The 288,358-nt window shown below is 45.5% G+C and overlaps 2 protein-coding genes and 1 long non-coding RNA gene across 7 annotated transcripts in view; 2 read left to right on the top strand and 1 right to left on the bottom strand.

The window, feature by feature from the left end:
* LOC140393184 (uncharacterized) overlaps positions 1-15,757 on the top strand; it is an 18,897-nt gene extending 3,140 nt beyond the window's left edge. Inside the window, exon 2 of the long non-coding RNA XR_011935517.1 lies at positions 14,935-15,757. This is a non-coding gene — a long non-coding RNA (uncharacterized lncRNA). The remainder of the gene's footprint in view (positions 1-14,934) is intronic.
* plpp4 (phospholipid phosphatase 4) overlaps positions 1-19,870 on the bottom strand; it is a 400,047-nt gene extending 380,177 nt beyond the window's left edge. For 2 of the 5 annotated variants that reach the window (XM_072479340.1, XM_072479344.1), the window contains exon 1: positions 19,468-19,870. In XM_072479340.1, the coding sequence (XP_072335441.1) occupies positions 19,468-19,559 (92 nt within the window). In that variant the 5' untranslated portion in view covers positions 19,560-19,870. The remainder of the gene's footprint in view (positions 1-19,467) is intronic. The other 3 variants (XM_072479343.1, XM_072479341.1, XM_072479345.1) reach the window with 3 other exon arrangements.
* A 93,091-nt stretch (positions 19,871-112,961) lies between these two features.
* On the top strand, positions 112,962-271,813 carry wdr11 (WD repeat domain 11). Its single transcript, XM_072479339.1, has 29 exons — positions 112,962-113,141; positions 123,023-123,134; positions 139,230-139,383; positions 147,308-147,481; positions 163,126-163,309; positions 164,768-164,933; positions 165,988-166,102; positions 178,147-178,345; positions 180,989-181,098; positions 189,949-190,125; positions 191,370-191,454; positions 202,272-202,378; positions 210,774-210,849; positions 211,785-211,893; positions 220,397-220,521; positions 220,952-221,099; positions 228,608-228,714; positions 234,693-234,807; positions 235,084-235,255; positions 243,669-243,777; positions 244,081-244,143; positions 244,602-244,667; positions 249,600-249,765; positions 252,618-252,713; positions 254,162-254,327; positions 257,751-257,848; positions 263,354-263,499; positions 265,046-265,126; positions 271,004-271,813. Exons 1-29 carry the CDS (start codon positions 113,059-113,061, stop codon positions 271,158-271,160), a joined length of 3,666 nt encoding a protein of 1,221 aa, XP_072335440.1. The 5' UTR covers positions 112,962-113,058; the 3' UTR covers positions 271,161-271,813.
* Positions 271,814-288,358: the final 16,545 nt, after the last annotated feature.

Here is a 288,358-nt window from a genome sequence, read left to right as displayed (position 1 = left end):
TCATCAAACGTTTTGGTGTCCGGCACAGCTGGGTACATAAGGCTCCTAATCACCCCAAACGTATGCGGGCCGCAGGCGGTGAGCAATATGACCACCTGGCGCTCGTTTTTTGGTGATATTTTTTGCCCGGAAATAGTAACGCATCTGTAGTGCGTACTGGTTCCAGCTTTCCAGCGCAGCATCAAAAACATCCAAACGTCCGTACAGAGGCATGGTGTAATAGAAAACAACTTCCAACCTGTATCCAACAAAAATCCAGGGAGGTGGCTTCAGCAGTATAGACAGCTATTCACTTTAACCCTCATCGCCAGTTTTGTGAGGGCCACGAAGAATCCAGCACGAGTTTCAAGGATACAAAGAAATAACATTTATTTACAATAACATGTATATACACAACAGCAGCAACCTCACTTGCTGCTTACTCCTTCCTGCTGTTTCCAAACTGGCCAGCTTTATTTATACAGGGAGTCTGCTAATGATTTCTCCGCCCCCCCCTCATTGGGGAAGCTCATACTCCCACAGGATTGTGGGATTATCATTAGTCCCAGCCAATGGTAAGCAGGCAGGTTATAACAGGTGTCATCAAAGCATTTCAAAATCCTCCTGCAGGGTAAAGCAGGCCTGCATCCTGGCACCAACTCTCATTGTCAGATTTGTCTCTATGTGGCTATTGTCTCTTTTTGGTAACTCAAGATGAGGGTGTCTATCTGCATGCCAGAGCTAACAACAAGCTGTTCAATTTGGCAAAACTGAATGCCAAGATTGAAGGGCATAACGTCCTAGCTCATGAGTTGCTGTTTGCTGATGATGTGGTGCTGACATCCCACGCTGAAGTTCACTTGCAACACCTTGTAGATTGCTTCTCCCAGGCCTGTAAGGAGTTTGCATTGAAAATCAATGTCAGGGAGACCAAAGTTACAAACCACGACATGGAGACCACCTTCCATCAACATTGACAACCTCACTGGAGGTTGTTGACAACTTCACGTACCTTGGATCAATCATTATCAGCAATCTGCTCCTTGATGTCAAAATCAGCACTAGAATTGCCAGGGCCACAGCTGTAATGTCAAAGTTGAGAAACTGCGTGTGGACCAACTGCAAACTACCTGATGATACAAAGCTCTGTGTAACAGGCTTGTGTCCTCATCACCCTCCTTTAGAGTAGCAAAGCACGGACAACTTATGCAAGTCAAGAAAAGCGACTGAACAGTTCCACCTCTCGTGTTCACATGAGTATTAGGCGTCTCCTGTCAAGACAGAGTGTAGAAAATGGAAACATACCAGCGTGTAGGGATCCCCAGCATGTTTGCCCTCTTGAGTCAGCACTGACTGTATTGGCTGAGTCATGTGGGTCAAATGGATCTCCAAAGACATGCAGCAGGATTCTCTAACCCCCCCCCATCGAGTTGGAGAATCCCCGGGGGGGGGGGGGGGGGGGCGGCGCGAATCCCGCCCCGACGCTGGCTGCCGTATTCTCCGGTGCCGTTTTTCGGGCGGGGCGGTATTCCCCCCACGCCGGTCGGGAGCTGTTGGCAGTCAGCTGTGAGACAGAAGGATGCCAAAAGAAAAGGAATATTATCTGCTAATTTATCCTCATACACTCTCTTTTCTCCTTTTCAGTTGCCCTCAGTTGATGCTCACAAAATGGCTGCATGGAAGTTTAAACTTCCAATGGACAATTCCCCTCCTTCAGGGGACCCTCTTTGAACGTTTCTGACTCAGAGCTACAGTTCCTTGTATTATGGGCCAGGGTTTAGAGAACACCAAAAGTATATCATGGAGTTTACCTTACCCACAACTTTTAATAGATTTTGGTTATGGGGAGCACAAAGGCCCACTTTACAGGTGTGATGCAACATAGATCTAAAGTATTTTTAAACAAAACAATGTTTATTCTATGAATCCAGTTAACATTTTATAAACACACAGTAAACATCTTATCAACTATCAACACTGATACCCCCCCCCCCCCCCCCCAAAGATACAATACTCTATTGGTAACCCTTAGTAACTTTCCTAACAACATCCATTGTTAAGTGATGGGTTAAGAGACATTCCAATCAGTTGTCTCATTTATGTTAAGTATCCAATAATTGACACTGATATGTAAAGAGGCTTCGGTGGCCTTTGTGTCAGGTGATGCGAAGATATAGTTTTGTGGAGAGTTTGTTAAAGTGAACTAAAGATGCTTGTAAAAGGAGCAGTACCTTTGACTCTTTATACAACAGCAACAAAACGTCTAACATCCATAAGTCAAAGACCCTTTTTAACAAAGACAGTAGGTTTGCATTCCTTACAGAAACAGGTATTACTTTGAAATCATCAAGTGATCTGGAGACATTCTTTAGCATGCAGAGAAAGACCAAAATACACCTCCTTGGTTTGAATGCAGCTCTCCAACTGAAAACGAAACTAAAACTCAAGAGCCAAAAGCAGCTTCCAGCTTAAAACGAAAGTAAAACGCAGCTCCACCCACAACTGACATAACTGCAGCTACTTGAGAAGACAAACATTTCTTAAACTGACATTCCCATGACACTTGGGACTTGCCCAGGAAATGATCGGCAGAGAAATCCTAGTCTAACTGCCAGATAACTACAGAATGGATTCCCCCAATCATTCAAACTGACAACCCCACCCTCGCTTTCCTTCTAACATCCCTAGCACCACACCCCTCCTCTACTCTCCTGAACTGAACTCCCGCTGTACCCCAGACCCGACTACCCCTCCCAACCACCTTACTACTGCCCCAACCAAATCTAATTACCCGCATGACCCGACTGCTCCCCGATCCACCTGCCCACGTACCTCTCCACCCACCTGCCACCCAACCCACCCAGTAATCAACACACCAACCCACTCACCAACATTCATCCATCCATCTACTCACTAACATTCACACTGAACCTTTAAACTTACTACACTGCAGACACTGCTGGAGGAACGAGGCTTTTCCAGTCTCCCTCTCCCCCACTGCACCCCCCACCTGTCAGCACCCCCATCAGCCCCTGATGTCACAGCGCTGTGAAAGAGTTCTCCGATGGCCGCTGCTCTCCACTTTCTGGAGAAGCCGGGCTCGGAAGACCCACCAGAGCAGCGTCAGATCAGGGAAAAGTTTAACTGGGATGGCAATGTGACGATGATTGCTGGCCCTCAGAAGATGCAGACCATTGGTTCTAAAGCGCCATGTGATGTCCTGAAGTTGTAGACGGGGTTACATAAACATTCTTTCTTTCCAAAAAAGGCACAAACTTTTGTGGACTGATTCTAGTTCTTCCTATGCATTATTTTGTACCGTGTCTCCACTTTCGCCTCTGTGATTGCATAGTATTTTATTTGTATAGAAATTAGTTAGTAAATCAGTTTGGTCTGACAGATCCACATCAAGTGACTATAATGGAACCCATGATAAGCTGAAAATAAAATAAAAACATTCTAAACAAAATAACCGATTTGAAAGTTGGAAAAACTTTACAGGAAATACAAGCATTGCAATGGCATACAGGTTCCAGAGGTGCCATTACTTACAGTGAGTGCGTCTTTAATTGGCACCTCCAGGGGCTCTGGCTGATCAGTTCAGCTAGGTTTTGGTTGAGACACCCAACATGGAAAAATGGGGTCGTCCAAGAATGCATGTAAATTGGAGTCAGAGAATGGTAGTGTCCAAAATCTGATAGGAGCACAATTTGCATGAGTTAGTGAATTTCCTGCCCGTTTCTGATAAACGTCCTACTGGAATAAGAAGGCTGTGTGGTTAAAGTAATGAATAGTGAAAACACAGTACGAATGGGCCAGTACTGTTACGAACACAGCTGATGTTAAATGCTCAGATATTTCCAAATCCCAGAAGGGAAACATTAAGTGCCTGCTCTCAACTATATTTTGTGATTTGGAATAATGTGAGGAAAGATGTGAAGACCAGTGAAGGAGGTCTCAGGTGTTTTTGTGACAATTCTAAACAAAACAGATGTTTATTAAATAGAATACACACAAGAAAATCAACGAGGAATACATTTAACTACATTAATGGCTATACACAGTGGCCAAAACCTTCCATCCTCTTTGGTGGCTGAGATTATCCGGTGCCGGGGTTTTGGCTGGATCGCCAGATTTTCTGTACTCTCTTGCAACGGGTCTAGTCACAGATGAATCTGGAGAATCCTGCCCAGTATTTTGATATTTACCCAAGTCCAAACTCTGCTATTTTCCTAACCTCACATCGAAAGTTACCCAAACAGCATCCCATAGGTTTTACAGCTATAAGTGAAATCCAGCAAAAGTTACCATACCAGGCACCTATATCTTTTGGTGTTGCTTCTGCCTTAGGACAGAGGCAACTGGCTTCTCATACAGACTGTCTCCAGGCACAGCTTGTTAGGAGTGGACACAACTTATTTTAAAAAAGTTATTTCCTCCTCAGAGTTTCAAAGCCAATGTGCAGAGTGGATGGGGTAAGCCTTTAATTCATCTCCTTACTTGCTCCAAAAACTAATTCAAATTGAATCCAATTCATTGTCCTCACAAAAGAGACATGCTAGGTCCAAGCTGACAAGAGCAGGCATTACACTTAATCTCACGCTTAATGCTATGCTTGATCTTAGCCAAAGGATTAGAGGGTGAGTGGACACAACTTCCTGCTGTCTGTTCTGCAGTATTAAAAAACAGCCATCTTGCGTAGGATGAACTTGTCTCTGATATATTTTTGGTCTTCCCTAATCTGAACTAACCCTCTCAGAAGTCACTCTTTATTACATGAGTCCATCTCTTAGAATCTAAGCGTAAAATTCACCCCATCTTCTTTTGAACTGTTATCCTCTTTAACTTTTGACAATCTATTCTCCATTGTAACCAACTTGCCGTAGGTAAGCATTTGTTTATAGTGTTGCTAGGCTAATCAGCTTATCACAACATTAATTCCATCAACCCAGTCAACCTGTCTGTACTCCAATTTCCATTTTAAAATAGTTTGTTCTTCTTCAAGCATGCAATCAGCAGAACACGCTCCCAATTACTGTATTCCTTGCTTTTTCTTTTTATCACACCTTCCTAACAGTGTGTACTCTGAGGCAATTTTAACCGTATTCCCTGCAGGGTTGGTTAAGACCACCCTTTAAGATGCATCACAAACACATCATGAAAATAGATTAGCCGAGTAACCAGAGATTCCTAACGAGGCAAAACTCTGCACGGATAAAATTCATTTTTTATTCCTCGAGAAAATGCTTGATTACTCCTCTATTTTTCTCACCTACCTGAAGCGTTAATTAAAAGACAGTCAGGCTTTTTTGGCATTTGCAAAGAACTATAGCCAATTGTGAAGGACCTGCAATAAGGATCTTTTTTCTATTTTGGAAGCAGTCATCCAGCCACCTAACTGATAAAATGCCAGAAAGTTTATTCAATTAGCTGTGCAGTAAGTAACTGCAGCAGCAAAAACACTGAACATCAGCAAAGAAAATCCGATTTACATGCAAGGCGTTATGTGAGCACAACCTCTCAAAAAGCAGTCGTTTCCCCACTGAAGAATATTTTGAAAGATGCCAGGCCAGAAATTGCTGGGGAAAAGTGGTGAATTAACATCACACACCATAATTAGTTTCTAATTACTGAGCAATTTCTGATGAAGATATATGCCATGCGTTCCAATTCTCCACCAATTGCTGAATGATTAAATGCTACCGCCAACAAAACTGCAAAAATGGAGACCTCGGCCAGCCTGTCCATTGAAATTCCTCCTGATTGAAATCAATTGTGTGCCTTGAAATTGTTGGGTTAACGCTGTTCGTGTAATTAAATCTCGCTGCAGCAATTTAGGAGTTGTGAGACATGTCATGGAGACATGTTAATGACTTGATGTATAGTCCTAACATGGCATTCAACCTCGGAGACCAAGAAAGGGAACAATGTAGCACTTTGGTTTCATTTCAGCAAGTTGTGGACTGTTCCTATAAGTTTGAAAAACTTTCTTGACCGGATTTTTGTGCCAATCTTGCCATTCACTATTTTTGTGCCAATTTTGCCATTCGCACTCATACCAGTGTTTGAATGCTAAGCTGTATCGACACTCAGCAATGCAAAATCTTTTGACATGCTGAATGTATGTAATTTGAGTGCCAAGTGTATTGGGCATGGGCGGAAAATGGTGCCTTTGGATGAATGGTTCCTAAAGCTTTCCATCACAAGAGTTTTTCCTCATGATTTATGGATCTGCTGTAAACCAACTGAGATTGATTGCTATAATTAGTTAACAGTTCCAGTGATATTATATGAGGCTACCAGAAGGATAGAAGCTGAATGTGGTAGATCTTGTGTGTGTGGCAACTCCTTTATGTCTGTATGAACGTAGCTCGACTGTTCATGATGGGCAAACTGTGGTTCTATCCTTCATGGGTCATGACTGTTTTCACATTTCACATACCCACCCTGCCATTCGCTCATTAACTTCTCAAGGACCAGTACCAACACAACTGGGTTACAATACTTTCTTATTCTGCTTTATTTTAATGTTGTTCTAATTTTTCTTTCTACAGCTTATTTCTCTTTCTTAATCCTCACTCTTTCTTTATACTCACTCTTTCTTTCCCTGTCTTTATTTCTCTTTCTGTATTGACTTTGACTCAAACTTTCCCCATTTTCTGTCCCATTGTCCACTGCTTCCTTCTCTATTCTTAACTTTTGATGGTGAAGGAGCGAGACTAATAAGGGGATCAGGGGTTATGGGGAAAAGGCAGGAGAATGGGGATGAGAAACATACCAGCCATGATTGAATGGCAGAGAAGAATCGGTGGGCCGAGTGGCCTAATTCTGCTCCTATGTCTTATGATCTTATGGTCTTATAGCCCACTGGGTGTTCTTGAAATCCCAGGTGTGAAATTGACCTTGTGGTGCCATTGATGATCCAGCATTACAAATATAGTGGTCCGAACAATGATATAAAAAGATTAATTAATATTGCTCAACCAAAGGCACAACATTGCATCAATTTCTAGCCTTACATATGTCAACATTTTGGAAATGGTAACACTTAACAATAATAGAATGGCAACACTATTTTGGAGTACCACAATATTTTTACATTCAATATTTTTAAATTAAATATTCATTTTCCAGTAAAACAAAGTTCTCGGTAGATGTAAGGTAAATAGGCTGCATTCCCATTTAAGGGGGACAGCAAGGCTGTGAAGGTGGAGCCTTCAGAAATGTCCTCAGCTGGCAGAAGAATTGGACCGCCTCGATGTTGTGCCGAGCATTGTCCGAAATCAAGATCAAGCTATCCCATTCCCTGTCATTCTGGTGTGCGCCATGTGCCTATCCAATAACTGCTTGAAAGTTCCTAAACTCCACTATCACAGCAGGCAGTCCATGCCACACCCTAACCACTCTTTGAGTAAAGAACCTATCTCGGACATCCCTCCTATATCTCCCACCCAGAATCTTATAGTTACGCCCCCTTGTAACAGCTACATCCAACCGAGGAAATAGTCTCTGAACGTCCACTCTATCTATCCCCCTCATTATCTTATAAACCTCTATTAAGTCGCCTCTCATCCTCCTCTGCTCCAAAGAGAAAAGCCCTAGCTCCCTCAATCTTTCCTCATAAGACCTATCCTGCAAACCAGGCAGCATTCGGGTAAATCTCCTTTGCACCCTTTCCAATGCTTCCACATCCTTCCTATGAGGTGACCAGAACTGCACACAATACTCCAAATGTGGTCTCACCAGGGTCATGTATAATTGCAGCATAACCCCGCAGCTCTTAAACTCAAACCCCCTGTTAATAAACACTAACACACTATAAGCCTTCTTCACGGCTCTATCCACTTGAGTGGCAACCTTCAGAGATCTGTGGACATGAACCCCAAGATCTCTCTGTTCCTCCTCATTCCTCAGAACCCTGCCGTTGACCCTGTAATCCGCATTCAAATTTTTTCTACCAAAATGAATCACCTCGCACTTATCAGGGTTAAACTCCATCTACCATTTTTCGGCCCAGCTCTGCATCCTATCAATGTCTCTTTGCAGCCTACAACAGCCCTCCACCTCATCCACTACTCCACCAATCTTGGTGTCATCAGCAAATTTACTGACCCATCCTTCAGCCCCCTCCTCCAAGTCATTGATAAAAATCACAAATAGCAGAGGACCCAGCACTGATCCCTGTGGTACATCGCTGGTAACTGGTCTCCAGTCTGAAAATTTTCCATCCACCACCACCCTCTGTCTTCTATGTGATAGCCAGTTACTTATCCAATTGGCCAAATTTCCCTCTATCCCACTTACTCCTTACTTTCTTCATGAGCCGACCATGGGGAACCTTATCAAACGCCTTACTAAAATCCATGTCTACAACACCAACTGCTCTACCTTCACCTACACACTTAGTTACCTCCTCAAAGAATTCAATCAAATTTGTGAGGCAAGGCCTACCCTTCACGAATCCATGTTGACTATTAGATTTAATGCAACATTCTGAAATCAATTTTAGTTTGCTGTTGTACTAACTACAAGGGATTTTATCTCAACTTCAGTATGCTTTCACTATTAACATAGCAAGAAGTCTTACAACACCAGGTTAAAGTCCAACAGGTTTGTTTCAAACACGAGCTTTCGGAGCACCGCTCCTTCCTCATTCACCTGAGGAAGGAGCAGCGCTCCGAAAGCTGGTGTTTGAAACAAACCTGTTGGACTTTAACCTGGTGATGTAAGACTTCTTACTGTGCTCACCCCAGTCCAATGCCGGCATCTCCACATCATGACTATTAACATAGAAACAGGTGCAGGAATAGGCTATTCGGCCCTTCGAGCCTGCACCACCATTCAATATGATCATGGCTGATAATGCAACTTCAGTATTCCACTCCCGCTCTCTCTCCACACCCCTTGAGCCCTTTAGCCACAAGGGCCACCTCCAGTTCCCTCTTGAATATACCCAACGAACTGGCAGCAACAGCTTTTTGTGGTAGAGATTTCCACAAGTTCACAACTGTCTGCGAGAAGAAATTCTTCCTCATTTCAGTTCTGACTGGCTTACCCCTTATTCTTAGGCTGTGACCCCTAGTTCTGGACGTCCCCAACATCGAGAACATTCTTCCCACATCTCGCTTGTCCAGTCCCATAAATGCTAAATTGTCAAGCATTTTGTGGCTAAATAAACAATAACAGAGAACTTTATCTCGATTGGATATCAGAAATATGCAATATATGTATATGCAGCTTTGATATTCATGAAATAACTTTTAAATTAAGTACGATGAATTGTGGATGAAACAGTTAAGCCTGCTCGACATCCAGCTCATAGCGTTTCTTCATCTTGTACAGCCTTTCCTTATCTTCAATACAACTGAATTTGAAGTTGCTTAATTTGAACTGCTCGTTGAATTGAATTGAAAATATGTTTTTAAAAAAACATCATGTACAGGTTTATTTAGAATTACTTAAATTTAAACTACTTGATCATTTACATTTTCCTGAGCGAAGTTGTGACCTTGATTTAGGAGGATTAGACTGCGCAAGTTTTCAACAATAAGATACTGTATGAAAAATTGAGAAATACAGAAGTATGAAATTTCAGATTTTCAATTCCAAATTCTTCTTTAACTTCTGACAGGAATGTTTCATTTTTATTTCATGTACAACTATGTATGATCACATTTAACATTAAAACACTGCCATTGCACCTGATGGTGCATTGGCATTTTACTTTGCCTCATGGAACAGAGGGTGCAATTCAACAGAAAAATGTCCAATCTGGTTTTGGGCGCATTTGGCCGGGTGTTTCACGGCGGCTGCATTGGCGAGATCGCGGCCTGTACTGAATGGCACTTACTGCCAAAAATGAGCCCCCACGAGATTCTCCATCTGATTCACCCGACTCACACCTCAGCTTCTCGTCGCTCACAAAGGGGATCTGCATTTAAACTCTCCCTCACCACTCGTTCCCAGTCAACACACAAGCACGGCAGCGCGCGGACCTGCTCCTCACTTGGGGGATGCCGACCTGGCCAGCCTTCTTGGATCTGTGGTTGGGAAGTGAACCATCCTGTTCCCCCGAGGGGGGTTGGGAGGACCAGCAGCAGGGTCAGCAATGCCACCTGGGATTCAGTGGCAGTGGCTGTCAGTGCGGACACCATGACCAGGAGGACCACCGTCCAATTTTGGAAGAAGCCAAACGACCTCCACTGAGCTGCAAGGGTAAGTTCCCACCTCTCTCCTGGCATCAGTTCCGCCTGCCACCTCTCACCCTCCTCACATCCGATCTTCGTGCTTGTCCCTCAGCACCCCCTGGCACCCACTAACATAGCCCCTTCATGTCCAGCTGTGGTGCCCAAACATGCCACCTGCTAGAGACCACCCCCCCCCCACCCACGACCCATCAAGCGTGCAGCTCACAATGCCCTCTCTTTGTCCCCGCAGGAGAAGATAGCCCATAATAAACAGGAAAGGGCCTCGCACAAAGGGCCGAGTCCCAGAGATTTGAATCCTCACCCCCTATGAGGAACGGGACCTAGAAATTGCGGGGCTGCCCGAGGAGAGAACAGTCACTGGCAGCGAGGTTGGCCTGTGCCAGGAGAGACGAGGATCCGCTGTCCTCAACCCATATGACTTATCTCATAGAATCATAGAATTTACAGTGCAGAAGGAGGCCATTCAGCCCATCAAACCTGCACCGGCCCTTTGAAAGAGAACCCTACTTAGTCTTTATCCCCGTAACCCAGTAACCCCATCTAACCATTTTTTTTTGGACACGAAGGGCAATTTATCACGGCCAATCAACCTAACCTGCACATCTTTGGACTGTGGGAGGAAACCGGAGCACCCGGAGGAAACCCACGCAAACACGGGGAGAACGTGCAGACTCCACACAGACAGTGACCCAAGCCGGGAATCGAACCTGGGACCTAGGAGCTGTGAAGCAACTGTGCTAACCACTATGCTACATGTCAGACAAAATGATCCATCCCTCTCACTGACCACATGACCATCTTGCACGTTCACCATCTGATGAGGCTGGGCCATCCGCAGTCATTCCCCCCCACATCCTGCCACAAAAGAGACCACCTCAGAGGAGAGCTCTGAGGAGGCCACCATCGAGGCATCACAGCTATCACATGCATCTTCCATCAGCGCAGAGACACACACCTCGGTGGGTAACATTAGTGGACATTTTCTGGGGCACAATCTGGTGAGCACCACACATTTGCTGCTGCACATCAGGTAGAGCCAGGAACATCCAGGGGAGACAGCAGTCAGTACTCTGCTGGATCCCAGGACTCAGCTGGCTCCCAGCCAGATGCCAAACCTCTGGACAAGGTTCGACGAGAGCTGATGCAGATGACAGGACACAGCCGTGACATTCAGGAGGGAGTATCAGCGACACTTCAGCTACTGCAAGGCTGATTGGAGGAGTCCCAAATCCTCCAGGTGAAGGAGATAGTGCCAACAATGCGTGTACTGAGGCCAACACTGCTAGGCTGGTGACCGTAGTAGAAAACCTAGAGCACGATGTTCAAGTCTTTACTGGTGGTGTCCAAGGCATTGCTCAGTCTGTAACGACCATGACTGGAGGACCTTGACATCATGTTTCAGTCGCTGAGGGACATGGCCCAGACGCAGGTGGACGTTGCTGAGGCACTGAAGAGCATGTCCCAGACACAGGACCATGGCTGAGGGCGTCGAAGCCATGGTGCAGGCAATGGGGAGCCGCCAGGACTGGCAGCGCCAGGTGAATTAAGAGGCTTCTGGAGGTGACTCCTGCTGTCCCTCCATTCCATGGAGCATCCCAGGATCCATGGGGCATTGTTCGCGAGGAGGAAGTCCTGGAGGCTAACCCAAGGGTCAACAGCAGTCTCCAAATCTTCTGAATCACCCTCTCCTGACACTGGCGGATCTTAAGAGCAGCGGGCAAAACAGGGTGGCATGGGATGCCAGTGACACCGGTAGGTTGGACCCCCCCCCCGCACCCCCAAGCTCCAGGCCCTCCAGAGAACATCCTCCGAGGGCATCAAAAGCAGCAGGCTGTTTCCACCTCTGATGTGCATCCTGGGAACATACCTAGGTACTAGACCACGAAAGATCAAGAAGAGTGAGGAGAATTGAATGGGCACTGGTGAGGCCACTATCTGTAGCTAAGGGGAATGAAAATCAGTCACAGTAAAATGTTTACTATTAAAACATGTAACATCTGATTCATGTGAAGCCACTGTCACGTTAATCTTCACAGCGGGCATGCCTGCACCCCCAGCCCCTATTGCCCTCTGCTGCCCCTCACCCCCTGGGCACAGTGGTCCAAGATCAAAAACCCCTGATGCAGACCCCATTCAAAGGATGGGTGTGTGTACGCTGTCAGCAGAAAGATAGGAGTCAGGCTTATGTAGAAACTGCACAGCACCAGAGCTTTCCTCACAGCGAATTAACAACACTTCCGCCTTGTATGGTGACCTGCTGACAGTGCCGACACAGGCCCATCACCCTGGATTGATGCTACACAAACTCTTGGAGGAAGGAACAGAGTGGTCAGGAGGGGGGCGGTGTGATGGCAGGGCGGGGAAGTCAGGTAATTCCCGGGAGGACGCTGCATCCTACTTCAATCTCGCCAATGAGATTGAAATGAATGCAATCAGACTTCTTCGCGCTATTTTTGGGCGAGAACATATCATAGAATTTACAGTGCAGAAGGAGGCCATTCGGCCCATCGAGACTGCACCGGCCCTTTGAAAGAGAACCCTATCCAAGCCCACACCTCCACCCTATCCCCGTAAACCCACCCAACCTTTTTTGGACACTAAGGGCAATTTAGCATGGCCAATCCACCTAACCTGCACATCTTTGGACTGTAGGAGGAAACCGGAGCACCCGGAGGAAACCCACGCAGACACGGGGAGAACGTGCAGACTCCGCACAGATAGTGACCCAAGCCGGGGATCAAACCTGGGACCCAGGAGCTGTGAAGCAAGTGTGCTATCCTCAATGCTACCGTGCTGCCCACGGATCCGGAACTCGTCATCAGGAACAGGCTGAATCGCAAAATGGTTTGCACCTGGTGCAAATCTTGATTTTGGCCTTTCCCGCTATTCACCCGGCATGTCTGGATCTGCGACGGGCGCCACACAGTGGTTGAATCACTCCCAGGGCAAAGCAATATTCAGCTTTTCTGGGAAAATGGTCCAATAGGTGGAAGTTCAGAAATGCTATTTCTCACTTTTGAGAAAGCAGTGACCCAAGTACATTTGAATTCTCTCTGAAAGCACAAGACTGTCAATGTCAATTGGGCAATAACGGCAGCCCAACTTTAAACAGCCCAACAGAGGTTGTGTGTTTCCAGACAGCTCATTCCCAGCGCTGGCCAGTGTCAGGACAGACGTAGGACATGTACACAGCATCCATCTTGTCCACAGCATCCATCTTGTCCACAACCTCTTGCTGTGCTGTTCAGATGGGGAAGTGCTGGATTTCACCAGCAATGGAGATCACGGCACGTTTGTTGGATCAAATAGTCACTTGAAGTGAGAGATGATGAAGGACAGGGATCAGAAAATGTACGGCTTTGAGGAACAGGATTCTAAACAAAATGGGGATCTCCACTCAATCCAGATGAACATGCGTGAGGCCTGTCCCAAAGGAATTGGAAAGCAAACAGCACAAAGAGAACTAGCACAGGAGTATTAAACAGTGGGAAAGATGTGAATTATAGATACGAGATTAAATTTGACCCTGAAGGAAAGAAAGAAAGCAAGGTAGGTGTCAATCTGTAATAATTAGGACATTAAAGCTCTAATGTGCTGTGTCCTGGACTGGATAAACTGATCAACTCTTCCCACTTTCATATGATCCACTTTCCCATTGCTGTTTATGGAGTGGCTCAGCCCCCATTAGTTGGGTTGAAAGTCAATCTCAGCATTTGTTCTTAATACCCAATGTGTTGAAATTTAGTTGATCACAACATTCCCTCCCCAGAGCCAATCAATGTACAGACACAGGTACATTTGTAGAGATCATTTTCTCCTCTTATACCTCACCTAGATCTCTATGGCGACACAAGGGACTACTCCTGGTCCCCTTCAGCCACCATTGCAGTTAATGCTGAGCCTGATGGGGGAGCTGAGACCCTGTCCCTCTGAAGTACTTTGATGACATCTCCATAGCTTTGGAAAGCTTCATCTGACCGATGTAGAATCCAGTCTCTAGCACTTCATGTGTGGGAGGTCAATCCCTCGAATGGACCGACACTGCCCTTGTGTCTGTTTCTCTCATCAGCAGCAGGACATCCGTCCTGGATCAAAAACCAGGATGACCTTCCTGATTCCTCTAATTCAATTCCTTCGTTTCCAGACTTCCTGACTGTCTATTATGAAGCCAGGTGTAGGCTCCAGACTCAGTTGAAGCAGAATGGGACAAACATCTGGAACTGGGGAGTTAACTGAATGTGTGTAATTTGGGAGGTTCTTTCAGTGAAAAGTTTGCAATTAGCTTGGGTTCTGGAACAAATGCTCATTCTTGAGAGAATGATATTAGTCACATTATCTTGAGAGAATGATATTAGTCTCATTGCACGAGTGAGGATTTGTATTTTGACAGACACTTCCTGCTGTCCAATAAGATGGTGGGGAGCACGGGGGAGAGGTTGGATATTAGGAAATGATGCGGTGGGTTTGAGGGAGTAGAAAGGAATTAGAGATGTGGTGGGTGATGTGAGGGGAAGGGGAAATGGAAAGGCGAGGGGTAAAGTGGCACAGTAGCACAGTGGTTAGCACTGTTGCTTCACACCGCCAGGACCAAGGGCCGGCTTGGGTCACTGTCTGTGTGGGTAGGCTTACATTAACACTGCAATGAAGTTACTGTGAAAATCCCCTAGTCGCCACACTCCGGCGCCTGTTCGGGTTTACAGAGGGAGGATTCAGAATGTCCAATTCACCTAACATGCATGTCTTTCAGGACTTGTGGGAGGAAACCAGAGCACCCGGAGGAAACCCGCGCAGACACAATGCGAATGTGCAGACTCCGCACAGACAGTGATGCAAGCCAGGAATCGAAACTGGAATGCTGGCAATGTGAAGCAACAGTGCTAACCACTGTGCTACCGAATATTGTCAACATCATGGGCTGAATGCTCCGGTCCCCCAGCTGCGTATTTCGTGACAGTGGGCATTCGCTGCCGGGATTCTCTACTTCAGCCGCTTGTCAATGGGATTTCACATTGAAGCCACCCAACACCTTCGGGAAACCTGCGGGTGAGATTCCACTGCCGGCGGGAACAGAGAATCCCAACAGCTGGAGAATCCCGGCACCTTCTGCAAATCACGGTGAATTTTAAGTTCCTTGCAAATCTTTGACCTATCTCTTTGGTGGCACCTTCCTTGCATTTTATTTTAAATATTAATTGTGAAACATGTCCTCAATCTTTGATGGTTCATGGTTCATTCATCTAAACTGTCGTTCTCTGCCCTCTGTTTGATGTTTCGGAGAAAGAGCTGTGGCCAAATAAAGTGTGGATGATATGGAACCTAACCTGATTCCTTGAAGAATGGATCAGCCAGGTTGGAACATCTTATTCTGTTGTGTTCTATTTCAGACAAAACTATTAAGAAAATATTAACCACAATGGAACAGAAATATTAAAAGATAAATATGAAATCTGATTATAAAGTCAGGATTACCAATGTAAAAATCAAGCACTGAATGTTATAATCACTCGCCCTCTCCTGTTAAAAATTGTGAATCTTAAAATATCTTAAAATAAAATATTTAATTTTCTGGATTTATTCCTGTGACTTGGACTGCTTCAATATAGCCAAAAAAGAGGGGGGGGGAGGAGGTGGAGAGAGCCAGTAAAATATATTAACAGCTGTCAAAAGCAATTATTTTCCTAGTTGTTTTTAACTTGAGTCTTGAGCATATTTTGACAGTAATATCACAGCTGGGTAGAACATGGGTTGATGGCTAATGTTCTGAAACCAATGCACTCCACCTCCACTTAAGATCTCAATGGACTGCAATGCATTAAGAGGAACAGCAAATTGAATGTATGTAGCAAAGGCTATAAAATAACTATAAATTAGTAATTATCAAAGGAATGGTAAACTTTCATGCCATTTTCATGAGCAATCTCCACACACTGTCCTCAAACTTGCATTTATAAAATGCCTTTCACAAAGCCTTCCATAGCCAATGAACCATTTTGAACTTGCATTAACTGTTTTAATGCAAGAAAATGGGCAGCTAATTTAAGCGCAATAAGGTGCCACAAACACCAATATAATACCAGTTACCTGTAAAGGGCACACCTTTAACTTTAAACATAAAACAGAGAATCCCTACAGTACAGAAGGAGGCCATTTGGCCCATTGAGTCAGCAATGACCCTCCGAAAGAACATCCTACCTAGGCCCACTCTCCCGCCCTATCCCCGTAACCCCATCTAATCCTGCACATCTTTGGACAATAAGAGGCAATTTAGCTTGGCCAATCCACCTAGCCCGCACATCTTTGGACTATGGGAGGATACTGGAGCACCCAGAGGAAACCCACGCAGACACAGAGAGAACAGGCAAACTCCACACAGACAGTCACTCAAGGCTGGAATCGAACCTGGATCTATGATATGGCAGTGCTAGCCACTGTGCCACCGTATTCAGTGGATTGGTTTCAAATGGGTTAAAATTGGCCCTGTACTGTTTTAGCAATACAGAAATAATAGTTGAGAGTTGATTATTGGCAGGACATCAGGACAGCACCTCCATCCTTCTCCAAATTATATCATAGGGTCTTTCGTATCCACCCAAGACTGCAAATGGATACTCAGTTTAACAGACCATACAGTAGGACACCTCTGACAATGTAACACTCCCTTTGTATTGCACTGAAGTGTCAGCCTAGAGTACGTGTTCAAGTGTGTGGAGTGTCGCTTAAACTTAAATTGATAACCTCTGACTTAGAGGTAAGAATACATTATTGAGCCAGGGTTGGCCTTTAAAACCTCCAAGGTACTCAGTGTAGTCGTATTTTGGTATCAAACTAAATATCAGTCTACTTATTTTGTTTATTCTTTTGGTTTTGCAGTTCTCAGTTTCTCTAGTTCCATTTATCAGATGTATCTCGGTGGATTACAGATTGTGTTTATATCAGCTAAATTGACTATAATATTATCACTTGTGAGTAAAAGTTACGCAAACGAGAAATGGTTAATCTCAAAGTCGGCAGATAAAACAGGAGCACAGTCACAGCATGTCATTTTACAAGTATAATTATTTTAAAGCTTCTGTTATAGACCAGCAAACTTAATGAGACCATTTTACAGCTCACAATGTCAGTAAGGTAGAATTATAAATCCTCTCTACTGTTGAGACCACTTTGTTATGATCTGTAACATTCACAGTGCTGTTCCCCAAAATGTTTAAAGCTCTGTCTGACATAAATAAGTCCTTATTTTCTCTTGTGAAACTGACAAGCCTAATTAGAAGTACCGCCGATTTCCTAAGTAGAAATGTTATTTCAAAACATGCACGAAACTGTTTCGACTTCTTACACTTGTGCTGTTTGCTAGGCTTCAAAAAATAGTTTTCAAGCTTTTTTAAAAAACCACAGGAGCGGAATTGATTCTCGACTTTCAGCGAGTGGGTGAAGTCATTAAGACTCTGTGATTATGATGTAATATTTTTCACCGGTGCCAATCTGTTTAAGTATTGATAAAATCGGGAGTATTTTGGAGGCTGCAGCGGGCATTTGGGACCAAAATAGTTAATAAATGAGAGAGAGAAAATATGTAGGTGCTATGTGTGTCGAAGAAATCAATGTTAAAAAAAAAACAAGTACGGTATGCTTCCACAATGTGCGATGGGGGCATGGCATGTTCAAGCACCCAAGGCTAATGTGAGAAGGTGGTGCAGTGTGCTGAGGTGCTCAAAGTCAGTGTGAAAGGGCGGTGTAGCAATTTGGCTGTGCTGGGTGTGCTGAAACAGTTACATCCAAGGTGAAAGAATGGGGTGGTGTGTTGGAGGTCTGATAGGATACTCTGGCGAAGCTTCCAAATCTAATGTGAAATGCTGAAAGATTCAAATGGGATAATAAATCCGCTTTCATATTTCTCGACATGGAATAACCTCTGCCAGTAACGGGAAACGGCCAATAGGAGGCACCGCCAGCACTAAATTACATCTTCCTCATCTTTCACACACACACACGATCGCATTTCTTCTGTAATCAGGGAAAAATATGCTCTCTTATTTTCCAGTGGGGTACTACGTTCGACATCTGCAAACTACTACCTCACTAATTGAATTCTACTGTAAACCTGATGAGGGAGTAGCACTGCTAAACGTTAAACGCATTAGACGAATAATTTGCTGGAACACAAAGGGCTCAAGAGCAAAAACAATTTAGTCGAACAATTCCCCATTGAAGAGTTTGGAATTAGTTTAAATCCACGGTTTAGGCAGAACAACAGCAAAAAATGAGAACGAAAACACAATTTTACTTTACAGGTAATTTACATGAATAATGAGACTAATTGCCTTTATTAAATAAGTGTTTACTTTGATTGAATTTCTGGCTGGTGATCAACAGATGTGCTGCAACACACATCAGACTTGGGAAGCTGCTGCAGGATAAATGATATCACACAGTTACAATCCTGTCAATGGAACACATTAATCACACTGGGGAAAGCCTCGCTGTTGACATTCTTACACACCGCAACTTACTCAATGCCCAAGACAAACGGCGACAATTTATTTATTTACGAGTAACCCACAAGTAAATATTGCTGGAAATCTCCTCGAGCACCTGCGTAAAAGATGGTGGCTTAAAATAACAGTCGGGATAACCCAGAGCAAAGATTAACAGTTATAGTTACCAAGTAAGTAAATTAGTGCTTTGTCAGAGAGCACCGGAATTTAGGCAACACACAGGGTTGTCCTTATTTTTTTTCTAAAGAGGAATACACTTTCTTGCAATGTGTTACAGGAGCTGGAAGAGATGCAGGTTAGGACGGCGTTCTCTTCCTTCTGCACGCTTTGGCCAATGCAGTTGCTACACAGCAGCCCCGTTTTTAACCCGGGAAGGAGGGGGGGGGGGTGGCTGAGAGGAATCCAAGTGGTAGACACCGACTCTCACTTCCAGTGGGAGATGATCAAGATCTTAAAATGAAGACACAGCGAAAGTAAAAGATGAGCGAGGTTGAGAATGTGTTTAAAAAGCCGGTCGTGTGGTTAATGGACCCCCACCCACCCCCACCCCCCCATCCCAGAAGATGGTGTATAAAAGGAGGATGGATGGGGGGGGGGGGAGATATAAAAGTAGAAACAGCCGCAACCACGGAAATATGGAAAGAAACAATAAACACATGGACCAGAAAACACAAACTAAAATATTGTCTACAATTGGAGGGAATACGGAAAACACATTTGCACAGGTTGGAATTCGAATGCCGACATTGTGGGAACTAATCTGGTTAGAATACAAATCCACTTACATAAAAACTCCAAAGAGGAAAACTCTCATGCCGACCTCGATGGCCAGATTCCACATGCTCTTTTTCTGTCCTTCCTTAGGAGATAACTGCATGGCTGAATTGGCGATTACTGATTTTAAAAAATATATAAGTAACTGGGCTATAATCTCCCAGAATTAAAAAGAAGGAAGGAGTTGCAGGTGGAGAAGGAGTTGTGGTAGTTTGTCTGGGCTGACAAGCTGTCCCCAAATGTCACTGGGCTCGGCAAGGAGTGAGCGCCCCCAGGCAGCGGGCTCGGAAAACTCCGAGTGCAGCCAGCGCTCAATTCCTGCTCCCACTCGCCTCGGCGAACTCATCCCCGGCAACGTTATTGTACGCCAGCGATCAGGTGAGTCCGCGGAGGAGGGGCCGAAAGTACTTTGCCTGGTGTGTGTGTGAGGGGAGGGTATGTGTGTGTGAGGCGAGGGGGGTGAGTGAGGGGAAGGGGAGGGGAGGGGGGGTGAGTGAGGGGATGGGGGTGTGAGTAAGGGGAGGGGTGTGTGAGTGGGGGTGTGTGTGAGGGGAGGGAGATGTGTGTGTGTGTGAGGGGAGGGGTGTATGTGTGAGGGGAGGGAGATGTGTGTGTGTGAGGGGAGTGTGTGTGTGTGAGGGGAGGGGGATGTGTGTGTGTGTGTGAGGGGAGGGGGATGTGTGTGTGAGGGGTGTGTGTGAGGGGAGGGGTGTGTGTGTGTGAGGGGAGGGGGATGTGTGTGTGAGAGGGGAGGGGATTGTGTGTGTGAGGGGAGGGGTGTGTGTGAGGGGTGTGTGTGAGGGGAGGGGTGTGTGTGTGAGGGGAGGGGGATGTGTGTGTGAGGGGTGTGTGTGTGTGAGGGGAGGGGATTGTGTATGTGAGGGGAGGGGTGTATGTGTGAGGGGAGGCGTTTATGTGTGAGGGGAGAGTTTGTGTGTGAGGCGTGTGTGTGAGGGGAGGGGGATGTGTGTGTGTGTCAGGGGTGTGTGTGAGGAGAGGGGTGTGTGAGGGGAGGGGAGAGAGGAGGGTGTGTGTGTGAGGGGAGGGTGTGTGTGTGTGAGGGGAGGCGGGTGTATATGTGAGGGGAGGGGTGTGTGTGAGGGGGGGTGAGTGGAGAGGATATGGGGAGGGGTGTGGGGGAGGGGTGTGTGTGTGTGAGGGGAGGGTGTGTGTGTGTGTGTGAGGGGAGGGGTGTGTATGTGAGGGAAGGGGGTTTGGGAGGGGTGTGAGGGGAGGGGTGTGTGTGTGTGTGGGGAGGGTGTATGTGTGTGAGGGGAGGGGTATGTATGAGGGGCGGGGGTTTGGGAGGGGTGTGGGGGAGGGGTGTGTGAGGGGAGGGGTTGTGTGTGAGGGGAGGGGTTTTTTGGGAGGGGTGTGTGGGGAGGGGTGTGTGTGTCAGGGGAGGGGGTGTGAGGGGAGGGGTGTGTATGTGAGGGGAGGGGAGTTTGGGGAGGGTGTGTGTGTGAGGGGAGGGGTGTGTATGTGAGGAGAGGGGTTTGGGGAGGGGTGTGGGGGAGGGGTGGGGGGAGACTCGTAGGTCCAGGTGAAGGCCATTCACGGTCTCACACATCACTCTGACCTTCCCCGGGACACACTGTGGGCTGGGGGGAGGCGCCCAGCTCCTAGAGACTTAGCATATCCCAGGAGGCTGCAGCTCCGCACACTGAAGGCAGGTCGTCTGGGCGGGGGATAGAGGGAAGGAGGGAGGGTATGAGGGAGGGTGAGGGAGGGAGAGAGGGAGGGGGAGAGAGGGAGGGAGGGAAGAGTGAAGGTGAGGGAGGGAGCGAGACAGAGGGAGGGAGAGAGGGAAGAAGGGAGGGATTGGGAGGGAAAGAGAGAGAGGGAGGGAGGGAGAGAGGGAGGGAGAGAGAGGGAGGGAAAGAGAGAGAGGAAGGGAAAGAGCGAGGGAGGGAGGGAAGGAAAGAGCGAGGGAGGGAAAGAGCGAGTGAGGGAGGGAAATTGAAGGAGTGAAAGAGAGAGGGAAGAAGGGAAAGAGAGAGGGAGGGAGGGAAAGTGAGAGGAAGGGAGGGAGAGAGGGAGGGAGGGAAAGAGAGGTGTGGTGATATGCATCACCGTATATACACAAGGGGTTAATGTAAATACACTACAACTATGTAAACAGTAGAGGGAGCGCCGGAGATGTCATGATATGCAAACATGCAGCTAATGAACACTTAGAATAGGACACAACCAATGAGCAATCAAGACATCCAGAGATGCCATTACCACAAGGAGGCATTACACAACCCATATAAAAGGACAGGGCACACATGCTCCACAGACAGACACCTAGAGAGTGCATCAGGGTTGATCAGAAGCATCACACCCAACATGTGGTTTAGAGCAGACTGGTTTAGTTAGACTGAGTTACTACAGTTAGATTAGCAGGAGAGTCAAACTCAAGTAGGAGAATTATGAACTGTTCAATAAATGTGTTAAACCTATCTCCGAGTCGGGAGCTTCCTTTGTCAGAGCATTCATCAAGGAAGCAGCTTATGCTACACAAAGCAGCATAACACAAGAGGTAGGAAGGGAAAGAGAGAGGGAGGGAAGAAGGGGTGTTAGGGGAGGGGGTGAGAGACAGGATGAAGGAGGGAAGAAGTGGGTGAGGGAGGGATGGGATGAAGGTGGGAGGGACGGGATGAAGGAGGGAGGGGGTGAAGAAGGGGGAGGGAGGGGGTGAGGGAGGGAGGAAAAGGGAAGGAGGGGGTGAAGGAGGGAGGGAAAAAGAGAGGAGGGAGGGAAAGAGAGAGAGAGAGGGAGGGCAGGGAGAAGGGGGTTAGGGGAGGGGGATAAGGGGAGGGGGTGAGAGACGGGATGAAGGAGGGAAGGAGTGGGTGAGGGAGGGATGGGATGAAGCAGGGAGGGGAGGAAGGGGGAGTGAAGGAGGGGGTGAGGGAGGGAACGAGGGAGGGGGAGAGACGAGGTGAGGTAGGGAAGAAAGGAGTGAGGGAAGGAGGGGAGGGAGGGGCAGCACTGTGTCTGCCAAGCTTCTCTCTTTTTCAGCACCAACGATTGGCGCCTTTACCTAATCAGTTACTCACAAACAGGCTACAAATCTTCTGCCTCCCACTCGATTCTGAATGTGAGATTTTAAAAATTATTTATTTTAAACCAGGGTCACTTGTGTGAATTTCTTCTGCGGAGGGCGAGGAGGATCTCTTGCGACGAGGCAAAATGCCCAGAGAGAACAAGGGGAACATCTCGTTTGAAATCCGTGCAGAAAATCATTCGCCCCCTCCTTCTGATGGGTGTTTAGATTTTCTTTTTCCTTTTTGATGTGTCCGCTGGCAAGTTGCCGAGTATGGACACAGCTCGGTGCTTTAGGAGTGAATGTGCGAGTGGAAGGATAATCCTTGGTAGCTTCCGTTTTTGATGATGTAGCTTACGTTTTTGGTTCTGATTAAGGTGCACAAGTGTTTGGCAGAAACACAGACGGCACCACGTTTACAGGAAAGTACCCACTCCTGATCAATCAAACTGTGGGGAACTTGATCAGTGTTTAAAAACATTTGAAGACACACGAGCTGCAGTCAACAAATCGCCTTCCCATCAGGTAGAACATTCGCCCCAACCGTTGCCCCAACCATTGCCAACGTTTAGTATCACATTGGACTGTCAGCATTTCTCATGGGTGAACTCAGCAATATCTACACTGCCTGCATGTGGGGAGTGGACTGGGGGGTTCATTACAGTTCATTAATGCCCACATGGGTTTAATAGCAAGATCACGTACACTGCTCAATAAAAGAAGAATCAAATATTAGGCTTGTACCCAATTATTTAAGTCACATTGCAAATCCTATACGTCTCCATAGTAATTTTTGGGTATAAATCACTTTAAGTGCAAATCAGACTTTAATGCATAGAACTGGACCAGAGTTAATGCATTTTAAATATTTTTAAAATGTTTTTAGAGATATTTAATTTATGAGAATAGGCCCCCACCCATTTTATTGGATGAGGACAAATGGTGCGCCAATAGAGTGAACTGTCTCTCCACTGAAAAATATAGAATAAACCAACTTTATATTATTAGTAAATTATTCTCAATTTACATATAGAGTCGTAACATTATTCAGCCATCAAAGACTATCGATTCTACTCCAATTTACAGCAATTGGTCCGTCGCCTTGCTTATTTCAAATGCTCATCTAAATGCTTCTTAAATATTGTGAGGGTTCCTGCCTCTACCCCCCTTTCAGGCAGTGAGTTCTAAATTCCCCCCCCCCCCCCCGGTGAAAAGTCCCGAATGATGCGCTGTTAGGTCATTTGGACATTCTGAATTCTCCCTTTGTGTACCCGAACAGGCACCGGAATGCGGCAACTAGGGGCTTTTCATAGTAACTTAATAATAATAATTGCTTATTGTTACAAGTAGGCTTCAATGAAGTTACTGTGAAAAGCCCCTAGTCGCCACATTCCGGCGCCTGTTCGGGAAGGCCGGTACGGGAATTTAACCCGCGCTGCTGCCTTGTTCTGCATTATAAGCCAGCTGTTTAGCCCACTGTGCTAAACCAGCCCCTGCAACTTCATTGCAGTGTTAATGTAAGCCTACTTGTGACAATAAAGATTATTTTAAAAAAGGATTTCCTTAAATCCCCTCCAAGTCTTCAGCTCCTATTCTTAAATCTTTGTCCCCCCCAAACCCCCGGTTACTGAATACTCTACTCAGGGGAAAACTTTCTTCCTTTCTACCCAACCTACAATCCCGCATAATTTTGTAAATCTCAATCAGATCCCCCCCTCAGCCTTCTCTGCTCTATGGAAAAATATCCCAGCCTCTTCATAGCTAAAATGCACCAGCCCAGGCAACATCTTGGAGAATCTGATCTGCACCCTTGCTAGTGCAATCACATCCTGCCTATAGTGCAGTGGCCAGAACTGCACACAGTACTCTACCTGTGGCCTAACGAGTGTTTTATACACCATAACCTCCATGCACTTAATTTAAATGTATTGTATGTGTAATAATTTCACATACATAGTAACTCAATAGCTGCATCGTGATTAAAGGCATATTGTAAAATTATTATTACATGTATATTTGCATAATAGATTTAAGTTAGGATCCTGCACTTAATCTATCAATGATCTGATGAAGAAGACAAATCCCACAGTCCAAACACGTGCAGGTTAGGTGGTTTGGCCATGCTAAATTGCCCTTAATGCCCAGGATTATGCAGCTTAAGCTATGGGGTTACGGGGATAGGGCAGGATGGATGGGGAGCGGCATGGGTGGAGTGCTCATTCAGAGTCGGTGCAGCCTCAATGGGTTGAATGGCCTCCTTCTGCACTGTAGAGATTCTATGAATCTGCAGTGTTCCTGGGTGATAATGGGGTTGTCGTATGATCATTATAAGTCACTTTTGGTTCTGGCATATCTGCTAATCTGCTGTTGCAGGTCTTCCTGCAAGGTGTCTTCCATTCCAGAGAAGCCACAATGGAAATCTGGCCATAGGTGAAAGATTTTCATATCCATGGTTGACTGGATGTGCTTGGGAATCGTACATGTTTTTAAAGCAACTCAAGACTTTTCTGCATTCTTTCAGCCTCGTTATATTTTACTTGCCTCTTTGTCATTCCTTTGAGATCAATGATTCATTCCTGATAATCCTGCATCATTCCTGGAATTTTGTCATCTTTCAAACACATCTATTTAATTATCTGAGCATTTTGGTGCGTGTGTCCATGTTTTATTCTTTACTATAATTTGTCTACGGTGTACCTTTTATTAATGCTTTTTAACATTTGGTAAAGTGTATAATTCATGTGTGTCGAGATGGTATATTTGCATAATTGTACCTAACTGTTGATTGATTGGAATTTGCAGCATATTTGTCTGGCCAGGAGGTGCAGGCAACTACAGCCAAGGAAAAACCTGAAGTGATTTAATGCCTCAAGTTACAATGTATTATCCACTTTCTCATAAGGAAGCCAGAGGGAAATTATTAGCCACCCTTTATGCTGGTAGACACTAGTACAGCTGGTTGCAGTACAATTTTTAATGGTCTACTTATCAATTTCAGATAAATATCACATATTGAAACTGACTAAACAATAATCACTATATTGCTATTTGTGATACTGAAGTGGTCAAAACCTTTACTACAGAGTTTCAATGTGTCATTTCAAATAATTCACCAGCATTCATGAGGTTGTATGCATCCGTATAAGTTTGTGTTCTGAAAATAAGTGCTGGATTGTGCTTTAGCCTGGAGCTACACTTCTTGTATTTAAAAAAAAAGTTGTTCTAATACTGTTGATTAAAAAAAATTAAAGATCAACAATGTTCTCATATAAATTGAGTTGAACCAATTAAGCAAAAGCATTATAATATGTTAAACTGAAAACACCTTCCAAACCCAGAACCACTACCACCTAGAAGATACATGGGAACACCACCACCTGGAGGTCCCCCTCCAAGTCACTCACCATCCTGACTTGGAAATATATCGTCGCTCCTTCACAGTCATTGGGTCAAAATCCTGAAACTCCATCCCGAACAACACAATAGGTGTATCTACACCACATGGACTTCAACAGTTCAAGAAGGCAGATCACCACTACCTTCTCAAGCGCAATTAGGGATGGGCACCCAATGCTGGCCCAGCCAGCGAGGCCCTCATCCCATTAAAAAAATGAATAAAATAAAATGTGATGGTCATATTTTACACAGGCGACATTAGATCCTTTTCATGTTTTAAGATTGGCAATGTTTTTGGACAAGCTTTTTTATTTTGTGAGTGGACAATATAGCTTTCCTTCTTATGTCCCATTTATGAGCAACACCAAAACATGCAGCAAACAAAATTCATGGGTTTCACAGTTCTGAAGACTCCTAAGGTAACCAAAGAAAGGCAATGTGCTAAGGAAACCATTGTATTCAGCATAGACCGATCCTCGATTTGCCCACTGCATTGGGAATGTCTGAGAGCTGCAGGTGGGGAGGTGTTATCAGTAGAAGATATAAATCATTGATCTGGCTACAGCAGTATGCTGATTCACACCATCTTCATCTGTGGCTTCTGTGTAACAAAGGTTTCATGGTTACATTGCGATTCCAATTTGTGATTAATTTGGCTCCTATCAAAACGCTTTCCAAATCCCAGGTTTATTCCAACCCAGAGTATGTTAAAAAGGTCTCTTTATCTATTGGGATTAGTTCATAAACCACCATGAGTTAATTGAGAAACAAACTTCTTACTGTTAGCAGAGATTCTCTTTCAGGTGCTTATCGTCAGGGTTTTACATGCTTGGAATAAATTGTGAAATTGGAATAATTGTACTTTACATTGCTCAGCTGCTAAATAAAGCACTGGGTGCAATTCCTTTAGCTGTTCAGTGATTTATTTGGAAAACAAAGAGTATAAAGCTGTCACTGGATACTGTATCTATTGCCTGCCAAGGCAGTAAAAAACAATATGTTAGAACAACACATGGTTCACTAGAATACAGTCCTGATTTGTGGCTCAGGGATTTAAACTATTCACCTAGATAAGCACAAAATCTACCATCTGTCAGTTTATATGGTGTAAACACAATTTAATTTTCTTTTGAAGAAAAAGTAAGATAGCTTTATTTGATTTTTGGAATGGTGACGTCTAAGTGTAGTCACTAAATTCTGCATTGTAGGTATTGTCAATGCGTATGAAAGGCAAAGTGATTGTGTGTGCAGTAACTGAAGTGGGGGATGGAGAAGATAGGTAGGCATAATATATTCAACCCAATTAAGCAGGATAATATATTTTAAATTCCAGTTTAAGCACATTATTCTTCATCCTTATCTGTGATATAGTTTTTTAAAATATCGCCTCCTTATTGCACACAATTCCTGCATGCAAATGGGTTAGATTTCCGACTCGCAGCCTGGGTATAAAATTGCATTGTGAATCAGCCAGCCATTATAGAACCTGCTGATTTTCAATTAAATTAAACGGGGAGTTTTTATAATGATGACTGATTTGCAAAGACGGTTTCATACCTGGACAGTGATGTTGAAAATGTACCCTCGGGTCTTGTGTAAAGGTGGCATGAATTTGTTTATGCTCTAGTTTTCAATTGTTTCCTCAGGTGAGATACCTCTCCTGCAGTACAATACAGAGGGTGATGATAATCCCTCCAGAGGCTTTGCATCAGTGTCCACCCCTTCCACGGCTACAGAAATAGAAAGCAGGCTTGCCATAGGAAATGGCGATGTTTTTTTGACTGGATGGAACTGAGCAATTCAACTTTCCAATATAGGCATTGAACCAGTTTTGCATTACTGACCAGTAGGGATGTTCCCCAGGTGTTGCAAAGGTATAGTTGCCAGGTTACAGTTATGATATAATTTACATTTTTCTCACACTTCTTGCGTAAAATAATTTCTTAGCGTGGACACTGAATACAAAGTAAAAAATAAATGAGAAGGGAAAGTAGTGGGGCGGCCTTCGAAGACAGGAAAGTAGTGAGGTGACTTTAGATGAACGTTGAACTGGTTAGGGGCATGAGATTGATCTCACAAGAGTGGCATAATCAAGAGTCAGAGGAAAAGAGAATCATAGAAACCCGACAGAAATTAAATATTTTAATAATGCATTCAGTAGTGTTTTAATCAAGGATTCTAGCTTTACAAGCCAGCAGACCCATATTCCAAGCTGTTAGAAAATCTCCAGAATTATAGAGGTGTGTACAGGAAGAGATTGTTCAATGAAACTGAAGAGCTGCAGCCATGGCCAGGTGAGACGCTGCTACTCACAGAACTCCTTGTCAGAGGGTGCTTGTTCACTTGTTTTCCACTTCACCCTTCAACTAAACGTCCCTGCTGTCAGCCTTGGGAACCTGGGAGCAACATATACAACTCCATCTTGCATCTCTGACGACGGACAAGAGGAGTAACAACATCAGCAGCGCCACGAGCAACATCAGCATACTCCCCCTCAGCCATATGCTGTTCCAGAGGACAGAGGAGGTAGAGAATAGAGATCCTTCTTCAAGGGGACAAGGCCCCCAACACAGGGATCAGCCGTCGACCTGTCTGAGTACCTTGCCTCAGGAAGCTTAGGTTTCATGACAGGTAGCTGCTGACGTCTTCAACCTCTTGGAAAAAGACTTCCTTCCCTGTGAGCCAGGTGGGCGTACACTGCCTGTCACTGCAGGGTCGCTCCCCACCACCCGGTCAGCCCCTGGTCTTTGCGTCTCCTCAGGATTATGTACTCTTCTCGTGCAAGGAGGAAACACAGAGTTTTGAGTCTTGGTAATGGATTTTGTGGAGAGGAGGGAGGGACAAAACTTGTGGAGAGTGATTGTAAGCCATGGGTGTGAGAGGACAATAGGATGAGGTTGAGTGTGAGTGTTGACTGTTCAGATGAGGATATTAGATGGTGCCTGAAGAGAAAGGAATGAGTGGAGCTGGATGACATGTTGTTCTGAGGGATGCAACACCAGAGGATGATGGGAAAGTCAAAGTGTGGGACTGAGAACCTAAAAATATTATGCCACTCATCTCTCATGCCCTCCTGAGATGCTGGATCCTATTGGTGCACTGTCTCCAGACTGTCTACACATATATGAGACATATGAGAATGACTAGAGCGAGGGTAGGTCTGATCAAGGACAGTAGCGGGAGATTGTGTATTGAGTCTGAAGAGATAGGAGAGGTCTTGAACGAGTACTTTTCTTCTGTATTTACAAATGAGAGGGGCCATATTCTTGGAGAGGACAGTGAGAAACAGATTGGTAAGCTCGAGGAAATACTTGTTAGGAAGGAAGATGTGTTGGGCATTTTGAAAAACTTGAGGATAGACAAGTCCCCCGGGCCTGACGGGATATATCCAAGGATTCTATGGGAAGCAAGAGATGAAATTGCAGAGCCGTTGGCAATGATCATTTCATCCTCACTGTCAACAGGGGTGATACCAGGGGATTGGAGAGTGGTGTATGTCATGCCCCTGTTCAAAAAAGGGAATAGGGATAACCCTGGGAATTACAGGCCAGTTAGTCTTACTTCGGTGGTAGGCAAAGTAATGGAAAGGGTACTGGGGGATAGGATTTATGAGCATCTGGAAAGACACTACTAGATTAGGGATAGTCAGCACGGATTTGTGAGGGGTAGGTCTTGCCTTACAAATCTTATTGAATTCTTTGAGGAGGTGACCAAGCATGTGGATGAAGGTAAAGCAGTGGATGTAGTGTACGTGGATTTTAGTAAGGCATTTGATAAGGTTCCCCATGGTAGGCTTATGCAGAAAGTAAGGAGGCATGGGATAGTGGGAAATTTGGCCAGTTGGATAACGAACTGGCTAACCGATAGAAGTCAGCGGGTGGTGGTGGATGGCAAATATTCAGCCTGGATCCCAGTTACCAGTGGCGTACCGCAGGGATCATTTCAGGGTCCTCTGCTATTTGTGATTTTCATTAATGACTTGGATGAGGGAGTTGAAGGGTGGGTGAGTAAATTTGCAGACGATACGAAGATTGGTGGAGTTGTGGATAGTGAGGAGGGCTGTTGTCGGCTGCAAAGAGACATAGATAGGATACAGAGCTGGGCTGAGAAGTGACAGATGGAGTTTAACCCTGAAAAGTGTGAGGTTGTCCATTTTGGAAGGACAAATATGAATGCGGAATACAGGGTTAACGGTAGGGCTCTTGTCAATGTGGAGGAGCAGAGAGATCTTGGGGTCTATGTTCATCGATTTTTGAAAATTGCCACTCAAGTGGATAGAGCTGTGAAGAAGGCCTATGGTGTGCTCGCGTTCATTAACAGAGGACTGAATTTAAGAGCCGTGAGGTGATGATGCAGCTGTACAAAACCTTGGTAAGGCCACATTTGGAGTACTGTGTGCAGTTCTGGTCGCCTCATTTTAGGAAGGATGTGGAAGCTTTGGAAAAGGTGCAAAGGAGATTTACCAGGATGTTGCCTGGAATGGAGAGTAGGCCTTACGAGGAAAGGTTGAGGGTGCTAGGCCTTTTCTCATTAGAACGGAGAAGGATGAGGGGCGACATGATAGAGGTTTATAAGATGATCAGGGGAATAGATAGAGTAGACAGTCAGAGACTTTTTCCCCAGGTGGAACAAACCATTACAAGGGGACATAAATTTAAGGTGAATGGTGGAAGATATAGGGGGAATGTCAGAGGTAGGTTCTTTACCCAGAGAGGAGTGGGGGCATGGAATGCACTGCCTGTGGAAGTAGTTGAGTCGGAAACATTCGGGTCCTTCAAACGGCTATTGGATAGGTACATGGATTACGGTAGAATTATATAATGGAGATGAATTTGTTCTTAAGGGCAGCACGGTAGCGTTGTGGATAGCACAATTGCTTCACAGCTCCAGGGTCCCAGGTTTGATTCCGGCTTGGGTCACTGTCTGTGCGGAGTCTGCACATCCTCCCCGTGTGTGCGTGGGTTTCCTCCGGGTGCTCCTGTTTCCTCCCACAGTCCAAAGATGTGCAGGTTAGGTGGATTGGCCATGATAAATTGCCCTTAGTGTCCAAAATTGCCCTTAGTGTTTGGTGGGGTTACTGGGTTATGGGGCTAGGGTGGAGGTGTTGACCTTGGGTAGGGTGCTCTTTCCAAGAGCCGGTGCAGACTCGATGGGCCGAATGGCCTCCTTCTGCACTGTAAATTCGATGATAATCGATGATCAACCAGTTCCATCCACACCTGCTGGTTGGCGAGGTTGTCCTCTCCCTTCTGTCCCTGAGAAGGATCACTTCACCACAGCCCCTCACATTCCACATTATGACCTCCAGCAAAGCTAACAGCAGAATGGTACATCCCAGACAACAACTGTGGGGTATCAGTGTTTAATCGAGCATCTGGCCATACCTGAAGTTACATTAACATTTGAGCATAAATAACAGTGAGCGTCACTGGCTTCATAGCAAATTCTGGCTCAAAATAGTCAGGTGGATGTAAGAATGTTTGTCAAACCATATCTGGATATCATTAACTCCTAGCCACAACACAAGGTGTAATCCCCTGGTGTGATCTCGATGAGGAATTGAGGTGAGGCATTAAAGATTTGTCTGGTGTCTTCAAACATTCTTGTCCGCGTATTGACCTTAGCGTTTCACAAAGACATGTAAAATGAGCGAATGCTCAATGCGGAGAATGAATCTTGGGCAGTCACTCAGGGTCGAGGATGACTTGCTTCCATTTCAGGAGGTGGGTCCTGCAGTGGCTGAATCGTCCGATCCTGGATCCGCAGACTTTCACATAAGTTTGGCAGGTTGTGTATGAAGAAATGGATGGGTGGGACACTCTGGATTCTGTGCCCTCTTTCCACTGACTACGTTTGTCCCCCGCATGCTCCACTCTGTGACGCTCAAGGTGATTGGCGCCTTCGTGGTTGCTTCTTCTTCAGTTTATGCGTTCTAAAGCAAGCGATTCCCACGTGTCGATGGGGATGTTGCACTTACTTAGGGAAGCTTTCAGAGTGTCCTTGTAGCGTTTCCTCTGCCCTCCTGGTGATTGCTTGCCATTACGGAGCTTGGAGTAGAGCGCTTGTTTCGGGAGTCTTGTGGGCATGTGGGCAATGTGGCCCTCCCATTGCAGCTGGTTGAGCATGACCAGTGCTTCGATACTGGGGATATTGGCCCAGGATAGGACTCTCACATTGGCTCGCCTAACCTGTCACCTGTGTATTTGCAGGATTTTGTGAGGGCAATATTGGTAAAATAGGAACACAGGAAAAGGAGCAGGCCATTCAGCCCCTCGAGCCTGTCTTGCCATTCAATGTGATCATGGCTGATCTGTGACCTAACTCCATATACCTGCCTTTGGCCATATCCCTTAATATTTTTGATTAACAAAAATCCATCTATCTCAGGTTTAAAATTAACAACTCATCTAGCTTGAACTGCTGTTTGTGGGAGAGAGTTCCAAACCACTACCACCCTTCGTGTGAAGACATTCTTCCTAACATCTCTCCTGAATTGTCTGGCCCTAATCTTTAGACTATGCCCCCTAGTTTTAGAAACTCCAACCAGCGGAAATAGTTTATCTTTATCTCCCATGTCTTTCCCTGTTAATATCTTGAATACTTCGATCAGATCGCCCCCTAGCCTTCTAAATTATAGCAAAAACAGGTTTAATTTGAGTAATATCTCCTCGTAACTCAATCCCTATAATGCAGGTATTATTTTTGTAAACCTATGTTGCACTCCCTCCAAGGCCAAAATATTCTTCCTAAGGTGTGGTGCCCAGAACTGTTCACAGCACTCCAAGTGGGGTCTAATCAAGTTTTTGTATAGCTGCAGCATTACCCCTATGTCTTTATATTCCAATCCTCTAGATATAAACCTTTTTGATTATTTTCTGCACTTGTTTGTGACATTTTAAGGACCAATGCACCAAACCGCCAAGTCTCTTTGGACAGCTACTGCGCCTAACTTCTTTCCATTCAGAAAGTACTTTACTCTCTCTCTCCTTTTTTGTCCAAATTGGACAATGGTAATATCTCTCCATGGATTTGAGGTGTCTGCTGTACATTGTCCATGTTTCTGATGCATTCTGATGGGTGGGGGCTGAGGCGTTCGAAAACTCCGTTGGAGTCGATGCTGGATTTCATCATCGATGTCTGCTCGCACCGAGAGGAGGCTCCTGTCATTGTCCAAGAGCTCACTGTGGATCTTTCTGTTTCTTTATTCATTCATGTGGGCATCACTGGCTGGGCCAGCATTTATTGCCCATCCCGAAGGGCATGTAAGAGTCAACCACATTGCTGTGGGGTCTGGAGACACATGTAGGCCAGACCAGGCAAGGAAGACAGATTTCCTTCCCTAACGGGCATAAGTGAACCAGATGAGGTATGTTTAACAACAATCAACATTGGTTTCATGGTTAGCATTAGACGTTTAATTCCAGATTTTTAATGAATTCAAATTCCACCATCTGCCATGGTGGGATTCGAACCCCAGACCCCTGATCATTACCCTCGGTCTCTGGCTTACTAGGCCAGCGACAATACCACTACACCATTGCCTCTTGATCTTTATCAACAGTTTTGTGTGGCAGGAGCCGGCTGGTCATGACACAAGAGGTGCCAGTGAATTAAGGAATTCAAATAGGTTGCAAAAGGCAATGAAGATCTTGTGGTGGGAAAATGTGTGGATAGTAAAATGTTCAACCAAAGAAATGATGCAAGAGGATATAGGAAGAGAGGATCTAGAGATTGACAGCACATTGACTTCATTGAAACTTGTGGAATGTTTAGCTTATTGTTTTGGTGAATGGGGAAGAATCATCAATGATAAGCAAGGTTTTAGCCAGATGAAGAATACTAACTGCACCATTACGAATGAGGGAGGGCCTGTAAATGTGCAGTTATCTTTATGTTTCGGATGCTTTGCGATCTATTCTACAAAAAGTATATAAATAGGTTGGTTTCTATGACACCCACGCTGGGATTGTTGTTGCAGAATTATTTCTCTACAGTATCTTGTAACCTAAAGACTTTCTCAACCAATCTAGTTGATAATGCAAGCTCATTATGTATTAGCCTACAAAGATGTTTCATTGGAAAAGGTTTTCCTTGATGAGCCATGAGGCGAGTGTCAAATTCCCTCACGAGTGTTAGGTCACAAGCTTGGTATTTTAAATGAGTTGATTCATAGTGGTGAGTATTACCATATAAATATTTAAAACTGTGCATAATGAGGGCACAATGGAGAAGTAGAGAAAAGATTCATGCTCACAATTTCTCAACGCAGTCAATTCCTAGTTCAGCTAAGCTTTTATTGCCGAGCTGTCTAGCGTACAGAAGAGATGCCCCACAGAGTTGAATGGGAAATCAGTTAGTAAGTTATCATAGATTGCTTCTGCACACTTCATACACTGGTAGTGCTAATCTATTCTCACTCTCGGCCAGTGATTGATTGTAGGTCTCAGGGGCAGAGCCTAAAAGAGATAGGAATTTATTTTTTAATCTTTCATGGAATATGTGCATCGCCGACAATGCCAGCAATTGCTGCCCATCCCTAGTTGCCCCTGAGAAGATGGTGGTAAGCCACCTTGTTGGCCTACTGCAGTCCATGTGGTGCAGGCACACTCACAGTGCTGCTGCGAAGGGGGTTCCAGGATTTTGATTCCACAACAATGAATGAAAGGCAAAGTAGTTCCTCGTCAGGATGATATGTGGCTTGGATGAAACCGGCAGGTGACATGGGTGCTCCCAAGCGTCTGTTGCCCATATTCTTCTAGTTGGTAGGGGTTGTGGGTTTGGAATGTGCTGTCAAAGGAACCTTGGTGAGTTGTGGCAGTGCATCTGGTACATATTACACACTGATGCCACTGGGCATGGGTGGTGGAAAGATCTGCTGGATAGGGTGCTGATCAAGCGAGCTGCTTTGTTCTGAATGGTGTTGAGCTGCTTGAGTGTTCCTCGAGCCGCACTCATCCAGAAAAGTGGAGAGTGTTCCTTCATGCTCCCAACTTGTGTCTTTTAGACAAGCTTGGGGGGGGGGGGGTGATGCAGGGGTGGGGGGGGGGCGGGGGGGGGGAGGTCAGGGGATGAGTTATTCTCTGCAGAATTCCCAGCCTCCGACCTGCTCTTGTAGCCACAGTATTTATATAGCTGGTCCAGTTCAGTTTCTGGTCAAAGGTAAATCGATGGATGTTGATCGTGGGGTTGCAGCAATAGTAATACCATTGCATGTCGAGAGGAGACTGCTAATTTATCTATTGTTCAAGGTGCTACTTGCCTGGCACTTGTGCAGCACATATGTTACTTGCCATTTACCAGCCTAAGCCTACATGTTGCCCTAAATATTGGTAATATCTGAGAAGTTGTGGATGGTGCTGAGCATTGTGCAATCACCAGCAAACATTCCCAATTCTGACAGTGTGATGGAAGTAAGGTAACTGACGTAGCAGCTGAGGATGGTTGGCCTTGGGACACTACCCTGAGGAACTCCTGCAGTGAATTCCCAGGACTGAGATGATTGCCCTTCATCTTCCTTTGTGCCAGGTATGACACCAACCAGTGGAGAGTTTCCCCCCCCTGTTTCTCATTGACTCCAATTTTATACGGGTTCCTTGATACCACACTCGGTCAAATGCTGCCTTAATGCCAAAGGCAGTCAATCTCACCTCCTCTCTTGAGTTCAACTTTTTTGTCCATGTTTGGATCAACACTGTAATGAGGCCAGGAGCCAACTGGCCCTGGCGGAACCCAAGCTGTGCATCAGTGAGCAGGTCATTGCTGTGCAAGTGCTGCTTGATAGCACTGTCAACGTCACCTTCCATCACTTCGCTAATGATTGAGAGTAAACTAATGGGGCGCTAATTGGCTGGGTTGGACTTGTCCTTCTTCTTGTGGACGGGCATTATCTGGGCAACTTCCCATGTTGCAGTGTTGTAGGTATACTGTAACAGCTTGGCAAAGGACATGGATAGTTCTGGAGCATAAGCCTTCAGTACAACTGCTGGGATGTTATCAAGTTTCATAGCCTTTGCAGTATCCAATGCCTTCAGCAGTTGCTCCTTGACATCACATGGAGTGAAACAAATTAGCTGAAGACAGGCATCTATAATGCTGAGAGCCTTAGTGGGAGGCCGAGATAGATCATCCTCTCGGTATTTCACCTTGAAAATGGTTGCAGATGCATCAGCCTTGTCTTTTGCATTGATGTGCTGGGCTCCTCCATCATTGAGGATGGGATGTTTGTGGGAGCATCCCTCTTCTGTTGGTTGCTTAATTGCTCATTACCATTGATGACTGGATATGACAGGACTGCAGACCTTTGACCTGATTCATTGGTTGTGGGATCGCTTAGCTCTGTCTATTGCTGAGATATGAAAAACTGGAAAACAAGTGACTTCTGGTGACTGTGATGCACAGAAACCATTAGACTGATATATGCTAGCAGGGACAAGTGGCCACATAATACATGCAGAAGTGAACCTGGTGTCATTCCCTCAGGCACTCTTTTTTCTATAGTGGATGGACTGTCAAGCCATTACCCCTCTGGGATTCATAATGCTCTTAATTGTGACACTATCAAAGTGTCACGAGCTTTTTCTTTTTTTTCAATAAATTTTATTATTTTGATATGTGCTTGTAACAAGAACGAACAGAACAAAAATGAAAAAATAAAAGGTATGAACACATAGGAAACATATATATAGATACGAGGCATATTACCATTGCGTTCCCAGTGATCAGTTACCACAATCGCACTGTTAACTATTTAGATGTTGCCCCAGGGTACTAAAACCTATCAGGGGTGGTGTTTGAGGCCACAAAGGTGGAACCTGTTGTTTGCGCATCCATAGTTTTCTTTTCCTCAGTACCTTTAGGTTCCTCTACACCTACTTCCCCTGCACCCTGGATGCTGCATCCCCTTCTCCTTTCCCCTCCCCCTTTTTCCTACCCTTCTCCCTCCCCCTCTTTTACTATCCTTTATCTGTTTCAGTAACCCCTCCCCCTCTCCAAAGCTACCCTCCCTGCTCAACCTGCACTCCCCCCCACCCCCCTTCCCTCCCCACCTCCATCATTGGTTGCTGGTCACAAACTAGTCCTCGAACAGTCTGGTAAATTGCTTCCATGTCGATGTTAGAAGTCTGTCCACTTGGGTGTGTCCAGGTAGCTGGAGGATTGTGGTCTCCCTGCGGAGGAAGTTCCTTAGTTGCATGCATCGGAGCTCGTTCCCTTTCAGGAGCTGGAGCCTGTCCGATACATCCCCGAGGGTCGCTACTTTGTTGCCTACATACAGGTTCCCTACCGTTAGTACCCCTTTGTCCTGTCTCCTCCTTTTAAAGGAGACGTCTATTGTTGGCAGGGTGAATTTATAGAATAATAGAATTTACAGTGCAGAAGGAGGACATTCTGCCCATCGAGTCTGCACCGGCCCTTGAAAAGAGCACCCTACCTAAGCCCATTCCTCCACCCTATCCTTACACCTCCACCCTATCCCCGTAACCCCACCTAACCTTTTTTGGACACTGAGGACAATTTAGCATCGCCAATCCACCTAACCTGCACATCTTTGGACTGTGGGAGGAAACCGGAGCACCTGGAGGAAACCGGACAGTGATCCAAGCCGGGAATCGAACCTAGAACCCTGGAGCTGTGAAGCAACTGTACTAACCACTATGCTACCATGCTGCCCATGGTTTTTATGAGTTTTATGATTTTTGCAGATGGGGGCCACAGCTGACACTGCACCTAGATTGACATGGTGCCTCAGCTGATTCCAAGCCCTTAGCATGGCCACCACCACCGGGCTTCTTCAGTATTTGGCTGGGAAACGAGAGTGGGACTGTGGCCAGTGCTCGGAGGCATGTCTGCATGCAGGAGGTCTCCTCCGTTCTCACCCATTCTGCCTCCAGCTCTCTGATCCACCACCGTATCCTTTCTGCATTAGCCACCCAGTGACAGAAGGGCCAGGCTCCGCATATTCCTCCTTCTTTGTAGTCCGCTTTTATAGATCCCAGCGGCACGGTAGCACAGTGGTTAGCACTTTTGCTTCACATCACCAGGGACCTGGGTTCGATTCCCAGCTTGGGTCATTGTTTGTGCGGAGTCTGCTTGTTCTCCCTGTGTCTGCGTGGGTTTCCTCCGGGTGCTCCGGTTTCCTCCCACAGTCCAAAGATGTGCGGGTTAGGTGGATTGATCATGCTAAATTGTCCTATAGTGTTTTAAAAAAGTTTAGGTGGGGTTTCTGGGTTAAGGGGATTGGGTGGTGGTGTGGGCTTCGGTAGGGTGCTCTTTCAGGGGCCGGTGTAGACTCGATGGGCCGAATGGCCTCCTTCTGCACTGTAAATGTTATGGATCCTGGGGTTAATTCCCCCCCCCCCCCCCCACCCCCCCCCCCCCCCCCCCCCCCCCCCCCACACACACACACATGATTTGTTTGTCTACTTTGGTGAAGAAGGCCTTGGGGGTGAAGATTGGGAGGGATCTGAATGGGAAGAGGAATCTTGGCAGCATATTCATTTTTATTGTCTGCACTCTTTCCGCTAGAGAGAGCGGGAGTGAATCCCACCCCCATAGATCTCCCTTTACCTCCTCCACCAGACTTGATAAGTTCCACTGGTGGATCCGTGTCCAGTCATGGACTATCTGGATCCCAAGGTATCAGAATTTGGTTAGGGCCAATTTGAATGGCAGCTTCCCCAGCTCTATTCTCCCTCCTGCGGGTACATAGGGAAGAGTTTGCTCTTGCTCAGGTTGAGTTTGTAACCTGAGAAGGTTCCGAATTCCCTTAGGAGTTCCATTGTTTCTCCCTTGCTGGCTAGGGGGTTTGAGACATAGAGAAGCAGGTCATCCGCTTAGAATGAGACTGTGTGCTCCCTCTCTTCCCTCTGAATGCCTCTACACCCCTTTGCTGACCTGAGAGTGATAGCCAGTGGCTTGATTGCCAGGACAAATAGCAGTGTGCATACCTGCCTTGTTCCTCTGTGCAGTCGGACGTATTTGGAGCTGGTAGTGTTTGTCCGTACACTCACCAGGTACAGTAGCTTCACCCCTGAAGTGAACCCTGGTCCAAACCCACACAGTTCCAGTAAGGTACCTCCATTCGACTCTATCAAAGACCTTCTCTGCATCTCAGTAGATGATCACTTCTGGTGTCTTCTCCCCAGGTAGGGTCATTATCACATTCAGCAGGCGTATGATGTTCGTCGTTAGCTATCTGCCCTTGGCAAACCCAGTCTGATTCTCTGCGACTGGATCTTCCCAGTCTCCTCACCAGGGCCTTCGCCAGGACTTTGGCAACAGTGTTCAGGAGTGAAATGGTCTACATGACCTTCACTCCATCGGGTCTTTGTCTTTTTTTGGGATCATTGAGATAGAGGTCTGCACCAGCGTGGGCGGCAGGACCCCTCTTGACAGCAAATCATTGAACACTGCCCGAAGATGCAGTTCCAGTGTTGCCGCAAACCCTTTATAGAGGTCCACCGGGAATCCGTCTGCACCCGGCTCCCCCAACTGCATGGAGTTGATGGTCTCTTGGGGTGCTCCCAGTGCTTTTTTAGTTTTCTCCCCCACAGCCCGTTGAGAAACCGTTTAATCTTTGAGTCTCCATCCGGGGGCTTGGAGATGTACAGCTCCCGGTAGAAGGTCGCAAAGGCCTTGTTAATCTTATCTGATGCTATGACTAGCTTACCGTTCCTGTCTTTCACCCGCGCTATTTCCCTCATGGCTGCCTGCCTTCTCAGCTGATGTGCCAATAGGCGGCTGGCCTTGTCTCTATGTTCATAAAAGGTTCCAGCGTCTGGCGGAGCAGGTTCACTGCTTTCCCGGTGGAAAGCAGGTCAAATTCCATTCGTAGTTTCTTCCTATATGCCAGCAGCTCCACGGTCGGGGCTGTGGAGTGCTGTCGATCAATTTCCAATGTGGAATCAATCAGCCCTTGCCTAGCCGTCCTTTCCTTCCTGTCCCTTTGTGCCCTGTGTGCTATTATTTCCCCCTTATCACCACCTTTAGTGCGTCCCAGAATGTGGAGGGTGAGACCTCCCCATTTTGGTTGCAGGTGTGAGGTACCCTCAATAACGATGCTTAGAGTGTAAACGGTAAAGAAGGCTTTATTAGACTAAGAACTATGCTAGAGCTGAGACATGTGCTAACTGCTGTACAGCCCACAAGGCAGCCCTTTATGTAAGGCTCACAGATGGGCGGAGCCAGAGGCGGAGTCCCCAGGGTTCCAAGCCCGATCTTAAAGGGGACATCAGCTGACATGATGACAAGGCAGTAACCGTTCATTACATGTTTAAAAAGAGTCCGGCAGGGGTGAAGTGCCATCATAGGTCCATCCGTCTCGGTGGCCGGATCGTCCTCATCGACCTCCTCAGTTCGGGCGGTGGTGCGGCGGGCACGGACGTCCCGGTTGAGGGCACATCCGGGAGCACAGCGGTCGGAGCTTCGGTCCGGGTCGGGGCAGGGGGACTAGGCAGGGCCAGGGGTAGTGGTGCCGGTGCCGGCGGGGTGTGTAAAGGGGGGGCGCGCGGTAGGTGCTCACCAATGGGGGGTAGGGCCGGAAGGGGGGGTGTTGTAGGGGGTGCCGGGTCCTGCAGGGGAGCGGCGCGGGAAGGGGCGTCTGTGGTGGGGGATCCAGCGGGTGCCAGATCCCGGAGGGAAACGTATCTTGCCTGCCGTCGGGGAACTCAACATAGGCGTAACTGGGGTTGACGTGAAGCAGTCGGACCTTTTCGACCAGGGGGTCCATTTTATGGCTCCTCGTGTGCCTCCGGAGAAGAACAGGTCCCGGAGCCATCAGCCAAGGTGGAAGCGAGACCCTGGAGGTAGACTTCCTGCGGAAGACAAACAATCGGTTGTGAGGGGTCTCATTCGTGGCCGTGCAGAGGAGTGACCTAATAGAGTGTAGGGCATCGGGTAGGACCTCTGTCAGCAGGTGGTTGGGAGACTTCTCGACCGCAGGGCCAGAAGGACAGCCTTCCACACTGTCGCAGTCTCCCTCTCCACCTGCCCGTTTCCCCGCGGGTTATAACTGGTCGTTTTGCTCGAGGCGATGCCTTTGCTGAGCAGATACTGACACAATTCATCGCTCATGAACGATGTACCCCGGTCGCTGTGGATATAAGCGGGGAAACCGAACAGGGTGAAGATGCTGTGCAGTGCCTTAATCACAGTGGCTGAGGTCATGTCGGGGCAGGGAATGGCGAATGGGAAACGGGGGAACTCATCGATCACGGTGAGGAAATAGGCATAACGATTGGTGGACGGGAGGGGCCCCTTGAAGTCCACGCTCAGTCGCTCAAAGGGACCCGAGGCCTTCACGAGCCAAACCTTGTCTGGCCGGTAGAAGTGCGGTTTGCACTGCGCACAGATCTGGCATGCCCTGACCATGGCCTTGACCTCCTTGGTTGAGTAAGGTAGGTTGCGGGACTTGATAAAATGGACAAGCCGGGTAACCCCCGGGTGGCAGAGGTCATTGTGGATAGCTTGCAGGCGGTCGCCCTGCGCGTTGGCACATGTGCCGCGGGACAGGGCATCTGGGGGCTCGTTGAGCTCCCCTGGACGATACTTGATATCGTACGAGTAGGTGGAGTGTTCGATCCTCCACCTCAAAATGTTATCGTTTTTTATTTTGCCCCGTTGCGTGTTATCGAACATATAGGCGACTGACCGTTGGTCGGTGACGAGGGCAAACCTCCTACCGGCGAGGTAGTGTCTCCAGCGCCGTACAGCCTCCACATTGGCTTGTGCCTCCTTTTTGACTGCTGAGTGTCGAACCTCGGAGACGGTGAGGGTTTGGGAGAAGAACGCTACTGGTCTGCCTGCCTGATTGAGGGTAGCAGCCAGGGCGATGTCTGATGCATCGCTCTCTACCTGGAAAGGGATTGTTTCGTCCACCGCGTGCATAGCGGCCTTGGTGATGTCGGGAAGGGCAATTGAGCCTCAGATGAGACGGGACAAATGGTGGTCTTTATGAGTGGGCGGGCTTTGTCCGCAAAGTTGGGGACCCACTGGGCGTAATAAAAGAAAAGCCCCAAGCACCGTTTGAGGGCCTTGAGGCTGCGGGGGAGAGGGCGTTCCTTAAGGGGGCGCATGCGGTCGGGGTCGGGACCTATGACGCCGTCTTCCACGACATAGCCGAGGATGGCTAGCCGAGTGGTGTGGAAAACGCATTTGTCCTCGTTATAGGTCAGGTTAAGGGCTCGGGCGGTCTGGAGGAACTTTTCGAGGTTAGCGTCATGGTCCTGCTGGTCATGGCCGCAGATGGTGACATTGTCCAAGTACGGGTATGTAGTCCGCAAACTGTACTGGTCCACCATTTGGTCCATCGCCCTTTGAAAGACGGAGACCCCATTTGTGACACCGAAGGGGACCCTGAGGAAGTGGAAGAGCCGGCCGGCTGCTTCGAAGGCAGTTTAGGGGCGGTCTTTTAGTCGGATGGGGAGCTGGTGGTAGGCGGATTTGAGGTCGACCGTGGAAAAGACTTGGTATTGGGCGATCCGATTTACCATTTCCGCGATGCGAGGAAGGGGGTACGCATCAAGCTGCGTGAATCGGTTTATGGTCTGGTGATAATCCACGACCATCCGTTTCTTCTCCCCGGACAGGACTACCACCACTTGCGCTCTCCAAGGGCTGTTGCTAGCCTCGATGACCCCCTCTCCCAGTAAACGCTGGACCTCTGACTTGATAAAAGCCATATCTTGGGCACTGTAGCGCCGGCTCCTGGTGGAGACTGGCTTACAGTCGGGAGTGAGGTTCGCGAATAGCGAGGGCGGTGCGACTTTCAGTGTCGCAAGGCAGCATACCGTGAGGGGGGGCAAAGGTCCGCCGAACTTCAGTGTCAGGCTTCGGTGGCTGCACTGGAAATCCAGTCCGAGCAGCAGGGGGGCACAGAGGTGAGGTAGGATATAAAATTTGAAATGGGTGTATTTGGCACACTGGATCGAGAGATCCGCAATGCAGTACCCCTTGATTTGTACCGAGTGTGACCCGGATGTGAGGGCTATGGTTTGGGATGCTGGATGGGTGCATAGGGAGCAGCGCCTTACCATTTCAGGGTGGATAAAGCTCTCCGTGCTCCCGGAGTCGAAGAGGCATGCAGAGTCGCGCCCGTTGACCTGGACCTGCATCATAGAATTCTGCAGGTGTTTTGGCCGAGTTTGGTCGAGGGTGATCGCTCCCACTTGCGGGTAGTCGGAGTCCTCAGCCGAGTCGGACTCGTAAAATGGCCGTCGCCGTCGGTCGCACGTGTCGGGTCGAGAAGATGGCTGCCGACAAGATGGCCGCTCTCATGATTCGCACGAGGCCGATGACGCGTCAGAAGGGGGCGTGTCGGGTCGGTGCGCAGCCGCATTGCGAGGCCTGCGGGCCTGGGAGCTTGATTTTCGGGCCGGTTGTTGTTTGTTTTTCTGGCTCCTGGGTCTGGCCAGGCGGACCCTCGCAAAATGCACTTTCTTCCCGCAGTCGCTGCAGATCGCGGAGCGGGCTGGGCAGCGTGGGCGTGGACGCTGGCCCTGCCCGCAGAAGTAGCACGGTGTACCCCCATGGTGAGCGGGTCGCCGCGTGGCGCAAACCTGTAATACGGCTGAGTATGAGGAAGTCCGGGGGGGCTCGCAGAGTCCGCGGGGTACGTACCCAAGTTATGTCGGGCCACCTCCAGTGAAGAAGCGAGCGTTAGCGTGTCCTGGAAGTCTTTTGCCCCCTTTTCGAGCAGCCGCTGCCGGATGTAGGTCGAGCGGATACCGGACACGAAAGCGTCTCTGATGTGCAGGTTCATATGGACTTCCCCTGTCACATCCTGATGGTCACAGTCCCTGGCAAGCGCGGTGAGTTTCTCGACGAATTCGTCTAGCGATTGCCCCGAGCGCTGCCGGCAGGTAGAGAGCAAATGCCCGGCGTGCACCTCGTTGATGGGCTTGACAAACCGCTTGCGGAGTAACTGGACCGCCTCTTAATCAGTCGTCGCCTTTTCGAACGTGGCGGAGATTCTGTGACTCACCCGGGCGTGGAGTAGGCGCAGCTTGCGTGGCTCCAGGATGGGAGTTTCTGCGGAGTCCAGGTAGGCCTCGAAGCACCGCAGCCAGTATTTAAAAATTTCCTTCGCCTCCGGAGTCCGTGCTTCCAGATTGAGCTTCTCCGGTTTAGGCCTGCGTCCATCCTGAATCTAGTTTAGTCTAATAAATTGAGGTACCCTCAATAACGACGCTTAGAGTGTAAACGGTAAAGAAGGCTTTAATAGACTAAGAACTATGCTAGAGCTGAGACATGTGCTAACTGCTGTACAGCCCACAAGGCAGCCCTTTATATATGGCTCACAGATAGGCGGAGCCAGAGGTGGAGTCCCCAGGGTTCCAAGCCCGGTCTTAAAGGGGACATCACCTTACATGATGATAAGGCAGTAACCGTTCATCACAAGGTTACATACCAGTCAATGGCTTGTGACATTCTTTCATAGAGACCTTGTCAGCGAGGAGGGCAGTGTCCAGACTTCATGGGGCCTTTGGGCCTGCTCCATTTCCAACCTCACATCCACGTGTTGTGTTGCATGGTCCAAGATTACTATTCGGAGAATTCCGCCCTTACTACCCCTGGAAGCACCGATTTACCCACTACAAAGAAGTCGATACTTTGAGAACTTGGGAGAAGAAGGAGAACTTCTCCCTTAGACGGTTTAACCTCCATGGGTCCAACCCCCCCAACTGCTCCATAACGGTGTTCAGTTCCTGTGTCAGTGCCGATTGTTTCCCTGATTTGAGGCTGGACCTGTCCGTCGTTGGGTCCTGTACACAGTTCAAGTCTGCTCCCATGATGAGCTGGTGGGAATCTAGATCGGGAATCTAGCCATGGTGTTTAAAGAAGTCAGCATCATCCCAGTTAGGGGCGCATATATATTTACGAGAACCACCGGTGCCCCGTCCAGGTCACCACTAACCATTACATACCGTCCCCTCGGGGCCGTCACCATGTTTGTTGCTGTAAAAGTCGTCCTTTTACTAAACAGTAGAGCCACACCCCTTGTCCTCATACCAAAGCACGCTTGGTACGCCTGTCCTATCCAGCTGTTTCTTACCCTCACTTGGCCCGTCTCCCTCAAGTGTGTCTCTTAAAGAAAGACTTTATCAGCCTCACGTCTTTTAGATGGATGAAGACTCTGGATCTTTTTACCAGCCAATTTTACCCTCATGCTCCAGGTGACTATTCTGATGGGGGATTTCCGTCTCTCCCTCAGCCCTCCTGTGGGGTCAGCCATACTTACCACGTAGACATGCCCCTGCATGCCAGGGTTTCCCTTTGTTTTGTGCTATCCAAGATAGCCACCATTGTCTTCTTTTTTCCAGCCGTCCCCAAGCGTGACCAGTTGTAACCAGCATTCTACCCTCACTCCCTCCCCTCCCCAACTATTCCCTCAACCCCCCCCACCCTGAGCCCAAGAAAAAGAAAGTTTAAGAGCTCTCGATTGTCCCTTATTGCCCTCTTCCAAGTCCGTTTCTCCAGATGAACTCATTCGCTTCCTCCGGCATGTTAAAATAGTGCTCTTTGTTGCCGGAGGTTCCCCATAGACTTGCCAGGTACAACATGCCAAATTGCACCTTAATTTTAAATAAAAATGCTTTGGCCCCATTAAACTTCGCACGGCACTTGGCCAGGTCAGCTCCAATGTCCTTGTAGATGTGGACTGTATGTCCTTTCCACCTACACAACTGTGTGCTCCTCGCCCAGTTCAACACCCGCTGTTTGTCCTGAAACTTATGAAGTTTCGCAATTATTGCCCAGGGCGGTTCTCCTGATTTGGGCCTTTGCTGGAGCGACCTCTGGACCCGGTCTTCCTCTGGGCACTTGGTGAAGCCTTCCCTTCTGACCAGTTTCTCGAGCATCTTCGCGACATACTCTGTCGGGTTCCTGCCCTCTGTGCCCTCAGGTAGCCCAACAATTGTCAGGATCTGATGGCGGATCCTGTTCTCCTGATCATGAACTTTTCGCTTGAGCGCCTTTTGGGTTGTTTGCAACCTTGTCACCTCAGCCTTGAGTGAGGCAATTCCCTTGCTCTGGTCGGTGGCTGCTTTCTCCAGGCCCTGCACTGTCATTTCCCGGGTCTCCACTCTCCACTCTGTTCTGTCCAATGGCTCCTTAATGGGGGCGAGAGTGGTTTCCATGGCCGACTTCATGGCTGACATAAGGTCCTCTTTTATAGAATCTCTGTGTTTCTGGAGCTCTATTGAATGAAGATTCATCAACTGCTCCATCGAGTGTGGGCTGGCGTTTGTGCTGGTGACCCTACCCGGTCCGCCATGCTCCCCGCCTCTTCGCTCCGCGTGTCCCCTCTCTCTGAGGTTTGGGTCTTCCATTCCCGACTTCTGCTATCCTTTCGCCTCCGTGGTTGGTTTTACGGTAATTATTTTGACCTGTTCTTAGTTTGGGGTGAGGGTGGGGGGGGGGTTAGTTGTATTTATGTATCGCTTGACGGGTTCAAAGGACCTAGTTTGAAGTTCCCAAGAGAGAGCCACCTTTCGTGTGACTGTTCAGCTTATGGCTGCCACCGGAAGTCGCCACTACAGATTCAGAAAGTTTTTAGATTTAATTGTTATCCCAGTTTACACATCATGGGCGAAATTCTCCGGTATCAGCGCGATGTCCGCCGACCGGCGCCAAAAACGGCGCAAATCAGTCGGGCATCGCGCCGCCCCAAAGGTGCGGAATCCTCCGCCCCTTGACCGGCCGATCCCTAACCTTGAGGGGCTAGGCCCGCGCCGGACTGATTTCCGCCCCGCCAGCTGGTGGAAGTGCCCCGCCAGCTGGCGCGGAAATGACATTGCCGGGCGGCGCATGCGCGGGAGCGTTAGCGGCCGCTCACGGCATCCCCGCGCATGCGCTGTGGAGGGAATCTCTTCCGCCTCCGCCATGGTGGAGACCGTGGCGAAGGCACAGGCCCGCCCGTGGATCGGTGGGCCCTGATCGCAGGCCAGGCCACCGTGGGGGCACCCTCCGGGGCCAGATCGCCCCGCGCTCCCCCAGGACCCCGGAGCCCGCCGCGCCGCCTTGTCCCGCCGGTAAGGTAGGTGGTTTAATTCACGCCGGCGGAACAGGCATTCTAGCAGTGGGACCTCGGCCAATCCGGGCCGGAGAATCGCTGGGGGGGGGGGGCCGCCAACCGGCGCGGTGCAATTGCCGCCCCCGCCGAATCTCCGGTGCCGGAGAATTCGGCAACCAGCGGGGGCGGGATTCACGTCAGCCCCTGGCGATTCTCCGACCCGGCGGGGGGTCGGAGAATCTCGCCCCATATACTACTACTCCATCTCCCTCACTCCAGTCTCTGAGTTCATAGTTTCAGGTGGTGGAGGCCTTATATCATTTTCCTATCTTGTTTCACTAATACTGGAGGAATGGTAGGTTATGTCGCTGCAGGTAAACTTTGTTGAATTAGAGTTGTTCTGACATCTGGGTGTCTTCCTCAATTTCTATCCATTGCACCAAGGGATGGACCCCTTTGGAGATGAGGAGAAGGCTCTTCTATTTGTGAGGAGGTGACTTGTTAGTAAGTTTACATTTGCATTTGGCTGTTTGATGTGCTGTCATCAATAGATGGCTGCTACTCAGTTCCAGCATGGTCTGTTATGATAGCTGGAGATTGTAGTGCCTACTCTGTGGGCTCAGGGTCTTCCTCTCCAATGGCATCAGAACCAGAGGTTGAGGGTCTTTTCATTGCTGGCTCCTCTCTTGACTGTCATCTACTTGAGGTGTTGTGGTAACCATTTGACTGTTTGCCTGCAAATGAACACATAGAATAGGACACGACCAATGGGCAGTCAAGACACCCACAGGTGACACCACTACAAGGGGGCAACCCATATAAAAGGACAGGGCACGCTCTTTCTCTTTCCACAGGCGACACTCAGAGAGAAGGACAGGGGCAGATCCGAAGCATCACACCCACCGCATGGCTTAGAGCAGACTGGTTAGTTAGACTGAGTTACTATAGCAAGATTAGCAGGAGAGTCGAACTCAAGTAGCAGAATTGTTCAATAAATGTGTTAAACCTATCTCCAAGTCTGAACCTTCCTTTGTCAGAGCATACATCAAGGAAGCAGTTTATGCTACTTGAAGAGGCGTAACACAACATGGAACACGCAACAAGCTTAATTTAATATGCAATTGAACTGCTCATTATATTAATGTACGAAAATAAAGAATCTCTGTTCAAGATTGAAAAATGGAAAATGTCACCAGAGACCAACAATGAATAGTATTGCCTGATGAACCCTTTAAAAAAAGTGATTGTCAACAAATCTATGAAGCTATTTTTAAAAAGTGGGTTATGCTTATCATTGTGAATAAACAGTTTCAAACACTATTGAAGAGTTAAAAAGAAAACTCTTGTCTTATGTTCTCGAGCAACACATTGTCATGGATCTGCCTAGTAACAGCAATAAAACAAATTTAACAAGGCATGATAGGATGCAACCTGCCCAGCAACAGGTAGAATTCTGGCTAGCGACAGCAGGAGCCTGCATTCAAACGGCAGGATGAGATGTGATTTTCATAGTAACAAGATGAGCAGGCAGACAGAATGAGGTGTATATAGCCCTATTAGTAGAAAACAGCTTACCTAGATGACTGAGAGATCAGTGGAGCTATACAGATGTTAATCTCTAGAGTCAAGGAATTTGAGAAAGGCAGAAAGCCAAATATGCAGAATCAAAGGCAAAATATGGCATAATTGTTAACAGCCTCAGAAGCAGACAGGTCACTTTTCATTTAACAGTCTGGGGGGTCCGTTTACATCTAACAGCCTGGGGAGGGGGAGGGGGGGTGGGTGCAGTTTTACATCTAAGACTTAGAGCCAAGGCTATGCAAAAACCTTCATAAAAGCAGTTTAAATATCTACACTGGACCAGGAAACAACGTTTCCCAGGCTTGATTATCATCCCTGAATTGTGTGGTAACTATAAACTGGATCTGACTTGTCGCATCAGCATGGTTCATGACAGAAAATCAGAGATTCTTAAAAAGCTTAATTTCTTGGGTGTAGGGGATTCCTGACTTTTTAAACATAATGACATTGAGGAACAAGTGGAACCAAGTGAGAACATGTTATTTAAAGTAAACAGGCTGCAAAACTGGCTTTTGAGCTAGCTCGCTCTTTTCTGGAAGTAGACAATATAACCTAATCTAATTTAATCTTTTTTTTATTGTCACAAGTATGAAGTTACTGTGAAAAGCCCCTAGTTGCCACATTCCGGCACCTGTTCGGGTAAGCTGGTATGGGAATCAAACCCGTGCTGCTAGTTTTGTTCTGCATCACAAACCAGCTGTCTAGCCCACTGAGCTAAACCTTAGCAAGTTTGAATCGTGTGCCTAAAACTAGATTGATGGAAGTGGCAGATAAATTGGAAGTAGTCTTATCCAGAGGGGCTAAGAAGGCTGAGATAATTAAAACATAGCAACACATTAAAAATATAACCTTCTCAAATGTAAACCCACGGAAAGCAATTGATCTGGACGGAGACCCCGGTCGTCCACTCATCTTGCATGGACTGGCGAGTGGGTTCGCAAACATCTTTAACCTCTACCTACTCTGCTCTGAGGTTCCCATCTGCTTCAGGAAGATGACTATCATTCCGGTGCTGAAGAAGAACCAGGAAGGGTGCCTCAACAACTATCGACCGGTGGCTCTGACAGCTATTATTATGAAGTGCTTCAAAAGATTAATCATGAGACACATCAACTGGCCCAACACTGAACCCGAAAGCATCTCGACAACAAAGACTCCTACATCAGACTCCGATTCATTGACTACAGCTCTGCCTTCAACACAATAATCCCAGCCAAGCTCATATCCAAACTCCAAAACCTAGGACTCGGCTCCTCTCTCTGCAATTAGATCCTCGACTCCCTGATCCACAGACCGCATTCCATAAGGATAAACAATGACACCGTCACGATAGTCCTCAATACCGGGGCTGCACAAGGCTGCGTGCTTAGCCGCCTACTACACTCCGTATACACACTTGACTGTGTGGCAAAATTTGGCTCCAACTCCATCGACAAGTTTGCTGATGACATGACCATAGTGGGTTGGGTCTTAAACAATGATGAGCCAGGGTGCAGGAGGGAGGTAAAAGGCCCCCACGGCGAATCTCCAAAGTCAACTGGCCGAGTTCCTGCCTGCATGGTTCTCTCATGGTTCCACCCGGGTGGAGGGACGGGGGGTCCTCCGGCGGGGTGGGGGAGGGGGAGGGGCGCCTACAGGACGGCCAGGGCTCCGATCAGGGGCCACCGATCAGTGGGCACGCACGATTTGGGGGGGGGGCCTATGTTGTCGGCGCCGGTCCGCGGTGTGGGTCGGCCATGTCGCATGGGGCGGCCGACCGTGCGCATGACCGAACCCCGGAAGTGCAAGGCACTGTATCGGAGCACTCCGGGACCCTGCTAGCCCCTTGGAAATCGCAGAATCACCCTGGACCTACTCCAGGTAAGTCCAGAGTGATTCGCACGCGTTTTTTCACGGGCGTGGGGACTCAATTTTACATTTAAACAAGTTGCAGATGTGTACACAGGCAGTGAGTATTATCTTCATTTATCTTTCCATGACCCTTTCTCCAATCTCTTTCCTTGTTGTTAGAACAGTTGGATGTGTCTGGTCTATAGTATAAATGAAAAAACATGTTATTGACTTTTATTTTGACTTCTCATGATAGTGCCACGTCGGCATTCAGTTATCATTGTTTATGTCCATTTTGCTACACCAGCATATCAATGCTTGACAACTTGTAGAATTATCTTTTCCTAGAGTACTATATTGTATGTTATTCATGAAGGCCCTGCCTTCTCAACCTTGCCCCTCACCTGAGGTGTGGTGATCCTCAGGTTAACTCACCACCAGTCAGCTCTCCTCCTCCAAAGGGGAAAGCAACCAATGGTCATCTGGGACTATGGCGACTTTACCATTACCTTACCTATATTGTACTGCATTATATAAGTTCAAAGGTCCCCAAGATTAATTATTGATTGTCTTAAAAAGTGTTGTTAGTAAATCTTATTCATTTACCTCCCCACAACATTTACTGTATGTGGCAAATTGCGGGCAATATAGACTACTAATTGCACGTAAAACAAAAGATAAAATAACGATCTCACGGATTTAACGTGCAGGCTACTCAGAACATATTGTATTAATTTCAGATGCAAAGGCTACAAAAGCTCTAAGCTTCCTCAGGTAGAATGCCAGGTCCTTTTTTTTGAGGATGTAGACATCAATTCTCATCCAGCAGCAGCAACCATCGAGTACCAGTTCCCTGGGCACAATATTCAACACAATATCACATGTCTACTAAACCTCCTCAGTGCTAATCATAACAGAATGGCAGGAATTCCCTAGAATCACCTTTAACTGAACCCTCAGGCATAGTCCAGTGCACTGTATGGTTGCTTCTGATTAATCAGTGGCCAGGGTTCTCTGTTGCAACGAGTGGAGAATCCGGACTGGTCCTCATTGATGCAAGGAACACCCCCGATGTGCCTTTGCTTGGCACTTGGAAAAACCCTTTTTTGGACATCTGCTTCTCCGTCTCGTTCTATGGAACGCCGGGGTCGACGCTGCAACTGAGTGGGGCAGGACTTAATCATTGGGTCATGTCCCACACCTTTGAGATCGGAGCACCCTTTTCCAACTCAATTAGCTGCTGCAGCCCCCATCCCGGATCGTAGACATCACCCCACTCTAATCAGTGGCAAAGTCCCCCTCAGAAACCCCCTACAGCACCACCCCCCCAGGCCCCTCATTCAGCCCTCTTCATCCCCTGGAACCCCTTTCAGCCCTCCCAACAATAGTCACAAGGGTGCTTCCTCAGAGGTGGGAGTGAGGGGTGCTTGGGCTGGGCTGGAAGGGCTCAGGTCAGGGGCCTTTCCTTGAATAGCGCTCCTTTGGCTGCTCTCCCTATCTGCATACTTTAAAACCATTAAACAGCCAGTCAGTATGTAAAAATTAAAATTTTGCCACAATAAAGTGAAAATGTTCTCATCTGTACCCTTGTCACTCATTATCTCATAAATACACACCCCTCATAATAAAGTGAAAGTATTCTTACCTGCACCCTGAACCCTTTAAACAGTAAGTCAATATTTAAGATTTGTTTTCTCATAATAAAGTGAAAGTGCACCCTTATACCCTTTAAAAAGTCTGTCAGTAAGCTAATTTAAAGATGAAGGTAAAAGTAATCCTTTTAAAGTGGTGGAAACCTTTGAGGTGGTCCTCACACTGTCAATTTGACTATCTCATTGCTTTTTTGTATTTGGCTAGGAAGCTGAAAGCTTTGAACTAGATTGTTTACATTGAATTTCACATTCTATTGTCTGCTAAAAACATTGTGATTGACAGCTCGCAGGAACGTCAACGGTTAGAATCAGATTGTTTATTTTTATAGCTCTGCAGGGATCCATTAAGTCAAGGAAGCAGCTGTTTATCCACCCAGAATTCTATGAGTCTGCCTCTCTGTTTACCTCAATGTGCTATGAAGCACTTGAGAACAAAGACGTATGCTCATTTAAAAAAATTGTGGTTAACTGCGGGGGGGGGGGGGGGGGGGTGGCAAGGAGACTTGCAACTGGTTTGCCGCCCGGTGCAAATCTCGATTTTGCCCCGATGGTGGGATTCTCCGCCCAATTGGTATTACTGATGTTAGCGGTAGGGAACAGAGAATCCCAGCCAGTGTCTTTATTAGCTGAGGCAGTGGCAATAATCTTGGGTGGAATTCCCCCCCCAAATGACTTAAGTGTCATTTCCAGATGAAAACACGGTGAGAATCCTGCGATCTGTTCAATCACAATGTTTTTAGCAGGCAATAGAATGTGAAATTCAATGTAAACAATCTAGTTCAAAGCTTTCAGCTTCCTAGCCAAATACAAAAAAGCAATGAGATAGTCAAATTGGCGATTCCCAACTCAATCCACCCACACAGTCATTTCTTTGGAGTCTGGGGAGATTCGCATTGGGAAAGAGAAGTGCAGGACCTAAGGATGCCAGCCAGGCGGGGTCCTTGGATCTCCAGACAACCCTACAAACCCCCCCACACATTTGCAGAGATTCCACCCCCCCCCCCCCCAATCACTGGTAACAGCAGCCCCCCCCCCCCCACTCCCCCAAGTGACCGGTACCCTGTTATGGGGCCACCAAAGATTTTAAACACTCATTTAAATATGGGAGTCTGGGTCATGCCCAGAGAGGATCCCTTGGATTCGGCAGTTGCATTCCACTTGGTAAGTGCGGGTATTAGCTGGTTCTGCCCTCCCGTCTGTCCTGCACTCAGTCTACTTCCTGTCTGGCTGCCATTGTCTCCTGTGGATTCTGCAAAGCATGGTTCTCTCCACACTGTTCTCCTTAGGAAAAAGAAAGCTTGACCGCAGGAAGGCTTTCTTTACAGCATTTGTGAAATACAGTGAGCGTGCATCACAAACATTTTAACAAATAGCTCATTACATACTGTTAGGATAGCATCTTTTCCTTTGTCATATTTCACAATTATACATAATCACATTTACAAAATCACAAGGAGTAAATCAATAAAAAAACAAATGTGACAATTAGGATTTAAAATTCTACTTGCATAAATCCTTGGATTTCCAATTTTCTTTTGAAGAAGAATTTGTTTTATTTCTGGTTGATTTGCTTTTTCGTTCAGTCTTGGCACTTTTCATTTCGTATAACCTTCATGGTTCTTTCATTTCATTCTTTAACATGTTATACTTTGGTTTTGTGTTCACGAACAATGTGCTGTAGCTGCCTACACATTTTCTCTGGCATTTTCTCCAGCTGCTGACCTTCCTGATGAAATTTATATGCGTGCTGTTTGCATTGTTCCTCAAATGGCTTATATTCGGGGTGTAGGTTTTCCTTTAAGTCATATTTGGTTTCCGTTTGATGTTTAAAATTCATCAGCTCAAGCTATAAATGTTCTAGTTTTTGTTGGAGTTGAGGTTTAAATTATTCAGACTTTCTAAGTTGTGCTTGCTCTTCAGTTTTGGATTCTTCATATTACCTTCCAGATTCTTTTAATGCCCCCTCAGATTTCTCCAGCTGGATATCAACATTTACAGTTATATTTTCAGTAAACCTCCTTGTTTCTCTTCCTTTGCCCATGCTGAGACCTTCTTGTTCTAACATTTAGCTTTACTGCTGCTGTCCACTTTGTAACTGCCTTCCAAAATCGGCAAAGGAGGGCGTCACATCTGGGCCCCGGGACACGATTCATGAGGCGCCCAAAAGTCTTTTAAAAAAAAAAAAATTTAGAGTCCCCAATTATTTTTTTCCCCAATAAGGGGCAATTTAGTGTGGCCAATCCATCTACCCTGCACATTTTTGGGTTGTGGGGGTGAAACACACGCAGACACGGGGTGAATGTGCAAACTCCACCCAGATTGTGACCCAGGGCCGGGATCGATCCTGGGTCCTTAGCGCCGTAGGCAGCAGTGGTAACCACTAAGCCACCGTGCTGCCCCAAGTCTTGCAACTTGTTTGGTCCAGATAATATCCACAGGGGAGTCCCGAGAAGGTTTAACCATGAAGGTTTATTTAGTCAAAGAAAAATAAGACCACAGTGCGACATCAGTCCCAGTCAGGCCAATCGATCTGCCACTTTCAAACCCGACCAGCTTTTAAGTGCCTGGTGCACGAGTCCCAGCTGCTAGGCCTTCGCCGCCCCCCAGCGGGGGAGCTGGTATTCCATGAGCCCCACAGGGGGGATCAATTGGGTCATTCCTGTGAGTCTCGTGAGGGTTATTACAGTCTGGTTAATCATGTCAAGAACAAAATATCTGACTGCTGGCATTCCATCTGACTTCTGGATACTAGCTGTTATGAACTGGAGCTCAAAGAAAAATTCCAGGTCATATCGTATCTTGTCCTTTGTATTGAGCAATTTCCCGTGTCTCTTCTTTGAAGCTGGACAACAGGCTTAAGACTTTCCTTGGAGTCAGTCTCAATGCTTTTGCTTTCAGGAACAGGGTCTGAATTATTCTGTTCAGGTTTTAGCTCCTGATCCAGATTTTCTATCACTTCAGCATGCGTTGTAATGTCCATGTCTTTATTCAGACTTCCATCTAGAGCGGACTTCACATTCAAATTCATAAGCTTTTTCAACTGCAAGGTCTTCTTCATGAACTGGCCATTCTTCTCACTTTTTCAGGAGACTCGGATTTAATTTCACCTCCATTAATGAAGGCAGCTCATTTATCTGCTGGATAATGCCCTCTTTAGCTACTTTAAGAACTTCATTGAGTTTAGTCTGATGCTCATCTAAGAAAGCTTTAAAATCCTTTTCATTCAGTTCATGAATTGATCTCAGTCCATTCTTTTTCTTATTCTACTGAGCTTGGACTTTGGCCAATTCAGCTTTCGTATCTTCTTTCTGAAATTCTCATTTGCGTTCAAGAACAAGTATTTTCACCTTCACCTTCGCAATTTTAACGGAGGACGCAACTTTCTCAATTTCTTTCAAAACATGGTTTTGTTTCCGTTTTACATCATCTGCTTTGAGTACTGTTGCTCTCTGCTTGGCCACATCTTGTTCATGCTCTCCCTCACATTTCTTCTCCTCGATTTCTAAATTGGATCTGTATTTATGCAAGCTCGTCAATTCTTCCATCCAAGGCCCACGTGCTTTTCTTAACACCAAGTCAAGAAATCTGGCCACATTACATTGTGCTGTTTCTGCTATTTCAGTTGAATTTGTTTTAAGGGCTCTCCATCTGCCATTATTTTTTCCCCTCATCAGCTTGATGCTCAAATACCATTTTTAACCAGCAAGCCAAGTTTATGACTCCTTTAGCACATCTTTAGTGAGATCGTCAATCTTAGCAGCAGATTCATAAAGAGTAATTGGTTCCTTCAAGTCTGCCCCGTTCTTCCTGTAAAGCCTTTGTTTTAGTAGCCTCAATGGGCTGTCCAAAACCATTGGTGACACCAATACCTTATTCCCAACCAAATGATTTCCTACAAAAAATCCACATCTTCAATACTCAAACAAGGAATAATAACTTTGGTAACAGGACCAAAGATTAATCACATTTTAAATCATATACAAGGGAACGGGTAAATAATTTCCATCAGTGTTCTGAATTAATACGTTCATGTCCAGCAAACTACCTGGAGGAAAATTCATGTCCACCTGTCAACATCAATGAGTGTCACCCTGTAGCACTATGAATGATAATAGACTTGCCTGCCTTGGCAGGCAAGCTCAGGGACACTTTACCCTCAAACAGAAAACTTCTACAGTTTTCTGCACTCAGATCTATCAGTAAACATGGACGAGACCGTCTGCCTGTTGTGAGCATTACACACTTGGACAGTTTTTCTGGAGGGACGCCATGTGACCATACACATACTAGAAGCATGCTTCTCCACTTCCAACACTCAGCCTTCACATGCCCATTTTTATGGCAAACGTAGCATAGTACTGGATGATTGCTGGTGCCCTCCTGCATGAGGCAATGGCTACAGGAAGAATGGAGGGCAAATCAAAACAGTTCAACAGCTACTGCACATTGGGGTTTTCAGACATTCTAAACTGTTAAGCATCTAACTTAGTATTCTTATTTTGTTTAAACCAGAACATACAACATGGAACAACAATTAAGGCCCCCTTCCCTTTTTAGAAAAAAAAACAATTGTGTGAACATATTTTAGAAAAGAATGTTGGTTCCTTGAACTTGTTCTCTGGACTTTCTCTTTCACTATCCTGTGCCTTTATCTTTGTCATCTTCCTTAATAAAGCCAGATTTATTTTCATTATCAAGCTGCCGATCTCTCCGATTTCTCTGGAAGTCTCCAAACTGGGGTCGGTTACTAATATGCTTGTGAGTCCATTCATAGTCAGCTACCACGACTATAGACTCCTTTATTTTCCTAACACTACCTCTTTCCAGGTGCAAATTTATTCCTAAGGGATACTATATTTGAATTCTTCCATCAGAATCACTTATTTATGGTTATCAGAGTCTTGTGCAACCTTTATTGAGCTACATCACCAATCAAAGAGCATTCTTCTCTCTAGCAAATTCAACATTAACCTGGCCCTTTTCCCTTTTAAAACAGATGATTTTCCTTCTCTCGGCCTTTGATAACAACTCATTGGCATTGAGAACAGCAAACTTTACTCGAGCATAGTCACCTGAATGATCTTTAGAAAGAGAGGAGTACACCTTTGAAGGTTTTCCTTTGCAAACACTCTGTAGAAGCCTGGTTCAAGATCGTTAGGACAATTCAAAATCATAGAAATGTTCTGGAATGATGCAAAGAACTCTCTTATCACTAAATTAATATTCTTCACCCAATCAAATCTACAAGGAGATCATTCTCGGCCTTCCTGCCCCAATGCATATACTTTGAGCTTTATCTCTTTCCAATTCTAATTTCCCCCTTTCTAATTTTTCAATTTCAAATTTTAACTTTTCTTTTTTGAATTGAAGTTTGACTAGTTCTACAGTTGAGTACCAGCAGGAGCATTATTTTCTTTTGTGATTCATCAAGCTACTTTTTCCAAAAATCTCTGCCTTCTTAGCTCCTAACATTAAGCTGACCTCCCGTTTCTCTGCTACAGCATTCAAATTATCTTTTGTCAATTGCTCCAAAGCACTTGGAGACAAATCCTAACTCACCAGCAAGACCTGAGCCTCACAGATAATCATGTTGATACAGCAAAGGTAAATGGGACGTCTTGTTTTTTTTCTCAATTCTAGAAAGTTCCAGTGAACCATTTCACTGCCTAATTCAGTCAAGCCCCCAATTCTGTTATGATCCCACAGAGACCAACAAACCCAAAGAACTAAAGTTACCGAGCAACATCAATGAACAAATTAGTGGACAGAATTTCATTTTTATAACTTTTGCTTTAATAATCAAACCAAAATCAACATGAATTAAAAACGAAGAAACAGGCAAATTGCAATCAATATAAACTATAAATTGCACATTAAATAGTGGATGCAATAAAGATAGATCTCCTCAATTTGCTGGACAATCCACCCAGCATGCATGGCACTAATGTCAGCCACAAAATCCTTCAGTTCTGAAATTCCTCCGGTAGAATTCCAGCTCTTTTTCTTCAAAGATTTAGCCACAGGTTCTCAACCGATAGCAGCTCTCAAACTACCTGAGTTCCATGGCCACAGTCTCCACCCAATTGGTGCACTTCTACAGAATCTTCTCCATTCTGCTCACAACAGTCTTGATGGCAGGAATCCCACAGAATCACCTTTATCCGAACTTCAGTGACAACCCCATGCACTGTATGAACTTTTCTGCTTAATTGGTGCCTTTAAAAGTAACCGAAACAGTGGCAGTAAACCTTATTTTTCCTTATCTCTGCACCCAGATCAGCCTTTGTGGTCATCCTTTTTCAAAAGCGTCACAAGTCTTCTTTCAAGACTGGTCACGTCGGCCGGTTTTCACGCCAGCTGGGGTCAAGTGAACCCTTCCTGTGCCCTTCAAGAGGATGGGCTAACGTCTTGTCTGCCTTGTAGCCCAGCAACAGCAAGTTACTCTTTTTTCCTCGATGTGTGAGAATGAGGAGAGTGGATTCCATGTGGGCAGCTGTTTCAATCCACTCGGTGCCTGTATGCGTGGGGTATTTCTGCTATTCCTGGTCTAGGGCGGTTTAATGAACCCTTTTCCAAATTGATTTTGTTCACATCATTTGGTTTCTGAGTAATTTTTTTAATATGCTTTTGATGAACCCACATGATGTTTGTACATGATGTTTGTGGAATGTGGCACATACCAAGAAAATTGACTTGAGTTCTCATAATTGGGTGAGTCTTTGGGCTGAATAATACATTGCATCCTGGTGGGGGGGGGGGTGACCCGCACCAAGATGTTGGGTGGGTCCCTGGGTCCCGCCGCCACCTTTGTTGCATGCTGTGTAAAATGGCAATTAGCCAAATGCTGGCTTCAGGGCGGGGTGTAGGCCCACAACGCCAGAGGATTCATGTTCACACGCCCAATCCAAGATGGAAGGCGAGATGGCAGAATCGTTGACTATAACCCGGGAGGAGGTCACGGTCCCTCATTTAAAGGGCCATCTGACAGGGGGCAGTGTCAGGTGACCCTGCAAATGTGTAAAGGTAAAGGTCGCAAGGAAGTGCTTTATTTTCCAGATTATCAGGCATTGTTTGAGGTGAATGTTATTATTCTATAGTGTGTTAAATTCTGCAGAGGCGTTGAGTTGATTGTTGCCAATGAACACAGATGGCATTAAATCTGATCATGCACATGATGTTAAGATACTAAAATTAAACAGCTGATTAGTCCTAGTTCCTCCACAGATAGCCGAGACAAGGGCGTGAGGGGCGAGGCAGGGAAGAAGGGCCAAACTGCCCATGTTTTGATGATGATTCCCTTCATGCCCTCCTCAGGCTATGTCCATCAGGCATGAGTTCCTTATTACAGCAGACATGTAGAGGAGACCTCTCTCTATAACCTGACCAGCCTGAACAAAGGTGGCTGCAGAGGTTAGAGATTAGCAGCGGGATTGGGGTAGGGCTGGGTGGGGGGGCAGTTCCTCGAAACTGGAGACAATGCAGGAAAAGTCTGAATGGCCTCTTGTGATCGACAAAGGTAAGTCCTCACTTGAAATGAAAATGAAAATCGCTTATTGTCACAAGTAGGCTTCAAATGAAGTTACTGTGAAAAGCCCCTAGTCGCCACATTCCGGTGCCTGTTCGGGGAGGCTGTTACGGGAATCGAACCGTGCTTCTGGCCCGCCTTGGTCTGCTTTCAAAGCCAGCGATTTAGCTCTGTGCTAAACAGCCCCTACTTTGTGTCTTATGGTGCAGTAAAGCTACAGGGAAGGCTCAAAATGTGAAGACCTCTGAGACCCAAGGCCGCATTATGCACCAGTATCACAGATTGTAGCCCTGATGCCTCTGTGGAGGTGTAGCTGTGGTTCCAGTGTGGGGGTGGTAGAGGAGAGTGAGGCCTTAGAGTTGAGGAAGGTACACAACATCTTGACTGCCAGCCATTGTGCAGGGCATGCATTCCTCTCTTACCTTTGAGGAGTGATGAAATTAAGTTACCTGAGAGTAATCATCATTGAACTGTTACACCTCATTTCAGGAAAGGTAGGTTTTGTGAGGGCCACGAAGAATCCAGCACGAGTTTTAAAGGATACAAAGTAATAACATTTATTTACTGTAACATATATATATAACAGCAGCAGCAACTTCCCTTGCTGCACACTCCTACCTGTTGGTTCCTAAACTGGCCAGCTTTATTTATACTTGGAGTTTACTAATGGTTTCTCCGCCCCCCTCATTGAGGAAGCTCATACTCCCACAGGATTGTGGGATTGTCATTAGTCCCCAGCCAATGGTAAGCAGGCAGGTTATAACATCCCTCCCCCCCAAAGTCCAAGGAATCCACCGAAGACCCTGGCGAAGGAGGGCATCGGACTCGTTTTGCCGCAGGCCGGACACCATTTGCACGCGGCGCTGGATCAGGCGGCGTGTAACGAGACGGAGACCGGCGCTTCCGTGATGAACGGCGTAACGGTTGTACATCCACGGCCCGTGGACCCGAGGATCCCCCCTCTGATGCGTCCTGTGTCTCCATCTCGGAGTCAGAGCCTGCTGCCTCCGTCATGTCAGCGTCTCTATCTCCATTCGGTTCTGTAACGACCTGCGCAGGCTTTGAGTGAGGCGCCAGTGGAAGATTGTGAGGACTACCTTCCCTTGTCTCTGGTCTCTGCGGCTGTAGAAATGCGCTCCGGGGGTGGGGAATCTTTGAAGGGGATAGTCTTCTGGACCGAACGTGGTCTACATGTTTGCGCTGGAGACGACACTGGGCTTGCACCTGGTAAGATACAGGGCCCGTTTGGCGAAAGATTACGCCAGGAACCCACTGGGCACCACCAGCAAAATTCCGAACGAACACTGGGTCACCAGGCGCAAACTGCCGAATCGGCCGATGCCGAGAAAATCCCTGTCCCTGCCGTTCTTGTGTGCGGCGTACTTTTGCGCCAATATCTGGGAAAACCATACTAAGGCGGGTGCGAAGTCTCCGGCCCATTAGGAGTTCTGCGGGAGCTACCCCAGTCGCCGCATGGGGGGTGATCCTATACGTAAACAAAAAGCGAGCCAGTCTCGTGACCATTGATCCGGAAGACTGCTTCTTTAGTCCTCTTTTGAATGTCTGCACTGCGCGCTCTGCCAACCCATGTGAAGCCGGGCGGTAAGGGGCAGTGCGGATATGGCGTATGCCGTTCATCTTCATGAACCTCGCAAACTCCTCAATCGTGAGTGGAGTGCCGCTATCCGTGACCAGCACCTCGGGGAGTCCATGCGTGCTAAAGGACAAACGCATCTTTTCAATTGTTGCGCAGGACGTTGTCCCCTGCATCTTATGCACCTCTAGCCATTTAGACTGGGCGTCGATTAATAGAAGGAACATGGATCCTTGAAAAGGGCCTGCAAAATCTGCATGCAAGCGTGCCCAAGGCCGCCCTGGCCATTACCAGTGATGTAGCGGAGCGGTCGGCGGAAGCTTCTGATGCTCCTGGCAAATGGAGCAGTTTTGGGCCACCTTCTCAATGTCGGTGTCGAGGCCTGGCCACCAGACATAACTCCGGGCCAACATTTTCATTTTGGTCACACCTGGATGCCCATTGTGCAAGTCTCTTAGTATCAGCTCCTGGCCTTTTTCCGGGACAATCACATGCGTCCCCCACAAGAGGATGCCGTCTTCCACGCTGAATTATGACAGCTTGGAGGAAAATGCCCGCAACTCGCCTGGGAGCTATCTATGCTGCCCACCATACAGGACTATGTGCCAAACCTTTGACAGGACTGGCTCCATCTGGGTCCACTCACGGATCTGTGATGCCGTGACAGGCAAGGTGTCCATAAAATTTAGGGTTGCAACCACCTCACCGGTCGTGGGGGTCGACATGGGGCCGGTCGATAAAGGCAATCGGCTCAGTGCGTCGGCATTTGCTATCTGTGTTCCTGGTTTGTGCTCCAGAGAATACTCGTATGCAGCAAGCAACAAAGCCCAGCGCTGGATCCGTGCGGAAGCAATGGGCGGTATTGGCTTATCCTCTCTGAAAAGTCCCAGCAGAGGCTTATGATCAGTCACGATAGTGAAATGGCAGCCATACACGTACTGGTGGAAGCATTTCACCGCAAAAACCACTGCCAGCCAGGCCCTCCTTCTCGATCTGCGCGTACTTTTTCTCCGCTGCAGTCAATGTGCGGGAGGCGAAAGCTATCGGTCGCTCGGCCCCGTTCTCCATCTTGTGGGGCAGGACTGCCCCAATACCATACGGGGATGCATCACATGTGATGAGCAAAGGCTTTCCAGGGTCATAGTGGGTTAGTAACCCAGACAACGACAATTGTTGCATTACCCGCTGGAAAGCGGTTTCTTGTGGCTGACCCCAAACCCAGGTGTGATTTTTCTTTAGCAGAAGGTGCAACGGGGCCAGTGTAGTTGCCAGATTGGGGAGGAACTTCCCGTAAATGTTTACGTGACCGAGAAAAGAACGAAGATGCGAAGTGTCAGTCGGGGCGGGGGCCTGTTGAATCGCACGCACCTTCTCTGCGACGGGGTGCAAACCTTCGCGGTCCACCCGATAACCTAGGTAGACTACTTCCTTTGCCTGAAATACGCACTTTGTGCGACGTAAACGGACTCCAGCCTCCGAAAAGCATCTAAGGACAGCCTCCAGATTTTCCAAATGTTCCTGCTCCGACGTCCCTGTGATCAAAACGTCATCTAAGTAGACAGCAACACGTGGTAAACCTCTCAAAATGCCCTCCATGACACGTTGAAAAATAGCGCAGGCAGAGGATACTCCAAAGGGCAACCGTGTATATTCATACAGGCCCCGGTGTGTATTAATTGTTACATATGGTCGGGAGGCAAGGTCCAGCTCGAACTGTAGGTAGGCGTGACTCATATCTAATTTTGTAAAGGAGAGTCCACCTGCAAGCTTAGCGTAGAGATCCTCTATGCGAGGCATTGGATATCGGTCGAGTCGGGAAGCCGTATTCACTGTAAGTTTATAGTCGACACACAAGCGAACTGTGGCATCTGGCTTCATTACAGGTACAATTGGTGCTGCCCAGTCACCAAAACGGACGGGCCTGATAATACCCAAACTCTCCAAACGAGTGAGCTCCCCTTCTACCTTCTCGAGCAAGGCGTAAGGCACCGGGCGCACCCGGAAATAGCGCGGTGTGGCTCCTGGTTCGACTTGGATACGGGCTTTTATTTTCCCCAAACCAGGCAGGATACATCTGGGTATCGTCCTAGCACCCCAGTCAACCCTTCAGAAACTGTTTGGAGGATGTGCTGCCATTGCAACCGCAAATGGCGCAACCAGTCCCGACCCAACAGGCTGGGCCCATGGCCGCGCACCACGATAAGTGGGAAACGCCCCTCCTGGCGTCCATAAACAACAGGGGTCATTGTAGTTCCTAAAATGTCCAGTGGTTCCCACGTGTAGGTGGCCAACCTGGCCTGTGAGTCGGTTAATGTAAGGGTCTGTATACCCTGCTTGATGCGGTCGAATGTCCTCTGGGCGATCACGGAGACCGCTGCGCCAGTGTCCAACTCCATCTCAAGCGGTTGACTATTAACCCGTACTGTCACCTTAATGGGGGCCACACGGGGAGCTGCCACACAATGCAGCTGCAGGCAGTCGTCCTCCATCTCCACGTCCTCAGGAGTAGTCGCCGCAGGTTCATCCACATGGAATGTATGGCCCCTGGGCTGGTCCCAGTTACGGCCCTGGGCTGGTCCCAGTTTTGGTCGGAACGACGGCGCCTCTGGCGCCCCCAGGACCGGCGTCCGCGACGGGGTCGGCGCCTACAAGTTTGACACGGACATGGCTCCTCATCCGTTGGTTCTGGAGAAGGCTCCCTTCGGGGAGGAATGTCTGACGGCCACTGGCGTCGGTCTGGACGTTGCCTCGCCCAAGGTACCGCAGGAGTGCGGGGGGACGTTTTCAGACGGAAGGTGTTGCGCCCCAAGGCATGCACTTCCATTCCCTGTAGCTCCTGCACTCCTCGTTCTGCGCTCTCTCGGGACAATACTATTTGAATTGCCTGTTCAAAAGTCAATGTTGGCTCAGCTAACAACTTTCTCTGGGTGGCCGCATTGTTAATACCGCAAACCAAACGGTCGCGTAACATTTCTGATAAGGTCTCACCATAGTCACAGTACTCCGCAATCCTGCGTAGCCTGGATAGAAAATCGGCAAGGGATTCTCCAGGGGTCCTCTCAGCAGATTTAAACCGGTAACGCTGGACTATCGTGGATGGGGTTGGGTTAAAATGTTGCCCCACTATATTCACAAGTTCATTAAACGTTTTGGTGTCCGGCGCAGCTGGGTACGTAAGGCTCCTAATCACCCCAAACGTATGCGGGCCGCAGGCGGTGAGCAATATGACCACCTGGCGCTCGTTTTCGGTGATATTGTTTGCCCGGAAATAGTAACGCATCCGTTGTGTGTACTGGTTCCAGCTTTCCAGCGCAGCATCAAAAACATCCAAACGTCCGTACAGAGGCATGGTATAATAGAAAACAACTTCCAACCTGTATCCAACAAAAATCCAGGGAGGTGGCTTCAGCAGTGTAGACAGCTATTCACTTTAACTCTCGTCGCCAGTTTTGTGAGGGCCACGAAGAATCCAGCACGAGTTTTAAGGATACAAAGTAATAACATTTATTTACTATAACATCTATATATAACAGCAGCAGCAACTTCCCTTGCTGCACACTGCTTCCTGCTGGTTCCTAAACTGGCCAGCTTTATTTATACTTGGAGTTTACTAATGGTTTCTCCGCCCCCCTCATTGGGGAAGCTCATACTCCCACAGGATTGTGGGATTGTCATTAGTCCCCAGCCAATGGTAAGCAGGCAGGTTATAACAGTAGGCTCACAATGTCCATGAAAGTAACAAAGGTGACATGCCCGATCTAGTAATCCTCACACTGCTGCATGAGGAGATTCTGTGGTTGCCATCCACATAGTGGACCAGCTCCATTCACAGAGGCGAGATTGGAGGAAGGCTTGGGGCTGGTGAGATTGCAAGGGGCTGAAGCGCCATCTGGAACAGAGGGGAAGAGGACTGGAAGGAGGGTGACTAAGGCCTGATGCATATATTAGTAGTACATGTACAGTTTATGAGTTCAAAGGCAGGGAAACCTGGTATAAATGTTATAAGTTTGCTACAGTTGTTTTAATAATTAAGGGGCATCTTGACAAATACATGAATAGGATGGGAATAGAGGGATACGGACCCAGGAAGTGTAGGAGATTGTAGTTTAGTCGGGCAGCATGGTTGGCACGGGCTTGGAGGCCGAAGGGCCTGTTCCTGTGCTGTACATTTTTTTGTTCTTTGTTTGTTCTTTGTGTCATATCGCATAATCCACATTCTGGTAATGTTGTTGAACATTGGGACTTTGCACATCTGATGAAGGCCCTGAAATGCAATGAATACTCTTTTCTCTGTGTTCTTCTGATAGCCCTGCCAGCCCTGACAATTGCGTCCAACGAGGAAGAAGAATTCTCTGAATTTCATTCATTCATGGAATATGGGCATCACACGCAAAGCCAGCATTTGGGTCACTGTCCGCGTGGGTTTCCTCCCGGAGCTCCGGTTTCCTCCCACAGTCTAAAGATGTGCAGGTTAGGTGGATTGGCAATGCTAAATTGCCCTTAGTGCCCAAAGAAGGTTAGGTGGGGTTACTGGGTTACGGGGATAGGGTGGAAGTGTGGGCTTAAGTAGAGTGCTCTTTCCAAACACCGGTGCAGACTAGATGGGCTGAATGGCCTCCTTCTGCACTGTAGATTCCATGAAATGAAATGAAAATTGCTTATTATCACAAGTAGGCTTCAATGAAGTTACTGTGAAAAGCCCCTCGTCACCACATTCCGGCGCCTGTTTGGGGAGGCTGGTGCGGAATGATTAAATCAAGGCAGCATCTGACCGAATGTTTCATCAAGGAACCCTAGCAAAACTGAAGTTAATGGGAATCAGGGGTAAAACCCTCCATTGGTTGGAGTCATACCTGGAACAAAGGAAGATGATTGTGGTGGTTGGAGGTCAATCATCTCAGCTCCAGTGCATCACTACAGGAGTTCCTCAGGGTAGTGTCCTAGGTCCAACCATCTTCAGCTACTTCATCAATGATCTACTTTGTATCATAAGGTCAGAAGTGGGGATGTTATCTGAAGACTGGATAATGTTCAGCACCATTCGCGACTCCTCAGATAATGAAGCAGTCCATGTCCAAATGCAGCAAGACCTGGACAATATTCAGGCTTGGGCTGACAAGTGGCAAGTAACATTCGTGCCACACAAGTACCAGCCAATGATCATCTCCAACAACAGTGGATCTAACCATCGCCCCTTGACATTCAATGGAATAACCATCGCTGAATCCTGTCAATCAGCATCCTGGGGTTACCATTGATCAGAAACTGAACTGGACTAGCCATATTAATACTGTGGCTACAAGAGTAGGCCAAAGGCTAGGAATCTTGCGGCCAGTAATTCACCTCTTGGCTCCCCAAAACCTGTCCACCATCCACAAGGCACAAGTCAAGAGTATGATGGAAAACTCTCCACTTGCCTGGATGAGTGCAACTCCAGCAACACTCTCGACAAAATCCAGGACAAAGCAGCCTGCTTGATTGCTCCCCCTTCCATAAACATTCAAACCCTCTACCATCGACGAACAGTGGAAGCCGTGTGTGCCATCTACAAGTCGCTCTGCAGTAACTCACGAAGGTTCCTTAGGCAGCACCTTCCAAACTCATGACCACTACCATCCAGAATGACAAGAGCAGCAGATACCTGGGAACCCCACAACTTGGACATTTCCCTCCAATTCACTCACCTCCGACTTGGAAATATATTGCTGTTCCTTCACTGTCACTGGGTCAAAATCCTGGAACTCCCTCCCTAACAGCACTTTGGGTGTGCACACACCCCAGGGACTGAAGTGGTTCAAGAAGTAAGCTCACCAGCACCTTCTGAAAGGCAGCTAGGGATGGGCAATAAATGAAATGAAATGAAATCAAAATCGCTTATTGTCACAAGTAGGCTTCAAATGAAGTAACTGTGAAAAGCCCCTAGTCGCCACATTCCGGCGCCTGTTCGGGGAGACCGTTACGGGAATCGAACCGTGCTGCTGGCTTGCCTTGGTTTGCTTTCAAAGCCAGCGATTTAGCCCTGTGCTAATAAAAATAAGAGTATGTCCTTCCTAGATAGGGGGCGGAGGCCACCCAACTGGAGCTTGTTACAAACAAATATAAAAGCCGGCCCAAAGCAGGGCCTGTTGTGGTTAGTTCTCTCAGAAAGGACTGTACTGGGAACGAGTTGCTGCCTTGAGCAGAATATTGTATATAGTTAAATAAATCTCTGGGGCAGGATTCTCCGTTTCTGAGAGTAAATGTTGACGCCAGGGCAGAATTTGTGGACTTTCACAGCAGCAAAACTGGCGCCGAACCTGGAATGATTCAATGACTGTGGAGGGGCGAGCACTGGCGCCACCTGCAACACAATCGATTCCAATGTAAAATGGTGCCAGATTCGGCGCTTCTGTGATTGACACTCAGGAGGCTGACCAACTGCAGCCGCACATATACATTACAATCCCCACACACACTCATCCCAGCAAACAGGGTGGCACTAGTTGTGCTGGAGCATGCTCATACAGCTGATGGGTTGGCTGGGGCCAGAGGGCACCCAGGGGGGTAGCCTGGGGGGGGGGCACCTATACCACCTGTGGCACTAAGTTCACAATGGGCTGTTAGCAGTGTGCACAGCTGCACGACTGCCTTTCCAGCTGTGGCAATATTGTTCCATGCCCCTCCACCCTGACCCCTCAGCCCAAATGCAGGCCACCCCCCCCCCCCCCCAACTACTACTCCCAGCCCTGGCAGGAGCCCCCTGGCCAGCGGCAGAACTGTCAGCAAACTATGGCGATGTTGGACACTCCCCGCCCCCTTTCTCTCCCTCAGCAGCTGCGATGCCAGTTTCACGATTTTTTAAAGCACGTGAACCACACCGTCGGGAACTCGGCCCATCGGAGGCGGAGAATCGCAGAGGCTCCGGACAATACCGGGTCGGGCCCGTTAATGACATGCAAACGGTGTGTACAATATGTGCGGTCCGGACCGCATTGACACTGCTGTCGAGGTGACGGAGAATTGCGATTTGACTTCAAATCGGCACCTGCCGCAATTTTGGAGTTGAAACCTATTCTCCGCCCAATCGCGTTTTGAGAGTTCGGCGTCAGCCAATGGAGAATCCTGCCCTAGTTCTCTTGCCATTGGCTTCCTCAGGTTACTGGAAATGGAATACTCTCCCCTTGCCTGGATGAGTGCAGTTCCAACACTCATGAAACATGACACCATCCAGGACAAAGCAGCCCACTTGATTGCTACCACTTCCACACAAACATTCACTCCCACTGACAAACCATGGCACCCGTGTATACTATCTACAAGCTGCACTGCAGGAACTCACCAATGTTTCTTCGGCAGCACCTTCCAACCCACAACCACTACCATCTGGAAGGACAAGAGCAACAGATCCCGGGTGTGGTAAACCACTGTTACACCTGTATTAGGTGATGTACGGTAGAACCTGTACTACAGGTTCACCGGTAGTCCCTGCCTGCAGGCGGGGTATAAATATGCGTGTCCTCCAGCCAGAAGCCATTTCACCAGCTGCTGTGGGAGGCCACACATCTGATAGCAATAAAGCCTCAGTTGGATTCAACTATCGTCTCTTGTCCAATTGATCGTGCCTCAATTTATTGCTGTCAGTTTCTAAGGATGGACCTCCGTATCAAACCGGATCGCCTGCAGCTGGATCCGCACTCAAGCGACGCCAGAAAGGACTTCCAGCACTGGCTAGCTTGCTTCGAAGCGTATATCAACGCGGCACCAACCCCTGTTCTGGAGGCTCAGAAGATTCAGATTTTATACTCCAGGTTGAGCTCCAAAGTCTTTCCGTTAATCCAGGATGCACCGAACTACGCCGAAGCCATGACTCTACTCAAGGACAACTACGCACAGAAAACGAACACGCTCTTCGCCAGGCACACACTCGCCACTCGCTCTCAACTCCCTAGTGAGTCCATAGAAGACTTCTGGCGGGCCCTAATCCAACTAGTCCGCGACTGTGACTGTCAGGCCGTTACGGCCACGGAACACTCAGACCTCCTTATGCGGGACGCTTTTGTGACTGGAATTGGGTCAGATCTCATACGCCAGCGGCTCCTCGAAGGAGCCACGTGTGACCTCGCAGAGACTAAAACGCTAGTGCTCTCCATGACGGTCGCCCTGCGCAACATCCAGTCCTACACCCCCAGCCGCGCGGCCCACCCCTCCTACGCTTCATGGACCCCACAGACAGCCGCCCCAGCTGGGGCGCTGCCCACCCAATACGCCTGCGCTGCACGCCAGCCAGCGAACCCGGGGGCCCCCGATGCTATTTTTGTGGCCAACAGAAGCACCCCCGCCAACACTGCCCAGCCCGCACTGCCCTTTGTAAAGCCTGCGGGTAGAAGGGCCACTTTGCTGCGGTGTGCTAGGCCCGCTCAGTAGCCGCTATCGCCCCCACTCCCCTCGGTCACGGACAATGGGCGCCGCCCCCAGACCGCGTGGGGCCAGTGGGCGCCGCTATCTTCCCCTCCGCGCAACACATGCGTTTCATGGGCGCCGCCATCTTGTTCCACCCCCACCATGTGCGTTCCATGGGCGCCACCATTTTGTAACCCTCAAGATCTTCGGGCACCGCCATCTTGTCCACCCCTCAGCACATGGGCACCACCAGCATTCCAGGACCCGGGCTCACCAGCCGCCCCATTATCCGATGACCAACCAAGACTCGCCTCCATGTCAATCGACCAGTCTCGTCCGCATAACCTGACCAACGCATCCACCAGCGTGAAAGTCGGTGGACATGTAACCTCCTGCCTGCTGGACTCCGGGAGCACCGAAAGCTTCATACACCCGGATACGGTAAGGCGCTGCTCGCTCACGATACACCCCGCCAACCAAAAGATCTCCCTGCCCTCCGGATCCCATTGCGTAGCGATCTGGGGGCACTGTACGCTCATGGTCCAGGGCGTAGAATTCAGCGGCTTCCGCCTCCTAGTCCTCCCTAACCTCTGCGCTGCACTAATCCTCGGCCTGGACTTCCAGTGCAACCTCCAGAGCCTAACTCTGAAATTCGGCGGGCCCTTACCATCCCTTACTGATTGCGGCCTCACGACCCTAAAGGTCGATCCGTCTTCCCTCTTTACCAATCTAACTCCAGATTGCAAACCCGTCACCACCAGGAGCAGACGGTACAGCGGGAAGGCATCATCAAGGCCAGCAACAGCCCCTGGAGAGCTCAAGTGGTAGTACTTAAAACTGGGGAGAAACACTGAATGGTCGTGGACTACAGCCAGACCATCAACCGGTACATGCAGCTCGACACGTACCCCCTCCCATGCATATCTGACATGGTTAACCAGATTGCACAGTACCGGGTCTTCTCAACGGTAGACCTGAAATCCGCCTACCACCAGCTCCCCATCCGTAAATCGGACCGTCCATACACGGCCTTCGAGGCAGACTGCCGCCTGTACCACTTCTTTAGGGTCCCCAGCGTCACAAACGGGGTCTCCGTCTTCCAAAGGGAGATGGACCGAATGGTCGACCGGTATGGGTTGCAGGCCACCTTACCGTACCTAGACAACGTCACCATCTGCGGCCATGATCAGCAGGACCACGACGCCAACCTTGCTAAATTTCTCCACACCGCTGCTCTCCTAAACCTCACTTACAACAAGGAGAAGTGCGTGTTCAGCACGAACCGCTTAGCCATCCTCGGCTATGTGGTCCAGAAAGGAGTTCTGGGGCCTGATCCCGACCGCATGCGCCCCCTCATGGAGCTCCCCCTCCCCCACTGCTCCAACGCCCCCAAACACTGCCTGGGGTTCTTTTCGGACTATGCACAGTGGGTCCTAAACTATGCGGACAAGGACCGCCCACTCATACAGTCTCAGTTTTCCCTGACGGCCAAGGCCCAACAGGCCTTCGCCCGGATCAGAGCTGATATTGCCAAGGCCACAATGCACGCTGTAGACGAGACACTGCCCTTCCAAGTAGAAAGCGACGCATCAGGCGTCGCCCTTGCTGATACCCTCAATCAGGCAGGCAGGCCCGTGGCATTCTTTCCCCGCACCCTTCATGCCTCAGACATTCGGCACTCATCCATCGAAAAGGAGGCCCAAGCTATCATTGAAGCTGTGCGGCATTGGAGGCATTACCTGGCCGGCAGGTGATTCACTCTCCTCACTGACCAACGGTCAGTTGCCTTCATGTTTAACAACACACAGCGGGGTAAGATCAAAAATGATAAAATCTTGCGGTGGAGAATCGAGCTCTCCAGCTCTAATTACGAGATAATGTTTCGCCCCGGCAAACTCAACGAACCTCCAGACGCTCTATCACGAGGTACATGTGCCAGCGCACAGGTGGACCGACTCCGGGCCCTGCACGACAGCATTTGTCACCCAGGAGTCACACGGTTGTACCACTTCATTAAAGCACAAAATCTGCCCTACTCCGTCGAGGAAGTAAGGACAATCACCAGGGACTGCCAGGTATGTGCGGAGTGCAAGCCACGCGCGCCTGGTGAAGGCCTCCCGCCCCTTTGAACGCCTCAGCGTGGACTTCAATGGCCCCCTCCCCTTCACCGACCGTCACACATATTTTCTCAGCGTGATCGACGAATACTCCAGATTCCCCTTTGCCATCCCATGCCCCGACATGACGTCTGCCACCGTCATTAAAGCCCTCAACACAATCTTCACTCTGTTCGGTTTCCCCGCCTACATCCACAGCGACAGGGAATCCTCATACATGAGTGATGAGCTGCATGAGTTCCTGCTCAGCAAGGGTATCACCTCCAGCAGAACGACAAGTTATTACCCCTGGGGAAACAGGCAGGTAGAAAGGGAGAATGGGACGGTATGGAGGGCCGTCCAGCTGGCCCTATGGTCCAGAAACCTCCCGGCCTCCCTCTGGCAGGAGGTCCTCCCTGATGCACTCCACTCTATTCGCTCATTACTCTGCACTGCCACTAACAATACACCCCATGAACATCGTTTTGCCTTCCCCAGGATGTCCACATCCGTGGTGTCGCAGCGACTTGGCTCGCAGCTCCGGGAACCGTACTTCTCCGTAAGCACGTCCGACTCCACAAGGCGTACCCGTTGGTGGAGAGGGTGCACTTGCTCCACGCAAACCCCCAGTACGCCTTAGTGGCGTTTCCCAACGGCCGCCAGGATACTGTCTCCCTCAGGGACCTGGCACCAGCAGGTTCCGCCCCCACACCCCCTCTGCTCCCGGCGCCACCCTCCCCTCCCCCCGTCGCTCCCAACAGCACCCCCCCACCCCCCCAGGATCATCCATCCTCCCCTGCCCACGCCTGACGATGAAGAGGATTTCGGCATGCTCCTGGAATCACCATCGACCAGATCAGCACCAACATTGCCGACACCACTGCGTCGCTCCCAGAGGAACATCAAGGCCCCGGACCGGCTAAACCTCGGACCGGTCCACCGGACATCAAAGGACATTTGTTTGCTCAAATCTTGTAAATAGCTCATTGTTGTATATAGTTAGCCACCACCCCCGCCGGACTCAGTTTTTAACAGGGGGTAAATGTGGTAAACCACTGTTACACCTGTATTAGGTGATGTACGGTAGGACCTGTACTACAGGTTCGCCGGTAGTCCCTGTCTGCTGGCTCCGCCCAGGAGATGGGGTATAAATATGCGTGTCCTCCAGCCAGCAGCCATTTCACCAGCTGCTGTGGGAGGCCGCACATCTGATAGCAATAAAGCCTCAGTTGGATTCAATTTGTCCAATTGATCGTGCCTCACCGGGGAACACCTCCACCTGGGGATTGCCCTTCAAATCATTGACCATCTGACTTGGAAATATCTCGCCGTTCCTTCACTGTCGCTGGGTCAAAATCCTAAAATTCCCTCCCTGACAGCACTGTGGGGGTACCTATATGTCAAGGACCGCAGCGGATCAAGAAGGCAGCTCACCACTACATCCTGAAGGGCAACTAGGGATGGGCAATAAATGCTGGCCAGCCAGCAACACCCACATTCCATCGTGAATTTTAAAAAGTTACATTTTTTAAAGATCATCTTACATTACATATTCTCCTTCTAAAAGTTTTTTGTTTTTTGTGTCCTTATCTAATTGGAATAACATTTTAGTTTCCTGGCAGTCAACATCATTTGAAGCAGGCACTTCTTAGTTTTTCGATTAATTCTGCCTGCCTGAGGTTAAAAGTACATTGTCACAAAACGGACAATTAATTTGATATTCCCACGTTGCTTCAATTTCATTGTGTAACTTCTTAATCTTAACCACAAATGCCATATAAATTGTGGATTTGTCTTATGATGTTTGCTTGAAGTAAATAAAGCAGAACCAGACCTCTGCAGTAAACTATGCCCTTATCTGCATTTTATCTAAAAAGCTTTAGTTGCATCAGGTGAGGCATACTAATTCTAAAATTACTGCTCCTCCTTTCCCCCTTCTGTTTTCATATGAATCAAGTTAACCCTTTTTCAACTTCAGTCCTCTGTCGTTACAATCTAATTATTTATTTACCTCAGGTCTTTAGTTGTTGCGAAACAATCTTTTCTCAATCTGTTTTCCTGACTTAATTTTTTTGTGAATTTGTTTTCAAATGTGTTATTTATGACCTCAGTTAATAGCTGTGGATCATTTTGATGTGCACTCTTTTCTTCTATCAGCAACGTACAGCACACAGATTGTTCTGCATGTATCGCAATAGGTGGCGTCACTAACATTGACCGCTTCTTACTTTATTCTAGATATTTAAAAATATGTCTTATTTATTTAACTAGCAAAACTCAATTCTACTTCAAGTGCTCAGAATACATGGAGAATACCAGCCTAACACAATCAATTTTCATTTGTTTCCTAATTCCATTTCCAATGTCAGTTAATCACTGCTGACCTGAAGCCAATAATATCCAAGGGAGGGAGTTCAGGCTTGGCGAACTACCTATCAATTTCAGGTCCTGATTGCAGTCGAGCGGAAAGTTGTTTGGTAGCACGAAGGTCAAAAGCAATAAAGCAGTCTTATTGAAAAGCAATCACTACAAATTCTTATAAAAATAAAAATAAAGCCTTCTAATCAATGTACTGTTATAATTATGTTATAAGATTGTTATGTTTTGGAAATGTGTCCTTAAATTAAGGTAAATGAAAATGGTCATGTGGCTTGTTTTGCAACGTGCCTGACAGCAAGGCTTGGTGATTTGATTGTCAGATATTCACATGGGCCAAGATTGTTTTACTGGGTCTAAAGTGCAAGGTGTTTACACTTGGAGACAATGGCAGTAGCCCGTGTGCGAACCTGGATAGACTGAGTCTCCTAAGTCCCAGAAAAGTGTTGTGAATATCATGTTGTAAACAGTTCTACTCTAAACTCTCCCTTTATGTCCAAGATAGAAGAGAGCTGGGGCTCTCAAGAACAGCCAATCAGTATTTCTACCTGATTCAAGGCCTATGTGATTCACATTGTCATGGAAATGGACTTTGAGAGGGGAAGGATTTAAGATATCATTGAAAACTCACCCGATGAGGTTAATCTGCCAGGATACAGTGGAAGGGCAGCAAGGTACTATAATTCATCAAGCAGGAATTCTCTCAGATTAAAAAGATTGAATTCATGAAAAGTTAAGATTTGCCCAGCTTGCACTAGAGGAAGAATCTCCAGAGGGGAAAAAAACCTCACTCTGAAAGGAAGTTCTGAGATTAAAAGTGTCTCAGCTGAGAAAGGAGAAGAACAGAAGTAAACCCGCCGAACCTGAGAATCATGTTAGAACCAAAGAAAAGATGCAGCATAGAAGGGGGCCATTTAACCCATCTTGTCCCTGGCCAACCCAAAGATGCCATCCTACTAATCGCATCTTCCTGCACACGGTTAATAGCCCCGCATCTTACAACACTTAAGGTGCAAGCCCAGGTACTTTTTAAAATAGTTTAGCCTCCACCATCAACTCAGGCAGTGAATTCCCTCTGTGTAAAAAGGTTTCCCTTCATGTCCCCTCTAATCCTTCTGTCACTTAACTTGAATCTACCACCCATGGTTTTTGAAGTCTAAGGAAAACAGGATCCTCCTGTCTACTCTATCTCGCCAATTTTGTATGCCTCAATAATGTCAACTTTCTCTGTTCCAAGGAAACCAAACCCAACATTTCCAATCTCTCTTCGTAGCTACACTTCTCCAGCCATGGCAACATTCTAAGAAAACTTCTCTGCACTCTCTCCAGAGCAATTATGTCCTCCCTGAAATGTGGTGACCAGAACTACGCACAATACTCCAGTTGCGATCTCACCGTTGTCTTTTACGGTTCCATCATTATATCCCTAATTTTGTATTCTATACCCCTGCCAATAAAGGAGAGAATTGCACATGCCTTCTTTACACCCTCTCTACCTGTATTGCTATCTTTAGGGACCTGTTCACTTTCACACCAAGATCTCTCACTTCATCTCCCCTTCTCAGTAAATTCCCATTTATTGTGTATTCGCTTGTACTGTCTGACCTCCCTAAATGTATTACCTCACATTTATACGAGTTGAACTCCATCTGCCACTTTTCTACCCACTCCATCAACGCATCTATATAATTTTCGAGCTTGCCTCTATACCATCCACTTCACGGCCAATTTTTGTGTCACCTGAAAATTTCCCAGTCACGCCCCCAATGTTCAAGTCCAAATCGTTAATACAAAAAGGAAACAGACGGGATCCCAACACTGAGCCCTGCGGAACACCACTTGAAACAACTTTCCATTTGCAAGGGCAGCCATTGACCATTACTCGCTGTTTCCTGTTACTCAATTTTGGATCCAATTTGCCACGTTACCTTGTATCCTATGGGCTTTTATGTTTTTGACCAGCCTGCCATGTGGCACCTTGTAATGCCTTACTAATATCCATGTAGACAATATCCACTGCACTACCCTCATTGACCCTCCTTGTCACTTCCTCAGACCCTTCAACCCAATTCTAATTAAAAATCTGTCCAATACCTCCTTGAGTTCACGGCATCCACTGCACTCTGTGGCAGTGAATTCCACAGATTCAAGACCCTTTGAGAGAAGTAATTTCTTCTCATCTCTGTTTTAAATCGGCTATGCCTTGTCCTAAAATTATGACCTCTCTTTCTAGATTGCCCCACAAGAGAAAGCCCCACTCCACAACTATCTTGCATCATCTTATATTCCTCAATTAGATCTCCTCTCATTCTTCTAAACTCGAGAGAGTATCGGCCTACACTGCTCAATATCGCTTCATAAGACAAACTCCTCATATCGGAATCAATCTGGCGAACCTCCTCTGAACTGCCTCTAATGCAACTACATCCCTCCTCAAATAAGGGGATCGAAATGTAGACAGTACTCCAGGTGCATTTTCACCAATGCCTTGTACAGTTGCAGCAACACCTCCCTACTTTTATACTCTAGTCCTTTAACTATAAAGGCCAATATTCCATTTGCCTTCCTTATTATTTGCATACTAGTTTTTTGCATGAGGACACCTAGATCCCTCTGCATCGAAGCACTCTGAAGTTTCTCACCATTTAGATACTAAGTTGTCTTTCCATTTTTCTGACCAAGATGGATAACCTCACACTTATCCACATTAAACTCCATCTGCCAAATTCTGGCCCACTCACTTAATCTATCCATAAATTTCTTAATTCCTCATTGCAACTTACTATCCCACCTATTTTATTGTCATCTACAAATTTTGCTGTAGTACCATCATCTAAATCATTAACATAGATTGTAAATAGTTGGGGTCCAAAGACCCTGTGGCACCCCACTAGTTACAACTTGCCAATCAGAAAATGACCCATTTATCAAGAACAAAGAACAATACAGCACAGGAACAGGCTCTTCGGCCCTCCAAGAATGCGCCGATCACGGGTCATATCTAGACCAACCACCTGTATCCTTCTACCCCATCTGTTCATGTGCCCATCCAGATAAGTCTTAAAGGCCGCTAACGTATCTGCCTCAACCACCTCACTTGGCAGTGCATTCCAGGCCACCACCACGCTCTGTGTAAAAAAACTTCCCTCGCACATCTCCACTGAATCTTTCCGTCTCAGCTTGAATTTGTGCCTCCTTGTAATTGTCATTTCTTCCCTGGGAAAAAGCCTCCAACTGTTCACCCTATCTGTTCCCCTAATAATTTTATAAACTTCTATCAGGTCGCCCCTCAGCCTCCGTCTCTCTAGGGAGAACAATCCCAGTTTATTCAAACTCTCCTCATAGCTAATACCCTCCATACCAGGCAACATCCTGGTAAACCTTTTCTGTACTCTCTCCAAAGCCTCCACATCCTTCTGATAATGCAGTGACTAGAATTGGACACAGTGGGGGCGATTCCCGGGCCCCACGCCGGGCCGGAGAATCGCCGCCACCATGCCACAACGCCCTGACGCCGGCACGTGATTCTCCGAGGTGCGGAGAATCGGCGCCATTTGCGCCGGTGTGTTTGGCGCGGCGCTGGCAGCGGGCCGTTGGAATCGGTGGGGCCGCCGATTCTCCGGCCCGAATGGGCCGAGCGGCCGCTCCGATACGACAGAGTCCCACCGGCGCTGTTCATCCCTGGTCGCTGCCGGCCGGAACTCTGCGGGAACGGTCGGGGAGCGGCCTGTGGGGGAGAGGGGGGCTCCTTCACCGGGGGGGGGGGGGGGGCCTCCAATGGTGTCTGGCCCGTGATCGGGGCCCACCGATTGGTGGGCTGGCCTCTCCACCCCCGGGCCTACTTCCTGGCGTGGCCGGCCCCTGAACACCGACCCCATTTTGGTCGGGGCCGACGCGCAAAAGAAGTCCCCCGCACATGCGCAGGTTGGCGGTGCCCATTTGGCGCCGCCTAAGAAGGCTGGAGTGGCATGAACCGCTCCAGCGCCGTGCAGGGGCCAGCATCGTATGTGACCGGGCCCGGTTCACGGCGCAAATTCTTGGCCCCAATATTGGAGAATCGAACCCAGTATTCCAAATGTGGCCTAAACAACGTTCTATATAATTGTAACATAATAATTTTCGAGCTTTTATACTCGATACCCCATCCCATGAAGGCAACGATGCCATAGGAAATGAAAAATGAAAATTGCTTCTTGTCACAAGTAGGCTTCAAATGAAGTTACTGTGAAAAGCCCCTAGTCGCCACATTCCGGCGCCTGTTCGGGGAGACTGGTACGGGGATTGAACCGTGCTGCTGGACTGCCTTGGTCTGCTTTCAAAGCCAGCGATTTAGCCCTGTGCTAAACCATGCTTTCTTTACCATCATTTCCACCTGTGCTGCCACTTTTAAGGATCTGTGGACCTGCACGCCCATATCTCTCTGTGTCTCTATGCTTCTGATGATTCTGCCATTTACTTTATAGCTCCCACCTGAATTGGATCTCCCAAAATGCATCACCTCACATTTCTCCGGGTTAAATTCCATCTGCCATTTCTCTGCACAATTTTGCAGCCTATCTATATCCTGTTGTATTCTCTGACAATTTTTGTGTTCTGTACTCTGGGATAACACAGGCTACAACTCGATGCAGCTTTGACCAAAAGATACTCCAGACTTTGAAGTAAGTTCAATGTGATTTATTGAACCATTAGCACAGTTCTCTATGAGTTTGACTCTCCTGCTAATCTTGCTATAGTAACTCAGTCTAACTAACCAGTCTTCTCTAAGCCACGTGGTGGGTGTGATGCTTCTGATCTGCCCCTGTCCTTCTCTCTAAGTGTCGCCTGTGGAAAGAGAAAGAGCATGTGTGCCCTGTCCTTATATATGGGTTGTGTAATGCCCCCTTGTGGTAGTGTCACCTCTGGGTGTCTTGACTGCCCATTGGTCGTGTCATATTCTATGTGTTCATTAGCTGTATGTCTGTATGTCATGACGTCTCTGGTGCTCCTCTAGTGTTTACTTAGTTGTGTATTTACATTAACCCCTTGTGTATTTATATTGATGCATATCATCACATCTTCATCACTATCCACAACTCCTGCAATCTTAGTATCATCCGCAAACTTGCTAATCAGACCCACTACATTTTCTTCCAAGTCATTTATATATATTACAAAGAGCAGAGGCCCCAGTACTGATTATCATCATAGATTATACAGTGCAGAAGGAGGCCATTCGGCCCATCGAGTCTGCACCGGCTCTTGGAAAGAGCACCCTACCCAAAGTCAACACCTCCACCCTATCCCCATAACCCAGTAACCCCACCCAACACTAAGGGCAATCTTGGACACTAAGGGCAATTTATCATGGCCAATCCACCTAACCTGCACATCTTTGGACTGTGGGAGGAAACCGGAGCACCCGGAGGAAACCCACGCACACACGGGGAGGACGTGCAGACTCCGCACAGACAGTGACCCAAGCCGGAATCGAACCTGGGACCCTGGAGCTGTGAAGCAATTGTGCTATCCACAAGGCTACCGTGCTGCCCCTGATCCCTGCGGAACACCACTAGTTCAGACCTCCATTAGGAAATACACTCTCCATTGTTAACCTCTGTCTTCTATGGCCAAGCCAGTTCTGGATCCATCCAGCTAGTTCACCCATGACCCCATGTGATCTAATCTTTTGCACTGCCTGCCATGAGGGACTTTATCAAATGCTATCCCGACTCTCTGCCTTCTATTGGTTAACTAGTCCTTTATCCAAGCTAATAAATTATCCCAGCCCCATGTGATCTTATGAGTATTGACCTTTTGTGTGGCACCTTATCAAATGCCTTCTGGAAGTCCGTATATACTAAGTCTGCAGGATCCCCATTATCCACTTGGCTTGTTACATCGTCGAAGAACTCTAGCAAATTAGTCAAACAAGTGTTACACTTTATAAAACCATGCTAACTCTGATGGATTGTGTTTTGACTTTCTAAATGTGCTGTTATTACTTCCTTAATAATGGATTCTAACAATTTCCCAATGACATATGTTAAACTGACTGGTCTATAGTTTCCTACTTTCTGCCTCCCTCTCTTTTTGAATAAGCATTACATTACAATTTTCCAATTCACTGGAACCCTTCCAGGGATTTTTGGAATCTGTATGAGTGGGGGATGACCACAGGGGACTCCATTATTTATTTCCGAGCCTTTTACTTTGTCTGATGGTCACCCAATCCCTTTATGCCTGTGAAATCCTCACCTGTGATGTGACTACCTCACTGAACATGCTACCCAAAATGTTCTCAGCATCGCGGATGCTCAGCAATAAATCCACCCACAGCTCCTGCTCCGAATGCGGTTAGCCAATACCTGCAGCTGGACACATTTCCTGCACATGTGGCCGTCAGGAGCATTGGAAGTGTCCCTTATTTCTCACATTGCACAAGAGGAGCACACCATGGATCTGAGGTCTCCTTCCATGACGTCTATCTAGATTAAGCGAATTACTCCCTTTAAGAGAATTTAATTAAGCTAAGGACATTCCATCATCTCAAATACTTCTATTTAACTTTTATTTCAGTTAATATAGTGTTGTGTGAAAATATTCACAAGTAGACCTTGACGTGAGCAACAGAAGCAATTTATTGTTGCAGAGCTCTGGGAGAAAGTCCTAGACCCCTCGGTCTTGCCGGTACGCTTTCTCACTGAGCTGTGGCCTAAACTGGATTATTATACTCTTTCAAAAGCAGAATTAGTTTGCGTTCTCATTTACATACAGCCAATCAATTCTCTTAGTATCACAGCTCATTCCATATATAGTTATCAATTCTGCAGACAGAATGTTACATTCGACCAATCAATATGTTGCGCGTGTGATTACATAAGGTCATAAGGCTATGAGTCATCAGTCTTAAGGTCATAAGTTGCCAGTCCAAGATGTGGATTTAGAGGCCACCCTCTCGCAGCTGTCTTGACAGCTTAGAATAACAGGTCATAATAACAGCTCCTGCAGTCCGTGGAGCACTGGTCCTCACTTGACCCATTGTCTTTGGAGGATACATCTGTTACAGTCACTCTTAGTCCAAAGTTCATTGCCTCAGCAGAAAATTTACAGCAACAATATTATACTTTAAAACCAGTAGGAAGATACTCTGCAGGTCTCACTTGCCAATTGGCTGTTTCCATTGGGACATGTCACTTTCTGAACTGTGATGTCACTTCCAAAAGTCGCTGTTGATAGCTCCAATGGTCCCGCTGCTGCTGTGAGGTAAGTGAGACAGACCTTGCCTTTTCACAGCCTTTTTATCCTCCCCGCTTTATCTTGGGTCCTCTGCCCAGGTCTGCCGCTCTGCTCCACCTCTGCCACTGCTGCTGTAAGGTAAGCAGCTAAAAAGATGTCCACTTTTTCACTCCAAGAAACACTTAGCTGCTTTGATGTGGTGAGGGGCTTTGATGTGGTGAGGGGCTGTCAATCATAACAATAGTGTTTATAAACATTGTGGTTAGCATCAAAGCAGGGTAATGGAGATGTATTCAAGCCTGAAGGGAAAGATCAATAAACGATCTACCAGCTGTCTCTGGAGTAATAAAACTGTCAATCACTGGCTAATGCAATGTATTGCTGTGTGAAATTGAATGGAAGATTTTGATTTCAAAGGCTCTCCAGTGATTTCAAGCCCTTTGAAGTGTACTGGGCTTTGGAACTGCTGATTAGTCATTTGTTTAGAGCTTGGGGAGATTTTCACTGAATTCTCCCACACTTAGAATTTTCTTCGGAGTGGGGACCGAAAGATACTGGGAAGTGCGTCTCCTCAGAGATTGTGGTGCCATTTTTAAAGGTCTCCAGACAGCCCTGCAGCTGTCAACCCCCCCTTCCCCTCACACACACAGACTCATGGGCAGAGACCCACCCTCACTCAATGGCATCAGGCCCTCCCCCATCAGTGGTACCTGCAGCTGCCACCCTCCACCCCAAGCAACCGACACCCCACTATAGGCTCACCGAAGGCCTTTGTTCATGTCCCCCTTCATGGATTACCCCCTTTAATGACCATGCCCGCTCTCAGGCCCCATTCCTTGACACTGTCACTTGTCACCTGACAGTGCCACCCTGGTCTGCCGTGCCCTGTTGCCGACCACCCGGGGGCTCCAATGGTCTCCAAGTTCATCACATCTGGTTTCCATTCATGGAGACTAGTAGTAATTCCCAATGGCCTCGGACTGCACCGGTGGGGGCAAAGACTCCTGGGAGCCGGGAGACTCTGGCTTTGAATGGGCTGAACATATTTAATTGAGTTTAAAGATTCATTCAAATATGCTTATCTGGTTCATGCCCAGTGAGTGCATGAACCAGATTGTATCAGGTGCCACAGGCCGGGTGCATCGTGCTCCTTTCGGTGCCCAGCCCGAACAGGTGCGCTGGGGAGTAGAATCGCGCAGTGTTTAACCAAAAGTGATTTTAACATTTTGTTACAGTTAAAGTCTTAAAACATGAACTCATCATGTTGTCCTTCCAGCTATTAAGTGGAAGTTTGAATATTTTTTTAAGTTCTTGTCCTCTATGGGGATTATAACTGTACTAATTAATATTATTTCCTCCAACGAATCAGTCTTATACCGATTGATTGGATATTTAGTGGCATGTGCAATAATAGAACTATAGTCTTCTACAAAAATCAGGAAACTATTTGCTTCCAAGATTATTTATTTTTGCATGCACATTCATTATGAATGGCTCTTATCAAAATCATAACTGACATCCTATGTGACTCTGACCATGGTATGCTATCTTGTCTCATCCTTCTCGACCTGTCTGCAACCTTTCAAATCCTTGGCCAAACTACCTTCCTCCATTATCGTTCCTGTGTTGCCCAGAGAGATGGGACAGGCCTCACATGGTTCCATTGTTATCCATCCAATCAAAACCAAACAATCATCTTCAATGGCTTCTCTTCCCACTTCCACACCATTACCTCTCATTCTCTTCTATTTCTCATGCAGTCCTCCCGGCGACATCATCCAAACACACAACATCAGGTTCTAATTTTACACCAATTGCACCCAGCTCCATCTTACACCCACCCTCTGCATCCCTCCCCCCACTGTATCTAAATGATAATGCTACTTATCCAACATACATGAATAGAAAGTCCCTCCAATTGAGTAATGGGAAGATTAATGCCATTACTTTTAGCCCACGCTGCAAACTCCATTCTCTGGCCACCAACTATGTGCTCATTCCTGGCAAATGTCCGAAGCTGAACTAAACCAGTAGCAACCTTCAAATTTGATCCCAAGATGACCTTCTGAACACATAGCAGCAACCAATATTTAAGAAAATAAAAAGTCCCAAGGTGCTTCAGAGGAACTTTATCATACAAAATATGGCATATCTGCCCTTCTTACTAACATCTGGGGGCTTGTGCCAAAGTTGGGAGAGCTGTCTCACAGACTAGCTAAGCAACAGCCTGACATTGTCATACTCACAGAATCATACCTTACAAATAACGTTCCAGACACCACAATCACCATTCTTGGGTATGTCCTGTCTCACCGGCAGCATAGATGCAGCAGAGGTCGCGGCACAGTGGTATACAGTCGGGAGGGAGTTGCCTTTGGAGTCCTCTACATCGACTCTGGATCCGGTGAATTCTCATGGTTTCAGGTTAAACATGGGCAAGGAAACCTCCTGCTGATTACCACCTACTGGCCTCCATCAGCTGATGAATCAGTACTCCTCCATGTTGTACATCACTTGGAGGAAGCACTGAGGGTGGCAAGGGTGCAGAATATGCTCTGGGTGGGAAACTTCAATGTCCATCACCAAGAGTGGCTCGGTAGTACCAGCGCAGACCGAGCTGGCCGGATATAAAGGATATAACTGCTAAACTGGGACTGCAGCAGCAGGTGGCAAGGGAACCAACAAGAAAGAAAAACATACTTGACCCCATCCTCACCAACCTGCCTGTTGCCAATGAATCTGTTCATGACGGAATTGGTAGAAGTGACCATTGCACAGTCCTTGTGGAGGCAAAGTCCCATCTTCAAATTACGGATATCCTCCATCGTGTTGTGTGGCACCAACACCGTGCTAAATGGGATAGATTTTGAACCGATCTAGCAACTCAAAACTGGGCATCCATGAGGTGCTGTGGACCATCAGCAGCAGCAGAATTGTACTCAACCACAATCTGCAACCGCATGGCCTGGCATATCCCCCACTCTACCATTACCACCAAGTCGGGGATCAACCTTGGTTCAATGAAGAAAGCAGGAGAGCATGCCAGGAGCAACGTCAAGCATACCTAAAAATTAGGTGTTGATCTGGTGAAGCTACAACACAGGACTACTTATGTGCCAAACAGCATAAGCAGCAAATAATAGACAGCTAAGCGATTCCACAATGAATGCATCAGATGTAAGCTCTGTAGTCCTGCCACATCCAGCCATGAATGATGGTGGACAACTAAACTACTCACTGGAAAAGGAGGCTTCACAAATATCCCCATCCTCAATGATGGAGGAGTCCAGCATGTATGTGCAAAAGACAAGGCTGAGGCATTCACAACAATTTTCAGCCAGAAGTGCCAAGTGGATGATCCTCAGGAAATCCCCAGCATCACGTATATCAGTCTTCAGCCACTATGATTCACTCCACGTGATATGAAGAAACGGTTGAAGGCACTGGATACTGAAAAGGCTATGGGCCCTGATAATGTCCCGGCAATGATACTGAAGACTTGTGCTCCAGAACTTGCACAAGTTGCACAAGTTGAACTTGCACAAGCTAAGCTGTTCCAGTATAACACTGGCACCTACACAGCAATGTGGAAAGCTGCCCAGGCGTGTCCTCTACACAAGGATCAGGACAAATCCAATCCAACCCAGTTGTATAAGACTTTGGTTCGGCCATATTTGGAATACTGCGTACAGTTCTGGTCGCCACATTACCAAAAGGATGTGGATGTTTTGGAGAAGGTGCAGAAGAGGTTCACCAGGATGTTGCCTCGTATGGAGGGTGCTAGCTATGAAGAGAGGTTGAGTAGATTAAAATTATTTTCATTAGAGAGATGGAGGTTGAGGGGGGACCTCACTGAGGTCTGCAAAATCATGAGAGGTATAGACAGGGTGGATAGCAAGAAGCTTTTTCCCAGAGTGGGGGACTCAATTACTAGGGGTCACGAGTTCAAGGTGAGAGGGGAAAAGTTTAAGGGAGATATGCGTGGAAAGTTCTTTACGCAGAGGGTGGTGGGTGCCTGGAACGCATTGCTGGCGGAGGTGGTAGAGGCCGGCACGATAGCGTCATTTAAGATGTATCTAGACAGATACATGAATGGGCAGGGAGCAGAGGGATACAGATCCTTAGAAAATAGGTGACAGTTTTAGATAGAGGATCTGGATCGGCGCAGGCTTGGAGGGCCGAAGGGCCTGTTCCTGTGCTGTAATTTTTCTTTGTTCTTTGTTCTCTTTGTTCAGCCAATTACTGCCCTACCAATCTACTCTCCATCATCAGCAAGTGATGGAAGGATTCATCAGCAGTGCTATCAAGTGGCACTTACTCAGCAATAACCTGCTCACGGACTGTCAGTTTGGGGTCCGCCAGCTACTAATCTCATTACAACCATGGTTCAAACATGGACAAGAGAGCTGAATAACAGATGTAAGGTGAGAGTATCTGCCCTTGACATCAAGGCAGTATTTGACCGAGTATGGCATTAAGGAGCCCTAGCTAAACTGGAGTCAATGGGAATCAGGTGAAAACTCTCCACTGGTTGGAGTCATACCTGGTACAATGGAAGATGTTTGTGGTGGTTGGAGGTCAATCATCTCAACTCCAGGACATCACTGCAGGAGTTCCTTAAGGTAGTATCCTAGGCTCAACCATCTTCAGCTGCTTCATCAATGACCTCCCTTTCATCGTAAGGTCAGAAGTGGTGATGTTTGCAGATGACTCCATAATGTTCAGCACCATTTGTGACTCCTCAGATAATGAAGCAGTCCCTGTCCAAATGCAGCAAGACCTGGAGAATATCCAGGCTTGGGCTGACAAAACATTTGCACCACAGAAATGCCAGGCAATGACCATCTCCTACACGATAGGATCTAACCACCGTCCCTTGACATTCAATGGCTGAATCCCCCACAATCAACATTTGAGCATTCCTAATATAAAATCATCCAACCAGTAATGACTGTGCCTTGATCAAAGACCTAAACTCTGCAGCATCCTCCCTTAATTTATTTGCCTCATTATCTCTCTTTCCTACTTTTGGTCGCTTCTTGAAACCTACCTCTTCGATGAAGCTTTAATGTCCTAAAATTTCCTAATGTGACTTGGTGTCAAATTTTGTTTGATCATGCCTGTGAAAATGTTTTACTATGGTCAAGGGGTACTTAAATGCAAATTGCACAAACGTACATAATGTCAATAGAATTATTAAAGTAGGAGGCTAAAGAAAGAGGAGATGTGCATGGGAACTTTTTTTAACAGAGGGTAGTGGGCGCCTGGAACTCGCTGCCAGAGAAGGTGGTGGAAGCAGGTACGATAGTTTAAGGGGCGTCTTGACAAATACAGTAAGAAGTCTTACAACACCAGGTTAAAGTCCAACGGGTTTGTTTCGATATCACTAGCTTTCGGAGAGCTACTCCTTCCGAAAGCTAGTGATATCGAAACAAACCTGTTGGACTTTAACCTGGTGTTGTAAGACTTCTTACTGTGCTCACCCCAGTCCAACGCCGGCATCTCCACATCTTGACAAATACATGAATAGGATAGGAACAGAGGAATATGGAGCCTGGAAGTGTAGAAGGCTTTAGGTTAGACACGCAGCATGGTCGGCGCAGGAGGGCCGAAGGGAAAAGAAAATGGTTGCATAGACATCATCAGGTTGAATTAGGATGCAGAACAGATCTACAGGTAATTATTTACGGTTAATTGACAATTCTTTGACCTCTCTATTCCTGCGTGTACTGCTGTAACTTATCTTCCACAGTGTGCCGGTCTTTACATTGATGTAAATTAAACATTTCTGTGTATTACATGAAGGGACATTGTGGAACATAAATTGGTATATTTTTACGACATTTAAACCATTTAAAAGGGGTTTCTAAAAAACTGCAGTATCTCTCCGAAATGCAAGGCGACAATGGTGAACATGCATTGATAGTTTCATCATAGTTGTGTTGTGTGAACGACAATCATCCGTCAGACGGTTAGGCAGATTATATCTGATAGATTGGTATGACATGCAGTGTCTCATTCAAATTCAATCAGTAAATACTTTCGAACTCATACAAGAAATTAAAGGTGCACTCAGACTGTCATATTACCATAAATTGTATACTGCTCCCACCAGTGAAGGTGACCTATGCTCTCGGCTTTTGTACATTGCTGGTACTTTTCAGATTCTTTTCAGGTTTGAATAATTGTGGGCATCAGTAAGTCATTGTGCAAAGTCATGTAAAATGCTCCTTTCTAGCACAGTAACAATTTATAGCTTTTTAAAATTAAATTTTGATCAAGATACGAATTTACACTTGTACAAAAAGGTTTGCGGCAGCACCTGCGGGAAATGTTCAATGACTCACTGTCGAGGGAGGGTCCTGCCGGCCATGCTGGCACAGGCCTCGATCTCACTGATCCCAAAGAAAGACCAGGCAGATTGTGGGTCATACAGACTCATCTCACTCCTTAAACACTGATGCTAAAGTCCTGGCGAAGGTTCTGGTGAGATGACTGGAGAGTTGCTTGCTGGAAATGATCGCAGAAGATCAGACCGGGTTTGTCAAGGGCAGACAGTGTGTTCCTGGTGTGGTCCTGGCCCCACGCGGAGAAGAGGCACCAGAAGTGATCATCTCCCTGGATGGAGAGAGGGCCTGCGACCGGGTGGAGTGGACGTACCTCGTTGAGGTCCTGGAATGGTTTTACTTTGGGCCAGTATTCACCTCGTGGGTGAAACTGCTATACAGCACTCCCATGTCAAGCGTACCGGCAAACGCCATCAGCTCAGCTTATTTTCGACTGTACAGAGGCATACGGCAGCGATGCCCATTGTCCCTGCTGCTCTTCGCTCCGGCAATTGAGCCACTGGCTACCACGCTCAGATCAGGGGAGGGGTGAAGAACAATTCAGAGAGGAGACAGGGAGCACAGAGTCTCTATGCAGATGACCTCTTGTCTACATCTCGAACTAGCCAGCATGTGTAAGACAATGTAACTCCTGAGTGAGTTTGGAGCCTTCTCAGGATACAATCTTAACCTCAGCAAGAGCAAAATCTTCCCGGTGAGCCACCACGGGGAAGAAGCAGAGCTGGGGTCGCTGATATTCAAACTGGCCCAAACTAAGTTCAGATACCTGGGGATCCAGATACACCACAACCCGACACGGCTCCACAAGTGGAACCTTTCAAGCCTGGTGGAGAAGGTGAAAGGGGGCGTGCGGAGGTGGGACTCACTCCCACTTTCCCTCGCGGGGAGTGTGCAGACAATGAAGATGAACGTCCTGCCAAGGTTCCTCTTCATAGTTAGATTACTTCAAATCTTCATCCCCAAATCCTTCTTCACCAAGGTAGACAAACTAATCTCAGCCTTCGTGTGGCCGGGAAATAACCCGAGGGTTGGCAAAACCGTTCCACAGCGAGGGCGGTGCTCGGGGGACCTAGCACTGCCAAACCTCCTGTTCTATGATAGGCCGTGATTTATATTGACATTCCGTGAAGAACTCATAAAGAAAAGGGATGACTAAAGAGCCAGAAAGCTAAGTGATGCACGATCAATTGCACAAAGACTAAAGTTGGGTACAGCTGTGGCTTTATTACAGTCAGATGCGTGGCCTCCTGCTGCAGCCGGCGAAATGGCAGGGCACTGGAGGTCATGCATATTTATACAGTTCTCCATGGGCGGAGCCAGCTAGCAGGAGCTACCGGCGAACCTGTAGTGCAGGTCCTACCTTACATCTCCTATTACAGTGGTTCCCCACGTTCACCCCCTGTTAAAAATGAGTCCGGCGGGGGTGACGTGAAACTATATACAATTAGTGCAATTATGTACAGTGATAGGGAAAGAAAAGTCCATGTTGACGGTCCGGAGTCCGTCAAAGGTTCAGCCGGTCCAGTGCTTTGGTGCTTCGATGGGAGCGGCGTAACAGTGGCGGCGAAGTCGGTGCTGGCGGTGGTGGAGGTGGCACCGATGGCGTGGTGGTGGTGCTGATGCTGGCCAGTCATCGGGGAACTCCGGGAGCGTGCAGAAGTCCTCTTCATCCTCTTGTGCGAAAAAGGGGAGGGTGGGGGTGCTCTGGTGGGGTCAATATTGGGGGCGCGGTGGGAGGTGGGGAAGGGCACATTGGTGGGTGGATGTGTTGGGGTGGAACCTGACGATGCCAGATCCCTGAGTGAGAAAGTATCTTGGTGGCCGTCGGGGAACTCAACGTAGGCATATTGAGGGTTGGCGTGGAGCAGGTGAACCCTGTCCACCAAGGGGTCCGCCTTGTGGAGTCAGACGTGCCTACAGAGAAGGACATGTCCTGGAGCAGTGAGCCAAGTCGGGAGCGACACCCCGGATGTGGACTTCCTGGGGAAGGTAAAAACACATTCATGGGGTGTGTTATTAGTGGCGATGCACAATAGTGACCGGATGGAGTGTAGAGCGTCAGGGAGGACCTCCTGCCAGCGAGAGGCTGGGAGGTTCCATGACCGTAGGACCAGCTGGACGGCCCTCCAAACCGTCCCATTCTCCCGTTGTACTTGCCCGTTTCCCCGGGGGTTGTAGCTGGTCGTCCTGCTGGAGGCGAGACCCCTGCTGAGCAGGAACTGACGCTGCTCATCGCTCATGAATGAGGATCCCCTGTCACTGTGGATGTAGGCGGTGAAACCGAACAGAGCGAAGATGGTGCTGAGGGCCTTGATGACGGTGGCAGACGTCATATCGGGGCATGGGATGGCGAAGGGGAATCTGGAGTACTCATCGACCGCACTGAGAATGTACGTGTTACGGTCGGTGGAGGGGGGGGGGCCCTTTGAAATCCACGCTGAGGCAGTAAAAGGGGCGGGAAACCTTCACCAGCCGCGCACGGTCTGGCTGGTAGAAGTGCGGCTTGCACTCCGCACAGACCTGGCAGTCCCTGGTGACTGTCCTTACGTCCGCGACGGAGTAGGGCAGATTGCGAGCTTTGACCAGATGGTAAAATCGAGTGACCCCCGGGTGACAAAGGCTGTTGTGTAGGGCCCGGAGTTGGTCCACTTGTGCGCTGGCACATGTACCTCGTGAGACGGCATCTGGGGGCTCATTGAGTTTACCGGGGCAATACAAGATCTCGTAATTATAGGTGGAGAGCTCGATTCTCCACCGTAAGATTTTATCATTTTTGATCTTGCCCCGCTGTGTTTTATTGAACATGAAGGCTACCGACCGTTGGTCAGTGAGGAGAGTGAATCTCTTCCCGGCCAGGTAATGCCTCCAATGGCGCACAGCTTCAACGATAGCTTGGGCCTCCTTCTTGATGGATGAGTGTCGAATTTCAGAAGCATGAAGGGTGCGGGAAAAGAATGCCACGGGTCTGTCTGCCTGGTTTAGAGTGTAGTAGGAAAAGAACCCCAGGCAGCGTCTGAAGGCCTTGGGGCAGTGGGGGAGGGGAAGTTCCATGAGGGGGCGCATGCGGTCGGGGTCGGGCCCTAGAAGTCCGTTTTGTACTATATAGCCGAGAATGGCTAACCGGGCCGTGCTGAACACACACTTCTCTTTGTTGTAGGTCAGGTTGAGAAGAGTGGCAGTGCATAGGAATTTATTGAGGTTGGCATCATGGTCCTGCTGGTCATGGCCGTAGATGGTGACATTATCTAAGTACGGAAAGGTGGCCCGCAAACTGTACTGGTCGACCATTCGGTCCATCTCTCTTTGGAAGACCGAGACCCCATTTGTGACACCGAAAGGGACCCGAAGGAAGTGGTAGAGGCGACCGTCCGCCTCGAAGGCAGTGTATGGCCGGTCCGACTTCCGGATGCGGAGCTGGTGGTAGGCGGATTTCAGGTCAATTGTTGAGAAGACACGGTACTGCGCAATCTGATTGACCATATCAGATATGCGTGGGAAGGGGTACGCATCGAGCTGCGTGTACCGATTGATGGTCTGGCTGTAGTCCACAACCATCCTGTGTTTCTCCCCAGTTTTAACCACTACCACTTGGGCTCTCCAGGGGTTGTTGCTGGCCTCGATAATACCCTCCTTAAGCAGCCGCTGGACTTCGGACCTGATGAAGGTCTTGTCCTGGGTGCTGTACCGTCTGCTCCAAGTGATAACGGGCTTGCAATCTGCAGTTGGATTGTCAAAAAGGGAGGGGGGTTCGACCTTGAGGGTCGTGAGGCCGCAAATGGTAAGGGGGGTAGGGGCCCGCCGAAATTGAGGCTGAAGCTCTGGAGGTTGCACTGGAACTCCAGGCCCAACAGGAGTGCAGCGCAGAGATTAGGAAGGACATAAAGGCGGAAGTTACTAAATTCTACGCCCTGGTCCGTGAAGGTGACTGTACAAAAACCTCAGATCAGGACGGAGTGGGATCCGGATGCGAGGGAGATCCTTTGATTGGCAGGGTGAACAAAGCTTTCGGTGCTCCCGGAGTCCAGCAGGCACGAGGTCGCGTGACCGTTGATTTTAACCGTCGTCGACGCGGTGGCCAGGTTGTGCGGGCAAGATTGGTCCAGCGTCATCAAAGCAAGCTGCGGGTAGCCATCGGATGCTTCGGGTGGCGAGCGAGTGCGGATCCGATGTGGGGGGGCTTCTCCGACCCCAGGGGGGGCCTCCAATGGGGCCTGGCCTGCGATCGGGGCCCACCGATCGGCGGGCTGGCCTCTCGCTCCCCGGGCCTATTTTCTTCCGCCCCGGCCCCTGAACTCCCGCGCCATGTTGCGTCAGGGCCGGCGCGTTGAGGGGGGCCACTGCGCATGTGCAGATCCCGCAGCGCACAGTTCGCGCCGGGATGGGAGGCTGGAGTGGCGTGAACCGTTCCAGCGCCGTGCTGGCCCCCTGTAGGGGCCAGAATAGGTACTCCCAGCGGCCCGTTCACGCCGTCGCGTCCGACGGCGTGGACACTCTGCCGCTGAATGGGAGAATCCCGCCCCATGGAATAATTTCCCTGCTCTTTTTTTCAAAATAATGCCTTGAGACCTTTTACATCCATCTCGAAGAGCAAAGCTGAATATTTAATCAGAAAAATTGCCACTCTGGTCGTGCCACATTCTCTTAATGCTGCATTGGAGTGTCAACCTGGAATTTTGTTCTCAAGTTCTAGAATGGGACTTAAACTCATAAGGCAGAATCTTATGAAAATGGATAGTGTCAATTCCAGTGAGAAAAACGGTATGAATCTTGCCGACGATTTCTCACAGAATCTGAGCCACTTAAACAAAGGGGGCGGGATTCTCCAGTCTCCGACGTTGAAATCGGGTTCGCCAATCGGCCGGAGAATCCACGTTGGTGGCGAAAATGATAGCGGGGCGGCGCCGCTTTTGCGATGCTCCGCCCCCTCCAAAACGGCGTACTCTAGGCGTGGGGGAGGGGACGATAGCGGGCGCAATCGCAGCGACTGCGCGGGCCTGGCACACAGCCGCAAGATGGCCCTTTTTACTGCAGGCTTTACAAACTGCAGTGCGGACTGGGCAGTGTTGGCGGGGGTGCTTCTGCTGACCGCAGAAGTAGCAGCGGGGACCCACAGGGTGTGCGGATAGGTGCAGGCGCAGGCGTATTGGGAAGGCAGGGCCCCGGCTGAGGAGGTCGTCGGCAGGGTCCAGGAGGGGTAGGAAGGAGTAGAAGGGTGGGCAGCGCGGCGGGAGGGGTACGATTGTACGTTACGGGATGCGACCGTCATGGAGAGTGCCAAGGTTTTTGTCTCCGCCAGCTCAAGCGTGGCCCCTTCCAGTAATCGTTCTCGGATCCGGTCCGACTCAATCCCCGTCATGAAGGCATCGCACACGAGGAGATTCGCATGTTCGGCGGCCGTAACGGCCTGACAGTCACAGTCCCAGACGAGTGGAATTAGGGCCCGCCAGAAGTCTTCGATGGACTCACCAGGTAGTTGCGAGCGGGTGGCGAGTACATGCCTGGCAAAGAGCGTGATCTCCTTCTGCGCGTGGTGTTCCTTAAGGATTTCCATAGCTTTTGTGTAACTCATGGCGTCTTGGATCAACGGGAACACGCTGGAGCTCAGTCTGGAGTACAGGACGTTTATCTTCTGAGCCTCCATTAACTCGGGGTCTGCAGCCTTGATGTAGGCCTCAAAACATGCTAGCCAGTGAGTAAAGTCTTTTCTGGTGTCGGGCGAGTGCGGATCCAGCTGCAGGCGATCGGGCTTAATTCTGATATTCATTCTGTGGGAAATCTGACTGTAATAAATTGATGTACGATCAATTGCACAAAGACTAAAGTTGGGTACAACTGTGGCTTTATTACAGTCAGATGCGTGGCCTCCTGCTGCAGCTGGCGAAATGGCAGGGCACTGGAGGTCATGCATATTTATACAGTTCTCCGTGGGCGGAGACAGCCGGCAGGAGCTACCGGCGAACCTGTAGTGCAGGTCCTACCTCACATCTCCTATTACAGTGGTTCACCACAATAAGAAAGTTTAGTCATATAACGATCAAAAATAGAGCCTGATCATCAGGATTGTTTTAAACAGAGGGTTTTTAGACAAAGAGAAGGTTGTAGATAGAGATTAATAGATGTAAATAGAAACTCCCCAGAGCTGGTTGCAGAGCAATTGGTAAGGATAAGAGCGAACCTTATGCAAAGATAAAAGGTACCGATGGTACAGGGAAGGTTGCACAAAACGAAAGAGTGAAATAATACCTCAGGGCGGATTTGAGTTTCACATAGCCAGGTTTCTAATAGAGGAAACTAAATCAGTTACTACAATTACTGGCGAGAGAAACTGATGGCTAGCTAAAAGAAATTAATCTTGTTGAAATGACAGCTACAATGATATGAAATATGCAAGAGCCGAAGTGATGGGGGGAATCCAATTTTCTTGAATTGTTTACCACCAGTGAAAGGCTGAAATCAAATTTGTTTGGATTAAATAAGGAGACCATGTGAGAAATGGAACACGCTAATCCAAAGTTTTTTCTTGGTTCGAGAGAACCTGAGCACCAGCCAGCTCAATATGATCAGATTTAATATTGTATCATAAGCTCGAGAAAGAGATAATTAAATTATATCACAGATTTCCCCAGAGTTTGATTGTCAAGCCACGATAGAGGAGCTGGGAAGGATACAAGGGAACATTGTAGAAAAACTTTCCAAGGCAGTCCAGTCTGCAAGAAATAATTCTGATTTTTTAAAAAAGTGAATCAGCAGTCAAAGCATTAATTCAAATTAGTTTGATTAGTCACACGTAAATGTGTTTGAATAATCTGAGAATACAGAGGGTGGATTGGGTTGTGTGATCACGGGACAATATTCCAACAGTCAGTAATTTTCATACAATGTCCGGGCATTGAAGTCGCGTTTGCAAAATAGTTTTAGGCAGTATTAATATATATATATTTTTTTGATGAGGACTCTTTTTGAGATGTTCCTGAGATTTAAAAAGAATAATTCCAATTTAGGGGCAATTTAGCGTGGACAATCCACTTACTCTGCACATCTTTGGGTTCTGGGAGTGAGACCCACTCAAACACGGGGAGAATGTGCAAATTCCACACGGACAGTGACCTGGGGCCGGGTTTGAACCCGGGTCCTCGGCGCCATGAGGCAGCAATGCTAACCACTGTGCCACCCTGCCGCCCTCTAGGCGGTATTAATATAGCAACATAAGTTTAACACAATAGTAATCAGTTAATGTTGCAGAGAAAAAGCACCAATTATGTCAATTAAGATGGGTTGGTGTGGTGAGGGGGCAGACACATCCAGCTAATTGATACCATGCTCTGTGCTGTGATTTTTCTTTGTAGGACCATACTCAGACCGGGACTGTAACTACATCAGAAAACTTAAATTAATATCATTGCCATTTATTTATGATGTGCTAGAGCATGTCACAAGAAAAGAGTGTTGGTATCACACTGATCTAGACAGAGGCACAAGTAAGTAGGTTTGTTTAGCCATACTGTTGCCATTACAATATGACCAATGATTTGTATGTTATTCACAAAAGATATCAATGCAAGTGCAATACTGCCACGAGGAAATAGGCTTTTGTTTGCTAAAATGTCAATACTTCCTTTTCATGAATACATTATGCATGGGAGGACCTATGGGATAAAAGGGCACCCAGTGTGACTGAACATTTCCAAACTCTTACTTATTTTCAGGAGAGTGAGAGTCTCATGTACACATCAAAAATTTAAAATGAAGGGAGAAATCTTTCAGTCCACTGGCCTTTAGGTTAGAAAATAACAAATGTCACTCCATTACTCATGAAGGAAGGGTGGGCGAAACCAGATCACTACGGTATAATATCAAGAGACAGGGTGACTGAGCTGAGTAAAAAGTCGTTATGGATGAGCAAATGATAGGACATATCTGGCTGGCCTACTTCAAGTACTTGAGGTAATTAGTGAGGGTCTGAATGTTATCCATATGGACTTCCAGAGGATTTCATAAGGTTCGACATGGAAATTATTAGCAAAAGTGAAAACTTTTTGTGACCTGGATTAGTTGGGAGGAAGGAGTCTGGCTGACAGCATGTGACAATTGATGCTCACTCTGTCTTTGAGTCTGAGTTTTTCATTATACAGTACATATTGATGACTTAGATAAAATAGTAGAGTTGGATATTGAAGTTTGAAGATTACACAAATTTAGAAGGCACAAAATGTTGTCTAGATTGGAGCAGGTGGTTATAAAATGAACATAAACAATGTGAGTGGCCAAACCTATGCCAGGTGGAATTCAATATGTGTGCAAGTGTGAGGTCATTCATTTTGTAACTGAGAAAAAGAAAACAAAATATTTTCGTAAAGGTGAGAATAGGGGTTGTGAAGGAGTGAATGTATTTGGGTGTCCGTGTACACATGAATCAACTAAACTTAAGATATGTGGAAGTTAATAGAAACAAAGAGATTTGCGCGTTCTGCGTCAGATTTTAACAGTGCTAAATGAAGTCCTTCCCTAACATCCAGCCTCACAAAATTCAAAGTGGACAAGATGTTCAAGCAGTGATTGTTAGATTGTACAAATCCATTTTCCAAATCTCCATCAAGGGAAGGTCAGGCAAGGCTCGCAATGAAACCATACAATGACAAGATAGAAGTAGGAAAACAATAGGCAACAAACATGATCCCAGGTTATACCTGAACTGCGAGGAGAAGCACAATGTATTTAACCCGCTGTCATTGAAAGAAAAATGAGAAGGAATGATTCTAGTATTTAAAACAATGAAAGGAGCTGTCAAAGTCGATGTACTAGCATTTGTTTAGAATTAATAGAACAGAACCAAGAGACATAATGATACGCTGAGAAAATGGTGCAGCAATATAATTTGGGAATGAATAACTATGATTGAATACAGTAAGTGCATTATTCAGTGAAGCATTCAAAAATGAATTGGACAAATTCCTAACTGAAAAGAGATCAGGCAAAATGCTTTTACTTGAAGCAGCATCTACTGGCTGGTCTACGCTGGAACAGTACTCTTTTGGGGAACAGATAGAAGGCAGAGAGGATTTTTTTTTGTCACATTTTCTTTTCATATTCTTTTGCGAATTTCCCCCGTTTGAGCGACTTCTTGTCCTGAGTTTCTGGAATGATTCTGAATTTAGTTCAAAACAATTAAATGTGTTCTGGTTTTAAGTAACTTTATTAACAATGGGTGGGCTCGGCTCGCAATGTGGGTTTTAAGAAAGTGTTTTGCATTTGTTTAATGCTTTTCAAGAGCACCAGATGTTGTACTTTGTTGCCAAAGTACTTTACAGTTAATGAAGTACCTTTAAAGTGTAGTCACTGCTGAAATATAGGAAACATAACAGCCTACTTGTGCATAGCAAGCTTCCATGAACATCAATATCTAATGACCAGAGAAACTGTTTTCATGATGTTGATTGAGCGATAAATATTGACTGGACACCAGGGGTGGGATTCTCCCAGACTGGGGCCGGGCCGGAGAATCCCCGCGAACGGGCCACGCCGTCCCGACGCCGGCACGCGATTCTTCGCAGAGTGGAGAATCGACGCAATTGGCGTCTGTGCGTTTGGCGCGGCACCGGTCCTGTACGCGTTCGATCCGCCGATTGTCTGGCCCGGATGGGCCGAGTGGCCGCTCTAAAAGGGCAGAGTCCCGCCGGCGCCGTCCACACCTGGTCGCAGCCGGCGGGAACTCTGCGCTCAGGGTCGGGGGGGCGACCTGTGGGGGGGCGTCTCCGACCCCAGGGGGGGCCTCCAATGGGGCCTGGCCCGCGATCGGGGCCCACCGATCGGCGGGCTGGCCTCTCGCTCCCCGGGCCTATTTTCTTCCGCCCCGGCCCCTGAACTCCCGCGCCATGTTGCGTCGGGGCCGGCGGGTTGAGGGAGGCCACAGCGCATGCCCGGATCTCGCAGCGCACAGTTCTCGCCGGGATGGGAGGCTGGAGTGGCGTGAACCGCTCCAGTGCCGTGCTGGCCCCCTGTAGGGGCCAGAATAGGTACTCCCAGCGGCCCGTTCACGACGGCGTTTCCGATGGCGTGGACACTCTGCCGCTGAATGGGAGAATCCCGCCCCATGGAATAATTTCCCTGCTCTTTTTTTCAAAATAATGCCTTGAGACCTTTTACATCCATCTCGAAGGGCAAAGCTGAATATTTAATCAGAAAAATTGCCACTCTGGTCGTGCCACATTCTCTTAATGCTGCATTGGAGTGTCAACCTGGAATTTTGTTCTCAAGTTCGAGAATGGGACTTAAACTCATAAGGCAGAATCTTATGAAAATGGATCGTGTCAATTCCAGTGAGAAAAACGGTATGAATCTTGCCGACGATTTCTCACAGAATCTGAGCCACTTAAACAAAGGGTGCGGGATTCTCCAGTCTCCGACGTTGAAATCGGGTTCGCCAATCGGCCGGAAAATCCACGCTGGTGGCGAAAATGATAGCGGGGCGGCGCCGCTTTTGCGAAGCTCCGCCCCCTCCAAAACGGCGTACTCTAGGAGTACGCCACACCCTGTCGGGGTGACCTCAGGATGTTACCTGAGGCTCTCTCCCCAATGCTCCGTCCCCGATGGACCGAATTCTGTCGGTGTCCTATTTTTTTCCGAAAACCCAGCGTGGCAGCTGGGGACTAAGTCCTGCGCCGCCACAGTTGTGTGTGTGTGTGGGGGGGGGGGGGGGGGGGGGGGAAGCTGATCCGCGGACAGGGGAGGCTTTGTCAGGGTCTGGGGGCACTGGTGGGGGGTGGTCCAGGGGTACCTAGCCTGGCCAAAGTGGGGCACTATTTGGCAGGCCGGGTCCGCGGCCAGTGCCATGTTGCTTGCTCGGCCACGGACACGGCAGTTCTCCGGCCATATCCGCAACTAGAGCTGTGTTCTCTACCCTGCGTGCCTCCTAGCCCCCCACCAGATGGAGGAGTGGTGGCCATTTTGCCCATTTTTTCGGTCGTAAAACGCCACCGTTCCCACGCCAGTCTCCTCACTGGAGAATCCAGCCCAGGTTTTTCTCACCATCTGAATCACACCACACTCTTGTCAGCCTCCTGCTGATTCACTTGCCCCGGGAAAATGTAATCACTACAATCACTGAAGGGGTCCAGCACGGTAGCACAGTGGTTAGCACTGTTGCTTCACAGCACCAGGATCCCAGGTTCGATTCCCTGCTGGGTCACTGTCTGTGCAGAGTCTGCACGTTCTCCCTGTGTGCGTGGGATTTCTCCGGGTGCTCCTTGTGGTTTCCTCCCACAAGTCCCGAAAGACGTGCTGTAAGGTAATTTGGACATTCTAAATTCTCCCTGTACCTGAACAGGCGCCGGAATGTGGTGACTCGGAGATTTTCACAGTAACTTCATTGCAGTGTTAATGTGAGCCTACTTGTGACAATAAAGATTATTAGTATTATTATTATATACATGTCTCCCCAGCACTTGTTCCAGATTCATTGCAGCTGAGATGGCAGTCAGGACGCCTGCTCCAAGATTTTCCGAGGGTGCCCTGACCAGACTTCCGGTTGGAGTCCAGCAGAGGCGAGACGACTTGTACCCGCACTCCGGGAAGCAGCCCACCAGCAAGGTGACCAACCCTGCCTGGGAGCATATTACAGCATTAGTCAATGCCAGCTCATCACAGAAGAAGATGGTGCAGCAGTGCCGTAAAGAAATGAATGATGGCCTTCCGGTGGCGGCTGTGAAGGAGTAAGTTGCACATTTGGTGGCTCCAGCTCGGGTCGGACTTCAGGACCTTCTCCCACGATTTTCTATCGCACTTGAATTGAAAAATTGATGACAGAGGCAATTGTGCACTGAATTCCCACTTCGGTGCATGGAGAGAAGGACTAGAAGTGCTCGTAAAGGCAGAAACGGAAAGACGAAGAAGGCTTGGGCTGTAGCTGCAGAGGGAGACAGCACGGCGGAGGACAGGCCTGGACCCAGCGGTCAACGGAGCAGCTGATGCAAGTTATTCAGGAAGGCTTTGCTAAGCACAAACAGGACTGCTTGGACCTGATAAAAGAGTCAATTGAGCGACTGGAGCTTAGATTGGACGTCCAAGATCATGCGACCCAGAAGGTGGAGAAGACGCTGGCTGAGCAGGAGGAACATCAGACTGTGGTGGAGTTGGAGGTGGGGATGCTGAGAGACCAGCAGAAGAAGCTCCTGGAGAAGGTGGAGGACCTAGAGAATAGGTCCCACCGGCAGAACTTGACAATCATTGGAATCCCGGAGCGGTCCGAAGGAGCGGACGGTGGGGCATATATCGCAGATATGTTTGAGAAGTTGCTGGAAGATGGGGCATTTTCCCGACACTTGGAGGTGGACAGGCTCACAGAGCACCGGCGAGGAAGCCGCAAACGGGTGACCCCCCGAGGGCAATGGTGGTGAGATTCCACAGGTACTTGGATAAGGAGCGCATTCTACAGTGGGCCAAGCAGACACGGAGCTGTAAGTGGGACAATAGTATCCTGCAGATCTACCAAGACCGGAGGTGGCCAAGAGAAGAGCGGGCTTCAACCAGATTAGATCGATCCTTTTTAAGAAAAAGGTGAAGTTCGGACTATCCGGCCCGTCTCTGGGTCACGTACGAGGAACAGCACTTTTATTTCGAGTCGCCTGAGGACGTGCCGGACTTCGTGAAAAGGAAGGACTGGTGGTGGACTGAGAACTTTTGAACTTTGCTGCAACGTTCATGTTTTTTTTTTTGTTTCTCTGTTCTTTAAAAAAAAAGTTTCTCGTTTTTCGATTTGTGGAAGCTGTTTGTAATGCCTTCTATATTGATTTGGGACCAGTGGCAGGGCTGAGTGAGTTAAGGTTTTCATTTGTACTGTTGGGGGATGGAGGTGTGCTTGTTTAGATTTTGGTGTTTTTCTGTCGGGCAATTGTGTGGGGATTGTTTGATGTTGGAGTATGTTTGTATGAGTGGGGTGGGGGGGAGGGAACAATAGGTGGGAGACTATTGTGAAGTTAAACTAATGCAGGATCCCCAGCTCCTAGCCACATGGACCCCCAGGTACCTGAAACTCCTCTCCGCCCTTTTTTGTGGGAGCTCACCAATCCCCCTCTCCTGGTCCCCTGGGTGAACAACGAACAACTCGCTCTTCCCCATATGGAGCTTGTACCCAGAGAAATCCCCAAACTCCCTGAGAATCCTAATCACCTCCGGCATTCCCCCCACCGGGTCCGCCACGTATAACAGCAAATCATCAGCATAGAGCGACACCCTATGTTCCTCCCCACCCCGCACCATCCCCCTCCAATTCCTCGACTCCCTCAATGCCATAGCCAGGGGCTCAATCGCCAGCGCAAACAGCAGGGGGGGACAGGGGATACCCCTGCCTCGTCCCCGGTGTAGCCGAAAATACCCTGACCTCCTTCTGTTCGTGACCACACTCGCCACCGGGGCCTCATACAGCAACTTAACCCACCTGACAAACCCCTCCCCAAACCCGAACCTTTTCAGCACCTCCCACAGGTACCCCCACTCTATCCTATCAAAGGCCTTCTCCGCATCCATCGCCGCCACTATCTCCGCCTCCCCTTCCACCGCCGGCATCATTATAACATTCAAGAGTCTCCGTACATTCGTATTCAGCTGTCTCCCTTTCATGAACCCCGTCTGATCCTCGTGAGTGACCTGCGGCACACAGTCCTCTATCCTCGTGGCTAAAATCTTTGCCAACAACTTTGCATCTACATTTAGGAGTGAAATCGGCCTGTATGACCCACATTGTAGGGGATCCTTGTCCCGTTTCAGGATCAAGGAGATCAGCGCCCGAGACATCGTCGGAGGCAAAGCCCCCCCTTCCCGTGCCTCGTTAAAGGTCTTACCAACAGAGGGCCCAGCAGGTCAGCATACTTCTTATAAAATTCGACCGGGAACCCATCTGGCCCCGGTGCCTTCCCCGCCTGCATGCTTCCTACCCCTTTGATCAACTCCTCCACCCAACCAACGCCCCCAGCCCCGTCACCTGCCCCTCCTCCACCCTCGGGAATCTCAACCGGTCCAGAAAGCGACCCATCCCTTCCTCCTCCAGTGGGGGCTCAGACCGATACAGTTCCTCGTAGAAGTCCCTGAAGACCCCATTGATACCCACTCCATGCTCCCTCCCCCATCCTTAACTCCCCCGATCTCCCTAGCTGCCTCTCGCTTCCGAAGCTGGTGCGCCAGCATCCGGCTCGCCTTTTCTCCATATTCATATACCGCCCCCTGCGCCTTCCTCCACTGCGCCTTCGCCTTCCTGGTGGTCAACAGATCGAATTCGGCCTGGAGGCTACGCCGCTCCCTAAGCAATCCATGCTCCGGGGCCTCCGCGTACCTCCTGTCCACCACCACCATCTCCCCCACCAGCCTCTCCCTCTCTCTCTTCTCCCTCCTCTCCTTATGGGCCCTAATGGAGATCAGCTCGCCCCTGACCACCGCCTTCAGCGCCTCCCAGACCACCCCCACTTGGACCTCCCCATTGTCATTAGCCTCCAGGTACCTCTCTATGCACCCTCGGACCCGCCCGCTCACCTCCTCGTCCGCCAGCAACCCCACCTCTAAGCACCACAATGGGCGCTGGTCCCTTTCCTCCCCCAGCTCGAGGTCTACCCAATGCGGAGCGTGATCGGAAATGGCTATCGCCGAGTACTCAGTATCTTCCACTCTCGGAATCAGCGCCCTACTTATAACAAAGAAATCAATACGGAGTAGGCCTTGTGGACATGGGAGAAGATTGAGAATTCCCTGGCCTCTGGCCTCGTAAACCTCCATGGGTCCACCCCTCCCATCTGGTCCATGAACTCCCTCAGCACCTTGGCCGCCGCCGGCCTCCTACCCGTCCTAGACCTGGAGCGATCTAGTGCCGGGTCCAGCACCGTATTGAAATCCCCCCCCCCCCATTATCAGGCCCCCTGTCTCCAGGAACGGAATCCGGCACAACATACGCCACATGAAACCCGCGTCGTCCCAATTCGGGGCATATACATTGACCAACACCAATGAAACACCTGGCCCACCCACCCCTTTCTCAACCTTACCTGATCCGCCACCCTCAGGTGTGTCTCCTGAAGCATGGCCACATCTGCCTTCAGCCCCTTCAGGTGCGCGAATACTCGGGCCCATTTGACCGGCCCGTTCAGTCCTCTTACATTCCAGGTTATCAGCCGGATCAGGGGGCTACCCACCCCCCTCCCCCGCCGACAAGCCATATCCCCTCCTAGGCCAGCCACGTGCCCGCGCCCCCCACACGGCCCGTTCCCCACAGCGGCAGACCCCCGCCCCGACTTCCTCTACCGACTCCAGCTCCCCCTTGGCCATTCCAGCAGCAACCCAGTCCCCCCCACCACACACCCCCAGCTAGGACCCCCTAGCTGCATTGCTTCCCCCATTGCACTCCCGTAAGTCAGCCGACTCCTGCTGACCCCGGCCACTCCCTCGATCCCTCCCAGTGTGGAACTATCCCTCCCCCCCATTGTCCACCAGCAGGCTCTCCCCCTCCCCCTTCCACTCCCAGCACGGGAAAAAGCCCATGCTTCCCAGCTCCGGCCCTGTCCCCTTCCGCCCTTAGTGCGGGGGCGATCAGAATCTCAGACCATGCTCCGCACTGGGTTGACCTGCAGGTTAGTAAAGACAGTAACCAGCGCCCGCAATGGAGGTTAGATGTGGGACTTTTGGCTGATGAAGGGGTGTGCGAGCGGCTGAGGAAATATATTCAGAACTACCTGCAGGTCAACAACACGGGGGAAATTTCAGCAGCGATGGTCTGGGAAGCACTGAAGGTGGTGGTCAGAGGGGAGTTGATCTCGATACGGGCCCATAGGGAGAAGGTGGACAGGGCAGAGATGGACCAACTGGTAAAGGAGATACTACAGATCGATAGGATGTATGCGGTGACCCCAGAGGCAGGGCTTTTAAGGGAACAGCGGAGGCTACAGGCAGAGTTCGGCTTGTTAACCACAGGGAGGGCGGTGGAGCAGCTGAGAAAGGCGAGGGGGGCGATTTATGAATATGGAGAAAAGCCCAGCAAAATGCTTGCACGGCAGCTTAGAAAGAGGGAGGCAGCCAGGGAGATAGGGAAAGTAAGTGACGGAGATGGGAACCTGATTGGTGATTCAGTAGGGGTGAATAAGGCGTTTAAGGATTTCTACAGCAGGCTGTACAGGTCGGAACCCCCTACGGGGCTGGAGGGGATGAGGCACTTCTTGTGGGGGGGGGGGCTGAACTTCCCAAAGGTGGACGGGGAGCAGGTAGAAGTGCTGGAGGCCCCGATCAGGTTGGAAGAGATAGTGGAGGGTCTGAAGGCCATGCAGTCGGGTAAAGCCCCGGGGCCGGACGGGTACCCAGTGGAGTTTTATGAAACGTTCTCTGGTATATTGGGGCCGGTGTTGATGAGGATGTTCAATGAGGCAAGGGAAAGAGGAATGCTACCCCCGACGATGTCACAGGCCACGATTTTGCTGATTCTGAAGCGGGACAAGAACCCGGAGCTGTGTGGGTCCTACAGGCCGATATCCCTGTTGAATGTGGACGCCAAACTGCTGGCCAAAATGTTGTCCTCCAGGATTGAGGATTGTGTTCCGGACGTTATTGGGGAGGACCAGACGAGGTTTGTTAAGGGTAGGCAGTTGGTGGCCAATGTAAGAAGGCTGTTAAATGTGATCATGATGCCCCCGGAAGGTAGGGAGGTAGTGATCGCAATGGATGCAGAAAAGGCTTTTGATCGGGTAGAATGGGACTATCTGTGGGAGGTACTGGGACGGTTTGGATTTGGGCAGGGCTTTATTGACTGGGTCAGGTTGCTGTATCAGGCTCCTGTGGCAAGTGTACGGACGAATAGGACAACATCAGACTATTTTAGACTGCACCAGGGACGAGATAGGGATGCCCCCTTTCCCCACTGTTGTTCACGCTAGCTATAGAGCCATTGGCAATTGCTCCGAGAGCCTCAAGGGGCTATCGGGGGTGGGTGGAGCACAGAATCTCGCTCTATGCAGATGACCTGCTTCTGTATGTATCGGACCCATTAGAGGGGATGGAAGAAATCATGAGGATTCTAGGGGAATTGGGCCGGTTTTCGGGGGATACGCTAAATATGGGGAAAAGTGAGATGTTTGTGATCCAGGTGAGGGGACAGGTGAGGCAATTGGGGGAGCAAGAAGGCAGACGGCATGCTTGCCTTCATTGGCCGGGGCATTGAGTATAAGAATTGGCAAGTCATGTTGCAGCTGTATAGAACCTTAGTTAGGCCACACTTGGAGTATAGTGTTCAATTCTGGTCGCCACACTACCAGAAGGATGTGGAGGCTTTAGAGAGGGTGCAGAAGAGGTTTACCAGAATGTTGCCTGGTATGGAGAGCATTAGCTATGAGGAGCGGTTGAATAAACTCGGTTTGTTCTCACTGGAACGAAGGAGGTTGAGGGGAGACCTGATAGAGGTATACAAAATTATGAGGGGCATAGACAGAGTGGATAGTCAGAGGCTTTTCCCCAGGGTAGAGGGGTCAATTTACAGGGGGCATAGGTTTAAGGTGAGAGGGGCAAGGTTTAGAGTAGATGTACGAGGCAAGTTTTTTACGCAGAGTGTAGTGGGTGCCTGGAACTCGCTACCGGAGGAGGTGGTGGAAGCAGGGACGATAGGGACATTTAAGGGGCATCTTGACAAATACATGAATAGGATGGGACTAGAAGGATACGGATCCAGGAAGTGTAGAAGATTGTAGTTTAGTCGGGCAGCATGGTCGGCACGGGCTTGGAGGGCGGAAGGGCCTGTTCCTGTGCTGTACATTTCTTTGTTCTTTGTTCTTTGAGCTGCCGTTCAGATTTGTAGGGGGAAGCTTTAGGTACCTAGGCATTCACGTGGCGTGGGAATGGGATCGGCTGCATAAATTAAATCTGGCCCGCTAGTAGATCAAATGAAGGACGGTTTTCGGAGATGGGACGCACTCCTGTTGTCATTAGCTGGGAGGGTGCAGACGGTGAAGATGACTGTCCTTCTGAGATTCCTGTTCGTGTTTCAATGTCTCCCCATCTTTATTCTGCGGTCCTTTTTTAAACGGGTCAACAAAGTTTGGGTGGGCAAGACCCCGCGAGTAAGGAAGGTAATGCTTGAGCGGAGTCGGGGAGAGGGCGGGCTGGCGCTGCCAAATGTTAGTAACTATTACTGGGCGGCGAATATAGCCATGATCAGGAAGTGGGTGGTGGGGGAGGGGTCGGCATGGGAGCGTATGGAGGCAGCTTCATGCAAGGGCACCAGTCTGGGGGCATTGGTAACAGCGCCTCTGCCGTTACTGCCGGCATGGTACTCCGCCAGCCCCGTGGTGGTGGCAGCCCTGAGAGTCTGGGGGTAATGGAGGAGACATGTGGGAGCAGAGGGAGCATCGGTCTGGTCCCCAATCTGTAATAATCACCGGTTTGCCCCGGGAAGTATGGATGGTGGTTGCTGGATATGGCGGAGAGCAGGGATTGAGAGGATGGGGGATATGTTTAGAGACGGGAGCTTTCCGAGTATGAGGACACTGGAGGGGAAGTTTGGGTTGGCGAGGGGAAACAAATTCAGGTACCTGCAGTTGTGGGACATTCTACTTAAACAGGTGTCAACCTTCCCGCTCCTACCGCTAAGGGGGATTCACGACAGAGTAGTTTCCAGAGGGTGGGTAGGAGAAAGGAGCATCTCGGACATATACAAGGAACTTATGGGGTCAGAAGAGGCGCAGATCGAGGAGCTGAAGCGTAAATGGGAGGAGGAGCTGGGAGGAGAGATAGAGGATGGTCTATGGGTGGACACGTTGAATAGAGTCAACGTGTCCGCAACATGTGCCAGGCTCAGCCTGATATAATTTAAGGTTGTTCACCGGGCTCACATGACAGTGGCCCGGATGAGCAGATTCTTTGGGGTGGAAGACAGGTGCGCAAAATGTGCGGGAGGACCAGCGAACCATGTCCACATGTTCTGGGCATGTCCGAAGCTGAGGGGATTTTGGCAGGGGTTTGCAGATGTCATGTCCATGGTGTTAAAAACAAGGGTGGCGCTGAGTCCAGAGGTGGCGATTTCGGGGTGTCGGAAGACCCGAAAATCCAGGAGGAGAAAAAGGCAGACGTTCTGGCCTTTGCTTTATTAGCTTGGAGGGACTCAAAGCCCCCGAAGTCAGAGACCTGGCTATCGGACATAGCTAGCTTTCTCTGTTTGGAGAAAATCAAGTTCGCTTTGAGAGGGTCACTGTTAGGGTTCGTCCAGAGGTGGCAATCGTTCGTCGACTTCTTCGCGGAAAATTAATCATCAGCAGAAGGCGGGGGGGGGGTGGGGGTGGGGGGTGGGGTGGGTGGGGGGTGTTAGTTTAGCTTGGAGTAGGGGGTTAATAATAGGTGGGACCTGTAAGGGAGGGAGACGGTTTTTGCACTATGTTTATAGTTTCATGTACATTGTTTATTGTGTTGTTGTTATAATAACAAAAAATACCTCAATAAAATGTTTATTAAAAAAAATGAATGACCTTCTTCGTGCGGCCAGGATAAGACTTCCACCTCCAATCTCTCAATGCCCCCCCCCCCTTCACCCACCCCTCACATATCCAAGGCGATCTCTCACCCAGCCACCTCGCGGGTTGCAGGCCTGTCATGAGGCCCTCTTCCCCCAAATATAGCAAGTCAACACCTCATTTTGTGACCTCCGCACTGGTGCCATCAGTCACCTGCTTCTTATCCCTGAAGAGCCATCCTTCCAGACGCTGCTGATCCTCAAAAACATCTGGTATCTGTGAGTTCCCCAAGATGTAACTGTCATGGACGCTCCCTGGGAAATAGGCACACAGATGTGATTCACATTGCGTGGTCACAGACGATCTAGACGTTTAGACAATGGAATCCCTTGAGGTTCATAAACAGCGCCGAATGATGCCATGGAGATCGTAGAGCCAAATGGGTGCAGTCTATCACACCCTGCACCTGGGGCATGCCTGCTAAATGGGCGAAGTCCATGGTCTTGGCTCTCCTAGCCCCATTCCAAGTTGATATACATATGGGTCCTCGCCTAAAGGACATCTGTAACCTCCTTCATGCATTGTGTGCGGCTGACTGGGAGATGCTAGACAGATCCCTGGTGCTGCCCTGAAATGCGTCGCTCGCGTAGGGTTAAGAGCTGCCATCAATTTATGGACCACAGGCAGTGGTGTCCTCCCATTTTATGTGATGTGATGTCAGCTCTTACAGGAGATGGCAAAGGTGGTCCATCATCTCCCGGGACAGGCGCAGTCTTCTCTGGCACCGTGTCTCCAACATCTGCAAATAGGTGTCTGATGTTGGAATATCCTTGGCCGGTACTGTCTCCAACGGGAATCCACACTCTGTAATGCAGCTTCCAGAACAGCAGGGACCAGCCTCTCCCTCCTCAGCAGGGCACAGGTTCTGGCTGCGTACAGCTCTACCGTAAGTAGTACAAATGCCAACTCCACAGGCTCCATGATTCTCCAGAATCATGCAGCGAAAAGAGAACAACACCAAAATGAATGGTGAGGATTCCTGAGAAAGCTCTGGTCCTCAGCCTTCCAGTCCTTTGGGACCTCCACCCATGTGCTTCACCCTTAGTGAGGGCCTCTTCACTGAGCCACAACCACCCCGCCCCCGCCTTGTGGTAGGTAACAGGGTCATTGAGTGGATGCTTGGGACCCCTGTCTGCATCCTCACAGGACACATCAAAGACATCCCCCATCATGACATACAACTGGGAGAGTAATGAAAATCTTCACCATGAAGCCTTGCAGATATTTTCCAAAGAGGCAGCAAGCAGTTTAAAGGCACTCTGCACTGCCACAGCTGAGTCAGAATGCCGCGGAAGCACAACTGGACAGTTTGTCTGAACACTTATGAGCCCCCAAGGTGATTTTGCGACAGGTTTGCATCGTTGGCCAGTACGGGGATCGAACCCCCCATGAAGCCTTGCATTGGTGTTCATATCACTGTACTCTGTTCAATGTGAACTCTTGTATGGGAATTGGGGTTCAATACTTGGGATTTCAATCAGTGGCAGTGAACTTTATCTATGCAAATTTCATTGGCACAATTGACTTGTCAAATGAAGGATGATCTAGCATATTGGGCAGACTACGGCCTCTTATGGAAGACAAGGTATAGCTGATTAGAGTGAGGTCTGCAATTAGCATGACAAGTACAAACCTTAGGGCATCCTCATTCTCCCATTTCACAGCCCAACACACTCACTCCTTGATAGACAAACTTCCCATGATAAGTGGAATAAAAATTCAATAGAGCTTACTTAACCCCTTGGATTTTGGGCTGCTAGCAACTAGTAAGGCCTGCTAGCAACCCCTCCCCCCAAGATTGAGAGACTGAACCCAAACTCCAACCCTGGGTTGAACTTATTGTGTCACCTATGCCCTCCCTGGTGTACCTTGAGCAGTGAAGACCCAAGAGAATAATGGGTCCCTGAACGCTCACCTCCGATATCCCCCTCGGAGGTGAGGTCGGCAGGTTCATGCTTTTGTAGACATGTTTAAATGATTGAACATTTCACAGGTAGAAGTACCAACATCTAAACAGCACTGGAATGGCATAGAACAGATATCTGAATGTCAAGTAGAGAATTCAATCACTGTAGCTTCACCGAGTATGGGCAGCACATGTATTGAGAAGTTAGGCAGACAAAACGCTAGTTTAAATCAGTTTAGAACCTATTATATTATTAAAATAATTGATAATGAAATATAGTTAATTGCTATTGAAATTCTCACTGGAAATACAATGTTCATTCACCTCACTCAGGCGAATTGGCTCTGGCAGGGAAACTGCTCAGCAAATTTGAATGCTGCAATTTGAAACTTTAATTGGAGATTTGAGATACAAAGTCTTTTTGCCCCGCTTTGTTTTCACTGTTATTTGTTACATTTTGTACCAGCGCTTTCATGGCCTTATCTATAAATGGCCCATGTGGACAGTCTAATGGGACTCCCATTAATTTTGTGCCCTTAGAATAAAGAAGAGAAGGAGAAATGCCAGACAGATGAGATTACAGCTGAGGTGGATTACCTTCGCCTGCTGTTTAATCACATAGCCGTATCAACAGGCAGTGGCTCACCCACCTCTTTGTGTCTCAGGAAAAACAATCTTTGCAGCCTTCAATCGAGAGGCAATGGCAAATCATTCTGCCTTCTGTAAACCGACTCCCTAGTAACATCCCTATGAGCCAAGAACTGTCCCTATGGCTGTCAAGATCACAGAAGTCTAAACTTTTTATGCTTGTTGCTCATTCTGACCTACCACAAAAGGCAGTTAATCTTTATTTCACAAATGTAAAAAGCAGATGACTCATGTGTTGCTTACCATTGCAAAAAACATCAATATCTTCCCGATGGATAATGGTCAGCAAAATGAAGGACAACATAGTTTTTTTTTGGATGACAGGATTCCCTAGAGTCCAAGGCCTTGTTGATGGTTCATGTCTATAATTCCTTTGTTTCGTTACCTTCAATGGCTTCTACTGCATCAATGTGCTGGCTGACTGCAAGATAACTCAGCAGTTGTCCAGACTCTCTCCTCACCTTGTCTCCAGCAAAACATTTAGAACATAGAACATGCAGTGCAGAAGGAGGCCATTTGGCCCATCGAGTCTGCACCGACCCACTTAAGCCCGCACTTCCACCCTATCCCGGTAACCCCAAAACCCCTCCTAACCTTTTTGGACTAAGGGCAATTTAGCATGGCCAATCCACCTAACCTGCACTTCTTTGCACTGTGGGAGGAAACCGGAGCACCCGGAGGAAACCCACGCAGACACGGGGAGAATGTGCAGACTCCGCACAGACAGTGACCCAACGGGGAATTGAACCTGGAACTCTGGCGCTGTGAAGCTACAGTGCTATCCACTTGTGCTACTGTGCTGCCCCACATGGTATTTATTCTCTTCAAGCCAAGTTGTCCCCTGCTGTGGTCCCCATCTTCATTCCCTCTAGTCTAAGAGATGTAGATTTGAGCCTTTATGGCTGGTTGAGTCACCCATCACCATATGTGGCTGGACCACATCAAGTATTTTTAGGTCCCACATTTCTCTACCAAAACTGTCCACTTCTGTAGAATCACCCTGACGTGCAAGTATAACTTCTGGCCTTTTCCTGCACGATCAATCTATCTCCTTGAACTCATCTCACTTGCTCCGTTCATGCTTAACACCAACAACAAGTGCAAGGAACTCATGCACTCATTCATCACTCAGGTAAGAATATACACTCAGGTAAGAATATACATTCAGCTCCTTCTGCTGCTTCCATCTTCCCCTTTTCCACCAAGTTGAATCTTCTCCAGGCTGGTCACTGCTCGAGGATGGAACCCATTATACTTGTGAGCTCAGCAAGTGTGGTCTGCCCTGATCTTCCTATCTTCCATCACAGAGACTTGGCTGCAAGGGGATCAGGGCTGGGATCTAAATATCCAAGGAGATGTGTCATATCAAAAGGACAAGCAGGTGGCAGTGGGGGTGGAGTTGCAGTTAGGAAGAAATTAACTTAAATTGATAGCAAAAAGTGATATGGGGTCGGAAAGCGTAGGAGTTGAGGAATTGCAAAGGAAAAAAGACCCTGATGGGTGTTATGTACAGGTTCCCTAGCAGTATTCAGGATATGGAGCAGAAAATAAATCAGGAGATTGGATTGGATTGGATTTGTTTATTGTCATGTGTACCGAACTACAGTGAAAAGTATTTTTCTGCGTGCAGCTCAAACAGATCACTTAGTACATGAAAAGAAAAGAAAATACATAATAGGGCAACACAAGGTACACAATGTAAATACCTAGACACCGGCATCGGGTGAAGCATACAGGAGTGTAGTACTAAGAAGGTCGTTTAGGAGCCTGGTAAAAGCGGGGATGAAGCTGTTTTTGAATCTGTTCGTGCGTGTAAGAAAGTCAATATCACAATAATTATGGGGGTGGACTGGGAAAATGAGGTTAGATGCCAAGAAAAGGAAATTGTGGAATGACTATGAGATTTTTTTTGGAGCAGCTATGTCAGAGCCTACAAGGGAACAAGCAATTCTGAATATGAAGATGTATAATGAGGCAGACTTCATTAGGGAACTTAAAGTGAAGGGAGCCTTATGGGGAAGTGTAGCCATCTGGGATGGCCACTTACAAAAGGACACATGGCCACTTGCAAAGAATCACGGGAAATATGGCCAATGCAGGATCCAGACTAACTCAGAGCTTAAGTGTATATTTGCCACTAGATAACCAAACACTATCGAAACCCCCAGCCGATTTACATTCTAATGGCCCATTTCCCCAGAACAAAAGACTAGTACTCAGGTATCAGATATAGATCCAAACTCATCGGCGCCACTCCCTTCACCCAGGAAGCCCAAACAGCCATTGACCTATATTGGTTCCTGTTAGGTAGCACCTTAGTTTTCAAATTCATGTTCTTGTTTGGCTTCTCCCTATCTCGATCTCCTCCAGCCCCACAACCTTCTGAGATATGGGTTCCTCCAATTGTGGCCTCTTGGCCATCCCCAGTTGTGATTGCTCTGTTAGTGATTGAGCTTTCAGATGCATATACCCCAAGATCTGGAAGGTCTCCTGAAAACTCATCTTGTTTTCCTCCTTTGTTGTCCCAAGACCCCATTGACCATGTTTATCATGATGTGGAGATGCAGGCGTTGGACTGGGGTGGGCATAGTAAGGAATCTTACAACACCAGGTTAAAGTCCAACAGGTTTGTTTCGAATCAGTAGCTTTCGGAGCGCAGCTCCTTCCTCAGGTGAATAATGAGGTGGGTTCTAGCAACACATATATAGACAAAGTGAATGATGCACGTGGATAATTTGAATGTGCATTCAAAGTATCATCCTGCACCATTGACTTTGTCCATATATCTTTCTGGAACCCACATATTTATGGGCATCTGCTCTCTCGCGTGACACAAACAGAAAACGCTGGACCATCCCAGCAGGTCTGGCAGCCTCTGTGGAGAGAGAAGGGAGCCAAAGTTTCGAGTCTGGATGACTCTTCAGTTAATGACTTCAAAGAGTCATCCAGACTGGAGACGTCGTCCCCCTTCTCTCCCCACAGACGCTCTCAGAGCAGCTGAGATGGTCCAGCGTTCTCTTTTATTGTTTCAGAATCCAGCATCCGCAGTGACTTGCTTTTGCTCTCGGTATCATTTCCCCCAACCCATCCTCCCTCTGTTTTACTGCAGCAAACCGGGGCGGCGGTTATCGTCCTGAGTGGGAGCCCTGCACATTTTACAACGGCAGCTTTCGACAACTCTTTGAATTCAAAACTTTTACGCGTAGCTCCCAAATTTCCCGCTGAAATGTTCGGTGACCGGGCGGGGTTGCTGTGGTGAGCGGAGCCTAGCTGAGTAGGCCCCGCTCTCCCCTCTGGTAGGTGCCGCCGGCCCGGGGCCATTTCCAGCCCGGAACATGTGTGCGGGCTCGCAGGAGGGGCCGGTGTGAGGGGGAGGAGCACACCGAGACGCGTTCCGCCCACCTCACTTCCTGTTTACATCGGCCTCCCGGAAGCCGGGGTCCCCCCTGCGAGGAACGGGAGAGACTTGTTGCTCTGCGGGAGGGGAGAGACGATGCAGTTCACGGTGAACATCAAACTGTCGGCCAGGACTCTGACAGGAACCTTGAACGGCCAGAACAGAGGGGCAGCGGACTGGTGAGTGCGAGCTGGGGAGCCAAGGGAGGCTGCGCCTGGCTGGGGCCTTGCACCGAGCTGAGCCGGCTCAGGTCGCCAGGCTCCCCTTCACCTGAGCCGGTTCCCGAGTCACCGGGCCAGCCAGGCAGCTGCTTTCGCCTGGGACTGTCACTTGTAACAATGTCCGGCTTGATGCCATCCTGCCAGTAGTGGCCGTGGCCACCTTTGCGGAGCAAATGTCAAATCGATAGGGAGCAGCTATTCCCCTTAGTTGAAGGGTTGGTCACCAGGGGACACAATGGTCGGTCACCAGGGGCCGGAGGTCCAGGGGGGATTTGAGGAACAACTTTTTTATCCAAAGGGTGGTGGCGGACTGGAATGCACTGCCTGGGAGGGTGCGCGAGGTGGGTTGCCTCACATCCTTTAAAAAGTACCTAGATGAACACTTGCCCCATCATAACAAAGAAAAGTACAGCACAGGAACAGGCCCTTCGGCCCTCCAAGCCTGCTCCGACCATGCTGCCGTCTAAACTAAGATCTACACTTCCGGGGTCCGTATCCCCATATTCCCATCTTATTCACGTATTTGTCAAGATCCCCCTTAAACATCACTATAGTCCCTGCTTCCACCACCTCCGGCAGCGGGTTCCAGGCCCCTGCTACCCTCTGTAAAAAAACTTATCCTGTACATTTCCTCTAAACCTTGCCCCTCGCACTGTAAACCTATGCCCCCTAGTAATTGACCCCGCTACCCTGGGAAAAAGTCTCTGACTATCCACTTTGTCTATGCCCCATATAATTTTGTAGACCTCTATCAGGTCTCCCCTCAACCTCCTTCGTTCCAGTGAGAACAAACCAAATTTATTCAACCTCTCCTCATAGCTAATGCCCTCCATATCCTGGTAAATCTCTTCTGCATCCTCTTTAAAACCTCTATATCCTTCTGGTAGTGTGGTGACCAGAATTGAACACTATAAGATGGAATGTCACCTGAGCAGGTAGCTGGGAGCTTGGTTTAACATGCCAAGGTAGCACCTCCAAAATTGAAGCACAAACTTAGTGCTGTATTGAAGTGTCAGCATCGATTTTTGTGCCCAAACCCCGGAGTGGGACTTGAACCTGGAACCTTCTGACTCGGGTGAGAATGCTTCCCACTCAGCATGGCTGACACTTCATTACACCTTTTGGCCATTTCTGTGGAGAGGCTGAGGTTGTTCTCCTTAAAACAGTGAAGGTTAACAGGAAATTCGATGGCGGTGTTCAAAATGATACATCGTTTTAATGGCATAAATAAGGATAAACTATTTCCAGTGACATGTGGATTAGTGAAGAGCAGCCACCGATTTAAGGTGATTGGCAAAAGGACCAGAGACGACAGAAGAATTTTTTTTCTCGTGTGTCATAAATGTTGTGATATCAAATGCATTGCCTCATAGGGTGTTGGAAACTGATTCCATTGTAACTTTGAAAGGGAATGGAATAAACAATTGAAGAGAAAATTACAGGACTATGGTGAATATTTATGATATATATTAATATTACATAATATGTATTATACAAGAATGTGGAGAGGCAATATAAAGTAAAGGGAGATACTCTTAAGGGAGTGCAAGAACAGAAGGACCTCGGTGTATATGTCATTGAAGGTGGCAGCGCATGTTGAGAGGGGAGTTAATAAAGCATATGACATTCTAGGTATTATTAGGGACATATAATTTACAGTACAGTGTTTTCAATGATAAGAGTAAGGAGTTCATGTTGAACTTGTATAGGATACTAGCTGGGCCTAATCTAGAGTACTGCATCCAGTTCTGGGCACCATACTTGAAGATGGTGAAGGTGTAGGAGAGAGTACAGAGGAGAGTCACAAAAATAAACAACCGTAGCTATGAGGATAGATTGGAGAAGTTGGGTCAGATTTCCATGGGGAGAAGAAGGCTGAGACTTGCTGGAGGTATTTAAGATCCTGAGGGGTATGTACAGAGTAAATAGCAAGAACCTTTTCCCTTTCAGGAAGGAGTACATCTAGAGGGCACAGATTCAAAATAATGGGCAAAAGGAGTAAAAGTGATATGAGGAAACATTTTTCACTCGGAGGGTGGTTGGTGTCTGGAGCAAACTTCCTGAGAGGGTGGTAGAAGCAGATTCGAGAAAGAATGTACAAGTTACAGGGAGAAAGCAGGGGAGTGGGATTAGGTTGAATACTCTTTCAGCGAGTAGTGCAGATTCGATGGGCCGAATGACCTCCTCCTACACTATAAAAATTCTGTGACTGAGTGCAGACAGGAGAGTGGGCCAAAAATCCAAATTCAGATAAATACATATCAAAAAGATCAGTAAACTATAATACGCTGTCTCCAGTCTGAAAACAATCGTTTGCAACAACTCTCTGATTTCTGTCCTATTAGACAATATTATGATTTTAATCACTGCTTTCATTTTTCTTAAAACTTGATTATGTAGTACATTTTTAAATGTTTTTTGAAAGTTCATATCCATAACGTCAATCTCATTACTCCTCATCACGCTCTCCTAATTATTTCTCTCGCTGCTGTTTATGGGACCTTGCTTATGAAATTGGCTGTCATGTTTCCCTCTATTAATAATAATCTTCATTGTCACAAGTATGCTTACATTAACACTGTAATGAAGTTACTGTGAAAATCCCCTAGTCACCACACTCCGGCGCCTGTTCAGGTACACACGGAGAATTCAGAATGTCCAATTCACTTAACAAGCAAGTCTTTCGGAACTTGTGGGAGGAAACCAGAGCACCCGGAGGAAACCCTCGCAGACGCGGGGAGAACGCGCAGACTCCACACAGGCAGTGACCCAAGCCGGGAATCGAATCTGGAACCCTGGTGCTGTGAAGCGACAGGGCTAACCTCTGCGCTACCATGCCGCCCTGCACAACAGTGGCTACACGTCAACAGTATTTCATTAGCTGTGAAACATTGACAGCTCGCATTGCAGAACAATTTCTAAGTCGAGAAAGATGCCATGGCATTTCAAAGAGGTATACTCAATTTCAAATTGAATAAGTAAAGCTGGTCTTATCAGTTGTAATGATTATTAAGATATTGGATTGTTGCAAAAATCCAACTGATTGACTAATGTCCTCAAGGGAAGGAAATCAACCATCCTTGCCTGGCCTGGATGTGATTCCAGTCCTAAGCTAATGTGGTTGACTCGAACTGCATTCTGGAATAGTCTAGCAAGCCACTCAGTTAGTTCAAATTGCTACAAAGAATAAAATTGGACAGACAATTTAGCTGTGAAGTAACCAGAGAATTAGATATAACGAAGGCACACCTAGCCCAGGTAATCCTCCTTGTATCTGGTGCCTAGTGCCAAAATTGGGAGAGCTGCCTCATAGACCAGTCAACAGCAATCTGATGCACAGAATCATACCTAATTTCCCAGGTTCCTTCACCATCCTTTCCCAGATCCACTAGATGTGGGGCTATTGAGTTAAACACAGTTGTTGGGAGACTGTGGGAGTTTTCAACATTGGCTCCAACACCATCTCGTGTCATTACTTATGGTTGAATATGGGCAGAGAAACCTGTTGATTAGCACCGAACACACACACAGCTCATGAATCAATATTCCTTCATGTTGTACACCATTTGGAGAAAGCATTTGGCAAATGTACAGGAAGTACTCTGGGTGGATTACTTCAATATCTATCACTAAAGAGTGGGAGTTCATTCGTACTAACTCAGAAGGATCTGGCTAAGTCCTGAAGGACATGAGTACCATTTTGAGCTTGCAGCAGTTCGCCAGAGAATCAACATGAGGAAATAACCTATTTGAGCCTGTCTTGCCTGTCACAGCTGCATGTCAGTGACTGTATTGGTGCGAGTGACTGCTTTATACAGTCCTTGTGGCACAAGTCCTATCTTCCATGTTGAGGGCACCCTCCATTGTGTCAAGTGCACTACCCAACTATGCTAGTGAGATGGATTACGAACAGATATAGCAATTCTTAACTGGGCATCTATTAGTCCCTTTGTAATCTTAGCAATAGGAGAAATGTATTTAATCACAGCCTGTAACTTATTGAATCTGCATATCCCTCAGCCTTCGATCGCTAAGCCAAGTGACCAGCCCTGAATCAATGTGTTTACAATTTGCCTGTATTAGGCATGTAACACCTTCTAGGAATGGGCAAGAAATGATGGCCTGGCCACTCATGCCCATTTCTAGGAATGGGGAGGGAAACGATTGATGCTGGGCTTTCAAAGGAGATATTAGGAGGGATGGCTAAAAGCTTAGCGAAAGAGGGTGGTTTTAAGGAGGACTTTAATGAAAAACAGAGGCATTAGTTTTAGGAAGGGAATTTTGGAGCTTAGCACCTCGTCACAATGGTGGAGCAGGGGCCGCGGGCAGAGAGACCAGTGTTGGAGGGACACAGAATCTGCTGCCTGTTTTGTATTCTGCCAGTGTTGCCACTAAAGTACGTACATGCATACATCAGATGAGCAGCTCACGAATTGTCCTGTTGAAGATGGTGGCAGCAGAAAATATATTTAAAAGTTCCACGCTTTGGAATGTACAGGCCGTGCATAACAAAAAAGAAATTAGAGGGACATTGGATTCGGCCTGGCTAATTTATAAGATGGTTATTTCACCATTTTCTATCATATTGGTCATTCCTTCCTTGCAATATGGAAAAGAATGTCTCACTATCTTTAAAAATGAATGCCGATGGTAAGATATTTTTCTTCTAAAGAATTTTTTTGCCATTAATACCCTTTAAAAATGAAATGAAAATTCTGTGTTTCTTTGTTAATTGATGATTGCTGGTGTCACCAGATAACCAGTTGGCGGGAGTGTTTGCTAGATGAATGGTACTGATATTAATTCAGCTCCTTCACACACACATTTAGTTCTTCTGGTCTTGATCTTGCAACCTTGGACACCCTCTGCCATCCCCTGTTGTTGGATTGTAACAGACTGTAGATACAAATCCAATGTGCTTGATAACCTGGCGTTGGATGACTACCTTCTGTCTCTTTTCATTTGTATGGACTGCTAGAGAAAACAGAAGCTAGAAATTTAAACAGAATATTTTAAACTTGCAAACATTGATACTAGACAGCTTCTCATCAAAAGGCCACTGTCGAAAACATTTGTAATTTTTCTATTCTTTGTGGACAATGTTTGCCTAACTGTAAATATTCCATTACATTTTTATGTACTCAGTTGCTTTGAGGTTTAAAACTCAGCCTTGATGTTGAAAAAATTATCTGAGTATGTTATATTAATTAACCACAACCGGACCTAAGCTTATATGAGGAGGACGTAATGAGCCACCATTGGACGGTCAATATGTTGAATAAGGGATGTGGTGATAATTTCCTGTTGGGTTAATACTCAATTGATCAGGAATGTATAACAGTTGCAGTTGCATACGATTATTGGAGTCTCTAATCAACCCTAATTTATGCATTACAACACAATCGAAGTGTGGTTTTGGTTTAATTGGGCTGCTAGTTTGCCTTAAATTCCTAACAGACATTAGAGCACATAGTTTGCTTTTCAGTAGCAGCCTTTTGCATTATAGGGAATGAAATTGGAGCTGAGCTGGTTCTGAAAAGATTGTTAGTGCTAAAAATGACCGTACGCTGATCTTGGAGCCAACAGTTTTATGATTTTCGTAGTTGATTTTGATTACATTTTTATGAGAATTGATTTCTTTCAGCAGTGAGGGCAAATCTGATTGTGCTTGATTATCATGGAACAATATCTCAATAATGTGAAAAATCTGAACCATAAATACACAAAAGAGACCTCATGACTTGAATATTTTGGTTGTTGACTAATTGAATTTCTCAGGTATTTTGAAAACTAATGCTATGAGGCAATGCCTTAGTATAAGACCTGTTAAATAATAGACGCAATGTAGAATTGACTATATTAACATTTATAGCTTACTGTAACACCTAGTAAATTGACTGCTACCTGTGATTGGGAGAGCACAGATAATTTTGTGTGTTGAATTTAGAGAAAACTGCTATTGCTGTCAATTTTTTCAGACCTTTAAAGTGTCCGTTGTGTCCTCAATCCATGATGAATATATTTCTCTCTGATTAAAAATATCCAGTTTAAAACATAAGTTAATGCCTTGAGTTTAATGTGGCAGATTATTACTGTCGGGATTATTGATCTTAACTTTAATGAGGCTGGTAATTGACATTGAAAATGATACAGCAATTTAATTCTCATTGTAAATGAAATGTGAAATTTGATGATTAAGAATTATTTTCAAGTTGCTTGCTCCAGTTTATTGGACCAAATCTTCCTGCATCAGGGCATCCAACTGTGTCTGTCATTCATTTGCTTGGCCCCTGCATCCTTCAGCCACATAGCTGCTAAAAGTGCCATAAGCATTGAAAAAGGGCACCTGTGACCTGACTCAACAGGGTATCCCCAGATATCTGGTGCGGCATGCCGTCGGGATTCTCCGTTTTGCTAGCTGGTCAATAGGGTTTCCCATCGTGGGGCAGCTCCACTCCGTTGGGAAACCCCTGGGCTGCTGACAAAACAGAGAATCCTGAAGGCGGAGAACTCAGCCCATGCTTATTCCCCTTGCCTGAAGCTATTGTACCTTTTATCCCGGTCATTGGTCTCACTGACAGCAAAATCTCCTCTCATGACGCAGTGTGGCAAGTGAAATGTGTTTTCCTATAGCCTGTTCGTACCTGCAGACATTAAATGCCACGTCACTGATTATTTTGTTGTAAAAATTGAAATTTTTTATTCATGGAACTTTTTTTTAAAGCCCTTCCGAAAGGTTGTAATTAGATCCCCAGTTTTAGTGCTTTTAATGCAGGGAGCTTATTGTTTAAATGTTAAGTAGTGGCAGTCTGATCTAACAAGTCCCTATAACAGTTCTAGAGTTTTTTTATGTCAGGTCCTGTGGACTGAAGCCAGCAATTTTCTTTTTGTTCTGTTTCTGTTTTGTAATCTCTTTTGCTATAAACATATTAGCCAGCTTCATATTGAAATGCTGACCTGACTTTAACCTGCAGTGCATTATAAATCTAGCAATTACATATTCTTGTATCAGTAGTTAGTGTCAGAGATTATTTACTTTTTAACAAAGAACCTCTGGGCCCTCTAAACAGAAATTCTAATGTTGTCTTGTGCCACTGTGGTGATAATTAATTTATCTGTTGTCTGATCAGAATTAGATATCTGCATAAAGGAGAGGTCTGTGTTCTCATCCTTTTGTTGACAATTTTATGAGTAAAGATAAGGGAAATCCAGGGATCAATCTAAACCGTGCTTAGAACTTTACAGTGATTTTGGCTGCAAAAGATACATATCACAATTACATTGCATTCTGGTGAATCTGTGGAACTCTTTGCCGCAGAAGGCTGTGGAGACCAAATCACTGAGTGTCTTTAACACCGAGCTAGATAGGTTCTTGATTAATAAGGGGATCAGGGGTTATGGGGAGAAGGCAGGAGAATGGGAATGAGAAAAATATCGCCATGTTTGAATGGCGGTGGAGACTCGATGGGCCGAGTGGCCTAATTCTGCTCCGATGTCTTATGTACTTAAGAGTGGTTTGCAGTCAGCAGCATCTATTTTATATTGTGAACTCCAAATATTGGATGAAAGTAGTGTTAGTTTAAGTGGCCGATTGTACTGGAGCAGTGATTTTCAAACTTATTTTCTGTGACCCACTTTTGCCAACTGGCCGACCATCGGGACCCATGCCATGTTTGTTTATCTTTAATGTGACAGGTGAGCCTGCTTGATCCTCACGATTTCACTCCATGGGCTTTGCATCTTCTCTCAGGCTGGGTTAGACAGGAAGACGGAAGCGCGTCCCCATCTCTCGCTCCCCCCCCCCCCCCCCCCCCCCCCCCCCCCCCCCCCCCCCCCCATGCATGTTTGGGCTATCAATAATCATTTCAGTTTTGCTCTTTATGTATCAATGTTCATCTCCCTATAAGTTACTCTGCATCTCCCACCACATCCAATTGTTCCCACTTCTATGCCTGAGCCAATATTTTCCCTGTTCAATGTCTATCTTATGCATTGCAAGTCTCTCTTTTCCTAGGTTTCTCCTAATGTATGAAGCTTTTCCCCATTTTTCCCTTTATCATCAGGAATTTATTTGTTTTCCTTGTTTCTCTTTCTGTTCCATCTGGCCCAGTCACTCAACCTCTCCTCATTCGCCTCTCTTTTTTCACTGTTCCGACTCTTTCAATTTTCTCTGTGTGCCTCTGTCTGCCAATTTTGTTTTTCTTCCCTTTAGCATCATGTCTGTCTCAATTACTTCAGCGCTTTAGTATATCAGAGTAGAATTAGAGTTACAGAGGCATGGAGGGAGATTGATACTGAGATATTGAGAAGTAGTGATATAGACATTGAGAGACGTTAGGTTGTTTTGATAATACAGTTTATAACCTCAACCATGAAGCACTTCAAAATCTGCCTGTCCCATTTTAACTATCTGTCATCTACGTCTCACTTTATGATGTTCAGTGTCGGACAGATTCACAAGTTTTATTTATGGTAAGGCTGCAGATTTAAAATTAAGATTTTTTTTTGTCTGGTGGAGCCAGAAATGCATTAAAAGGGAAATGCCCAGTCATACATCTGTATCGAGAAAATAGTCTTAATCCTACCCTTCTGAAACCAAAGAGATTTCAATATTTCTTGGCGATGTGAATGGAAGCAGAACCCAAATTGATACAAATAACAGATTCTTGTGACAAGACTCACTCGCGCTATTCGCAAAAAGGGGTTACTTTCTCTCTGGTATATGAACATCGCTGTTCACAGCTTCGGATAGATGACCGTCTTGCAACTGTTTTAGAACAGCTCGGCTGGGTGTTCCGCTAATTGTAGAGCTTTAATCTTCAACAACATCGCCGAGGTCCTTCGGGAACACCGTCGCGACCTTCAGCTCCACGACCCTTCTGACACCTGCCTGCGATCCACACTTGGGCCACGACCTGCTCTTTGAAAAACCCTGTTTTAAAGCACCACAATTTATAGCTAGAACTCTGGATTAGTGGTGCTGGTTAGAATTTTTCCTTGCAGTGATGCAAAAATGATGGAAAAGCAGTGGTGTTAGGTCCCATTCTGCTGGGAAGGCATCTAGTTACAACGTGATTGATGGGAGCCACCTTCATTGGAATCAACAGCATGTGGGGCCTAATTTCAATGTGGTGTCAAGCTGGGTTTAAAAACGTCTTTAAGGTTCTTTTGAACTTACTGGGCACCGTATAACATTAAGTAGAGGCTTCTTTAATGTTCAGGAAACCATTTGAAATATATTGTTTGTGGGCTCACGCTTGTATGGACACATGTTTATTTTTCTCAGGCAATTTGGAGTATAAAATAGATTCTGCTGACTGCAAGCCACACTTGACAGTTCCATATCTCTTAGAGTGCAATCTAATCATGCCCCCTTACACTGCCAGCTTTAGTGTTCTGTCCAAGACAGTGGAGCTCTGATCATGTGAGTGACATCAACAGAATGAAGGGTCAAAAAAAAGCTCTGAGACATGTTGTTTCCCAGTGAACTGTGAAGTTAACAAGGCCGTACTGGTTATATTGGGCATGTTGTTTTGGATGAGACTGGCATCTGTAATTCAACATCGAACATAAGAAATAAGAGCAGGAATAGACATCCATTCCGTCATTCAGTGTCATCACCTTTGTACACATCTCTAATTTATATGGTGTAATTTACAATCTAACGGTAATTGAGAAATCAGAATAGCAACTATAGCATTTTGAGATCTACATAGTCATTTTATTGAATTTAGGTAGTGATGTATTTCATTTTTTCGTTTTCTTTTGATTGGCAACTTGATTTGGAGATTTTGTTCTTGAATTGGTGGAACATATTAACTGCACCTTTTTTCTTCCAGGGGTTGGCAAGGCTTAATTGCCCATGGTTGTCATTCACTTGTATTGATCATTGATCCACGCACGTCGCAAACAATTCAGGTCCTGGAACGGCACAAGGCAAATGTTGTAAAGGTAATAAGTCATTATTGTTCATTGTTTGTGTTCGGTTCCTATCAGATTGCAATCATTATCAAGGATAACACCAGTCCTTTCTTTTCAGTTATAACTTGACTGTTTAGAAAAGGTATAGCTAGATTTGACGTGTGTCTGTGAACTTATTACATACACTCATGCTATAAGCAGTATGTTAATAGCACATAAATGGATCCTGCTGCTAGCAAGTGTTAAATAGAAACACTTTAGCAATTTCTTTAACATGAAAGCCTTTAGTCTCATATTAAAGCATACTGCTCTTTTAACTCAGTGTTTTCACTTATCTGTTTTAACCTTTTAGTTTCACTGGTGATAAACTGGTGAGAATATATTTGCATGAATCATTGAAGGTGACATGCCAGGGCGACAGAGCGGTTAATAAGGCATACAATATCTGAAGGTTTATTAATAGGGGCATGGAGCACAGAAGCAATTAAGTTATGTTAAACATGTATAAAACAATAGTTTGACTCCCTGTCCAATTCTGGATGTCACATTGTAAGAAGGATGTGAAGGCATTACAGAGAGTGCAGATAAGATTCTCAAGAATTACTCCAGGAATGAGAAACCTTGGTTACATAATAAATTGGGGCAACATAGAAAATAGGTGCAGGAATAGGCAATTCAGCCCTTCAAGCCTGCACCACCATTCAATATGATCCTGGCTGATCATGCAAATTCAGTATCCCACTCCCACTTTCTTCCATACCTCTTGATCCCTTTAGCCACACGGGCCATGTCCAGCTCCCTCTTGAATATACCCAATGAACTGGCCCCAATAGCTTTTTGTGATAGAGAATTCCACAAATTCGCAATTCTCTGCGAGAAGAGGTTCTTCAACAAACAAAGAACAAAGAAATGTACAGCACAGGAACAGGCCCTTCGGCCCTCCAAGCCTGTGCTGACCATGCTGCCCGACTAAACTACAATCTTCTACACTTCCTGGGTCCGTATCCCTCTATTCCCATCCTATTCATGTATTTGTCAAGATGCCCCTTAAATGTCACTATCGACCCTGCTTCCGCCACCTCCTCCGGTAGCGAGTTCCAGGCACCCACTACCCTCTGCGTAAAAAACTTGCCTCGTACATCTACTCTAAACCTTGCCCCTCTCACCTTAAACCTATGCCCCCTAGTAATTGACCCCTCTACCCTGGGGAAAAGCCTCTGACTATCCACTCTGTCTATGCCCCTCATAATTTTGTATACCTCTATCAGGTCTCCCCTCAACCTCCTTCGTTCCAGTGAGAACAAACCGAGTTTATTCAACCGCTCCTCATAGCTATTGCCCTCCATACCAGGCAACATTCTGGTAAATCTCTTCTGCACCCTCTCTAAAGCCTCCACATCCTTCTGGTAGTGTGGAGACCAGATTTGAACACTATACTCCAAGTGTGGCCTAACTAAGGTTCTATACAGCTGCAACATGACTTGCCAATTCTTATACTCAATTCTGATTCCTCGTATCAGTCCTGAATGGCTTACCCTTTATTCTTAGGATGTCCCCAACATTGAGAACATTCTTCCCGCATCTAGTCTGTCCAGTCCCATCAGGATTTTATATGTTTCTTTGATACTAATAAAGATTATTATTATTATTAAACTCTAGTGAGTACAAGACCAGTCGATCCAGTCTTTCTTCAATATGTCAGTCCTGCCATCCTGGGAATTAGTCTGGTGAGCCTTCGCTGGACACCCTCAATCGTAAGAATGTCCTTCCTCAAACTAGGAGACCAAAACTGCACATAATACTCGAGGTGTGGCATCACCAAGGCCCTGTATAACTGCAGCACGATATCCCAACTCCTATTGTCAAATCCTCTCGCTACGAAGGCCAGCATGCCATTAGCTTTCCTCACCGCCTGCTGTACCTGCATGGCAACCTTCAGCGACTGTTCCACCATGGCACCCAGGTCTTGTTGCACTTCCCCTTTTCCTAAACTGCCACCATTCAGATAATCTGCCTTTCTGTTTTTGCCACCAAAGTGGATAACCTCACATTTACCCACATTATATTGCATTTGCCAAGTATTTGCCCACTCAGCCAGGTAGAGAAGGTGGATAGGAGATCTGTTAGGGTGTTCAAAATCCTGAGGGTTCTGGACAGTGTAGATTGTGAAAAACTGTTCCCGTCGCTGGAACAAGAACCAGAGGGCACAGATTTAAGGTAATTGGTTCAAGAAGTAATGATGACATGAGGCAGAGCTTTTTCATTCAGCGAGTGGTTAAGATCTGGAATGCATTGCCAGAGTGTGTGGGGGAGGCAGAGTCAATCGAGACCTTCAAAAGGGAATTGGATTATTTGAAAAAGTAATGTCTACAGGGCTATGGGGAAAAGATGGGGTTTTGGTACTAGGTAAGTTTCTCCTTCAGAATTAGCAAAGACATGTGCTATGACCATCTGTGATTCTGTAATATTCCCTAGAATTTAGAAGAATGAAAAGTTATCTCATTGAGACACACCAAATCTTCAAGAGCTTGACCATGTAGATTTTGGGAGGATGTTTTTCTTGCCTGGCGAATCTAGAACTAGTGGTCACCGTCACACAATAAAGGGTTAACCACTTAGGATGGAGGTGAGGTCTGGCTACAGATGAATGCTGGAAAGTGTGATCAGGCTAGGGGGACTTGTTTTTTTGGCTGGCGCAGACAGGATGGGCTGCGTGCTGTAAACTTTCTGTTATTCTATGAGAAATGTCTTCAATTAAAGCATTGTGAAGTTAAGTGTTCTCTACCCCGAGAGCTGTGAATGCTCAATTGTCAAATAATTTTGTAAGAGATCAAAAGATATTTGGATACCACGGGAATCTGGGGATCGGGAGATAGTGCGTGAGGTGTAGCTAAGATAGAAGATCAGCCAATATTTTGTTGAATGGCAGAGTAAATGCAGGAGCTGAATGTCCTCATCCTGCTCCTGTTCTCAACACTGCTTACCGGCACAAAGGAGTAAATTGGACAATGTTTGATGTATGCATGTGCACAGTTAAACACAGAAATCTGGAAGTTGCAGCCAAGCTGCCCTGCTATACCAGTGAAACACATGCAAGGTGTGAAGTTGAGGTACTTCCATGATAGATATCCACTGGACATGCCAGTAAAAGTTAGGACTTGTCCATTCAAGTGTGAGGGAAATTCTAATAGCGTGGTAAGTTTACACGTGTGTGGAGTCTCGTTCCTTCAGATTTTAATTATTCTTGGGGATTGAAAAAAAAATTCTTAAATGATTTTACATTGAACTAAATATTTCAGCTTATCGTTTCTGATTCTGCATGGCTCGGTAATGATTCTTTAATTTAATTGGTTAAGGAGATATACTGTTGCTCATCCTATTTACAGATCCACTGTAGCGGGTGTCATGATGATTTTTATTTCTAATCACCATAGTAACCACCAGTGCAAAGGCCATAGAAAATCTGTGGGCAAGAGAATTGTGATGAATAGCTGGAGCTGTTTTTACGTCGCTGACCACAGAATCTGGGCCTTTGTGTTCCTGTGAGTGTGTTCACTTTCAGAACTTATGAGGCATAAAATACTTTGCAGTAATTCATTCTGTGATTGCTGTTGTAACTTTATTTTATGATTGGATTGTGGAGCTAATCATGGATTTGGTATTTGGTGGAAAATGCTGGAAATATTGCTGGTCAGGCAGCAACTTTGACGAGAGGAAGGAATGATAACTGGTTTTGGGCCATTGACGTCAAATATTTACCCACCTTTTCTTTATCCAAAGATTATGCTTGGCCTACTGATTATTTTGAGTTAGGCCTGATATCTAAACATTTTAGATTGCTAGCGTCTGTCGAATGTTGCAGTGTGTGTGGCATCTCTCTGAAAGCAGTTAACGTTATTCCGAAAATTTGCCAGTCAACATTCATCAACTGCTAATCAGATTTTAATTATGCATATCATCAAGTAGTGATATTTTGCACCATGCTTGTCATTCAAACAAAGCCAGTGATTTAATAGGTTTGATTAATTGTTGTTCTCTTTATGATCTGTGATGTCCTCTGCATAATTCACATGGTTGGAAGGAAATGAATAAGTTAGTGGAAGGATGTGACAAATGAGCAGCAGATGGTGATAAAATAGTTATCTTGTATTTCTATAGCTGTTTTGTCTTCAAAGCAATTAACTTGTGCATTGAAATATGATTATTATGCCGGAAAGTAGAGTTAACATTAAACCAAAAAGATGATAAATGGATAGGGTCTGGAGATTTTTGGGGATCCCATTAACGAGTGCCATCATCAGAGGTCAAGATGTTCTCCAGTTGCTTTTTAAGGGCATCTGCAGTATTGAAATATCCATTGAAGATCGGAGCCAGAGAGTATATTGGGATAGCATAGTCATTAATTTATGAACTGTGTGTGTGGCTCAAAAGTGTGGGGAAAATCAGTTCAGTAACCTTACTTCGGAAGGTGTCTTTGATACACCATGTGAAATTTGTCAGCATTTATGACAGTACAAAGGATTCAAAAATGGATAAATTTCCACGAAAAGGAATATTGCTATTTGAAGAATTGTGGTTTGATCATTATTATGGCTAAAGATGATTTATAATCGTTATTAGTGTCACAAGTAGGCTTACTTTAACACTGTAATGAAGTTACTCTGAAATCCCCTAGTCGCCACAGTACGGCACCTGTTCGGGTACACCGAGGGAGAATTCAGAATGTCCAATTCACTTAGCAAGCACGTCTTTCAGGACTTGTGGGAGGAAACCAGAGCACCTGGCGGAAACCCACGCAGATACGGGAGAACGTGCAGACTCTGCACAGACAGTGATCCAAACCGGGAATTGAACCCAGATCCCTGGCACTGTGAAGCAACAAGTGCTAACCACTGTGCCACCGTTCCACCCAACTAATTGCTCACGCATGACCAGTTCATTTTGGAGGCTGAAAAATAAAAACCACCCTGAAAAGTCATTCCCCATGTACTTGGGGAGTAATGAACAGAACAAAAATGAATGGTATATATCTGGTTACAATGTTGAGGCGATAAAAGGATGCCATACATTCTTTGGAGTCAGGACTAAAAGGAATCCTGGCCGCGGTTTTTTGAAGTGTAATTTTGGGTGTGTTTTGCGGGGTGTTCCTCGACGGCCGGTTGCCGAGATTGTGGCCCGTAATCAATGGCACTTAGTACTGAAAATGAGTCCCCATGTGAATCTCGCCATTGCTGGCTGTCTCGCCGTTTGATTCACCAGACCCGCACCTCACTATCTCACCGCTAACAAGAGGGAGCTGCTTTTGAATGCACCCTCACCACTCACTCCTAGTCACCACACAAGCATGGGAGCGCACAGAGCTGCTCCTCGCTTTGGTGATGCCGACCTGGCCAGGCTTCTCGATACCTTTGAAGCGAGACGGGACATCCTGTTCCCCCGATGGGGTCGGAGGCCCAGCAGCAGGGTCAACAATACCGCCTGGGAGGCAGTGGCAGCCGCTGTCAGTGCGGGCAGCATGACCAAAAGGACCAATATCAGAAGAAGACCAACTACCTCCACAGAGCTGCAAGGGTAAGTTACCACATCTGTCCTGGCATCAGTTCCACCTGCCACCCCTCAAATTCCCAACCCCACCCACAGATCACTGGCTGACACCTTGTACCGTCCCCACACCGATCTTCGTTCTTGTTCTTCAGCAGCCCCCTGGCTCCTACCAGACAACCCCTTCTTGTCCTGCAGCGGTGCCAAACATGCCACCTGCTATAGACCCGCCTGACCCATCAAGCGTGCGGCTCACAATGCCCTCTCTTTGTCCCCGCAGGAGAAGATAGCCCATAATAAACGTGAACGAGCCAAGACAGTGGTCGGAGTCCCAAAGATCCAAGTCCTCATCCCCTATTAGGAACGGGCCCTGGAGATTGTGAGGTTGACCAAGGAGAGAGCAGTCACTGGCAGCGAGATTGGCCTGCGCCAGAGAGGTGAGGATCCACTGCCCCTTCACCCAGGTGACTTGTCTTACATGAGTAGTTCATGTCAGACAAAATGATCCTTCCCCCTCAGTGACCACATGTCCATTGTCTTGCAGGTTCTCCATCTGATGAGGCCGGGCCATCCGGAGTCATTCCCCTCACATCCTGTGTGCCAAGAGACCACTACAGAGGAGAGCACCGAGGAGATCACTGGCAAGGCGTCACAGTTATCACCCCACCTTCCACCAATGCAGAGAGACACCCCTCGGTGGGCGATATTAGTGGACAGGCTTCCACACATTTGCTGATGCACGTCAGGTGGCGGCAGCAACGTCCAAGGGAGACAGTAGTCATTGGTCTGCTGAATCTCAGGACTCAGCTGGGGCCCAGTCAAATATTGAATGTTTGGGCAATGTTCTCCGAGAGCTGATGTAGATGACAGGACACAGCCGTGAGATTCAGGAGGGGGTGTCCGGTTCATTCCAGCGACTGCATTGCCGATTGGAGGAGTCCCAAAGGCTTCGGTCGCAGGAGATGTTGCCGACCATGTGTGGCACTGAGGCCAACACTGCTAGGGTGGCGACAGCTGTGGAAAACTTGGGGTACGACATTCGCATCTTAGTCATGGTGTCCAAGGCATGGCAAAGTCTGTGACGAACATGGCTGAAGGCCTCGACATCATGCCCCAGGAGCAGGTGAACATTGCCGAGACACTCCAGTGCATGACCCAGTCACAAAGGAGCATTGCTACCATGGTGCAAACAATGGGGAGCCGCCAGGACTGGCAAAGCTAGATGATCAGAGGCCTCTGGAGTTCACTCAACCAGTCCTCCGTCCCATGGAGACCCTCAGGGCCCTACGGATACCGTCAGGAATGAGGAAGCGCTGGAGGCCAACCTGGTGCTGTCCATCAAAGAGATGGCGGCGGTCTCCGATTCACCCGAATCCCTCCCCTCTTGACGCCGGTGCATCTCGAGGGCAGCTGGCAGAACGGGTGGCATGGCGACACCAATAAGTCAGCTGGAGCCCACCAGCTCCTGGCCCTCCAGAGAATGTCTGCCAAGGGCATTAAACGACACAGGGCATGGAAAGCAACAGGCTGCTTCCCTCCACCTCTGATGTGCATCCTGGGCATACTGGACGTAGCAGCAGACCACAAAAGATCACAAAGCTTGAAGAGCACTGGGGTACAGGGGAGAGGGGGGGGGGGGGGGGTGGATGGTGAGTCACTATCTGTAGCTTGGGGGAATGGAAATATCTACAGTTTACTATTAAAACATGCTACACCTGGCATGTGTAGCCACTGTCACCTTAATCTTCACAGTGGGCCTACCTGCACCCCTCGCCCTGTTGCAATCTGCTTCTCCGACTCTCCGGGCGCACTCTTCGGGCGCAGTGGTCCAAGATCAAACACCACTGATGCAGAACAAGTTCAGAGGATGGGTTTGAGCGTGCTGTCAGAAGAAAGACAGGAAGGAGTCAGACCTTTGCAGAAACTGGAGCTTTCCTCAGCGATTATCATCACTCTCCTGCGTTGTATGTTGATCCGTGCTGACAGTGCCAACACAGGCCCATCACGCTGGGGCGATGTTACACAGACCCTTGAAAGGTGGAATAGGGTGATCGAGGAAGGAGTGGTGTGATGGGAGGGGAATTGGGGAGGAAAATTGTAATTGGGGGGGGGGGGGGGAGCATGAAAATTGGGGGAGGGAATGGGGAAGGAAGGAAATGGGGGCGGGAGATTGGGGTGAAGGAGGGAACTGGGAGAGCGGGGAGGAATGGGTGAGGGGGATGGGGAAGGAGGCAAATGGGAGGGTTTGGGGTGGATGGGGGGGGAGGGGATTGTGGGCGAAAGTGGGAAAACTACTTAAACATAATTAATTAATTACTTAATCATAATTTAGAGGGGTATCTGCGCCAGAGATGGAGAGTACTGTATTTAGCATTATATTTATAGTAGCAATCTAGTGCTAGGAAACATATAGTTAACAGTAACTTTTTAAAAAAAAAAAATTTTTTAATTTAATTTACTAATTAATTAATGCAATGTCAATTAGAGGGGTGTAGTGCTCTGACTGTGAGGTGTGGCAGGTCCGGGAGGCTGCCAGCGTCCCGGATGGCTTCATCTGCAGAAAGTGCACCCAACTGGGGCTCCTCACAGGCCGCATGGTTCGGTTGGAGCAGCAGTTGGATGCACTTAGGAGCATGCAGGTGGCGGAAAGCGTCATAGATAGCAGTTATATAAATGTGGTCATACCCAAGGTGCAGGCAGAGAGATGGGTGACCACCAGAAGGGGTAGGCAGTCAGTGCAGGAATCCCCTGTGATTGTCCCCCTCTCGATACTGGATACTGTCGGTGGGAATAGCCGATCAGGGGAAAACAGCAGCAGCCAGAGCAGTGGCACCACGGCTGGCCTTGATGTTCAGCAGGGAGGGTCAAACGCGCAGAAGAGCAATAGTCATAGGGGACTCTATAGTCCGGGGCACAGATAGGCGCTTCTGTGGACGTGAAAGAGACTCCAGGATGGTATGTTGCCTCCCTGGTGCCAGGGTACAGGATGTCTCTGAACGAGTAGCGGGCATCCTGAAGGGGGAGGGCAAACAGGCAGAGGTCGTGGTACATAGTGGTACTAATGACATAGGCAGCAAGGGGATGAGGTCCTGCAGCACGAGTTCAGGGAGCTAGGCAGAAAGTTAAAAGACAGGACCTCAAGGGTTGTAATCTCGGGATTACCCCCTGTGCCACGTGCCAGTGAGGCTAGGAATAGGAAGATAGAGCAGCTAAATACGTGGCTAAACAGCTGGTGTAGGAGGGAGGGTTTCAGTTATCTAGACCACTGGGAGCTCTTCTGGGACAGGTGTGACCTGTATAAGAGGGACGGGTTGCATCTAAACTGGAGAGGCATAAATATCCTGGCCGCGAGGTTTGCTAGTGTCACACGGGAGGGTTTAAATTAGTATGGCAGGGGGGTGGGTACCGGAGCAATAGGTCAGAAGGTGAAAAAATTGAGGGAGAACTAGGAAATAAGGCCACTATGGCTCTGAGGAAGAGCAGACAGGGAGATGTTGCTGAAAACAGCGGGACTGATGGCCTGAAGTGCATAACAGGTAAGGCAGATGAATTTGGAGCTTGGATTAGTACTTGGAACTATGATGTTGTTGCCATTACAGAGACCTGGTTGAGGGAAGGACAGGATTAGCAGCTAAACATTCCAGGATTTAGATGTTTCAGGCAGGATAGAGGGGGATGAAAAAGGGATGGAGGAGTTGCGCTACTGGTTAGGGTGAATATCACAGCTGTACTGCGGTAGGACACCTCAGAGGACAGCGAGGCTATATGGGTAGAGATCAGGAATAAGAAGGGTGCAGTCACAATGTTGGGGGTTTACTACAGGCCTCCCAACAGCCAGTGGGAGATAGAGGAGCAGGTAGGTAGACACATTTTGGAAAGGAGTAAAAGGAACAGGGTTGTGTGATGGGAGACTTTACCTTCCCCAATATTGACTGGGGCTCACTTAGTGCTAGGGTCTTGAACGGGGCAGAGTTTGTAAGGAGCATCCAGGAGGGCTTCTTAAAACAATAATTGGATAGTCCAACTAGGGAAGGGGCTGTACTGGACCTGGTATTGGGGAATGAGCCTGGCCAGGTGGTATAGGTTTCAGTAGGGGAGCATTTCGGGAACAGTGACCGCAATTCAGTAAGTTTTAAAGTGCTGGTGGACAAGGATAAGAGTGGTCCTAGGGTGAATGTGCTAAATTGGGGGAAGGCTAATTATAACAATATTAGGCGGGAACTGAAGAACATAGATTGGGGGTGGATGTTTGAGGGTAAATCAACATCTGACATGTGGGAGGCTTTCAAATGTCAGTTGAAAGGAATTCAGGACCGGCATGTTCCTGTGAGGAAGAAGGATAAATATGGCAAATTTCATGATCCTTTGATAACGAGAAATATTATAGGTCTTGTCAAAAAGAAAAAGGAGGCCTTTGTCAGGGCTAGACGGGAACAGACAAAGCCTGTGTGGAATATAAGGAAAGTAGGAAGGAACTTAAGAAAGGAGTCAGGAGGGCTAAAAGGGGTCACGAAAAGTCATTGGCAAATAAGGTTAAGGAAAATCCCAAGGCTTTTTACACGTACATAAAAAGCAAGAGGGAAGCCAGGGAAAGGGTTGGCCCACCGAAGGACAGGGGAGGGAATCTTTGTGTGGAGCCAGAGGAAATGGGCAAGGTACTAAATGAATGCTTTGCATCAGTATTCATCAAAGAGATGGAATTGAGTCTGGAGAGGGGTGTGTGGATATCCTGGGTCACATTGAGATCTATAAAGAAGAGATGTTGGGCGTCTTGAAAAATATTACGGTGGATAAGTCCCCAGGGCCTGATGGGATCTTCCCCAGAATACTGAAGGAGGCAAGAGAGGAAATTGCTGAGGCCTTGACAGAAATCTTTGGATCCTCACTGTCTTCAGGTGATGTCTCGGAGGACTGGAAAATAGCCCTTTGTTTAAGAAGGGTAGCAAGGATAATCCAGGGAACTATAAGCCTTACGTCAGTGGTAGGGAAATTACTGGAGAGAATTCTTCCTCCCATTTAGAAGGAAGTGGTCGTATTAGCGAGAGGCAGCACGGTTTTGTGAAGGGGAGGTCGTGTCTCACTAACTTGATAGAGTTTTTCAAGGTTTTTCAGGTAGGGCAGTGGATGTTGTCTATGTGGACTTCAGTAAGGCCTTTGACAAGGTCCCTCATGGCAGACTGGTACAAAAGGTGAAGTTACACGGCAAGATGGATACAGAACTGGCGAGGTCATAGAATGCAGAGAGTAGCAATGAAATGGTGCTTTTCTGATTGGAGGGCTGTGACTAGTGATGTTCCGCAGGGATCCGTGTTGAGACCTTTGCTGTTCGTAGTATATATAAATGATTTGGAGGAAAATGTAACTGGTCCGATGAGTAAGTTTGCGGACGACACAAAGGTTGGTGGAATTGCGGATAGCGATGAGGAATGTCAGAGGATACAGCAGGATTTAGATCGTTTGGAGACTTGGGGGCGAGATGGCAGATGGAGTTTGATCCGGACAAATGTGAGGTAATGCATTTTGGAAGGTCTAATACAGGTAGGGAATATACAGTGCATGGTAGAACCCTCAAGAGTATTGACAGTCGGAGAGATCTTGGTGTACAGGTCCACAGGTCACTGAAAAGGGCAACACAGGTGGAGAAGGTAGTCAAGAAGGCATAATGCATGCTTGCCTTCATTGGCCGGGGCATTGAGTATAAAAATTGGCAAGTCATGTTGCAGCTGTATAGAACCTTAGTTAGGCCACACTTGGAGTATAGTGTTCAATTCTGGTTGCCACACTACCAGAAGGATGTGGAGGTTTTAGAGAGGGTGCAGAAGAGATTTACCAGGATGTTGCGTGGTATGGAGGGCATTAGCTATGAGGAGAGGTTGAATAAACTTGGTTTGTTCTCACTGGAAAAAAGGCTGAGGGGCGACCTGATAGAGGTCTACAAAATTGAGGGGCATAGACAGAGTGGATAGTCAGAGACTTTTTCCCAGGGTAGAGAGGTCAATTACTAGGGGGCATAGGTTTAAGGTGCGAGGGGCAAGGTTTAGAAGAGATGTACGAGGTAAGTTTTTTTGCACAGAGGGTAGTGGGAACTCGCTGCCGGAGGAGGTGGTGGAAGCAGGGACGATAATGATCTTTAAGGGGCATCTTGACAAATACATGAATAGGATGGGAATAGAGGGATACGGACCCCGGAAGTGTAGAAGATTTTAGTTTAGACTGGCAACATGGTCGGCGCAGGCTTGGAGTGCCGAAGGGCCTGTTCCTGTGCTATACTTTTCTTTGTTCTTTGAGGGACAGGGGAAGGAGGAAATCTGGGGGATGGGTTGAGCTGACGGGCACAGCCTCATCCTATGTGAATCTGGTGTGGATGAGGGCCTCACTGGTCCTCTGGGCGTGAAGGGCACTTGCTGCTGCCTGTCCTCCTGCAGCTCCTCCCCGGGTTTGTCCTCCAGCACATTCTGGTCTGCTGCCACCTTCTCAGTTGAGGCTGCATATTCCTCCTCCATATCATCCCACTGCTGTGCCAGGTTGTGGAGGCCACAGCAGATCACCACAAAGCAGGAGACCCTCTCGAGGTGTACTGCAGGGCACCTCCAGAGCGGTCCAGGCATCGGAACCACATTTTGAGCAGTCATGACGCAAAGCTCAATGACAGACTGGGTGGCCACATGGGCCTCATTGTATCAGGTCACTGCCTTTGTCTCAGCCCTCCACACCAGCGTCATCAGCAAGGACCTCAGTGAGGACCCCTGGTCCCCCAAGAGCCAACCCTTGATTCTGGGGTGGTGCTCGAAGACACCGTGGATCTCCGAGTGCGCCAGGATGTGATGATGTGCCTGTTCCCTGGGTAGGGTGCACACGTGCATGATATGGAGGCGATGGTCGCATTCAATTTGACCATTCTGGGACTGGACCCCTCCATGTTAATGAAGGGCACTACCTGATGCCCCCGTGTTTGCAAGGGACACGTGCCATCTATTGCTCCCTGGATGTAGGGCATACCGGCGATGGCGGAGAATCCTGCAACCCGGGCGTTTTGGCGGGCTTGGTCGAACTCAAAGGTGATGTACTTGGATGCCTGGGAATACAGGGCACCCATGACCTCCGGGATGCACCTGTGGGCTGTAGTTTGAGAAATGCTGCAAAGGTTCCCGCTTGAGCCCTGGAGTGAGCCAGTTGCATAAAGGTTCAGAGCTGCCGGAGCGGGTGCCCTCCTCCTCCATGGGTGCCCTCCTCCTCCATGGGTGCCATGTCTGGCCCCCTGCACATGGGGTGTCGCCTCTAGTCTGCGTCATCACTGCTGCTGCTTTCTCTGGCATCTGCCTTCCTCGGCTGCCACCAGCAACATGAGGGCATCCTCTGCGGGATCCACAGCAGCAACATTTAAGGAATTGGAGAAGGCGAAAGAGAGACTGACAATCAGTTAGGGCTTCCCTCCCAGGACCCTCAAATCCCACAAGCCAACCCTCCCCTTCCCTTCATGACTCTTGCCTTCTCATAGACTACCACCCAGTGAGCCAGTTGTGCTGGCAAACCTTACTCTGCCCACTTACCCACAGCCACATCAGGAGCTTCAAGACCCCAGACCTCTGCCAGGAACATTAGGGAAGCTGTGTTCCGGTGTCCTCCCCTGATCCACACACTTAATCTTGGTAACGAGAGGATCTGCCTTTGAAGGCCTGCTCTTTAGTGTTTGATTGTTGGCAGTCTATGGTGCCGACGCTTCTAGAATTCGGGCAGTGTTCAGGCTTCAGTTTCTTTGAGATGCTATGCACTAATCATCCTCTTGAGGCATGGCACATGTACCCTGGAGTAGGCACTTGCAAATTGAGGAGTGTGAAGTGCTGTGACAAACAGCAAGGCTAATTCATCATTGCAATAGCCTTCAGCTGAGGAGCTAAGGCTGGTCACTGTCAAAGAGAGTGAAATTGAATTTCAGCATTGAAGGCACAGCATGTCTTTGTCCTGGAAGTGTTTGGTGGGACAGACTGGGGGCTGCAGATTGCCCCTGTTGTGGGTCTCCACAATATTTAAAAATGGCGTGAAGGCCTCTCAGACACACAACTTCTCACCCTCCATATCTAGGCATCACCCCTGACCTGGAATGCTTCAGCCCCTGACCAAGAGCAACCTCCCTGAGGGGAACCCCCTCACCCCGAGCACTGGGGCAGCAGCTCCGGTGCCCTTGACCTTCATGCTGGATAATGGAAATGACTACTCACCTTCTGAATTCCCCTCAGCAGCCAATGAGCCAGCTTCACGTTCTTAAAAAGGAGTACAAAAACGGGCTCACATAATTTCTCTTCGGGGAGTCGAGTAATTCCCAGGAGGCCACTGCCTTTGGCTTCAATCTCACTAATGAGATTGAAATGAATACCAATGAAGGTTAGTGATATGCTCGCAATTTTTGGGTGAGATCTGTAACATGCTATCAGGCATGGGCCCAGTGAATTGCAAACTGGTTCATGCCCGGCACAAATCTCGATTTTGGCATGTCTGCCATTTACCCGGTGCGCCCAGATCCATGCTGGGCGCAGCACGGTGGCCAAATTGTGCCCCCTGCCTTATCTGCAACACCTGACTTGGATAATTATCAGCAATAGAGGTAACATTTATTCTCGCTAAACCAATTCAAGTGGACTAAGTGCAGAAATGGGATTGCAAATTGTGGACTTCAACTTTGGAGATTGCTCCTATCTGGCTGTACCATCTATACAATTAAACCAACAGTGTGTATCTCATAGTCTGCTGCACAGGGGCTGTCATTTTTCTATTAGTTGAATTGATGTTAATTTCCAAGTTAAATTTGGGAGATGGCGTGTTTTACTGTGCTGATTTTGTTCTAAGGTTGGTCAGAGCTGTTTTTATATGATGTGTGTAATGCTTTACTTTTGCTTGGAATGAGATAATTGCTTCAAGATTCACTGGGCTGCTCACTCGTTTTGTATTAACAGAACAGCTGTGGGTGTGAAGAGATGTGTGTGAAATGATGGGCCACCATTGCAGGGAAAGTAAGAGACTAACTTGGAAGATATGCCCTTCCGGGTTGGAAATAACATTCTACAATAACACAACCTGTGGGCTTTTCTTTTCTAACTGGTAGTCAAATTTTGCACAGGAGCATAAAATATTGGCCTGTAGCTTTCTGACTCCCCAGGGTCGGATTTCGGAGGGTACTCCGAAGATATTCTGAGGAATTCTTCTCGGATGTTCCCAGGTGAGGCTTTGCGTAGCAATTGATCAGAAGAGCTAACTTTCACTGAACAATTGCGCTGCGTTGGGAACCATCCAATAAAGCGATTTAAATCGCTAACTTTCAATGGTTCTGCCAATTTTACACCAGTAGTTGTTCTGAAAAAGATAGAAGGAATAAAACACGTTTGACTTCAATGTAACTATTTTCAGCTCCCAGACCAAGCCCTGCACAGGACACCTCCCACACTCTGGACCCAGTTCCAAGCTGCACGGGACTCCCCAACCTGTGCCTGACACATCAGTTCCTGACAGCCCCATTCCCATCCAAGTAGACCCGGACCCAACCCCCAGCCTGGGAGTGACCGGGAGACACTCTGTGAATGGGCCCCACCCGACTGGGCCCTCCAAATTCCATGCACTTACTTCCCCTTGGCCTTTTCAGGTTCCACTGGGCCCTTTAAACTACCCTGCTTTCCAGCAGTGAGTATAGTACGAAAAGGCACATGGAATCCCTGAGTTGGCTGTTGCCTGCAGGTCTCTCTCTCTGCAGGTCCCAAGTAGCTCCAGCCAGTGGAGATTTGAACAAAGTTTCCCAGAGCAGGGCAGTGTGCTTTATTTACAGTGCTGTAATTGTAGCGGGATATCACTTTATGCTACTGGGTTGAAGTTATTGCCCACTATCTTTCATAGTTTCATAATAAAACCTTTCCTTCAAAAAATCCCATCAGTGCTTCATGTAATTCTTCAAGTTCTAGTGATCTTTGTTTAAAGAGAGTTCTGAACTAGGGTAGAAGACACTACTGTCACCAGAGACTAATTCTATGTTTTCAAAGTCTATGTAATTATCTTTAGAGCAGTGGATCACAAATATTAATCCTGGACCTACAGACTCCTCAATATTTTTCAACATCCTTACTGATAAAGTAGACTCTTGTGGCATGGTGCTGGTGATGTTGCAGGATCTTATCTAGGTGAATGTATTTATGTTCTGAACTTTGACATACAGACAGTTTCTTGTAGGGTTAACTCATTAGATTATTCTAACTGGCATGTTCCATTTAATGTGTTTAGTTTTTAATCTGCTGTTCCAAAGGTGTGCAGGTTAGGTGGGGTTACAGGGAAAGGGCCGGAGAGTGTGCCTAGGTAGGGTGCTCTTTCGGAGGGTCGAATAGCGTCCTTCTGCACTGTATCGATTCTGTGGTTCTATGGTTTTTGCTTTGGCAATTATTGGACCTATTAGTCTAATGACTAACAAGTTTAAATCAAATTCTGATGAATTACACACCAAAATATCCTAACTCGCCTGTTCTAAAGATTCTGATTGAGGCACTATATATTTTGAGCATTTTTCTGTTTTATGCCTAATTCTAGAGTCTGTTTTAATTTGAACAGGTAAAGTGGGCTAGAGAAAACTACCACCACAGTATTGGCTCTCCCTATTCCCTGCGTCTGGCATCTGCAGATACCGTAGGAAAGATTATAGTTTGGGATGTGGCTACAGGAGCAGCTCGATGCGAGATTCAGGAATACACCAAACCCATTCAAGGTAAGAGTCATGATAAAATGTAGTGTGGCGCATGTTTACTGATCTCTACACAAGTACAGTGTGATGAGAATGTTGTAGTGGAGTACTCTCTCTTGCTGATCTTTGTAGCTTGATTCAGAAGTTCAAAATGAGAATCTCTGCCGTTTTACTGAAAGACCTTCTGCTAATTCTCACTGGCTGTTACTTCTGTTTGAGTCATTTACCTGTGGGTTTACATATTGGAGTCTGTTCCGAAATGTGAATTTGCAATGTTCCAAGGATTCCATTTTCTGGTAGGCCCAAGATTCCTGGCCCAAGCAGGTGACAGATCATGAATGCCCAGTTTTTGGTGTTCTTTTGAGAGCTGCAGGGATTAGGCAGTGAACCTGCATTGCACAAAAACAACAATCACGGGACCCAGTTTGGCGCCATAACAATCGGAGTCCCAAGTCGGAGAGAGAGATAACCCAGAAAGGGAGACCACTGTGGGATCTATTAGAAAGAGTAACCACTGAATGTTGGGAAGCTGAAGAAGAGGCTCCAAGAAGCAAAAGTACTCCAGTTGGCAGGGTCCTCAGCATGGCTGAAGAGCTGGAGTTGTCCCCATTACTTGGTGCAGGAGTGCAGCCTTGGGAAGCCAGTGAAATGTAATCTCCGGGGAAGAAATTAAGTCATCAGAATGTGAGCAGTCATTAAGGCAATCCAAGTTGGAGTGACAGTTGGAGGGAATTCAGAGGCAAGATCTTTGAAAATGAAGACTTGCAATCCCTCGTGAGAAAGAATTTTTTTTAATGAGATTGTATTTTTCTCAGGGGATGCTGACATCTGGTTGGGTTGCTGAGAAATCTGTGGGATCTGTCTTGATTGCATCTACCATTTATTTGTATAGTGTCATGTGCTTGTTAATTCACCTACCTCATTTTAATTCTGATTGTTGGAGTATAAGATGGATATTATAAAGTGTTTCACTTTTATGACTTTTTGAATCGTAAAGTTTATTTGTTTGTTTAAAAAATGTGGAACCTGTGGCTTTATTCTCTTACTAAGTACCTAGGATTTAAAACTTTGTCTACTTTAAGCAAAAAATTACTAGCCTCTAACTGGATTGTAACACCTTTAATAGTGCTAGAATGGCTTGCTTTAATGGAGCGATTATGCCTTTTAATTTGTTTTTGAACTACCATATTCTCACAGTTGGCTGGATTGTAGCTCAGCTGCACAATATTTGAAAATGATTAGAAGTTCTTCAATTTTGCCGAAACAGGCAACTATCGAAAGGTGGAGCCTCTATTAATATCTCCATCTTCAACTATGGTAGGGTCCAGCATGTGAGTGCAAGGGACGAGGCCAAAATATTTGCTCACTGCCTTCAACCATAAGTGTTGAGTGGATAATCCAGCCCTGGCTCTGCTCGAAGAAGTAGCCATTATAGATGGCAGTGTCCAACCTATTTTAGCCATGGACCAAGGCAACATTCCACTTTAGTATGGAAACCGTATGTCCTAGAAGTAGGACTCCCTCTAGCCAAGTTGCCGCAGTACAGTTATATGACAATGTGGAAGATTGTCCAGTTCACAAAGTGAATCAAATCCAGTCAATTCGTGTCCCATTAAGGACCTCCTGATCAGCAATAATGTGCATGTAAGAGCATCAGCAGTGCTATCAAGTGGGACCCAATCACTTGTAATTTGCTCACCAAAGCTCCGTTCAGGTCATGCCAGAGCTACTTAGATAATTGCATAATTGGTTTATCGAAAAAACAACTTCACACGGCATGTGCCAAATTGTGACGACAATACAGTAAAACAAGTGATTATAATTCATAACATAATTATATACAATCATGAAAATAAAATAATAACATGTTTGTACAATTATGAACATTTCAGTATACAAATAATTATAATACATTGCAAAATATAAGTCTCCTTCATTTACAGAAAAAAAATGAAAGGTCCACTGCACTTTACATTTCGTATTAAAGTCCATAGATCATAGAATAGAATCCCTACAGAGCAGAAGGAGGACTTTCGGCCCATCAAGTCTGCACTGATCCTCTGGAAGAGCACTCCGTCTAGGCCCACACCCCTGCCCTATCCCCATAACCCCAGCTCACCTACACATTTTGGACATAAAGCGGCAATTTAGAATAACCAACCCACCTAACCCATACATCTTTGGACTGTGGATGGAAGCCGGAGCACCCCGGAGGAAACCCATGCAGACACGGGGAGAAAGTGCGAACTCCACACAGACAGTCACCCAAGGCCACAATTGGATCCAGGTCCTTGGGCTGTGAGGCAGCAATGCTAACCACTGTGCCACCGTACCGCATACCTGTCAGGTTGAGTTCCTTAAATTTTCAGTCATTTGCATACTCTTTATGAGTTTTATACAGGAGGGGATTGGGCTGCATCGTGATCTATTTGTTCTGTATCTTATTTACGGAATGGTGTCTTATCTCCTTAATTCCATCACACTTGGCTGCAGATTTAATCACAATCTAGTTCCAGAATGGAATGAGCTGAATGCCAGGGAAGAGGTGAGAATAGCTTCCACTGACAAAATGGCACCAAGAAATTCTGAAAAAAAAAAACAAAGTGAAATTAGAGTCAAAGCGAAACCTGTCCTTTGACTGGACTCACCTGATGTTGACGTAACTAAATTTCTTCAGGCACTTAATAGGAGTGGTTTCAATAAAAACATTATTACTGAGCCACAGATGGAGACCTTAGGGCAGATAACCAATTGTTTGGTCATTGAGATACGTTTTAAGGAGGATCTTGCAGAAAGACCGAGAGCAAAGTCGAATGGTGGAGAGGTTCAGGTGGGGAATTCCAGAACTTGTGGCCAAGGTGTCTGGTAGCTATTGGCTGTTTTCTTGATTGCTATGGTGATGCATCTTATTTAAATGCATTGCTCTTGCCAGCAATATGTGTTCTTGTTGTTACCTGTGTAGTATTTAACTGCGGTTAGTTCTAATTCTATTTGATTATTGTTATTTCAATGTTTAACAAGCTGCTTCCGTTTTTGAGTCCTTCCTGTATATTGAACTTAGTTATTTTTATATATTAAAGAAGATTACCGTATAAGATTAATGTGTTTCAACTACCTTTTTGTGTTCGAGTTACCACAACTGTCAATACTGGAGCATTTAAAATTAAGGATATGCAAGAGGCCAGTATCATGGAAGGGATAGAACAAAGAAGGAGGATGGTGGGCAGCATGGTAGCACAGTGGTTAGCACTGTTATTTCTCAGTGGCAGGGACCCGGTTTGGGTCACTGTCTGTGCGGAGCGTTCCTGTGTCTGCGTGGGTTTTCTCCGGGTGCTCCGGTTTCCTCCACACGTCCCTAAAGACGTGCTTGTTGGGTAAATTGGACAGTCTGAAATCTCCCTCAGTGGACCTGAACAGGCGCCATAGTGTGGTGACTGGGGTTTTTCACAATAACTTCATTGCAGTGTTAATGTAAGCCTACTTGTGATACTAATAAAGGTTATTATTGTTAATCAACCCATCATGTCCATGCCAGCTCTCTGCAAAACCAGCTCACCTAGTGCCACTCCCTGACCTTTCCTGGGAGATAATGACCCAATTTCCATCTGAATTCCACGTCTGAATTTGCCTCAGCACACTTCCAGGCAGGGTACTACAGACCTCTCGCTACATGAAACAAGTTTTCTTGTTATCATTGCTTCCCCTACCAGATATGGGGCAGCACAGTAGCATAGTGGTTAGCATAATTGTTTCACAGCTCCAGGGTCCTAGGTTCGATTCCCGGCTTGGGTCACTGACTGTGCGGAGTCTGCACGTTCTCCCCGTGTGTGCGTGGGTTTTCTCCGGGTGCTCCGGTTTACTCCCACAGTCCAAAGATGTGCAGGTTAGGTGGATTGGCCATACTAAATTGCCCTTAGTGTCCAAATTTGCCCTTAGTGTTGGGTGGGGTTATGGGGATAGGGTGGAGGTGTGGGCTTGGGTAGGGTGCTCTTTCCAAGAGCCGGTACAGACTCGATGGGCCGAATGGCCTCCTTCTGCACTGTAAATTCTATGAAATATCCCAAATCTGTACCTTCTGATCCCTTCACCAATGGGAACAGCTTCTTCCCATCTACTCAGTCAAGGCCCCTCATGGCTCTGAATTCCCCCATCAAATCTCCCCTCAGCCCTGTCGTTTACAAGGAAAACAGCCCCAGGTCCTTCAGCCTACCCTCAAAACTGAAGTCCTTTAACCCTGGACCCATTCTTGTGATTTTTTTTCTGCACCCTCTTAATTGCCTTCACACCTCCCATTCATAAGGTTGTGGATTCACGCCCCACTTTAGTGACCTAAGAACATAATCTAAGTTGACATATCTGCAGTACGGAGGGAAAGACAAAGTTCTGATTTATAATTTCTCCATACTGTGTGATCCAGCCTGTATGAGGTAAGTTCATTGCAACTTGTGAATTACTTACTGATACCTACAGACATTGTCATGCTGTATTATACTTAAGTGATTTCCTCATCGACTTCAAGTGAATATCAGCAGTCAGTACTCTAGATCCTTGGGCTGGACAAACGAGAGCCACTTATAGCAAAGGCATTGTGGCACTAATTTCATTTATATTTATCTTTGCATTGTCACAATTAGATATATGTTGACACTGCCACCCTCTGTTTTCTTGCAAATTTGCTCCGACCAACGTCAAGGTTGTGGGGGATACAAATCAATCACATGGCCTAAAAGATCGCAAACATTTGGGTCAATAGCAAATGACAGACATGAGGACAATATGTTCATCCCATCCCAGCTTTTGCCACTATTGAGCAAAGCTCCAATCACAATGCAGACTCCACACACACACACAGACCGTTGCTCAGTCTTTTCTAATTTTGACCAGATTGCTTGCAGTGAGGAAGAATGTTGTGCTTTTTTTTGGGTGCTTAATTCTGATTTTGTATGCATCTTTTTGTTGTTTTTAAATTTACCCTCCATATTTACTGCTCTACATTCCTGTTGATTTCGATGTACAAGCCACATTTTCAAAATTGTAAAGGCTCCCCAGTGACATTCCCTTCAACACATTAAACAGAATTGGAGGAGTGCTGAGATCTCAAAGAAGCTTATCAGGCCGAAGAAGGTTAGAGATGGAGGCCATGAAGAGAATTGAAAATAAGAATGAGCATTTGAAATTTAATGGGGAGTAGGCGTAGGTCAGCAAGCACAAGTTGGTGGTTTAATGAGACTTGGAGGGAGTTAAGATAGAGGCAGCAGATTTTGAATGAGCACCCGTTTGCAAAGGATGAAAGGTAGAAGGTCAGCCAAAAGAGTATTGGAATAGTCAATTCTAGAGATAACAAAGGCAAAGGCGAATGTTTCAGCAGCAGATGAACTGAGCAAAGGGAATCAGATGATGTTACGGAGGTGGAAGTAGGCAATCTTGGTAATGGAATTGGTACGTGATTGGAAGGGTGCCTACCTGAATCAGCCATATCTATAGCTACTAAAGTTGAGTAAAGACTGGATTGATGCCCTTGACCAAACTCTGCACCATTGCTACCTACTCATGGTAGCACAGTGGTTAGCACAGTTGCTTCACAGCATCAGGGTCCCGGGTTCGATTCCTGGCTTTGGTCACTGTCTGTGCAGAGTCTGCACGTTCTCCCTGTGTCAGCGCGGGTTCCCTCCTGGTGTTCCGGTTTCCTCCCACGAGTCCCGAAAGACATGCTGTTGGGTAATTGGGACATTCTGAATTCTCTCTCGGTGTACCCCAACGGGCGCTGGAGTGTGGCGACGAGGGACTTTTCACAGTAACTTCATTGCAGTGTTAATGTAAGCCTACTTGTGACAAGAAAGATTATTATTATCCCCTTCCCTGGATGCTGTACCCAGCTGAATCCGGCATCCTGTTCAATTCACAACCGAGTTTTCAACGCCATATCTTCTCCATTGTAAACACTGTTACCTCTATAAAATTAACTACCTCTACTTCAGCTCACCTAGTGAAACACACACCCAGGCCCTCAACACCTCCAGACTCCACTGCTGTCTTGATAGTTTTATAATTGAGGTTTATAAGGCTGTTATGTTTTGAGGCTATATTTTAATTTAAAGTAAAATGAAAGTCGTCCTGTGACCTGTCCTGAAGTCTGCTTGACAACAAGGCTGGGTGGTTGATTGTTAGAGATTCAAGCAGGCCCAGATTGTTTTACTGGGAAGAAGGTGCAATATGTTCAATTAGAATCATTGTTAACCTACGTGCTCAACCAAAACTCTGCTATTTATACCTTTTTTGTGTTCATTTTTCACCCCTGTCCCTGATTGGTCCACAAACATCTTAAACTTAAAGTTCCTCTTGTGCATAAATTCTTCCATGGCTTTCTCCTCCTTCAGTAATGCCAAACATTTCTCAAACCTGTTCCAGGCCTGAACTCTATCTCTTGCATCTGCACAATTGGCACTCGTACCTTCAGATCACCTATTCATCACACCCTGGAATTTCTTCTGTAGACATTTCCTCTCCATTTCTATCTTATTAAATAGCCTTAAAATTCTTTCCTTTGACCTAAATTTTGCTCATCCCTCACACTGCTTCCTTTCAATTGCCATCCATTTTCTCTTTGCAGATGCGTGAAGCACCTTGGAGCATGTTATGATGCTATATAATTACAAGTTGTTGTTGCTCAGTGTAAATATATCAACAACCAGACGATTCTAAACTTACAAAGTCTGGAGTAATATTAAATCCTTTTACTATTTTACCGTTTACCGTTTTGGACCCAGACCTCTCTGTGGGGAATATAATATTTTCATTTGGGAAGATTAAACTATATGAATTATGGTTTTAGTCAATAGATGCTAACCATCATGCAAAACTGCTTCTCATCCATTGACTCTGTCTATACCTCCCTCTGCCTTGGGAAAGTGGGCAGCATAATCAAAGAACCCTCCCACCTGGGTTATTCTCTCTTCCAACCCCTTCCATCGAGCAGATGATGCAAAAGTCTGAGAACACGCACTAACAGATTCAAAAATAGCTTCTTCCCCACTGTTACCAGACTCCTTAATGACCCTCTTATGGACGGGACTGATCGCATCATACATCTATTACTGAGTAGTACTACACTCCATGTGCTTCACCCGATGCTTGTGTCTATATATTTACTTTGTGTATTTATGTATGTCCTATGTTTTTTCATATATGGAACGATCTGCCTGGACTTTGCAGAACAATACTTTTCACTGTACCTTGGTACACATGAGAATAAATCAAATCAGATTGACCCCTTGAGCCCATGTTGCCTTTAATTTTTTTTAAATAAATTAGAGTACCCAATTCATTTTTTCCTATTAAGGGGCAATTTAGCATGGCTAATCCACATAGCTCGCACAGCTTTGGGTTGTGGGGACGAAACCCACGCAAATACGGGGAGAATGTGCAAACTCCACACGGACAGTGACCCAGAGCCGGGATCGAACCTGGGACCTCGGCACATGAGGCAACAGGGCTAACCCACTGCGCCACCGTGCTGCCCTTGTTGCCTTTAATAATCAGCTCCTAATGTGATAAGTAAAGAAAATTAATTATTGAAGTAATTAGCATCAGTATGTTTGTTTTTAATACACTTAGATTGCAGAGTGCTGACTTTGTAAATGTAAGAACTAGTGATGAGTTTCTGCCTGTACTCTACCTAGAAATTAGTGGTAAAAAGTGGACATTCCTGAGTCACATTGTACCTTTTACAATCAACCAAGAGGCACATTTGCTCATTAGCCTGATATGCAGTCAAACCAGGTTTGAAATGTGATGACATGCCAGATTGTTGTGCCTCTATTATATGCGATTTCTTTAAATTGTGTGATTAAATCTTATTCTGTATTGCTTAAAGCTCAGCCACGTTCTTGTCCTCAAGCCGAAAGGAGACACTGTTACCGATTTTTTTCTGTTTCCTTCTTGCTAACAGACATGGAGTGGCTGTGGAATCAGGATGCCTCCCGAGACCTCCTATTAGCGATTCATCCACCGAACTACATTGTTCTTTGGAATGCAGATACTGGTACCAAATTGTGGAAAAAAAGTTATGCAGAAAATATACTTTCCTTTTCGTTTGATCCCTTTGAGCTATCAAATCTAGCTTGTAAGTTGATTCCTCTTTCTGCTTAAATAGAAGGTATTGTTGCCAATCGGCACCGGAAATGCCAATAATGTTGCTCTTTTAACTGGATACTGATATGACAGTTATTAATGATGATATTGCTTTTCAGAGTCGCCAGGTATCAAATGATACCACCACAATGTTTTACCGGATAGCGATCAAAGACCAAACAACCAGTTAGTTAGTTCAAGTTCAAGATAGTTTATTTACGCACAAGAATAACTTTGACATGCAACATAAAACACTACAAGCTAAATTATACCTAACACTGCAACAACCTGTACTTGACTTCAGGCACCCGGCTTTATGCAGAGGAACAAGGCCTTTGTTCGGATCTTGCGTGGCTGGGTCAGGAGCAGTGACTTCGTTTCTGCTGGGCTCATCCGTCTGGTAGTGATTGTTGGTCTTGAACTTGTCTTCTGGTCGTGATGCTACACTTGATTTTAGGCGTAGGTCGGGGCCAAGAGAGACCGAGCGCCGGGGCCAAGAGAGACCGAGCACATGGCAGTGTCTCTCTTTATCCTTCTGAGATTTTGCGCTCTTTTGGGCTGTCCTTAGCTTTGGACCCAATAATTCGGCAGGCTTCGATTACTGCCTTTGATTTTGGCCAATAAAGGGGCAGGTGCCTTGATGACGGGGCGAGTCCTGAGCAAAGGGAGTGGCGCCGAAGTCTGTTTCTGTATCTTACCTGAGTACAGGTCTTTTGTTCTGGGGAAATGAGCCACTAGAATGCAAAGTAGCTTGGTGTTTCGATAGCGTCTAGTTATCTGAGTTGCCAATATACATAAGCTCTGAGAGTCTGAGTCCTGGGATGACCATATTTTCCATGGTCCTTTGCAGGTGGCCATATTTCCCAGGATCCTTTGTAAGTGGCCATCCCAGATGGCTACATCCCGTCCTTTTGATCCTGAACGCGAAGCGTGGTGGAACACACTGTTGATCCTCATCCGTCCTTGGTGTGCCGGTTACCCTTGGTCAACTACAGGTTCTACACTACTCTGTCCTATGTTTTTTGGAGCATTTACCTAAATTTATCAACACATCATAAATTCATAAACCCTAAGGGGCCACTATAAAACATTGAATCATTATACATTTAACTTATTTACACAAGGGAACCTCTAACTATCATTACCTAAGCTACTCTCACGCTGCTGGCAAATATCAAAAAGGAACTTATGTACAATACAAAACATTTTAAGAAATAAACAGCAGCATCACATCTCTACTTAATCTATTCCAGTCATAGAAGAAGTACAATATTTTATTTTGTCAGTGAAAAAGGTTTAAAAGGTTTGTGGGGTTCATTGCTTTCCAAGGAAAGGGGCTTGGAGTGTGTATATCGGGGAGCGGGAGGCTCTCCTTTGCCATTTGCGGAGTCCAAGTGTCTGAACGACACTGCAGAGTATTGCTATTACCAAAAGGGGTTCTACTGTATAGGAAAGGGAATACCATTTTACAATGTTTTCGCACCATGTGGAGGTATCAGTGTTTATTTTCATGTGAGGTGTGGTGTCCGGGCTAGGGGTCTCATATTGTATGGTCATGTCCGGGGCTGGTGTGGTGTGAGGTACAAAGGCTGTCAACGCGCGCAGTTGTAGGAGTCCAGCGATGATCACAATGGAGGTCATCAGTCCTGTCTTCATCTTGTCTTTTTGTTCTTCGTTCTTCGTATATTCCTGAGGGTGCAAGCATAATATCTGTTATAATCGTTGGTTAACATCTCGTTTTGTTTGTCTTTCTCTCTTCAACTTCAATTACCCATTAGAAGTCACCATGTGTGACTCCCTCATTTTTATTTTTTTTAAATAACCATTTTAGACACAAGACATACGAAAAAGAAAAATTCTGTTTAAGTGCAAGGAACCCCACAGCTTGTGGTCGATGCGATGCGATTTCTCCGTCTAGGGTCCAGAGGTAGTTCACGTATAGCAGCAAATGTGTAACAATCAAGTGTGTCAAACATGTAAATAGCAGTTGGGGTAGCGACCAAACAGTCGCAGAAGGTAAAGAGTCGAGTGTACAGGCTGTGGCAAAAGGCATTCTTTAAACCACACTAAAGAGCAGATAAGTGGAAACAAAGACCCGCCAAGGACAGTAAGGAGTGTAAAAAACTATTCCAGATTACTTGAAGTGATCGAAGCATGAGGTGCGTGTGGGCCACGGCAGGGCAAGTATGGGTGAGATTCCCTGGGTAGGGTGGTGATCAGTGCCGTTGCTCCACTACCCGAGCTTGGCTGACTGGATGCATTGGGGGGTCCTCAGGCGGGGCAGGGATTAGTGCCGTTACTCCCTACCTGGGTGACCGAATGAGCAGAAAGAATTTGTAACATATGGGATCCAACAATTTGTTCCTTTGACGGTCATTGGGCAGTAAATGGCGTCAGAAGAGTGACATGACTGTATCAAGAAATTTTGTAACTGGCCGACGTTAATTAAAACCATGTAGCAATAAGAAAGAAAGAAAGAAAGCAGGCAGGTTCCATCAGGAAATCGGACACCGTAATTCACATGCGGTTCCTTTTTCTCATCATCTGGACACCTCAGGGTTCCGTATCAAAAAGCGTCGCGAAAGGGTTACCGTAACGGGAGTCAGACTCTTGAGTCATCACCATCTCCTGGTTGCCAAACTCGTGTCTGTCGTTTCTGTGCCGTGGCCGCGTGGGCCGTCGTGGGATCGGAATCGTCATTCCTTACTAATTGACAAGAGTTGTCGCGGTGCCACTGGGGTGTTCGTTTGTCATGAGGGGCGGTAGCTGCAAAGGGCACATTTACGTTGTCGGGTGGTGGCAGTGGCTCTGGCTATGGTAGTGAAAGGGGGTACAGGGGGCCAAATGTGTCCTGGCCGCGGTTCCAGGGGCTGTCGCTGTCGTCCGAATCAAGCTCAAGGTGGAAAGGTGTACCTCCTGTGGGCGGAGACAAAGTCGGGTCTGTGGGCGTGGACGTGCTGTCCTGGCTAGGTGGGGGGGGGGGGGGGGAGGCGCTGGTCTAAGTTGTCGTTGGGTGTGGCGGAATCGTCTGCCATTGCTTGGGAGACGTGGTGGGAGTGGCTACATTGGGTTCCATAAACTTTCAGCTGGTTGATATGGAACCAACCTGTTTTTCCATTGGGGTACATTATTTTGTACACCGAGGGGCTCACTGTATCCGAAATGGAGTAGGGTCCTGCAAATCTAGGGGTGAGGCCCGAACTGGGATTATACAGGGAAACCATCACTTGCTGACCGAAAGTATACTCTACTGGGTGGACTGTTTTATCAAAGCAGGCCTTGCTCTGCTTTTTCCTAGTGCCTAGTCGGACAGCTGCAGCGATTGGACTGCTTTAATATTTTCCGTGAGTTGTTGGACTGCTTTTTCGTGGGTGAGGGCGGTGACTGTGGGGCTGGCCAAATCAAGTCCTAATAAACATTCAGTTCCTTTCACGGGTCGTCCGGTCATGAGGGTGTGTGGGGTGAAACCTGTGCAACTGGATAATGTGTTCCTAATAAACATAAGGGCGAATGGGAGAACTGTATCCCATGTGGTGTTATGCTGTTGCACCATTTTCCTAATAGTCGCTTTAAGGGTCCGATTCATAGGTTCCACAATACTGCTGGATTGGGGGTGATAAGCAATGTGGAATTTTTGTTTTATTTCAAAAATCGTTAGGACGTTCTGCATTACTCTGCCGGTGAAATGGGAACCTTGGTCTGATTCAATGCTGCAGGGAAGTCCCCAGCGTGTAAATATCTGCTGTTAAGATCTTGGCTGTTGCCATAGCCGTGTTTGTCCTGGAGGGAAATACTCCACCCATTTTGTGAAGGTGTCGATGACTATCAACACATATTTAAAACCATTTCTGCAGGGGGAGGGGACTAATGTAATAGAGCTGTAAATTCGTCCATGGGCCATTAACAGGTTGGGTGTGTCTTAATTGTCCTTTCCTGGAGTACCTTTCAGGATTATTCTGTGCACAGATTAAACAATTCTCAACATAATTTAAGGTGAAAGGTGGAAGATATAGGAGGGATATCAGAGGTAGGTTCTTTACCCAGAGAGTAGTGGGGGCATGGAATGCACTGCCTGTGGAAGTAGTTGAGTCGGAAACATTAGGGACCTTCAAGCAGCTATTGGATAGGTACATGGATTACGGTAAAATGATAAAGTGTAGATTTATTTGTTCTTAAGGGCAGCACGGTAGCATTGTGGATAGCACAATTGCTTCACAGCTCCAGGGCCCCAGGTTCGATTCCGGCTTGGGTCACTGTCTGTGCGGAGTCTGCACGTCCTCCCCGTGTCTGCGTGGGTTTCGTCCGGGTGCTCCGGTTTCCTCCCACAGTCCAAAGATGTGCAGGGTAGGTGGATTGGCCATGATAAATTGCCCTTACTGTCCAAAATTGCCCTTGGTGTTGGGTGGAGGTGTTGAGTTTGGGTAGGGTGCTCTTTCCAAGAGCCGGTGCAGACTCAGGGGGCCGAATGGCCTCCTTCTGCACTGTAAATTCAATGATAATCTATGATTAATCTAGGACAAAGGTTCGGCACAACATCGTGGGCCGAAGGGCCTGTTCTGTGCTGTATTTTCTATGTTCTATAATGCGTCTGCTTTTAAATCGGGCCACCAGCACAAAGGTCTTAAGTGGGCAATGGTGGTTTCTACCCCTTTTCACAGTAACTTCATTGAAGCCTACTCGTGACAATAAGCGATTTTCATTTCATTTCATTGATGTCCGTCCTGGAACTGGCAAATTATCTGGTCTCTGTCCTGGATGGGGACCACATTCCTGTACCAGCCTCCCCGAACAGGCGCCGGAATGTGGCGACTAGGGGCTTTTCACAGTAACTTCATTGAAGCCTACTTGTGACAATAAGCGATTTTCATTTCATTTCATTTCACATATATTCCATTCTTTAAACTTTTATTGTCCTGTACCGTCAGTGAGTCCTTGAATTTGTCGTAGGGGGCTGGGTAGTTTCCGTCTAAAACTTGCTTAAGAGTGTCGTCTGCGTTTTGGGCCTGGGCTAAATCTTCGATATTGGTCTGTGAAACCTGGACTGCGTGTATCGGTTCACTCTTGGGGGGGGGGGGGTTGCCAAAAGTGACCGTGTCGTGATCCTGACTTGGCTAAGGCGTCTGCCTTTACATTACCGGGTGGGGAGGAACGATAATGGCTTCTGACTTTGATTATGCCATATGTGCGGTCTTTTGCTGTCTCAAGAATATGCTTCAATAATGAGGCTGAGGGTAGGGGTTTACCATCCGTGGATATGAATCCTCTAGATTCCCACAGGGGCAGGAATTCTGTCAAACTATTGCAGACATATAAACTGTCCGAATATACATCTGCGGGGGTAGGGAAAGAATCTGGATGCTGCACTACATATGCTATTGCTACTAATTCGGCTGCTTGTGATCCTAAGTGGCTTGGCAATTTTAAAGATATTTCCTCCAATGCGCGTCCTTGTGCGCCTTCTACATAAATACCGCATCATGTTATTCTTTTTCCGTTGTCAATGGTGGTAGAACCATCTACATAAATTTTTAAAGAATTATCTGTGGTCGGGGTCAGTGTTCTGATGTCTGCTCGTGTGGGTAGTGATTTTGGAATAAAGGGTCCTGTGTGGTGTTTGGCTGCAATGATCTGGCACTCGTGGGGTTCCTTCATACTGCAGGTTGTCCACTAAAAATGTGTAGGTCTTTGTCCTTTTAACTGTGATGTCCCTTCCTTGTAAGAGCAGGGTCCAGCGAGCTGCTCTGATCTGGCTAACTGAACCGTCCTTTAACCGACCATCTAACAGTAGTTGCATTGGGGTGTGCTCGGTTAAAATCGTTACGGGGTTGAGGTCTGTGATATATGCAAAATATTGAACTGCCCAAAAGACTGCGAGCAAGTGCAGGCTGAAAATCCTTGCTCCACGGGATCCAAAACCCGTGAGGCATAGGCTACGGGTCCTAAACGGTCAAGTCTGTCCTGTGATAGTATTGCAGAGAGGGTTCGGTCGGTGTTCGCTACTTCTATGGTGTAGGGAGAGTGTGGGTCTGGTACCTGCAAAACAGGGGCTATGCCTAGGGCACGTTTTAATTCATCGATGGCATCCGTGTGCTGAGGAAGCCATTCCCATGGGGTGTTCTTTTTAAGGAGTTCTGAAAGTGGGGCTGCTATTGTGGCAAAACCATTTATATGGTTCCTACAATACCCAACTAATCCTAAGAATGATCGGAGTGCAGTGACATTGTGGGGCAGGGGCAATTTAACTATTGATTCAATCCGTTTCTGTTCGATCTCTCTTTTCCCGTATGTGATAATGGTACCTAAGTAAAGGACCTTTTCGTTCAGGATCTGGGCTTTTTTCGGGTTGACTTTGCATCCAATTGATTGTAAGAGACCTAGCAATTCGGAAAGAAGCTTAACAGGCTCTTCCTTTGTGTCCGCCTGTAGGAGTATGTCGTCCACATACTGAATAAGGCATTCGGGTCGGGAAAATTTGAAAAGTCCGTTGGCCAATTGTCGGTGGAAGATGGAGGAGGAGTTGTGGAAACCTTGCGGGAGGCATGTCCATGTATACTGCTGTCCTTCAAATGTGAACACAAACTTGTATTGACAGGCCTTATCTAAGGGAATGGACCAAAAGCCATTGCTAATGTCCAGCACAGTAAAGTACTTAGCATGTACTTCCTGCTTCAGCATGGTTTCGGGACTCGTGGCAACGGTGGGGGCTGCTAATGGGGTGAACTTGTTGAGCTCTCGGTGGTCAATGGTCAATCGTCATGAATCGTCGGGTTTCTTTACGGGCCAAATTGGGGCATTGTTTGTTGAGATTACGGGCTGAATTACTCCTTGATCTAGTAAGCTATTGATATCTTTTGCAATCTCACCCTCGGCTGCTGTGGGAAACCATATTGTTTCTGGGGCTTGCAATCGGGACCAGTAATTGTGACTGTTCCTGGAATTTTTCCACAATTGTGCTTGTGCTGGGCGAAGGATGCTTTATGTTTCCTTAGGACCTCTCTAATCATCTTACCTGTACTAATGGCTTGCGGATCAAACCAATAGTCGCCTACTGAGCAGATTCTCTGTTCGTAGTCCCCTACTGTGAGCGTGGCGGGGGCTCTTGCTGTCCTGGCCATTTTCCATACACACTTATTCACGGGGTCATAGGAAAGGTTGTGTGAGCTCATGAAGTCGATTCCTAAAATGTGCTCTGCTGTTTGGGGCAAGTCCACTAAAACAACAGGGTGCTTGGTGTTTATGTTGCCGATTTGAATATCTACGGGGGGCCGTAATGTATCCCTGCAGTACATGTCCTGTACGTCCACTAAGAGTGATGGTGTCTGTGGTGGGCCATTTGTCGCGCTGAAACATTGTGGAGGAGTATAAAGTGGTGCGGGACTCTCCTGTGTGTCCCAAAGGAACTCTACTGGGTGTCCCCGGACTGTGCCTGTGACTACTGGTCTGCCTGATTTGTCCCAGAGTGTGTGGCAGACCCAAGTTGGGGAGTCCGAACACCGTCAATCTGTGCTAATAATCACTGCATTATCTGCTCGGGCGCTAATGCTATGTATGGGCATTACATTGTTCCTAGGTGGGGCGTTAGATTGCTGGTTCCGTTGGCGTTGCATTCGCGGGCGTAATGTCCCATTTGTCCACAATTATAGCAACCTCGTGGTGCCTGTGCTCTGGGGTGATGACTCTAATTTCTGCCCTCATTTACCCATGCGGGATCCTGAGTAGTCCTGATTGGGTCATATTTGCTTTTGCCTTCTCCTGATCTGCCTTTCTATGTAGGGATTGTTCCCAAGCCCTGGAGAGTCTCTTTAAAACCCAAACTTCATTATGTGTGTTGTCTGCGGGGTCGTAATTTACACAGGCTTTTTGACCTGCTTCTGTGGCATGGGAGACTAAAGTACGAGCCCATTTAGTTGTGTTGTCATTATCGAAGTTTGTGCAGTTCAATTCCCCAAATACTGCTTCAAAATGGATCCAAAGGCGACCTGCATATGCAGTCGGATGCTCTGCCTTCTTTTGTCTGCATCGGTTCAAACCTTCTACGGGATCTCCTCTGTTGTATCCAATCGTGTCTAAAATAGCTGCCTTCATCTCCTGCAGGCTCCCTCCTCCTACATTCTGGGGTTCTGGTAAAGCTGAGCTAACGGACGGGTCCAGGTTCATGACTATAAGCTTAACTTCCTCCGGTTCGTCCAGACTGTACATAACTGTTTGCTGTCTTACTCTCCCAAAGAAATTATGCGGGTCTGCTGTGGGTTCAAATGGTTCAATTTTGGCGCAGGCATCTCAATTGGGTGATGGTTAGAGGGGTGGTGTAAACAAAATCGAGCTCCTCGCAATCCTGTGATGTGCGCTGTGTGGTGACTGGATTCATGGGGGTGTGTGCTGCCTGTGCAGTCGGTGGTGCGGATGCTTTCCTTTTCGGGGCCCGGGGGGCTCTATTCTGATTTTCTGTATCCTCCACATATCTATGGGCGGTTTCATTTAGTTCTTGCCAACTGGGGCCATTCTCCTGATCTAAATTCGGTCCAAAGGTATCTCTGAGTCTGTTTTGCACTGAAATCAGTGACTGTAACTTTGCTATTTGTTGCCTACATTTGGCATGATCTACTTTACTCCGTCTTTGTTCCGTTGTGGAACTATGGAGCGCTCGTAAAGCTGCTTTTAAATCTACGCATTGTCTCGTTAACTGTGCTACCTGCTGTTCTGTCTCTTCTCGTACCAAAATTGCGCGCTGTGTATCTTGGTAGGTTTTATCGTACTGGGTCTATAAACTGCTAAGGTGAACTAAACAAGATTGGTGTGCCCGTTTGACATCAGCCATCTCTTTATCTTTAGCTGCCAACTGTTCCCGGAGTTGCTCATTAATCTTCTCACATTCACTAAAGTTTCCCTCATTCTTCTCCTCTTTCTCAACTAGCTGTCTGCGGAGTGTCCTCACAGCCTCTTCTGTGCCGCGCAATTGTGCCAAACAGGACACAATTGCCATCGGCTTAGGAACTTTCACTGCATTCTTTTTATCTACCTCGGTCAGGTTGTCCCACCAGGTTTGTCCTATGCTTCCTGGACCTGACTCTTCATTTAAACAAAACTCGGACCAAAGGGGCCATCCTTTCCCCTTCAAATACTTTCTCAATTCCTCTTCCCATATGGGGCACTGCTCTGCTCTACTGGTCGCTGCGACCTCGGGTTCATTAGGTGTCCCATTGCCTTTGCTGCCATTGCTTCTATTACCTATTTTCCTACCGTTAATTTGGGACAGGGGGAATAAAGCGGCGATTCGAACAGCGGGTATGGCCTAGGCTATTTTCCGGTTCATAATACTCCCGATAGTTTTACGCAACAAATTCTAACGACTTTACCTTATATCCCTGTTAGTTAATACGCACTTCCGAATCTTGGAGATTTGATCGATACGGGCCTTACACTTGTGGTTTCTTTCACTTTTCTCAATTGGGTTTCTAATGCAAAGTTTTGTGGGTTCTCTCGGAGTGACAAAATCACTTCTAGGTCGAGTCCCTTCAGATGTCGCCAATAATGTTGCCAATCGGCACCGGTGACGCCAATGATGTTGCTCTTTTAACTGGATACAGATATGACAGTTATTAATGATGATATTGCTTTTCAGAGTCGCCAGGTATCAAATGATACCACCACAAGGTTTTACCGGATATCGATCAAAGATCAAACAACCAGTTAGTTAGTTCAAGCTCAATGATAGTTTATTTACACACAAGAATTACTTTGACATGCAACATAAGACATGCAACATAAAACACTACAAGCTAAATTATACCTAACACTGCAACAACCTGTACTTAACTTCAGGCACCCGACTTTATGCAGAGGAACAAGGCCTTTGTTCAGATCTTGCGTGGCTGAGTCTGGAGAAGTGACTTTGTTTTTGCTGGGCTCATCCGTCTGGTAGCGATCGTTGGTCTTGAACTTGTCTTCTGGTCGTGATGCTACACTTGATTTTAGGCATAGGTCGGGGCCAAGAGAGACCGAGCGCCAGGGCTAAGAGAGACCGAGCACATGGCAGTGTCTCTCTTTATCCTTCTTGGATTTTGCACTCTTTTGGGCGGTCCTTAGCTTTGGACCCAATAATTCGGCAGGCTTCGATTAGTGCCTTCGATTTTGGCCAATAAAGGGCGGGTGCCTTGATGGTGGGGAGTGTCCTGAGTGGTCATTGACCTTGGCTTTTTGGGCTCCCTGAGCAAAGGGAGTGGCGCCGATGAGTCTATTTCTGTATCTGTTACCTGAGTACAGGTCTTTTGTTCTGGGGAAATGGGCCATTAGAATGCAAAGTAGCTGGGGATTTCGATAGCGTCTAGTTATATTAGTTGCCAATATACATAAGCTCTGAGCGTCTGAGTCTTGGGTTGACCATATTTCCCATGGTTCTTTGCAGGTGGCTATATGTCCCAGGATCCTTTGTAAGTGGCCTTCTCAGATGGCTACAGTTTTATGTTGCAATATTCTGATATCATCATTAGAATCACTGAAGTGGTGTATGCAACAAGGTACAATTCATTTGGCAAGTAAGGGAAAACTTGATTGGCCATTATAGTGCAACATCCTCCTATCAGTGATTACAATCTTTTCTGTAGAACGATGAAGACACACAATCCACAGCAATTTAATAATTTACAACAACTGAAATGTAGTGGATTAAATGTTAAGCCCCGAGGGCTAATAGAGGGTATCACTATCTTGGGAGAAGTACAAGGGACTGGCACTAAGTCATGATGCTTGTTTTGGAGAACTGCTGCATGACACGATGGGCCAAATGGAGGCTTCCTGCGATGTAACAGTTTTGTGATTCTGTGAATTCACAAGAAATAAGCTGCAAGTTTATTTTTCTACAAACCTTAAACAAATTTTAGAAACTGTTTGCCTCTGAATGATTCAATACATTGACTAGTTAAGGTGTTGTAAACATTTGACTGTGGCAAAACACATCTTTTTCTGGTTTTGCAACGGCACAAGATTTGGTGAGAAATGTAAAAATGATTGATCTAGTTTGGAGTTCAGTCATGTGTGGTGTGTGCAACTTTCATTCTTTACACAAAAAGCTGCTACATTTTTCAAAAGAAAAGCTGAAAGACATTGACCTTACGGAGCCTAACTGAAATATTCTTAACTCCTGTCCTTTGAGGCCAAGAAATACCTCTATAAAATGATGTGCACTTTATAGAAAAATTGTGTTTCTTAATGTTATGAAAATAATATTTCCTATTTTATCCCTGAAGTCAGTGGCAGTAGCCTTCTGTCTGTCTGTGTGTGACTTCCCTCCTTTCGTATTAATGAGGAGTAGAACTTCTGTTCCCATTTTCATGCCCAATTCTTAGGTAAGCCCCTACTGTACATCATCTCTGTGATGTTTCTCACTCAGTGTCCATTACCGGAGTTTTTAATTTGTGATGCTTGAAATTGATACAGTCTTGCTTGTTTTCTACCACCTTCAGTGCCACATCAGCATTCCAAGGCTGACATATGCTACACTTGTACTCTGAAACTAGGTGCAGAATTTGTTGTGCAGTGCAGCATAATGTGAACACTGCAAATGGTCTATCATTGGATCTTAGGCTGAACCCAGTCAGAAAAGAGCCCTGTAACTGTGTATTTATTTTGTGCTTCTTTGGTCTATATTTAATGATTCAAATATTCATGCATCTCTTACATAAGGCACTTATTTTGAAATATTGGGAGCATTGTGTCAACAAAGCGATAGAAGTATTGCAAAAATTAATTTAAACAGTATTTCATTAAATTCCGGTTCTGAAATAGCATACCATGTGATGAGTCAAGCCTAAGTATTTGGATTGCCTGAACCCTTTGTAAGCTAACTACACAGACTTCATAATGTAATAATAATGTAGACGTACTTGCTTGTTCCCAACGCACCAAAAACATTAAAGCTGGGAATTGAATTTTTCACATTTGTATAAATAAATATACGTGGAGCTTTCTCCTGGCTGAGCTCAGTTATAGATCCAGGACGTGTATTTGTCAGAATAACACTACTTTTCACAGTGCAGATGGCAATCTACATCTACTTGTCGAAGTGTTTTTGGAGATTTTTTTAAACCTGTATGTTTCCTGCCTAACAAATAATTTGCAGGATTTAGTCCTGAGGAATAAAATGGGTTAAGATGAGAATGTCACAATTGGGGAACATCTCTGGAACAGCGATCATAGTATTGTAAGGCTTACAATAGAGAAGGACTTATATACAGTATAAGTATACTGAAGAATACTTATTCTACAGCATTTTAATGTAGAATAAAAATACTTGACCGGGGCTGGGCTAATTTAAGTGAATTGATGGGTCTGGCCCCGATAAATTGGAGGCAAAGACTGATGCGCAGAAATGTAATGGAACAATTAATCAACTTTAAAGGGGAGATGTTTTGAGTGCATGTTGCCTACATTACAACAGTTGCAACACTTCAAAGATAACTCATTGGCTCTAAAGCACTTTAATACATTCAGTGATTGTGAAAAGCGTGACACAAATACAAGTTTTCCTTTCAGTCCAGATACTTTATTAATAGAAGAAAGGGCGGGCAACTGATGGGTACTGATTCAATTGTAGCCTTCAAAGGTGATTAGATTATATACTTGAAAAAGAAACATTTGCAGGAATGTGGTAGAAGCATGGGTAGTGCGAGTAACTGTGTTGCTCTTCGAAAGAACCGGGGTTGACTGAATGGGCTGAATGCTTCCTCTATGCTGTACTAACAATCCAGGGGTCTGGACTAATACTATAAAGATGTGTTCAAATCTTAGTATAGAGGCTGGGGAATTTAACTTCAATGAATTAAATAAAACTTGGGAAAAAAGCTAGTATCAGTGACAGGATTGCCATAAAAACCCCATCAGGTTCTCTAATGTATTTCAGGAAAGGAAATCTGCCATCCTTACCTGACCTGGCCTATACTTGACTCCAGACCCACGGTGCCATTAACTCTAACTGCCTTCTGAAATGACCTATTAAGCTACTTGTTTGCATTCAAGAAGTTGGCTCATCTCTACTTTTTCAAGGACAATTAGGGAAGGATAATAAATGCTGGCCTTAATAGTAAGCCTACATCCTCTACATGAGATAATGTATGCCAGACAATTTCTGCAGAGCAAGGGGCAGCACAGTAGCATTGTGGATAGCACAATTGCTTCACAGTGGGTTTCCTCCGGGTGCTCCGTTTTCCTCCCACAGTCCAAAGATGTGCAGGTTAGGTGGATTGGCCATGATAAATCGCCCTTAGTGTCCAAAATTGCCCTTCGTGTTGGGTGGGGTTACTGGGTTATGGGGATAGGGTGGAGGTGTTGACCTTGGGTAGGGTGCTCTTTCCAAGAGCCGGTGCAGACACGATGGGCCGAATGGCCTCCTTCTGCACTGTAAATTTTATGATAATCTATGACCCACATGGCTGGCAAAGTAATGACCTGATCTGTTTTCGTGATGTCAGTTGAGGGACAGATAGCGGAAAGGGCAAAGAGCACTTCCCTTCTCTTTAAATCATGTCATGAGATTGCAGATGAGGTTTCAGTTCAACAGCTCATCAGAAAAAAGCCACCTACTCTGGTGCTGCACAGAGGGGGCCCTAGCCTATGTACCCAAGTCACTGGAGTGGGACATGGACCCGCATCCTTCTAATTCAAAGGGCTGAAATTTAGCACCCCCACCCCCCCCCCCCCCCCAAAAACCAAGCCAAAAGGTGGGTTCGGAGGTTGGGGGCGGACGTATAATTGAACGGATGGAATTCTCCCCTGGAAACCTTCCACCGAAACACAGACTCAATTTCAACTTCGGCGGGCAGAAAACCCACTCTTTCACCTATTAAGGCCCTTGCTGGTCTTTCCCCATCCAGCCTCAATTTCTAGGCTGATGGGTGCAGGTAGGGTGGGGAACAGAAAAAAAGTCTCCATCTCGGATGGGAAGAGGAGTGCCCCCCTCTCCCGGTCTATCCCTCAGCACTACGATTAAGCTCTTCCCAAGCTCGGATGTCCCCCACCCTCACGCCCGGTGACCACCGGGATTCACCTTTCCATTAGTCCGCGGACTTGGTTCCAAACAGAAGTACCACTTTTGGCCATTGGAGTACTATGCCTGGCCGGGTTGGAGAATTGTTGGCCAATTTTACTGACCAACAGCACTCACAGGTAGACTTCCTTCGAAAGGCAGACTTCCTTCGAAGGGCAGATGGAAGTCCCACCCATTGCCAATTAATCAGCAAGTGAGCATTCAATGACAATGGGCTTACAAGAATCGGCCGTAGCACATTACATGCCAACTCTCAGGATGGCGAGCGATCCCCAAAAAGGAGAGTGTTACCACTGAGACACACTGACAACTAGGACTGATTTTCTTTTTAGAAAACAACACTTTCTAACCCCTGGAAACCATTTTCAAATTAGTTTAAAAGGCTGCAGCGCAGACATGAAATAAAGCCTGTTTTTATGTTTCCAGGCTAGATGACAGAATATTGTGTTATGGGCGAGGCGTTTTCAGAACACCAAAATGTATCATGGAGTTCAACCAACCTTCCCCTTTAATGTATTTGTTGCTTTTCCTAGCACATGGCTTGTTCCCTAGGTGTGGGATTACAATTATGGACACGTGGGTTTTTAAAACACAAAACAATGTTTATTCCATGAATTCAATTTAACATCTTAAATAAACATTGGATCTCTTAACACCCTTTACTTCAAAGATAAGTCAGAAAATATTGCAACAGTAAAAATTCCTAAAAATGTTCCTTCAAACTTCCATTAGACTTAACACCTTTAAACAGAATCACATCAGGTTAAAGGCTTTACTATTATGAGTTTAAATCACCCAAATGATCCAGACATAGCCTTTCATGGCAGAGATCCAGCTCACTGCAAACAGAGACACTGCCAAGCTCTTTTCAAACTGCAAAACTAAACTGCAGCTCTCTGGAAACACACAGACACACACCAGCTCTTTTTCAAAACTGCAAAACTAAACTGCACAATGGCTGACCTGAGCTCAGCCCCACCCACTCTGACATCACTGCTTTCTTAAAGGTACATTGCTTAAACATCCATGTCTTAAAGGTACTCTCACATGACAATTGGAACATTCGTATTTCGCAGGATGTGTTTAGTGTTGAACATGTTGCTGTGAAGATGGACCACCATGTTTGGTGTTCCAAGTTGCTGTGCGATAGCAAATAGCACACAAGCTAACTGCTACAATTTTAGCACAACTGAATTAATCTATTGGTGGGAGACAATGAATGAACACTAAGCGTTTCTCTGCAGAGAGGAGACATTAATTGGGTAATTGTCATGGGCATTTTTATTCTGCAGATCTCTTGGTGGCTAGCTAGAGAGTACATTATTATTTTTAGGTAAAATATCTTGCATTGCAACTCAGTAAGTCAAAAAAAACCTTATTGAACAAGGAAGAATGTGCAGAGTTACAGGAAGGAGAATGACACATCGTGAATTGCTCATTTGGAGAGTCGGTGCAGACATGATGGTCCAAATGGCCTCCTCTTGCGCTGTAACACTTCTGTGCGTATATTTAAGTCAGTGTTTTGCTATTAAAAAGTTCATAAGTTTCTTTTTTTTAAAAACTGAAACGTGTTTTCCGTTGTCTCCTATTTGTAGTGCTAACCAGTGAGGGTATAGTGTTTGTCTCTGATTTTTCACCATCCAAACCTCCCAGCAGTTCGGGGAAGAAAGTTTATATATCAAGTCCTCACTCAAGTCCTGCCCACACAAAACCAGCAGCTACTGGTGCCAAGAAAGCCTTAAACAGAGTGAAAATCCTCATCACTAATGAAAAACCCAAGTAAGTTGCATTTTTAGATGTAACGTTATATTTTGCAAGTTTTATTTACAATTTGCCCTTTTATTGAGAGAACATTTCTTCGCTGTGAATTCCCCTCTCTGCTCATGAGCTTGTCTTCTAAATTAACTTTTCCCAGCACTGATGTCACTTACATCAATGAGCTCAGGCTTAACAAAATTAAAATTGCCCTATTTAATCCTCAAGTTTAAAAGTGCCTCATGCATGATTGAAAATGTGTATTTTGGAAAGTTGAAGAAAAAAATCAATACTCAATCATTAATCTATTTTTAATGACTATATATTTACAATTTATATGAAGCGTTCTCCCCGATTATACGTATTTTTTTTCATTAGAGTTTCCCACTTACGGCTAGGCTTATTAAATTAAGACAACATTTTGATACAATTTATATATTAATTTTATAATGCTTCAGTAAGCTTTCTGATAGTGATCCCACTACTTCTAAACAAACTTCCTTTTAAGAAATTTGCCATTTCTACACAGGTAAATTGCCCATAGAAGCAACAAATAAAACCTTTTATGCTTCAATGCTCGCCTAAGCACCAAGTAATTGATAAGAATTCTGTAAGTTTTTGCAAAATAGGAAATGAAAATAAAATGTAACTAGCATTTCCTTTTCGAGAGCCTGGAGCGGAATGCAACAATATTTGTATTGTTAATTTAAATTGCACCATTATTAAAGACCCAAGTGTATTGGGGATGGGCAACAAATGCTGGCGTTGCCAGCGATGCCCACCTCTTGTGAAAGAATAAACTTCAAAGAATTGAAGTTTCTGTGGCAGGGCTCCTGCAGCCAGTTTGACTTGGCCTTATAAGTTCTAGGTTTTTGAATGTTTACGTGGCAAGTTGCTAAAAATGCAATACGATTCGAATGAAATATTAAACAAATAAACAATCCTTTGAGTTACTGACACACTGGCAAAATGATTGAAAGGATATTTCAGTTGCATGGGGTCTTTTTTATTGAAGGTGCCCAAAGTGCTTTTTGATCAATGAAGTACTATTTGGAGTTTAGTATCAAATGCAACCTAAGTAACTGTAACCTAAGTAGAAGCAATCAATTTGCCCCACAAACAACAATGAAGTAAATGACTAAAAAAAAATCAGTTTTAGCGATGGTGGTTGAGGTAGAAATATCTTCAGGATGCTCCTCTTTGAATAGCCCCATTGGATCTTTTTTAACCACTAGAGAGGAAAGACAAAGGTTAACATTTCCTTTGAGAGACAATGCATCTGATAGTACCATCCTTCCTCCGTATCAATCATGACACTTGGCCTCCTTTTGAAACACTTTTCTTTAGTGAGAGATGCTGCCATCTGCATGGAGGGCAGTAGTTATTTGAGGGTAATTCGTCATGTTTAACTTTTTAACATATAGTAATGAATGCAAAATTTCTGTTATCATACTAATTTAATATTCACCTGAATTATTTCAGTGCCGAGTCAGTAACTTTGAATGACTGCCTGCAGTTGTCCTATTTGCCATCTAAGAGGAACCATATGCTGCTGCTTTATCCCAGAGAAATCCTAATCCTTGACTTGGAAGTAAACCAAACAGTAGGCATAGTTGCTATTGAAAGAACAGGAGCTCCATTTCTACAGGTAATTAATTCTACCTTTCCCCTTGTAGTGATCTGCATATCTGTATGTATATAAAGGGTTAACATACAGAAGTAACAGCAAGGTAACCACTAGATGGCAGCACTAGAGATGGGTATAAAAGCCAAACTCAAGCAGAGTTCCTGCCTCTTTGTGTTTGGAGTGACTAGTGACCAGAGGTAGAGAGAGATACCTCAGAGTGCAGGTGTTGTTAATCATAGTTAATATATATTTAATCTTGTTAATGTAATCTCTGGTTTAGTTATTGAAGAGAGAACGAGCTCATAGTTCAATTGTTATCGTTATTCAATAAACAGTTTGCTTTAATTGAAAACTTCGCGTGTCAATTAATATCGAATACAGGACCATCTTGGAAAGAAGCAAATGAGTAATAAGATATTACACAAGGTAATATAACACCCCTGACATTGTTACATTTGGAATGACCGTAGAATGATTTAACTACCAAAAATGTGGAGTTAAGTCTTTTGAGATATTTAGAATGAAGTTGGAATTGGCAGTATATCTTGTGTTGAAATCTGAGGCGTAAAAGACAAGAGCCTCTTAATTGTAATCCAGAAAGTGCTTCCACACTTAGGTAATCAAAAATCAAGACTGCAGTGAGAATCTGATGGTTATATGGTGGCAATATTTTGGGAGTATTAAGGATTGAGTACTGGCTAAGTTTCATGATTGCTTTTTTGAGATTGAGTTGAACTTCATAGTCTTTGAAATAGCTGTCTTGAATTTATTTGATGTACCCTGCCAATGTAATCAATGTTTCAGTGGTTATAATGTGAGCATCTATAATAAAACCATCTGGCTGTTTCCTGATAACCATAGAGATTATGGCAAATATCAGATGTAAATTAAATCACTATTTTTGGCTTTTCTATTGAGCATCCGGAATACTCAAACCCATCATGTTCCGTTTTCCTGTAATATTTTCAGTTTGTTTATATGAAATACTAACACACACCAAGTTCCAGTGTTCGTGCATTAAACATGACGCTACTCAAATGGATTTTTCAAAGTATTTACTGCTTTTCTGTCCCAGGTTATTCCTTGCCGCCAACGGGATGCTTTATTTTGTCTTCATGAAAATGGCTGTATTACACTAAGGATCCGGCGAGCAAATTCCAATGCACTGGCTCTCTCCAATGAAGAGCAGGGTGAGCATGTGCGCCAAGCAGTTGGTAATGAATTGATTAACAAATTGCAGATTATTTATGCTGTAGTTATAACCAGGATTGACTGCAGTCAGCATGGTGGGTATGTTGAGTATAATCAGAGTTTAGGCACCTATCCATCTTAGGAGATGATGGACTGTGTCCAGATATCACTACTTATTGAGCTTCGTCTATTGTGGTTGTTGTGGCCGCTTCATGACTGACGGTCCCTTCCGCAACTGGCACAAATGAATAGCATTGGTCTAAGGTGAATTGCTCTTTTCATTAAACTGGTCATTTCTCTTGTCCTCTGCTTTATCCACACCCTTCCTGCTTGTCTCCAGACATTCCAGTCAGCAGCGAGCTTTTCCCATGTATCTACACCGATCATTGAAGTTTTGATTGTCGACATCCTTGTGTCGGATGATCTGTTGGTCTTCTGCCGATAGCAAACATGCCATGGGGTGACGTAGTAGCTCATTCAGCATTCGTGACCCAGCCAATGCAGTCGCTGCTGACTCAAGAGGGAAGAGGGAAAACATGCTGGGGATCCCGACACGCTGATGTATTTCCATGTTTGTCACTTTGGTCTTGCGAGGGGATGCCTACATTCATGTGAGGCACCAGAGGAGGAACTATTAAGTTGCTTTCCTTGACTTGCATAAGTTGTCCGTGCTTAAGGAGGGTGATGAGAACACACAGCATGGTAGCACAAGTGGATAGCACTGTGGCTTCACAGCGCCAGGGTCCCAGGTTCGATTCCCTGCTGGGTCACTGTCTGCGGAGTCTGCACGTCCTCCCCGTGTCTGTGTGGAATTTCCTCCAGGTGCTCCGGTTTCCTTCCACAGCCCAAAGATGCGCAGGTCAGGTGGATTGGCCATGATAAATTACCCTTAGTGACCAAAAAGGTTAGGAGGTATTGGGTTACGGGAATAGGGTGGAAGTGAGGGCTTAAGTGGGTCGATGCAGACTCGATGGGCCGAATGGCCTCCTTTTTGCACTGTATCTTCTATGTTCTATGTAAGCCTGGTATGCAGAGCGTTGTATTTTCAGGTAGTTTGCTGTTGGTCCACACTCAGTTTCTCAACTTTGACATTACAGCTGTGACCCTGGCAATTCTGGTGCTGATTTTGGCATCTAGGAGCAGTTTGCTGATGATGGTTGATCCAAGGTGCGTGAACCTGTCGAAGACCTCCAGTGAGGTTGTCAATGTCGATGGAAGGTGGAGTCTCCATATTGTGGTCTGTAACTGGTCCTCCTGACACTGATTTTCAATGCAAACTCCTTACAGGCCTGGGAGAAGCAATCTACAAGGTGTTGCAAGTGAACTTCAGCGTGGGATGTCAGCACCACATCATCAGCAAACAGCAACTCATGAGCTAGGACGTTATGCCCTTCAATCTTGGCATTCAGTTTTGCCAAATTGAACAGCTTGTTGTTAGCTCTGGCATGCAGATAGACACCCTCATCTTGAGTTGCCAAAAACAGACAATAGCCACATGGAGAAAAATATGTCAATGAGAGTTGGTGCCAGGATGCAGCCTTGCTTTACCCTGCAGGTAGATCTTGAAATCCTTTGATGCTACCCTATTGTATATATTGTGTGTGACAAAACTGTGCATGTTCTTGTAGCAAGACAAAATTAAAATCCTTTTCTGCTGTCAAGGTCAAGGGCCTTGGTGATGTCTATAAAGGCAATGCAAAATGGTCTGTGCTGCTCTTGCCACATTTCCTTTAACTGCTAAAGTGATAAATCATCTTGATCTGCCAGCTCCCTGAAGCCTCATTGAGACTCCGGGTCGATGTGTGTCGCCAGGGTCTGGAATTTGGTCGGATCAAAAGGAGCAAAGACCTTCCCCACAATACTCGACAAGGAGATGCCTCGGTAATTGTTGCAGCCACTGACTATTTTTGCATCACACTTTCATTTGAGCAAAGGCACAAAAGTTTATGGAGATGCTGCAGCAGAACTGGTTTTCACCTTTGATGATTTCAGGTGGAATGCCACTGTTTCCAGGGACTTTACCACTGGCAAGACTGTTAATGGCCCTGTGGAGCACTACTATGGTGGGCTCGATGTCCACGATAGGAAAGTCTGTAATGATGCCAAAAGCTTCTTCAGCAACAATGTTTTTTTAAAAAATAATTTTTATTGAAGTTTTCACAAAATATCAACAACAAAATGAAAAAGGAACCCAATGTCTACCGTTCTGCCAGGAAGTCCAAGAACGGTTGCCACCGCCTGAAGAACCCTTGCACTGATCCCCTTAAGGCAAATTTCACACACTCCAATTTAATAAACCCTGCCATATCGTTGATCCAGGATTCCACGCTTGGGGGCCTCGCATCCTTCCACTGAAGAAGAATCCTTCGCTGGGCTACCAAGGACGCAAAGGCCAGAATACCGGCCTCTTTCGCCTCCTGCACTCCTGGCTCCCTTGGAACCCCAAATATTGCGAGCCCCCAGCCCGGTTTGACCCTGGATCCTACCACTCTCGACACCGTCCTTGCTACGCCCTTCCAGAACTCCTCCAGCGCTGGGCACCAGAACGTATGGGTGTGGTTTGCCGGGCTCCCTGAGCACCTAACACACCTGTCCTCACCCCCAAAAAACCGGTTCATCCATGTTCCGATCATGTGTGCCCTGTGCAGCACCTTAAACTGTATGAGGCTGAGCCTCGCGCACGAAGAGGAAGAGTTCACCCCCCCCCAAGGGCATCTGTCCACGTCCCCTCCTCGATCTCCTCCCCCAACTCCTCCTCCCACTTACCTTTCAACTCCACCACCGAGGCCTCCTCCTGCATCACCTGGTAAGTTGCCGAGATCTTCCCCTGTCCAACCCACCCCCCCGAGAGCACCCTGTCCTGTACCGTGCGAGGCAGCAGCAGCGGGAATTCCACCACTTGCCGCCTGGCAAACGCCCTTACCTGTAGATACCTAAAGGTGTTCCCGGGGGGAGCCCATACTTGTCCTCCAGCTCACCCAGGCTCGCGAACTTCCTGTCCACAAACAGGTCCCCCAACCTTCTTATCCCTGCCCTGTGCCACCCCGAAAACCCTCCATCTATTCTCCCTGGGACAAACCGGTGGTTCTCCCATATTGGGGTCCACACCGAGGCCTCCACTGCCCCCCTGTGCCGCCTCCACTGCCCCCAGATTTTGAGGGTAGCCGCCACCACCGGGCTCGTGGTATACCTCATTGGAGGGAGCGGCAGCGGCGCCGTTGCCAGCGCCTCCAGACTCGGACCCTCACAAGATGCCGTCTCCAGCCTCTTCCATGCAGCCCCCTCCCCCTCCATCACCCACTTGCGCACCATCGCCACATTGGCGGCCCAGTAGTACCCACAGAGGTTGGGCAGTGCCAGCCCCCCCCCTATCTCACTCCGCTCCAGGAACACCCTTCTCACCCTCTGAGTCCCTCGCGCCCACACAAACCCCGTTATGCTCCTGTTGACCCGCCTAAAGAAGGCTTTCGGGATAAGAATGGGGAAGCACTGGAACAGCACCGTCATCATAACTGACTGCACCTACCCGCCAGGGACAGCGGCAACGCGTCCCACCTCTTAAACTCCTCCATTTTCTCCACTAGCCTCGTGAAATTAAGTCTATGCAGGGCCCCCCAGCTCCTGGCCACCTGGACCCCCAAATACCTGAAGCTCCTCTCCGCCCTTTTTAGTGGGAGCTCGCCAATCCCCCTCTCCTGGTCCCCTGGGTGAACCACGAACAGCTCGCTCTTCCCCATGTTGAGCTTGTACCCTGAGAAATCCCCGAACTCCCTGAGGATCCTCATTACCTCTGGCATTCCCCCCACCGGGTCCGCCACATATAGCAGCAAGTCATCCGCATAGAGCGACACCCTATGCTCCTCCCCACCCCGCACCAACCCCCTCCAGTTCCTCGACTCCCTCAGTGCCATAGCCAGGGGTTCAATCGCCAGTGCGAATAGCAGGGGGGACAGGGGACACCCCTGCCACGTCCCTCGATGAAACCAAAAGTACTCAGATCTCCTCTTGTTCGTGGCCACACTCTCCATCGGGACCTCGTACAACAGCCTAACCCACCTGACTAACCCCTCCCCAAACCCGAACCTCTTCAGCACCTCCCACAAGTACCCCACTCTACCCTATCGAAGGCCTTCTCAGCGTCCATCGCCACCACTATCTCCGCCTCCCCCTCCCTCGCCGGCATCATAATAACGTTCAGGAGCCTCCGCACATTCACGTTCAACTGCCTCCCCTTCACGAACCCCGTCTGGTCTTCGTAGATGACCTGCGGCACACAATCCTCAATTCTCGTGGCAAAAACCTTTGCCAGCACCTTGGCATCTAAGTTTAACAACAAAACCGGCCTGTAAGACCCACACTGCAGGGGATCCTTGTCCCGCTTCAGGATCAAGGAGATCAGTGCCCGGGACATCGTCGGGGGCAATGCCCCCCTCCCTTGCCTCATTAAAGGTCCTAACCAGCAACGGGCCCAACGGGTCCACATATTTTTTGTAGAATTCGACCGGGAAATCGTCCGGCCCCGGTGCCTTCCCCGCCTGCATGCTCCCTATCCCTTTGGCCAGCTTCTCCAGCCCAATCGGGGCCCCTAATCCCGCCACCAGTCCCTCCTCCACCTTCGGGAACCTCAATCGGTCCAGAAAGCGGCCCATCCCATCCTCCTCCAGTGGGGGCTCGGACCGATCCAGTTCCTCATAAAAGTCCCTGAAGACCCCATTGATGCCAACCCTACTCCGCACCACACTCCCTCCCCTATTCTTACCTCCCCCGATCTCCCTCGCTGCATCCCGCTTTCGAAGCTGATGCGCCAGCATCCGACTTGCCTTTTCCCCATACCCCCCCCCCCCCCCCCCCCCCCATTATCAGGGAAAGTCCGGGATCCGACCCAACATGCGCCACATAAAACCCGCATCGTCCCAGTTCGGGGCGTACACATTGACCAGCACCACCCTCTCCCCTTGCAGTTTACCACTTATCATTACATACTTGCCACCATTGTCTGTCACAATGCTCAACGCCTCGAACGACACCCTCTTTCCCACCAAGATCGCCACACCCCCCGATTTTTGGCATCCAGCCCCGAATGAAACACCTGACCTACCCACCCCTTCCTCAATCTTACCTGGTCTGCCACCTTCAGGTGTGTTTCCTGGAGCATGACCACATCCGCCTTCAGGTATGCGAACACCCGGGCCCGCCTGACCGGCCCGTTCAGTCCCCTTACATTCCAGATTATCAGCCGGATCAGGGGGCTACCCGCCCCCCTCCCCCGCCGACTAGCCATAACCCCTCCTCGGCCAGCAACACGCCCGCACCCCACGCTCGGCTCGTTCCCCACGACGGCAGACCCCCGCCCCAATCCCCTCTACTCGCTCCAGCTCCCCCTTGACCATACCAGCAGCAACCTGCCCCCCCCCCCCCAAAGCTAGGACCCCTCCTAGCTGCCTTGCTCCCCCCATTGCGCTCCAGCAAATCAGCTGACTCCTGCTGACCCCGGCCACTCTCGCCTCTCCTTCGACTCCTCTCATTGTGGGACATCCCCTCCTCCTCCATTACTCATGAGCAGGCTCTCCGCCACCCCCTTCCATCCCAAGCGCGGGAAACAACCCTCGGTTCTCCGCCCCGGCTCCGCCCCCTCTAGCCTTCAGCGCGGGGAAAAAGCCCACGCTTTCCACCTGCCCGGCCCCGCCACCTCTGACGCAGCTCCTTTTACAGGCCCAGTCCCCTCACCACCGACTTGGGCCTCCCCCAACCCCGCGGGGCCCCATCCCTCCTACTGGCCATCCACCCCTACTCCATTTACTTGCCCCACTCCAAGAGCCCACCCGACAGACCCAACCAAAACAGTGCCCAACCCACCCTAACCACCCACACCGAATCAAAAAGAAACGAGCAAAAAAAGCCCCCCTCAAAATGTGACACACCAACAGCAATCTCCGACCACCCATCCCGACCCTCAGTTTGTGTCCAGCTTCTCGGCCTGAACAAAGGCCCACACCTCCTCCGGGGACTCAAAATAATGGTGCCAGTCCTTGTCGGTGACCCACAGTCGCGCCGGCTGCAGCCTGCCAAACTTCACCCCCATCCTGTGCAGCACCGCCTTCGCCGATTATATGCAGCCCTCTTCTTCGCCACCTCCGCGCTCCTGTCCTGGTATATTCGAACCTCCGCATTCTCCCACCTGCTGCTCCTCTCTTTCTTGGCCCATCTGAGCACGCACTCCCGATCAGCGAACCGATGAAACCGCACCAGCACCTCCCCCGGTGGCTCGTTAGCCTTGGGCCTCCTCGCCTGCACTCTATGGGCCCCTTCCAGCTCCAGGGGCCCCTGGAAGGACCCCGCTCCCAGCAGCAAGTTTAACATGGTGACCAAATAGGCCCCCACGTCCGACCCCCTAGCCCCTCCGGGAGGCCCAGGATCCGCAGATTCTTCCGCTTCGACCGATTCTCCATCTCCTCGAACCGTTCCTGCCATTTCTTGTGGAGCGCCTCGTGCACCTCCACCTTTACCGCTAGGCCCAAGATCTCGTCCTCGTTATCGGAGATCTTTTGTCGTACCTCGCGGTTCGCCACCCCCTGGGCCGCCTGGGTCTCCAGCAGCTTATCGATAGAAGCCATCATCGGCTCCAGCAGGTCTGCTTTGAGCTCCCTGAAGCAGCGCTGGATAACCTCCTGCTGCTCCTGCGCCCACTGCATCCACGCTGCCTGGTCCCCGCCCACTGCCATCTTGCTCTTCCCTCGCACTTTCTTTTGGTTCACCACCACTTTTTTAGTCACCCCGCTCCTGGTCCAAGCCATACACTGTCGGGGGAATGTTACAGTCTTCTTCCCACACCGGGAAATGTCAAACAAATGCAGTAAGGGGCCCTGAAAAGAGCCCAAAAGTCCGTTCCAAGCGGGATCTGCCGAACGTGCAACGTGGCTCTGCATAGCCGCAACTGGAAGTCTTCAGCAACAATGTTGTCCGTGGCATAGAGTTTGAGATAATCCTCCGCCCACTTTCCCATCTGTTTGCTAGGTTCAGTGATGATCATCCCGATCTGTCTTCAAGGAGGCTGATCTGGTTGCTGCTGGGTTAGTGCATTCTTGATTCCTTCATACATCCCGGATTCAGCAGCAGATTGTATGCTATTGCATAATTTCAATCAACTTTGATTGGTGTAGTGCCGAGCAGTCTGCTGAGACTTAATTCTGGCAACTTTGAGAACATATAGATTTTGTTTGCTGATGACTTGCTTGTAATTTATGTAGAGTCTTCTCTTGGTTGCAGTAACTGACTCAATTTCAACCCGAGGAGCCTCAAACCAGTCAACATTTCTCTCATCCCTTTTCTGAATGTGGCATGTTGTGCAAATGATCCCAGTTCGACACCACACTCTGGCCTTTGCGGTTGTCCAAAAAAGCTTGATCGAGGATCTTGAGGAAGTCCTGCATCCTTTCTGGGTCAGTGTTGACCTGAAGATGACTTTTCTTTTTGGAGTGGTATAATTTCCTTGGCTGATGCCTTATCTTGCTACACACCAGCGAGTGGTCAGTGTCACAGCACTGTGATAGCTATGAGTGATGAGGACACTGTTGAATGCGGTATGTCAGATGATGATGACATTCAGCCAGTGCCAGTGGTGTGCCACTAGGACGCCTTGTGGCATGGTATGGCTTGAAAGTAGCTGTTATACGTGTCTATTATAGCAGCATAGTTCCAGCAATCTTTACCCATTTTTGTTTACCTGACCAATTCCCCAGTTCCTTGTTCATGTTGGCTAAGCTGTGTGGTCAATACACACCTTTGCTTTGAAGTTCCTTAGAAGGTACATGGTGCTGGGAATTCTGCTACTGATACCATCAAGTGCCTCATAGAATTGATTCTTGGAATCTGTTGTGGAGGTGAGTGTCAGGGATTAGATGCATATAAGATTAACTGGATCCTATTATGTTGACAAACGAAAAGTGAGAAGTCTCTCTTAGCCTTCAGTGGCTGGTTCTATCATGTGAGTGGAATAATTTACAATGCAATGCACTCTGTGCTCACATGTTGTCTCTTTAGCTTTCCCCTACCAGAAGAAGGTCCAGAATTTCTCTTTAAGTGATCCACTTTGAGCGAGCCTTGTTTTTACAGTGCAGCAATGTCGACAGTGTGATCACAACTGATTTGTGTGCACCATAACCAGTAAGGCCAGGACACATGGTCCTTATATTCCAGCTTGTGATACGAAAGATGGGTGTCTCCTTTCTTACGTTTGTGTTGCCTGGTACATAGATTCGCAAACTACCTGGTGAGGGATTGCTTTCTTAACCCAAAGCACCCATTGAAGCAAGCAAATCATGGCAAGACAGTACTTAACTGACTAGCAGCTTCCCAGCTTGAGGCGGGTGATAGCTATCCAATGAGCTTTCCTCCAGTTGGAAGTAATCCCAGTCGAGCGAGAGTTTATAGCCGGCAACTGTTTTTTACCGTGCTGTGCCAACGTAAACCAGAAAACGAGAATCATCTCCAGAGCACAGGCCTGGACAAAGTGTTGGAGAGCCTGAGTTACTCGAGCATCAAGGCTCTAAACATTGCTACTATTATCCAAAGGAAAGGTTGTTTGTTATCAGCTCTGCTGCAGGAATTGCTGCGACCTTTTGTCAGGGTTTGATTAGCTGCCTTCTCTCCCAAGGTACCCACAAGATAGTGTGGTTACTTACCCATAGCTGGGGGTCTGGTTCATGAATGCCAGGGTGAAACTACATGCCAGTGGGCCTGTAAGCCTTTCATTTGGAGGCCAAGCCTCTTCTGTGTCTCCTGTAGTGCTTTTTTCTTTATTCTTGACGTCACTGGCTAGGCCAGCATTTGTTGCCATTCTTAATTGCCCTTGAATTGATGCTAGGCCATTTCGAAGAGCAGTTAAGAGTCAACCAAATTGCTGTTGATCTGATCTCAAATGTAGGCCAGACTGGGTAAGGATGGCAGATTTCCTTCCCTAGAGAATATTAGTGAACCAGATGTGTTTTCCCAGTCAACATTACTGAGAGTAGCTTTCAATTCTAGATTTATTAATTTAATTTAAATTTCACCAGTTGCAATAGTGCAATATACACCCATGTCCCCCCAAACGTTAGCCTGGGCCTCTGGATTGCTAGTCCAGTGACATTAACTCAATGCCACTGTCTGGCTCTGACGGTGTTTTAGCCTGGGTCCATGAGGTACGCACTTTATGTATGTCGCCATGGGGAGGCAGTGTATAGGGCTTGCTGATGAAGTAGATCTGTATTGGCAGGAGAGGCTTGTGTACTCTGCTCTGTTTTCACAGTAGGTATGCTGCTATTCAGCAGTGAGCTGAAAGCAAGACGAGACAAACATTCAGACCACACTGCACAACCCACTATGCTAACATACTTGATGCATCACATTAACAGAGACCAGCAGTCCAAGCTTAAACAGAATATAACGCACTTGTTAAAAAATAAAATATACAACAAAGACAAGTAGCGAGTACCTATCCAGATTGTCGGACGGCTGGCATCCATGAACAGCTCTTTCTTTCTCTTCTCACGTCTTCGTAATTTCTAAAACTACCCAGAGTGTTAGCATGGATCTATGCTTAGGACTTTCTCTCCACCATCTGAAGTCCCCGTTTTTCAGGGGTGGACCTGGATAGATTTATTTGACAGACCCTATGGTTCTATGAAGATTTACTTCATTTCGAAATACCCTACAGAACGGCAATTTCTTTGTCTCAACCATGGCTAAAATGTCAGTTCCTGTCATTAACTTCTTGAGCTTCCGCATGTACAATTCAGATCAGACATCATCCTCGTATCTCGCACTCGGCTGTACCCCATGCCTAGTTCCATAACTCCCTCAAATACCATCCTTGAGCCTGTGTTGGCTGGAAGGGCCTATTAATAAGCTGTTCACAACAGCTAACTGGTTTATCTGTTCTAATTCCTTCTCAGACTATTGAACCATGGAATGATTCACTAAAGTAACTCCCATCCTATTCCTACACACTAATTAATTTACATTCCAGCAGACTCCTAATTAAGCAAGGTTAAATGAAGAGCCAAATACAGCTTTGTAGTATTGCTGAGCCCTCATTTTGCCGTAGCCCTTTTCAGGGTAGCTACAGATGTTATCATCTAAGAATGATCATTACACTTTGTTTCTAGTGAAACAATACTTGATGCAGTTTCCAGGAAAATGAAGCTTCCAGCACTCGCCTATTCCTTTATCCATTTCAGGCGGACAATTAAATATGTGTTTATTCTAACCATACTTCTAATTGCGAACATTTCTCATGAAATAAATTGAACAGTATATGTTGCAACTGATACCTTGAAATAATTTTAAGGCAGTACAGTTGAACATCCCTTATCCGAAATTCCAAAAATCAAAACATTCCTAAATCCGCTCTTCCATTTGAGCGCCGCACATGCGCAGTTCTCAACGTTCCATACATGGGCAATTCCCAGTGTTCCGCCGCACATGCGCAATTCCCAGTGTTCCGCCGCACATGCACAGTTCCCAACATTCCGCACATGTACTGCTCCCAATGCGTGCCACACCGCACATGCGCAGTATATTCTGAACTCTGATACACACTCGGCCCCAAACATTACAGATGAGGGATTTTAACCTGTATTCCAATCTTGATATTTGGTTGAAAATTATGAGAAGATAGATAAGACTCTGGAGTATCAGCCCTGTTCGTTTTGCAGACCATGTCCAGTGTTCGGTATTGTGAACTCGACTTTCTATCACCTCCAAAGGGGATTCAATATACGCACCCTTTCATCCTAAAACATAATCAGGTAACATTTCAAAACCTATATCTGTCCCAACATCTTCAATCCTGACCTGCTACTCTCCACATCTTTTCATTTTTATTTTCCTCTTCTGGGTCTTCTATTCTTTTACCTGATTTGAATTTTGCTAATTTTAAAACTATGTTCTCTGCTGTGTTCAGAATTCGACTACAATATGAATTAGGTCTGTGTTATAAAGATGAGAACTGCATGTTAAATTTAGCCATCTGAAGCCCTTAATTAGGCTGCTATCCTGTAATAATTTCCAGGCATGTGTTTTATAGTATCAGTGAATAACCCTCTAGTGGACTGTAAAACTTATATTCTAACGTAAATCTTGGGATTCACTTATCCACAAATAATACTCAGAATAATGCTAAAAAAATGTTCTTATTTATGCTACAAGTTTCCAATCATAAGATTCAATACCAGCCTTCATAAACCGAAACTAAGCCACATTTGTACACTTACATGGGGAAAGCGCCCCAAAATATTTTTAGATCCACATCAGCCATTTCATGAGCTTACCAAAGAGGGAGGAGGGAAACAAAACTGAAGGTGCAGTAGATAAATCTTTGAAACAGAGTGTGCTTTTAGAAGTGTCTTGGGATGCTTTCTACATTAAAGGAACAATATAAATGCAAATTGTTATTGCAGTAGCTGGAAAGGGCTGTTGAAAAGGTAAATTAGGTTCTGATATATTTAGGAGCACGGAATACAAAAGACGGAAAATTCTCCTGAATTTGCACAGAACGCTGACTAAGCCACAAGTGGAATATTGTGCTCAGTTTTGTACAGGAAATATATTGGCACCAAGGAAGTATATTATGAAGATTCCTTTGAATGATACCGGGAATGATTGGTTTTAGTTATGAAGAGAGGTTTGAAAGAATGTAATAGAATGCAACTGGTTAAGGTGGTTATAATAGACATATAAATTCTAAAAGGTTTTGAGAAGATGCATAATGAATGATTACTGCTGAAAATCCTGTTGGAGCTATTCTGAGTATAAAAGTAGCAGCGCAAACTGTATTAAGAAATAGTGTTAGAATAGCAGACTCCAGTTAAAGCCCCCATCAGTGATTGGCTCCTTGGAAACTATAGCTTACATTTATTTAAACCTTTATTACATCCTCCATACAACCCAAGTCATGTCATCGTTTTGGAATAAGGAGGCAAACTGCTTACTAATACAAACTGCATGATTATTCTGCCTACAGAATTTTTTTTCATTGAAATAACATTTTTCTTAATTTTTTTAGATCCAGATCAGCCTGTTCAGGAGCTTACCTACGATCTGCGTTGTCAGTGTGATGCAATCCGAGTCACTAAGACAGTTCGCCCTTTTAACATGGTGTGCTGTCCTATCAACGAACATTCTTCTGCTTTGATTGTCAGTGATGGCAGAGTGATGTTGTGGGAATTGAAATCCAACTTATTGGGGCCAAAACCTTATTACAGGTATCTTTGTCTATTCTGTCCTGGAGAAATATAGCAAACAGTATCCAGACATATACATTTTAAAATGTTAATAGACTAAACAGTTAAGTACTATGACTGAACATGAACCACTCAAGAATTACAAATTAATTTGTTTAAAAATACTCTTTCTCCTACATTCAGCACAAAACAATTCATAAAATCTAAGGAATTTCAGTAAAAAGTGAAGCAATTTGACCCCTTATGCCTCTACCAATGTTAGATTCACATCTCATTTCCTGACTGATACCCTGAAGCCTTTAATAATTTTCTTCATGTTTGTCTAATGCCCTCTTAAATATTGTGATAGACTGTGTTTCAATGGCCACTTGTAGTAAGGCTCTAATTTAACTTGTATGTTTTGGGTTATAGACTACGTGCTAAAACTGATGAGTACATGACATCAATTCCACAAGTCTGATAATTGAGCAATTGACTGTCAACAGATTGTCCTTGTGATTGATGGCACTAATGCTCAGGTTAATAATGCAGGAAAGAAAAGCATTTTGAAAGTGCAAAGGTTATGTTGCGCTTCTAAATAGTTCTGGGACATTGATATTTTTTTCAAATTCATATTTTTTTCATGATTGATTGGTACTAAAATGAGATGTATGGGGAATAGAATGGTTTTACATTGTGCCAGCATCCGGCTAGGTAGTACTTGTAAAGATGGTAAGGCTCTCTCTTAGCCATTTAGTGTCAACAATGTGCTTCAATGCCAATCTGGGGAAAAAAAGGACTAATTATTCTTCTGGTTTCTCTGAGGCTTAGTTTTTTTACATTTACTGTGGGTCTTGTAAATTTGACTCCAATCTAACTGCATAGCTGGCTAACATTCTCATTCAGCTGCTTTGTTCCTGCAAAACGCACAAAATTATATATCCTCTGTAATACTATTGCACTGGCTGCTATATTATTGGCAGTGTGCCCCAAGGATATGTGTGTCATGTGCTGTACACCAAAGGTTGCTCCTTAGCACCAAACAGTTGGCAGATGTGGCTGTGAACATGTATCTTCTAAAATATGGGCTCAGCCCAAATCTACTTTGTGCAGGACTGTTACAGTCAGCATTAAGTGCAAATCATCCTCCCGAATCGGGATTTAATTTGAACATGTGTCACAGAGGTGAAATAAACATTTTCATCCGCAAAATCTCCATACTTAATTGGGCCCACAATCAATTGATGAATATATCTGCTGTATACAGAGAGAGAAATGAGGCAGCAATACCCAGTGCTTTGATTACGTTATTATGTTCATGTGAGCAGTAAGTATTAGCTTGGTTCATTTGACCGCATTCTCTGACATTATTATTGGTTCAATTTCACACTCCTCCTTCTACCCATCACAGTTCATGAGCACATAGTTCGGGAGGAATGCTCCAGTGTACTGCTGAAGGAGTGCTTTACTGTTGAAATGAAGTCCCTTTAATGGGAGGTGAAATTGAGATGTGTGCCTTGTCTGATATTTAGGGTGGAAACTGGTGATCTCATATTGTTCAATGTTGTCCAGGGATGTCTCCTCGTATCCCGGCCAACATTCTGCTTTTCACTGAAATCAAAACAAATTTCTTATTCATTTCATTATTCTTTTCATCAATTTATTGCATGTGAAGTACTTTGAGAAGTTAAAATACTTTATTAAAAATGTCTTTTAACTTTATCGGTGGTACTTTTCCATGTACAATTTATATGCATAAAATGACAATTTTGTAAGATGGCAAATATCGTGTTGGTCTTTATTGCAAGGGTGCCGGAGTACAAGAAAAAGCAAATCTTTTTACAATTATGCAGGGCTGTGGTGAGACCACACCTGGAGTACTGTGTGCAGCTTCGGTCTACACATTTAAGGAATGATATACCTGCATTGGAGGGGGTACCACAATAGTTCACTTAATTGGCTCCTGGGATGAGAGAGTTGTCCTCTCTGAGGCTGAGTAAATTAGGCCTATCTTGTCTGCAGTACAGAGTAATCCCAAGTGATTGCATTGAAGCATACAAAGCTCTGAGGGGGCTTGATAGGGTGGACACAGGCTATTTTTCCTGGCCGGGGCCACAGTCTCACGATAAGGGCCAGATCCTTTAGGATTGTAATGAGGAGATATTTCTTCACTCAGTAGCTTCTGAGGAAATCTCTACCCCAGAGGGTTGTGGATGCTCCATTGTTGATTTAATTGAAGGCTGAGATGGGCAGATTATTTTGTCTCCGGGAATCAAGGGATGTGGGGAATGGGCAACATCAGCCATGGTGGAGCAGGCTAGAGGGGTCTGATGGTCTCATAGAACATAGAACAATACAGCGCAGTACAGGCCCTTCAGCCCACAATGTTGCACCGAAACAAAAGCCATCTAACCTACACTATTCCATTATCATCCATATGTTTATCCAATAAACTTTTAAATGCCCTCAATGTTGGCGAGTCATTCCACCTGCTCCTATTATATTTCCTTTGTAAGATTTTTTGTAAGAATCTCTACTTGACATATAGTTGACGTGCATATTTTCATTCTTTACCACTGTTGCTGTGTCATGAACATATGATGGCTAAAGATGTTGTAGTGTATTATGCTTGTCATTTTTATTTTATTGCTTGAGTTATTTGTTTCTGTTTTCTGTTTCTAACAGTTACTCGGGTTCCACAGTCTCGCCTTTGTATTGTCCAGTTTCATTTTGTGGAATTCCAGTGGACACCAAACAAAAGAAACTTCCAGATCTTTCCTTGGATAACATGATAGGTAACAGTGTAATGGCCTGCTTTACTTTTACCTTGTGTCACAGACAGCAGAGGAGGTTGATTTGCATTTCCTGTTGACTCATTGGCAGTAATATATTGAATATCATTGGAAAAACTATACTCCTCTTTGATCCTTGGTGATGCCTATACTCATGTAAAGAAGTTAAGTTATGTAAATGGTGGTAAGGGGTGGAATGAAGGGTATAAAGTGAAAATAAAGCATGTTTGTTCATCCAGATCTAAGTAATATTCTAAAAATTGACTTTGCTGAAACGACTTGAAGTTTCAGTCTTTTTTACCACTCTTTGCCTTCCTCCTCGTTTAAAGTCTTTACATTCAGATGGGTGAGAAAGGACTACTGAATTGGCTTGGTCATAATAGTGTTGGGTGGGGTTACTGGGTTATGGGGATAGGGTGGAGGTGTGGGCTTGGGTAGGGAGCTCTTTGAAAGAGCTGGTGCAGACTTGATGGGCTGAATGGCCTCCTTCTGCACTGTAAATTCTATGATCTCTATGATATCATACAGGTCAGGTATTTGACAGGATTTTTCTTAGATCACATTTTAATATAACAGGTGGCCATTCACTAATTTTCTATGAAGCCACTTGCTGGCAGTTACAAAATACAGGTCTGCAGTGCATTTGCTACCTGAGTCCAATGAGTGCCCAAGGCGCATGGCCTCCTCCATCATTATTTTTTAAATTATTGAAGCAAGTATTTTATGCTGAAGGGAGCTCGCTCTTCCGGTTCTACTTTAAAGAATGAAGTCAAATAGCTACTTTTTAAAATTCTTTCACAGGATGTGGGCATTGTTGACCAGGCCAGTATTTATTACCCGTTCCTAATTGCCCTTGAGGAATATTTTAGAAAGGTTGCAAGGATATTAACTCATAAGCTGTTAGTAAACACCTTGAATTGATTGTGTTGGGAAATCTATGTCTTGTAAATGGGTGAGATAGAAAAAATGTATACAAAGCAACAACAATGCAGGCAGTTAGGTTTCAAAGAGAATGATGCAAGGCCAGTCAGGCTCAACGAAGAAAATAAGATTAGAATGAAATAGAGTAGTTAGAAATAATTACTTTGGAAAGACAGAAACAGAAAGACAGAGAAGGCTTGGGCTGAAGCTGTAGCGGGAGACAGCATGGCAGAGGACCGGACCTCTGGTTTGTCGACCCAGTGGTCAACGGAGCAGCTGATTTAAGTTATTCAGGAAGGCTTTGCTAAGCAGAAACGGGATTGCTTGGACCCAATGAAAGAGTCGATTGAGCGGCTGGAGTGTAGATTGGACGCCCAAGATCGGGCGACCCATAAGGTGGCGAAGGCGCTGGCTGAGCAGGAGGAACATCAGACTGCGGTGGAGTTGGAGGTGGGGATGCTGAGAGACCAGCAGAAGAAGCTCCTGGAGAAGGTGGAGGACCTAGAGAATAGGTCAGCCGGCAGAACTTGAGAATCATTGGGATCCCGGAGCGGTCCGAAGGAGCAGACGGTGGGGCATACATCGCAGATAGCTTGAGAAGCTTCTGGGGGATGGGGCATTCTCCCGACCCTTGGAGGTGGACAGGCTCACAGAGCACCGGCGAGGAAGCCGCAAACGGGTGACCCCCCGAGGGCAATGGTGGTGAGATTCCACAGGTACTTGGATAAGGAGCGCATTCTACAGTGGGCCAAGCAGACACGGAGCTGTAATTAGGACAATAGTATCCTGCAGATCTACCAAGACCGGAGGTGGCCAAGAGAAGAGCAGGCTTCAACCAGATTAGATCGATCCTTTTTAAGAAAAAGGTGAAGTTCGGACTGTTGTATCCGGCCCGTCTCTGGGTCACGTACGAGGAACAGCACTTTTATTTCGAGTCGCCTGAGGACGCGCTGGACTTCGTGAAAAGGAAGGACTGGTGGTGGACTGAGAACTTTTGAACTTTGCTGCAACGTTCATGTTTTTTTTTCTTTTTGTTTCTCTGTTCTTTAAAAAAAAAAGTTTCTCGTTTTTCGATTTGTGGAAGCTGTTTGTAATGCCTTCTGTATTGATTTGGGACCAGTGGCAGAGCTGAGTGAGTTAAGGTTTTCATTTGCACTGTTATGGGATGGAGGTGTGCTTGTTTAGATTTTGGTGTCTTTCTGTCGAGCAATTGTGTGGGGATTGTTTGATGTTGGAGTTTGTTTGTATGAGTGGGGGGGGGGGGGAAGGGAACAATAGGTGGGAGACTATCCGGCAACAGGGATGGGGGCCACTAAGCTAGCTGGGCGGGCTAGCTCACGGAAGCGCAGTGGGGGGGGGGGGGGGGGTGCATGTGTTTGGATTATCAAAGGGGTTGGTTACAGAGTGTTGTTAATGGGGGAGAGGGGTGGAAAATGTTCTGCTGACGAGGGAGGGACTTGGGCCAAGGGACAGAGAGGTGGTTGGGGTCGTAGGCTGCCTGGGGGCGGGCCGGTGGAGGCACGGCGCATGGGCTGGAGGTGGGCCCAAATAAGGGGATGGCTGATCGGCGAAGGGGGGGGCTGCAATGAGGCCCCCAACTAGGCTGATCACCTGGAATGTTCGAGGGTTAAATGGGCCGGTCAAGAGAGCACGTGTGTTCGCGCATCTTAGGGGACTGAAGGCGGACGTGGTAATGTTGCAGGAGACGCATGTTAGAGTAACTGACCAGATTAGATTGATGAAAGGCTGGGTCAGTCACTCGGGACTAGATTCAAAGACTAGAGTTGGGTCATGATCCTGATCAATAAGCAGGTGGTGTTTGAGGCGGGTAGGATAGTTTCGGATGTGGGAGGTCGGTACATTATGGTCAGTGGGAAACTGGAGGGGGTGCAGGTGGTATTAGTAAATGTGTATGCGCCAAATTGGGATGATGTGGAGTTTATAAAGAGGATGTTGGGGAAGATACCGGACCTGGACTTGCACAGGTTGGTCATGGGAGGGGATTTCAACACAGTTATTGACCCTGGCCTGGACCGGCCAAGCTCGAAAATGGGCAGGGTGCCAGCAATGGCAAAGAAACTAAAAGTGTTCATGGAGCAGATGGGGGGTGCTGAATCCATGGAGATTTGGGCAGCCGAGAGTGAAGGAGTTCTCCTGCTACTCATGCGTGCATAAAGTGTACTCCCGGATTGATTTCTTCATTTTGAGCAGGGCCTTACTGGCAGGGGTGGTGGACACTGGGTACTCGGTGATCACAATCTCAGACCATGCTCCGCACTGGGTTGACCTGCAGGTTAGTAAATACAGTAATCAGCGCCCACACTGGAGGTTAGATGTGGGACTTTTGGCTGACAAAAGGGTGTGCGAGCGGCTGAGGAAATGTATTCATAGAATTTACAGTGCAGAAGGAGGCCATTCAGCCCATCGAGTCTGCACCGGCTCTTGGAAAGAGCACCCTACCCAAAGTCAACACCCCACCCTATCCCCATAACCCAGTAACCCCACCCAACACTCAGGACAATTTTGGACACTTAAGGGCAATTTATCATGGCCAATCCACCTAACTGGCACATCTTTGGAATGTGGGAGGAAACCGGAGCACCCGGAGGAAACCCACGCACACACTGGGAGGACGTGCAGACTCCGCACAGACAGTGACCCAAGCCGGAATCGAACCTGGGACCCTGGAGCTGTGAAGCAATTGTGCTATCCACAATGCTACCGTGCTGCCCCATTTGGGCAGCCGAGTTTCTGAACTACCTGCAGGTCAACGACACGGGGCAAATTTCAACAGCGATGGTCTGGGAAGCACTGATGGTGGTGGTCAGAGGGGAGCTGATCTCAATAAGGGCCCATAGGGAGAAGATAGACAGGACAGAGACGGACTGACTAGTAAAGGAGATACTACAGATCGATAGGAGATATGCGGAGACCCCAGAGGCAGAGCATTTAAGGGAACGGCGGAGGCTACAGGCGGAGTTCGGCTTGTTAACCACAGGGAGGGCAGTGGAGCAGCTGAGAAAGGCGAGGGGGGCAATCTATGAATATGGAGAGAAGGCCAGCAGAATGCTTGCACAGCAGCTTAGAAAGAGGGAGGCAGCCACGGAGATACGGAAAGTAAATGATGGAGATGGGAACCTGGTTGGAGATTCAGCAGGGGTGAATAAGGTGTTTAGGGATTTCTACAGTAGGCTGTATAGGTCGGAACCCCCTACGGGGCCAGAGGGGATGAGGCACTTCTTGGGGGGTGCTGAACATCCCAAAGGTGGACAGAGAGCTGGTAGAAGGGCTGGGGGCCCCGATCGGGTTGGAAGAGATAGTGCTGGGTCTGAAGGCCATGCAGGCGGGTAAAGCCCCGGAGCCGGATGGATACCCAGTGGAGTTTTATAAAACGTTCTCTGGGATATTGGGGCCGATGTTGATGAGGATGTTCAATGAGGCAAGGTAAAGAGGGGTGCGGCCCCCGATGATATCACAGGCCACGATTTCGCTGATTCTGAAGCAGGAGAAGAAAGTTGTGGGTCCTACAGGCCGATATCCCTGTTGAATGTGGACGCCAAACTGCTGGCCAAAATTTTGTCCTCCAGGATTGAGGATTGTGTTATTGGGGAGGACCAGACGGAGTTTGTTAAGGGTAGGCAGTTGGTGGCCAATGTAAGAAGGTTGTTAAATGTGATCATGATGCCCCCGGAAGGTAGGGAGGTGGTGATCGCAATGGATGCAGAAAAGGCTTTTGATCGGTTAGAATGGGATTATGTGTGGGAGGTACTGGGACGGTTTGGATTTGGGCGGGGCTTTATTGACTGGGTCAGGTTGCTGTATCAGGCTCCTGTGGCAAGTGTACGGACGAATAGGACAACATCAGACTATTTTAGACTCCACCGGGGGACGAGACAGGGATGCCCCCTCTCCCCACTGTTGTTCGCGCTAGCTATAGAGCTGTTAGCAATGGCTGGGAGGGGCTGGCGTGGGGGTGGGGGGGCATGGTGGAGCACTGAGTCTCGCTCTATGCAGACGACCTGCTTCTGTATGTATCGGACCCATTAGAGGGGATGGAAGAAATCATGAAGATTCTGCGGGAATTTGGCCGGTTTTCGGGGTATAAGCTACATGTGGGGAAAAGTGAGATGTTTGAGGTCCAGGCGAGGGGACAGGAGAGGCGATTGGGGGGAGCTGCAGTTTGATTAGTAGGGGGAAGCTTTAGGTACCTAGGCATTCAAGTGGCGCAGGAATGGGACCGACAGCATAAATGAACTATTACTGGGCGGCAAATATAGCCATGATCAGGAAGTGGGTGGTGGGGGAGGGGTCGGCATGGGAGCGTATGTAGGCGGCTTCATGCAAGGGAACCATTTTGGGGGCGTTGGTAACTGCGCCTCTGCCGTTCCCGCCGGCACGGTACTCCCCCCAGCCCCATGGTGGTGGCAGCCCTGAGAGTCTGGGGGCACTGGAGGAGACATGTGGGAGCAGAGGGAGCATCGGTCTGGTCCCCACTCTGTAATAATCACCGGTTTGCCCTGGGAAGTATGGATGGGGGGTTCCAGATATGGCGGCGAGCAGGGATTGAGAGGATAGGGGATATGGTTATAGAGGGGAGCTTTCTGAGTATGAGGGCACTGGAGGAGAAGGTTGGGTTGGTGAGGGGAAACAAATTCCGGTATCTGCAGGTACGGGAGTTCCTACGTAAACAGGTGTCAACCTTCCCGCTCCTACCGCTAAGGGGGATTCACGACAGAATAGTTCTCAGAGGGTGGGTAGGAGAAGGGAGCGTCTCGGACATTTACAAGAAACTCATGGGGTCAGACAAGACGTAGACCAAGGAGCTGAAGCGCAAGTGGGAGGATGAGCTGGGAGGAGAGATAGAGGATGGTCTATGGGCAGACGCGTTGAGTAGAGTTAACGCGTCCGCAACATGTGCCAGGCTCAGCCTGATACAATTTAAGGTCGTTCACCGGGCTCACATGACAGTGGCCCGGATGAGCAGATTCTTTGGGGTGGAAGACAGGTGTGCAAAACGTGCGGGAGGACCAGCGAACCATGTCCATATATTGTGTGCATGTCCGAAGCTTAGGGGATTTTGGCATGGGTTTGCAGATGTCATGTCCATGGTGTTAAAAACAAGGGTGGCGCTGAGTCCAGAGGTGGCGATTTTCAGGGTGTCGAAAGACCCGGGAATCCAGGAGGAGAAAGAGGCAGACGTTCTAGCCTTTGCGTCCCTGGTGGCCCGGAGACGGATACTATTAGCATGGAGGGATACAAAGCCCCCGATGTCAGAGACCTGGCTATCGGACATGGCTAGCTTTCTCTGTTTGGAGAAAATCAAGTTCGCCTTGAGAGGGTCACTGTTAGGGTTCGTCCAGAGGTGGCAATCGTTCGTCGACTTCTTCGCGGAATTTGTCAGCAGAAGGGGGGGGGGTGGGGGTTAGTTTATCTTAGAGTAGGGGGTTAATAAAAGTGGGACGTGTAAGGGAGGGAGACGGCTTTTGCACTATGTTTATATTTTCATGTACGTTGTTTATTGTGTTGTTATAATACCAAAAAAATACCTCAATAAAATTTTTATTTAAAAAAAAAAAGGAAGTAATTACGTTTAGGTCAAGCAAGGCAAATCAATGATGTGGGAAAACATAAGATATTCATTATTTTGCATTACAATGCAAAGAACATTTGGCTTGATTGAGCTAAGTGAATAAATTCTTGACTGTTTTACCATGTGCCTACTTGCTTTGGAATAAAGCTGCTTAATAATTCATATCTGGCCTTGTCGCACCAAGTGCTCAGTCTACTTACGGAGAGATTACTTGCGGAGAGACTCCAGAAGCACCATGGGAAAGACATGAGTTTTCTATTCAGAACACATGGGGATACCATTGTGAGACAGCTAAATTTGCTTTTGTTTTATGAGATTTTGAGCAGGATGGACACACCCTTGAAGTTCGGATAGTGAAAATACTTATGGGGTGATTTAGTACTGCTACCTACAAGAGTAATATGCAGCACTGGCTAATTTCAAAGTTTTAATAGTGCTAATTTCCTTTGACTGCCAAATATTTATCTCGTTCCTTGTTGAGCTACAGTTTACCTCTGCAATTGTCTGAGGACATTCTGTTCCATCTGTTCACATTTTTTGTCTCTGTTCACTTTTTCCTCTACTGATCCTGAATCCATACCCTATTGTTGTATCGTTTGTGATCATAATAAAACATGTTTCTTCTGATTTAGCCTACTTGCATCCCATGGAATCTTAACTACCTCTCTGAATTGTCATTTTCAGGATTTCTGGATCTGGTAGTCCCTCCTCATAGTTCAGATGGTTGCTGTAGGATGTTAATCTACTTGCTCGATGCTATTATCTCCAGTATCACCTTGTTACTATAATTGAGTGGCAGCCAAAATTTTGCAGTTTTCCAGTTGGGGGCAGATGAGTATTGAATTGGAACAGGGAACTCTTGAGTAATACCTTATATGTGGAATGATAATGGAATAGAATCTCTCATACAGCACAGTGTAGTAATATTCTGAATATCTGCTCCCAACCATTTAACACGGAAACAAAGAATCACTGAAATATGCTCACATATTTCACTTTGGGATCCTGAGTGATTATGGGATTGATAAATAGATCATACTTCAAATCTAAGTTTACTTTTCATGATTTATTAATCTAATCTAAAGGGCAGCACGGTAGCATTGTGGATAGCACAATTGCTTCACAGCTCCAGGGTCCCAGGTTCGATTCCGGCTTGGGTCACTGTCTGTGCGGAGTCTGCACATTCTCCCCGTGTGTGCGTGGGTTTCCTCCGGGTGCTCCTGTTTCCTCCCACAGCCCAAAGATGTGCAGGTTAGGTGGATTGGCCATAATAAATTGCCCTTGGTGTCCAAAATTGCCCTTAGTGTTGGGTGGGGTTACTGGGTTATGGGGATAGGGTGAGGTGTTGACCTTGGGTAGGGTGCTCTTTCCAAGAGTCGGTGCAGACTCGATGGGCCGAATGGCCTCCTGCACTGTAAATTCTATGAAAAAAAAATAATCTCATTTTTGGGCTGCATTTTGTTAATTAGAAATAGCATTGCACAAAATATGATACTTGAGGATTATTAAGGTTTTCATTCTTTCAGAAAATGCAAAACCACATTTTTTTCTGTGGCCATCTTTTTAAAAGAAAAAGTGATTTGGAGTTTGGGTTGTGGCTATGTACACCTTTTATAACTGAGCTTGAGTGACATTAAGAAAATAGCTGGTAATCTGCCTGTAAACAGTGGCTGTATAAATTTAACATTGGCAGTTTTCATCACCAATTTCATTCTGTGGCATTAAGTGATGCCTTTTTGAGTGAACAGAGTGATTCACACCTCTTAGGGTAACCTTTTAAAAACATGAGAGCATGAAGCACAAAATGACCAATCAGCCCATCACACCTTTCCCCTACACAAGGTATGTTCCATGATAAGTAAATGCCTTATCGAGCACATTACTCAAAGTCTGCAAGGAAAGCTTTACAAAGTTTATTGAGTAAGAAAGTGAAACAATAGAGCCTTTAGCTAACCTCACATCCCCATCCTCGACTAATTATTTTCCACTGATGATGATTCTTGTGGCCTCAGCTGCATATTAAAGTGCTGCTTTATTCTTGCACTTGTTTTACATTTGATTCCAGGACACCAGTGCCCATCAGTTAGCTCAGTTTTTAAAGTGTCCACAATTGTACCACTAGGATAAAGGACTGGGAAAAGGACTATGAATCCAGTCAGCTCATGACCCTTGCATTCCTGGAGTGTGACCTAGTCAAGAATAAAACTGATTATGGTGCATTTTGATTTTCTACATTTATCTTGGTAACCTATAATCCTCTTGAGCTGTTGCTGTGCAAGATTAAGATAACTTGTTTCGATGTACTGCATATTTTTTATTCTCCCAATTTGTCTTTTTGACAGGACAGAGTATAGCGGTAGGTGAAGAACAGCCTAATGTTCTGTACCAACAGGAGGTTCAACTGAAATTCCTGCTGACTGGTTTGTTGTCAGGTCTCCCACTGCCACCTTTTGTCATACGAATGTGTCCACCACTCACTACCAAGAACATAAAGAACTATCAACCTTTACTGGCTGTGGGTGAGTACTTGATGGACGGTTTACTATGGTATTAAAAGCAAATAGAAATTTCTGTTTGAACAAACGGTAATAAGCCTCATTTAACTAATGTATCATTTATTTTTTTTCGTAAGAAGATTCTTACTGCTGTAACTGTATAAAGCAAGATTGTATCAACTTTTATTATTTTATCAAATATATTTATTTAATTACATTATTTTGTCCAGTCGCAATCCCAACATCTGTCCTCCCGAGCTCACTATTATAGCACCAGAGTGAGCAGCTCAGAAGATGCATATTGCTAATATTCGAAATATTTCTGGCATAACTTTAAGAGGAATAAAATTCTTGGTTTATGTGAGCAAGTTCTGTTTCCAATGTGGCCAAGATCATTTCTTTGAATAACAGAAGCTATGAGTTAAAAATCGTGAATCAGAACCGTTAAATAAAATGTTAATTTTATGTTAAATGCTTTGCATAAATGCATGCATACATTGTACAGCTCAAACTTATTAAAACACAGTCAAAGTAAAAAGTTGCAATGTAAGCTGATTAGATTTACATTGTAAGGCAATTCATTCTTAATACCTTCATGCAGTGGAGCCTTTTAAGTCACCAAACTAGAATCAAGCTTTATTTTTCTCCAGATCATTTTTTCTTTTCTCCCATCTTGTACCTTTTCCTTTCTAAGGGTCAAGCTGTGCCTCAGACCATTATCTTGATGGTGAATATCAGCAGGCCATTGAATGTCAGGATAATCATACTGATCCTGATCCCACCCAATGACTGCTCATCCTGACTTCTGACAGGGGTTGCTGGATCGCAATCAGTAGTAGGAATTCTGGCTGTTTCTTTTACTTTATGAACCAGGGGGACTGAAGCCAATTGCTTCAGTCTATTGCCACCCTACTGCTCACCCAAGAAAGATCAACAAATATCGCAGAGACTGGGAATCAAATGAGAATTTATTGGCTCAGAAGATGCCAACTGTGATGTGATATGGCTCATCTAAGCACCTGATAAACTTGCTGAGCCATCAGCAAATCCTGTGACTTAGTATTCCTCACAGTGGATATAATTATAAACAAGAGTTGATCTTCAGTAGATATCACGAGGTTATAATACATGAGTCAACTTGACCCGTCTTATCTCTGATCACTTAGTTGACAACATAATTTTTATTTCTAAATATTATCGATGGGGTTATTTCATTATTAGCTGCATAAAAACATGTCCATCAACTGTTTAATTAATATGTATTTCAGGTACTAGCAACGGATCTGTGTTGGTTTATCATCTTACTAGCGGATTGGTACACAAGGAATTAAGTATTCATTCCTGCGAAGTCAAGTAAGATTTTCAGTCTGCAAATTTCTTGCATTGAGTTTTCTAAACGGGTTCAAAAAATACACTTATGGTGTCATTGGAATCAGTATGAATAGGATCTGTGTTAAACACAGATTTAACATGATTAGCATAAAAATGCAAAATTGACTCCCTGTTTTGAAAGGTGACCATGTGTTTTCCTGTAGAACTTCAGCATTGTTCCGCATTACTAGCTTTTCCAATAAACACCTGTCTGGTCACGTGTCTTGCGACAAATAGAAAAAGGATTGAATTGCCATCAGCAGGAATGTAGCACCAGCTGTTTTCCAAATTGCCACACTTGCTTTTGCTTGTGCGATTACTGTGGAAATTGTGTCTTTGACATTTCACAGTGGAGTTTTTGTTTTTAACTTACTCATGGCACTCATATACATTTGCACATTTACAGGACTTACTTAAAATTGTTTGTTTTATCCATTGATTTCTAAAGGTATTGCATATTTAACTCTCAGCTTTTAAGAAACCAGGGGAGGCGATTCTCCCAACATGTTGAACCCGGCGTACCTCCCAATATTCCTGGAGAACAGCAGGAGAGACCCTTAACGGGGTTTGCGGCAAACGGATCATGATGGTCCCGACCCACGGTGCCCCCTCGCATATTTAAATTAGTCTTTAAACTCATTTAAATATGCTCAGCCTGTTGGAGGCCGGAGTTTCTCGGCTCCTGGGATTCACATCTTGGTGAGGGAGAAACATTCCTTTAGAGAAGAGCTTGTCCTCTATTGTTTGAACAAAAAATTCACAAGCAAACATAATTAATATGGTTTGCTGTTAGAACAGCCGAATGACAAACCATCTGTTGTGATAATTACATATAAAGTCCACATAAAAGGTTAGACAGGAAATTATTTCTGAAGGCACAGCCATATGCTAATGTTTGAATAAGAAAATGACCAATCGAACTTAAAAAATATACAGTATAATCAGTTTATTGCTACCTTTTTGTAAGAGTCTTTAGTAATCCATGTCACTCTTGATCCAAGTGTAAATATGATAAATTGAGAAACAGCTAAGGAACTTTAAATTGTACAATCTAGAAAAAGTAAGATTAGGGAGAGCCTCATCAAGGATTACAAAGTATTAAATGGCATAGATTAGGCTATTAATTCAAATTACCAACCCTGTAGCAGGAGGGTCAGATAATCTAAATCAATTAAAAGTCGATTTTATATGATTTTCGATAACAATTTGGGGTCTGCAGCTGCTGACCTGTCACTTTCCAGAAGGATATTTCCTGGTATAAATAAATTGTGTGGTCAGTTAAATGTTCATTATTCTTGAGCATTTTTCTAGATTTCCGCATATTTGGTTTCTCTCCTTGTTACTTAGGCAATCTTAATTCGTTTTTTCTCTCTAATCCTGTGCTTCCCTTTTATTTGTTCTCTCCCGTCCTTGACATTTTTGAAATTTTACAGAGAGCAATATAAAGATTGGGACAAATACATTTGAAGTGGAAGAATCTATGTAAAAATGTTATATTAAGCTATGGATTGTTTTATCATCGTGGAAAAAATTGACATACAAATGTAAGAGGCTAGAAAAGTTGTTAATCAATTCATTTTTAAATTCATTCAAGAGTTGTGGGTTTCGCTGGCTATGCTAGCATTTACTGCTCGTCCATAATTACCCTTGAGAAAATGGAGTTGAGCTGCCGCCTTGAATCGCTGCAGTCCGTGGTGCAGGTAGACACACAGTTTTGTTAAGGATGGAGTTCCAGGAGTTTGACACAGTGACAATGTAGGTATGGCGATATATCTCCCAAGTCCGCATGGCAAGTGGCTTGGAGGTGGTGGTGTTCCCATGTGTCGGCTGCCTTTGTCCTTTTTTAATAATAATCTTCCTTAGTGTCACAAGTAGGTTTACATTAAAACTGCAATGAAGTTACTGTGAAAATCCCTGAGTCGCCACACTTGGGCGCCTGTTCAGGTACACTGAGGGAGAATTCAGAATGTCCAAATTACCGAACAGCACATCTTTTGAGTGGTCGTGGGTTTGGAAGCTGCTGTCTAAGGAGCCTTTATGAGTTCCTGCAGTGCATTGTGTAGATGGCACAAATTGCTGCTGCTGTGCGTTGGTGGTGGAGGGATTGAATGTGGATAGGGTGGCAATCAAGTGGGCAGCTTGGTCCTAAATGGTTTCAAGCTTCTTGAATGTTTTTGTACTTGTAGATGGTGACAGGAGTCAGGAGGTGAGCCACTTGCCGCAGGATCCTTAGCCTCTGATCTGCTGTTGTAGCCACAGTATTTATTTGGCTAGTCCAGTTCAGTTTCTAGTCAATGGTAACCCCTAAAATGTTAACAGTGGGCAATTCAATGATTGTAATGCCATTGAATATCAAAGACAGATGGTTAGACTTTCTCTTGTTGGAGATAGTCAATGTCTGGTACTGGTATGGCACAAATGTTTTGCCACTTATCAGTCAAAGCCTGGATATTGCCCAGGTCTTGATGCATGTGGACATGGACTACTTCAATATTTGAGGAGTCGAGAATGATGCCGAATGTTGTGCAGTCATCAGTGAACAACTCACCTCTAACCTTATAATGGAAGGAAGGTATTAATGAAGTAGCTGAAGATGTTTGGGCCTTGGACACTCCCCTCCCAACAACCACTATCATCTTCCTTTGTGGTAGGTATGACTCCATGATTCTAGGTTTGCTCGGGCTCCTTGATGCTACACTCTGTCAAATGTAAGAAGTCTTACAACACCAGGTTAAAGTCCAACAGGTTTGTTTTTGAATCATTAGCTTTCGGAGCATTGCTCCTTCCTCGGGTGAGAGTGTTCCTCAGTTCACCTGAGGAAGGAGCAGTGCTTCGAAAGCTAGTGATTCAAAAACAAACCTGTTGGATTTTAAGCTGGTGTTGTAAGATTTCTTACTGTGCTCTCCCCAGTCCAACGCCGGCATCTCCACATCATGGCTGCCAAATGTGGCCTTGATGCCAAGGACAGTCCTCTCTCCTCATGCCTGGAGTTCAAACCTTTTGTTCATGTTTGAACCAAGATTGTAATTAATAATAATCTTTATTATTATCACAAGTAGACTTACATTAACACTGCAATGAAGTTACTGCGGAAATCCCCGAGTCGCCTCCCTCCATGACTGTTCAGGTACACTGAGTAAGAATTCAGAATGTCCAAATTACCTAATAGCACTTCTTTTGGGACTTGTGGGAGGAAACAGGAGCACCTGGAGGTAACCCATGCAGACACGGGGAAAATGTACAGACTCCGCACAGACAGTGACCCAAGCCGGGAATTGAACCTGGGACATTGGCGCTGTGAAGCAACAGTGTTACCGTGCAGTCAGGAGCTAAGTTATCCTGGTGAAACTCAAACTAAGCATCAGTGAGCAGGTTATTGTTAAGCAAGTGTCACTTGATAGCACTGTTGCTGACCCCTTCCATCACTTGCTGATGACCAAGAGTAGACTGATGGGGCAGTAATTAGCTGGGTTGTTTTTGTCCTGCTTTTTTTTTAATAAACAATTTTATTGACTTATTTTTGGCATATAAAACAGCAACATTATACCGTAGTGTACAAAAAGCAAATAAGACACAATGCAAGCATTGTCTCCCCTCTCCCAAGGACCTGCCTAAGCAACCCCCTACTCTACGCTACTCTAACCCCCCCTCCCCCCTCCCCACACCCCTGCTGACGATTAAATCTCCGCGAAGAAGTCAACGAATGGCTGCCACCCTGACAGCGATCCTCTCAAGGTGAACTTAATTTCCTCCAGCCCGAGAAGCTTGCCATGTCCGAAAGCCATACTTCAGACTTCGAGGGCTTTGGGTCCCTCCATGCCAACAGTATTCATCGCCCGGCTACCAGGGAAGCAAAGGCCAAGACGTCGGCCTCTTTCTCCTCCTGGACTCCCGGGTCCTCCGAAACCCCAAAAATTGCCACCTCAGGACTCATTGCTACCTTAGTTTTCAATACCCGGGACATGATGTCCGCGAATCCCTGCCAGTACCCCCTTAGTTTAGGACACGCCCAGAACACGTGTACATGGTTCGCTGGTCCTCCGGCACATCCAGCACATTGCCCTCCAGCCCAAAGAATTTGCTCATCCGGGCCACCGTCATGTGGGCCCAATGTACGACCTTGAACTGGATCAGACTGAGCCTGGAACATGTTGCGGTCGTGTTTACTCTACTCAAAGCGTCTGTCCATATGCCGTCCTCTATCTTCACCCCCTCTCCCCCCCCCCCCCCCCCCCCGAGCTCCTCCTCCCACTAAAACTTCAGTTCTTCAGTCTGTGCCTCCTCTGCTCCCATTAGGTCTTTATAAATGTCGGAGACTCTCCCCCCTCCCACCTCTCCTCTGGAAACTACCCTGCCCTGGATCCCCCTTGGTGGGAGGCGTGGGAAGGATGGTACCAGTCTGCGTACGAAATCCCGCACCTCCAAGTACCTGAAATCATTCCCTCTCGCCAGCCCGAACTTCTCCTCCAACACCCTCATGCTCGGGAAGCTCCCTTCCAGGAACAGATCGCCCATCCTCGCAATCCCCACCCTCCGCCACAATTGGAACCCACCGTCCATATTCCCCGGGGCAAATCGGTGGTTACCGCAGATTGGGGACCAAACCGATGCTCTCACCTCCCCTGTATGCCTCCTCCACTGGCCCCAGATCCGGTAGAGCCGCCACCACTCTTGTGCTGGTGGAGTACCGTGCCGGCGAGAGCGGCAGAGGCCCCGTAACCAAAGCTGCCAAGCTGGTGCCCCTGCACGAAGAAGCCTCCATCCACTCCCACACCTCCCCCGTACCCACCATCCATTTCCTTACCATGGCTATGTTAGCTGCCCAGTAGTAGTTGCTAAAGTTTGGCAACGCCAGCCCCCCATCCCCTCGGTTCCTCTCGAGATCGCCTTCCTCACCCGTGGGGACTTTCCCGCCCAAACAAATCCCAGGATAATTTTATCTAGACTCTTAAAGAAAGACCGCGGAATGAAAATGGGGAGTCACTGAAATATGAACAAGAACCTCGGGAGAATCGACATCTTCACCGTCTGCATTCTCCCCGCCAATGACAGCGGGAGCGCATCCCATCTCTGAAACTCGTCCCTCACTTGCTCCAATAACTGGGACAAGTTTAGCTTATGCAACTTACCCCAGTCTTGCTCGACTTGTATCCCTAAATATCTGAAGCTTTCTCCTACCAGCCTGAACGGCAGCCCCCTCAGCCTACTCTCCTGACCTCTCGCCTGCACTACCCACATCTCGCTCTTTGCCATGTTCAATTTATATCCTGAGAACCGACCAAATTCCTTCAGGGTTTCCATGATTCCGTCCATCCCTGCCATTGGGTCTGACACGTATAACAGCAGGTCATCCGCGTATAACGAGACTTTATGTTCCACTGCGCCCCGGACCAGCCCTTTCCAGTCCCTTGAAGCTCTTAGAGCAATTGCCAGCGGTCTATAGCCAGCGCAAACAGCAGTGGGGAGAGGGGGCATCCCTGTCTAGTCCCGCGATGCAGTCTGAAGTAGTCAGATGTCGTCCTGTTCGTCCTCACACTAGCCTCTGGGGCCTGATATAGCAGCCTAACCCAGTCAATGAATCCCACCCCGAACCCAAAACGTCCCAGCACCTCTCATAAATAGTCCCACTCAACCCGGTCTAAAACCTTTTCGGCATCCATTGCTACCACTACCCCTGCCTCCCTGCTCTCCGGGGGCATCATAATCACATTGAGCAGCCTCCTTAAATTGGCCACCAGTTGCTTGCCCTTTACAAACCCGTTTGATCCTCCGCAATCACGTCCGGTACACAGTCCTCAATTCTAGACGCCAAGATCTTGGCCAGTAACTTAGCGTCTGCGTTAATCAGAGATCGGTCTATAGGACCCACATGCCTCCGGGTCTTTATACCGTTTCAGTATAAGTGAGATAGTGGCCTGCGACACGTCGGGGGTAAGGCCCCTCTGTCTCTTGCCTCAGGGTTGAACACCCTGACCAGCACCGGCCCCACTATCTTGGAAAACTTTTTATAAAACTCCACCGGGTATCCGTCCGGCCCCGGAGCTTTACCCGACTGCATGACCTTCAGGCCCCCCCAGAAATTCTTCGGTCCTGATCGGGGCCCCCAGCCCGTCTATCAACCCCCTACCTACTCTTGGGAAGGTCAGTCTGTCCAAAAGGCATCTCATCCCCTCCGGTCCAGTGGGGGGTTCCAATATGTACAGCTTGCTATAGCAGTTCCTAAACACCTTGTTCAGTCGTATATTGCGCCCTTTGCCCTTCTAAACTGCTCTACGACCTTCCCTGTAGACAACACCCCAAACTCGGTCTGCAGCCTCTGTCGTTTCCGAAGTAACTCTGGCCTCGGGGACTCCGCATAGCTCCTGTCCGTCCGTAAAATTTCCTTAACCAGTCAGTCCGTTTCTGCCCTGTCTGTCCTGTCCCTATGGGCTTGGATTGAAATCAGCTCCCCTCTCACCACTGCCTTCAGCGCCTCCCAGAGCACCGCTGCTGAGACGTCTCCAGTATCATTTACCTGCAGGTAATTATGCATGCATTTCCTCAGCCTCTCACACACCGCCCTGTCCGCCAGCAGCCCAACTTCCAGCCTCCATTGTGGGCGCTGAAAGCTATCTTTGCAAATCTGCAGATCAACCCAGTGCGGAGCATAGTCCAAGATGGTAATTGCCGAATATTCTGCACCCGTCATCCCTGTCAGCAAGTCCCTGCTCATGATAAAGAAATCGATTCGGGAATACACCTTGTGGACGTGAGAATAGAACAAAAACTCCTTCGCTGCCGGCGGACTAAATCTCCATGGGTCAGCTTCATTTGCTTCATGAACCCTCTCAGTTCCTTTGCCATCGCTGGCACCCTACCCGTTTTTGAACACGACCGGTCCAGGCCAGGATCAAGAACTGTGTTAACGTCCCCACCCATGATCAGTTTGCAAGAGTCCAAGTCAAGGATCTTCCCCAGCAACCTCTTAACAAAATCTATGTCATCCCAATTAGGGGCATATACATTGACCAGGACTACTCTCACCCCCTCGAGCTTACCCCTAAATGTAATAAATCTGTCAGCCCCGTCCACAACTGTGCCCTCCACCTCGAATTGGACCCGCTTGTTGATCAAGTTCGCAACTCCCCTGGTCTTAGTGTCGAGCCCCGAATGGAAGACCTGACTAATCTAGCCCTTCCTTAATCTGACCTGCTCAGCCACTTTCAGATGAGTCTTCTGTAACATGACTACGTCCGGCTTCAAAACCCGTAAATGCGCGAACACACGTGCCCTCTTGACTGGCCCGTTTAGCCCTCTAACATTCCAGGTGATCAGCCTGGTCAGAGGGCACCTGCCCCCCCCCCCCCCCCCCCCACCCTTTGCCGATCAGCCATCTCCTTTCTTTGGCCATCCCCCAAGCCATGTGTCGCGCTTCTTCTGGCCCGCCTCCTGGCCGCCTCCACCCCTGACCACCTCACTGTTACCATGCCCAATTTCCAACATCTTCAGCAGACCTATACCCCCCCCCCCCCCCCCCCCCCTCCCTCCCCACCTAGCAACACCACCCTATAACCTAACCCCTGACATAAACTAGCTAAATGAACACCCCCCACCTGGCTTCCGTTGACTAGCCCACCCAGCTAGCCTGGTGGCTCCCAACTCCGGCGCCAGCGAGTCTCTCGCCTATTGTTCTCTGGCTCCCCTCCCCCTGGCCCATCCACACCACTTCCCCAAATCAACCCTGCTTGCACAAATACTCTAAACAGGACAGAGCCAGTCCCAACAATAGTGCAATTTAAGTCATACAAAACGAAATATCAGGCACTGTCAACCCTTCCTATCCAACGCAGAAAGGGATCGCAAAAATTCCCCGCAAAACACCCTCCATATCCGACCCATTCTAACAATTCTCTTTTTCTAACAAAACTCAAACACAAAAGCGAAAAAGAGACATGAAGAGAAAAAAGACAAAAAGCACAAAGAACAAGATACAAAAGCATGGAAAAACATGTAGGCATCTCTCAGAAACAAGAGAGAAAGAATTCAAAGTTCCAACACACGTCCAAGAGTCCTCAGCTCTGGACCAGCCCTTGCCTCTTTGCAAAGTCCATCACCTCCTCGGGTTCCTCAAAATAATGGTCCTGGCCCTCGTGCGTAACCCACAGTTGCGTTGGATAGAGCAGCCCTAATTTCACCTGCTTATATAAAATCTCTTTAACTTGCCTGTAGCCTGCCCTCCTTCTGGCCACCTCTACGCTCAGGTCTTGGTAAACGCACAGGGTGCTATTGTCCCAGTTGCAGCTCCGCGTGCTCTTGGCCCATTGAAGAACCTGCTCCGTATCCAGGAACCTGTGCTTCGCCGCGGCTGCCTCACCTGCGCTCTATGTGCCCTGTCCACCTCCAGCGGGCGAGGGAACACCTCATTCCCCAGCAGCTTCTGGAACATATCTGCCACATACGCGGCAGCATCCAGCCCCTCGGCCCCCTCCGGGAGGCCAACGATTCTTAAATTCTGCCGGCGAGACCTGTTCTCCAGGCCCTCCAGCTTTTCCAGGAGCATTTTTTGTTGGTCTCTCAACCTTCAAATGACCATGTCCGCCACCGTTTGAAAGTCCACCTGCTCCTCCACCGTCTTCTCCAGCTCCTGGATGTTCTCAGCCTGGACATCCAGCCTTTTCTCCATTCAGTCAAACGATTTCTGGAGCGGTTCCAAATGATCACTTTTCAGTGCTAGGAAGTTCTCCTGCATAACCTGCAACAGGTGCTCCATGTCGGTTGAGCTGGCGGTGCCCGGATCTGGACATCGGCCATATTGGTTTCCCTCACAGCCTCCCCATTGCCCTTGCTTGTCCACTTCTTCAGCTGTTTGTGATCCTTCCTACCTCTTAGTTCCATACACCTCTGTATGGATTCAGTGCCTGAGTGCTATTACTTTCCAATCCAGCGCTTAAAAGCGCAAAAAAGTCGGGGGAAAAGGTCCAAAAGTCCGACCAGAGAGGGAGCCATCAAGTGTGCAACTTACTCCCTCATAGCTGCCAACAGAAGTCCCCGTTTTTGTCCTGCTTTTTGTGTACATAACATACCTGCAATTTTCCACGTTGCTGGGTAGATGTCAGTGTTGTAGCTGTACTAGAATGGTATAGCTAAGGGTGTGGCAAGTTCTAGAGCACAAGTCTTCAGTACTATTGCCAATATTGTCAGGGCCCATAACCGTTGCAGTATCCATTGCCTTCAGCCGTTTCTTGATTTCACGTGACATGAAATGAATTTGCTGAAGACTGGCATCTGTGATGCTGGGGGCTTATGGAGGAGGCTTGGATGGATCAACCACTTGACACTTCTGGCTGAAGATTGCTGTGCAACTGCTTTAACCTTGCCTTTTGTACTGATGTCCTGGGATCCCCATTTTAGAGGATGAGGATATTTGTGGAGCCTCATCCCCCCAGTGAGTTGTCTAATTGTCCGCCACCATTCATGACTGGTTGTGGCAAGATTGGAGAGCTTCGATTTGATCAGTTAGATGTGGAATCGCTTACTGCTTATGCTGTTTTATTATGAAACGTCGTCCTGTGTTGCTTCAGCAGGGTGACGCTTCATTTTTAGGCATGCCATCCTGCATTCTTCATTGAACCAGGGTTGATCCCCTGGCTTGCTGGTAATGCTAGAGTGGGGGATATGCCGGGCCATGAGGTTACAGTTTGTGATTGAATATAATTGTGCTTCTGCTGATGGCCCACAGCACTTCATGGTTTCCCAACCTTATGTTGCTAGATCTGTTCTAAATATATCCCATTTTGTACAGTGGTAATGCCACACAACACAATGGAGTGTATCCTCAATGTGAAGACGGGACTTGGTCTCCACAAGGACTCTGCAGTGGTCACTTTTACCAATACTGCCATGGACAAATGCATCTGGGGCAGCCAGGTTGGTGAGGGTGAGGTCAAGCACTTTTTCCCCTCCTGTTGGTTCCTGCACCAACTACCACAGATCCAATCTAGTAGCTATGTCTTTTAGCACTTGAGCGGCTCAGTCAGTAGTGATGCTACCGAGCCAGTCTTGGTGATGGACAGTGAAGTCCATCCGGAGTGGATGCTGTGCCTGTGCCATTCTCAGAGCCTCGTGCAAGTGATGATATTCAGTTTGGAGGAACACCGATTCATCAGCTGAGATGGGTGGTACGTGGTAATCAGGAGGTTTCTTTGCCCATGTGCGACCTAAACAAAAACTCAGTTACACCTCATTAGCAAGCTGCATCTTTTACAGAGATCTTTAACCGAGATATCTTTCGGAACAGTGATTTTTAAAGATTGCCATCTGTGATGACTTCCACCGGGACACCCTGAGGAGGAGGAAGGAATCACATGCCAGCGTTTCAATGCGCATGTGCTAGAAATAGCAGTCAGTTTCACGGGGCTATGATGGTAAATTCTGAAAGTTCTGCCAACATTACAAATGCGATAGCCAGGCCTTTACTGCCTAGACAGTTGTAAAATGTTTCTGTAAGCCGCTTTTTGGATTCAAGCATTAATAAAGAAACTTGCTGGGTGCTGTGACTATTATGTGGCAATTGCCTCATTCGATAATGCCCCTGTTAAATGCTTTGAGATGTTTTACTGCATCGAGGGTGCTCTATAAATACAAGTTACTGTTATTTCAAATATGCTGTAGGTACAGCACAGTAAGAGGTTAATGCAGTTACTAACTTCAATAACCTTCGTATAGCTGAACTCATTAATATGTATTTAATTGCTTTATGGTAAGAATTGAGATTATGTTCAAGTTAGCTGTTTAAATCTTTGTTTTTGAATTTTCTACAGGGGCATTGAGTGGGCAGGCCTGGCCAGTTTTCTTTCTTTTGCCACCTCAACACCAAACAACCTGGGTTTAGTACGGAATGAACTGCAGCTAGTTGATCTACCAACAGGTCAGGAGAACAGAAACGTTGCTTACATGATATTATGCACAGCTGAACTTTGTTGATGGGAGAACAGTTGCTTTTTGAATTATTTTCATAGGTTCGACAAGCTTAGCAGTTCTTTGACAAAATTACAGAATTGAAGGATCTCGATGTAGAAATGTCGTTGCTTAATAAGAGGTTATATGATCAGTTCCTTTTAGTTGCAGATGTAGCTTTTTAGGCCACAATAATTAATTATCCCTCCAGTATAGTGAATTTGTAGCAAAATTTCTCTGAAGTATTTTGAATTTACTCTTCTATGATTCGAGTTTTGTGTTTCTACTCATGAAGCTTTCCTGCCTCAGATTCATATTGTTCCTGTCCAGTGCCTCATGGATACAAAAAAGTGTAAGGGAGGGGACGATCAGTAGATGGAACCTAAATGCAGTTACATCAGGATGTATCTTTGTCCATTTGCAAATTATATATCCATGACTTCTTGTTCTACAGAAGGACCATTGAGACATACACGTAGTTTGTTGTCCATTCCATGCTTCATCCGACACTTCCTCCCCTCCCACTTCGTCCCTCCTTTTCTGTGCCTCACTCCTTTTCCCCTCACTCTTCACCAACTCTAAATTTCTTTTTTCACTTCACCATTCTCATATCCGCCCGTCCTTTTCTTCTTTCCTACTGTTTCTCCTCCTTTCTCTTCCAACTGCACTTTCACTTCCCCTCCCCCTCTCTCCATCTGCCTGGTTCCAATTATCACACCAGCCTTCAAATGCCAAATGCTTGGCCTGAATACTTCACTGGTCTTAACTGCACGTGCGAAACTCCACTGGAGATTGACTCACCTAGAATCATAGAATCCCTACTGTGCAGAAGGAGGCAATTCGGCTCATCGGCTCTGCACCGACCCTCTGAAAGAGCACCCGAACCAGACTCTCGTCCTCTCCCTGTAAACCCACCTAACCTGCACAACCCTGGATGCTGAGGGATAATTTTGAATGGCCAATCCACCTAACCTACACATCTTTGAACTGTGGGAGGAAACCGGAGCACCCGGAGGACCACCAAGTGGTCACACAGCTATTGGGAGAAAGTGCAAACTCCACACAGTCACCCAAGACTGGAATTGAACCCGGGTCCCTGGCGCTGTGAGGCAGCAGTGCTAACCACTATAACAGCGTGCCGTCCTGTTCAAAGAATGATGACTACAGTTAGATCCAAGGAGTCTCTTTCTTTGTTTAAGTTGCATTCAAATCCGGCCAATTTGTACAATTAGATATTGAACTGCAGAGAGATGCTGGAAATGCCTTTTTTAATGTTCTGTTTCCTGTGTTGTGCTAGAGAATACATACTGCAAGCAATGTTGGAGCCTCAACTTATGTTTAGTTCAGACGTAGCAGTATAATTTCTTTAACTGTGGTATTAATCATTTTAATCAAGTGAGTTCTCATTTTTAATGTGCAGAACAGCCTTGCAGAGAGAAAATTAAATGTCAATCGAATATATTTGAAGTAATCTGGAATGGTCTTCACCATAGAAGAAAATACTTTAACTACTGTGTCCATGAAATATATTTTATCGATATTTCAGTAGGTTAATGTCGTAGAAATCTATTAAGCCTTGTTGTATTGCAACATTCATAATGCTTATAATGTGCTTTCAGATTTACAGAGCTATTGTAACTTAATGGATTTTTTGTGTTTGGGTAGAAAATGGGAAGTTGTCCAATTTGTAAAACATTTTTTCATATTCCAGAAAAGTTATTGTAACTTTATGGATTTTTCTGTATTTAGATTAAAGTGGGAGGTTTTCCAACGTGCAAGCTATTTTTCATATTACAGAGAAGGTTTTTTTGTTTTAATTCAGAAGTTACAGTCAAAGCGTTATAAGGGGCATACAGGATAGTAGAGTTGATGCCACAAATATGTCAGATGTGATCTTACCAAATGGCAAACTGAATGGCCTATTCTGCTCTTAATTCCTATGTGTATGCATATATGTTTCTAGAATGGTTATTCTAATGGTGTAGTTGGAAGTCTTCTATTTAATTATGTTGCATATTAATTTATCTTCAAACTACCCAGTATGATTTCACATTCTTTCCTATCCAAAGTTTGGTGCACACTCGGATCATTTCCCGTTTTCATCTGTTCTGGGCGATAGGCAGGGATTCATAAAGCAAGAATAAAACTTCTGCCTAAAATGGTACAGCAACAGCCATGTTTGAAGATCGTTGTGGGTTTAATTTAAAACATACCATAATTAACATAACTGAAACTTGAGGGCTCATATGGTATCTTGCAACATTTCTAAACTGTTTTTTAAAACACTAGCAATTGGCAAAAACGTATTAATAATTCATTATACCAATTTAAGCACAAATTTTGTTGCATTTGCCTAGCAGCGCTGCTAGATGCAGCTATGAACTTGGAAGCAACACCACTGTTTCAAAAGGAGCAGTGAACTGCGTAAATAGCCACCTTTAGTTTTAAAGCCTGTTCTTATTTCTGAGCATATAGCAATGGCAATTTTTACTTAGCTTTGCACAAAAAGTCAATAGCCTCTTGGAAGCTTTGACTTTCAGCAGCTGTTGTTTTCTATATTGCTGCCAGTGCTGTAGGATTTACCCTTTGTGTAAATGGGTGCTTTTCAAAGTGCTGATAGCAATACAAAACTGCTCCAAATATCAGGGACTCAATAAGTTAAAGCGCAAGGAGTGATTTTTAAAAATACGATTCTATGCATATATACATGTTCTTATGTACTAAATCTACTAGTAGGAATTACTATTGATGTAAGCGACTTCTGGTGGTGGCGATGCAGTGAGCAGTCATGTACAAGGTGGCTCTCGTTTAGCGACATGCTTTTGGCCATTGTCACCTAATTTACAGGGTGTAATTCTTGGGAAAAAAAATAGAATAGTAATTTACCTGTCTCTTGGTGTGGGATGTCTGCAGGGGGTAAAACCAGGCAGAAGTCTAACAAAAGTTGCCCACCAGATTCGGCTGTCCCTTGTGGTGAGGCGAAATAAAAAATGCTGGAGCTCTTCGGATCATCAACGCCTTCCCTATGGGCAACTGAGTAAAAATGGAGTTCCTACTGGAGGAGTTCCAAAAACAAAGGCAATCGATGGTAGAGGATCTTTCCAAGGCGATTGAGATAGCAGTGCCCCCCCCCCCTTCAGGTTACTTTGGAGAGGGTAGAACTTTGGAGGTGCAGGGCGTGAAGATCCTGGAGGTGGAAGAAGCGGCTTCATACATAAAAACATACATAGAAAATAGAAGCAGGAGGAATTCATTCGGCCTTCAGGCCTGCTCTGCCATTCATTAAAATCATGGCCGATCATCAAGTCCATTACCCTAACCTCCCCCACACCCTACCCCCCATATCCCTTGATTCCTTTTGCCCCAAGTGCTGAATCTAATTCCTTCTTGAAATTACACAATGGACCACATCGACCAGATTGACGTTTTGAAGCTGAGGTAGCGTTAATGGTGGTGGCCCAAAAGGTTTTGAAGGCCAAGGTTTATGATCCAAGAGAACCAGTCCAGGCGCCAAGATTTGCGGATTGTCGGACTACCGGAGGGAATCTAAGGCACAAGTGCCACAGAATTTGTGACGAAGATGTTCAGAAGTCCTCCTGAGGTGGACTGGCACCACCGGTCACTAAGACAGAAGCCAAAATTTGGGGATGCACCGTGGTTGGTCATAGTTCGCCTTCATAGTATCCTTGATAAAGAGCGGATCTTAAAATGGGCGAAGGCCACGTGGGAAATTTATTGGGAAGGGCACTGCATTCGAATTTACCAGGACATCGGGTCAGAACTGGGTTCGACAAGGCCAAGCAGGCGCTTTACAAAAAAATAGGGTACGATTCGGAATGGTGTACCCAGCTCGGTTGTGGGTCACTTTTGTAAACAAGGAACATTATTTCAACATGCTGGAGGGGGCAAATTACTTTGTGAGGAGGAACGGACTAGGAGAGACTTGATTGTTTAGCACAGGGCTAAACCGCTGGCTTTGAAAGCAGACCAAGGCAGGCCAGCAGCACGGTTCGATTCCCGTAACAGCCTCCCCGAACAGGCGCCGGAATGTGACAGCTAGGGGCTTTTCACAGTAACTTCATTTGAAGCCTACTTGTGACAATAAGCGATTTTCATTTCATTTCAAGATGTTTAGGACTTTTTTGCATTTCGTTTGTCATTGTTCCTATTTCCCGCCACTGTCTGTGTTTTTGTTATTTGGGGCTCGTTTTTTTTCTTTCTCTTGTGCAGGATAATTTGGGGTAGCTTGACTGGTCAAAGAGGGGTGCGGCTCTTTTTTTTCTTCCTAGTAGGTACTTTCTTTTTGAATAAGGGACTGGGGAAGGAGGGTGTTGGACTTCTGGTTGTTTTTTCTTTGGCTTGCTAAGTGGGAGCCAACTGGCTAGCTGTTATGCTAGTTAACGGAAGCAAAGTGGGAGAGAGGGCTGCGGCTAGATGTTTGAGGGAGGAGTGGTTTATGTTCTGTTTGTGGAGTAAGACAATGAGCCTCGGCTAAAATGGATTTTCTGTGTTTGGGGGGAGGGAGGGGTGGGTGCCTATCTGAGCTGGGAGGGGTGGTTAGTGGTTGTTTGGAGGAGAGGGTTGTTGGGTGGGTAATCGAGGCGGGGGGGGGCGGGACTGAGACAAAATGCTTGCGACGAGGGTCTCTATGTACGGATCTGTATGAGGGTGTGGATGGTAGACATCTTGCGTGGGCCTGGATTTGAGGTAGGTTAGGGGTCAGTTGGAGGCCCTCGTTTGAGGGATATGGCTGAGTCTAATGGAGGGGGAATCCAGAGGTTGATTATGTGGAATGTTAGAGGTTAAATGGTCCGGTTAAAAGATCCTGGATGTTTACTCATTTGAGGAGTTTGAATGCAAAGGTAGTCTTCTTGCAGGGGACACATTGGAAAGTTAGGGATCAGACAAGACTGAGAAGGGGTGGTAGGGCAGGTGTTCCACTCAAAGTTTGATTTTTACAAACAGTTTGCCCTTGTTGGGGCTGCATTTACTGGGAATGTTCAAGGACTCTCTGTCAAGGGGGGGGGGGTACTGCCGGCCACATTGCCGCAGGTCTCGATCTCTCTGATCCCGGAAAAGGACAAAAATTCCCTGGAGCGTTGGTCTTACAGGCCTATTTCACTGTTAAATACTGATGCGAAAATATGAACTAAGGTTCAGGCGAAGCGTCTGGAGGGGTGCTTGCCAGAGGTGATCACTGAGGACCAGACAGTTGCCGTGGAATGTCAGGAGGCTTTGAATGTGGTCATGTTATCCTCTATGGAGCAGGTGCCGGAGGTAATCATCTCCACAGATGAGGAGAAGTCTTTTGATCGGGTGGAGTGGAGGTACCGCTTCGAGGTCTTGGGACGATTTGAGTTTCGTCCAAAAATTATCTCCTGGGTGAGACTGCTGTTTAACGTCTCCATGGCTAGTGTCCAGACCAATGCGGTGATATCAGGATATTTTTGTGTGCACAGGGGCACATGACAGTGATGCCCGCATTCCCCATTGTTGTTCACGTTAGCGTTTGAGCCGTTGGCCATTGGGCTTAGATCATCAGGAGTATGGAGAGGTATTGGTATTGGCGTGGGAGAGGGGGTGTGGTAAAGAGCACAGGGTGTATGTTTGTGTGGACGATTTGTTGTTCTACATTTTTGATCCTCTCACTGGTGCGGGAGGAATTATGGAGCTGTTGAAAAGTTCGGATCTTTTTCAGGGTACAGATTAAATATAAGCAGGAGCAAAATTTTCCCAGCGAATTCCCTGGGGAGGAGGGGAGATCGGTGAGGTTGCTGTTTGAACTGGCCAAGACGAAGTTTAAGCACTCGGATTCAGGTGGCGCATGACTGGGCTTTGTTACATAAACTGAATTTGTCCAGTCTGGTAGACGTAGTGAAGGGGCACCAAGAGGTGGGATGCCCTTCTGCTTTCCATGTCAGGTAGAGTACATACAGTCAAAATGAACGTTCTGCTGAGATTTTTATTGGTGTTCCAGTGTCTCCGATCTCCCTACCTAAATCTTTTTTCATTAGGGTTGATAGGTTAATCTCTGCCTTTGTTTGGGCAGGGAAGACTCCCAGGATTGGAAGAACCTTCCTGCAGAGAGGGTGACAATGGGGTGGGCTGGTACAACCAAATCTGATGCTCTATTACTGGGCGGCGAATATCGGGAAAGTGCGAGGGTGGTTCGAGGGCCAGGGTGGGGACAGATGAATGAAACCTCTTGTGTAGTATTGTGTCTAAGGGCTTTGGTTACAGCCCCTCTTCCATTTTCTTCGGCCAAGTTCTCAATGAGCCCAGTGATAGTGGCATCTTAAAAGTCTGAGACCAGTTTAGGTAACATTCTGGACTGGGGAACATGTCATTACATCGCCAATTTGTGGTAATCATAGGTTTGCACTGTCAGGAATGGATTTTCTTTGCAGGAGAGTTGAGAGGTTTAGGGATTTGTTTGTGGAAGCTAGGTTTGGGGGACTGGAGGAGGTGGAGGAGAAATTTCATTATCTGAGGGAAAATGCTTTTAGAATTTGCAGGTGAGGAACTTTATTCATAAAGAGCTGTTTTCGTTCCCCAGTTGTCGAGACCTACACTGTTAGGCACTATAATATCACGGGATGCGATAGGAGACGATCTCTGATATATGTGGTTGTTTGCTGGAGATGGGAAAAGCATCGCTAGAGGAGGTGAAGGGAAGTGGGAAGAGGAACTGGGGCTTGGACTAGAGGGAGCGGTGTGGAGTGAGATCTTGCACAGGGTGAATTTTACCTCCTGCGCCAGACTAAGCCTGATAACAGTTTAAAGTAGTACTTAGGGTGCACTTAACCCGGGGTGGAGGACAGGTGTGAGCAGTGTTTATTCGGGCCGGCAAACAACCCACAGGTGTTCCGGTCCTGCCCTAAACTGTTTGGGTTCTGGGTCTCATTTTTTGAGATCATGTTGGAGGTCTTTGGGGTCAAGCTGGAGCCATGCTCACTAGTGGCGACCTTTGGGGTGTCAGACTTGCTGGAGCTACTTGAGGGGAACAGGCCTGATGTCTTGACTTTTGCCTCTCTGGTGGCCAAGAGATGAATCCTGCTTGCATGGCGGTCAGTGGCGCCACCCAATGCCTCAGCATGGTTGAGATTGGAAAAGATTCTATATGACTTGAGAGGGTCGGAGGAAAGTTTCCATTCCTGGTGGATGCCGTTCATCACTTTCTTTAAGGATCTATTCATGGTCAGATGTGGAAGCATTGGAAAGGGTGCAAAGGAGATTTACCAGGATACTGCCTGGATTGGAGGGTAGGTCTTATGAGGAAAGGTTGAGGGAGCTAGGGCTTTTCTCATTGGAGCGAAGGAGGATGAAAGGCGACTTAATTGAGGTGTATAAGATGATGAGAGGGATAAATAAAGTGGACGTTCAGCGACTTTTTCCTCGGGTGGACGTAGCTGTTACAAGGGGGCATAACTATAAGGTTCATGGTGGAAGATATAGGAGGGATGTCAGAGGTAAGTTCTTTACTCAGAAAGTGGTTGGGGCGTGGAACGTAATCCCAGCTATGGTAGTGGAGTTGGATACTTTAGGAACTTTCAAGCGGTTATTGGGTAGGCATATGGAGTGCAGTAGAATGATTGGGAGTAGGTTGATTTGATCTTAGTTTCAGACTAGTTCGGCACAACATCGTGGGCCGAAGGGCCAGTACTGTGCTATACAGTTCTATGTTCTATGTCAGCAGTTGGGCGGAGGGGAGTGGGGTTAGGGTCATTACAGTGAAAATGACAAACTGTTTGTATTATGTGCCTTTGTGTGTAAGAATTTGATCATTTTTGGAATAGAATATATATTTTTTAAAGATGTAGGCTGGAATTCTCCGCCCACTGGGGTTCTCTGTTCCCTCTGGCAGCAGCACCCCCCCCGCACCCACGGGTTTCCTGGTGGCGCGTGGGGTGGCTTCATTGGGAAATCCCGTTGTCAAGCGGCGGGAATAGAGAATCCTTCCACCAGTGAACCGAGAAACATGCAGCTCGGAGAATGGAGAATCCCACCCGTAATTTTTTAATTGCCATTCGAAAACTATGCTCTGGTTTCGGGAATAACTCCAATGTAAAGTATTCCACCAAATCATTGGAGTGTTGTTTTGATTCTGTTACTGTTGATCAGCAGGCATATAACTGTTCTGTAGACGGGCCAAATGGTAACTCTGTTTCTCTCCACAGAGGCTGCCAGACCTGCTGAGTTTATCCAGCATTTTCTGTATTTATTTCAAATTTCCAGCATCCACAGTATTTTGCTTTTACAATAGGATCGGTTGAGATATAAGAAATTTAGCAGTTCAGTTACTTCGTTTTTGCCCATTCCATCTGGTTTGATTTTTCTGATCCTTTGTAAATAACTTGACTTCCTAGGACGAAGTATTGCATTTAGAGGTGAACGGGGCAATGACGAACCACCAATAGAAATGATTAAAGTGTCCCATTTGAAGTGAGTATGGCTGTGGTCCAGAATGCTCTGTTATCCAGTAAACCTTGAGCTTTCATGCCTTCTGATTTTATTGTATTAAAAATTGTTCACTTGCTCCACTGCTATTCTGTTCACAATGCTATCACCTATGTAGAAATAGAAATGAACAGTGATATTTAACCTTGAAAACGTTGTTGGCTGATCCTATTGATAGCTAAATCATTCAAAAGACACCATGCTAATTACAGTACTTATGAATCTAGTGCATGTTCATTCCTGGGCATGTAGTCTTGCAATAAGTACTGTTGTTTGTGCATTCTGGAGCTGGATACTTACATTATCATTGATCTTGGCCTGATGATATATATGAAGGGCATAGCTCCAGAGTTTCACAGATATGTTGTTACCTTGTGAGATAAATGATGAGCAAATGTGTTAGAACATAGAACATACAGTGCAGAAGGAGGCCATTCGGCCCATTGAGTCTGCAACAACCCACTTAAGCCCTCACTTCCACCCTATCCCTATCCCCGTAACCCAATAACCCCTCCAAACCTTTTTGGACGCTAAGGGCAATTTAGCATGGCCAATCCACCTAACCGGCACGTCTTTGGACTGTGAGAGGAAACTGGAGCACCCGGAAGAAACCCACGCAGACACGGGGAGAACGTGCAGACTCCGCACAGACTGTGACCCAGCGGGGAATCGTACCTGGGACCCTGGCGCTGTGAAGCCACAGTGCTAGCCACTTGTGCTACCGTGCTGCCCTGTTGTTCCTTAAAGGAATTGCAAAATGCTTAACTCTGTATTGGACTCTTTTTAAAAAAAAAAAAGAAATTTAAGTGCTGGTTTTACTGATTCACTAAAAATTGCACCTTGTATGATAAATGCCTTTTGAAATTAACATTTAGACCATGTCAGTCCAATTTAAAGGATGATATTTCTATTTTATTTAGGCAGTTCTTGGCTGTGGTGTTCAAAGACAAACCTTTGGAACTGTGGGATATTAGAACCTGCACTCTCCTTCGTGAAATGACAAAAAACTTTCCTGCAATAACGGCTTTGGTATGGACCCCATTTACCACCAGCAATATAAACTTTTCTTCAAAATTTGTGCTATTTGTATGGTTGAATATATGTACTGCAGTCATCATGCATAAATTAATGCAAAATAGCTAAACATGGTAGCATTCTGTAATCTAGTTATTGTCAAGGAGACGATATGCTGTAGCTCAGAGCACTTAATTAAGAAGGCTTTAACTCCACATTAATGCTGCCCCTGAGGATTAGAAACTAGAATTTCATTTTCTTAAACTTCAATATATATGCTCCGATTGCTAGGATAGAGTCAAGGGAGTTGTTAAATCATGTAGACCTGAAAGGTCCCTGGTACAGTTTGTCATCAGCACTGAGTTAGCTGATTTCAGCAGAGACAACATAAGATGCAACAATTACACTGCTCGGATAGAAAGGGGATAATCATGTATCGTAACATTTGGAGTTTTGAGATATAAAACCCCTGTTACTTAAAACATCTAAGTTCTGTATTCTGAATTTATTAAATTAGGTCCTTCAGTTGTGCCTGACCTAACAAGGTACGAACAGTAGATGGGCTGATCATATGTGTAGCACAGTGGCAAATGGAATTTAACGCTGAAAAGTGTGAGGTGATGCATTTTGGGAGACCTAACAAGACGAGGGAAAATACTAGGATGTACAAGGACCAGAGGGACCTTGGGGTGCATATGGGATACTTGTTTTAATTAGCTGAGGCACACTATCAGAAGGAAGTGATTGCACTAGAGAGGGTGCAGAGGAGATTTACCAAGATGTTGCCTGGGTCAGAGTGTTTCAGCTGTGAAGTAAGGCTGGTTAGGCTGGGAATGTTCACCTGAGAACAGAGAAGGCTGAGGGAGGATCTGATTGAGGTGTAAAATTATAAGGTACATGGATAGGATAAAAAGGAAGAAATGTTTTCCTTAGTAGAGGGGTCAATAAATAGGGGGCATAGATTTAAGTTAAGGGGCAGGAGATTTCAATGGGATTTGAAGGAAAGCATTTTCTCCCAGAGGCGAAAGAGAAAATGCTGGAAAATCTCAGCAAGTCAGGCGACATCTGTAGGGAGAGAAAAGAGCTAAAGTTTCGAGTCCGATGACTCTTTGTCAAAGCTAACAGACAGAAGTGAGAATGAAAGATGAGTCATAGCCACAGAAACCCAGGGAAACCGGGTGCTAATGGCCACAGAAACCAAGGGGAAAGAGTGCTAATGGCAGTCCCCAGAGAGAACAAAAGATGTGAAAGGTCAAACAGCAGGGAAACTAACATCAGAGGATGATGTTACTCACTGCCTGAAAAGGTGATAGAGGCAGGAATCCTCACAAGAAACATTTAGGTGAACAATTTAAACGTAATAGCATACAAGGCCACGGACCAATGCTGGAAAATGGGATTAGAATAGATAGGTGCTTAATAGCTGGTGCAGACACGATGGGCCGAAGGGCCTCATTCTGTGCTGTAAAACTCTTATGACTCTAATCACTATTTATGAATCAAGTAGAATTTACGAAGCAAGATGTTATATCCTTGAAAGCAGTGATGGCAGCATAGAAATTTTTCAACCCTCAAGGCCTAGGATTCCTTGAATGCTGCCAGCACAGACGATGCCTTTCTTCTTTTCTGAAGTGACGATACGTTGAACTCTGCAGCAGAAGTATTACACCACAGAAGCAATGGTGAAACTGTGCAGAAGAAGATGTGTTTCCAACTTTTATCCCTAATTCTGAGAGTTTCCTGATCCCTTATTAGGAAAAACCTTTTTTCATTAGCTATGGGTAAGAATCACCCCACCTCTGTAACTAGTCATGTAGACTTGAGACAAATGCCTGTCTCTTATTTCCTTTAGGCCACAGGGATTACATTTGATTGTGAACAGATTACATATCCTTCTTAGATATAGATTACAGGTGTACAAAGGAGCTACATCCTCTAATCAATTAAACAGACGACCGTAAACAGTTCATGCAAACATGCTAACTTATTCCCACAGATACTAAGAAAATTAATAACTAATGTTAGTAATAATGCCAAGCCTAATGTCAGGAAAGGAATGTCTCTTTAAAATATATATGTTCTGTCCTACATATATGGTTGATAGATCAGTTAAATACATGTTTGTTGCTGAAAGGTAAGGGGCGGGATTCTCCACAATCGGCGCGATGTCCGCCGACTGGCGCCAAAAACGGCGCGAATCAGTCCGGCATCGCGCCGCCCAAAGGTGCGGAATTCTCGGCATCTTGAGGGGCCGAGCCCTCACCTTGAGGGGCTAGGCCCTCGCCGGACTGATTTCCGCCCCGCCAGCTGGCGGGAAAGGCCCCGCCAGCTGGCGCGGAAATGACTGCCGTGCGGCGCATGCGCGGGAGCGTCAGCGGCCGCTCACGGCATCCTCGCGCATGCGCAGTGGAGGCCATGGCGGAGACCATGGCGAAGGCGGAAGGAAAAGAGTGCCCCCACGGCACAGGCCCGCCCGCGGATCGGTGGGCCCCGATCGCGGGCCAGGCTACCGTGGGGGCACCCCCCGGGGCCAGATCGCCCCGCGCCCCCCCACCAGGACCCCGGAGCCTGCCCGCGCCGCCTTGTCCCGCCGGTAAGAGAGGTGGTTTGATTCTCGCCGGCGGGACAGGCATTACAGCAGCAGGACTTCGGCCCATCGTGGGCCGGAGAATCGCCGGTGGGTGGGGGGGCCCGCCAACTGGCGCGGCACGATTCCCACCTCCGCTGAATATCCAGTGCTGGAGAATTCGGCAACCGGCAGGGGTGGGATTCACGCCAGCCCACGGCGATTCTCCGACCCGGCGGGGGGTCGGAGAATCCCGCCCAAGGTGTTAACAGATGTTCAAGCTACTGAGGTCAAACCTTTTGCTTATTATTTTAAAGCTGTCAAAGTGGAATCGAATAGCACATTACAACAAATGCAGGGGAAGGAGATTTGGAGGGAACTTGAGGAAAAACATTTTCACCCAGAGGGTGGTTGGAATCTGGAAAGGTGGTAGAGGCGGGAACCCTCACAACATTCAAGAAGCATTTAGATGAACACTTTAAACGTCATAGCATACAAGGCTATGGACCAAAGTGCTGAAAACTGGGATTAGCATTGATAGCTGTTTAATGAGCCAAACAAACTGACACTTAGATAGCTGATGTGACTGTTCTCAAGCTGATTTGAACCATTTAATTATATTAGTCATATGTATGGGGCAGGGTTCTTCAGCCTCCCAGCCGTGGGTTTTGGGGCGGCAGGGTCTGAGCCCTGGTCATTGGAGAAGGTTGGAGACTCTGTACTGTGGGCCATTGGTGCAAAGGTAACCCTTTGGAGCAGTAGTGTTCTGCTCACCACAGCCAAAGAGCTGACGTTTTGTTTGTAAGTTGGTGCTGAAGTGCAGACTCTGGAATCCAGCGGAAGATAGCCTCGGCAGATGAGCATGAAACCCTGTGAGGTGGGCTGTTGTTGAGGTCATCTAAGTTGGACTGACTATTAGAAAAATAATCCCAAGGCGAGATCGAAAGTGAATACTGGAATACCTTGTTTGTTTGAGAGAGAGAGAGAGTCGAGAGAGAGAGTGTTTCAATGAGATTGGTTGACCCACAAAGTTTTCTGATATCTTGGTGGGGAGAAATCCATGGAATCTGTCTTTGTCACATCTGCTATTCATTGTGCAGTGCGGTGTATTCGATCACAGTTTGCCTGTTAATTCATCTGTACCTTATAGTAACCCTGAATGATAGAGGATGAGGGAGGTATTGTAAATTGTTTTATCTTTCTAACCTTTTGAGTAAAGTTTATCTTCATTTGTTCAATAACCATCCCGTGGCTTTATTCTCTTATTGAGTGTCTTGAAAGTCAAAATTTGTCTACTTTAAGCAGGAGCTTATTGGTCCCTAACTGGACCCCAAAAACATTTGGGGGTCATAACACTAGCCACGTAATTAATTCAAACACGTCAGATCCAGTTGGGTGAAGCGGAAGACAACATGATGGATGTTAAAGAATGTATTTTACACGACTTGAATTAATTTGATGAAATGAACTGCACTCAGCAGACAATAACTGAATTGTAAGGAGATTTAATGCCATTCACAGTGAGGGAGAAAAACCAAGCTCAACATTTTTGCCCACGTTGAAACTGAAAATTGCTGTGGTAAGGAAAGTGAGAGACCTCCCAAACACATTATTTTCAACGTGGAAAATAACATTGAAATTCACTGGGAAAATGCCAAAAGCAATATAATGCAACTGGAAACAAAAAGATTTGACCCAATTAAAATAAGAATAATGAAGTGAGTGTCAGCTGATCCAAATTTAGTATTGCAGCTATAAGAGCTGCTAACAAGGTGGCAATAACTGCCATTCATTAGAGAGAAGAGTTCCTCTATAAAAATGTCCCCTGGGATACATTCTTGTGGTTACTAATTAGAAAAGAAATCCTTCTTCTAACAATGCACAATACCTTATCAAAGAGCAATAACCCTTCACTGCACACCAGCGAAATTAGATTGCAACCTTGCGCGAACCACTGAAATTGTCACACAGAAACACTAATGTTTGCACTCGTGTAGAGGCGGACTACATCAAACATTGATCAGTTCAGGAGGTTCACAGAAAACTTTAAAAAGCCTGTTTCACAGAGTACAATAAATCCAAATAGACATTCTGACAATACACAGGTCATCAGCATTTTGAAAAGAAAAGGTGAGCTAATAATTGCATGGAATCTTAGTTCTGACCAGGCCATCGCTACTCAAGATATTAACCTATCCTCTCTGGCTGATCTCTCTATGTTCAAGATTTTCTATTATTATTATGTATTTGCAGCCTCTGTAAGGGCACTAGTTTGGGAGCGTTGTTGAAGGCGCCTCTGCCGTTCTCGCCGTCCAGGTACTCTGCAATTCCAGTAGTAGTGGCGGCCCTGAGCGTGTGGGGACAGTGGCGACAGCACTTGAGGTTTGAGGGGGCCTCAGTTTGGGCCCCGATGTGGGAATCACAGGTTCGCTCCAGGGGAACTGGACTGTGAGGTTTCAGGGTTGGTGGTGGGAGGGTATTGAGCGGTTCGGAGATTTTTTTGTGGAGGGCAGCTTCCTGAGTTTGGAAGGACTGATGGGAGTTACCCAGTGGAAACGGGTTCCGATACTTACAGGTGCGGAACTACGTGAGAAAGCAGGTGCCGCCCTTTCCTGATCTGCCGCCCCGTGGTTGCAGGACAAGGTGCTTTTGAGAACAGCGATTAGAGAGCGCAGTGTGTCAGAGATATATAAGGGATTGATGGAGTGTGAGGGTGCCCAATAGGAGTAGTTAAGAGAGAGTAAGAGGTGAAGCTGGGGGGGTGAGCTGGAAACTGGGTTATGAGAGGTGGTCCTCGTGCACCAGATTGAGTCTCATCCAATTTAAGGTAGTCCATAGGGCGCATATGACGGTGGCTAGAATAAGTAGATTCTTTGAGGGGGTGGGGGATAGGTGTGGGCAGTGTGTGTAGGGGGCCTGTGAATCATGTTCACATGTTTTTGGGCCTGCCTGAAGTTGCAGGAAATTTGGCGGGGGTTCGCTGGGGTGATGTCGGAGGTACTGGGGGTGAAGGTGGTCCCGAGTCCAGAATTGGCAGTGTTTGGAGTGTTGGAAGGCTTGGAAGTCCGGGGAGAGAGAGGCTGACATTCTATCCTTTGCTTCTCTGGTAGCCTGGAGTTGGATCCTGTTGGGGTGGAAGGACTCGGAGCCTCTGAAACCGGAGGTTTGAGTGAGCGACCTTGCAGCTTTCCTTAGGCTGGAGAAAATTAAATTTGCCTTAAGGGGATTGATGGAAGGGTTCGCCCGGAGATGGAAACCGTTCATTGACATCTTCCAGGACAGTTAAGTCAGCGAGGGGAGGGAGGGAGGAGGGTGTGTGTGTGTGTGTGTGTAGGGGTGGGGGGGGGGGAGGGTTAACAAGGAAAAATGGAGGCAGAGAGGGTGGGGGCCATGGTAGGGAGGGTGGGTTGCGGTTGTTGGCTATTTATTGAGTTATGCAGTGTTCTCCTGTTTGTTCTGTTGGTTATCTTTTTTATCTTGGTTGTGGTTTTATTTAATGCCTTGATAAAAATAGTGACAAAAAAATATTATATATTTGCTTGTTATGGTGGTGTTCGCAGTGAGTTGGACAGGCTCCAATGCATTCAACTTTGAACTAGACGAGGGCATCCCCTGCAGCAAAGCCTTTGTATCTAAGCTGAACTATTAATGCAATATGATGAAAGCGAAAAGCTGTAAAAACAAACTTTTATCTTTATTATTTCTTCAAAGTGGTCTTCCACAAGATAAGAATTGAATTGATTTACAGATGTAAAATGCAGAAACATAAGTTTTCTGAATTCCCCCTCCCTTCACAAGATCGGTTACCCCGTCCGGGAACTCCCTTTAGTGCGATCAGAAGTAGGAGCCTCTTTCCACTATCTCTATTGCATGGGCTTAACAAGTCTATTGGCTGCAGAGGAACTTTAGAGGGAAGTGGGTGGCAGCTCCGAAACAATTTGTGTGGTAGAACATGTATAGCTAATTCATTAGTATGTGGTTTGATGAACTTCTGTAAGCGTGGGCGTTTTGCATGCATTGAGGTATATACATTGTTTACCTGTATGTTTACCTGCTCCTGTGGATGTTACACCTGTTTGAGGATTTGGGTTCAATCCCAGCTACTATGATCAATTTGTAAGTGTATTTATCAGTTTGTTTTGGTTCGCGTTCTGAAAGTTAAAAACATATATTTTTTAAATGGTACAAGATTCTAAATATATGAGTGTAGAAGAACAGTTAGAAAGGATGAGGGTCCAGAAGTCCAAATGATTACAAGGAAAAATTAGTATGTGTAATTTTGATGAAACTGCATGGGTAAACAGCAGAGACGAACTTTAAAAATGAAGCAGATTACAAACCTGCAGTTGTGACTTATTAAAGAGAACATTAGAGAGGGTATATCAGCATACATTGCTTGCTTATTCAAGGGCTTATATTGTTAGCAATGATATTTGCAGAATTATATATCTGGAGGATTAGTGAGGAAGCTGAAAGAAATGGGGGAAAAGTTTAAACATTTGCTCAGAAATAGGTCAAGAGTTTTTTCCATTGGCTGGAATAGCACAGGCACCAGACAAAATGAGTTGTGCTCTGTTAAATTGACCTGTTAATTTTAAAAATGTAAATAGCTATGTATGTTGGATTATTGCAGAAAGTTTTTAACTTCTATATTCAAAATCTGTAAAACAGATTTTGATCAAATATTGTGATATTAGTACTTCCAAATAATGGCTATTGAGTTAAGAGATATTATGAGTTTCTGAGTGATTTTCTTCTGAAAATTCAGATTTAAAATCAGTTCAAGATCAGTTTGTTCCTTAAAATGAATCATGTCCAGTGCTTGCATTTTTAATTACACCAGTAGAATGTATATGACATACTGACAGTCGACCAAAATATTTTCATAGAATCATAGAACGTCAGTGCACAGAAAAGGGTTATTTTATTCAAGTAAGCTACCTAAGCTATTTTTGTATCATTTGTTTGCTTCTATATCCTTGATATACCTCTTTTCAAACATCTGTCTAATTCCTCGCTCAAATAATTTATGGGCTCCTTTTTAACAAGTATGCGACAGAGATATTTTCATATTCTAACCATGTGTGGAAAGACTTTTTTTAACCTCATCTTTAATATTTTTGTGATTATTTTAAATTTGTGCCCTTGCATAATTTCTCTCTGACAATTGGAAAGAGTGCATTATTATTTACCTGATGTCATCCCCAACTTTCTGGCTTCCAGTGGGGTTAACCCTAAACTCTTTACTGTCCGTTCATAAACGAATTAATCATTATTAGAAACAGTCTATTGAACATTTCAACGTTTTCATTAGTTTTATATATTACTTTGCATTTGTCAACAGTTAACTGCATCTACCACCTATCTGCCCAGCCTACTGGTCTATCTTTGTCCTCTCAGAGACTCACAAATCTCTCACAACTTTTGCCGCTCCTTTCCACTCTCTCCAAGTTTTGTCTCAACAAAATTGCTATCACACCCTCAATGCCATTTGTGCTCACTTGTGTTTGGCTTTACTAGCATTTCAGCGATAACTAACTCATTCACTGAATGACTCCCAGAAGCATGTGAATCTTGATTTCAACATTGATTATGCCAACACAAAATGTGAATCTGACCGAATAAATATGTCAACGGGATGCACAATTGAGGACTGTTTTTGACTCCAATTTTGTAAATTCCAGACTTGGTGTCCGACACCACTGGAAATCACATCAACCAGTATTGAAGCACTGATGTTACCAAAGTTCTGTGTGGATTTAACAACGTTCAGCAAGACTTGTATGGCCACTTTGAGGGATGATGTTAGTGCTGACGTTGATGCCAGATATGACAAAGGGTGTAAGGGTGCTTTCTGACCTTTGACAGGCTCAGTTTGATATCTTGTTTGTCAAAAAAAAATGTTTTGATAAATTGAAAACAGTAGAGTTCACTATGCTTATTTATTTACAGGAATGGTCACCTACTCACAACCTGAGAAGTCTGCGCAAAAAGCAGTTGGCAGTCCGAGAAGCCGTGGCCAGACAAACTGTTGGCTCTGATGCAGAAGCCAGTAACATTGAATCGCCTATGATCAGGTGACGTAGAAAAGACACCTGGGTATTGTTGGAATTAATAGGCTTGATCTTGCAAGACCCTGATAGCATGGATTATAATAGACAGAAACTAGAAAATTAGATTGTAGAAGCCAGCATGCATGGGCCTACTATACCTGTATGCCCCACACCCTCCATAACAAAACTCCTCCCTTTACTAGGAGTTTTTCTGTCAGCTATACTGGTGGCAGAGAGATCTCTTGCTAATAAGAAATGAAGGTAGAGTCCATTAGTTTTGATCGCTCTGATTCTAGTTCATCATCTTGTCTTGATTTTATACTAGGCATGATGGTGTCACTGTGTGCCTTTTAAAGTGATTTGGCTCTTAATTTCATGCATGAATTATTAGGATTGTCAAAGAGTCAAGGCGTATTGATCATGAATTCAATAAATCTGATATTTTAATTCCCAGTTTGCTGCAGGAGGCAGAGAGTAAAGCTGAAATTAGTCACAACATTTCTGCACGTGAGCACTTTATATTCACTGACAATGATGGACAGGTCTTCCATCTCACTGTAGAAGGAAACTTGGTGAAGGACGGGGCTAGAATTCCTCCAGATGTAAGTACAATTGAGGACAACTCTCGCTGTGAACTAATGGATTTATTTTACATACTAGCTGAAGTGCCGTCAAATTACACAACCCACCAAATGCCCCATGAGTAGAAATGGCAATTAACCATCTGGTGTAACAAATGCTATTACAAATTTCTATAATGTTACGGATAATGCCTAGCTATTTTATATTTGTCACTGATTTTTACGTTACAATTTTCATATTTAGAATTCATTAACAGCATTGGATGAATTTAGATTTTATTTTTTATAGTCGAAACTAAGGGTGTAGTTTGAATACAGAGATGCAAGGTGGCGGCACGGTGGGAGAGTGGTGAGCAGTGCTGCCTCATAGCGCCAGAGATTGGGTTCAATTCGAGCCTTGGTTGACTGTCTGTGTGGAGTTTGTACGTTCTCCCCGTGTCTGCGTGGGTTTCCTCCGGGTGCTCCAGTTCCCCCCCACAGTCCAAAGATGTACAGATTAGGTGGATTGGACATGATAAATTCCCCCTTAATGTTCAAAAGGATAGGTGGGGCTACTGGATTACGGGGATAGGGTGGGGGTCTTTTCACAGATAGGGTGCTATTTCAGAGGGTCGGTGCAGACTCAATGTGCTGAATGACGACCTCCTGCACTGTAGGGATTCTATGAAAACCATCGATGAAGACTGGGTTATATGCAAGTTGCAATTGCATTTATCACCTCATCGACCCAAGTTCAGTACAGACTTTAGGATGAGAGTTTTCTCTGCCCGTGTATCTGTAATGGTCCCAATAATAATCCACTTGGGCAGGAGATCATGGCAAAAGGCTGAGCCTAATTCACAGAATGGTTACAGCACAGTCATCTGCTTAAGACAGGGTGCATATTTTTCTCCTCACCCAACCCCTTGCAAGGCCATGGGTTAGAGAATTCAGTGTGTCTGGGGGAATACTTTATTTTTAAAGTAGATGAAACTTGAAATCCCAGTTTTTTGCTAAAAGAATAAAGCCAAAGAATGATTCCACGGTTTAAAATGGAAGAATTTTTACTGAACGAGAGTTAACAAAACAAACACTAAATATGATCAATCCTAAACCCTAACATCTAGTATTCATATGAGTCAAATATGAATTAACAAGAAAATTTTGAACAAATATAAAGTAGAAATTACCTATTAAGTGACAGGTACAACTAATACAGCCTCCCCAGATTGGCTCAGCAATCCACTCAGATTTTAATGATTGCAGTGAGCCATAAAGTGCTTCACACTCTGTCTTTCTCAGAAAGAGTTTCAGCTCCTATCCCTCTGAGGCAGTGATGGGCAACCTAGGCTAGTGAGTAGGCCACATGAGTGGCCCTCCTTCATGTCAGTGAGCCGAAAGATTCAAATCAAGCTTGTTCACCCATGAATAAGATTAAATACATTTAATACAAGCCAAATACTTCATAACAAGTTATAGAAAATGCTGAATCATTTATATATTAATACAACTATCATCAGCTTTAAATGGTTTAAAAATAAATATTTAGAGTTTGAATGGAGAGGGAGTGCACAGCTCTCACAGTCAATGTTGTGTGCAATCAGCATGCACCTCACTTCACTTACCCTTACTTTACGTGGATATAACTTCAGTCATATGGTGGGAATAAGCTACATAGATGGAAATCAGCAAAATGTGGCAACCTGTGTGTGGACAACAGTTAACAGAATATCTCGTGAGCTGCACTCAGAACCCAGATGGGCTGCATGTAGCCCCCAGGTCGCAGACTGCCCATCACAGCTCTTGGAGCTCGTCTGATCCCCAGCCAACAGTAGCGCGCAACAAACCTGAGTTCCACGGGCATGGTCTTCACCACCAACTACTGGGATCACAGAGCGGCAACAGTTTAAAGAACAGGATCATAGAACGGCGGCAGTTTAAGGAACATAGAATCCCTACAGTGCAGAAGAAGGCCATTTAGCACTTCGAGTCTCCATTGGGCCTTCGAAAGAGCATCCTACCTAAGCCCAATCCCCCACCCTATTCCATAACCCCACCTAACCGTTGGACACCGAAGGGCAATTTGGCAGAGCCAATCCACCTAACCTGCACATCTTTATCTGTGGGAGGAAACCAGAGCACCTGGAACCGGAGCACACAGTAGCACAGTGGGTAGCAATGTTGCTTCATAGCTTCAGGGACCCAGGTTCGATTTCCGGCTTGGGTCACTGTCTGTGTAGAGTCTGCACGTTCTCCCCGTGTCTGCGTGGGTTTCCTCGGGTGCTCCGGGTTTCCTCCCACAGTCTAAAGGTGTGTAGGTTAGGTGGATTGGCCATGATAAATTGCCCTTACTGTCCAAAAAATGTTAGCAGGGGTTACTGTGTTACAGGGATAGGGTGGAGGCGTGGGCTTAAGTGGAGTGCTCTTTTCAATAACGGGTGCAGATTCGATGGGCTGAATGACCTCCTGCACTGTAAATTCTATGAACAGGAAACCCACGCAGAAACGAGAAGCATGTGTAAAGCCTACGCCCCCGAGGTCGGAATCAAATCCAGGTCCATTGTGCTAAGAGGCAGCAGTGCCAACTACTGTACCACCATGATGCCCCACACAGCGGCGGCAGTTTAAATACTGGGAACACAGTGGCGGCAGCATAAAGAACAGGATCAGAGAGCGGCGGCAGTTCAAAGAATAGGATCATAGAGCGGCGACTGTTTAAGTACTGGGAACTCTGAGCGGCGGCAGGCAAAAGAACAGGATTACAGAGCGGCGGCAGTTCATAGAGCAGGATCATAGAGTGGGGACAGTTTAAATATAGGAACTCCAAGTGGCGACAGTTTAAAGAACAGGATCGTTGAGCATGGACAGTTTAAAGAACAGGATCACTGAGCGGGGACAGTTTAAAGATCAGGATCACAGAGTGGCAGCAGTTCAAAGAACAGGATTACAGAGTGGGGACAGTTTAAAGAACGGGATCACAGAGGGTGTTGCAGGAGGGAAGACTTTAGATTTTTGGGACATTGGGACAGTTTTTGGCGATGGTGGGACCTTTGCAAGGCAGATGGTCCGCACCTGAATTGAAATGGGACCAGTGTTCTTGCAGGGAAGTTTGCTAGTGCTGTTGGGGAGGGTTTAAACTCCTGAGAGAACTTTCAGCAGGGGTAGATGCACAGCCAAAATTAGAAGAGACATCAAGTGAGTCAGGAAGGCATAGAATGTATAGACCGGTTAAGTCGCAAGGGAGTTTGGCAAGATTGGATGGTATTTATTTTAATGCAAGCAGTCTGTTACTACCCCATTACTTTTACACTTCTCTGAAATTTGCCTACATATCTGCTCTTCTATTTCTTTCGGACTGTTTGGGGACCTATAGAACACTCCCAGAAATGTGTTTGCTGTTTTTGGTTTTTAAGTTCTCCCCATATGGCTTTGGTTGAAGAGTCTTCTAAGATGTCGTCCCTCCTGACTACTGTAATTAATTCCATATCAAAATTGTGACATCCCCCCTCTTTTACCTCCTTCCCTATCTCATCTGAAGATCCTGTATCATTGAATATTGAGCTGCCAATCCTGCCCCTCTCTCAATCATGTCTCAGTGACAGCAATGACATCACACCCCCATGTTTTAATTTGCGCCCTCAATTCCGTGTGCTAAACCAGCCCCTAATAGAAATCAGGGCGAAGGACTATGATAAAATTCAAGAGATTAACATAGGCAGAGAGGAGGTTCTGAGTGGTCTGGCATGCTTAAAAGTAGATATCTCCAGGGCCGGAGAAAATGTATCCCAGGCTGTTGAGTGAGGCAAGGGAGGAAATAGCAGGGGCGCTGCCAATAATTTTCAGTTCCTCAGAGGATGGAGGATAGCTAATGTGGTCCCATTATTCTAGAAGAGAGGAAGGGATAAACCAGGAACCTGCAGGCCAGTCAATCTAACCTCCGTGGTGGGGAAATAATTGGACTCAATTCTGAAAGACAGAAATAATCTGCATTTTGAGAGGCAGGCATTAATCAAGAACATCTGCATTTCTTTGTTAAGGGCAGGTCATGTCTGACCCAACTGTATTGAATTTTTAAAGAGGTGACCAGGTGTGTAGATGAGGCAAATGCATTTGAAGTAGTCTACTTGGACTTCACCAAGGCTTTTGATAAAGTCCCACATGGGAGACTGATAGTGAAGGTAAGAGCCCATGGGATGCAAGGAAATTTGGCAAATTGGATTCAGAATTGGCTGAGTGGGAGGAAGCAGAGGGTGATTGTTGAGGAGTGTTTTTCTGACTGGAAACCTGTGTCCTGTGGGGTCCCGCAGGGATACGTGTTGGGGCCCTTACTGTTTGTAGTTTATATAAATAATTTAGACATGGTCAGTAAGTTCACAGATGATACGAAAATTGGTGGGTTGGTAAATAGTGAGAAGGATAGCCTTAGATTACAGGGAAATATAGCTGGCTGGTCAGATAGGCTGATCAGTGGCAAATGGAATTCAATCCGGATAAATGTGAGGTGATGCACTTGGGCAGGACAAATAAGGCAAGGAAAGATGTGATAAACGGCAGGACTCTGGGAAGCACCAAGGATCAGAGGGACCTTGGTGTGCATGTACACCGGTGCCTTAAGGTAGCAGAGCAGGTGGATACAATGGTTAAGAAGGCATATGTATACCTGCCTTTATAAGAGCAGAGAGGTTATGCTGGAACTGTATAAAACGCTGGTTAGGCCACAGAGTATTGTGTGTAGTTCTGAAATCCACATTATAGGAGGGAAATGATAGCACTGGGGGTGCAGAAGAAATTTATCAGGATGTCGCCTGGACTGGAGAGTTGTTTGCCATGAAGAGAGATTGGATAGACTTGGATTGTTTTCCTCAGAGCAGAGGAGACTGAGTGGGGACATGATTGAGATGTATAAAATTATGGGGGGCCTGGAGTATACAGGAAGAAACATTTCCTCTTAGTGGAAGGATCAATGACCAGGGGGCATAGATTTAAGGTAAGGGGCAGGAGGTTTTGAGGGGATGTGAGGAAAAGCTTTTCCACAGCTGGTGGCGGGAGTCCGGAACTCACTGTCTGAAAGGGTGGTGGAGGCAAAGACCCTCATAACATTTAAGAAGTATTTAGATGTGCACGTGTGATGTCATGGCATACAAGGCTATGGGCCAAGTGCTGGAAAATGGGGTTAGAATAGTTAGGTGGTTGTTTTTGACTGGCGCAGACACGAGAGGCCAATGGGCCTTTTCTGTGCTATAGACCTCTATGATTCTAAAATGGCACACATTTGCTGAACCTGCTCAACTCCAGTTTGGTTGGAGTAGACCCACCAATGGTGCCTTCCAATAACAGAAACAGCTGCAGCAACCTATTTTCAGCTTCTAGGTCTGGACTGTCTTTTTAAATTTCCTTAAGCGTGCTTGTACTGAATCAGTGGGCTTAATAACTGCAACTGCTGCTTGGACCATTTTGAGGTAAGGCCTGATGTATCAAAACTTGCCACATTCTGTGCACTTTAAAGCAGGGGCCAACAAATTCAGCAGAAATATATCTCCCCTTTCTGAAGTTGGGAGTGGAATTCGTAATAGACAGAGAAAAGCTTTTATTCATCATTCCACTGCGAGTTCTGCCCTGCATTTTGTTGCAAAAGTGCCTTCTGATCGATGTCTCATTAGGGGAGGAGTTTTGTGCACTGTTACTGCCCTGGGTGGAGTGGGGTGTTTGAGTTTGGCTGCCGTGTTCATTTTTGTGCTGAGCTTTGCTCTCCAGTTGTATTTTTTAATGCAGCTGAGTTGAATTTGGATCTGATCTGATGGTTGGAAGCTCTGTTTTCAGCACCATTTTAGTTGACTTGGGATTTGTTCACCATTGAGGGAACACTGCAAAGGCTGACCTTTTTAACAGGCAATCACACCCAAGGTGAAATAGGCAAGTCCAATAGCATAAAAATATAATTGAAACTCGAAATGAAATGGACTGCAGGAGGCTGAGCCACTTGAGCTTTGCAGGGCCTGACTGTATTATGAAAGAATTCCTTCAGATCTTTGCTTCCTGTTGAGCTTATTCATTCTCAGAATAATTTTACATAGAATATGTACATGTTTTTGTTTGGAGTTCGGGAATTACTTTTTTGTTGTGGTGGTTTGATGCACTGAAATTAAGTTCGATGTGATTTCTCTGCAAAATAGGCTGTGTCTTTACAAGCTGAATAATTGTGAAATGGTGGCACATTTCTAGAGTTTACTGCTATTAAGTGCCTCAGCATTTCTACTGTGATACCTTATGTAGTTGTTACTGTGGTTACCAATTATCTTTCAGGTAGATATGCTTCCTTTTATGTTTAACTGCCTGTTTCCTTCCAATGTCAATAATTGTAAAACATCAACATATTTCCAGGATGTTTTAAATGAATTGCTGCTGCATTTGTAGGCACCTCCCTGGACAAAACCAGTATGTTTACATCCTGATTTTATTTTTGAAGTACAGCACTTGTGTTCAAGCATTTTTCTTAAATGCCAGACTCTTCACTGAAGAGTATTAGTTCCAGCACAAACAGATGCAATGTACAGCATTTTTGTCAGCTGGTGATGTTTCAGAGACCCATGTGAATTCCTGACAACAGTGCTGTCTTCTATTTCACTTTCAGTGTGATATGTGAATTTATGAATTGATAAATATACAATATTTCAAAATAAGAGCATTGTGAGAATTTTACATTCTTTTTAAAGGGAAACTTGTCCAGATATCACCAATGGGCTTCACCCTGGTATTTTTTATTGGGGTTGCCTGATACAGTCAGTACAACTGTACCTTAAATGTGAATTACGGTGGGATTCATGACTCTTGTTACTGATTGTTGTAGGGTGGGTTCTGTTTTTATACCTCTGCCCTGTGTTCTCTGACTGATGGAGAAAATGTTAATGTGTAAAACAGTGTGTCATTTGAAAGAGCTTTCCCTATCAAACAATGGGAAGCCACTGAGTTGCAATATGAACTTGTACCATTAAAGCATTCTAGGAGGACACTGGCTATTCATGAAAATAGCTTTGGTAATAATTCAAACGATCTTAACTTACTGAGATGCATGGTAGCTGTCAGAGGCATTGTGCATGTCCAAGGCAATAAGAAACTAATCATCAAACTGCTCAAGAGCAGAGGTGAACAGCATGGGCATGAAGATTCTCAGTGGAATCATAATTACGGATTAATCTATAATAAAAATTCCTTTCCAGGTAATAAAATATGATCTTAGATGTGTGAAGCAAATGGAACTTTTGTCCCAAAATGTTATTTTTTAAATAAACTGATTATGGTTGCTTCAGCAAAACCTTTTTTCAGCTAAAATGACACAGTACATAAATGCTGATGTGATGTGCTCATAATCCTCAAGTTTATGAAGACTGATTTCCACAGGAGTTATTCAGGGTTCAATAAAGTATCATCGATTAATTTTTACAGTGTACAAGTAGAATATGTGGTAGAATGCGGTTTACTGCTGTCGTGTATTTTTGTTTTTCTACTTGAAGTATTTGATATGCTGAAATAGCTTTCAAAACTAATTGCAGGGAAGTATGGGAACCATTACATGCCTTGCATGGAAAGCAGACGTCCTAATACTAGGAGACGTTGACGGGAATGTGAACTTCTGGGATTTAAAAGCTAGACTTTCAAGGTAAAAGATATTAGAAGTTCTAGAATGTTATATTTAGTAATTGTTATGGGCCAGGGTTTAGAGAACCCCAAAGTGTATCATGGAGTTCACCTGACCCACAACTTTTAATAGATTGTGGTATGGGGAGCACATGGCCCACTCTACAGGTGTGGTACAGCAGAAAAGTATTTTTTAAAGCAAAACAATGTTTATTCTATAAACTCAAGTTAACCATTTTACAACATACAGTGAACATCTTAGCAACCATCAATTCAAATAAAACCCCCAAAGAATACAACATTAAGTAATTCTTGAGCTTTCCTTTTAACATCCATAAAACTTTTTAAAAACTTTTAACCGAAGCACCTCAGGTTTAAATTCACTACTGAGAACAGTTACCACGTTGAAATCAGCCAATGGACATTCATAACCTTGCAGAGATTCTCACACATCCTGCTGTGATTGCCGCTTCTCCAAAACTAAAATGAAACAACCCAGCCTGCAGCAAAAAGCCTAAAGTGAAAGTAAAAAGCTGAGACAGCCCAGCTCGACCACTCTCTGACATCACTGCAGTAATAAACACCCATTTCTTAAAGATATTCTCACTACAGATATTTATATACGCACCCATTTATAAACACCCATTTCTCAAAGGTACTCTCACATGACACCTCCCCCCCCCCCCTCCCCCAAGTAAAAAAAATAAACCATCAACTTCAAGATGGTTTCATTTTTCACCTTTTCACTATCCTTTAAGAAATGCACACAGTAAATATACTTTTTTGTTTAAAAAAAACAACAACACGCAAACAGGAACAATAATATAGTCCATTTTTGTTGTTCTTCCTCCAACTGAAATCTTTCCTGATTGACAGTCTCTTTGAACAAGAAGGTCTCTGCATGATCCGTCCATTTCTCTACACCTCGGCATTTCTCTTTAAAGTCAGATACTTTAGTTCAATTTGAACACACAATCCCTTGTAATCCTCCAACACAGGAGCATTGGTCATCACAGCTTTCAGGCCGTCAAATGCCTGTTGAAAGTCCCCTGTCCATTGAAAATTTTCGACGTTTCTTCAGCAAGTCCATCAGATGTTTTGAATGTTCTTTCCATGTCTGGCTGAAAATTAACAGATCGTCAATGTATACCGCACAACTGGGTAATCCTGAAACGACTTTGTTAGTTAACCATTGAAATGTGGCTGGGGCGTTTTGCATACCAAATGGCATAAATTTGAATTGGTATATACCATCTGGAGTCACAAAAGCTGAAATCTCCTTCGCCCTTCCGGATAAAGGTACCTGCCAGTAACCTTTTAAGTAAATCCAGTTTGGAAATAAAAGCTGATTGTCCCACTTTCTCAATGCACTCCTCCAAATGGGGGCAGCACGGTAGCATGGTGGTTAGCACAATTGCTTCACAGATCCAGGGTCCCAGGTTCGATTCTGGCTTGGGTCACTATCTGTGCGGAGTCTGCACATCCTCCCCGTGTGTGCGTGGGTTTCCTCCGGGTGCTCCGGTTTCCTCCCACAGTCCAAAGATGTGCAGGTTAGGTGGATTGGCCATGATAAATTGCCCTTAGTGTTGGGTGGGGTTACTGGGTTATGCGGATAGGGTGGAGGTGTTGACCTTGGGTAGGGTGCTCTTTCCAAGAGCCGGTGCAGACTCGATGGGCCGAATGGCCTCCTTCTGCACTGTAAAGTCTATGATTCTATGATATGATAAATGTGGGATAGGATAAGAGTCCATACTTGTAACTGCATTAACCTTTCTATGGTCCACACACAACCGTTGGGTACCATCTGGTTTAGGTACCATCACTATGGGTGAGCTCCATTGGCTGCAACCCACTTCAATTATGCAATTTTTAAGCATACTCTCAATCTCTTTGTTACCCTGTGCCAATTTTAAAGAGTTAAGTCTATATGGATGTTGTTTGATTGGAACAGCAATTCCCACATTTACATCATATATAGCCATTTTAGTACTTCCCAATTTATCTCCACAAACTTGCCCATGTGATATCAATAACTCTTTCAGGTCAGTTTGTTTTTCCTCTGGTAGGTAACTCAACAATTTATCCCAATTTTTAAGAATATCCTCGTTTTCCGATTTAATTTGAGGTATGTTAAATTCACAGTCATCTGGATTTGGTTCGGCACTTTGAGTTAGAATAATGAAAACCACCTCCTTTTTCTCTCCTTCCCTTTCAAAGTACCTTTTAAGCATATTCACATGACACACTCGGTGAGTCTTCCTTCTATCTTGTGTTTTTACCACATAATTCACCTCACTTAATTTCTGATCAGGTCCACAAAACCTAGCTTTTAAAGGTTCACCTACCACTGGTAACAATACTAAAACTTTAATCTCCACTGACAAAACTACGAACTTTGGATTTCTTATCCCCAACCTGTTTCTTCACATTTTGTGCAACTTTTAAATATTGTCTAGCCAATTTGCCTGCTCTATTTAATCGTTCCCTAAAATTTGACATGTAATCCCAATAATGTAATTTCCGATTCTCACTCACCAATTTTTCCTTAATCAATTGAAGTGGTCCATGACCAAAAGTTAGTTCAAAAGGACTAAATTTGGTTGACTCATTAGGTGCATCCCTAATTGAAAACAGTACGAATGGAATTCCTTTATCCCAATCCTCTGGATAATCATGACAATTAGCCCTCAACATTATCTTTAATGTCTGATGCCACCTTTCTAACGCCCCCTGCGATTCTGGATGGTACGCAGTTGCTTTAAATTGTTTTATTCCTAAGCTATCCATAACTTCTTTGAATAACCTTGAGGTAAAATTTGATCCTTAATCCGATTGTATTTCTGTGGGTCGTCCATATCTAGTAAAGAATTGAAGTAACTCCTCCACAATCTTTTTAGCTGTAATATTACGTACTGGAATGGCCTTGGAAACCTAGTAGACACATCCCTTATAGTCAAAAGATATTGTTTCCCACTTTTCGTTTTAGGAAGCGGTCCTACGCAATCAATTAGGACCCTTGTAAAAGGTTCCTGAAATGCTGGAATGGGTATTAAGGGCGCTGGTTTTATCACTGCTTAAGGTTTTCCTATCACTTCACATGTGTGACATGATTAACAAAATGTAACTACATCTTTATGTAGTCCAGGCCAATAAAAATGTTTCTGGATTTTAGCTTGAGTTTTCCTTATTCCCAAATGACCTCCCACTGGTACCTCATGTGCAACTCGCTACACCCCCTTTCTATACCCTACCGGCAATGCTACTTGATGAACTTCTGCCCACTTTTCATCCGCCTGCATATGTAAAGGTCTCCATTTTCTCATCAAGACATCACTTTTACGGTAATAACACTCTGGTATGCACTCAGATTCCTGTTCCGCATATGCTTTCTGATACATCCATTTTATTTCTATATCTTTTTGTTGTAACTCTGCCAATTTTCCTGAACTAAAAATATCCGCCTCATCCTCCACCTGTTCTTGTTCTTTTTCAACCATCTGATCAAAAATCGTTTCTGATAATGGCACTTCAACTTCATCTTCACTCTTTGACTTCTCCTCTTGTCTTAACCTGTGACTGTGACCCTGTTACTACACAATCCGGACAAATCCCAGGATATTCATCCTTCAACACTTTAGTTGTCTGATTTGCCACATCAGCCTTCCCAGTGCTTTTCTTCAACCACCAAAACTGTGACTTTACATGGCCTAGTTTATTACAGTCAAAACATATGAAACTTTTCATGTCTCTTCTACCCTCCTGGATTTCTTTTTTAATCTGAGGTGCATTCTCCTTATTATCTCCCATCAGATCCCCTTTACCGTTACCACTTGAGTATTTCTCATGTCCCCAGTTTCTATCCCTTACAGGCTGAAACTGATGTCGGAAACCAAGCTTTGATTTATGAACTAATTCATAATCATCTGCCATTTCTGCTGCTCATCTCGCAGTTTTAACCCTCTGCTCTTCCACATGATTTCTCACGACACCAGGAATTGAATTTTTAAACTCCTCCAAAGTATAATTTCTCTGAAAGCTTAATACGTTTGGTCTATTTTCAAAACCCTTACCTACCTATCAGAATTACTCTGAGCCTTTCAAGCTCCATGTATGTTTGACCAAATTATTTCCTTAAATTTCTAAACCTTTGTCTGGCACTAGTTCATATGCACCGAAGATGGATTTTTTTCACCTCCTCATATATCCCAGATACCTCCTCCAGTAGTGATGCAAACACTTCACTAGCCCTACCTATCAGCTTTATTTGAATCAGTAATACCCAAATGTCATGTGGCCATTTCATTTGTTTAACTACTTTCTCAAATGAAATGAAAAAGGCTTCTACCTCCTTTTCGTCAAACCTTGGCAATGCTTGGACATATTTAACTAGATTCCCACCAAGTCTTTGACTTTGACGGTCTTTCTCACTATCCTCAAACTGTACATTCCCCTTTAAATCCCCGAATTCTAACTGACTGTCATGTTTCATGCCCATTTTCTGAAGTTCAAACTCTCTCTGTATCTTTTTCCCTGATCTGTATCTCCCTTTCTCTTTCTTTTTGTTCTGCTAGGGCTATTCTTTCTTTTTTCCTTTCTTCTCTCTCCTTTCCTTTGCCCTCTCTTTCTTTTCCCTCTCTCTCTCTTTTGTATTCAAGCTGTTTTAATTCTTTCTCCTGTTCCATTTGTTTAATATATAACTGATTTTTTTTCCATTTCCAATGAGTCAAACTGTATCTCAGGCTACTTTAAATGCTTAGCCACCGCCATAATAACCTCATCTTTTTGCATTTTTTCAGGTAATGTTAACTGCAATGTTTTTGCCAAATCTAACAGTCTGTTTTTAGTCTCTGTCTGTAAGATACTGCGTGTGACCGTCTCCACTCTCAAAAACTTCAGAGCCTCTGAAAGAGCCATTGTCCACAACACACTCTCCACTTAAACTGGAATGCCACACCTGAAAAGCAATCACAATATGCTCACCCCTCACTGTCTTTAAGTTCACTAAGCCAATCCAATAGATAGACTTTTATCCCCCTCGAGCCCCCAATTTGTTATGGGCTAGGCTTTAGAAAACCCCAAAGTGTATCATGGAGTTCACCTGACCCACAACTTTTAATAGATTGTGATATGGGGAGCAAACGGCCCACTCTACAGGTGTAGTACAACAGAAATGGAAAAGTATTTTTTAAAGCAATACAATGTTTATTCTATGAACTCAAGTTAACCTTTTTACAACATACAGTGAACATCTTGGCAACCATCAATTCAAATACAACCCCCAAAGAATACAACACTAAGTAATTCTTGAGCTTTCCTTTTAACATCCATAAGACTTGAAACAAAACCTTTTAACAGAAGCACCTCAGGTTTAAATTCACTACTGAGAACAGTTACCACGTTGAAATCAGCAAATGGACATTCGTAAGCTTGCAAAGATTCACACACATCCTGCTGTGATTGCAGCTTCTCCAAAACTAAAATGAAACCAAACCCCCCCTGCAGCAAAAAGCCTAAAGTGAAAGTAAAAAGCTGACAGACAGCCCAGCTCCACCCACTTTCTGACATCACTGCAGTAATAAACACCCAGTTCTTTAAGATACTCTCACTACAGATATTTATATGCACACCCATTTATAAACACCCATTTATGAAAGATACTCTCACTACAGATATTTATATACACCCCCATTTATAAACATCCATTTCTTAAAAGTACTCCCTCATGACAGTAATAAACGTTTTAAGTATTCCTAAGGCAGTGTGGTGTTTCGGCATTTAGGTCACTAATGTTTGAGGTCCTGTAACGTAGTGAGGTGGGTTCACTTCAGAATTATATGGTGGCGTCGAGGTCCACACTACTTGGTTATCAGTCTCACCCATAGTTTGGCAATGTTTTGATTTTTTTTACTGTTGGAAAAAAATCAGATGTCGGGGGTCATCATTGAAATTCTGTGATTATAATTTGATAGGATTCAGTTGGTTGCTGTTTTCATTTCATAGAGGAATTCCCACTCATCGTGGCTGGATAAAGAAGATCCGCTTTGCTCCTGGAAAGGGAAACCTGAAGCTGCTGATGATGTTTAATGATGGGGCTGAAGTCTGGGATACCTTGGAGGTAGCAAATATATTAGTTTAATCTTTTCCTGTTCCTCTTTTCTGTGCAAGTGTTTCTTGCAATTTAAATTTGCATTGGGCAACAAAAGTTCTAACTCCCAATGCTTCATGTGCTGGTAGTAAATTATGTTAAACTTTCTTCACTGTTTAAAGTTGTCGCATTGTCCTTTTGGTCAAATGCATATTGTGGGATAAACTATTGAAACAGATTTAATGAAAAATGCTTTAACTGCATTCAAACATTTATAATTAATCAGTTTACAATGTTCTGTTATAGGTTCAAATGGTAAGCAGCATAAGGACTGGCCGGAATGTCAACTACAAGATTCTTGATATAGATTGGTGCAGTTCTGATAAAGTGGTTCTGGCTTCAGACGATGGCTGTATCCGTGTCCTGGAAATTGCAATGAAATCGGCAAGTTACAGAATAGACGAGCAGGACTTAACAGGTATGAATACACATCTAAATGTGAAAGCATGGCATGATTGAATATGTGTGCTGTGCAGCTCTCGTAAGAACTGACCAATTGCTGCTGAGATCATTTGTCTTTCAAAAGCATTACATTTTATAATTGATATATACACATGTGACAGTTTGTTCCAAAGTTTATGCTGGAGGTAATGGAAAGCACACTGTAAATGGAACCGCTAGAAAACTATAATTTCTTGCGATAAATGGTGAAGTGCAATTTCAATTTTCTCTTCCTCAGGTTCTGAGGATTATTGCTCCTTGCCGATCTTTTTCATCTTTCACTGTTCAAGGTCCATTAATCTTGTTTTCTTCCCATAAGACTGCGAGGAAAGGATACTTCGTTCCAGAGGTGATTTCACGAAGAAATAGGGATATGGTATTTTAAAACAAAACTTTATTACTAACACAGTATTAAAATCTTTAACATTGCACCTGAAAATAACTTGCAATTTCCCCTTAGACAGTACTACACAACACAGTGAATACAGTACCCTTACTTGCTATCTTTATTCCCACCTAACAAGAAAATAGACCATCTCAGCTCTCAATCCATACTAAATACCAATGGCATAGAAGAATACTTGCTTTATGGAGTTATTCTTTGAGAAAGAGAACTCATGACACTGCTTTACAGAACAGATCTGACTCTGGTCTGAGCCCCTGTAGAAACTCTGGCTGGATGTCTTTAAAAGCTGTCTCAACTGGCTTATTTCAGCTCCCCCATTGTCCTTGGACACGCCTGCACTGCTTTAAGTACATTTAATCTCTTTTAACTAACTTACAGGGAGAACAAACTTTCTTACTTGGTCTCGGCTTCACCAGAATCAAAACTGAACCGAAAATGCTTTCTCAAAATGCCTGATGCCTTAGCTCCACCCAGCAATGACATAATCTCACCAAGCTGAAAATGAATTAACTCCCGAGGGAATCCCCTTAATCAAAACAAAATTGCATTAGCCCAAGCTTTTTCACCTCGGGATCCTAAAAGCTTTGTTGTATTTCAAACTTAGATTCTTTTAAAACATGACTGCAGCAGTCAACCACATTCTACCCAGACTTTTAACCCTTATGTCACCAAATCTTTATCAGCCGATATATCTAAAAGCCTACATCATCACACAAATAACTAGCAGCATTCCTTATTAGTCATTTTATCTTTCTTTATCCTTCTCAGCGTATCTGCAGCTTCCAGCACAGAAAATAAGGAGCGTGGTCTCCTTTCATCCTCGACCCCCAAATGTTGCCCCTTCAGTGACATTAGGTGTGGAATCAGCTTCCATATGTGTGCCAACAATACCCATCTTCTTCACCACTTCTGATTCCATAAACTCATGTTGTGTTGCTCAATATAAAGTTATGGATAAGCTAGAACGTTTAGCAGTTTATCATTGACGAGACTAAAGCTTGATCTCCATCAGAATCCCTGCAATTTGACATCTGTTCCCACCTGTCATCCCAGGAGTCCATTCAAATGCAACCTGAGCAGGGCTTCAAACGTACATCCAACCCATCATCTGTCCCACCCCTACCTTTGCACACCTCCTCAATCCTACTACTGTTGAACTGCCTTTGCCACCCGCAGACTCAACTTTTCCAAAAGATCCTTCACATGTAACATTGAGGAACCCAAATTTACATTTACAATATGTAGATGTTTTGCTGTAAAAGAGGAGTTATTGTCTTGAAAAGTGTCCTTGGAAGAACTGACAGTCTTCAACATTTCAGGCATCATACTCTGCCCATTGCCTGGACGAATAATGGAACAGGAAGAGCTAATTATGTATATTGGAGGATGGGAATATGGGCAGGATCTTACTGAAGATTGGCCAGGCAATTATGTTTGTAATAGTCCAGTTCCATATTCCCCTTCTTGCTGCTGATTTGTCAGGACGTATTAACATTCTTGACAAAGAGTCATCCAGACTTGAAACGTCAGTTCTGTTCTCTCTCCACAGATGCCGTCTGACCTTCTGAGATTGTCCAGCATTTTCCATTTTCGTTTCAGATTCCAGCATCTGCAGTAATTTGCTTTTATCTTGAAATTATTGGTGCTGATTGGTTGACAGTGTAGAATGGATAGTGGCGTGTTTCTTCAGTAACGGTAGTCTGGTGTCACTGATAATAAAGCCATTTTGTCTTGCGGGACAATGCAGTGCTGGTAGATTTCCATAGTCTCCTTGACACATCGTGTGTGCTAGTGTGATGGATAAGATAGGTTTAGCGTTTTGAATGTGATGATTATTGAGTTGTGCGTGTTTGACGATAGTTAATTTGTCCCATTCACTGTTTGAAGTAGGTTTGTTGTTCCTTGAATCTACTATGTAGTGTTTTCCAAATATAGATGAGGCTGCAATCGCTTAAAACTCTTGGGTCCGCTGTCTTTAGTATATGTTATAATCTCTGCGAGATGGAATCAATATATTGGAGACTGACTCTTAGTGGAAGTAGTTGTTATAGAGGGAGTAACTAGTAGGTGTGTGTTAGAACATAGAACTGTACAGCACAGTACAGGCCCTTTGGCCCACAATGTTGTGCCAAACTAGTCTGAAACTAAGATCAAATCAACCTACTCCCCATCATTCTAGTGCACTCCATATGCCTACCCAATAACCGCTTGAAAGTTCCTCAAGTGTCCGACTCCACTACCATAGCTGGGAATGCGTTCCACGCCCCAACCACTCTCTGAGTAAAGAACCTACCTCTGACATCCCTCCTATATCTTCCACCATGAACCTTATAGTTATGCCCCCTTGTAACAGCTACGTCCACCCGAGGAAAAAGTCGCTGAAAGTCCACTCTATCTATCCCTCTCATCATCTTATACACCTCAATTAAGTCACCTCTCATCCTCCTTCGCTCCAACGAGAAAAGTCCTAGCTCCCTCAACCTTTCCTCATAAGACCTACCCTCCAATCCAGGCAGCATCCTGGTAAATACTCCAAATGTGGTCTAACCAAGGTCTTGTACAGTTGCAGCATAACCTCACGGCTCTTAAACTCAATCCCCCTGTTAATAAATGCTAACACACTATATGCTTTCTTCACGGCTCTATCCACTTGGGTGACAACTTTCAGAGATCAATGGACATGAACTCTGAGATCTCTCTGCTTGTGTGAAGAGAATCCCAAGAGTTGAAGTGTGGACTCAATATGGAAAGTTCTTGTTGTAGATAACAGAGAATGCTCTTTTAATGCGGGTGTTCTTGGCGGGTGCGGGATCCACCTGTTTAAATCTGGTTTCCCTTGTGTATTCCCTTTATTTTCTGTTATCTTGGCTGTTATAACGTCTGTAGCTGGACAATTACTGATACATCCCGGCAGGATGTGCTGGTTGGCTTGGCTCGGGAACCCGTGGTACAATGTGCTATTTGGTCTGGCCCGATGATGACTCGACTTGATGGACTTGGGTGCAGCCAATCGGCTACTTATATTCCAGGGTCTTGACCTGTTGGTTGGGTCTATGCTGATTGGTGCTGATAGTCCAGAATGTTCTGCCAAACTCCGGCTCTATTTTGGGAGATTGGAGCTCTCTTCTGTTTAAGAGGCTTGGGAGAGCCACAGTTTTCATTTCTTTCTCTCTCCTGATGACCTCTCTAAGGGCTTGATTTCTTTCTCCACAGCCAGTTAAACCTACAGGAAGATCCAGACCAGCACCAGCTGCAGGCAGGCTTGGTTGTTTGAAAATCTCTTTTTTAAAATCTGATAATTGGAAAACTCTAGTCTTGTCTTGTCTCAGTGAAGCTGATAATTGTGAATTCTGATTGAAACATGCCAGAAGATCCAATCCGTTTGCTGGTTTCAACACTTTGCATCCTGGGAAGATAGCTGACTACCAAGACTTCAACGTCAGCAACAAGAACACATTCTTTAGTCTACTATGTATGTACTGTGTACGTTCCCTTGGCCTCAGAAAAATACTTTTCACTGTACTTCGGTACATGTGACAATAAATATCAATCAATCAATCCCCCTTTCTTCCAGATTTTAATCCACATCTTTTTATCCCTTTCCCTTCCTCTATGTGCATCTGTCTTGTGTGTGTTTGGGTCGAGGTCAAAGGGGAAAGTAATAGATTAGCAGGCCGTTATTCTAGTTTAATTATTACATGTTTTAACTTTTTTCTTGTTAGAAATAAACAGTTTTTTTTGTTTTACTTACAAATCTGGTGCCTGCAAGTCATTGGAGCATTTAGGGCCAAGATCTCGAAAAATGTATTAAAATTATTGGTTACTTCACTTATGTTGTGACTCCGAAGTCGGGGGGGGGGGGGGGGGGGGGGGGGCAGCTGGAATTGACCGCGCCCTAACCCAGGCTGTGGTAACAAGGGTAACGGGTTAATGAAAATATTGGTATTCCGATATCTCCCACTGTGAGTGGGCTTACGGTAAATTCAGTATAATGCTGTGCCGTTATGAGTCTTGCAAATGAGAAAACGAGAAATAATATGGAAAGTTGTTTCATCTTCATGATAAATTAATATTGAAATTTTAATTGTTAACTTGTTGCAGGACCATATGATGTTCTCCTGAATTTCCCTGCGAGTGACCTCGACATATCAAAGTCGGAGTTTAGCTTTAAGACCAGTTGATTGAAGTGCTGCTTCTTTGAATTCTTCAATACAGGTGTTAATGACAATTGATAAGAGTGGAGGTCTCATTGCAGCACCATTTGTTTGTTTAAAATAGGAACTTGGACACTGAAATAATGTTGAGTTTAGACAAATCATTAAAAGCTCCTAAATTGATCCGAGACATTGCAGTTATGTTGGATATGGAAAGGTCATCTTCCAAAAGCTGTTTGATGATAAAACCAGCTTCTGGTATGGGCATATTAGTGAACAGTGACTCAACGTCAAAATTGATCATTGTGTCTGACGAATTGATTATAGTTTGGTGTATCCTCTGAATTAAATGTTTAGAGTAAAATCCCTCCCATATTCCATCCTCCACTATCTATAACTACCTGTTCCGGTTATTTGTCCAGACGATGGGCAAAGTACATGGCCTGAAATGTTGAGGCTAGCTGTTCTTTCAATAGACTCTTAAAAGTACGTTTTTTTCAGAACAATATTTTGTGTCACTATAGATTTGTTGTCTTCCGCAATGGTACTACTCTCACCAGATTTTTGAACAACATTTTACAATCTTTACCTTTACTTTGTTACTTAGTTAACTCTTGTCAGCTCTTGTTTTATATGATAATGCCACTATAAAGCCAGTCTCCTAACCAGTCGCATGGGTTCAATCAGGTTAACTTGTTTTAATATTAAACCTTACCCTTTGGCAACTGCAGTGTATTTTCTATGTTTGCAAAGTGCAGTATGCTCCAGATGAATGTTCCTATGGAATTCCATTCAAATGAATTGAGATCATGGCTGGAACATTAATCTTATGGTTCTTATCATCCAAGACACAATTACCATAATGCAGCACTATTGGTGAATTACATTTTTAGAATTCATTTAGGAGTGCTAAAATCCCAGTTTAAAAAAAACCATTTAAAATAATTGCCAAAATTGCTCTTGTGATTAGCTGAATAAGTAATGGGTGCGTAAATAATGGGATGAGGTTAAATAATAGGATGAGAATGAAGCTGTCAGGACCACTCCTCACTATCATGATAATGTAAGGATTTCTTTCGTTGTTCAAACAGTGAAACAGCACAATCAGAAGCTGGAACAGAGTGAGAGGCCGAGTTGGCTTTTTGATAATTTATACCAAGTATTGCATTGTTGTTCCAGCTTCCTAAAGACTTCCTTATCAACGGAGAATCTTATATGGCTAGAAATTGAGAGGGAGCGGCACAATGGCACAGTGGTTAGCACTTCTGCTCACGGCACCGAGGACCCGGGTCTGATCCCGGTCCCGGGTCACTTTCCATGTGGAGTTTCCACATTCTTCTCGTGTCTGCATGGGTCTCACCCCCACAACCCAAAGATGTGCAGGGTAGGTGGATTGGCCACGCTAAATTACCCCTTAATTGGGAAAAAAATGAATTGGATAATGTAAATTTAAAATAAAAAAAAGAAGTTGAGAGAGGAGAATATGCAATGAGACCTGGGTGTCCTCGCACACCAGTCACTGCAGGGAAGCATGCCGGTGCAGCAGGTGGTAAAGAAGGCAAATGGTATGTTAGCATTCATGGCAAGAGGATTTGAGTACAGGAGCAGGGATGTCTTGCTGCAATTATACAGAGCCTTGGTGAGACCACACCTGAAATATTGTGTGAAGCTTTGGTCTCCTAATGAGTAAGGATGCTCTTGCTATAGATGGAGTGCAACAGAGGTTTACTAAACTGGAATAGCAGGACTGACGTATGAGGAGAGATTGAGTCAGTTAGGATTATATTCGAATGGCCTGGTCTGAATGGGCTACTCCTCTCCTATTTTCTATGGTTCTATATCATCCAGCTGTGACTTCAAATCTCTCCAACTTCAAGGCTCTCCTGCTCCTGTGGTTGCTCCTGATGGTGATGCTCCTGTTCCTATACCTGGATGAGTTTAATTTCCATTACTGTGATTTCATTGTTTCCTCTCCTGAACTGTTAGCTGAAGTTTGTGGTTCAAGTACCTCTCTTTAAAGTTGTGTGATTTAGTTTAAACAATTAATAACATCACACTTTCTTTTTTTTTTTAAAGTGAATAAATCACTGAGTAATGTGTTGCAGAAAGTGCTGAAGAATTTATATTCTCTTACACAGAATTCAGTTAGTCTGGCAGCAGAAATTGGTCTTAAGGTTCTGCTGATTTCTGCATTGACTGAAGGAACATTGTGATAGTGTTTTTATAAAGGCACACTTTCCCCTAAGATAAGTATTCAAAATAAGCACTGAACTCAGGCAATGTTAGGTGCAGATGATCAAAAGACTTCGGCTCAATCAACTGACTGACTAATTTTGACAGGATGGGCAATAAATAGTGGCCTTGCCAGCAACACTTGCATTCTATGAATTAATTAAGTATCTGCTTCTGTATACTTACAAATATGGTTTTTAGTTAACATTACAGAAAAATACCGAATCATAACTTTTATGGATTTAAGGTGATTGGCAGAAGGAAATACAGAGCACTTATGGATGGTGGGTGTATAAAATTCATTACCTGAACTGGTGGTTGAGGCTGAAATGTTTAAGATTCTTGCATCTGCAGCTGAAGTGCTGTAACCTGCAAGGCTACTGGCCAAGTGCTGGAATATGGGATTAAAAGTTATGACAAGTTTCTTTTTTTCTCTCCCCGCGTTTTTCTTTTGGCCAATGCAGATAGATTGGGGCTGAATAGCCTCTTTCTGTGCTGTAACTTTTCCATGGTTCTAATTCATAATGTTATTTGACTAAACTACAACATTGTCATCCTTTATGATTTAAGTGCTGAAATGTTAGTGTAATTGTGTGATTTATGTTTATGAATAATGCATAGTTGACCATAATTATTGCAGAGACAAATAACAATCTGTTTCTACCCATGAGGAGCAGGGTATTAACTCTCATCATGCTTTGTTATTCATTTTCCTGATGCACAGCCTGAACTCCACCTGCTGATGGAACTCCACCATTACAGCAAACATCTTCCATTATCTTTCAATTCGTCTCTCTCAGATTTAGGTCAGAGGCAGTTAGTTACACTCAAAGGAAGAAATAGATTCATGCTGTAGATTTTATTTAACTTTCAAATGCACTAAAGATTTTTCCTAATACTCTGTGGTGGATTTGAATTGAATATTTGTATTTGTACGGTACTTGTGTAATGACTGACTTTTTAAAAGTTCCTCACGAAAATGTATAATGCTTTTTAAGCTACTGGAAATTGTATGATTTTGAAAGGAAACATCTTTGATCTAAATGTAATTTTTTTCACTTCGCAATCTTTTTTTCCCCTTTTTTTACTCCTTTGATTTTATGCTGTGATGACTCCTTTAATTGTGTATGTTCATTCCTTTTACAATCTGGAAAATTATGGTTTAGTCAAAAGATTTTCTCATTAAACTAACCTCGCCCAAGAGTATCCATATGTCTGTTTGTATTTATTGAACTGTATTTGATAAATGTTATTTCTTCTCCTATTTTATATTCTGTGTTAAAGTTTCCTCTAACTTGCATGCTGCCTTACCCCTTTCTTTGTTCAGCGATGTTACTGCCTCAGCTGGTTAAAGAGCCAATTTCAGTACCTTCTGCATTTTCGTCCTCTTTTTTTCACAATTGCTTGCTGCTCTTCCAACCAGGACCTGATTCTTATTGCTCGCCTAACTTGATATAACTCCCAGCAACATGTTCACGGATAGTGCTGTGCTTATGTGGATAATTGTTTGGCAGCTAATTAAAATCATGTTGCAGTGAGAGTTGTGACTCAATGAGGAAATATAGAGTAATTACCTTATTTGTCATTTTCTTCTGTAGATCTTCTTTGGTGTCCGTACCTCCTACTTCCCAGATCTTGTCTTGTATTGAAAGCTTTCCTATTGCACCAACCATGGAATGGACAATATTCCCTGGATATTATGCAAATGTAAGTATGTGTACAATCCTAACCTTTTTGTTTCAAAATTGGTCAGACAATTTAACAAATAATTAAAGGGAAGTCGATATGTGGTGTGACAGTGCATCGCTATTACCATTCCTACTAGTTGAGAAGAAGTATATTTACAGAACATATGTATATCAACATATTGTTGAAGCCATTAAGAGTTGCTAATTTCTCTGTACCTTAATTTTCTATCAATTTGAAGTTTGTGTTGTTTATTCCTAAAGTGACAGCAATGTATATTGAATGGCGGACTATCCTCACTTTTTTACCTGCTGTTTCCTGCAGTCATTATTCAGAAAGTGAAGAAGTAAAATTACTTATGCTGGAGCAATTGAACTCTATATCATAGTAAGTAGGATTTTCATTTCAAAAAGGTTTTCTGCGACATAATTTAAATGGTTTATCTTGTATTATTTAAAATATGAACCTTACAGTGTGTATTGACACTTCAAAAATCCCATCCTTTTGAATTTCGCTCCATTCAATTATGGGATGTGGACATCATTGGCAAGACCAGCATTTATTGTCCAACTCCTAATCGCTATTGAGAAGGTGGTGGGAGCCACATTCTTAACTTCTGCAGTCCATGTGGTGCGGCTACTCCTATGGTACTGTTATCTAGGTAGGTCCAGGATTTAAACCTAGCAGCAATGAATGAACTGTGATCTATTTCTATGGCAATATTCTGTGTGACATGGGGGACTTGGATGTGACTTGCTGCTGGTAATCCCAAGTGCCTGCTCCCTTGTTTTTCTAGATGGTATATGTATATATATTATGGTAAATGCTGTCTATTTTCTTTACAGTGACATCCAGTGTCTTCTTCTAGATCCAGATTTTGAGATGTTGCAGAGATGCTCTCTAGTAGCAAGGTAACTAGGACTAAGCTAGATTACTGAGATTCCTGCCACCTTCAATTCTGCCCTCCACTTTTAACCATCTACACTCCTGCAAAACAGCATCGGTCAAGATCACCAAATGGCATCGTGTTTGATTGCAATCACAACTTGTTATTCCTTCTTGTGCACGTTGACCTTTCATAGAATTGCATAGACTTTATAACAGAAACACTCCATTTGGTCCAACTGGTCTGTGCCAGTGTTTACATTCCGCATAGACTTTTGGTGACAGCCTTTTATTTACGACTCCTAGATTTGAGGCCGCCGCCACCCCCTTCCCCCTCAAACACGTGGAAATGTTTTCTCTATGTCTACCGTTTCATAAAAGACTTCTATCATCTCAGCCCTCAACCTTTTCTACCACAAAGAGCTCCAACCAGTTCAACTTATCTTGTTAAGTAAAACCTCAAACAATTTGGGATCATCCTGATAAATGTTTTTTGGCATCTTGTCCAGTGCCTCTATATCCATTTTATAATTGGACCAGACGGTTCAAGGCACTCTTAAGTTAGATCTTGGCAAGATTCTATATAAGTTTAATGTATCTTCACTTCTTTTCATTTCTGACCCTTTAGATGTAAACCCTAGTGTCTTGTTTGCATTTTTACTGCTTTATAAATTTTGTGCAGAGCAAGCAGTGATGAAATTAATATCCAGTTTTATTTTTTTGCACAGTGTTTGTTGATACGGAGAAATGTCCTCCTCTTTTTCATATTGTGCAGTGGGAATTGCCCAGCCATTAGAATAGGCCATTGGAAACTTAGTAGAACATATCACCAAAAACAAGAATATTTGTATCATTGCACCACTTCTGCAATTTCAGCCTGGATTGAGTGCTTGAGTCCTGGTGTGGAACTTGTACCTGCTGACTCCACAGTTAGCTTTCAAAATGAGGCACCGAAGGCAGGAGATATATTATCCTCACGCTACATGAGTTTAATTAGTCTAATCACAGTGCACAAAGATATTGCTGCTTGAGAAAGGTCAAGATTTTGATTTTTCAGTGTCTGAAACTCTGGCTAGTTGGCACTTAACCATCGGATGTTGATTAGTCTGCCCTTCCTCACTACGGACCATCAGCACTCGAGAGGTACACTAATAATCAGTTTCCAGGCAGTATCGACGCTTTATCACCCTTCTGACATGTGCATTCGCATGCACAGCAGAGTACGAAAACTCCAACTACTACTACCGTCACTCTCACCCATCCACATGCACAATTTGCACTCGCAAGCATGTAATACTTGGAACACTCTGTTACGATTCCAGTTGGTGTTATAATTGGACGGGAATAGAACCCTGGCTCAGAAGACCATAACAATGACTTTTGGGGGGGAAAACCTGGAGGAACAGAGTCACAGGACCGCTTCTTTGTTTTAACAACAAGAATTTTATTTATCAAACATAAAAAGTTGGATTAATCTACAATACTCTTTTACCCTCCCCTTAGCTTCACAAATATATACAGATTTTAAGGTTACCACAGATTTTTTTAAAGTATATCTTACGCTACAGTGGTTTCAGTAGCAGACAGCCTCTTAAAACACATACGCTGGCCGTGGTTAGACACACTCCTCTCTGAACCCACGTAAATGTCTGTGAATTACTCCTCAAAATCCCACCTGATGATTCTTGTATTGTGAGCCACCTCGACTCATTGAATTCTGGCGATTTAAAAAATATATACTTTGAAATCTTCTTTTACACAATGCTTTCTCTCAGAGGCATCCATAAAAGATTTGATTATAGATTTTACACCTCCCTTCAAGATTTCTTTGTCTTCACAGTTGCTTTAACTATTGATTCCCATACTGTATGAAGATGGTACCAAACCTTTGAACCTGGTTAACTGCAACTGTCTCTTTCACGCGCAACATTTTGCCTTCTTTTCCCTTGAGTTCTCCTGAAAAATACCTGGTTTGGCTTCTTGCTCTCCATTCCCTTAGCTGCAGTCTTCCTAAGACATTCTTTCTGTCTCAATTTCCTGGTTATCTGGACTTTATCTGGTTCTTTGGGAAGTCTGTCTTTTGCAGCCTCTTTGTCCTGTCAAGCTTTCCTCCGGCAGAATAGAGAGATGTTCACTCCCTGATGTCCTATCTCCAACTACCAACAAATTCAGCTGAAACTATATTCAAAATACCTTTCTACCTTAAAAAGGCACCCGGTTGCTAAGCAACAATCTGCTTCTGCAACCTTGTTTACTTTTCACGCTGTAACCTCTCTAAGCACAATAGAAACATAATTTAAATTGAAACCAAAGCCCTCACACATAGAAACACCATTGTATAGCAAGAATTTAACTGTAGGTTTACCCTTCCTTACACACACACACTAATTTAACCCACTTAATATTTACCAATGCAAATATTAATTCCTTGAAACTGCCTTTGTTTTCCTGACAACTTGCACACCTGTACACCATTCGTCCATGCCTATAGACACACACTGCCCATCAACGCATCAAAACCATCCCCTCCACACTCCCCATTTCCGCACCAAGCACACTGATATGCCCCAGGATCATACACCCTTCACCAGAATTCTGCCATGGCTTCAATTACTGGATTTTTCTCCCTTAGCATCTTTGCCATGTGACCTTCCTCCCTTCAAGTTCCTCTTCAAGAACTTTCTCCTGTGCTTTTTCCCTCTCCTACTTACATTTCTCCCTCCTGCCTGGTGTTACAAAAATTCCACCGATCCCGTGCGCAAAGCAAGTGGTTTCTCTGTATGAAATTTAGTTCAGCAATTAAAAATATATTTTTGTTTGTTTACTTAATGTGATTTCATTTCTGGTGATGAGCAAAAATTATCAATTCCAATGCTGGAAACACTCCGCAGGTTAGCAGGGAGGAAGAAAGAGAGTTAATATTTCAGGTCAGTGACCTTTCATCAAAGCTAATCATCAGCTTCACCTGCCAAATCTGCTAAATCAGCATCTGCAGTGCTTTGCTTGCTTTTACACACCTCCTTTAGTGTGGGATTCTAAAAGTGCAATCAAACAATCTCTCCTCTCTTTAGAGAAAGGTTACGGCGCAAAGGGCCTGTCATGTTCGTGCCAGCTCTCTGCAACTGTCCTAATTCCACTCCCAAACTTTTCCCAAAGTCCTGCAAATTTTCTCTCTTCAGATAATTATCCAATCCTCTCATGAAGATCTCCTTTGAATCTGCTTTTAGCAGACTCTCCTGCTGTTCATTCCAGATCCTAACCATTTGCTGCATAAAATGCTTTTCCTCATGCCCGTTTCCTCTGGTTCTCCATCCTTCCATCAATGGGAACAGTTTCTCCCTCTCTACTCTGTCTCGACTCCACGTGACTTTGAACACCTCTATCGAATCTCCTCTTAATTGTCTCTTTTCCAAACTATCCATGTAACTGAGGTTCTTCATCCCTGTGAATCTTTTCTGCTCCCTCATTAATGCCTTCACATGCATCCTGAAATGTGATGTCCAGAACTGGGCACAGTGCTCTAATTGAGGTGGAACTAATGCTTTATCTAGGTTTATCATAATTTTCTTTTTTTTCCTGTACTCTATGTCCATATTTATAGAGGCAAGGATTCTGTGTGCTTTATGAAGTGCTTTCTCAAGCTTGTCATGTTCAATGATTTGTACACACGTCACCCCAGTTCTGGTAGCAATCAAGAGATTACCACCTTTGAGGTCCTGCTTGCTCGTTTATTCCTAGCTCCCTGAACTCAACATGCATGACCTTATACTTCTTTCTATCTCTGTTGTTGGTAGCAATATGGATCACGACTGCTGACAATTCATCCTTCCCCTCAGTGCTCTGCAGTTGATCAGTGGCATCTTGATCCTGGCATAAGGGTGGCAACACATTATCCTGGAATCACATTTGTGGCAATGGAAACACCCGCCTATTCCCCTAGCTATTGAATCCCCTATCGCCATGGCTTTCGCAAACTTCCTTCTGCTTTCCTGTACATCAGAGCTGTGGTGCCGGGGACTAGGTTCTGGGTGCACACCCCAGAGGAACCATCATTCTCACCAGTATATTTGGAAACCATACAGAAGAAAACCAAAACACAACATCTACATTGTGAAGCGGGGTGTTAGTCAAAGTTATGAAATAATGAAACGAAGGCACCTGTGGATCTTGTATATTGAGTGAGTCACTCATGTTGGTTTAAACGTGACTTATTGTGTATGCCACTGAAGATTCAATACAGTTCTTGTATTGAGAAGGATTCAAATCTGCCTCACGCCTAAGTGATAAACTCATTCTCAGCATTGCCCTGAATCCTTTCTATCCACTTGCTCCCTTCTGTGAGGTGGCCTAATCACCTGCAGATCAAAGTGCAGGATGTTGGGCAGCAAGAAGCATGGCTTTCTCCTATTCCAAGGGGAACTGTAGCATCATGCTGTTACACTTGAGGTCTTCTATGCAACTCCAACAGTGCTAACATACTATTGGAAAGTGACCACAGGCTGCAAAGTTGAAAACGACAGCAGCACTGTTGCCGTTGTATTTACTCCCACACATGCATCGCCGAGCCAAGAAGGGAGTGACTGGAAGAAAGCCAGGTAAACAGTTGAATGTTTACCATCGGTAGCGCTCGAAATGGAGAACAAATTTCTGTTTGGATGGTGAAATTGACTGCACAGGAACAGTACAGTGTATGTTTGGTTAATAATAGCGAGCCTCTTCAAACCTTCATGTTGGCCCCTGATTCTAAACTTCTGCTCTGAGACATGCCTCTATGTAATAATCATTAAAGAAATGCAAGTTGTTGTTGAGAGGAAACAGTGTTGTTCCCTTACAGTTGCCTTCTTTGATTTTTGTTATTCATGCCGAATCTACGTTTAATAAATATATTTATAGTGTCTCCTTGTTATAACTCTTCAGTGCTGTTGTTGCCCAGTTAACTCAATTGCTTTTTCTTTTAGACTTTTTGGTGATGAGTCCGAACTGCAATTCTGGACTGTTGCTGCTCATTATTTGTACAGCTTCTCAAAAGGGAAAGAGCTGATTCAACTAAATGCAGCTCAAGAGAGCCAAGCAAGCCCACTAGATATTTGCTATGACACACTCTGTGAACATTCCTACTTCCAGGTAATATAAATTGAAGTTAACAAATGTTTTCATATGAGCATATGCTTTCCCCCTCCTCTGCTGCATAAGCAACATCAGTGTCCAGCGAGACACCAGTCCTTGTAGTTGGTCATTCACTTGTTAGATTTTTCTTAACATTTTTTTTTCTCCCTGGACCCCGACCCAAATACCCCCATTCTGTTTCTGAACAGTATCCATGAGCACGTCCCAGTCCCTTAGAAAAGCTTATCAAGCCAACAAAAGCAAGAGAGCGTCTAAGAGACAACTGTGCCAGAGACGTGCTTTGATAGTAGCATGATAGTGGTAGTAGCATGATAGTGACAGTGGGAAGTCAGTGAGAGACAGAAAGCACAAACCTGAGAGGCAACAGTGGTGGATACCCATAACCTGAACCTGATTGGAAACACTTGCATAAGTGGCAGAGAATAAAGGAGAGTGAGCAGAGTGCCGGGGATTTTAAATTTATGAAGCCCCAACACTGATCATGACTCTGCGGGCCATAGCCTGCCAACCTGAAAATGCCCCATTATACCTACTCTGCTTCCAGTCCAATAAGCAATCATCTATCCATGATTTCATACCATCCCCAACTCCGTGAGCCCTTGTGTATAAACTTTTTGTAAGTCATCTTATTGACTGCCATTTGAAAATCCTAGTATACTACATCTAGTGTTCCCCTTTATCTACTTTAGTGGCTTCATCTTCAAAAAGCTCGGATAAAGTTGGCCAACAGGATTTCACTTTCCTAAAATTATGTTGCTGTGTTCTGATCATGCTATACTTTTCTAAGTGCATAGTTAAGACTTTGTTAATAGATTCCAGCACTTTCCCGATGAACAATGCCAGGCTAACTTTCCTGCTGTTCCCTGTTTTCTCTCTCCCTCTTTACTTGTAAAGCAGTGTTATGTTTGTTAACTTCCTATCTGCTGGGACTGTTCCAGAATCTTGGAATTTTGGAAAATCATAGCCAAGGCACCCACTATCTTTTGCAGCAGATTCTTTTTGACAATCTGTTCTTATATTCCTGGCTAGATTACTCTCATTCTATTTTCTCCCTTTTTAATCAACTGTTTGGTGGCCCTTTGCAGATTTCGAAATGCTCCCAATCCACAAACTAATGACTATTCTTTGCATTGTTATAAACCTCTTCGTTTAATCTGGGTGATAACGTTAAAATCATAACTAAGCCATTCAGGAAGCTGGGAAACACTTCTTCATACAAATGTACAATTTTCTCCCACAAAAGATAGTATATGCTGGCCAGTTAATTTCAAATATGAGATCAATAGCTTTTTTTTACTAGACAAGACAATGGAAGAGAACTAGAACATTTATTCCCTCGATTCTGTTTCACCCTGCAATAAGATCATGGCTAATTTTTGATCTAAGTCCATTTTGTCCCAAATCCCTAAAGCATCTGGCTGTCTAAAATCTTGTCGATCTCACTTTTAAAATTAACAATTGATCCAGCATGAATTGCTTTCTACAGACAAGAATTCTAAACTTCTATCCGCCTTTGTGTGAAGAAATGTTTCCTAATTTCAGTCCTGAAAGGCAGATGAATGGAGTTAAGATACATATTGACCATGATCTCAAGATTAGCAGAATAGGCTTGAAGGTTTGAGTAGTGTATTCCTAATTCTAAGGTATTTTATTTCCATTCCAATTCTTGTGATGTTTTTTGGTTCTGCCTGGTTAAAAGTTGATTGATTTTATGTGCTATCAATCGTGCAAGTTATGAGACTAGTCATGATTTGAAAATATTCAACGGAAAGATACTTCAAATCAGTAACATGTTTCCTACAATCTCATTTCAAAATAAAAGATTGGCAGAGCTAGGTGATAGTAAAATGGGAAATATGTAATAGGGTGCTCAAAGAGTTAAATGGATAACTGAAATCTGTAACTCAGTCATCCTGTGATGTAAATGATTGTTTGTGGTATATTTAAATATTAGTCCATTGAACAAATAGTTTTGAGCCGATTGTGGGAATTACATCAACATGATTGATTGCTCCCATGTTCTGTGCAACCAAATGATTTGGTTACAATTGGCACAGTGGTGAAATTTTCAGAATTGAATTGCAGAATTGACTTTCAGAATAATATTATTTAATATAAAAGTAACTAGGTTCTGCAATCATTTCCATTTAGAACAATAACCCCCAGAATATTGGACCTATACTTCAATATGCCCAGCTCACTTCTTATTCTGAACATCCTTAGACATTTTTTGTCGTATTACTGAAATGTGACATTACCAGCTTTAATGTGATCATAACATGAAGACTGTAACATTAATGTTTATTTTCTGTTTTTTGAATCTTTGTTATCGTTTTATGCTTAAACTGGCTTAAAAGACCCATGATACCTGAAGGTGCAAATTTACACAAATTAGAAATGCTATAGCTTCCGGAATTAATAGCTATCTTCTGATAACTAATCAACGTGCTAACGGTGAGCTAGGTAGCAGTCGCTATTTAGTGTTCTCAGACATTTCTGCAATTTCAAACAACTGTATTACAAAAAGTGGAAAAAAGACACTCTGTAGACTCTTTGTAGTTGAATTTGAAAAGGAACATTAATAATGAAATAATCTGTTTATGGTATGGTGAGATTGTAATGGGATAAAACAAAGTGACTCAATTACATCCTGTATGACACAATCAGTTATATTTAATGTCGCGTTTTTCTTTCATTTACTTAATTATAATGCCGATACATCCTTTTCTGAGGATATCCTGCTTCTAAGAATTATTTTCTTAGGCATTATCAGATGTTCTTAAAAAATGGCTTCACTGTGATCAGTTTTCATCTTTCTACAAAGTCTTTTAAAATAATTTTATTTATAGAGATCACAGATTGAGCGAGTTAACCTGCAAGAGGCAAAAAGAACAACATATGACCACACAAGGAAATGTGCAGACCAGCTGCTCTTATTAGGCCAGGTAGGAAATATGTATCTTTCTCGACCATCAGCAGTGCAATATACATTTGTACTTTTAATAAACTGCTAAATGCCTAACTTCTGTTTGTTGTCAAAATATTGAAGTATAAATTGCAAGAACTAAATTTGTCTGTGAGAAGAATCACAGTAAAATATATTGGAATTCAATGAATAAATCTGGAATATAAAACTGGTTTCAGAAACTATCATTAATTGTTGTAAAAATCTATCTGGCTGACTAATGCCCTTTTTGGAAGGAAATCTCTCATTCTTACCTGGTCTGGCCTGTGTGTGACTCCAGACCCATTCCAGGCAATATGGATGACCGTTAACTGCCCTCTGAAATTACGTTTATAGGCCACTCATTACAAGAGCAATTCGGGATGGCAAGCAAATACTGGCCTTGCCGGCGATGTCCACACCACATGAAAGAATAAATCAATTTTCTCCAAAGAAATACAGTTACCTTGCAACCTTTTGTGTATTGCTGTCAATTGCATGGCGATCATACAGTTAGGGGTACTCTCCACAAATTTTGGCAGGTAAAATGTGTTGCAGAAACTAAGGGTGGAATTATGCACTTTGGGCACAGAGTGCTGGCTGAGGTGAGGAAACAAGTGTGTAGCTCTCCAGCTGCACTGCCAAGTTTTCGCTGTAGATTGCGTGGCACTCTATGCACAGGAAATCTGAAGGAGTGGTTACCACCTTCACGCTGGCGGGTCGGACCTGATAGTGTCAGCAGCGCCGGCTTCACAGTTCGGAGAGGGTGCCCTGATTTTACTGAAAAGCGTACCCCCCGCCCCCCATACTCTCCCCCAGGATCATCATTCCGCCTCCCCCCCAAAAAAAACCAGATAAGGAGACCCCCCTCCCCAAAAAAAGCACTGTGGCAACATTCCCCATTGGAGCGTCCGAGGGCCCACCCCTCTCTCCACCAAAATTCTTGTTTCAGTGGTCTTGCGAGATTTTCCACCTGCGTCACCATTTTCTCCCGCAGCGAATCCTAGCAGAAAATCCCAGCCGAAGTGTGGCACTTATAGGAGATGCACAATATTGATATTACTTTTAATATATAGATGTGCATGAGTCAAAGTGCTGTAAAACTTTAATGAATATTTAAAATGCTCAGTTCTTTAATATGTAATATTCCATTGCTCTCCGATGTCTAATTAGATGTGTTTATTTCGGTGGATGTAAACCAGCAGCAATGCTGTTGGAAAGTGAGCTGTGAGCTCAAGCTACATCAAATGATATGGACTTTAAAATTGAATTAAATTTCAAACACATCATTCTTCTTCCCAGATAGGCTTTTAAGGTCAGCAATTTTGATATTAAGGTAACTCCAACATAGAAACAGGAAATAGCTATGTTGGTGAACAAAGAATATTTGCTTTTCACAAAAAGAATTATGCTGTCTGACCTCATTATGTCACTGTTTATGTTTGACAGACGGACAGGGCAGTGCAACTGCTTTTGGAAACAAGTGCAGAGAACCCAAGCTATTATTGTGACTCACTGAAAGCTTGTCTGGTTACAACCATTACCTCTTCCGGTCCTTCCCAGAGCACCATAAAATTGGTAGCTACTAACATGATAGCAAATGGAAAGCTGGCAGGTAACTTTCTATCTGTGAGACAAAGTCACGTTACTTAAAATTTTAGTGTACTTTTCAGATGTAGCAGTCTCCGAGATAAGCTTTAATACTGTTGTCTTTCATTGTGGAGATTTGAATTAGGATGGCAATCCTGGCTGAAGAGGGAGTGGGTGGAGCCCTTTTGCCTGTTTGATTGGGGGAGAGGTGGAGCCCTGATGCCTGTGTGATTGGGGAAGGGTTGGAGCCCTTATGCCTGTGTGATTGGGGGAGGGGTGGAGCCCTGATGCCTGTGTGATTGGGGGAGTGGGTGGAGCCCTTATGCCTGTGTGATTGGGGAAGTGGTGGAGCCCTTATGCCTGTGTGATTGTGAGAGGGGTGGAGCCCTGATGCCTGTGTGATTGGGGGAATGGGTGGAGCCCTGATGCCTGTGTGATTAGGGGAGGGGTGGAGCCCCAATGCATGTGTGATTGGGGGAAGGGGTGGAGCCCTGATGCATGTGTGATTGGGGAATGGGTGGAGCCGCACTGCTTATGTGATTGGGGAGGGGTGGAACCCTGATGCCTGTGTGATGGAGGAGGGGGTGGAGCCCTGATGCCTCTGTGATGGGGAGGAGTGGAGCCCCACTGCCTCTGTGATGGGGAGGGGTGGAGCCCCACTGCCTCTGTGATGGGGAGGGGTGGAGCCCCACTGCCTCTGTGATGGGGGAGGGGTGGAACCCTGATGCCTCTGTGATTGGGGAGGGTTGGAGCCCTGATGCCAGTGTGATGAGGGAGGGGGTGGAGCCCTGATGCCTGTGTGATTGGGGGAGGGTCGGAGCCCTAATGCTTGTGTGATTGTGAGAGGGGTGGAGCCCTGATACCTGTAGAATGGGGAGATGGTGGGGCCCAATGCCTGTGTGTTTGGGGGAGGAGGTGCCCGATGCCTCTGTGATGGGGAGGTGGTAGGCCTTGATGCCTGTGATGGGGTAGTTGTGAGCCCTGATGCCTATGTAATGGAGGAGGAAGGGAGCCCAAATATGTGTGACTGGGTGGGGGTGGGGGGGTGGAGCCCCAATGCCTCTGTAATGGGGAGGAGGTGGAGCCTTGATGCCTGTGTGATAGGGGGAGGGGCTAGAGTCCCAATGCCTGTGTGGGTGGGGGGGCTGGAGCCCTGATGTCTGTGATTAGGGAAAGGGGTGGAGCCCCAATGTCTGTAATGGGGAGGGGTGGAGCCCCGATACTTGTGTGATGGGTGGCGGAGCCCCGATACTTATGTGATGGGGGGTGGGGAGCCCCGATGCCTGTGTGGTGGAGGAGGGGGTGAGCCTCGATAGCTACATGGTGAGGGACTGGGCAGTGCAGTGTGGGGGGGAATGCCACGATGCCTGTTGAGGGTGGGTACCCCGTGTCCATGGAGTGGGGGGGAGTGGCAGGGGGTAGTTTCTTTCAAACGCTGAATGGGGTGCCCTTTAAAGAGGTTGCCCCAAGTTCTGTGGAGCCCGTGTTGTCAACTCATCAGACCCCATCCTGCCAGTGATGGTGCAAATTACACCCCTGTTTTCGGGGCATATAAACTGCCAGAGAATCTGGAGAGAAAACCTGGCTGTGCAGCTGGGGAGCTACTCACCATTTCTGTTGCTGATATCTGCATGATATCAAAAATATTTTCACAGACAGCGAACCAGGCTACCTGCCTGTCATATTTGGTAGGCTATTGGAAAGTTTATGTAATTTGAATTATATAGTAAAACCTCAACCAATGATCATGATCTGAATTTTCTCCACTTCCACATGTCAATAGATAGTTTGATTCAGATTTTACAACTGCACAATTTGAAATTGGAAATAAAATTGACAACCTACAAAAAAAAGCCCTTTAAATCTTTGGCATTAAAAATTATAATTTCAATTTGCATCCTCACAAAGAAGTTCAAATTTTGTTTTACACATCAGAAGCCAGGCGTCTGTCCTCTGAAAATAAGTTGCCACTGTGCTCTGATTTTTTTAAATTCCCGCTCGTGCCATTCATCATCAAGCAACAGAGAAAAATCAACCTGGCAAATCCATCAGCACCTCGTAATCTATTTGTCATCTGCTACAGTTTTGGGACTTCCACTTGAGGGTTTTTACTTTTGTTGTCAAGTCTAAAATGCACTGCCATGTCACCGTTCATACTTCTATGCCCCTTTTTGGTTCATACTGGGGCTGGTTTAGCACAGAGGCCTAAACAGCTGGCTTGTAATGCAGAATAAGACCAGCAGCGCGGGTTCAATTCCCGTTCCAGCCTCTCCGAACAGGCGCCGGAATGTGGCGACTAGGGGCTTTTCACAGTAACTTCATTGAAGCATACTTGTGACAATGGGCGATTATTATTATTATTATTATTATTATTATTATTATTATTATTATTATTATTATTCAGTTAAGGTTTAGTGTTGACGTGGAAATAAAGGTAATGGAGAGTCAAAGGTAAATGTTGGACTTGGAAAAGGAAGTCTGCATTGAGATATGAAGCGATCTAGCTCAAATTAAGGTAGAAAAGTTAGCAAAAAAGTTGAAAGATCAATAGAGTGTTATCTTCAAATGTGATCAATCTGGATTACAAAAAGCAACATAGTCATAGGGTGAAGAGGGAATGCATAAAAGAATACACTTCTGTGGTAAGCAGAATAAATCAAGCTGCAAGTTAAAAGGATGTATCTGATGTTAGGAATAATAATACTCCAGGCAATCATGGAAGATGTAATAAGTGTGGGTGGGAGATGATAAGGGAGTTCGAAGCCCTCAAATATTTAATGTAAGGAAATTATTATGCTCGATACTTTGTGGTTTTAGGATGTTCCGAAGAATGGGAGAGAAGGGGAGACGTGATGTATTTGAATTGAATAAATCTGATGTGTTGCTGTTTCAAGAAAATAAAATTGTGATTTAGCCGAAGATTTCCCCTCCTCCCAAAGTGGCTTGAAGAAACATAGCTCCTAGTTATAATATAATCTACTATAGTATGTGTTTTCTTTTTGGGAGCTGCCAGTTGTCACATTGCCTGCATGCAGTAGCACTCAAAAACAAAGTTCTGCGTTTAAAAACTGGATGCTGGAAATCTAAAATAAAAACAGAAAATCTAAAAATCACACAATAACAGCATCAGAAAAATGAGGCGCTGTTCTCTCAGCTTACATTGAGCTTCATTGGAAAACTGCAGGAGGATAATACTGACATTTGTTGCAGTAGGTATGGAGAGGCTCTAATGCTCTCGGTAAATTCTTAATTTTATTTTGCCAAAAACATTTTATTCATGCTTCACCTCCATACCTAAATATTAGATTTGTTTTAAAAACCTAAGAGTGAGAAAATCTTTTTTGATTGTTCATATCTGTAAGAAATTGCTGATGTATACACGCTGTACACCTGAGTTGGTATTTTCAGTATTGCTTTTGAGTATTTCTACTTCATGTAATCCTTGCAGAAGGAGTCCAGTTGCTTTGTCTGATAGATAAAGCTGAGGATGCTTGTCGATATTTACAGACTTATGGAGAGTGGAATCGAGCTGCGTGGCTTGCAAAGGTAAGTGATTCACAATTCATTTTAGGCACAACAGAGCAAATATTTATGCAACAGTTTGTTTTCTTTCTCCCGCCAACCTCCTTGATCCCGCTACTACCTTCAAGATGGTTCACCATCACTTCACCATTTCTCCTCTTTATTCCACCTCCGTGACACTGTTGTTGCTTCGTTGTAATCATAGGCACTGCATTGCTTCAGTACCCTTTGTTCCTCACTGATTGCATGTACACCAAGGGGCCATCTTTGGTGCCCTCCTTTTCATAATTTTTATGCTTTTCCTTGGTCTTATTATCTTAAAACATGAGTTAACTTTCACTGAGAATCATAGAATGGTTACAGCGCTAAAATAGACCATTCAGCCCTTTGTCCACAGGCCGGCTCACTGCGGGATCGCTTGCTTGCCCATTTCCCATGGCCCTGCAGATTATTTCCCTTCAGATAATTATACCATTCCCTTTTGAAAGCTACAATTGAATCTGCTTCCATCGCATTCTCAGGCAGTGCGTTCCGGATCCAAACCACTCGCTACATAAATGACATTTTCTCATGTTGCCTTTGGCTGTTCTGCCTCTGGTTCTTGACTCCTCCACCGATGGGAATAGTTTTTCACTATCCAGACACCTCATGAATTGGAACACTTCCATCAAGCATAGTATGACACACGCACCTATCTACATCAATGGCTCCGAAGTGAAGATGGTCAATAGCTTTAGGTTCCTGAGGGTCACCATCACCAACAGACTGTCCTGGTCCACTCGCGTTGAAGCAACAGTTAAGAAAGCACAACAATGTCTCTACTTCCTACGGAAGCTAAAGTAATTTGGCATGTCTGCATCGATTCTCACAAACTTCTACTGATGTGCCATAGAGAGCTTCCAATCCAGCTGTATGGTATGGCAACTGCTCGGCCCAAGATCGCAAGAAACTGCAGAGTGTGATGAACTCAGCCAAACCCATCACACAAACTTGCCACCCCCACATTGATTCTGTCTACACCTCTCGCTGCCTTAGGAAAGCAGACAGCATTGTCAGAGACCCCTTCCAACCAGGCTTTGCCCTCTTCCAGACCCTTCCATCAGGCAGAAGTCTGAAGACCCGAACAGCTTCTTCCCCACAGCTACTAGACTCCTCAACGACTCTCCCTCAGACTGATCTGTTCCCTGTAAGACACTATTCACAACACCCTATGCTGCTCTTGCTCATGTCGTATTTGCTTTGTTTTTGGCTCTTGTCCGTGCTGTAAGCAATTACTTATTTGTCGATGTACTGTGTGCATTTTCGCATTCACTATAACTATCTGCTATTCTTTTTTGTCTACTGTGTACATTTACTTGGCCACAGAAAAATACTTTTCACTTCGGTACATGTGACAAATCAATTTTTTTTAAAAAAATCAAATCTCCTCTCAACCTTCTCTTCTCAAAGGAGAGCAGCCCAGCTTCACCTATCTATCTATGTAACTGAAGTCCCTCATCCCTGGAGCTGTACTGTAAATATTTTCTGCATCCAGATAGATGCCTTCACATCCTTCCTAAAGTGTGTTGCCCAGAATTGGACATGGTATTTCAGCTGAGACAAAGCCAGTGTTTTATAAGTTTTACCATAACTTCCTTGCTTTTGTACTCTATGACCCTATTTCGAAATCCCAGAACCCTGTCTGCCTTTCTAACTGCTTTCTTAACCTGCCCCACTACCTTCAGTGAGCTGTACACATTTGCCTTTAGGCCCCTCTGTTCCTGCAGCATCTTCATAATTGGATCCTTTATTTTATGTTGCTTCTTCTGGTTCCTCCTACCAAAACATATAATTCCGTATGCTGTGCTATCTATACACCTTCTCCTTTGAACTAAAGGAAATTGCTATACTCTCCAATTGCTTTTCCAACATTTAAGATTTAGCAGAACCAGTAATTTCCTCCATTTTAATGTCAACAAAGCAGAAGCTATTGGGGGGATTTCCCAATCCCTTTTTCGTCCGACAGGAACGTAAAATCCCACAGGAGGCCAAATCACGCTTCATGTTGACATGAGGGTATGATTGTGATTGTCCCCCTCTCCTCTTCTCTTCCCCCCCCCCCCCTCCACCTCCCCTCCCAGTGGCATGACAGGAATCCTGAGGTTTTACATCAGATTCGGCATTACGATAAATTTACATTTAATTAGCACTCCTCTATGCATGATAATCTCCCCCCCCCCCCCCCATTACATAATCCATTCACATCCCCAAGGCGTGCAGAACCTGCCAGAAAAGTTCAGGTGAGTGCACTGCTCGGGGGGGAGAGGTCCATGCCTGGGCACTGCTAAGTTGCTGGCCGGGCAGGCTTTGCCAGTGTTACATTGTGGGACCCGTCTCTTCACTTTCTTTCTACTATGAATTGAACAATACGGTGGAGAAAGCTGTGGTTGGGGCTGGCGCCTTCAATGCCATTTTTCCCTCCTGCTGTAACACTGCCAAAAAATGGGAAAATTCCACTCTATATTTTCTGGTCCTTTCCAATGCCTGGATGCCTTGATCTTGACTTCACCTACCTCGAGCTGAGCCACAAGTTGGAGATCTTTGGCCTTCTGCTTCACCTTGAGCTCGACTTCTTTCCTAACGTCGTCTTCATGATTAAGTCTACTTTCTTCCACCTCAGCAATGGCCACCACATTAACTTCTCTGCCAAACCCTAGATCTTGCCTTCATCATCTCAAAACTTGCATGTTCTATCCAGTGAACCAACCTCAATCCTGATCCATGCAAAGTCCTGCACTTCTATCACCCACAAGCTCTAGTGGCTCCCTGTTCCCTAGTTAACTTAAAGTTCTTGTCCTTGATCTTGTTCTCATGCCCTAACCCATCTTAGTGGCATACATGCACAAATCCTCAGCTCTAATCTTTTCTCAAACTTTTGAATGCTGACACAGCCTTATCTTCCCATTTTTGTACTTTTTTGTTCTGATATTAGAAGTTTTCATTTCATAGATATGATTGCATTCCATTCCTGGGGTGCGCTATGGAAAGAGAAAGAGCATGTCTGCCCTGTCCTTTTATATGGATAGCCCCCTTGTGGTAGTGTCACCTCTGGGTGTGTCTTGACTGCCCATTGGTTGTGTCCTATCTTACTGCCCTATTGGTTGAATGTCTGTGTGTCATGATGTCTCTGGTGCTCCCTCTAGTGTTTATTTAGTTCTAGTGTATTTATATTAACCCCTTGTGTATCTACAGTGATGCATATCACCACAGCTTCCACATGATATGATTATATATTCTTAATTTAAATAGTTTTATTAATGATTTTCTGTGTCCTGTGTTGGTCAGCCAACTGTCATTGACAGTCCAACATAAATCTCTGATAGAAACAAAGAGAAAATTATAGGAAAATTCAGCAGAGAGAAAGCACTTCAGATTGATGACCTTTTGTCAGAAGTTCTGTTTCTCTCTCCACTGCCTGGCCTGTTGAATATTCCAGCATTTTCAGCATTCCAGCATGTGCAGTATTTTGCTTGTGACAAGTCTCCTTTATCTGGTTACTTTAACTAACCAGGGCTTCTAATGAATGACTGATTTGGGCAGAAAAGTTGCCTGGTACCTGTTTCAATTACAAGTTCTAGTCAGAATTCAGCTATCAAGCAAGTGAATAAATGATGCTCTGTTAATCGTAGTTTTATTTGTTCTTTTAATTAAGGCTGCATTTGTTGCCAACACCGTGCATGCACAGTTCTAGTGTTTTACTCCATTAGATCTTTGTAGCAGATGAAGTAGGCAGTGGCTATAAATAAACAAGGAGCAACATTGTGACGCTTTTACTCTGCTTATTTAGGGAAATGGAGGTCAGGATACTGGAATGTTCTTCCTCTCTTCATCCTCTGTGAGGAGAAACCTCTGTTTCCCTCCCTTCCTCCACTCCTGGACACACCTTCAGTGATGTCCGTCCCAGAGTGAGGTTCCCCCGAGAGCCTCAAACTAACCTGCTAACAGGGATGGTGGTGGGGAAGGCTGCATACACCCTGGCCATCCTCTCCGTGAGCTCCAGATGAGACCGCCCGCCTTGGTGCTTATTCAAAAGAAAAACTTGGCAATGACTGAGGCCGAATTTGGGTCCTGCCCCTGCCACCCATTGGGAAATCTAATGTTGAAATAATATGAAAAGCAGTAACAGACTGTTGCGTACTTAACACCAATTTCTTGATGCTAACGCCACGTTCTAACATGTGAGCTTGTTCATATAAAATCGTGTTTCTCCACTATTTTAATCAATTTTAAAATAAGATGGGTTGGCACCTTTGAATTTCTCAGGAAAAGTAAGCATTTGTATCCTAGTGTTTGAGGAGTCAGATTTCCAGGCACAATTATTAATAAATGTATTTGAGAATTTGTGACAAGACATTTGCAAATCGCAGATACTGATTTATTCATAACATAAGGGAATAAGAGTTTTGTTCTCATCTGCTAAGGTTTCATATCTCAGTAAATTGTGGCATGTAAGAGGTCATAGACATTTATGCAAGTTTCCTTTTACCGTCTGAATTAAAAATGTGAAGATCAAAGCCATTGTTTTCAGTCCCCTATTTAAAAATTCTGTTACCAGCTATGGACTCCATCCAGCACCCCGACGTCTGGGGCTGATGCAGACTGTCGCATTTCATAAAATGATAGAATTTACAGTCCAGAAGGAGGCCATTCGGCCCATCGTGTCTGCAGCAGCCCTTGGAAAGAGCACACCACTTAAGCCCACATCTCCACCCTATCCCCTAACCCAGTAACCCCACGTAACCTTTTTTTGGACACTAAGGACAATTTAGAATGGCCAATACACCTAATTTGCACATCTTTGGACTGCGGGAGGAAACCGGAGCACCCGGAGGAAACGCACACAAAGGGAGAACGTGCAGACTCTGCACAGATAGTGACCCAAGCCGGAAATCGAATCTAGGACCCTGGAGCTGTGAAGCAACAATGCTAACCACTGTGCTACCGTGCCGCCCCTTTGACCCCCAAGATGAACTTCGACACATCCACGTCATAACATCTCCCAATGCTGTCCATGCCTCAGTTCATCCGCTGCTGAAACCCTCAGCCCTGTCTTTGTTACCTCTGCACTTAATTATTCCAACACATCCTTGGCTGGCCGTCCACATTCTTCTTCTTCTAGAGGTAGCTACTTTGTTTATTCATGGGTTGCTGAACCATGGCTTTGTGCTTTGATTTTACTGTGGGACAGGGCAAGGAGGCAGCCACAAGTCAACTGCAGCCAGAACTGTGTTTGAACCCCTGCATTGCTGGTGTTATTTTGAAGCACACACTAGCCTTCTCGCCAATTGAGCAACTTTGTCCTAGTACCTGCTCAGGGCTCAGTGTGAAATTTTGCTTTATAATACTCCTGTGAAGTACCTTGGAATGTTTTGTTACGTTAAAAGCACTGTATAAATATAAGTTGTTGTTGAATGTACTATGACCCATCTTGTCACGTTAGTCAGAGGGGCATATCAGAAAATATTTATCTTTTTAATTTCTTTAATAAAGGTGCGTCTAAACACAGAGGAGTGTGCTGAAGTACTAAAACGCTGGGTTGATCATCTTTGTTCATCTCAAGTAAACCAGAAGTCAAAGGCTATCCTCATCCTCCTTTCATTGGGCTGTTTTAACAAAGTTGCAGAAATGTTATACAGGTAAGAAATGTGTCTTCTGTCAAAATGAATGTGTGTGTGTGTATTTATATAGAATACTAGTTGATCTGGGAATATCGGTTGTGGACAAGACCTTATAGTCACAGAATTGAAGGAATAAATTCAGATCAGCAGAATAGTTATTGTGAAGAATCTTGCAATTCTTATTTGCTTTGTGTCTTTGTTTATTATGAGTACTGTAAACTCCTTGTAACAGAGGCGGTTAAGAGGAGATTTGATAGAGTTTACAAAGAGTTGAAATGTTTCAATGGAGTAAAAAGTCAAAACTGGCTCCAGTGGAGTAACCAGAGAGCAAAGATTTAAAATAATTGGCAAAAGAACCTAAAGTAACATGCTGTAATATTTTTTAAATGCAATGAATTGTTATGACCTGGAATGTACGGCCTGAAAGGTGGTGGAAGCAGATTCAGTAATAACATTCAGAAGGGAATTGGTTAAATAATTGAAAAATAAACATTTTGTGTGTTATCGGGAAAGAACAGAGGAGTGGAACTAACTGGATTGCTCTTTCCAAGAGCTGGGCTCGGGTAAGTTGAGCCAAATAGCCTCCTTCTATGCTGCATCATTATATTATTCCGTTATTAAATGTAACAAGCACCTTAATTATTAAATCTAACTAAATTATGGAATTTAATAAGTTAATTAAATATAGTGAATAAAGTAGAGTAACTTAGTTCTAAGTTCTAGTGAGTAACTTACAGAATTTAAAAAAAATAAATTGAGAGTACCCAATTCATTTTTTACAACTAAGGGGCAATTTAGTGTGGCCAATCCACCTAGCTTGCACATCTTTGGGTTGTGGGGGCGAAACCCACGCAAACTCGGGGAGAATGTGCAAACTCCACACGGACAGTGACCCAGAGCCGAGATCGAACCTGGGACGTCGGCGCCGTGAGGCAGCAGGGCTAACCCACTGCGCCACCGTGCTGCTCTAACTTACATCTCAATTACAACTAGAATGTTGAGATTCTAGTTGCACTGCTGTTGTGTTTCGCTGATGGTGCTTAATCCAAAAATGACAACTGCAAAGGATGTATCTGATGCTGCTTATGGGCATGATCAGTAATGCTTCTGTAGGCACTATCTGTGGAGGTTTCTCTTGAGGCAGTAGCAGGGCTCGAGCTGTGCTTTGCACTTGGTTGAGGGGTGGGGGAGCAAGCTCAGAACGGAAAGCAAAATAAGACAGCTGATGGCGACAATAAAGTATGTCAAATGGGCCTAGAGATCAATTACATGATATGTGCCTATGTCTCAAAAGCAAGCACTGGGAGCCAGGCAACTTTTGCATGCACACACACACAGATGATTGTTAAAAAAAACCTCTTCTAAATGTGCCCCTGAATAAAAGTCTATTTGAGAGAGAAGAAACTCTGCACATCGAGGAGCAGCAATTGGAATCGCAATTTTATAAAACTGAGTTTTAAATTCTAATTCTTCACACTTTTTTGATACTTCAGTCTTCTATTTATTTGTAAAGAAGTAGGTTCATGTTAATATTTCTGGTAAATATATATTTTTTACATTTCAGCATGCGATATTTTGACAGAGCTGCACTGTTCCTGGAAGCTTCTATCAACTATGGGGTTGTTGAAGTAAATGAAAGTACAAATATCCTTTTTAATTTAAATGGAATAAATATTTTTTGTTCTGCTGAAACAAGGGTTCTCTACCATGCTTTACTGCAAGCCTATCTTCACTAGTCAATATACACATTGGAATTCTTACAATCCCCACACTATAAGATTAGCCTGATCAGCAGTCTCGTAAATAGGTCCTGAGCCATTTGCTCACCATACAAGCTTGATGTTGAAATTGGGCACATCAAAAGCATCCTGTGGGATGATGGCTGCCCTGGTCAGATCATTCCATTCAGTATATCACGCAAACTCATGAACGGGCCTAAGGCTGACATTTCTGACCCTGAGACGTGTCCTGTCTACCTCAGACTACCCTGGAAGGGAAGGTATCTCAAAACTTTGAGCAACAGCTGAAGCTAGCTCTTTCTCACGTTGCTATGCAGTGGCAACACGAGCGGCATTCGCCACTAACCGGATGCTGCCTTCAAGCCAAAACGACGTTCTGCCTTTCACACAAATGAGTAATGTGAGATATGAGTTTCAGTGCCAGTGTGATGCTCTGTATGTAGGCCGTACATGCCAAAGACTGGCGGGTCATACCAGACGACATGTCCCATTCCGCCGTTCTCAAGAGGCAAAATACAGACTGTGCCCGACCAACCCATGCTTGCAAAACCCAAAGCATTAAATGTGATTCCGCAATTGGACAACATTTGCTAAAAGTGTGCTAATTTAAGATTGTCAGTCACGCTTGCAGTGTGGTGCATTTGCTTGTACTGGAAGCCACATAAATCAATACACAGGGCGTTGTTCTTTGCAGACAGAAATAATGTGTACACACATTGTGTCTGTTACAGCTAAACTAAATAAGTGATAGTCATTCCACAGGACAATTCCTTGGCCAATCAGAGTCGAGCTGCTTGGTTTACATTTCAAACAATGCTTAGCAGTTAACTGTCAGTCACCATCAATTGGTACATTCTCTATAGCCACGGGTCTAGCAACAATTAAGCACCCTCTTACACAGTATCCAGGTGTTTTCCACTGACATTGGTATTCTTGCAAAAATAGAAAACGCTGGGAAAACTCAGCAGGTCTGGCGGCATCTGTGGAGGAAGTAAACAGAGTTAACATGTCCATATGTCTCTTTTTCAGAGCTATAGAGAGAGAGAAAAATGTAAAGGATTATATACTATATAAGAGGGGGTGAAGCAGCTAGAACAAAGTAGAAGGTCAGTGATGGGTGGAGCTGTAAAAGATTGCAAAATGATGTGTAGGTCACGAGACAGAGGAAGCGTTAATGGCAGGAGAAGATGCTAGTAGTTGCATGAAGGAACGATATCAGAATGTGCTAATTGGAGAACCAAGGTCAGTGCTCAGTGAAAACAAAACTAAAGAACGAGTGACAGAAAGCCTGGTGGGGGAAGGGGAGGGAGGTTTTTGCATTGGGACAAAACATTTTTGAGATATAAAAGAAAAGGTTAAGATGGAAGTGCAAGGTCACAGTCTAAATGTTCAGTTATGAGGGCTGCGATGTGCCCTCACGGAAGATGAGGCTGCTCCTTCAGTTTGAAGTGTTCTTCCCTGGAGCATTGCAGCAGGCTAAGGACATGCATATGGGCTTCAGAGCAAGATGCAGAGTTGTAATGGCAAGCAACAGGAAATACTTGCAGGCTGAATGAAGGTGTTCCACAAAGGAGTCTGTGTTTAATCCCTCCAATTTAGAGGAGACTGTATTGAGAGCATCGAATACAGTAGACCAAATTGAAGGACGTTCAAGCGAAATGTTGCTTCACTTGAAAGGGGTGTTTGCGATCTTGAATGATGAGGCGGAAGGAGGTAAAGGGTGCGAGTGTTGCACCCTCTCCAATTGCAAAGGAATGTGCCATGGGAAGGGGATGAGGTGTTGGGTGTGATGGAGGAGTGGACCAGGGTGTCATGGAGGGAACACTCCCTGTGTAATGCTGAGTGGGATATGTGTTTTGTGGTGGTATCATGATGGAGTTGGCAGAAATGGTGGAGGCTGGTGGGGTACAAAGGGAGGGCCCTGTCATGGTTCTGGGAGGAAGGGGAAGGGGTGAGCGCATAGGCGCAGGAGATGGATCAAACCCAGATGCTTTTATATTGGTATCCTTGCGATTGTCTTGATGAGTGAAAGACTAAAAGTTTTTTTTCAGAAATATTCAACGGTTCTTTACTATTAAACCACTATTTTTGTACTCCTCATTGCCAAAGCCACAAGCTGAGAAAGATTTTTTTCATTCTAATTCAAATAAGGGAGTGTGTACTTGCTGCCAATCAGTGTCCAACTGTTTTAACTTATTCCTAAATTTTTGCCTCCATTCTCCTGCTCATCACTCTTTCTGTGCACAACTTCTTTACATGTTTTTCATTAGTTTTAATCTACACGGCCCTATCCATTATTTAAAACAATGTGTACGTTTTCTGTAATATTTACTATTTTATCTACCTCTCTGTCAGGCTAGAAACTCCTTGCAAAACTGAAGTGTCTCCATTTTTTATTAATGAGTGTTACAAATTAAGGTCTGCTGTAGATTTTTCAAATCATTGACTAAATTTATTCATGTCACTTGGTCCCATAAGCAATCTAACCATTCTACTTAAATAGAGTTGACTCACGCTGCCCTAGATCTACTTGCACGATTGCATAACCTGTCCCGGATATTTGTGCATTTTGCACGTACCCTTCAATCTCTCCGGAGGTGGACCAAGCGACAACCAATCGATGAGTGAACTGAGCATAACATTTATTCCAGAAAAAGGTTTATTTTGTGTTCATCCAGTACACAATGGAGTGGGGGCATGTCGAACATCGTTCTACTTCACACTCGTACAAAATGTAGCATAGATTCTAAGAAGGGAAAATAATCAATTCAGCTCCAGCAGTTTACCTGAACTCTTTCACCAGTTGTTTTAGACACTCGCATTCATAAAATACTAAGTTTTAAACTGTGAAATTATCTCTATGTTGCATTTTTGTCATTTTACTGTTTTCTTTTATTTATGCTAAATTAATATTGACCTATGTTGGAACTAATAGAATATTTTCCACCATAAGTTCCAACCATGCTGAAACAAAATTGGTTAATGCCAAGCGGAGTATAATTTGTTCAGTTTTTAATTTAGGTTTGTGCTGGTGCAAAGATTTAACCTCAGCCTCAGCAAGCATCCCCCACTGTAGCATGTTGTCATTTTCCGAACCAGGTGCCGTTGTGACATCTCTCAAAGTATAATTGCTCCAAATCATAAGCGGGCTTGTGTTACGGGCTCATAACTTGTACTGTGACCAGAGATTCCCCCGGCCAGGTTAGTTTTATTTAATTCCTAGATGCTGACTTTTATCTCATCCATGTTCAGACCCAAGTTTCAGAATGATTTGAACATAATTGCCTCACCATGCTCCTCACAATACACTTTGGTTGTCTTTCAGACTAAAAGACACTATACCTCTTTTTTGAGGTATAGTGGAAGATAAGTCAAATTGTTAAAATATTTCTTCCAAAAAGAACAGATGATATACAAGGGTTGCCAGTGGAGGTCAGTTTTGGGAATTAGTGGTTTATGTTCTTGCTGCTGACGTCCATTCATCATTCCATCCACTCCTTTTCACTGTTGCTATCTCTGTAATACAACAATTCCTCAGGTTTACAGATTGTTTTAATTCTAGAGTGCATGAATGCCCTCATTCTGCAGATATTAATCATTTTACTGTACAGGTTGAGCATCCCTTATTCGAAAACCTCTGAAATCCACACTTTTTTCTGGCTGGGTCAAACATTGCTGAATCAATCTGCTGTTCCTTGATGCTGTCTTTGATGTAAGATTTGGCGGCGGATTTCAGCTGCCTGGACACGGCGCTGTTCTCCACAAAGCGCTTGTGGATCGCTTTGGTACTCTGACTTGGGATGTCGGAGGTCCATTTGCCTAAACCCGTTACATGCGCACCAGAAATCCAACGTGTTCACGCCTTTCTCCCCCTCCAGGAAGGTACGGAAGAGATGAGCTCCATCCTGGTCGCCAAGTAGCGAGGGCAAAGACTTGGTCCACCTGGTGAGGAGGGATTCTGGAGATGCCCTGCCCTCGGGCTCACCCAGCTCGTCGTCTTCACTCCTGTGTGTGTTTAAGTGACAGCTTTGGGCTTGAGGCTTTGTGTCTTGGTGGCCTGGGAGCCATGGGCTTGGCATCTGTCGCTTCCTCCTCTGTCCCCTTCCTCCCCTGGTACCCTTGGGCGAGGGGCATCTGCTAGAAAGCTGTACGGAAGGCAAAACACCATGAGAGCAGTGCTCATGGCTGTGGACACGAGGCCCCGAGTTCTCTCACTCTCTCTTTCCGTCGACTTTGTAAAGCGCCTCTCCAGTTAGCAGGGGATCACACAAGTTCCCTCTTTCACTCTTTCAATCAGCTTTGCTAAGCGCCTCTCCAGTTAGCAGAGGATCACACGGCCGCCTTCTGTCTGCAATAGAAATATCGATCTAACGAAACCCAAAGCTGCTCAACTTCAAACAGGATGAGAAGCAAATAAAACCACACACAGCAAGGCAGGCTTTTCAATCAAATCTTTTGCGTGTGTGTTTCTTCCCGAGATGTCTCTTGAAGCTAAACAAAAGTATTAAAAACTCTTGAAGGTTATTGAAATGTGGACGGCTTGCTGGATGAGCTACCACATTATATAAATTTACAGGTATTCCAGAATCTGAAAAATTCTCAAATCAGAGACACTTTCTACCCCAAGCATTTAGAATAAAGGATGCTCAACCTGCATTATTGGAAAAGTTTTATGTTTATTAAATTATTTTCTAGATTATTTTAATGCTCAAAGAAAAATATGGTGAGTGATAATGGTATTTACAGTGTCCCATCAGGCCCATTATTCAAGTGGGGCTAGTCTGAGAACACGCACGAACAGACTCAAAAACGGCTTCTTCCCCACTGTCACCAGACTCCTAAATGACCCTCTTATGGACTGATTTCATTAACACTACACCCTGTATGCTTCATCCGATGCCTGTGCTTTTGTAGTTACATTGTATATGTTGTGTTGCCCTATTATGTATTTTCTTTTATTCCCTTTTCTTCTCATGTGCTTAATGATCTGTTGAGCTGCTCGCAGAAAAATACTTTTCACTGTACCTCGGTACACGTGACAATAAACAAATCCAATCCATTCCAATCCAATCTACATGCAGAATATGTCACTGCTGTAAATCTGGAAAGTATTAAGACTTGTGCTATTATGTAAACGTGAGTTCTGAACTGTGTTCACTTTCTGGTAGAAGAATCTTTTTTTGTGGAGGGTTATTAGAGCTTGAAATCTTGTAACATAAGGGGCTATTCAGATAGAGGCAACAACATCATTGATTAGGGAATCAAGCATTTTAAAGGAAGAATATAAAAGGAAATAAAGAAAAAGGCAAGAAATTGGGATTAAATGGCTCGTGTTGAAGGTACAGGTACAATGGGCCGCCTTCTGTGCTGTAAATTATATAAAATGAAATGTAGTAAACAGTTAACTATTGTTAAACTGAAAAAAAAATTTTGTAGTCCCATGTTTGGACAGTTGCCCAAAACACAGCACATTATAACGTAACAGGGTTAGATTACTATATATGAATTGAGTTTTTTTTTAACCGATTCCTAAAGCACAGCATTGCATGCCACAACTGGGTTTTATCTTAATCTAATTCTGCTTAGTAACATGAAATAAAAACTTACGGGTGAGTTCAAAATGTTTGGATGATTATGGTGGTGATTTAAGAATTGTGTCCATAGAATATGCATTCCAACCATAATTATTTTAAAAATAAAGTTCTGATGATCCATGCTAAAAAACTTTGCACATAATAGTGTGTGATTGTACTGAAAGGTATTTTCCTTAATAAGATTTCACAGAAATTTTACAATGCAGTATATGCAGATTATGCAAGGTACTTAAAGATGCTGAATTTACAGGAAGGGGCAATCCTGTTTGCCACCAAAGCAGGCGATGCAGGAGCTGAACTGCTTAAGGACCTGCAGCAGAGCAAAGAAGATAAACCTGTTTCATGACTTGTAAATGTTAACCTTCAAAATTATGGTGGCTCTCCATAGTTTCAAAGGTTAATGGAACCAGTTGGTGACTAAAGTATAGCACTTTGAATGTGTTGCAGTCTCCAGTTGTGCCGTCTGAACAAATTACATTCCAATTGTTACTCTACAGTGAAAATCCGCAAAAAAATAACTTGTATGATAGTATCTCATTGTAACACTTTCTGGCATGTCCAGACTTTTGATACAGTTTTGATTTTCCTTCTTTGGTGTATGACTTCCACATTAATGAAAAATCTGGATAAAATCTCTCTGTGGCTGTAATATGTTTTAAGCAACAACTTCAGATGTGGAAAATTGTCTGCACAGTTATCACTAATAGATTTATTTTAAATGCTACAAAGTCTTTTATTTCTGTAATTGGGCAAGATGTGGACATCCTCTGTGATTAGATAATTTTTTCTGGGTATGATTGCACTTAAACCTCCTTAATGTTTAGCGATTAACAAATAATTGTTTGTTGCTTGAAAAGCTAGAATTATTCAACTGTGTAATGTGTATAAATGATTTATAAAATGAGGTACAAAACATTACAGTTACACTTTGTATATAATTCAATGTTTAGTTTGCTATGAAGTGTTGATTCCAAACTGTATTAAAGACATGAATCAGAACGACATTGTGAGGGTTGCATTTTCAGCACACAAGCACATGGTGACACTACCAGAGACAGATTAAGCAGGGGAGGTGATGAAGGAGGATGAAATGGTAATAAATGACAAGACCACACTAAAACAGGGTAATAAAGATGACTTTGACCAGGACCATCTCTTGAGCATGGAATTCTTCTCACCTTAAGGCAAGATGGTAAAGCAAGAGGAAAATGCTAGGAAATTAAACTGACATGTGGGTTATCGGTACCCCAGTATTACACTCACCATGTAATATTAAAATATTTTTAGTCTAAAGTGTTGGTAAATTATTTACATTCATTTGTGCCTGAGTAAACTTGATGTACATTATTACAAATCAAAAATGGTTTTAAATATTTTCCTTTTAGTGTTGTCATAGGTTATTTCTACAAACAGGAAAGCCATGGACACCTGTTATTTTTAAGATGCCGCTGTATGATCTTTCCCTGCTTGTGCAATTTAAGTCCTTTTTATAGTGGGGAGAAATAATTTTCGCTTGTATAGCATCTTTCATAACCTGGAGCATCAAGACTATTTGCACAGCCAGTAAATTACTTTTGTGTTGTAATGTAGGCAAGTGCAACAACAAGATCTCAGAAACAGCATTGTGACGAATGTAGATTGAGGGGCAAATGTTGTCCAGGGCAGCAGGAGAACTCATCTGTTCTTCAAACAGTGTCATGGGATCTTTTATATCCACGTAAAAGGTCAGACAGGACCTCATTTAAAATCCAATCCAACGGACGGCCCCTCCAATGGTGCAGCTGTCATCAGTACTGAACCTATTGTGTAACTGCAGCACAGGACTAAGATATAGCAGTGATTTTCAAACTTTTGCAACCGACCGATCTTCGCGACACACACCGTGTTCATTTACCTTTTAATGCGAAAGGAGAGCCTGCTTTGTCCTCACAATCTCATTTGAATCAGGTTCAAAGGAGGGGAGGACAATTCGCATATCAGGTGCAGACTTCAGCCAGTTCCTTTGTGCCGTCTTCATCCTCATGAAAACGGAAAATCCAACCTCACACATGTTGGTCATCGTGAAGGGCAATAGCAACAAAATGAGTGTTTTATACAGCACTGGATACTCCTGGGAGATGCTACTCCAGAATGCTGACAGACTTGAGGGCTTTTGGCGTGTTCTTAATGTGGTATTGCAGGTAAGCTGCAGCAGCGTAGTCTTTTGATTTGGAGTCAGCTTAAGTTAATAACTGACGACTGCGATCTCAACCTGAAAAGGAATTTCTCATGCAACCACTTCTCTTTCAAGTTCTGAAACTTTTCCCCTGCATATAACACACATTGGCTTTGCCTCCTTATTTGCATTGTCACAATTGACAAAACCATACCCCAAGAAATCATCTTTTTACTTCTATGTTCCAAGTTAAGTATCTTTTTTCAGGGGCGTTAACCAGAGGCCCTGGAGCCCGAACACTACCTCTGCTCTGTCCTGCCCTGGACACTCCTGAGCAGCTTTTTCCAGCAGATTCTGTTGTGAGATCCTGTCCAATAGGTAAACTGCTTATTTCAGTCATTTACTTTTAAGAAAACCATTGATCTTCACAATTCACTTGCCTTGCTTGCCAGTAGCTGTAAAATCAATGCAACTCTGCGCCCTGCTTTGGCGCCAAAAGCACGTACCTGAATGGCGCTTCATGCCAATTCTAAGTTCAGGGTGCAAGATTTGCTCTCTGCTGCCGCTTCTGGCTGGAAGACTCCACATAGTCTCATTTATTTCCATTTAAAAGACGGCAGCGGCCACAATTCTCAATGTAAAAGCCCGTTGCGGCTGTTGTGCGCTTCTCCCGCGATCGGGACCGCCTAGGGAATGGAGGGACTGATCGCTCCACGACCCTCCCGACACCCACCAGCGGGTCGCAACCCTGACCTTGAAACCCCCTGGCAAATAAGGACCTGTCCTGAGCTGTAATTACTGTATCCTCCCCTCCTGCACAATACAGTATGTTATAAGCATCTCCACAAGCCCACCTTCAAATCACAAATTGGTATTTATATTGTACATTATTATGTCCTCCGTATATGCGGCAATCTCACTGCATCTGCTCCATCACAGGAGAAATATTGCAAAATACTGCAGCATTCGACCTCTAGGCTCTTAGTATTGTTTTACTTACTTTTTGTACCAACTAAATAAGTTTGTCCTTTATTTCCATGATCCTTGGCCAGATCGATTATGTTAGGTACTTTCTTCTCTACCATCGCCTAGCTAAGCATAGATAAGGGTGGAAAGAAGGTGATCGTGACTTGCCTTGTTGAACCACTGCAGTCCGAGATGTAGGTACACCCACAGTGCTGTGAGGGAGGGAATCCAGCATCCGCTCTCTAGGCATGGGGGGGGGGGAGAAGTGGGTGTGGTTAAATGACAATGGGATGGAGTCTACATTGCCTGTCATGGCATTCTGTTAACAGTGAGGGAAAGTGGAGAAAGCACCCACCCCAACCCTCGGACACCATTGTGCCACTTAAGTAACCGATTAGGTCCTCTTCTTGCCTTTCCTGGCATTTGACCGACAGCAGGTTGGCCCCTCTGCCGAATGTAGAACATCCTGTTGAATCCTGGCAACCTCCTTGCTTGGGTGAGGTACTGTTAATTTGGAACTCTGTGGCTCACGGAGGGGTTCTTCAGCAGAAATGTTTGCCTTCACAGCTTCCCCCTACAACTTGGAAGTCAGAGACTGCCCGACCTGTTCCGGCAAACCTCAACCCACCTACCATGTTGCAAGTGTGGCGTCAATCACTGTGTCTGTTGGCTTGGTGCATTTCCCACCGTGGCCAATGCACATGGCAGGTAGAGCAATGCTGAGACTGAAGATCCTCTGATTGACTGATAGCTTAAATGGATGGGGCTAATTCACTGATCGAATAAGCCTACAATTTAGCTGGCATTCCCTAAATAGCCGAAGGGGTGGATACCCTCAGCATTTTGGCCCTTCGTCAGAATCTTTGCTGCACTGACAAAATTCAGCCCAAGAGCGCACGAATAGCAGTGTAATGAATACTGAGAATCCGTTTTATGCTACATTTAACCAAATCAATTGTATTTCTATCTCTTCATTACTCTGTTATATTCTAGCAAATGTAATGCTTTGTATCTATAAAGTACAAATAAAAAACACCATCAGAGTTTAGCAGAGTGAGGGGTTACTTGACTGAAGTATGTAAAATCCTGAATGGTATTGACAAGGTGGATATTGAAAGGATGTTTCCTCTTGTGGGTGAGCCCAGAACTAGGGGGTGCTGTTTTGAAATTAGGGGACCCCCTTATAGGACAGAGATTTGCTGAATTTCCAGAGGGTTACGTGACTTTTGAACTCTGCCTCAGTAGGCGGTGGAAGTGGGATCACTAAGGATTCTTAAGGCAGAGGTAAATGCTTAGGCAAGGGAATCAAAGGTTATCTGGGGTAGATGGGAAAGTGGAACTCATCACAAACATCAGGTATGACCTGATTGAAAGGCGAAGCAGGCACAAGGGGTTGAATGGCCTACTCTTGTTTCGTACGTTCATCATCTTCTCAGGGAAACTAGAAAGACATCCATTCCAAAATATAATGAGCTTTTCCATTAAAAAAAATAATTCCTCGTGGTATGTTGATTTTTCAGGTGGCTGTGAGTGATTGCCTGAGGAGAAGCTATGCAATGAAAGATTGTGAGGTTGCTACAAGATCTTTATGATCAATGTGATCTATCTACCTTTCCTGTACTCGTACACATTCTTAACATGATTACACCGTCTAGATTGCTCATTTTTATCATGTCTTAATATCATTCAAATCCCGGCTTGGGTCACTGTGCGTAGTCTGTACGTTCTCCCCGTGTCTGCGTGGGTTTCCACCGGATGCTCCGGTTTCCTCCCACAAGTCCCGAAAGATGTTAGGTGAATTCTCCCTCAGTGTACCCAAGCAGACGACAATGGGATTTGCACAGTAACTTCATTGCAGTATTAATGTAAGCCTACTTGTGACACTAATTAAGATTATTATTATGTCTGAAGAGTAATCATACTCATATTCTGGTTGAATATAAACCAAAAGATTTCATGATCCATTCAACTGCACCAGCCCTGTCAATGATGACTTGATTAGAAAATGCAGAAACTCTTCGTGTCTATTGGATGATTTTTGACTGTCAATCAACCCACCTTTTTGTTCCCTGCTTCTGTTTTTTCTTCCAAACCATTGGACCAGGAAATTAAATCTTTTAATTTCTTGGGTGAGTCGGCAATCCGACACACTGATTCTCTTTCTGTTTTCATCCTGATTTGGTTGATTCCGTCATGTGTAAGGAACTCATTGTACTGACCTAATGTTACAATGGCCTCAATGCCTCTGTATTATTTTGCAAACACTAAAACCTATTGAATTGTTTTTTTTCTCAAAATGCATTAACGTATTTCCTCCTCGGGCTGTGTCATTTATAAATGGGCCAAATTACATTTGTGATTTAGGACCTCGGGTGACGCAGTTCATAAATGTTAAATTGTCACGGGGCTGCTTTTAAGATGGTCTTTACAACAAATGTTTCTTTCAGACCATAAAATTTTGCTTGAAATCAGAGTTATGCTGTCTAAATCATAGGTCATGTCTCCATGAGCAGACTTTTCTGTTCTCTGTAACAGGATCTTGTAAAGGGCAGGTTGCGACCGGCGGCGGGTGTTGGGAGGGTTGCGATCGGTGGTCCCTTGGTGGTCTCGATAATGGAAAAATGACCACTACTGGTATTTTTATGGAGAATAGTGGCCGCCGCACCTTTTAAATGAGAAGGAAATGAGGCTGTGTGAAGTCTAGCAGCCAGAAGCGGCAACAGTGAGCAGGTCACATGCCTTGCACGTACACTTGACATCAAGCTCCCTGTATGTGTGTGTTCTTGGCTCCAAATCATGGAGGAACGCTTCCATTTTCTAGACTGTGAAGATAAATCGTTTTCATACAAGAAAGAGATGGCCAGAGATACAAAGAGGCAGTGTGCCTACTAGCCAGAATCTCTCATCTGAATCTGCTGGAGAGAGATATTCAGGAGAGTCCAGGGCAGAACAGAGCAGTCCAAGCATTAGCTATGTATAGAACTCCAGGGCCTCTGGTTAACAGCCTACAAAGAAGAAACTTAACTTGGAAACAAAGCAGTATAAAGATGAATTCTTGAGGTATGCTTTTGTCAATTATGCCAATGAAAATAAGGATGCAAAGCCCTTGTGTGTTATATGCAAGGAAGTAATGGCAAATGAGAGGAGAAGATTTTGAAAGAAGTTGCAGATGAAAAATTCCTGTTGCGGTTGAGACCCCAGAGTTAGTTATTAACTTACAGCTGACTCCAAATGAAAAGACTATGCTGCTGTACCTGCCTGTGACAGCACATTAAAAACACGCCAAAGGCCCATGAGGCTGTCAGCTTTCTGGAGTAGCATCTACCAGTAGTATCCAGTGCTGAGTAAAATGAGCATTTTGTTGCTATTGCCCTTCATGACGACCTACATGTGCGAGTTTTGGATTTTCCATTCTCATGAAGATGGCATATAGCTGTCTGAACTCTGCACCTGATATGCACATTACACTCTCCTCCTGTGAACCTGATTGGAGTGAGATCGTGAGGACCCCTTTCGCATTAAAAGTAAGCAAACCTGGCATGTGACGCGAAGGTTACCGGCGTTGGTCGCAAAGGTTGGCCAGCATGGGTTGCAAAGGTCAGCTGGTTGGCAAAAGTGGGTTCTGGGGGAAAAAAGAATTTGAAAAACACTGCTCTATGGTACCTATTGACAATGCAGTAATGTCAAATGTCCTTCCAGTGAATTTTGTAACTATAAATTTATGTATAATCTGTTGTAGGTTTATCGGAATATTCACTGTGAAACCTGTGATCTGTCCTTGTCTTCACCTGTCTTAACATGATTTGACCAAGACAGCGTTAAATGTAATGTACCAGAGTAAAAATATTCAATAATCACCGTATTGAAAATAAACTTCAATGCATTTTGAGATGGTTTTACACAGCTGCTCCAAACTTAGATCTCTACTTTTCAGCAGTTTACTTTGCTATATGATTCAAAGTTATTGTCAGGTCAAATTGTAGACCAGCTCTGTCATCGTCATTGCTCTTTATCAGAATTAGTTACTGTATCAATACCGACCTAATTATGTACTGTTTCTTTAATATTCTAGTGTGATTTACATTGAACCATCACCCAGTATTTTACAAATTTACTGAAGTCCTTCATTGTAAGGAAATAAATGCAACAAAGCAGTAATTGAGGTTGGGAGCAGAAGAGAAAGAGATTGAAAACTTGATATTTTGTAAAACAAAAGTAGGTCGCATAACTTTGGAGTATGTTATGATTGTTTACCACCCATCACAGACAAAATGTGTGTGTTTACTTACTGTGTGGGAGCAATGTGTATGTGTATTTTCTTACACTCTGATCGATTGTCCCAATGTAAATAATTCCAGAAGTAAGATTTTTTGAGTTTTTAAATAAAGGTTATTTATTATCCTACACTTGCCCTGGAGGTTTAAATGTGACATCTCACATACACTATCACTCACACAAAGATTAGATATAGAGGAAGAAAGAAAATGAAAAGTATAATTATCTCAGTCTCTTTCTTGACAGGCCTGTAGTTTCTTTTTTTTAAAATATATTTTATTCAAGATTTTTTGGCCAAACATAACAGTACGTAGTGTTTCTTTTACACAACAATAAAGCAATATAAATCACAGTTTTAAACAAATAAATAAATAATATATGAACAGAAACAAAAACAAAACTAAATGGCAACTGCCTTGTCAAAAACAAATACTCTCCAAAGATACAATCCAACAGTCTAATATACAATTACCTATAACAAATACCTATACATATACATTAACATCCCTGAGAGTCCGTCCGGTTCCTCCCCCCCTCCCCCCTGGGTTGCTGCTGTTGTCTTCTTCTTTTCCATTCCCTCTATCTTTCTGTGAGGTAGTCGACGAACGGTTGCCACCGCCTGGTGAACCCTTGAGCCGAACCCCTTAATACGAACTTAATCCGTTCTAACTTTATAAACCCTGCCATGCCGTTTATCCAGGTCTCCACACCCGGGGGCTTGGCTTCCTTCCACATAAGCAATATCCTGCGCCGGGCTACTAGGGACGCAAAGGCCAAAACAACAGCCTCTCTCGCCTCCTGTACTCCCGGCTCTTCTGCAACCCCGAATATAGCCAACCCCCAGCTTGGTTCGACCCCCACCACCTTCGAAAGCACCTTTGCCACCCCCACCCAAAACCCCTGTAGTGCCGGGCATGACCAGAACATGTGGGTGTGATTCGCTGGGCTTCTCGAGCAACTCGCACACCTATCCTCTACCCCAAAAAATTTACTAAGCCGTGCTCCAGTCATATGCGCCCTGTGTAACGCCTTAAATTGTATCAGGCTTAGCCTGGCACACGAGGACGATGAGTTTACCCTACGTAGGGCATCAGCCCACAGCCCCTCCTCAATCTCCTCCCCCAGCTCTTCTTCCCATTTCCCTTTCAGCTCATCTACCATGATCTCCCCCTCGTCCCTCATTTCCCTACATATGTCCGACACCTTACCATCCCCCACCCATGTCTCTGAGATCACTCTATCCTGCACCTCCTGCGTCGGGAGCTGCGGGAATTCCCTCACCTGTTGCCTCGCAAAAGCACTCAGTTGCATATACAGCAATGCATTCCCTTGGGGCAACCCATATTTTTCCGTCAGCGCTCCCAGACTCGCAAACGTCCCATCCACGAACAGATCTCTCAATTGTGCTACCCCTGCTCTTTACCATGCTCCAAATCCCCCATCCATTCTCCCCGGAACAAACCTATGGTTATTTCCTATCGGGGACCGCACCGAGGCTCCTGTCTTTCCCCTATGCCGTCTCCACTGCCCCCAAATTTTCAATGTAGCCACCACCACCGGGCTTGTGGTGTATTTCTTCGGTGAGAACGGCAACGGTGCCGTCACCATTGCTTGTAGGCTAGTCCCCCTGCAGGACACCCTCTCCAATCTCTTCCACGCCGCTCCCTCCCCTTCTCCCATCCACTTACACACCATTTAGATATTGGCGGCCCAGTAGTACTCACTTAGGCTCGGTAGTGCCAGCCCCCCCCTATCCCTACTACGCTGCAAAAATCCCCTCCTCGCTCTCGGGGTCTTGCCGGCCCACACACAACTCATAATACTCTTCTCGATTCTTTTGAAAAAAGCCTTCGTGGCCACCACTGGGAGGCACTGAAACACAAAAAGGAATCTCGGGAGGACCACCATTTTAACCGCCTGCACCCTACCTGCCAGTGACAGGGACACCATGTCCCATCTCTTAAAGTCCTCCTCCATCTGTTCCACCAACCGCGTTAAATTAAGCCTATGTAATATACCCCAATTCCTGGCTATCTGGATCCCCAAGTACCGGAAGTCCCCTGTTACCTTCCTCAACGGTAAATCCTCTATTTCTCTGCTCTGCTCCCCTGGATGCACCACAAACAACTCACTTTTCCCCATGTTCAGTTTATACCCTGAAAAATCCCCAAACTCCCCAAGTATCCGCATTATCTCTGGCATCCCCTCCGCCGGGTCCGCCACATATAACAACAAATCATCCACATGCAGAGATACCCGGTGTTCTTCTCCTCCCCTGAGTACTCCCCTCCACTTCCTGGAACCCCTCAATGCTATGGGGTTCAATCGCCAGGGCAAACAATAACGGGGACAGAGGACATCCCTGCCTCGTCCCTCTATGGAGCCGAAAATAATCAGACCCCCATCCATTCGTGACCACGCTCGCCATCGGGGCCCTATACAGCAACTGTACCCATCTGATATACCCATCTCCAAAGCCAAATCTCCTCAACACCTCCCACAAATAATCCCACTCCACTCTATCAAATGCTTTCTCGGCATCCATCGCCACCACTATCTCCGCTTCCCCCTCTGGTGGGGGCATCATCATTATCCCTAGCAACCTCTGTATATTTGTATTCAGCTGTCTCCCCTTGACAAACCCAGTTTGGTCCTCATGAACCACCCCCGGGACACAAACCTCTATCCTCGTTGCCATTACCTTGGCCAGAATCTTAGCGTCCACATTCAGGAGAGAAATGGGCCTATAGGGCCCGCATTGCAGCGGGTCTTTTTCCTTCTTTAGGAGGAGCGATATCATTGCCTCTGACATAGTCGGGGGCAGCTGCCCCCTTTCCCTCGCCTCATTGAAGGTTCTCATCAGTAGCGGGACCAGCAAGTCCATATATTTCCTGTAGAATTCAACTGGGAATCCGTCTGGTCCCGGGGCCATCCCCGCCTGCATGCTCCCAATCCCTTACACTACTTCCTCCATCTCAATCTGTGCTCCCAGTCCCGCCCTCTCCTGCTCCTCCACCATAGGAAATTCCAGCTGATCCAGAAAGCACATCATTCTCTCCTTCCCATCCGGGGGCTGAGTTTCATATAATCTTTCATAAAATGCCTTGAACACTCCATGCACTCTCTCCGCTCCCTGCTCCATCTCTCCCTCCTCATCTCTCACCCCCCCTATCTCCCTCGCTGCTCCCCTTTTCCTCAGTTGGTGGGCCAGCAACCTGCTCGCCTTCTCCCCATATTCGTACTGTACACCCTGTGCCTTCCTCCATTGTGCCTCTGCATTACCCACGGTCAACAAGTCAAATTCTACATGTAGCCTTTGCCTTTCCCTGTACAGTCCCTCCTCCGGTGCCTCCGCATTTTGTCTGTCCACCCTCAGAAGTTCTTTCAACAACCGCTCCCTTTCCCTACCCTCCTGCTTTCCTTTATGTGCCCTAATAGATATCAGCTCCCCTCTAACCACTGCCTTCAGCGCCTCCCAGACCACTCCCACCTGAACCTCCCCATTATCATTGAGTTCCAAGTACCTTTCAATACACCCCCTCACCCTTAAACACACCCCCTCATCTGCCAATAATCCCATGTCCATTCTCCAGGGTGGATGCTGTTGTTTTTCCTCCCCTATCTCCAGGTCCACCCAATGTGGAGCGTGGTCCGAAATAGCTATAGCCGTGTACTCCGTCCACGTCACCTTCGGGATCAGTGCCCTTCCCAAAACAAAAAAGTCTATTCGTGAATAAACTTTGTGGACATAGGAGAAAAACGAAAACTCCTTACTCCTAGGTCTACTAAATCTCCAGGTATCTACTCCTCCCATCTGCTCCATAAAGCCCTTAAGCACCCTAGCTGCAGCCGGCCTCCTTCCGGTCCTGGACCTCGATCTGTCCAGCCCTGGGTCCAGCACCGTATTAAAATCTCCACCCATTACCAACTTCCCCACCTCTAGGTCCGGGATACGTCCTAACATACGCCTCATAAAGTTGGCATCATCCCAATTCGGGGCATATACGTTCACTAAGACCACCGCCTCCCCTTGCAATTTGCCACTCACCATCACGTATCTGCCCCCACTATCCGCCACTATGGTCTTTGCCTTAAACATTACCCGCTTCCCCACTAGTCTCGCTGTTTTTTGCGTCTAGCCCCGAATGAAACACCTGCCCCACACATCCTTTGCGTAGTCTGACCTGGTCTATCAGTTTCAGATGCGTCTCCTGGAGCATAACCACATCTGCCTTAAGTTTCTTTAGGTGTGCGAGTACCCGTGCCCTCTTAATCGGCCCGTTCAGCCCTCTCACATTCCACGTGATCAGCCGGGTTGGGGGGGCTCTTTACCCCCCCTCCTTGTCGACTAGCCATCTCCTTTTTCAATCCAGCTCCTCACCCGGTTCCCACGTAGCCGTATCTCCCCCCAACGGCGCCCTCCCGACCACCCAACCCCATACCAGCTCCCCCTTCTCCCCAGCAGCAGCAACCCAGTTAACCCCCCCCCCCCGCTAGATCCCAAGCTAGCGTAATTGCACCCCCCATGTTGCTCCCAGAAGTCAGCAAACTCTGGCCGACCGACAGGCCTGTCGTTTCATAGATGAGTGGATGCGTTTTGCTTAAGGGAGGGTCTTGTAAGCGGAGAATCCTCAGTAAGTTGCAAGACCTCTTGTTAAATTTCCAGATTCTCTGGTGAACTTGAGATTGGGGGTGAGTTCTCCCCCACTTTCCGATGTATTGCTGTTTATTACTTTGCCTGCTTAGTTGACTTGCAGCGGATTCATTACTTTTCTGATGGACTCGGATGGAACTCTGTCTCTGCAGAAAACTTTTGCTGTTTTAAAACAGACGAGGGACCATGGCTGTGTCCACCATGTTCAGAATCCTTTGTCCAGAGAAAGGTGGTGTTTGTAGATTCTGTGTTATCATTTGACACTTTGAAGTTTATACTGTCTCTGGATGAGAGGACAATTATAATACAATGAAAAGTCGATGGGATCCATTGGATGAGAGGGCTATCATAATGCAAAGAAAGGTCTACAGGATCCATTCATTTCATTTAACCCACATTGGGTAGAATACCCCTATTCCCCCACACCAACAGATTCAATGGTGGGAGGGGAGAAAGAATTTGGTGGGAGGCCCAATGATCAGTTTTACATTGGTGCCAATTTTCTGCGGGACTTTTTGCTGGTGACCACCATGGATCGGGAAACCCGCTGGAAGCCAATGTGATCCTCATTTGTATCCAGGTAAATGGAACGCATAGGAAGGTCTTAACCACCTAAACCCAATTCTCCCTGGCACGGCAGAAGGACATAGTGCGAAACACGTTTGAAACAATGTGGCGTGCAGATGTCGAGATTCACCTGAACGATGCCTGGGCTGCCTCCGGAGTTCAGGATGGAGGCCACCGGCAACTGTGGACCCAGAAAAACCACAGCAATGGGTGGAGGGGAGCATCTGCCGTAGTTTCCAGATTCGGTGAACATTCCATGTTCCTGCTCCCGCCACAAGAATTCCCACGATGGTGGAATTTCATCCATTGAGTTTCAATGCTTAATTTGTGCATGATGAACTTATGTGGCATTACAATCAGAAATATGAATATAGTTCACTTTATTAATGGTCCATCCTTAAACAAAGATATGTGTGAATTTCCTGAATTGCCGTGTTTGTCCATGTTTAATGAGGTATTTGCCTGTGACTCAGGACTGCCTGGCTCAGAATGCTAAAGGACACATGATTTGCAGAGACCCTATTAATAGACTTTTCAAAACTTTCAAGTATTGTCTGAAAGTTTATACTGTACTCGAGCATGACAAAGTATATGCTTGTAGAAGCAGCAGATCCATAAATATAAAGGGACACAGATGTAAAGTTTTGGGAACAGGGGAATGTGAGGAAGAATTTCTTTGTGCAGCAAATGGTAATGACCTGGAGCTCAATGATTACTGAAGGAAATTGGATGGGCACTTGAAGGAAATAAGCTTGTAGGGCTACAGAGATAGAGCAGGGTAATGGGACTGTCTGGATTGCTTTACAGAGAACCGACAGGTTCTCAACGGGTGGTAATGACTCTCCAGCGGCATTTTCAACTCGTCCTGGAGATAATACTGCTGTGCATTAGGTAAGCTGATTAAAATTTAGAATCACGCAGTTAGAAAATGTGCTTATTTATGGCGTTACGATCTTACAGAATGTGATTTCTTATCTGGTTTATTGAATCCTCATTTCCACATACAGCAATGATTAGCCCTAATTTTCTGACTGCTTTTGTATCAAAATAATAAATATGAATGCATATGTGTGGAGAAAAGATGAGATGATCGCCTAACCTAAGAATAATTTGTGAGCCAGATGGAAATTGTCCAGTGCTTTTCTCAGTCACTCCATTTTAATGCCCATAAGTTCATAACTGGAACTCTATCCTAAGAACTCCAGCCCAACACATGGAATTTTAAAAATTGATTTTTCCTTTTTAATTGCTCACAGCCGACACGCCATTGATCGCCCACAGGGCAGTCATGCATTATTCTGCTACTTTTTCCCTCGCTGGGGAGTTAATAGATTTTTGTTCAAAAGTGATGAAATCTTAAAAATGACCATTGCTGGGATTAGCTTTGAATTTCATTAAAGATTTTAAAAAAGCTACTGATGCTGGAAATCTGAATAAATGTTAGAAACATTCCAGGTTGGGCAACATTTCTGGGTAATGTCACATGATCAGAATTTCAGAGTGCATCTCAAATGCCTTTGAAAGGACTGACATTCCCCGACAATCACAATTTTCCCCGTTAATACTTAAATGCAAGTTTTTGAGACTCTGAAACTAAACTAATAACTAGGAAAGAAATATATTAACTTACTAATATTGGATTAACAATTTCCCTGAGTTAATCATTTTGGATTATTTGTTTAACCAAAAGCTGGTACCCTTTTCTCAAACTGTATCAGGTATTTGTCCACAGTTTCAGCATGTAATTTTATGCTCAGTGGATGTGAACAGAATGCTGATTCCTTCAAAATTGAAAGCAAACAATGACCCACATTGATGCATACTTTCTTCAGCAAACATCCAAAGATGTGCAGGTTAGGTGGAATTGGCATTGCTAAATTGCCCCTTTGTGTCCAAAGATGTGCCAGTTAGGTGGATTAGCCATGATCAGTGTGCAGGATTACGGGGCGATTATAGTGTTCTTTTGGAGCGTTGGTGCAGACTCAATGGGCCGAATGGTCTCCTGCACCAAGGAGTCTATGGATTTTTGGGGATTAAATACATTCTCTTTACGCTCTAGGCTAATCAGGTAAGATCTCTCAAAGCTTTAAACTTTTTATAACCAATTGCTTTTATTAACTTTGAAATACAACAGAGATTTAAGCAACCATAATTGGAAGTTGGTTTGGGAAATTAGGTGGTTAATAATTCATCACATCCTGTGTGGAGTTCTTCTGGTCTAACTAATGGACTATCTCTTTTTTTTAATCCACCATAGAATGACTGCCACAATGCTCTTCTGTCAAAAACAATCTTTTCAGGAAGTTTTCATTTTCTCTTTCTCATGCGTACATGACCCGATGCAGCCATAAAAGCCACCGGGTGTTTTCAACAGTTCTCTCAAGGCCTCCTTATCTGTAGCCTTCCAGACAGTCTGCATAAGACCTTTTGAATTTAGTTGACTTTCCCTGCATGTCTTGAATGGTCTGTTAATTTAAAATCAAAAACAGCTCCCTTTGTAGGTACATAGAACCTGGGTTTACAGTTTCCATAAAACTGATATTGCAAAATCCCAAAATCATTCAGTATGTCAATGCCCTTAATACATTTGACCCACATCTAGGATAACGAAACAGTGAGTATTTGCTCAAAAGTCTAGGAATTTATATCAGGGTCCAGAATTCTAAATGACCTGTTAATAGATACAGAAGTAAAGAGTTGGTGGGGCGGGGGGGGGGGGGGGGGTGAAGGGGGGAAGAGAGATTTGTCAATAAGCTATGTGTTATGGAGTAAATGAATGAGACTTGCAGCCTTCAATTTCTCTTTTGGAGCATTACTGAATCCATCATGTCATCATTGAGTAAAGATTTTCTTCCCCACAGGGAGAATAAGTTCATGATGGAGTCCTCGCAGGCTGCTATCACATACTTCACTGTCACTTGCAATAATGTTACTCGCATTTATGTTGCACCTTATTACATCGAAATGTCTCAAGACACTTCACACGAATTCCTTCAAAGTGCACTGGTTTTCTTACATTGGAAACAGAAACCACTTTCTGTTAGTCATACCCTGCAAGCAGCAATAAAATGATTGATTAATCGTGTCCTAGACTCAATTAGACTTGGATTCAATGTAATTCGCTGACACGCCATTGGGAGCAATGGGTCCATGCTTGTGGTTATATCCTGAACAAGCCACCGCACAAACTGTTTACCTCCTCTCAACCTGCCCCTGTAATCCACCCATTCCTTTTCCTTCCTCTATGAATAAAGCCTGCCCTTAAATTTCATGTGGCAGCATTTCCAAATGCTCACCACACTCTGATGGTCAACATGTGAGATAAGCGGTAGAACATAGGACAGTACAGCACAGAACAGGCCCTTCGGCCCTCGATGTTGTGCCAAGCTTTGTCGGAAACCAAGATCAAGCTACCCCACTCCCTGTCATTCCGGTGTGCTCCATGTGCCTATCCAATAACCGCTTGAAAGTTCCTGAAGTGTCTGACTCCACTATCACAGCAGGCAGTCCATTCCACACCCTAACAACTCTGAGTAAAGAACCTACCTCGGACATCCCTCCTATATCTCCCACCCCAAACCTTATAGTTATGCCCCCTTGTAACAGCTACATCCACCTGAGGAAATAGTCTCTGAATGTCCACTCTATCTATCCCCCTCATCATCTTATAAATCTCTTTTAAGTCGCCTCTCATCCTCCTCCGCTCCAAAGAGAAAAGCCCTAGCTCCCTCAACCTTTCCTCATAAAACCTACCCTCCAAACCAGGCAGCATCCTGGTAAATCTCGTTGCACCCTTTCCAATGCTTTCACATTCTTCCTATAGTGAGGTGACCAGAACTGCACACAATACTCCAAATGTGGTCTCACCAGGGTCCTGTACAGTTGTAGCACAACCCCACGGCTCTTAAACTCAAGCCCCCTGTTAATAAACGGTAACACACTATAGGCCTTCTGCACGGCTCTATCCACTTGAGTGGCAACCTTCAGAGATCTGTGGACATGAACCCCAAGATCTCTCTGGTCCTCCACATTCCTCAGAACCCTGCCGTTGACCCTGTAATCCGCATTCAAATTTGTCCTACCAAAACGAATCACCTCGCACTTATCAGGGTTAAATTCCATCTGCCATTTTCCGGCCCAGCTCTGCATCCTATCAATGTCTCTTGGCAGCTTACAATAGCTCTCCACCTCATCCACTACTCCACCAATCTTGGTGTCATCAGCAAATTTACTGACCCACCCTTCAGCCCCTTCCTCCAAGTCATTTAAAGAACAAAGAAAAGTACAGCACAGGAACAGGCCCTTCGGCCCTCCAAGCCTGTGCCGACCATGCTGCCCGTCTAAACTAAAGTCTTCTACACTTCCTGGGTCCGTATCCCTCTATTCCCATCCTATTCATGTATTTGTCAAGATGCCCCTTAAATGTCACTATCGTCCCTGCTTCAACCACCTCCTCCGGCAGCGAGTTCCAGGCACCCACTACCCTCTGTGTAAAAAAAAACTTGCCTCACTTATAAAAATCACAAATAGCAGAGGACACAGCACTGATCCTTGTGGTACACCGCTGGTAACTGGTCTCCAGTCTGAAAATTTTCCATCCACCACCGCCCTCTGTCTTCTATGTGATAGCCAGTTACTTATCCAATTGGGCAAATTTCCCTCTATCCCACACCTCCTTACTTTCTTCATGAGTCTACCATGGGGAACCTTATCAAACGCCTTACTGAAATCCATGTATACGACATCAACTGCTGTACTTTCATCTACACACTTAGTTACCTCCTCAAAGAATTCAATCAAATTTGTGAGGCAAGACTCACCCTTCACAAATCCGTGTTGACTATCCTGGATTAAGATGCATCTTTCCAAATGGTCATTAATCCTATCCCTCAGGACCTTTTCCATTAACTTACCGACCACCGAAGTA

The sequence above is a fragment of the Scyliorhinus torazame genome, chromosome 16 (assembly GCF_047496885.1).
Source record: "Scyliorhinus torazame isolate Kashiwa2021f chromosome 16, sScyTor2.1, whole genome shotgun sequence".
Lineage (NCBI taxonomy): Eukaryota > Metazoa > Chordata > Chondrichthyes > Carcharhiniformes > Scyliorhinidae > Scyliorhinus > Scyliorhinus torazame.
The sequence above is the reverse complement of the archived record's forward strand: the minus strand, read 5'-3'. Positions and strand labels throughout refer to the sequence as shown.

Coding starts and splice junctions, on each gene's coding strand:
- wdr11 (XM_072479339.1), top strand. CDS start 113,059: ATGCAGTTCACGGTGAACATCAAACTGTCGGCCAGGACTCTGACAGGA. Junction 244,668..249,599: donor AGATGCTCTCTAGTAGCAAG/GTAACTAGGACT, acceptor TTTTTCTTTTAG/ACTTTTTGGTGATGAGTCCG. Junction 263,500..265,045: donor GTTGCAGAAATGTTATACAG/GTAAGAAATGTG, acceptor TTTACATTTCAG/CATGCGATATTTTGACAGAG.